The sequence below is a fragment of the Sus scrofa genome, chromosome 8, assembly GCF_054392235.1.
Source record: "Sus scrofa isolate SSC_HxYL_T2T_F1_AM1 chromosome 8, Sscrofa_HxYL_maternal_Yorkshire_Landrace_v2.0, whole genome shotgun sequence".
Classification (NCBI taxonomy): Eukaryota; Metazoa; Chordata; class Mammalia; order Artiodactyla; family Suidae; genus Sus; species Sus scrofa.
Genome location: NC_139390.1, coordinates 94142769 through 94431126, shown reverse-complemented (window position 1 = coordinate 94431126; position 288358 = coordinate 94142769). Strand labels below are relative to the sequence as shown.

The 288358-nt window shown below is 40.8% G+C and overlaps 5 protein-coding genes and 2 long non-coding RNA genes across 40 annotated transcripts; 2 read left to right on the top strand and 5 right to left on the bottom strand.

Annotated features, from left to right (window-relative positions):
- Positions 1–30485: 30485 nt before the first annotated feature.
- On the bottom strand, positions 30486–68458 carry LOC110262015 (uncharacterized). Its single transcript, XR_014812951.1, has 3 exons — positions 68336–68458; positions 66708–66855; positions 30486–30677 (listed from the first exon to the last, which is right to left on the bottom strand). It is a non-coding gene; the product is annotated as an uncharacterized LOC110262015 (long non-coding RNA).
- A 3839-nt stretch (positions 68459–72297) lies between these two features.
- Positions 72298–96162, top strand: NOCT (nocturnin). Of its 4 annotated transcripts, none has more exons than XM_084972879.1 (4): positions 72298–72692; positions 90753–90825; positions 92189–92458; positions 93960–96162. In XM_084972879.1, the coding sequence occupies exons 3-4, from the start codon at positions 92197–92199 to the stop codon at positions 94781–94783; spliced, it is 1086 nt and encodes a 361-aa protein (XP_084829005.1). In that variant the 5' UTR covers positions 72298–72692; positions 90753–90825; positions 92189–92196; the 3' UTR covers positions 94784–96162. The 4 variants fall into 4 exon arrangements, with proteins under 4 accessions (XP_084829005.1, XP_003129235.2, XP_020957244.2 ...); XM_021101585.2 differs by lacking the exon at positions 72298–72692 and adding an exon at positions 83427–83484; XM_003129187.5 differs by lacking the exon at positions 90753–90825.
- A 6564-nt stretch (positions 96163–102726) lies between these two features.
- ELF2 (E74 like ETS transcription factor 2) lies at positions 102727–207148 on the bottom strand. 30 transcript variants are annotated; one of them, XM_021101562.2, is made up of 13 exons: positions 206888–207148; positions 194114–194162; positions 192317–192431; positions 182254–182341; positions 180659–180897; positions 161307–161472; positions 117669–117782; positions 115120–115293; positions 111177–111215; positions 110708–110794; positions 106920–107112; positions 105076–105426; positions 102727–104455 (listed from the first exon to the last, which is right to left on the bottom strand). In XM_021101562.2, the coding sequence occupies exons 5-13, from the start codon at positions 180728–180730 to the stop codon at positions 103828–103830; spliced, it is 1824 nt and encodes a 607-aa protein (XP_020957221.1). In that variant the 5' UTR covers positions 180731–180897; positions 182254–182341; positions 192317–192431; positions 194114–194162; positions 206888–207148; the 3' UTR covers positions 102727–103827. The 30 variants fall into 30 exon arrangements, with proteins under 30 accessions (XP_020957221.1, XP_084828978.1, XP_020957230.1 ...); XM_084972852.1 differs by having other exon boundaries at positions 182254–182338; XM_021101571.2 differs by lacking the exon at positions 111177–111215.
- Positions 149683–153263, bottom strand: LOC146400951 (uncharacterized). 2 transcript variants are annotated; one of them, XR_014812944.1, is made up of 2 exons: positions 152667–153263; positions 149683–152309 (listed from the first exon to the last, which is right to left on the bottom strand). It is a non-coding gene; the product is annotated as an uncharacterized LOC146400951 (long non-coding RNA). The 2 variants fall into 2 exon arrangements; XR_014812945.1 differs by having other exon boundaries at positions 152648–152739.
- Positions 206232–281076, top strand: LOC146400950 (uncharacterized). The gene is made up of 4 exons (XM_084971132.1): positions 206232–207458; positions 208869–208998; positions 214005–214226; positions 278979–281076. The coding sequence occupies exon 1, from the start codon at positions 206232–206234 to the stop codon at positions 207432–207434; it is 1203 nt and encodes a 400-aa protein (XP_084827258.1). The 3' UTR covers positions 207435–207458; positions 208869–208998; positions 214005–214226; positions 278979–281076.
- Positions 259052–273284, bottom strand: MGARP (mitochondria localized glutamic acid rich protein). Its single transcript, NM_001195363.2, has 4 exons — positions 273170–273284; positions 267335–267438; positions 262042–262132; positions 259052–259882 (listed from the first exon to the last, which is right to left on the bottom strand). Exons 1-4 carry the CDS (start codon positions 273249–273251, stop codon positions 259443–259445), a joined length of 717 nt encoding a protein of 238 aa, NP_001182292.1. The 5' UTR covers positions 273252–273284; the 3' UTR covers positions 259052–259442.
- A 976-nt stretch (positions 281077–282052) lies between the features above and the next one.
- Positions 282053–286808, bottom strand: NDUFC1 (NADH:ubiquinone oxidoreductase subunit C1). Its single transcript, NM_001097470.2, is given in 4 exon segments — positions 282053–282193; positions 284447–284526; positions 286047–286150; positions 286724–286808. Coding segments are annotated over 3 exon segments (231 nt in total). The 5' UTR covers positions 286791–286808; the 3' UTR covers positions 282053–282193; positions 284447–284466.
- Positions 286809–288358: the final 1550 nt, after the last annotated feature.

Genomic DNA, 288358 nt, shown 5'->3' with positions numbered 1-288358 from the left:
CCCCTATACCTGAAAATTAAACAAAAATGCCTTCCTTCACCTCCCAGGAAACATCCTGATGGCCCAGCTGTGAATGACTGCAGGAAAGAAGAAAGTAACACACCCTCCTTGAGTCTGGGGAAACCAGGAGATATTTGCAACAACGTATGGCCTTTGTACTTTACCTCCTAACCTCCCCTTTCTTTGTTCTATAAAAGTAACTAACATCCTGGGGTTCCCACTTTGGCCCAACCGGATCAGTGGCATCTATGGAGCTCTGGGACACAAATTCAACCCCGGCCTGTCACAGTGGGTTAAGGATCTGGCATTGCTGTAGCTGCATCGTTAGTGGCAACTGTGGGTGGGATTTGATCTCTAGCCCAGGAACTTCATATGCCTCAATGTGGCCACAAAGGGAAAAGAAAAATAAACTAGCATTCAAACCCTAGTAAGGAGTTCTCATCTTGGCTCGGTGTAGCGAACCCCACTAGTATCCATGAGAACATGAGTTCAATCCTTGGCCTCGCTTAGTGGATTAAGGACCAGCATTGCCCTGAGATGCGGTGTAGGTCACAGAGGTGGTTTGGATCTGGCGTTGCTGTGGCTTTATTGCAGGCCGGCAGCTGTAGCTCTGATTCAACCCCTAGCCTGGGAACTTCCATATGCCCCAGGTGTGGCCCTAAAAAGAAAAGAAAAAGAAACTAGCATTCAGACCCTAGTAAAGACAGTTCTCTAAAACATGAGTCCACCACCTTCTCAGACTTCCAGCTCTCCAAATAAAGTCATTATTCCTTGCCCAACACTCTCCCTCCTGATTTACTGCCCTATCTTGTGACAAAAGCAGAACAAGCTTGGACTCGGTAACAATCAGCACCCTCCACCCCCCTGGTCAAAATGACAGACTCAGAGGTGAGCACTATAGGCTAAGCATGCCCATCAGAGTGATCCAAGGGCTTTGCTTGGATGTCTAGGATAAAGTTCTTTTCTCCTCTTCTGAAAAGTGTGAAATAAAGTCATTTTTGTTATCATGAGGATAGCCAAAGGGAAACAGAACTTTAATTAAAAAAAAAAAGAGTTCCCACTATGGTGCAGTAGGTTAAGAATCTGACTGCAGTGGCTCAGGTCACTGTGGAGGCTCAGGATTGATCCTCAGCCCAACATAGTAGGTTAAAGGATCTGGCGTTGTCACAGCTGTGGCACAGATTCAGTCCCTGGCCTAGGAAACATCCATATGCCACAGGTGGAGCCATTAAAAACAAAACAAAACAAAAAGCATATCTAGGGTCTATTGATTTTGTAACCAAGCAAGACCCTGCGAGGCCTTCCCAGAGTGGTCCCCACTCATGTTCTCCTCCTGCCTTTTTATCTGTAGAAAAACTTTAGTCAGGAGTTCCTGTTGTGGCGCAGCGGAAACAAATCCGACTAGGAACCATGAGGTTGCAGGTTCAATCCCTGGCCTCGATCAGTGGGTTAAGGATCTGGCGTTGCCATGATCTGTGGTGTAGGTTGCAGACTCGGCTCGGATCCTGCATTGCTGTGGCCATGGTGTAGGCCTGCAGCAACAGCTCTGATTAGACCCCTTGCCTGGGAGCTTTCATATGTCGAGGGTGTGGCCCTGAAAAGCAAAAAAAAAAAAAAAAAAAATTTAGTCAAAGGATCAATTTAATCAGAGAAGTGAGAAAATACAGAGAAAAAAACAGTCAAGCAAGACAGAATAATAATAGTTTAGTCATTCACCCAAGTCAAGGACCTTTAGTTCTTCCTCAAGGACTATAGATAATATTCTGAGCCATGTCCTCAGAGCTGTTTCTCAGACACTGAAGCCCCTACCCTGTGGAAGAAGTTAACTGAGTGTTACCCACAAGCATTTAGACCCCAGAGCGGTTTGAACCAGAAGGCGGATAACACTGACTCCCAATGACCTCACCACCAACCAATCAGGAGCACAAGCTGATCAGGCCCCTCCTCTTGACAGTATAAGAGCCCTCAGCACCCTCTCCAAGGGGACACGGTCCTTGAGGCACTAGAGACACCTGCTGTGTCCGTGCCCCGCTTTGCCTGTCAACGAAAGCTACTTTTTCTGTTTCCTCCAACGCTTGTCTCCAAGTTTCTATCTGGCATCGGGGTACAGAGGCAGCCGAGATTTCGGCAACAATTTCATGATGATGATAATCCCTTTGGATCAACCTCACATGAAGCCCAGTTTACCTATAAACAACTCAGTGACAGGAGCCAATAGTGTTTATTATTTAAAAGAATGTGAGGAAATGTCTGTGGTGTGAAATTAAGAAGACCACATGAGTGTTAGTGTTTGTTGGGACCTGAAGGACAAATGATGATCTGTCAGTGGTGGGAACAAATCCTTCAGGAAAGAAGCATAATCCAAGCAGAGGCAGGAATGCCCCTGCAGTGCTCGCCCCAATCTTGGAGAATTTGCCTCCCAGGTGTGACAGGCACCAAAAGACTCTGTGCTCTACTCTGCCTCGTTCACCCAACTGCCCGTCTTGACTGACTGGAACCACCCACCATTTCTCTCTTTGCTCGCCTCCATTTTCATGAGTTCTCTTCATTGCTATTCTCTCTCCAGCAAATAATGGATCCCTGCATTTCCCTCAGCATCAACTAAGACTCTCAACTTCAAGGGGGATAGGGAAAGACTCGGGTTTGAGGAATGGCAAAGGCACATTTTTATATATGGAATGGATGATCAACCAGGACCTGCTGAATAGCACAGGGAAATTTATCCAGTGCCCTGTAATAGCCTATATGGGAATGGCTATCTGTATATGTATGGCTGAATCACTTTGCTGTACAGCAGAAATTAACACAACATTGTAAGTCAACTATATTTCAATAACTTAAATTTTTTAATTAATTAATTTAAAAAATTAAAAATCCATCCCACAAGTGGGTGGGGGGACTCTAAACTTCAAAGTACGTTGGTGACTCAACACAGACTCCAAGAGGGGTCAAGTGCACTCATCCTGCATATTCGCCACTTTTGCCTGCTCCCTGGGAACTTTTATCTAATCAGATCACTATAATCTAGTTAACAACCAGACTCAGTCCTAAAACTGGTTACCATTAACTACATAAGTTCAGTTTCATTGCCATTTATTTTCACTTTGTACCTATCTTTTGGATTTATTCTAAATAGAAATCAAACCCTATTCCAGGTGGTCTGGCAACTTTGCTTTTAAGATCTTTAAGCTGATATTGATTAAGCAGGAAAATTCATTCAGCTCACTTAAGAAGAAGTTCAGGTTTTGACAGGTTTATGGGACAGAGAGGGAGGAAAAGGAGGATATACTTTTGAGAGTTACTATTACTGTGTAACAATACCACCACAAACTTGGTAGCTTTAAAAAAAAAAAAAAAAAAAAACCGCAACAACAACATAAGGAGTTCTCACTGTGGCTCAGCAGGTTAAGAATCCAATGTTGTCTCTGTGAGGATGCCAGTTGGGTCCCTGGCCTCTCTCAGTAGCTTAAGGATCCGGTGTTGCTGTGAGCTGTGGTGTAGGTCACAGACACAGCTCAGATCTGGCGTTGCTATGGCTGTGGCATAGGTCTGCAGCTGCAGCTCCAAGTCGACCCCTAGCCCAAGAACTTCCATAAGCCACAAGTGTGGCCTTAAAAAGAAAAAATAAAAAGCAGCATGCATTTGTTATCACAATTTGTGGGTCAGGAGTCTGAGCACAGCTTAGCTGGGCCTTCTGCTCAGGAACTCACAAGGCTACAATGAAGGTGTTAATTGGGGCTACAGTCTCATTTGAGACATAGATGGGCAAGGATCTGCTTTCAATCTCACTTAGGTTATTGGCAAAATGCAGCTCCTTGTGGTTGTAGGACTGTGGACTTCCCACTTTTGCTGGATATTGGCTGGAGGCAGCCCTCAGATTCTACAGACCACTTGCTTCCCTTCCCACATGGGGTTCCCCTACTTGAGCTCTTGCCTCTACGAAGCCAGCAAGGGAGAAAAAGAGACTCCAGCCAAGATGAGAGCTATAATCCTACGTAAGAGGATTCTGTAATCACACACAATCTCATACCTCCTGTAACTTCTCACCACTTTGTATTGGTTAGAAGAAAGTCATAGGTCCTGCCCACACTCAAGAAAAGAGAGTCATAAAGGTCTGAAGGCCAGGAAGTGGGGGTTATGGGGGGAACCACCTTAAAAGTCTGCCACAGGTGAGAGAAGACTTTGGCTTAAATTAAAACCAAAGGTGTTCCCGTCATGGTTCAGCAGTTAAGGAACCCAACTAGTATCCATGAGGACATGGGTTTGATCCCTGGCCTCGCTCAGTGGGTTAAGGATCTGGCGTTGCTGTGGCTGTAGTATAGGTGGCTGTAGCTCTGATTTGCCCCCTAGCTTGGGAACCTCCATATGCCAAGAGTTCGACCTTAAAAATAAAATAAAATTAAAACCAAAGTTTCCTTTTAAATATTCCAGCTTACTTAGTCTTGTGGATTGAGGCATCCACTTTCCCATCAAGCTCCTAATTGCAATTAATCAAAGAATACCAGTATCAGTTCAATAACCACTCACCTCGCATCAATGCATCAATGTCTAACTCACCCGCAAACACCGCATACTCACCACTTTGCCTGCTCCTTCAGCCTCTCAGCACTCACCCTGCAATGGAAGAAAGGGGGGCTGTTTGCAAGCCTAGGGGAGAGAATGGCTTTTTTTCCTCAGTACACACACAAGGGGATGTATTTGGGGTTTTTTTTTTTTGTTTTGTTTTGGTTTGGTTTTTTTCTTTTTAGGGCCACACCTGCAGCATATGGGAGTTCCCAGGCTAGGGGTCAAATCAAAGCTGTACAAATCGGCCTACCAGAGCCACAGCAACTCAGGATCCAAGCCGTGTTTTTGACCTATACCACATCTCATGGCCACGCCAGATCCTTAACCCACTGAGCAAGGCCAGGGATTGAACCTGCATCCTCATGGATGCTAGTCAGATTCCTTAACCACTGAGCCAGGACAGAAACTCCAAGGGGATGTATTTGTGTGGGTCCGCGTGTGTGGTACACACTCCAAGGCCTGGTAACAGAGATGATGGATACCCACTGAAGAAAAATGACAGTCACAGTAAGAAGAGGAAGCCAATTTGTCACTTAATACAGAGTCTGATTGTGCTGCAACAACAGCCTGGCACTGGAATTGATTACAAACAAGATGACACTTCCCTGTGGGCTGCCTCCTGCGTTATTATAAATAAAGACCATGCGTTTTAGCATCTGCGTGACTGCCTAGGACAGATTAAACCTCCGCTCCTTAGGTAGACAGTAACTATCCCAGGGAGCACAATGGCTCTTCCTACACGTTACGTTTGCCTCTTGTAACACCTCCTCATAAATAAAATAAGGCCATAGCACCGCGCCGTGAGAAGAGAAAGGGAAGGCCGAGTTTGATAGCGGGGATTCATTTCCACGCAGGGCATACTTTAAAGCGCGGCTGCTTTGAGCTGCAAACGGCCCCGGGCCCCTCAGCAGCTGTGGTTTTGATTGTTCGCTGGCAGCGAGCCCCCAGAGAAGCACTTGATTCCTGGGGGCATTTCCTGAAAACCGGAGTTCGGTTTTCAAGATGGAAACAGATCGCTTGGATTTTTTTTTTTAAAGGTCTCCTTACCCTTGCCCTGACAGTTCCAAAGCTGTCGTCCTCGGATTTCAAATAAATAAGTTATTTTAACCGAGGAATACAGAACAACTGTTTTCTTTTTATTTCCTTGTGCCTGGCTTCAGTACAGGGTTGAATTTGAGCTCCCTGTGAAAAATACGTTTGTTTGTTTTTTTTCCATTTCCGTGCCTACCCCCTCGTTTTCTATCTTCCTCTCTACCTTTTCTCAACGTTTTCGTACCGCTTGTGTCTTCCTCCCTTCGTAAACACCGACAGGCACAGGGAAGGGGGCTGGAGTGGTCGGGGGCGGGGGAGGGGGTAGGGGGTGAGCAGCGCCTCCCTTTTTGGTGTGACACGAGCGCCCTCTGCTGTCCTGAATGTGAACAACTAAGCATCCAGACAGGTTCCGACCAGATAAGCCGATTGGGAGAAAACATACAGCCTTGTCCCTTCTCTGAGCAAACACTGGAAGTACTGTTGAAATGAATAATTTATTAAACCACCATTGTTTATTGACTGCCTTTCATTATTTACTTTTCAGTTATTAAATACACTCGGCAGAGTGCGTGGTGTCAGCCCTTAGCCGACTGGCAGCTTCTTTCTGAGCCCCCTGGCTTCTCTCCACACCAGACATTTTCGATCTCTTTTGTCAGGTCAGGGTCAAACTACAGTTGTTCGGTGATGACTTTATCAATTCTCAGTTGATAGACTCTAAATGAAAAAATGCCTGCTGCTGCCTCATCGCTGCTTAAGAAGAGTCATTTGTGTAACGTTCTGTCAGTCCAGCCCGGTCTGTGACAGACACAAGGAGTCCAGTGAAAGAAGGAAAAAGATGTTTTTAATGCCTTTTATTAGACTCCCTTCTATATATCAAGGGGCAGATGACACCCATCCTAGGCTGTCCTTCTAAACCCAAACAGGCCAGGGAGGGAACATTTCCCTTACCCAACGCCCTCCAGCCCATTCTGAATTGAGGTAATAAGCCAGACCTGTTTTAAGTAAGCTTGCTGATTACTGCCCTTCATCTTGAGGTCACTCAAAGTCAAAAGAACCAGTGCAAGTGGGAGGGAGCTTTCTCCCCAAGAAAAATATCCCCTGACTCTGGATTTGAAGGGAAGTATCAGTGTGTACTAGCATAGCCCCTGCTTTCCAAGGGCAAACATTTCTGCCAACCAGAATTTCAGGAATCTATGCTGTAACTTCTACATAAATGAATAAATAAATAAGGCTCAAAGCAAAAAATGAAACAGAAACTCCCAAAAATGAATGGGAGATTTTATTCTAAAACCCAAAAATTTTAAATGTGATTGCTGGAGTTCTCATGTGGTTCAGCAGATTACATATCCAGCGATGTCACTGCCTCCTCTGTCCAGAAATAAAGCAACATAACTCCTCTCCAAATAACTCATTAGAGATTTATGTCTGAATGTGAAGGGACCTATTACCATATATCGCAAAAAAAAGATCTAAATAAAATTAGATATTTCATCAAATTATTCCTGAGCTCAAACTAAATAGGACCTTCAAGAAAGACTCACATCCTGATATATTCTCTTCCAACACTAATATTTGCAGACTCAGCATCCTGAAGGGGGAGGGCAGAAGAGGCACCAGAGGTAGTGGGGGAGGGGATCAGGGAGGGACCCTACCAGCAGGTTTGCATGCACCAAAGCATCAGGACAATTAGTCTGTAAGATACAGTACATTTTAATAGTTAAGAGCATGAAATTTGAAGTGTCTCTGACTTTCTAACCTGGGTCCCAGCGATGGCTTTGCCAGGTAATCCACTGTGTGACTTGAACATGTCTCATAAGTTGACTAAGCTTCAGTTACCTTGTTTGTAAAATAAATTGATGCTTCTTCCTTCATGATATTAAATATGAGTGTTCATACATGTCACATATGTAAGTAGCACAGTTAAGGATGCAAGAAACATGCAATGTGTACAAGGACCTTTAGCTTCCTATTTTCGTTCCCATATTTCCATTCCAAACACCAGTCAAGGAGTTCCCACTGTGGCTCAGAGATTAAGAACCTGACATAGTCTTCATGAGGATGTGGGTTCGATCCCTGGCCTCACTCAGCGGGCTAAGGATCTGACATTGCTGAAGGTCCCAGATGCGGCTCAGATCCCATGTAAGCCTCAGCTGTAGCTATGACTCAACCCCTAGCCTGGGAACTTCCATATGCCGCAGGTGCAGCCATAAATTAAAAAAAAAAAAAAAAAGTCAAGAAAGGGATTATCTTATTTTTAAGCTTCCTAAATCCTGCCTGCCTTCATTTATCCAGCAAACATTTATTGAATCCTTACTACATTCCAAGTACTATGCTAAGCTCTAGCTATTCAAATATGAAAAAGAGTCTTCACCCTCTAGGAAGAGAACACATACATTAATTATCTATACAATAAAATTTAGCCTCTTTCTGTCTCTTTGCAATGTTATACAATAATCAGTCTCGAGGCTGCAGAGAACAAAGAGCTTTGTTTGGGGTCTTAAGAATTGCAATTTGGCAGACACAGATTTGGGTAAAATTGAAAGAGTTCTCAGAGAAGAGAAAGAGTCTGGCGCTTATAAAGGCAAAAATCATGAGGCTGTATGCTGACACAAGAAAAGCAATATTTGTCCTTAAGGGATGGCTGTCATGAGTTGTTTTAGGGGAAAGGTCTGATGAGTATCTTGGGTTTTGGGCATTGAAAGGTCAGATTCCACCCAGGCTGAGATTTGCCTGAGTCACACTTCCTCACTGGCCTCCCTGCTACGTTTTAGAGAGCTCTCTTAGTAGTACCAACTCCGTTTTGGTTTTCCTCTCACAATTACTGGCACCCAAACAGTTGATGTCATATATGACAAGGTGACAAAGATAGAATCCACTGCAGGGGTGGGAATTTAGAAGCAGGAAGTGAGGCAGGCTGGGGGCTGGGACACTCTGCCACAGTGGCTGCAGTGCTAGTACCTAGACAAACATCTCCTGGAGCAATAAAATACAAAGAAACCACAAGGGACTAAAAATAACTGTGTATGCTCAGTTGGAGCAAAATTATGGACAACAAAATACAAAAAAAAAAAAAAAAAAAAAAAAAAAAAGCCAACCACCCCTTCTGAAGAGCCAATAGCAAAAGCAAGGCACAACCCCTGCCCCCCGCACACATCACCACCAAAGGGTTGGGAAGACCATCTAAGCCACCCCCCTGGCCAAACCCTTGGATCTACTCCTACCTCACCCCATGTAAGGAACCAGTTTATGTCCCCTCAGAAAGCAAGCAAGCTAGGGAAACTTGATTGTTTTCACTGCCCCCCTGAAGCCTTAGGAGAGCCTTGCCTGAATCTCCTGCCTGGCCTCTTAACAATTTCTATTGATTAAGGAAGGGCGAGAACCCGGTTGGTAGCGGATTGAACAACACTTTTTTTTTTTTTTTTTTTTGCATATAATGTAATATACCACATCATTCATTCAGAGTTAGAATGCTAAGTGTGAATTTATAAATCTCTGTATTTTGAATGTTGCCATCATTTTATGAAGAGTACTGAAGCCCCAAAATGTTCATAAATATTTTTTGCAATCGTCCATTTTAATTGTCCCGTTTTTCCACCTGCGTGTTCACACAAGAAATCACACTAGGGAGAAAAAGTGTCATCTTGAATATAAATAAACTTAGATCCTCACCTGCAACAGCTATGAAAATTTGAGAATTTTTAGAATCTAAAAGTCTTATTCTCTGTTGTGTCCCCAGTTCCTAGTCCAAAATCTGGCATAAAACATGTGGGGGATACGTCTTTTCTGAGGAAAGAAGATACAGCAAGAAGATGATCAAGGCTCTTTCAGGAAGTATCCATACGCATGCGCATTCAGCCAAGGCGAGACAATCAGGTCCCCTCTGAGCATCTAGAGAGCGGAGACACCCTCCGAGAAGCTGAAGCCCAGTGCAAGGAGACCCCGGGGGAGGAGCCCCAAGGACACACCTGGCAGCACCTGGACAGACACTACTCATGCCACAGGGAGAAAATTCAAATAGAATTTCAAATGAACACCAACTCAATTATTGTGACTTTAGTATGTGTTCATGATGCAAAGGTCATCTCAAGGGTCAAGCCCTAAAATAGAAAGAAAAAAAAAAAAAAAAAGTTGAAAGGATAGACTTCTCCAATGATAAGGTCAGAGTCCTTATCCAGAACTCAGACGTTTAAAAAATAGAAACAGAAGTGTTCCCACTGTGGCGCAGGGGATTAAGGATCCATCGTTGTCGCCGCAGTGGCTCCGGTTGCCACCATGGGGTGGGTTCGATCCGTGGCCCAGAACTTCCACATGCCAGTGGTCCAGGCAAAAAAAATAAATAAATAAGTAATGAAAAATAGCAACGGAGCCTAAGAGTACATTTTTCAAAAGTGCAGGCAAGAGAGAGCAGTAATTAGCCCTGGGATAAAGAGATCCCCTCAGGTTGCCTCTGCTTGCCACCACATGTTTGCAGCGTGCAAGTGTATTCTCTCTATTACCAGCAAAGCAGGCACTCAGATTTGCACTCACTGATTTTTCATTTTTAATGGGCACACCCTCGTCAGATGTAAGTTCTGGGGCCAGGGATTGAATCCAGGCCCAGCTGCAACCTATGCCACAGCTGTGGCAACACCAGATCCCTGCCTCTGCAGCAATCCTAGTCGCTGCAGTAATCCTAGTCACTGCAGTTGGATTCTTAACCCACAGCACCACAGCGGGAACTCCTGTACTCACTGATTTTATTTATTTTTTTAATCAAATTGCTTCCTACAGGGGCCTCCTCTGTTAATACTGATTTCTATGCATTCCAGCTAACAGTATGAAAAACATGGTATGTAAAGAAGCTTTGTTATGAAGCTGGAAATTATTATAACTGAATTAATTATTATAATTTTAGAAAATCACTACAATTGAAATATTTATTTCTAATCTTTCCATTAAACTTTAACAATGATTAATAACTCTGTTGATAATGCCAGGTAATACAGTTAATTACCAAAAAAAAAAAAAAAAAGCAACACAGTGGTTGAGATATGGGGAGGCTGTTATGGAAGAAGCAAAGAGAATAGCAAAGGCAGTTTGAGGCCTGGAGCAGGGGTTGGGGGAGGAAGAAAGCCTGGGTCCTTGGAAGACTCCGTAGAGGCCAGAAAACTTCCCCTCCTCCCACTACAGCTCCACCTTCTTTTCCGCTGGTATCTGGATACACTCGTGTATGACCATTTTGAAAGGAAAGAATAAATCTGGACCCTGAATACATCCAAAGCCAAGGAAGGGACTTTGTAATTGAGACCCTCCAAACGCTTCTGTTCTATTGTCACATGGAAGCAAACAGATGATGATCGAATAATCAAATTTGCAAGGTATTTTTCTATTGTGAAACATTTCAAAATGTTTTCAAAGCAAAACAAAAAAAAAGGAAGCAAGGGAAAGGAAGGAGGAGATAATGGAGCCCCCCAGCAGAAAGGAGCTGTAAATGTTTCTTTATACAAAGAAATCTTCTTCCCATAAATGTCTCTGTCCACTCTGATAAGAATTTACAGAGAGCCTATCAGCATAAACCCAAGCACTTTTCATAATTTTTATCAGCGAAATGGATGTTGCTAAGCACGGGTAAGTGCCTTGAAATTTTCTGAGCCGTGATGCTAAGTGCATAAAGGTGTCATTACATCCCCCGCCTTCCTCCCTGATCCAGAAGGAACTCTCAGGGGAATCGTGAATGTGGGGAGTGGATTAGAATGATGTGAGGTCAAGGAAAATGGTGGGCGAATGTTGGTAAGATTCGTCTACAAATGAGACCTCTGTCATGTTTTCAAAAATACGGTTCACTCAAGCAAGCAGCAGCAGAAGAATGTTTGATGAACTTGAAGAGAGTGAAGTAATACGACTGTCTGACAAAGGCCTGAGCTTTCTCCCGCACCTTCTGTAGGGATCTATTAAGGAAACAGGAAATGGAAAAAGAAGCACAGAGTGTGATGAATGTCAGTTACCATTACTTTTTATGAAGCTCTGCTGAAAGGCCTGGGGTATAGACTAGCAGGTAGCAAGGTAAATCCATAAATAAACAATCACCTGCATTCCAGGGTTATTTGCTTCAGCCCTCCTTGTGAACTCATTGAGCCTGGGTGAGGTTACCAGAGAGATTCTCGATGGAGTATAATACGAACTTGACACTGTGCCAATAGGCTGAACAAAACAAAAAGATTTGTGGCTTCTGTCTGGGACATCTGATGGATTAGGGTTTTCACTTGTTGGTAGGGAAAAAGGAATACTCAAATCCCCCTGGCCTCAGTGTTTGTTTCTCGGCACTTTTATGGATGGTTTCCTTCTGATTTGAGAAGTCGGTGAGACTAGGAGCCTCTGCAGGCAAGTGATGGGAATATGAGAGGCCACACATGGCCTTGCTTATAATAAGCCACGCTGATCTATATGTCACCAGGGGAGACTGGTAACAAAACAGACTTTCAAACAAGTGATAATAGTGCCTTTAGTTTGCATGGTGTCTTTTTTTTTTTTTTCTGGATGCTTCTTCGAGCACTTTAAAAACTTGTATAAAGGGTCCCTTACCAGTCATTGGAGTGCAGTTGTATCCAGGGCAGAATAAAGACAGCAGCTCTGCCAGAAACCGAGTATGTTTTCAGGACAAAAGATTGTTTTGTCAGTGAGCTTATGAAATTCTTTAATTTTTTTTGTTTTCAGGGCATTTCTGTGGGCTCTTGAGTAAGGGGCTCAGGACCATTCCTTTGGGAGCACACTGGGGCCCTGACCTGCTCCCAAATCCTTCACTGCCCCCTAGAGACATTGTTCAAATGAGTGAGAATGGGAATCCCCTGGTGGCCTAGCAGTTGGGAATCAGGAGTTGTCACTGCTGTGGCTCAGGTCTCTGCTGTGGTTGCACATTCCATCCCTGGCCCAGGAACTTCTGCAGGCTTCGGGGTACAGCCAAAAATAAATAAATAATTAAAGAGCAAAAATGCAGGAGTTCCCGTCGTGGCGCAGTGGTTGACAAATCCAACTAGGAACCATGAGGTTGCGGGTTCGGTCCCTGCCCTTGCTCAGTGGGTTCACGATCTGGCATTGCCGTGAGCTGTGGTGTAGGTTGCAGACGAGGCTTGGATCCTGCATTGCTGTGGCTCTGGTGTAGGCTGGCAGCTACAGCTCTGATTTGACCCCTAGCCTGGGAGCCTCTGTATGCCGCGGGAGCAGCCCAAGAAATAGCAAAAAAAAAAAGGAGAGAGAGAGCGAAAATGCATTTAGTTACATACCTTAGCGAATTGGATATGTGTGTACACGTGGTGGGGCAGGAGTTGGGCTGCAGAGGGGGCAATGTTCTTTGAAGATAAGGGTCTTGGGTCTTTTTTTTACCAGTATCTGGCAAAGTCTGAGTCCCTCTCTTCTCCCCAGCAGCCTGGATCCCTAAACCACAGCCCGGGCACAGCTTCCATTAGGAATCAGGATGGGGTCCCCAAAAGGCCAGCTTCACGAGCTGTAACCTGTGCAATCACATAGGACTCCCAGCACGGAAGAGCCTCGATTTTATTCTCCATCTTCAAATTCCTAATAACTTGAATAGTTAGATCTTTGCACTGTTTTTGACCTCACCTGAGGCTTGTGGAAGTTCCCAGGTCAGGGATCGAAACTGCACCACAGCCTGCACCACAGAGGCAGCAGTGCCTGTCCTAAACCCACTGCACCACATGGGAATTCCCTTCATCTTTGAAGCTGTGTTTTAAAAAGTGAAGCACAATGAACCATGGAGCAGGTGGAGAGGAGAGAGGTATGTGCGTTTAGACTCCCTATCGCCCTTTGGCGTATACCATTTGTCACGTCCATGCACACAGGTCCATGCTCCCATGATGCACGAGAGTCCAATAGGACTCAGTGTTACATCACAACTCAGTTAGTGGTGCCCCCGACAGAACCCACCCCCACAACAAGGAGGCCACACTCCCCCTTCAGCCAGCCTAGCCTGAAAGCAGTCATAGTGCCATAAGCAACGAGAACAACCAAGGAAAAAGAACAACCTGTCACATCCTTTCCTACTTGTGTTACATGCCTGTATTAGCCACCTACCCTGGAAGTGATGACATAGAGGAAAGGGACAGATAGGGTGACGCTCAGCTCCTCTCCCATCCTTACTGGGTAAGCAGAAGGAAGAGAGGGCCATTAGAATGTGTCCTATCAAGTCAGACTTTTCCATAGTCTGAATTTGAATTCCTAATTACATCATATTTTTAGAAATTTTGCATGGCTTTTTTTTTTTTTTTTTTTTTTTTGCCATTTCTAGAGCTGCTCCTGTGGCATATGGAGGTTCCCAGGCTAGGGGTCAAATTGGAGCTGTAGCCTCTGGCCTACACCACAGCCACAGCCAAGTCAGATCCAAGCTGCGTCTGCAACCTACACCACAGCTCATGGCCACGCCAGATCCTTAACCCACTGAGCAAGGCCAGAGATTGAACCCGAAACCTCATGGTTCCTAGTCAGATTCTTTAACCACTGAGCCACAGCAGGAACTCCTGCATGTTTTTTTAAAGCATTCAAAATGTAAAGGCAGGAAGTTCCCGTCGTGGTGCAGCAGAAATGAATCTGACTAGGAACCATGAGGTTGCGGGTTCGATCCCTGGCCTCACCCAGTAGGTTGAGGATCCGGCATTGCCATGAGCTGTGGTGTAGGTCGCAGACGTGGCTCAGAACTGGCATGGCTGTGGCTATGATGTAAGCTGGCAGCTGTAGCTCCGATTGGACCCCTAGCCTTGGAACCTCCATATGCTGCAGGTATGGCCCTAAAAAGCCAAAAAAAAAAAAAAAAAAGTAGAGACAGTTGACAGACTGATTGAAAATATTTACAACATTTATGACAGAAAAATAATAATTTCCTTAACATCTTAAAAGCTCCTACAAAACAGTAAGAGAAAGATAAACGTCCCAATAAACATGAGATTAGGACACAAATAAGTACATCACAGAAGAACTTCACATGACCAGCCATAAGCATTGTAAACTGTTTAAAAATTCATTCATAAAAGAAATGCAAATAAAAATAACAGTGATGTGAAAGTTTCCACCCAGAAGGTTACAAAAGATAAAAATGAAAATAGCAGCTGGGGAATTCCCGTCGTGGCTCAGTAGTTAATGAACGCGACTAGTATCCATGAGGATGCCGGTTCGATCCCTGGCCTCGCTTGGTGGGTTAAGGATCCCACATTGCTATGGCTGTGGTGGAGGCCAGCAGCTACAGCTCTTATTCGACCCTGAGCCTGGGAGCCTCCATATGCCATGGGTGAAGCCCTAGAAAGACAAAAAAAAAAAAGAGAGAGAGAGAAAATAGCAGCTGTTACAGGCTTGAAGTGGAATGTAACTGGAGGGCGGTTAACTACACAAATCAATATTAAATGATAATGCCTTTGATTCAGCAATAACATTGTTAGGAATCTACAAAAGAGATGATAGGACATTTTTAAATATGAGCACGCAAGATTGTTCACTGTAGCATTATTTAGAGTATCTAATAATCAAAATAATCTAAACATCAATCGATAAGGTATAGGTTTAATCAATTATGGTAAATCCATACTGCATATACAGATGTTAAACAACATCCGTAGATAGCTTTAGATAACTTTTCTATATAGATGTAATATGTACGTGTGTGTATATACATGTATATGTGTATATCAGGTGTTTGCCTTCGTGGCTCAGAGATTAACAATCCTGACCAGGATCCATGAGGACGAGGGTTCGATCCCTGGCCTCCCTCAGTGGGTTAAGGATCCCGCATTGCCATGAACTGTGGTGTAGGCTGCAGACACAGCTTGGATCCCATGTTGCTATGTCTATGGCAGGAGCCAGTGGCTACAGCTCTGGTTCGACCCCTAGCCTGGGAACTTCCATATGCTGTGGGTGCAGTCCTAAAAAAAAAGCAAAAAAAAAAAAAAAAATCTAAATATCCATCTATAAGGTATAGGTTTAATCAATACTGCTTATACAGACGTTAAAAAAATCTGTAGATGGCTTTAGATAACTTTAGATGATAGTGTATATATAGATGTAATACGTACCTGTGTATATATGTATATGTATGTGTGTGTGTGTGTGTGTGTGTGTGTGTGTGTATATACATGGGAAATGTACACAGTGTATTGCAAAATTTTTTTAAAAAGCAAATTATAGGAGTTCTCTTATGGTTCAGCAGGTTAAGTATCCAGCATTGTCACTGCAGTGGCTTGGGTCACTGCTGTGACATAGTTTCAGTCCCTGGCCTGGAAACTTCCACATGCAATGAGGGTGCCCCCCCCAAAAAAGTTACATATTCTCATAAATTTCTAGAATTCATATTTTAGGATTACCCTGGGGAAGGGGAATTAATTGGAGAAGTAAGAAAATAAATGAGGAGTTCCCGTCGTGGCGCAGTGGTTAACGAATCCGACTAGGAACCATGAGGTGGCGGGTTCAATCCCTGCCCTTGCTCAGTGGGTTCACGATCTGGCATTGCCGTGAGCTGGGGTGTAGGTCGCAGACACGGCTCGGATCCTGCGTTGCTGTGGCTCTGGCGTAGGCTGGTGGCTACAGCTCCGATTCGACCCCTAGCCCGGGAACCTCCATATGCCGCAGGAGCGGCCCAAGAAATGGCAAAAAGACAAAAAAAAAAAAAAAAAGAAAAGAAATGAGACTCACTTTTTACCTTATGTACTTCTGCTATTTCAGGGGAAAAAATTTCAGAAGCATATGTCTTTCTTATAATTTATAAAAATTCAAATGTTACGCCAATAAATTAAAATCATTTATTGCATATCTCTACAACAGAATATTAAGTATCCGTTTAAAATGATGCTGTGGATCAATACATACGCACCTCAAAGTATGGTCACAACGGGATTTCCCTTTGTGGCTCAGGGGAAACAAATCTGGCTGGCATCCATGAGGACGCTGGTTCGATCCCCGGCCTTAGTCAGTGGGTTAAGGATCTGGCATTGCCATGAGCTGTGGTGTAGGTCCAAGATGTGGCTTGGGTCCTGCAGTGCTGTGGTTGTGGCATAGGCCAGTGGCTACAGCTCCAATTCGAGCCCAGGCCTGGGAATGTCAATATGCTGTGGGTGCAGCCCTAAAAAAGATAAGTGTGTGTGTGTGTGTGTGTGTGTGTGTGTGTATAGATACAACATATATTCTATAAAAAGAAAAGGAGGCCACTGAACATATGTAGCACAATCACATTTGTATAAAATTTTGTGTCTTTTGAGAGAATAATCAACTGTCTGGAAAGATGTTCACCAAATTACTGGCAGTAATTATCTTTGGGTAGTGGTACTTTTAATGATTTTTTTCCTTTCTTCTTTATATTTTTCTATGTTGTATAATCATTTCTACAATGAGTGTGTATTCTTTTAGTAAATTAGGGGGAAAAAGCTGTTTTAATTTTTATTTCTTTTACTATGAAAGTTTCAAAAAATTAAGAAAAAGGAATTTCTTCCTGATTGCCAAGAATATCCCTAAAGTCAGCACAAATAAAAATTAGAACTTGAATGTTTTTGCCCAGTTTTGCCAACTCTACTGAAAACAGTAGGTCAAAGCCCATCAAACGCCAGTTCATACCTAATTCATCTATACAGCAATACATTCTCAAACATAACCAAGTACTAAGATGGTATTCCTTTTTTTTTTCTTTTTGGCTGCACCTGCAGCATGTGGAAATTCTCGGGCCAGGGATCGGACTCACGCCAGAGCAGTGACCTGAGCCACTGGAGTGAAAATGCCAGATCTTTAACCTTTTGTGCCACAAGGGAACTCCTAAGTTGGTATTCCTGAACTAAGTTTAAAAAATCTTTTTCATTTTCATTTATTAAAGCATTGTGTTTAATGTTTAATTAAAAAAAAAAAAAAGCACAGCCCTGACCTAATATTAGTGCTACATTAATGTGCAGGTGTGTTTTTGCAATTTTGTCCTAATGGCCATAATTATTTCAGAGCCTTGCTAAGTCTCACTTCTTTATCAGTCTTTCCAATAATTCTCAGCAGGAAAAATGGCAGTTTTATCCTTCTTTTCAGTAGAGATTTAAAGGCCAAGTACTGTAGTGAATTCTCACCTGACACAGAGTTCATTGCATTGTTCAAGATATACTGCACAACATTTATTAGTAGACTATGAAGTATTTATCACTAGTAATTAAAACAAAATCATTCTGCTGTAATAAATGCAGAATCAGAGAAGCAATACTATTACTTTTATTGTTTATTTATTCTTGCTTTCATCTAGTATAAAATGTCATTTATTTACATGCTAAGGCATTTATCTTAAAGCTGATGTTAAGCACTAGTACTTGTTTTCTACTAAGGGAAAAAAAAAAAAAAAAACCTAGGAGAAAGCACTGGAAGTCACTATAAAAACATTTGTTTTGTTTTGTTTTGTTTTGTTTTGTTGGCCACACCCATGGCATGTAGAAGTTCCTGGGCCAGGGATCAAACCAGTGTCACCTCTGTAACTAAAGCCACACTGCTAGATCCTTAACCTGCTGAGCCAGTGGGGAACACCTATAAGAACATTTCTAAGATAGCAGTGCAAAGACCCAAGCATGTATGTTTATCACTGATAGAAATAAATGTAAATTACTTTTTAAAAGATAAGGTAATTTGCAATATGGAGGAGCCTTAAAAATATTCATGCCCTTGACCCTGAAGCTTCCACTTACAATTTTTATTCTAAAGACTAATCATGAATACACATGATAGCTGCAAGACTGTCCAACCATTGGAAACTGGTTTTTAAAACTGTCCAGGAGTTCCCACTATGGTGCAGTGGGTTAGGAATCCAAGAGATTATCATACTAGTGAAGTAAGTCAGACAGAGAAAGATAAATATCATATGATATGACATATGTGGAATATAAAAAATAGTAAAATGAACTTATGTACAAATCAGAAACAGATTCATAGACATAGAAAAAAAAAGAGCTCTCATTGTGGCTTGGTGGTTAACGAATCCAACTAGGAACCATGAGGTTGTGGGTTCAATCCCTTTGCTCAGTGGGTTGAGGATCCGGCATTGCCGTGAGCTGTGGTAGATCACAGATGCTGTGTCACTGGCATAGGCCAGCTGCTATAGCTCTGATTAGACCCCTAGCTGGGAACCTCCATGTGCTTCGGGTACAGCCCTAAAAGGACAAAAGACAAAAGAAAAAAAGAAAAAAAATCTTATTACCAAAAAAAGGATAGGGATGGGGGGGCAATAAATTGGGAATATAGGATTAACAGATACACACTACCATGTATAAAATAAATAAGCAACAAGGATTTACTCTATAACACAAGGAACTATATTCAATATCTTGCAATGACCTATAATAGAAAAGAATCATAAAAAGAATACATATATAGTAAATATGTATATATATACACATATATATGTATAACTGAATCACTTTGCTGTAATCTGATATTAACACAATATTGTAAATCAACTACGCTTCAATTTTTAAAAATTATATTGTAGAATAATATAATTACAAGGAAAAATAGGAGAGTAGTTTACAAAATAGTATGCACAACAAAAATCACAATTTTGATAGAAAGATTGATAGATGACAAAACTGGAATATACAAAGCAAATATAAATAAATCACCAAAATATGAATGTTGAAACCTCTGGGTGGTAGAACTATGGATGGGGTATATCTTCCTCTGTCCCTAAAAGAGGATGTGACAATCGCCCATGAAACACTGCTTACTGTGTCAGCCTAAACAACCTGAAAATAAAGGCTTTCCTATAATAAGTCAATTATATTTCAATTTTTTTAAAAAAGGAAAGGGGGAAGAAAAGAACTTTCTTTATGCATTGTTAATTCTTTAAGTTTCCTTCACTTCAGCAATCCAGTGAAGAGGTCCACACATACACTTTATGATTGAAAATCCAGTTAAACCCAGAAAATGGGAGTTCTCCTGGTGGCGCAGTGGAAATGAACCGACTAGCGTTCATGAGGATGCGGGTTCCGTCCCTGGCCTCGTTCATTGGGTCGAGGATCCCGAGTTGCTGTGGCTGTGTCGTAGGCCAGCACCTGCAGCTCTGATTCAACCCCTAGCCTGGGAAATTCCACTTATACCTGGAATCTAATCTACGGCACAGATGAAACTTATCTATAGAAAAGAAACAAACTCATGGACCTGGAGAAGAGACTTGTGGTTGCCAAACAGGAGGGGGATTGAATGGGATGAACTGGGAGTTTGGGGTTAGTAGGTGCAAACTATTGCATTTGGAATGGATAAGCAATGAGATCCTACTGTATAGCACAGGGAACTATGTCTAATCACTTGTGATGGAACATGATGGAGGATAATGTGAAAAAAGAATGTATATATATATATATATATGTATGTATAACTGGGTCACTTTGCTGTACAGCAGAAATTGACAGAACATTGTAAACTAACGATAATTAAAAAAAATTTTTTTTTAAGATAGAAAAGAAAATAAAGTGCATGATGCTTGCTTCACACACGAAAGGTCCTCTCAGAGGCAATATTGAGAAGGCTGGCTACCAGAATTCCCTGCCTCTCTAGGAAAAGATTCAAATGCTGACACCCATCTTCAGCTCTGTCCTTTGCTGAAGAAATCATTTCAGAGGCAAGCCAGATTTCCATCCAGCTCTGCACCTACACAAACCCCTGTGCCACAGGGCTGGAAAAAGAAAAGACTGCTGTACTCTTACTCCTCTTTCCTCTGATGAGTTTTGAAGGGTTTCTTTTCATCAAATAAATAATGAATGCCTCCGGCTAAGAGTTGGGGGAAAATGTCCTATCAGAAAGCAATTGACAATATATTTTACAGCCACTTACAAACACTTTTCCAAAGAGTTTTCTAATTAACTCACCACAACGCTTAGCTCTGAAATTCACCAGGTAGAGAGTGACATCTAGTGAGTAGTAAAAGAATTTGAAATACATACACTTGGTTTAAGGGCCTAAGAGCTAGGGTTATAATCCTTACTTTTAAATGCTTCCATTACAATATTAACTGAAAGTTAGAAACGCAAGGCCAGTATCCTGGAAGTTTCAAGAAGTTTGAAATTATGAGAGAGATTCTCTTCTCCTTCAGATGTTTCGAAAAGTTTGGATGTTTTAGGGCAGATTTTGTCTAAGGAAACATCCTGGTCCTAAAAGTAATTTGTATGGGGACAAGGTAGGGTCCTGACACCTTAGAGATGAAATACGGCTTTTCCCTGAGGTCAGAAAACTAATTTTCACTTAGTTAAAGTGAAAGAGAGCAGTGATGATCAGCTGTCTTTGAACACTGGTGCCTTGTCAGCCTGGGAATTTTTCCACACTGGGCCGGGAGACTGTTCAAACCTAATGCCGGAGGAAGCAGTCACTGCCAATGTCACTGACATGCAGATGCCTCAAGTGTGCCTTGTCTGTGCTGCAGCGACACAGGTGGAATGAGGCAAGGGCCTTCCTCAAAGTGTAAGTCAGGTGCTAACATAGGACCTCAGAGGAGGCTTTCCGATAAAAGGGGCAGAAACAGTGTGGCTGAGATGATCAAATTAAGAATAAAATTTCTGACAACAAGAAGAAATGTGCAAAAGAGAAGAAAGGGCATCCCAGGCCAAGGAAACCCCATGAGCAAAACCACAGATGATGAAGAGTTCTGAGCGCAGCTCTGCTTTTACTGAACATCAAGTAGTACATTCTGACCCAGACGCAAGGTAACTATGGAGGAAAACAGAAGAGGATGTTGATTGGCGTCTTCTTGGACAGAGACTCTCACATGCCAAAGGAGGCGTTTCTACAAGGTCCCTGGTGCCTTCCATCACGGCTGATCCACCAAGTCCACAAAGGGACCATGAAACAAAGCATAAAACTGGTGTATAGTCACCCAGGACAATTAAAAGAGGTGAGGCTATTACTGTCAAGGTCACTGCACACCCCCGGCATCCCTTGTAAATGTCTGTCACTGAGAGGGAATAAGAACCAGGGAAGGAGTTCCCGTTGTGGCACAGTGGTTAACAAATCCAACTAGGAACGATGAGGTTGTAGGTTTGGTCCCTGGCCTTGTTCAGTGGGTTAAGGATCCGGCGTTGCCGTGAGCTGTGGTGTAGGTTGCAGACGTGGCTCGGATCCCATGTTGCTGTGGCTCTGGCGTAGGCTGGTGGCTACGGCTCGGATTGGACCCCTCGCCTGGGAACCTCCATATGCCGCAGGAGCGGCCCAAGAAATGGCAAAAAGACAAAAAAAAAGAGCCAGGGAAGAGCCAGGGAAGCTTCTTCCCCGCAGCCACCACCTCTAGATTTAAAGAAAAAAAAAATTATTAGATACTCCACAAGAGGAACCTGAGCATTTCTTCACAAGGGAGATTACTATCTTTGACCTTATCTGTTCCACCAACGAGGCAAAAATCTTTCTAAACAGATATACAGCAATAGCCAGACCATATCTGCTTGCTCAAGTAGGGATTACACCCTTAAAAATAGTTCCCTGTTCTCAGTAAATTATCTCTGGATACGGCATGGGAGCCAAGAATTACTGACCAACTAAAAAATGGCTGGACCCTGTCAAATCCATTTGACTTGTATTTTCCAATTTCGAAGGACAGAAGCCCTATCTTCTTTGAGGCAATTAAATAGGACATTTGAAAGCTGGCATCCAAATCATAAAGGGTACTCGGGAAATGCTTAAATCTAAAGTTAGAAATGGGAGTCCCTATAGTGGCTCAGGGGAAACCAATCTGACTAGGAACCATGAAGTTGCGGGTTCGATTCCTGGCCTCACTCAGTGGGTTACAGATCTGGTGTTGCTGTGGCTGTGGTGTAAGCCTCAGCTACAAGTCTGATTCAGCCCCTAGCCTAGGAACTTCCTTATGCCACAGGTACAGCCCTGAAAAGAAAAAAAGAACAGAAAGAAAAGAAAAAAGAAAAATAACTCGCTATGTTTACAAATTACCTATCACACTTCTAAAATACATTTTTGTTACATTTTTATTTGCATATCCTTTGTCTCTTCATATCATGAAATATTATAAAAACACTTTCTACAGAAAGACTGAAAAGATAATTCAATCCTTCCTCCATTACAATTGATCAAAATGTGTTTTGGAGGCAGGGGGTGTGGTTTGGCTGTGCCCTGGGCATGTGGAAGTTCCAGGGCCAGGGATCAAACCCCAGCCACAACAGCGACAATGCTGAATCCTTAACTGCTAGGCCACCAGAGACTCCAAAATGTGTTTTTATTATTGACAGTTTAGAAAGATATCTTTTAGCCTCACAACTCATCATGGAAGTCATGTAAGATGTTAGGACTGTTGTCAAATTTGAAAACACCTCTAACAGGTTTCTTTTATAAATGAGATGTAAAACTTCAGGACATTTCAGGTTTTCTTGAGCAGTGGCTTGTCTTAAATACTAATGGACTCATTGACATTTCATGAAATAGTTTGCCAGCAATATTCTCAATTTATTATTTGATGAAAGAGTTTGTCAGTAATATCCATATTAGAAATTTTGTATTATCTTCATCAGTATTAGCGTTTTATCAAATAAAATTAGAGGAGAGGGAAGATGGGAGACCGAAGAAATAGGTGAGGGAAATTAAGGGGTGTAAACTTCCAGTTGCAAGACAAATGAGTCCCAGGTATAAAATGTACAACGTGGAGAATATAATCAATAACTATGTGATCTCTTTGTATGGTAACAGACTGTAACTGGGCTTACCTTGGTGATCATTTTGAAATAAACAGAAAAAAACTGGTATGTTGTGTAATAGGAGCTAACACGGTGTTGAAAGTCAATTATACTTCAAAAACAAAGAAACTCACAGAAAAAGAGATCAAATTGGTGGTTACCCGAGGGATCAAGAGGGGGAATTGGATGAAGGCAGTCAAAAGATACCATAAACTTCCAGTTAGAAGATAAATGTAATGTACAAGATGATACATACAAGTAACAGGCTGTATGTTATATAGGAAAGTTAAAGGAGTAAACCCTGAGTTTTCATGATGAAAAAGAACTTTTTTCAATTTATTTAATTTTGTATTGATATGAGATAATGGATGTTCACTAAACTTATCGTGAGAATCATTCCATGAAGTATGTAAATCAAATCATTGTCCTATACATCTTACATTTTTTTCTTCTCTCCTTCCAGTTTTATTGGGATATAATTGACATACAGCGCTGTGTAAATTTAAGGTATTCATAATGATTAGATTTACATACACCTGAAGGATGAGTAAGATTAGTCCAAAACAGAAAGGGCATTCCAGGCCTATGAAACAGTAAGAGCTAAGGCACAGAGACATGAAAATACCTGTCACATCTGGAAAAGAGTAATTACTACAGTGTAGCCAGGGCATGGAGGGTGGTGAAGAAAGATTAAATGTGAAGTTTTGGTTAGAGTCAGCCTTGAAAAGGTGGGAAGCCTTGAGTATAGTGTAAAAGTTTGCACTTTATCCTGGCAGCAAGAGGAGAGAGAAAGATTTTTTTAAAGCGGAATAATAATAATAATAATAATAATAATAATAATAATAACATGATCAAGTCTGCAAGTGGAATGCCCAGGCTTCATTCACCTAAGAGTATAAATGAGGCCACATTTGAATAGTTACCTTGGACCTTAATACTCTGAGCAGCCACTGCTTGGGTAATAAGAAGTCCAGTCTCTTCCCAGGATTCCTCTTCCTGTCTATTTCCAAAAGCTCTCCAGGATTGTTTCCATGAGTTTTTCAAGCAATCTTGGTGGCAACTTACTACCACCATGACTGGTGGTACAGGAAACTACACGTATCCCTCAAAGGGGGACTCCATGACCATTAAAAGAGAGCTGCATAACCGCCACCACCTCAGTCCTGGGTGCTAGAACCAGGAAGTCCCTTTTGGAGAAAGAAAGCTCAGTGCAAGGTTGTCTAACATCAGAATCATCCAGATCCCAAGACGTTGTAGTATATTCACTTATACAAAACATATCAGACCTGTCCGCTAAAGTCCATTGACTCCTTTTCAACTTAGTAACTGGGACCTAGGATTTAGGAAATAGAAAATCGGGTACCTGAGTCCCTGAATGGCTTCATGGAGCAGAGCTCACCTTGGATTGTGGCTAACCAAGAAATAAACTGCTACCTTCCTTAAGTCACTTGATTATTGTGAGTCTCTTTATACAATGGTCTGATTTTACTCTAAATAATACACTCAGCTCTTTCTCCCTGGATTTATACATGAAGCCAGGTAAAGCCTGTAGGTCAAACCATTATCTCCATCAAATGCTTAGACCTTGATCTCAGGTTGGCTCACTGCATTTCCTATCATGAATTCTAACTCTGTGTGTGTGTGTGTGTGTGTGTGTGTGTGTGTGTACACGCACATGCATGTGCACCAGTACCTTTCCTACAATCTGGTTTATGTCAGAACCTCCTGACAAGGCTGGACAGGGTTCAGTTTTTTTTCTTGTGGGAATTTTTCCAGCCCTTAAGCAAAACAATGAATATAAATGAATGCCTGGGTAGGGAAAATGCCTAATACCTCTTACCAGATGCACCTCCACTCTGTTCTGCTCAGCCACAACTCCGCAGACCCAAGGTTCTTAAGATGTCTGAGAGACCGCCAATCACTGTAAGGAGAGAGGGCTGGAAGGCAAGAACAAGGCTAGAGCAGGGAGAGTGTTGTAACTATCCAATGGGAGCCCATGAGATTCCAGCCAGGACAGTGCCAGTATGAATGGAAAGAATCAAGTTCTTGAGACATGTCAGAAGTAAGAAGAGTAAGACTTGAGACATTTACCGCAATAATCACATGCATACTTAAATACTTCCAGTGATAATATTGATGATGATAGCAGTGGCGATGATAGTGATATTGCAGGATGATTTGATTTACATACAGATCCTGGACCACATAGCAGGAAAATATTTTTTTTTTAATGCTACATAACAATAAGGTCTTGGAAAAGTTTCTTTTATGGTTTAAAAAGGGAGAGATTCAGATATAATAAGAGAAAAGAAGGTAAGTGACAGAAAAACCTATGCCACTCTGGAAGGGGATAGGTAATACAGGTTTGTTGGGTTGGTTATTTTTTCCTCTTTAGGGCTGCACCTGCAACATATGGAAGTTCCCAGGCTAGGGGTAGAATCAGAGCTGCAGCTGCCAGCCTAAGCCACAGCTCATGGCAACACTGGATCCCTACCCACTGAGCAAGGCCAGGGATCAAAACTGCATCCTCAGGAACACTAGTCTTGTTCATTACCACTGAGCCACAATGGGAACTCCCGTAATACAGGTTTTTAAAGAAACTGTCAGGCATTGCAAAATACCCCTTACTCTCTGCCAGAAAGACTTGATTCACATTCGCTTTTTTTTTTTTTTTTTTTAAGAAAACCAGGTAGAATTTTAAAATGAAAAAAGTGATCTAAGACTCAATTATTTTAATTCCAGTCATCTCATCTTAGGTCCCTTTTTTTGTTTGTTTGCATTCTATGGTTTGATGGTGCTTGGTTACAAGCAATATAAGCTACTTGGTTTAAGCAGTGTTATGGACCGAATGTTTGTCCCCTCAAAATTCATATGTTGAAGCCTTCATCCACCAGTGTGGCTGTATTTGGAGATGGAAACGCTAAGGAAGTAATTAAGAGTAAATGAGGTCAAAAAAAAAAAAAAGAATCTGAAAAAAAAAAAAAGAGTAAATGAGGTCTTGGGAGTTCCCGTCATGGCTTAGCGAAAACGAATCTGACTATTATCCTTGAGGATGTGAGTTCAGTCCCTGGCCTCGCTCAGTGGGTTAAGGATCTCGTGCTGCTGTGAGCTGTGGTGTAGGTCACAGACGCAGCTTGGATCCCACAGTGCTATGGCTGTGACGTAGGCTAGTAGCTGCCACTCTGATTAAACCCCTCGCCTGGGAACTTCCATATGCCACAGGTGTGACCCTAAAAATTTTTTAAAAGGGGGGGAGAGTAAGTAGGTCTTAAGAGTAGAGCCCTGACCCCATAGGATTAGTGTCCTTTGTAAAAAGAGACACCAGTGAGAGCTCAGGCTTGCTAGTGCCCTTTCTTTCTCTCTCTCTGGGCACACTCATGAAGAAAGGCCGTGAGAGGGCACAGCGAGAAGACAACTTTATCTGCAAGCCAGGAAGAAAGTTCTCACCAAAAGCCAAGTCACCTGGAATGGAACTTGATATTGAATCAGACAGAAACTCCTGTTATTTAAGCCACCCAGTATATGGAGTCTTGTTACACAGCCCAAGATGACCAAAACACGTGATACGGTGTTATGGTTTTTCATTAACGCTAAAATGCCACCATTTGTAAGGCATGCCATTATTATATACACCGCTAAGAAAGTTATAACACTACTAATTAAACTATAATCTGGCATCGATTGTAAAAAGCATCCCACTTTCAAAGATTAAAAAAGCGAGAATATGTACATCTTGGAATTGATGAGATAGATAAAATGTAGTAGGAACCTGACTGACTTCCCCATAAGACCAGGGAAATGGGTTTGGATGCTATGGAGGCAAAAACAAAGCATCCTGGGGAAATGCCCAACCAATCAGTGGAGCAGATGCAGCAGAAAAAGGACTGCCTCCACTGCCTGTCACTCAGTATAACACATCCGAAACCACTAGAGCTGCCCTAGAAAAATTAATGCTCCTACCCAGGGACTTACCAAAACAGCCAATCAGAGCCACCCACCTCAAGTCCCAGTGAGGACCATGAAAGTGAACAGGGCACTTTCAATAATTCTGCCATGATAATCGATATAACCCAGCTGCCCCCGGAAAGCCAGCCGTGTAGTTGTGCTTGGCGGAATCTAAAACCCCGGTTGCAAATGAATCTGGGAAATATCTTTAGCTTTCCTGCCTCTGTAGTAAAGGAAGACAGGCTAGAAAGGGGCAGCAGCAGGTGCTGAGTAAATATTAGAGAGTTCATGGATAAGTATATTCCAAAAGGATTATCAAGTATTATAATAATTATGTTACAAGCCAAAACGAGCTCCTATGTAAACTGGAAATTGTTTTGAGCTGCTTTGTTGCAGGGGCTTTTCTGTTTCTATATTACAGAGTGCCCCCAGCAGGGAAAAATAAAACCCTCAGGAAGACGGGGTGATTCTCATCCATTTTTGCCAGTCTGAGCTTCAGAACCCTTTTTATTTTTAAATTTTCTATTAAAGTATAGTTGTGTCACAACCTTGCAAATCAACTCTAATCAAAAATTTAAAAAATAAAAATGGTGCTATATATAATATATATAATTCTATTTCTAACATCATAACCTATCATGTCTATCCCAAGAGATTGGACACTGTTCCTTGTGCTATACAGTAGGAGTTCATTGCCCATCCATTCTAAATGCAACAGTTTGCATTTACTAACCCCCAAATCCCAGTCCATCCCACTGCCACCCTCCTCTCCCTTGGCAACCACAAGTCTGTCCTCTATGTCTGTGAGTCTGCTTCTGTTTCATACATAGGTTCATTTCTGCCATATTTTATCTTGTTTTGGGTTTTTGTTTTGTTTTGTTTTTTTAAGGGCCGCACGTGCAGCATATGGAAGTTCCCAGGCTACGGGTCGAATCAGAGCTACAGATGCTGGCTTACACCACAGCCACAGCAACGCCAGATCCGAGCTGTACCTTCAACCTACACCACAACTCAGTGCAAGGCCAGATCCTTAGCCAACTGAGTGAGGCCAGGGAACGAAACTTCATCCTCATGGATACTAGTCAGATTTGTTTCCGCTGAGCCACGACGGGAACTCCTACCTTCAAAATCTTGATGTCAGGCTTGCCCTGTCCAAGCAGCCTTAGGTTACAATATCTGAGCATTTTAAATTGGAATGTTATGAAGGTGACAATGGATTTGCACTATAATGAAAACTGTACATGTAGTTATACAATGATCTGTAAGGGTTACAGGGAAGTTTCTGGACTCAATCTCCAATCCCTCCTCCTGGAGGAGTTGGTTATGACCCTGGACCCCAAAGGCTAAGAGATTCATTCTGCTTCATCCTATATCTTTTTAGTATTTTACATTGTGCCCTGTCCTTGTGCATTTACCCTTGTCCTCTAGAAGATACCTAGTTTTTGCTCCAAAGCCCGTTTTCATGGATCACAGAGACTCTGAGGCTGGTTTTGTAAGGAGGTAATATTTTCCAAATATTTTACTTCTATATGTGATTACCTTTTTTTAAATTATATGCTCTACTTGCTGTGCAGTAGAAAACTGACAGAATACTGTAAATCAGCAATAATGGAAAAAATAAAAATCATAATAGAAAAAAATAAAATAAAATTTTTAAAAATCTTTTCAAAAAAAAAAGAAAATTATGTGCTCTGGAAGCCTCCCAACCCCAGGAAATGTCACTGAGACTTGAAAGCCCCAGAGCAAGAGAGAAAAGGAATCTGGACTCTTCAGCAAGACTCTGAGCTCCAAAAACAAGTCCAGGCAATCCTGCTCGGGCTATCAATGGGTCATCACTTGCATTTTAAATAGGACAGTGACTCATCGTGGGGACTGTCACGGGCCTTTCTAAATGCCCACAGCACACTGCAAGTATGGTTGCAATGAAAAAATGTACCCAGTCTTTTCCAAATGCCCCTTAGGGAGATGGGAACGCCCCTCCCTGAGAACTACCCAGCTAAAGAGGAGACTTCTTCCACATCTTTAGCAAACACAAACCCAAGTTCAACTCGACACATCCCAGGGTCCCTCTCTGTGTGTGTGGAATGAAACGCCAGGGGCTTGGGAGGGTCAGGCCGAAGCTGACCGCCTCATCCCAGCCTGCCCAGGGCTGATGTGGTTTCAGCAGCCAACCCCTCAGTCCCAGGCAAGCTAGGGGTGTTGATTACCCTGACTCAGCCGTGGGGGTCACAGTCCTTCTGGAAAGGATGAGACATAAGGAAAATGCTCGCTTTCGGTCTGCAGGAACGGAGGAGAGAAAGGGGGCAGAGGGGATGGACAGGAAAAGTACATCCAGGGCTCTTGCTTTCTCTCCAACCCCAGACACACCCCAAACGCCTCCTTGGGGGCCCCCAAAGCCTTAGAAATATCCAGATTGTTGTGAGGCCCTCAAGGGCAGCGCTTCTATCAGGATCCTGCTTTCTTCTTGGGAAGCAGAGCTCTGGTCAGTGACCTCAGCCCAGCCCAGGGGGCAGCCACATCTGAGACCTTTCCCTTAGCTGTAAAACCAGGGAGGCAGAGAGTTCCTCTTCGGACCCTATTTACCCTCACATAAAATAACTCCTTTAAGTTCTGCCCCTTTAACTTTTCAGAACCCTTTGCAAACTCTGGGGAACTGAGAACATAATTTTTCACATGAGGAGTGAGTCACCACCATCAGGATGGATTAGGTAAAGGATCTGTGGAGGGTGGACAGTGATTCTATGATGAGCAGACCTGCCTCCTCCCTCTTCTCTGCAGCCCTGGTTTGCTAGGGCTGCCATAAAAGTACCACAGATGAGAGGCCAGAAATCCAAGAGCAAGGTGTCAGCAGGGATGCTTTCTTCTGAGGACTCTCTCCACGGCTTGGAGATGGCCATCCTCTCCCTGCATCTGCACATCATCTTCCCTCCACACATCTGGGTCCAAAAGTCTTCCTCATGAGGCTGCAGGAACTCCTTGCCCCACCCCTACCCCAACCCACCACAGAGACACACAGAGCAAGGTCCACTTTTTACAAGCTATGCTGGTAGGTTGGTCCACAGACCATGGGTTTCAGGAGACAGCACAAGGCAGGAATAGACATGAATAGACACTAAACCAAGACCAGGATGCCTCCTGGCTCTATCGCCCACAGTGAGATCACTTCATCCCATTCTGCCCAGGCGGGTCAATAACTCTCCACATGAGGTAAGTGATAGTAAACAAGCCTGTATCCATTAGAATTAAGTTTAGCTGATTAAAAGAACAACAACAAAAATTGTTTTCACATTGGGTTAAAGGTAGAAATGTATTGCTCTTTCACAGAAAAGAAATCTTGGGGTAGGCAGCCCCAGACCAGCATGGTGGCTTCACAAAGTTGTCAGGAACTTACATACTTTCCAGCTCATAGTCAGCCTTCTCTAAATTGATCCTCAAGGTCCAAGGTGGTTGCTGAGCACCAGCCATAACAATCATATCCACCTAGAAGAAATGGAAAAACAATACGTCCCAGGAGTTGTACATACTTATGTTTATATTTCACTTGCCAAAACTAAATCACATATTTACAAAGGAAATTAGGATCCTTTTTTTTTTTTTTTTTGTCTTTTTAGGGCCATACCTGTGGCATATGGAAGTTCCCAGGCTAAAGGCTGAATCAGAGCTACAGCTGTTGGCCTACACCACAGCCACAGTAACACTGGATCCTTTACCCACTGAGCGAAGCCAGATATGGAACCCACCTTCATAGATACTAGTCGGGTTTGTTTCCGCTGTGCCACAGAGGGAACTCTGGAACGTCTTTTTTTAGTTGGACCACAATACATCTAACCAAAGAAAAAGGGGAGAGAGTATATAGGGAGGCACCAAGCACACATGTGACCACAAATGGTCAATGAGCTGTTCTTCCCCTACAGAGAACAACAAAGCCAGATTGAGATGAGGACACCTGGCAGCCACTATGTGACTCACCAGCCAGTTGACTCATTCCTACCCACCAGATTGTCAGCAAAACTGTGTTTCTACATGTCATCGATCACTAAAAATATTCACAACTCTGAATATTAAATTCTTAAACACAAAGTCTATTTAGTACATTCTCTAGATCTTTACATTGTATTTTTTAGAAAAAATCATTATCTATAATAAACATTGAAGGAAAAATTTCTTAAATATTAACCTAAAAGTGGGAGTTCCCCTTGTGGCTCAGTAGTAAAGAACCCAAATAGTATCCATAAGAACATGGGTTTGATCTCTGGCCTCACTCAGTGGGTTAAAGATCTGGCATTGCCATAAGCTATGGTGTAGGTCACAGACAAGGCTTGATTTGGCATTGCTATGGCTGTGGTGTGAGCTAGCAGCTACAGCTCTGGTTCGACCCCTAGCCAAAAATATATATGTTAACCTAAAATTATATAGAGGTAAAGATAATGTCTTTCTTTCTTCCTTCCTTTTTTTTTTTTTTTTTTTTTTTTTTTTTGTCTTCTGTCTTTTTAGTGCTGCACCAGAGGCAGATGGAGGTTCCCAGGCTAGGGGTCTCATCGGAGCTACAGCTGCCAGCCTACACCACAGCCACAGCAATGCCAGATCCGAACCAAGTTGGCAACCTACACCACAGCTCACGGCAATGCTGGATCCTTAACCCACTGAGCAAGGCCAGGGATTAAACCTGCAACCTCGTGGTTTCTCATCGGATTTGTTTCCACTGCACCAGGAGGGGAACTCCTTTTCTTTCTCTTTCTTGCCTTCCTTTCTTCCCTCTTTCTTTCTTTCCCTTTCTTTTCTTTCTTTTTTTTCTTTTTACAGCCACACCTGTGGCATATGGAAGTTCCCAGGCTAAGGGTTGAATCGGAGGTACGTCTGAAACCTACGCCACAGCCACAACAATGCCAAATTCAAGACTCTTCTATGACCTACCCCACGGCTTGTGGCAACGCTGGATCCTTAACCCACTGAGTGAGGCCATAGATTGAACACGCATCCTCATGGAGACAACATTGTGTCCTTAACCTGCTGAGCCACAACAGGAACTCCTACAGAGATTATTTCTCAGGAGTAAATTATAGGATAATTTTGAGGGTTTTTTTTTTTTTCATTCTTTCCTGTAGATAAAAATGTTCTTCTAATGTGTGTATGTGTATATATATATATTCCTGCTATAATTAGATAAAACAGAAATCTCTTTTCAAGAGTTCAGACTTCTAGCCCTGTCATTCGTTAGTTGAGGGATTTATTCATCTACAACCCAGAGTAGCTGACACCAGAAGATAATTTAGGAAATCCGATTTTTGAAGTAGCACTTTACCCCTGATCTACTTCATTTCACCCCATGTTCCTTGAGCTAAATATAAAAACTACATCGTGACCTTTCTCATTATTTCAAAATAATTATTTCTCATTATTTATGTCATGGTTTAAACAGAACCTAAAAATAAGTGTAACCCACAGACATTTCTGAAGAACAGCCATTAAGTTCTGCTCTGCCATTACAATTAAACATGAGTCAGAGGAAGGAGGGGGTTCTACAGATCGGGCTTTGTAATGAAAAACGGACGCATGTTTTCCCCAGAAACTCCCCCGGAGGAATTCCCCGTCTACATTTTTGACTTTGTGGTTTTCCAGGAAACTCTTTTCAATTGAAAGTGAATCTGGCAGATCTGGGAGCCGACAATGCCCAAGGTGCTGATCTGTGGTGACCTTGACCACGCCGCCTGGGGGCTCTGGGGAGGAAGGTGGGCAGGCAGTGCTGGGCGAGGCTGCTGCGGCCCCCAAAATACACAGGACAAGTCCCTGGCTTCCAGAGGGAGCCTCTTAATTACTCCACACCTACTTCGCACTGCTTTTTTCTCCAAAAAGACATTAACTGGAAAACTAAAAAACAAAATTCTTGGTTTTTATGTTTGTGTTTGTTGTCCCTACCCTAGAGCCAAAAGATTGGCAGGCAACCATTTTAAACACACCAACCTTGCTAGGAAAAAACACCCCAAGGCACCTGTACAAAAGCATTAATTTCAGACCTACTGTATAACACAGGGAATGTTACTCAGCGCTTTGGAATAACCTATATAGGAAAAGAATCTGAAAAAGGATGGATACATGTATATGTGTAACTGAATCACTTTGCTATACACCTGAAAGTAACACAACATTGTAAATCAACTATACTCCAATATAAAATAAAAAATTATTATTATTTTTTTTTCTTTTGGTCTTTTTGTCTTTTTCTAGGACTGCACCTGTGGCATATGGAGGTTCCCAGGCTAAGGGTCTAAGCAAAGCTATTGCCAACAGCCTATACCACAGCCACAGCAACGCCAGATCCGAGCCGCGTCTGCGACCTACACCTTAGCTCATGGCAACACCGGATCCTTAACCCACTGAGCAAGGCCAGGGATCGAACCCGCAACCTCATGGTTCCCAGTCAGATTCGTTAACCACTGAGCCATGGTGGAAACTCCTAAAAAATTAAATTTAAAAAAATTAAAATAAGGAAATCCCATCACAGCTCAGCGGAAAAGACCTTGGCTAGTATCCATGAGGACCCAGGTTCAATCCCTGGCCTCGCTCAGTAGGTTAAGGATCTGGCATTGCTATGGCTATTGTGTAGGCTGGCGGCTACAGCTCCCATTTGACCCCTAGCCTGGGAACCTCCATATGCCACAGATGCAGCCCTAAAAAAAAAGACAGTAAATTAATTAATTAATTTTTTAAAATAAAAATGAACGCATTAACTTCACTCAAAGAACAGCCCCACAATATTTACTCAAGTCTCACATGGGGCATGGGGATACAGAGATAAAATGCATCTACACGGGGCAGAAGGCTCAATTACTTGTCTCAGGAAAATAAAGAGGAAGCTGACAATTGACTTGAATCCAATCCGTATGTAGTCATTAATAAGCACAGGAAAGGGGGTGTGGGGGTGGGAATCTTACAATTCGCTCTTGCACCATGACCCAGTAAAAACCGTCCCCAGCACTGCCACAGCTGTCATGTGTACAAAGCACACGGGAGCATCAGAAAAAATACAGAACTTTTATGACCAGCAGAAGCAGATTCTCACTGAAGCTAAACTAAGGAAGCTTAAGTTTCAGGAACCCTCCCTTACACAATCTGTTCCCGTTCTCACTCTAAATAATACTTGCTTTTCCACCTTATTTTCTATTTGTAATTTTTTCCTGTAAAAGGGCTCCCTAAATTCTGTCAGCTTCAGGCTCTACAAAACAACTGGATTCTATGCTCTTATATTTTTAAGTCTTTTAAAATTTTTATCCTTTTAATTTTTTTAATTTTTTTGGCCATGTCCATGGCATGTGGAAGTTCCTGGACCAGGGATGAAACCTGTGCCAGAGTAGTGACCCAAGTCACTGCAGTTTCAAGGCTGCATCCTTAAGCCATTGTGCCACAGGAGAACTCCAAATTTTTTTTTTTTTTTTTTTTTTTTTTTTTTGTCTTTTTGTCTTTTTGTCTTTTCTAGGGCCGCTCTCACGGCATATGGAGGTTCCCAGGCTAGGGGTCGAATCAGAGCTGTGGCTGCCGGCCTACGCCACAGCCACTGCAATGCGGGATCCGAGCCTCGTCTGCAACCTACACCACAGCTCACGGCAACGCCGGATCCTTAACCCACTGAGTGAGGCCAGGGATCGAACCCCCAACCTCATGGTTCCTAGTCGGATTCGTTAACCACTGAGCCACGATGGGAACTCCCAAGTTTTTATCTTTTTAAATCTGGATTCTCCCCTATCGCAGAGAAAACAATGGTTCATATGCTCTTACATTTTTTTATCTTCTTAAATTTTTAATAGTAAAAAATATATAACATAAAATTTACCATTTTAATCCATTTTAAATGTATAGTTCAATGGTATTAAGTACATTCACATTGTTATACAACCACCCCCACTGTCCATCTCCAGAACTTTTTCATCATGCAAAACCAAAAGTAGGTGAACTGTTGAACAATAACCCATTTTCCTCAGCCCCCAGCTGCTGACCACCACCATTCTACCTACTGTCTCTGTGAATGTAACTACTCTCAGTAACGCATCTAAGTGGAATCCTACAGTTGGTCTTTTTTTGTGAAAGGCTTATTTCACTTAGCTAGTGTCTTCAAGGTTCACTCCTGCTGTAGCGCATGGCAGGATTTCTTTCCTTTTTAAGGCTGAGTAATAGTGCACTGCATGTATAAACCGCATTTTGTTTATCTATTCATCTGTCAGTGGACATTCATACATTTTTATTTTATTTATTTATCTACTTATCTAAGCATGTGGAAGTTCCTGGGCCAGGAATTGAACCTTTGCCACAGTAGCAACCCAAGCCACGGCAGTGACAATGCTGATCCTTAACCCACTGTGCCACAGAACTCCTGCACATTTTTGTTTTAAGATAGGGAGTTCCCATCATGGCTCAGTGGAAACAAATCTGACTAGCATCCACGAGGACGCCGGTTCGATCCCTGGCCTTGCTCAGTGGGTTAAAGATCCAGCAGTGCCATGAGTTGTGGTGTAGGTCATAGATGCAGCTCAGATCTGGCGTTGCTGTTGCTGTGGCATAGGCCAGTGGCTACAGCTCCGATTGGACCCCTACTTAGCTTGGGAACCTCCATGTGCTGCAGGTGTGGTCCTAAAAAGAGGGGGGAAAATAAAAAAAGAATAATTAAGATAAATGCCATGTAACCATTTGGAAACCATCCTCCTGCTTTTTTTTTTTTTTTTTTTTTTTTTTTTTGGCCATTTCTTGGGCCGCTCCCGCGGCATATGGAGGTTTCCAGGCTAGGGGTCCAATCAGAGCTGTAGACACCAGCCTACGCCAGAGCCACAGCAACTCGGGATCCGAGTCACGTCTGCGACCTACACCACAGCTCATGGCAAGCCGGATCGTGAACCCACTGAGCAAGGGCAGGGACCAAACCCGCAACCTCATGGTTCCTAGTCAGATTCGTAAACCACTGCGCCACGACGGGAACTCCCATCCTCCTGCTTTAAAACTGGTTAGTCTCTAGAAAGTGAAGCAGTGGTCCCTTGTCTGTCATATCTATGTGAGGATTCAGTGACTTTCTCTGTCCGAGTTCAATGAGGAATCATAAAGGGGCAGTTATCTTTTCATTGCCAGTTTGTGACTAACCCCCTCACTAGTAAGGCACAGCCTGCATGCATTTTCTAGGCTGGGCATCCCACATGATTTCTGTATCTCATCCTATTCTGATACTCTTTAATCAATTATATGAATGTATCAAGAAATCCTATTTCATTTTATTTTCCACTGTTATTCCACCCCTTCAGTGTTCCAAGGATATCACTCCACTTTGGAAGGCAAAAAGAAAAAAATGAATAAAAGTAAGCCTGAATAAGTTCACACTCCAGAAGAGGGAACAGACTGACAAGTTCTAGCCAAGAGTAATAAATTCAGGAACAGAGGCATGTACAAGGTGCTAAGAGAGTAGGATTAGTTCAGCAGGAATGAGTTAAGCGAGATTACCCAGAGAAGGCAACATGGAAACTGGCTACTGCAAAGGATATTTCCTTGGTGATGAAAGTTGCAAAAGGGGTTCCATGCAGAAAAGAGTGAACCAAAGGCTTGAAAGCCTTCCTTATATTAAGGGAAAAGTAAATACCCTGGTGTCTATAGGGCAGAATGTCTTAATAAAAGCAGCAAGAGAAGCAATTCAAGGGAGATTGGGGCTAGACTGCAAAGTCTCATGAGGCTTGCTGAGGAATTAGGACTTTTTCTGGTGGGCAATGGGAGTAGCGAAGGTCTTAAACTGGGAGAGGTGGTGGTGGGCAGGGAGTTTGGGATGGAGTCCATGTCCTGTAGAAAGCATCCTTTCACCAATCCAGCCACATGCGGAAACGAGAAGGATGGGCCAAGGACAAGAAACAAGGATGAGGAGATCCCCAAGTTGGAGTGACTGTTTAATCAAAAGGCAATGTTCTTCCTCCATCAGCAGAAATGAGAGCTGACAAGCAGGTCAAATTCAATCATTAAAAAATTACATTTCTCGGAGTTCCCATTGTGGCGCGGCGGAAGTGAATCTGACTAGTATCCATGAGGATTCAGGTTCGTTCCCTGGCCTTGCTCAGTGGGTTAAAGACAAGACATTGCTGTGAGCTGCGGTGTAACCCTAACCCTAACCCTGACTCTGACTCTAATCTGGTGTTGCTGTGACTGTGGTATAGGCCAGCAGCTGTAGCTCCAGTTGTACCCCTAGCCCTAAAAAGCAAATATATATATGGTTGAAGCAACAATGACCAAGAATTTTTTTTTTTTTTTTTTTTTTTGTCTCTTTAAGGCCACACCTGCGGCATAGGGAGGTTCCCAGGCTAGGGGCCTAATCAGAGCTATAGCCGCTGGCCTACACCAGAGCCACAGCAATGCCAGATCCGAGCCACGTCTGCAAACTACACCACAGCTCACAGCAACGCTGGATCCTTAACCCACTGGTCAAGGACAGGGATCTAACCCACGTCCTCATGGGTACTAGTCGGTTTGTTAATAGCTGAGGCACGACGGGAACTCCAATTTTTTTTTTTAAGTTACATTTCTGCTCATCTGAGCTTTAAAATTGCTACACGTGTGTGTGTGTGTGTGTGTGTGTGTGTGTGTGTGTGTGTGTGTGTGTGTGTGTGTGTGTGTGTGTCTAAGAATCTTTTTGGCATTAGAGAATTAGTGAAAGTCCTGAGTAATAGATCTGATGCAAGAAACACGGAACTTGAGGAAGATCAGTTTTGGGGTGACATTGCCAGGAAGGAAATGCGGTTCACGTGTGGCTTTCTGATTGCCACACGGATCTAAATGTCTGTTGCCAAATTCTACTCAATCTTTCTAAAGATGCTGTTTCTTTCTGTAAAAATAAAAACAATTTTGTTGAGATATGATTCCCAGGCTATACAATTTACCCATGTGAAGGAGAGAATTAAGTGTTTTTGAATATATTCCCATAGTTGTAGAAACATCACCATAATCTAATAATTAAGATCATTTTCATGAAAGAAACCTCATTTCCATGAGCAGTCACTCCTCACTCACCCCTAACCCTCTGGCCCTAAGCAACCACTGATCTTCTTTCTGTCTCTATGAATTTGCCTGGTCTGGACATTTCATATAAATGGAATCAGACAGTATGTGACTTTTATGTCTGGCTTCTTTTATTTAACATGTAAAGGTTCATCCGCGTTGTAGCATGTGTCAGTACCTTATTCCTTTGTGTTGCTGGATAATATTTATCATATGGATTACCATATTTTGTTTACCCAGTCATCAGCTGACAGGTATTTGGGTCGTTTCCACTTATCGACAATAAGGTTATTGTTGAGATTATTATCAACGATGATGTTATGAACAGCTCCGTACAAGCTTTTGTATGGTTACAGGTTTTTCTCACTTGTGAGTATCTTCCTAGGAGTGGAGTTGCTGGATCACACAGTAACTAGACTCTTTCTGACTTAGGTGTGTTCTCTGATGAACTTACTGCTTGTTTGTTGTTGAGGCTGGTTTATTTTATTTTATTTTTTGTCTTTTTACGGCCTCACCTGCGGCATGTGGAGGTTCCCAGGCTAGGGGTCTAATCAGAGCTGTAACCACCGGCCTACACCAGAGTCAAAGCAACTCGGGATCTGAGCCGAGTCTGCGACCTACAGCACAGCTCACGGCAGCGCCAGATCCTTAACCCACTGAGCAAGGCCAGGGATTGAACCCGAAACCTCATGGTTACTAGTGGGATTCGTTAACCACTGAGCTACGACAGGAACTCCTGTTGAGGCTGGTTTATGTCGTACCAGTATAGCTGAATTCTGACCACCCAAGTAGAGTCCATTCTAACTCAGCCCTGCTTGTGATTTTCAAAGCCAAGAAGGAAGTAGGTGGTATGTCAAGCCTTCTGCTCTGCTCAAGAAAGCAGATCTGATCACAGAGCAAGTCACAGCAGCCCACATATGGGCGGGCCTTGTGCCTCCTACACTTTCCTGGTAAGGGAAACAAAGCATCAGTATCTCTCTCCCCCACGAAATACTGCCCCCACCCCCACCCCCGCCTTCAGAAGCATCTGCATGGAAACAGGAGATTTCAGCCCAATCAAGGCTCATCTGCTCGAATTCTCTTCCCTGTTTCCTGGGACAAGGATTCCTTAAGGAGGAATCTCAGGATCTCAAGACTGGAAACAGTTGAGGCAAAAGTGGGTTCCCAATACTTTAGAAATGTGTGTAAAATTAAAGATATCAAGAGGTTTGGTGGTTTCTTAGCACCTGAAGCAAGAACACCTGAGAAATAGATGACAGTCAAAAATGAAAGAAAAAAGCGACGCTTTTGAACCCAAGGTCACATCACAGTGACATCATTTGAAATAAAGCAACCATTTTTTTTTTTAATGCAGCCACAGGTGAGATAAGAAAGAGTTTTGAAACCCATTATAGCTTCAGACTCCAGAACACCTCCTCCCATAGGAGCCAATGTAACAATAACCAACATCACGTACAGTACTAAAAATGCTGGGGTGGCCAAAACTTGCTAATTGACCTATGATCGATACCAAAAGGCGTCAATGTACAGTTGAGCAATAGCACATGGTTGACCTGTACTGAAGACTTGACAGAGCAGGGAGCATGATTTATGCCTCAATATTGTTCTAACAATATTTCAACATCTCTGCCAGCCCGGTAGGCTTATAAGTAGGTTCTGCCAAGAGTAATAAGCTTGCTCCCAGGATCCTGTATCCATGGGAAATCGGGTGCCAGGGGAGCAGACACACGGAGACGGGAGGTTATAAAGCTTGAGTTTGTAAAGAGATGAATGTTCCAGTGCTGCAGAACAAAACATTGCAAGGAACTCAAGATGAGGGCCTGTCTCCCTGATATTGGGAGCTTGTAACCTACAGAGAAACATGAGAAATAACAAGAAACTTGACACTGGAAACAGTGAACTACCTGCCTTAAGAAAGGAAGGATTTCACTCTTGTACAAAAATATCATATAAACTGGCTTGTAATAATAAGGAAAGTGTCCTGTCCTCTGGGAAGAGACAGACACCCTCCCTCTCATGTTTCTGAACTCTCTGATTAACCAAAATGCTTTCTGGAGAAATCAATCAAAATGTCTCTTTTGAAATATTTTCAGAGTTCCCTCGGGGGTCAGCAGGGGAAGGAACCGGCATTGTCACTGCTGTGGCTCTGGTTACTGCTGTGCCTCGGGTTCCATCTCTGGCCTGGGAACTTCTGCATGCCATGAGGGTGGGCCCCAAAAAAAAAATTTTTCAGGAGTTCCCATCATGGCTCAGAGGTTAACGAACCCCACTAGTATCCATGAGGTTGTGGGTTCAATCCCTGGCCTTGCTCAGTGGGTTAAGGATCCGGCCTTGCCCTGAGCTGTGGTGTAGGTCGCAGACGAGGCTCAGATCCCGCGTTGCTGTGGCTCTGGTGTAGGCCAGTGGCTATGGCTCTGATTAGATCCCTAGCCTGGGAACTCCATATGCCTCGGGAGCGGCCCTAAAAAAAGGCAAAAAGACAAAAAAAAAAAAAAAAAAAAGAAAGAAACTTCTTCCATTGTCAGGACAGTCAGCACTACCTCCCTCTTTTGCAGCTGTAGAGGTAGCACTTGTACCAGAAAGTATTCAACTATTTCCCAGGTTGGCTGTTTTCAGTTTTCATTAATGCAGACAATGCTGCACTAAACATTCACAGGCACTCTGCACACATGGCTGAGTCAGAGTCTTTGAGCATTCCCATCTTGATAGAGGTCGCCAGACTGCTCTCCACAGAGTTTTATAACAATGAACACTCCCACCATTGAATATGAGACTATATTTTCATTTATTTGGGGGAAATTCGGGGTATGAAAATAACACATTATTGGGAGTTCTCTTGTGGTGCAGCAGGTTAAGGATCCGGCGTTGTCACGACAGTGGCTCAGGTTGCAGCTGTGTCACGGCTTCCATCCCTTGCCCCAGAACTTCTACATGCTGCGGGTGTGGCCAAAAAAAAAACTCAAGTTGATGTGATGGCATTTAGCTCCAACATTAAATCTACTCTCTGAGACTTGCTTTGGTCTCCCTGGTGCTTTCATTTGCATCAACTCAAAGGTCATGTTGTAACGCAGCAAGCATTTCTCCAGCAGCCCCCACGGGCCAGCAGCCCCCATGGGTTTACTGTCACAAGGAATTCAAAAGGCCTGAGAACCTGTCAGTCCTCAATCCTCTGAAGTAACACAGAACCAACAGGATCTCCTCTTTCATCAGAGAGTGTGTATGCTACCGAATTCGCAGAAGGCACAGTGTCAGGGGTTTTACCAACAGCCAGGATTTGTGTTGCTGTGTATGGACTTCTCTGGGTGCCATCCGTGCATATTATCATGTATACCTAGGTGACTAATGGATTCTTAAATAAAGTTGCTGGTGATGGAAAGATTAAAGATAATGAGAAGTGGCAGAAGCATTACACAAGAAGCATTACACAAATGAACGTACTACCATATACGTGCATAAGGTCGTTTCAACCATCTTTGTACTCTTAGTAGTGACGTATGACTTGTTTCGAAACATCCTGGGTGACCTCTCAACCTGAACTTAGTTCTTGCTTTACTCACTGAAACAGCACCAGGTTTTCTTTTCTGTCAGGTATTCAAATAACATTAACTGATCTGTTCTGACCTGTCCATAAGTGATGATGAAACTTCCCATATATCCTGAAAACATGTCAATAATTTGTATGAATACATGTTATGAATCAAGTATAAATTTGTAAATACTGACAATCATTTGTAAAAACTTTTTTAGACTTGTAATAAATGTAGCTCAAAAAGGAATGATCTTGGAGTTCCCATCGTGGCTCAGTGGTTAATGAACACAACTAGGAACCATGAGGTTGCGGGTTTGATCCCTGGCCTCACTCAATGGGTTAAGGATCCGGTGTTGCCGTGAGCTGTGGTGTGGGTCGCAGACGCAGCTCGGATTCTGCATTGCTGTGGCTGTGGTGTAGGCCGGCAGCTACAGCTCTTATTTGACCCCTAGCCTGGGAACCTCCATATGCCATGGGTGCAGCCCTAAAAAGCAAAAAACAAACAAACAAACAAAAAACCCGATATGTGCTTTTTCTCTTTTTTTTTTAATTTTTTTAAATGATTTTTATTTTTTCCATTATAGTTGGTTATACTGCTTTTTAAAAAGTAGATGCTAATGGTTAACAAGTAATATGCGGTACTAAGCTAGTTACTTCAGAAAACAATTTGTTGAACAAAATCATAGAAAAAATAATTAAGAAATCATTACTACTGTATTGAGGAGACTTGCACTTGTGTTAAAATTTTTACTAAATTTTTTTCTGAAACCTTCCAGAACTTTTTTTTTGGGGGGAGGTGTCTTTTTTAGGGCCACACCTGCAGCATATGGAGGTTCCCAAGCTAGCGGTCAAATCAGAGCTGTAGCTGCCAGCCTAGACCACAATCACAGCAATACCAGATCCTTAAACCACTGAGTGAGGTCAGGGATTGAACCTGCATCCTCATGGATACTAGTCAGATTCGTTTCTACTGAGCCACAACAGGAAATCTCCCAGAACTTTTAAAATTAGGGATAATTTTGCCAAGAAAAGTAAGAAAATTTTGCTTAGAATGCAAAATCTGGTTTCAGCTGAAAAATAAAGCTTATTTTAAAACATCATCAACAACAAAAGAAAAACTCCAAACAATTTTTGACAATACTAATAAAAGGGTATATTTGTTTTTTTTTAATTTTCAGTATTTTCTTTCTCAAAGAGGAAAAACAATTAAAGAGACTCAGATACCTGAAGGAAATATTAGTGGGTTACAAAGAAATTATAATTAGAGATAACCGTAAGAAGAATAAAGTTTCTCTTTTCTATTCCTTTTTTCTCCATAATTATCTTTTCCAATTGGTCAGTGATAGGGAGGAACTGGTATAGGTAAATTCAATAAGTCAGATTCCCTCAGTTTCCAAATGATTATGTGCTTTTAAAATAAGTGCTTTTTGTTTTGAATTGGTTCATTAAAAACTAGGATAAGAACATCCTTGTTGAAAAAAAAAAATTTTTTTTTGCCATGCCTATAGCATGCAGAAGTTCCCAGGCCAGGGATCAAACCCATGCCACAACAGTGACCCACACCACAGCAGTGACAATGCTGGATCCTTAACCCAATAGGCCATCACAGAACTCCAAAATGTTAAATTGAAAAAAAAAGTAATGGTATCTTCTGGTGATTTTTACAAAACAAGAAAATTTTGCACAAACCTAAATTGCTATCTTCACCTTCTGTAATGAAACCATTCCCTCGTTTTAATAGGAGTTTCCCCCTTTACAAAAATTATTAAGTCCTGTCTCCCTGGGCAAAGATGAAAAAACCTTCTAGAAACTCTAAAGTCACTAGACAACTATTGAGTATTATCTTCTACAGAAAATGGGAAATTGCCATGGGTTGAATTGTGTTCTCCAAAAAGATATGGACACCCACAACTTGGGTAGATATGGACACCCACAACTGGGTACCTGGGAATGCGACCTCATTTGGAAATAAGGTCTTTGCAGATGCAGTCAGGTTAAGATGAGGTCATTAGGATGGGCCTAATCCAGTATGACTAGTGTCCCTATAAATGAGGGAAATTTGGACACAGAGACACACAGAGGGAACATCACGTGATGACAGACACAGAGGGAAAACTGTGATTAGATGGTGTCATGCCGCCACAAACCAAGGGGCATCTGAGGTTGCCAGAAGCTACAGTAAGGGGGCAGGAAGGAGTCTCCCCTAGAAGCATCAGAGGGAGCACCACCCTGCCAACACCTTCATTGGAGAGCTCTGCCCTCTAGGACAGTGAGAATAAATTCCTGCTGTCTACCCAATCTGTGGTACTTTGTTACAGCAACCCCAGGAAACTAATACCAAAATCATTAAAGATTTTAATTTTTTTTTTTTTCTTGTTAGGGCCCTACCCACAGCATATGTAAGTTCCCAGGCTAGGGGTGGAATTGGAGCTACAGCGGCCGGCCTACACCAATGCCACAGCAACTTAGGATCCAAGCTGCTTCTGTGACCTACACAGAAGCTCATGGCAACACAGGATCCTTAACCCATCCTCATGGCTACTAGTCAGATTCTCAACCCACTGAACCACAACAAAACTCCTCACTAAAGATTTTTAAAGGGGGGCAAGGGAGACTAGCATTTACTGAGAGCCTCTGACGTTGTTCTAGGCTGGATGCTTTACCTGTTTTATTTAATACCAACAATTGTGGAAAGAAGGCATTTGGCAAATGAGTATGCTGACACTCGAAGCTAGTAATATGCTGAAGTTTCCTTGGCTGGAAAGGGCCGAGGCTAAAGTCCTGTTTCTAAAGCCCTCAGTGTTACGCAGTGTTACCAATGCACCGTTGCCAAGGACACAGTGTTGGCCTGAGAAGGCTGACGCAGCAGAAGTGCAAACACGTGTTAAACATCAGTTACCAAGTCATCAGTACACAGGTGAATCAGGCCCTCACCAGCTCCCTGGAAGATACGTCAGCATCTTTTGACTGCCAAATAGTGTTGCAAATTGCACTGAAGTTTCATAATTTGGCAACTAGTAGTCAAACCCTGTGAATTAACTCCAAAAGTTAACTCTAAGGCTGAGACTGTGAATAAATAATCCATCTATTGACTATTAGACCTTCCTATTGAATGGGAGAAGTAAAACATTGTGCAGCGTACCAGGGCAAACACTTCTTTCTCCAGCAAGTGCCAATCACAGACAATATACCAGTATCAGAGTTCCCGTCGTGGCTCAGTGGTTAACGAATCCAACTAGGAACCATGAGGTTGCAGATTCAATCCCTGGCCTCACTCGGTGGGTTGGGGATCTGGCGTTGCCATGAGCTGTGGTGTAGGTCAAAAACGTGGCTCGGATCCTGAGTTGCTGTGGCTGTGGTGTAGGCCGGCGGCTGCAGCTCTGATTCAACCCCTATCCTGGGAACCTCCATATGCCGCAAGAGCAGCCCTAGAAAAGGCAAAAACACACACACACACACACACACACACACATAAAAATATATATATGGGGAGTTCCCGTTGTGGCGCAGTGGTTAACAAATCCGACTAGGAACCATGAGGTTGCGGGTTCGGTCCCTGCCCTTGCTCAGTGGGTTAAGGGTCCGGCGTTGCTGTGAGCTGTGGTGTAGGTCGCAGACGCGGCTCGGATCCCGCGTTGCTGTGGCTCTGGTGTAGGCCGGTGGCTACAGCTCCGATTGGACCCCTAGCCTGGGAACCTCCATATGCCGCGGGAGCGGACCAAGAAATGGCAAAAAGACAAAAAAAAAAAAATATATATATATATATGTGTGTGTGTGTATATATATACTAGTATCAAACTTAGTCTTTGGTTTTTAAAAGGTTTGCTTCATCTTTCATACTCTCCCAACGCTTCAATGCCTGCTAGCTGATCACTTCAACGGCTGCTAGCTGGCAAACAATAAAGCTGGTTGCCAGGAGGTGAAAGCCCAGAACACCAGGAGTTTATGAAGTCCATATGGTGTGTAGTTAAGCATTCAGACTCTGGAATCAGAATAGCTGGATTCTTTCTAATGTGCACAAGCACACATGCTGGATTTCAGGCCCCGCTAGCCCCTTCAGCTAGCATTCTTGTGCAGGGCACAACCTATACAACCATGCACGGTAAGCTTGCAGGTAGGTTTCCACCTCCCCTGACTGTGGGTGGTGGTATTTTCCATGCCACACTAACCACCCAAAACATAGGAGGAAAAGGAAGCAAAACAGCCCGTATGTTCAAAATCATTCAGTGTACTTGGTCCTCATGATTAGCCAGTGAAATCACGCGTTTCCCCCCCCACCCCAAAAAAGGAAAGTAAAAACTATAGGTATGGCCTGATCACCAGAGTGACCACTTTGGGAGAAAAGAGAGGACCATGAGGAGTCCTATGGGGTTGAGTTGACAGCCCTCACACACTCATCAGATTCTGCTCGCTCCACAAGCAGTGGTGGGAATGTGATGCCCTGGATGTGGTTGGCAATGTGAGTCTCCAGGAGGACTAATTAGCAGCTCATAGAAAAGAAGGGCCCTCCGGTGCCCCATTAATTACAGTGCTCCTGGCAAGCTAGGCAGGCCCACATGAATGCCTCCTGCACAAAAAGGTCACATCCTGGTGTTGCTATCGGATCTGTGCAAGATCTTATTGCTGTTCACGGTTATTTCCCTGATAATCGCTCCCCAGGGGTCGCTCAGGCTACAACCCAGAATATTTGAGGCCAGTAATTTGCAAGATTTATGGAAAACAGTTTTTCAGAAATGAGCTCTCCATTTTCATGGGGCAAATTCCTCTTTCTCCAGTACGTTCTGGAGCATATGGAGCAGGTAAATGTCTTAATGGACAGCATAAAAGTAACATTTTTCTTCTGAAGTGGATGCTTTGCATTTAGGGCTCCCCAGTCCCATTTTTCATGACAGCAGGGGTTGGGCGCAAATTAAAGGGAGAGGGGAGAACTCCGATCTTTCAAGCTTGCTCTCCCCACAGTTTAGGAGCGAGCACATCATTTCACAGGCTCCTAATACCCCCGCACGCCCATCCTCAGAGAGGAAACTGTGATTGAATTTCTCTACCCCTGCGTTTAGTCTCCCACTTGTCTCTGGTGTTGCGGAAATCAAACTCATTTTTTTTTTTTTTTCCTGAGACTTCACACAACACGATGAAAATGGCCAAGGGCAGTCTTTCTACCACAGACAGTCTCTGGAAGGAAAGATGAACAGTAGAAACAACCACCTAATGAAACGTTGAGGAAAACAGTAACGGTGCCCGTGTGAAGGTGCACAGGGCCTGGTGGCTCTTAGAAGCGTAACAACTGTAACCATTATGAAATTGTTTTCTTTTATGACATGAAAGAGCAATAACGGGGCTTGGAATCAGCCAGCGAACCATCGGAAAATAGAAAAACAACACCACAATCCATTCATTCATTCAGCCACATCCATTTATTAAGCACCCACCATATTTACACACCTATCTTTTATTTCCAGGTGTAACCAACTACATTACTTGTACCCAGGCATTAAGCAGCCTTCCTCTTGGCTCCTCTGATACCTTCTATCTCTTGCAATGCACTTATCACTTTATACTACAATTACTTGATAATGTTTGTCTTCTGAGCTGATGGTGGACTGGGGCGGTCGTTGGTGGGCTGGTGACACATCCCTTTCTCCTTTGCATGCTCAGCAATGAGACCAGGTGCTAAGTAATGAAGGACAATGTGTGTTCAATAAAACAGTGGCATCTCAGAGTTTCCGCTATGGCACAAGGGGATCACAGCTTCCCTGGAGTACTGGGACATAGGTTCGATCCTTTCACAATGGATTAAGGACCTGGTGCTGCCACAGCTGCTGTATAGGTCACACCTGTGGCCTGGACTGATCCCTGGCCTGGGAAATTCATATGCCACAGGGTGGCCAAAACCAACCAACCAAACAAAACAATGATACCTCCCAGGATAGCAACATGAATTCTATTCTCCTAAGGCCTATTCTGAGAATCAAAGGGAAAGATTAGACATTGCTGAGGAATTAGGAAAAGAATGGAACAAGCCCTTTCCCAAAAAGTGAAATAACAGCTCTGGAAAAGCTACGGTTACATGGTTTCAGCGCCACAAGGAATAGTAGATCATCAGGAAGACACCTCCTCTCCCTGTCCTCCTCTATGCGTTGAAAAATGGAGGTTATTATTTCCCGTCGAGGCACAGTGGTTAACGAATCTGACTAGGAACCATGAGGTTGCGGGTTCGATCCCTGGCCTTGCTCAGTGGGTTAAGGATCCAGCATTGCCATGAGCTGTGGTGTAGGTCGCAGACGTGGCTCAGATCCCACATTGCTGTGGCTACAGTGTAGGCCGGCAGCAAAAGCTCGGATTCGACCCCTAGCCTGCGAACCTCCATATGCCACAGGAACGGCCCTAGAAAAGGCAAAAGAAAAAGAAAAAAAAGACAGAAAAATGGAGGTTATGAAACCTGCTTGACATCATGCAATTTGTCGATGACTGAGGCATAAGTGGAGAGCAGGTCATTGGATGCCCCAGTCCACATGCCCAGACAGGCAAAGCCAACCAACTGTGCCAAGCAGACCCTTCAGGCACTACCTACTACTTTCACAAAGGCAGCTCTGTGTTTTAAAATGCAAGTCAGAGAAGAAACATCCAGTGTGTCTTCTTCTGCTCCCCCTCCATGGTTTGACATTTATGTGACCTGTTCACAGCTGCTTCAGGATCTTTGCAAACTCAGCTCCCAACAAGGCAAACATCACATCCCCAGGGAAGCCTCTCCTCATTATTCCCACCCCCAGGCCAGCTCAGAATTCCCTTTATACACCAGCAGGGTCCCCAGCACTTCTCCTTCATGGGGCTCATCCCAGCTTGAAGTTATAGATCTGTGTGATTGCTTAGTTAACATCTGTGAGACGGGCTCCTCCATCAGATGCGGGGATCATAAGTTACATCTCTAGAGATAGGAGGCATTCTAAAAGCACATCCTAACCCATCTTTTCTCCATCATACCAACCTGGGTAGAACTAGGATCAATGTGATAGTATCAAAACTATTCCTTTGGGAGTTCCCATCGTGGAACAGTGGAAATGAATCTGACTAGGAACCATGACATTAGGGTTCCATCCCTGGCCTTGATCCGTGGGTTAAGGATCCGGCATGGCCATGAGTTGTGGTGTAGGCTGGCAGCTGTAGCTTGGATTGTACCCCTGGCCTGGCAACCTCCATATGCTGTGGGTGCAGCCCTAAAAAGCAAAAAGCAAAAACAAAAACTATTCCTTTGAATCTACCCCCACTTCCTAGTGTGAGTCCTTCAAACTCAACTCAAGGTCACTCCCCTCCAGGGTGTGGCTCCCATGTGGTCACACCTGCGTCCTCTCAGCTCTCCTTGGACACCTCACCTATCTTTAGACTTTCTCTCAGCCCTGTGTTACTGAGGCCACCACAAGCCTCACTCCTTTGTGCATGACACATGGGTCCCCATCACAGAGCTATGCATCGAATCAGACTTTCCATTTTTATTCCCAGAACTTACCATTTTTATTCTTGCTCCCTAGGGCTCAAGACTGGAGGCTTTCAAGGTTGGCAAAAAAAAAAATCATCATCCCCATCATCATCTGTCCCCTCTGATCCAGAAACAAAAGCTCACTGTGCCTTAATGTCCTCTAACCTTTGTACAGGTTCTTTGCCAGAAGCCTCTGGAGACCTGGGGGGCGGGGGGAGGGGGATGCACAACCTAAAAGCTGAAGATTATGTTTCATTCAGTGGACAAAATGAAGGACTTAAGCCCAGGATACGGCCTCTCAGGGGGCTCAGAGGAGGAGCCAGGGTGTACAGGAACTCTTACAACAAAGACAAGGTGACTGGAACATCAAAGGATTGCTGCTAATTAAAGACAACCAGAGAGCTGAAGTTAAGGAATTTAGTGCTTTTCTTTTTTAGGGCCCCACCCACAGCATATGGAGGTTCCCAGGCTATGGGTCTCATCGGAACTGTAGCTGCTGGCCTATGCCACAGCCACAGCAACGCTGGATCTGAGCCACATCTGCAACCTACACCACAGCTCACGGCACGGCAACACCAGATCCTTAACCCACTGAGTGAGGCCAGGGATCGAACCTGTAACCTTATGGTTCCTAGTCAGATTCGTTTCTGCTGCACCAAGACGGGAACTCCTTTAGTGCTTTTCTGTGCTTGGGAAGATGCAGGGTTCCAGGCTCACTGAAATCACACCTTGGTTATGTACCTCAGCTACCTGGGGCCAGCATCCTGTGCTTTCTTATCCTGAGTCTCCTTAGGGTGCACTTTTGGGGTGGCTGCTGCAGCTGACTATGCAATGGCAGGGCATCTTGTTTCTAACCTGAGTTTCCCCAGGGCTCATGAGGGTTTGATGGCTGCAACATTCTTTGTTTCCTGATGTGGCAGGCAACATTATTTTTTCATTGATATCTCCATGGTGACTTGTATAAAGACCCAGGTGGCTCAAACTGGCCCCCTAGTTACCCCAGGCCTGTGTGCATTTAAAGCGAACAAAACTAAGTCTGAAGCTTGGATCCCTGCTAAATTCAGAGAAAGCAGCAGGAGGTCAGCGGCTGTGGTGGAGAGGGAAAGCACGTGAGTGGAGCCTTTATCCCAGCTCAGAGCGGAGGAGAAGCACCACTTCACCCATTCCTTCAACAGTTATACTGAAGAGCAAGGGCTTTTAAGATTAGCCCCTACACCGGCACTGAGAATTCCAGCCAAAGACAACCCATGACTTCCAAGTCTTGGCAGAGGCATGAGGAACATGGCCATAGGACTTCTGCAACAGAGGCAGGGATGGAGGGAATGCCATCAGCTGAGGACTCTGACGGGACTGGTTTGAATCTAGGCTCCAATGCTTTGCCAGATGTGTGGGCAGGTTTCTGAGCCTCCGTGAACCACAGGTTCCTCATCAGACACCAGGACAGTCTCTCTGTCTCAGGACTGTTATAAAAATTAAACAAAACCAGATTGGTCAACCATGTAATCATAGTGCTCGGGACACAGAGGCTCAATAAATATTCATTCCCTTTCTGGTGACTTTAAAAAAAAAAAAATCTGTTCTTATTTTTACAATCATTCCTTTTCCAGGGGCTTTGGTTTACATTTTCCCTCTAAAATATTAAAAATGCATATTTCGTTAAGTACTAATTAAAAATTCTACCGTGTGATCATAAAAAGAAAAAAAGTATTCTACTGTGCTCCTAGAGTTTACGATGGCATCGTTAAATCCAAGAAATTACACTCATTATTAATCAGCTACTTCCTGGCTTTATTCCTTCTGATGTGGGGAGACACTACTGTCCCCTACGTTTATTTTTGTAATTTCAACCTACATTTTAATATTCAGGTGCTTCCCAAGTCAAACAAGATCCCATTTAAAACTGATCAAAAGTCATGCCACATAGATGTCAAAGCCATGTGATATTAATTCAGCCAAAATGATTATAATACCTGTGACCTGGGAGCATCATATTACCACAAGTTCCTAATATTCACTGACTGTGAGCCAGTACTATGTAAAGTGCTAAAAGTCAATGTCTTATTTATCATCCTGTGAAAAGAGAATAGAAGTCTCATTTTTGATAAGGTATGCAATTCTTAATGTGAGCCTCTCTTTAAATAAGGAATCAGCTTAATTAAAATAAAACTAGAACTTATATAAAGACAATCATGTGGACATGAAAGTACTTTTAATTTAAGCGCTATGTTGTAACTTGTTTCCCTTCCTGATAAGAGAAACTGAAGGGATAAAAAATATAAGCCAAGGCTATACAAACAAAGAACTTTTTGATAGTTGAAACAAACTCTTAGCACTCTATTGTCCCCGACTTTGAAAATGACCTCCAATTCAACAGGCCTATCTTAGGTGAAAAGATGGGAAACTAATATTATTTGTTACCCTATTATGGGCTAAAGTGACAGTAACGTTTGGGCTCTGGAACCACATGCCTAGATTTAAATCCTGAGTCTATACCTTAACTAGCCGTGCAATTTTGGGCAGGTAACATAAATTCCTGGTGTCTGAGTTTTTCATCCACATAGTGGTGGTGATTGTACCCACCCTGTAGGGTGATTGTGACAATTAAATAAATTAATCACAACAGCGTGTTGCACATAATAAACGCTCCATAAGTATTATTATGCTTAGAGTGCTCCAGAGTTATTATTACTTTCCCACAAGCTTGATCCTCACGGCAGCCTTTCAAGGTCTGTGTTCAGCTGGCACACAGCACCCTAGTAATCCCGCCTAAGGTTTTCTGAACCCAAAGCTCTGACCTTTTCTCTACAGCCCAACACCTTCCAGGATGCTACCACAGCTCTTTTGAAGGCATAAAACATAAATTATGAGATGGATATTACCTATGTTGTAAAAGCACAGTTGACATAAAACTTGTTCCGCCACACTTGTCTAACACTAGACTAAACAAATGAATTTTAGAACCACTTTTGTTCCAGATTCAATGATGACTAGATTCATGGTGACTGAATTTTGCAATCACCTGGCAGCCAGAAGACAGCCTTTCAAGACCAAGAGCTACATAGCGATTTCAACAGACAAAAGGGGAAAAGGAACTCCTATTTATCGAGTGCCAGTATGTCACGCCAAGGATTTTACATTTGTTAATTCTCTCGGCAAAGTAGGTACCATTTCCCCCGTTTTCCAGATAAGGAAACTGGAGCTCAGCCCCGTTATATAACTTCTCCAAAGATCAGCCAGCCAGCTCGTGTCAGAGGCAGCACGACACAGGTAGACACCACTGGCTCCAACACTGTAGAAAGGAATCATCTCCATAAATCCTTGTCCTCTCTTTACGGTATCCTTTCAAACCCCGTGCTTAAATACTAATTAAACTTTGGAGTTCCCGTTGTGGTGCAGTGGAAACAAATCCGACCAGAACCGTGAAATTGCAGGTTTGATACCCGGCCTTGCTCAGTGGATTAACAATTAGGCGTTGCCGTGAGCTGTGGTGTAGGTCACAGATGCAGCTCGGATCCTGTGTTGCTGTGGCTGTGGTGTAGGCCGGCAGCCGTAGCTCAAATTGGACCCCTAGCCTGGGAACCTCCATGTGCTGCAGGTGTGGCCCTAAAAAGCAAAAAAAAAAAAAAAAACTAATTACAGGTTATCAGGCATATCCTGTGTATCAGGATCCATGCTAAGCAAACTTTCACTTACTTCCCACCTTCCACGGAAGTCCTATGATTACTCCAGTTTACAGAGGAGGAAAAAGGCCTTGAGGAGTTAATAGCCTGCTTCATGTCACTTATCCTGGAGGTGGAGCCAGGTGATTTCAGAGTGTACAATCTTAAACACTAGGCTAGGCTTTCTCCCAGATAGAGGTATGAGCATGGAAAGTAAACCTACTAATCTTTCTATGGCAATGTGCTAAACCAGAAAGACCTGTGGACTGGGGACCTCTGTTTTGGGGGGATTTTGTTTTGTTTTCTTTTTTCTTGCTTTTTAGCGCCAAACCCGCAGCGTAAGGAGGTTCCCAGGTTAGGGGCTGAATCAGAGCTCCAGCTCCAGCCACAGCCACAGCAACATGGAATTTAAGCCACGTCCATGACCTACACCACAGCTCATGACGACACACTGGATCCTTAACCCACTGAGCGAGGCCAGGGATTGAACCTGTATCCTCAGGGATCCTAGTCAGTTATGTTAACCCCTGAGCCACAAAGGGAACTCCTGGGAACCTTTGATTTGGGTTCTAATCCTGGTTCTCTCATACTGCGAAGTTAAGCAGATTTATCACTCTAGGGCTTAGTTTCCTTATCTGTAAACTAGAGAGGTTGAACTTGGGTTAATTCCAGGGCTGGAATTCCATTATTTACAGCATATCAGTATAAGTGATATAAGCAAATAAGCAGAGGAATTTCATTTGGCCATAGATACTCTTCCTCATCAAAGGGACCACCTAAGACTTGTGAGGCAGTTTGTTAACATTTACTTGAGCTAAAAACTTGCTTTAAAATTCATATTTTGGAGAGTTCCATTTGTGACAGAAATCTGACGTGATTCTGATCAGGATATGATTTTGATCCCTGGCCTCGATCAATGGGTTGGGAATCTGGCGTTGCTGTGAGCTATGGTGTATATAGGCCATAGACGAGGCTCGGATCCTGTGTTGCTGTGGCTGTGGGGTAGGCCAGCAACTGCAGCCCTGATTGGACCCTAGCCTGGAAACCTCCATAGCCTGGGAACCTTCACATAAATGGAATGCTAATTCTTTTTTTTTTTCTTTTTTTTTTTTTTTCGCTTTTTAGGGCCACATATGGAGGAGTTAATAGTCTGGCATTGCTGTGGCTGTGGTGTAGGCCAGGAGCTGGAACTCAGATTGGAACCCTAGCCTGGGAACCTCCATATGCCACATGTGCAACCTTTAAAAAAAAGAAAAAGAAAAGCTGCATGTACCCCAATGTCCATTGCAGCACTATTTACAATAACTAAGACATGGACGCAACCTAAATGTCCATCAAAAGAGCAAAGGATAAAGAAAATGTGATACCTATATAAATGGAGTATTACTCAACCATAAAAAAGGATGAAATAATGCCATTTACAGCAACATGGATGGACCTAGAAACTATCATACTAAGTGAAGTTAGACTGTGAAAGACAAACATCATATGCTATCACCTATATGTGGAATCTAAAAACAAAATAAATAAATAAAAGGAGTTCCCGTTGTGGCTCAGCAGAAATTAATCTGACTAGTATCCATAAGGACACTGGATCAATCTCTCGCCTTGTTCCGTGGGTTAAGGATCCGGCGTTGCCTTGAGCTGTGGTGTACGTAGGCTGCAGATGTGCCTCGGATCTGGCATTGCTATGGCTGTGGTTTAGACTGGCAACTACAGCTTCGACTGGACCCCCACCTAGCCTGGGAATCTCCATATGCTGCGGGTGTGGCCCTAAAAATACAAAAAAAAAAAATGAAAATGAAAAAATAATTTTTAAAAAAGTATGCAAATGAACTTATTTGCAGAACAGAAATAGACTGACAGACTTTGAAAAACTTATGGTAACCAAAGCAGATAGGTGAGAAAGCAGGACTGAGAGTTTGGGATTGGCATATGCACACTGAACTATATGAACAATTGGCCAAGGGGGACCTGCTGTATAGACAAAGAACTCTGCCCAGTATTCAGTGATAATCTATGTGGGAAAAGAACCTGAGAGAGAATGGACATGTGTACATGTATGACTGGGTCACTTTGTTGTACAGCAGAAATTATCACAGCCTTACAAATTAAGTTTACTTCAATAAAACTTAAAAAAAGAAGTCGAGGTACCTACATAAATAGAATATTGCTCAGACACAAAAAAAGAATGAAATAATGCTATTTACAGCAACATGGATGGACCTAGAGATTATCACATGAAGTGAGGTAAGCTAGATAGAAATATATGAAATCAGAGTCCCCATCATGGCTCAGTGGTTATGAACCTGACTGGTATCCATGAGAACTCAGGTTCAATCCCTGGCCTCGCTCAGGTTAAGGATCTGGTATGACTGTAGCTATGGTATAGGCCAGCAGCTACAGCTCTGATTGGACCCCTAGCCTGGGAATCTCCATATGCTGTGGGTGCAGCCCTAAAAAGACAAAAAGAAAAAGAAAAAGAAATATATGAAATTACTTTTATGTGGAATCTTAAAAAAAAAAAAAAAGATACAAATGAGTTTATTTCCTAAACAGAAACTCACAGATAGCAAAAACAAACATATGGTTACTGAAGGGAAGGGGGGAGATAAATTGGGAGGCTGGGATTAACATGTGAATACCACTGTATATAATACAGATAACCAGCAAGGACCTATGTATAGCACGGGGAATTCTCAATATTCTGTAATAACCTGTATGGGAAAGGAATCTGAAAAAGAATGGACATATGTACATGGATAACTGATTCACTTTGCTGCACAACTGAAACTAACACAACATTGTAAATCAACCATACCCTAATAAAATTTAATAGTAAATAAATAAATAAATCTGCTCTGTATCTGAAAAAACAAAAATTTGAAAACCGATAGAAAAAGAAAAAAAAGGACAAGGACTACAAAGAAACAATCCAAGAGTGAACTGAAAAGATGGATTTTGAGGATCAACCATCTAAACTCAGATGTGTCCTGAGGGGGTTGGGTGGGATGGGCAGGGCAAGGGAGAGGAAGAGAAAGTCACAGCAAGGCTGTAAAATGGTTCCTAACAGAGAGCTCCAAACCCTGATAGTTCCTCTTGAGGATATTCCCGTGGGAATTCATGTTGTAATTCGCTAATGTCCCTGTTGCCAATTTTAACCACTAAACATCACGGAAATCTGCTAAGGAAATGTTTTCGCTGCTTCCCAAACGGACTGACAAACAGCAGGCCCCCTCTGACACATTTGGAGGAGTCATCAGAGCACTTTCTGGTGAAGTGACACAGTTCCCGGGACGCTGCAAAAGAATAAGAACAAGGCCTCCCCCAACAGATCAAGGCAAATGCCAGGAAACAGAGCCAGAGAACTCAGCAAGCAGATTTTTTCTTAATTGAAAATTGTGTGTGAGATCATTGTAAGCTTACAGGCAGTTGTAAACCAGAGAGATCCTGTGCAGCCTTTACCCAGTTCCCATGTGTTAACAACTTGGAAAACTATATTCAGTATCACCACCAGGACAGTGACAAGGATACAGTCAATCATCCCTGACATGAGAATAGCTCCGTCACCACAAAGGCCCTTCACGGTGGCCTTTTATAGCCAAGTCTACCTCCCTCTATCCTGGCAACCATTGTTCTATTCTCCTTTTCTATACATTTGTCAGTACAGGATGTTACATCAATGGAATTATACAGTATATAACCCTTTGAGATTTAATTCTCCAGAGATTGAGCCAGTTGTTATATTAACAGTTCTCTTTCAACTGCTAAACAGTGCTCCATGGTGTGGTTGTTATCACTGTTAAACCATTTACCTGTTGGAGGACATGTGGGTTGTTTCCTGGTTTGGGCTATTACTAATGAAGCTGCTATAAACATTCACATACAGATTTTTTTTTTTTTTTTTTGTCTTTTGTCTTTTGTCTTTTGTTGTTGTTGTTGCTATTTCTTGGGCCGCTCCCGCGGCATATGGAGGTTCCCAGGCTAGGGGTCCAATCGGAGCTGTAGCCACCGGCCTACGCCAGAGCCACAGCAACTCGGGATCCGAGCTGCGTCTGCAACCTACACCACAGCTCACGGCAACGCCGGATCGTTAACCCACTGAGCAAGGGCAGGGACCGAACCCGCAACCTCATGGTTCCTAGTCGGATTCGTTAACCACTGCGCCACGACGGGAACTCCCACATACAGATTTTTGTACACAAGTCTTCATTTCTCTGGGATAAACGCCCAGGAGTGCAACTGCTGGGTTGTGTAGTAGTTACATGTTTAAATTTTGTTTTGTTTTGTTTTATGGCCGCACCCAGACGGATTCTTAAATCACTGCATCACAGTGGGAACTCCACATGTTTAATTTTGTAAGAAACTGCCAAAATGAATGAAGTTCCTGTTGTGGCTCAGGGGGTTAAGAACCCAACTAGCGTCCCTGAGGATTCGGATTTGATCTCGGGCCTCACTCAGTGAGTTAAGGATCCGGCATTACCGCAAGCTATTGTGTAGGTCACAGAGGCAGCTTGGATCTGGCATTGCTAAGGCTATGGCATAGGCCAGCAGCTGTAGCTCTGATTTGACTCCTAACCCAGGAACTTCCCTATGCCACAGGAAAAGCCTTAAAAAGAAAGAAAAATTCCCAGCAACAATGTGTGAGAGATCCAGTTTCTCCCCATTCGTGACATTTAGTGTTGCCACTTTTTTTAAAACAATTCTGATAGGCATGTGATGAGATCTACTTGAGATTTTAATTTGCATTTCCCTGATAGTTAATGCTTTCAATCATCTTTTCAAATATGCAGTTGCCATCTGTATCTTTCCTTTGGTGAAACATCTCTTCATATTTTTGCCCATGTTCTAATTGGATTGTTTGAAAGTTTTTTTTAACCATTGAACTTTGAGAGTTCTTTGTGTGTTCTAGATACTAGTCCTTGATAGGATATATGGCTTGCAAATATTTTGTCCCATCTTGAGCACCCCAGGTCTCCACATTTCTATTTGGCACCAGTGAACAGAGGCTAAGTTTCAGTGACAATATTAAGTAACAATTGCCATTGGTACAGGTCACCCTGGGTACTTTTAGAACAACCCAGTCAAGAAAGAAAAATCATAAATCAAGAAAGTAGAATGGAAACAACTGCATTAGCACAAAATACAAAGAGCTGTCCAAGATACATTAAGTAATCAAAGCAAGGTGCAAAGTAATGTGTACAAAATGCTTCTGTATGTGTATTTGCTTATACATGTGTGGAGTATCTAGAGGGAAAACAGAAGAAACTATAACAGAGATTATCTCCAGGGAGGGGCACTGCACATGTGAGTGAGGGAACAGTAGAGCGAGAGAGACTGATTTTTCGCTGTATACTCTTTCAAGTTTTAAAGAATCATATGAATGTATAAGCCATTCAAAAAATAAACCTTGGGAGTTCCCACTGTGGTTCAGTGGTAACAAACCCGACTAGTATCCCTGAGGATATGGGTTCAATCCCTGGCCTTGCTCAATGGGTCAGGGATCCAGCGTTACCACGAGCTGTGGTGTAAGGTGGCAGATGAGGCTCAGATTCTGCGTTGCTGTGGCTGTGGGTTCAGGATGGAAGCTACAGCTCGGATTGGAGCCTTAGCTTGGGGACTTCCATATGCCACTGGTGCAGACTTAAAAAAAAAAAAAAAAAAAAAAAGGCAATCCTGCCCAAATTGATCTATAGATTCAACATGTGTCTCCTATCAAAATCCTAGCTGGCTTTATAGCAGAAATTGTTGACTTAAAAATGCACATAGCAATTCAAGGGAACTAGAATAGCCAATACAATCTTAAAAAGAAGAACAAACTTAAAGGATTCATAATTTCCAATTTCAAAACTTACCACAAAGCTACTATAATGGAGACAGTTTGGTACTAGCATAATGATAGAAATATAAATCAAAGGAATAGAATTGAGAGTTCAGAAATAAAACCAAGTGATTTTCAACAAGAGTGCCAAGACCCTTAAAACTGGAACCTTACCTATCACCATATATGAAAATTAACTCAAAATGGATTATAGATCTAAATATAAGATTACAAAGCACTAAGAAGAAAACACAGGAATAAATGTTTGCAACCCTGAGTTACACAATGGGTTCTGAGACACGACACTAATTGTCCAAGCCACAAAAAAAAATGGAAATTTTAAACTTTTGTGTTTTAAATTGTACCATCTAGAAACTGAAGAGATAGCCCACAGAATAGGAGACAATATGTGCACATTGTATATCTGATAAGGACCTTCTATCTAGAATATATACAATATATACAACTCAATAATAAAAAGATGAAAGTTCCCTTTGGCACAGCAGGTTAAAGATCACGTGTTGTCACTGCAGTGGTTCAGATCACTGCTGTGGCACAGGTGCAATCCCTGGCCAGAACTTCTATAAGCCACAGGTATAGAAAAAAAAAAATAATAAGATGAATAATTCAATTTTTTAAATGGGCAAAAAAATCTGAATAGACATTTCTCCAAACGTCATTTAATCATTAGGTAAATGCAGATCAAAAGCACAATGAGATACTATTTTGCACCTACTAGCTAGGACGGACTATAAACAAAGAGTAACAAGTGCTGGTGAGTATGGAGACCCCTGGGAATCCTCCTACATTGCAGAAGGGAATATAAAATGGTGCAGTTGCTTTGGAAAACAGTCTGACAGTCCCTTAAAAGGCTAAACACAAGAGTTACCAGATGACCCAGCAATTCCAGCCTTAAGTTGATATCCAAGAGAAATGAAATCATATAATCCACACAAAAAATTATCCACAAATATTCATAGCAGCCTTATTTATCATAGCCCAAATGTTGAAAACACATATGCCAACTGACTACTAGATAAGTAACATGTGGTATATTCTGTGTGAAATAGAATATTATTTGGTCATGAAATGGTATGAAATGCTGACTCAGGCTGTAACATCAATGAATCTTGGAAACATGCTATGTGAAAAAAGCCGGCCACAAAAGAACACCTATTATGACTCTGCTTATGAAAATGTTTATAACAGGTAAATCTATAGAGACAGTAAGGGAGGAGAATTTGCCACCAAAGATTATGTCTCTTTGGCATATTAATTGTATCAGAACTGCTTATTTTATGGGAAACAGCAGCCTGGGGATATACTCTGAACACCAAGTGGGGAGTTGCCCTTTTGTAAGAAACATTTACATTTGTAAGGGAAATCTCCATTTGTAAGGGGATCTCCTGCCCTGTACCAGAAAGAGGATTAACCAAATCTCTACAAACTCTTACCAATGGAGAAGACAATGACTTAAACCTGCATCACACTCACGCTTACTTACTGTGCTTTTCCTGGTAACCTTCTATAACTCACTCTTCCCACTCTCACGGTCCTCTTTTGCCCTTAGCTGAATATTCAGTTTTTTTCTGGCTCTCTCTCATGTATACGTAACATTAAGTTTTGTTTCTTTGTTTTTTGTTTTTTTGGTCTTTTTAGGGCCACACCTGTGGTATATATAAGTTCCCAGGCTAGGGGTCTGATCAGTGCTGTAGCTGCTGGCCTACACAGCAGCCACAGCAACGCTGAATCAAGCCAGGTCTGAAATCTACACCACAGCTCACACCAATGCCAGATCCTTAACCCACTGAGAGAGGCCAAAGATGGAACCTGCGTCCTCATGGATACTAGTTGGATTTGTATCTGCTGCACAACAACGGGAACTCCTGAATTTATTTCTTTTTGGCCAAGCCCTCGGCATAGGGAAGTTCCCAGGCCAAGGATCAAACCTGTGCCACAGTAGTGACAATGCCAGATCTTTAACCAACTGAGCCACACAAAGAACTCCTGTTTTCCCTGGAATAAAGGATATCAAACTCATTACTAAATGGCTTTGGTCATTTTGACAGAAGATAGTTAAGATAGATTAAGTGTGCTACAAAGTATGATTTACAACCTGAAATTTGTTATGTCTTCACCACTGAAGGATTTATATTCATTGTCTACATATCCATGTTAGAATATAAGATCCACAAAGGCAGGAATCTTGGTTTACTGATATATCTAAACAGTGCCTAGTGTATAGGAGACATTCAAATATTTGTTCCAAGTACAAACGAAAGAAATATCTGTAACCCAGCAGGGTCCTGTAAGGGCTCCTAGGCACACAAGACTTTTTGTGTCCTCCATTTCTTGTTTTTAGGGAATAAGCTTCAGCCTCCATGACCTTCCCTGAGTTTCAAAGGGCAGTTGCTAATCAGGGAAGGGAAGGGGTGCAGAAACCAGGGAGAAACAGACAAGAGATAGTAGTATCTCCTTTTGGCAGGGTCCTGGTTCCTCCCCAAGAAATGTACATAACAATATCCACTGAGCCCTTCTGCAGAACTAACCCCCCCACAGCAGAACTATTCACAATAGCCATGACACAGAAACAACCGAAAGGTCCATCAACAGATGAATGGATTAAGAAGATGTGGTATAGGAGTTCCCCTCACGGCACAGTGGTTAACGAATCCAACTAGGAACCATGAGGTTGCGGTTCGGTCCCTGCCCTTGCTCAGTGGGTTAAGGATCCGGCGTTGCCATGAGTTGTGGTGTAGGTTGCAGACGTGGCTCGTGGCTCGGATCCTGCGTTGCTGTGGCTCTGGCGTAGGCTGGTGGCTGCAGCTCCGATTCGACCCCTAGCCTGAGAACCTCCATATGCCGTGGGAGCGGCCCAAGAAATAGCAAAAAAAGACAAAAAAAAAAAAAAAAAAAAAGTAGATGTGGTATATATACAAAATGGAATACTATTCAGCCATAAAAAGAACAGAATGATGCCATTTGCAGCAACATGGGTGGAACTAGAAACTCTCATACTAAGTGAGGAAAGTCAGAGAAAGACAAATACCATATGATATCACTTATATCTGGAATCTAATATATGGCACAAATGAACCCATCTACAGAAAAGAAACAAGCTCATGGACCTAGAGAACAGACCCGTGGTTGCAAAGGGGAAGGGAGTTGGATGGACTGGAAGCTTGGGATTAGTAGATGCAAACTATTGCATTGGGAGTAGATAAGCATGAAGTCCTGCTGTATAGTACCAGGAACTACATCTAGTCATTTATGATGGAACATAATGGAAGAAAATGTGAGGAAAAGAATGTGTGCATGTGTGTATATATATATGTATAACTGGGTCACTTTGCTGTACAGCAGAAATTGACAGAACACTGTAAATCAAAAATAATAAAAAATAATACAATATTTTTTAAAAAAGAACTAAAAGATGCAACAAATATAAGAACTACTTGATGAAGCATTCTTCATTCCAGGAAGAAGGAAGACCACCAAAACCAGTCCTGGGGCCACTAAATACCAGCTTTGAGAAAAAATGCAAGCTTGCCTCTACCCTTACCTATCCTTACCTATGGCCCTATTTTCCACTTCCCAAACTATAAAGCTACCTCTTAATCTCTTCCCAGGAGGGCACAGTCTTTAAGGCATTAGCCTGCTGTGGGCCCCTTTGCCTGAATAGCAATAAAGCTATCTTTTTCTCCTTCCTCCAAAACTCTAACTCTGTGTTTCTGTTTGGCAGCAGTGGACAGAGGCCAAGCTTCAGCAACAGTTCCATGGTGGTCTAGTGGTTAGGACTCAATGCTTTCACTGCTGTGGCCCAGGTTCAATCCCTGGTCTGGGAGCAGAGATCCCACATCAAGCTACCGCATACCAGCCAAAAACAAAAACAAAACAAAAAATAAATGAGATAGGAAAAAGTGTTTTTAAATCATTATTATGTCAGTCCCAATAGCAAGATTTAATAGCAGATTACAATAGAGAACTGTAAGTTCCTATGTCCACCTCTTTCTCTACTATATTTATCATGACACAATTTAAGCTTGAATCACTTATCACATGCCTATTTCAGATATGAAAGTTGTATTCTTGGAGTTCCCGTTGTGGCTCAGCAGAAATGAATCTGACAGGAATCATGAGGTTGCGGGTTCAATCCCTGGCCTCGCTCATTGGGTTAAGAATCTGGCATTGCCATGAGCTGTGGTGTAGGTCACAGAGGTGGCTCGGATCCCGCGTTGCTGTAGCTGTGGTGTAGGCTGGCAGCTGTAGCTCCAATCTGACCCCTAGCCTGGGAACCTCCATATGCCATGGGTACAGCCCTAAAAAGTAAAAGAGAAAAAGAAAAGTTGTATTCTTTGGTTCTTAAAGACACAATGCTAGTTGCCAATCTTTTTTCAAGTGCTCTGGCTTTCTTGAAGGCAATGTGCTCATTTCTTATCTTCTTTGTGGACAGGTGTGGTCAGATGAATAGCAAGATATATTTGGAAAAGTCCTTCTAGAAAACCTTTGAAAGGGGAATAGCTGATGTGGTCCCTTGTTTTCCTTCTGTTTCCTGCCAGAATGCAGACATGATAGTTCTAACAGCCCTGTCTCATAAAATGAGATAAATTTAAGGATGGAGTCCATGCTCAGTGGATGACAGAGCAGAAAGGTACAAGGAGTCAGACTTGCTGGTGGTGTGGAGAATGGCACCAGCCCTGGACTGCCAGCCTCCACGCCGTTTTACAAATGGAAAAAATAAAGCTCTTGTTTAAGCCACTGTCATTTCAGGTTTCTTATCAGCTAAATATAATTCCCAAGAGATAAACTATATTAATTGCCATTTTTTGTAAAGATTTGAGGATTTAAATGATACAATAAGTGTTATTTTAAAATAATGAGAAATCTTTTGCTTTTTGTACTTATCTTGTAAAGACTAAGCTATATGGAGCTCTACTGCAGTGCAGTGGGATCTGGCATTGTCACTGCAGCAGCTTGGGCCTCTGCTATGGCGTGTGTTCGACTCCTGGTCTAAACATTCTCATACCACAGGTGTGGTCACATACATAAATAATAAGATATACTTTTTATTCTGAGTTAATTATTGCAGGAGAGCAAAATTTGCCATCCCAAAATGCACCTCTTTGGCATGAGAATTGATTTAGGCTGTTTTGTTTTGTTTTCTCTTTTAGACAGGCTTGTAGCATGTATAAGTTCCCAGGCCAGGGTTCAAACCCACTCCACAGCAACAACCTGAACCACGGCAGTGACAACATCAAGTCCTTAATGCCCTGCACCACCAGGGAACTCCAAGCTGGTCATTTTTAAGCAACAGAAGTCTTTGCTTTTACCTCTCCCTTGGCTGTCTCAAGAAGTTAGAAAAGGTTTCTATTAGAATAGAGGCCAGCCAGAGATATTTGCAAAGAACATGAACTGGGTGTGGTGGGTGGAGGACACTCCAGGCAGGGCCTAGAGGACAGAATCCACTCTGTGTCCCACTGTTTCTGCCCGCCCAGCAAACTTTTATTTACCAAACATTTGCTTTTCCATTTCCATGTAAATCACCTTCCTCCCCTTTGAAGTCTCAAACTGGCAAAATCCTGCTTTTGTCTTTAGCTGAAGATAGTATTTGAGGTGAGGGTTCATGCCATTTTGGCAAGTGGCTCAGTTTTCCTGGGTCTCTTTCATGTATATGCTATTAAATTTTTGCTTGATTTCCTCCTGTTAAACTGTCTTATGTCAATTTAATTCTTAGATCAGCCAGCAGAAGCTAGAAGGGTAGAAGAAATTTTCTTCTTCCCTGATATGGCTATGTTTTCATTTTAACCATGAAAAAGTATATTTGGTCCATGGAGAGGAAGCAGGGAATAATAATAATTTCATTTGGCATCACTGGACCTGAACTTCCATGAATAAGACCATGAAATATCTGTAGATAATATTATGACTCAGGAATAAAGAAAATGTCATGACCAAGGAAATCTGATGGTTCTTTTTTTCTTTTTAGGGCTGCACGGGAAGCATATGGAAGTTTCCAGGCTAGGAGTCGAATTGGAGCTGCAGCTGCCACCTAACCCTAAGCCAAAGCCACAGCAACGTCAGATCCTTAATCCACTGAGCAAGGCCAAGGATCGAACGCACATCCTCATGGATACTAGTCAGGTTTGTTATTGCTGAGACACTATGGGAGCTCCTGATGGTTTTTTTTTTTTTTTTTTTTTTTTTTTTGAGCCCATGTGGAAATTAGTCTAATAAAAGATTAAAATTAACTTCTCTTCATCATGGACTACTGCAAGAATCTAAGTGTCCATTACTGTGTCAAAGAAAACCAGGTAAGGTTTTTTAATTTGCTTTTATATTTGTACCTGTGTAAGTCTATAGAAGTGGACACCAAGAAGTGATTAACTATGAACACTGAAGCCAACTGCTTCTACAGTTTATGGTCTACATTATCATGACTTACTGTTTCTTGGTGTTCACTAGCAAAACTTGACTATTCCAGGAGATCCCGTTGTGGAGCAGCGGAAACGAATCTGACTAGTATCCATGAGGACACAAGTTCGATCCCTGGCCTCGTTCAGTGGGTTAAGGACCCAGCGTTGCTGTGAGCTGTGGTGTAGATCACAGACACGGCTCAGATTCTGTATTGCTGTGGCTGTGGCATAGGCCGGCAGCTGTAGCTTCGATTCAACCCCTAGCCTGGGAACCCCCATGTGCCGTGGCTGCAGCCCTGAAAAAAAAAAAATTTACTATTCCAGGAGACTCTTGCCCAGACAAATATCTTTATTGCTCATTTAGGAACTTGTTTGAAAGGTCATCAACTTTTTAATGAACAGTATAAACAGTTTTCGTACCAACACTCTTTGCACTCCTGGCCTCATATATCTTGCCTTGCTGTTTCTTCCAATCCTAAATTACTATTATATCACAATTCATACCAAATCCCTTCATTGATAGACCTATCTTAAACCAAATGTCAAAATCTCAGTAAAATCAGGGCTTGTCCTTCCCTTTTGAGACATGAACCAAGCTCTCTTGTGGTAACTCCTTCGTTCAACGGTGAGCAATAAATTCAGTTTTATCTCATTGGTGATATCTGGGAACTAGCTCTTGATACACACAAAAGATATGTCAGAGCAAGAGCTATGAAACTGGGGAAATAGGCTGGAGGAGGCTGAAAGAGCTTCGTTCCTTTATTTTTTTATGGCCACACCTGCAGCATTAGAGGTTCCCAGGCTAGGGGTAGAATTGGAGCTACAGCTGCCAACCTATGCCAGAGCGACAGCAACAAGGAATCCAAGCCACCTCTGTGACATACACCACAGCTCACAGCAACGCTGGAGCAAGGCCAGGGATCGAACCCACATCCTTGTGGATACTAGTCAAGTTCGAAACTTGCTGAGCCACAAGGGGAACAACAGAGAAGCCATTTTAGCCTCAGCCACTTTGTGATCTAAGCCTGCAGCAATGCTTGCCCTTGGAGAGGAATTAATTCTCAGGAATTAATGATCTTAAGGGAACACAGTATTATAGGAAGAGAGAAAGGGCAGCCAAAATATAATGCAGCCCCAAAGCAGAGTCCTGGCTCTTCCTCAAGGGAAACACATACTAATATATCTCTGAGTTCTGCAGGAGCCAAGGCCCCCACCCAGGTGGAAGACAGAAGGATGATGTTGATTCTCCTGACTTCAAGCAACAAAAGTTGAGACTCTGTGGACCTCGGCCCCAATTTTTTGCCGAATTCTCCTCAGTTCAGGCCCCTTCATGAATATGCACGTACCCTCAGCTGAAAACTTCCCCAATTTTGCTGCTCAGGGTAACACTACTTTGGGAAAGATCCCTGGTGGTCTCCTTAACTTGCTACGAGGAATAACAAATCCTTCCTTCTCCCAGTCTTTGGCTAGGTTGTGTCTTAGCTCAACCCCCACGGAGGTGAACCCAGTTTTTGAACCCAGGTTTTGGGTCACAGGACCGTAGGTGAGTGCAGTTCTGAGAGCTTGTTAAGACTGTTGGGGAGTGCCCCAGTCAAACTCACCCCTCAGAGTAGTCTACTGTGCTCATCTGTGGTCTGGAAGCCCTTTGTGAGAAGCGAGGCCCCGGCTCCACAGCGGTGATGGGTGCAGTTCCAGCGAGAGCCCTGTTCTCCTGGTTCAGGATGCCTGATGATCCCCTGGAAAAGACACCTGGAAGAGTGTTACCTTCTGAGAAAAAGGATTTTTTTTTTCTTTTTTTTTTCTTTTAGGGCCACATGTGCATCATATGGAAGTTCCCAGGCTAGGGGTTGAATCCAAGCTGCAGCTGCTGGCCTACACCACAGCCACAGCAACACAGGATCCGAGCCATGTCTGTGACCTACAGCACAGCTCAACGCCAGATCCTTAACCCACTGAGCAAGGCCACGGATCAAACACACAACCTCATGGATGCCAGTCGGATTTCTTACCCCTGAGTCATAACAGGAACTCTGAAAAAGGACATAATACATGAAAAAAAACTCCTACAGAATCTAACAAATTTTCGAATGAATGTCTTTCATGACTATAAACATACGGTCAAAGCATTTGGGATTTTTCTGCATTTTTACATACACTAAAGGCAATTTCATTTCAGTTTATTAAGAACAGAAGAGTAGGGTGTTCCCATTGTGGTGTAGTGGAAACAAATCCGACAAGTAACCATGAGGACCCAGGTTCGATCCCTGGCCTTGCTCAGTGGGCTAAGGATCTGGTGTTGCCATGAGCTATGGTGTAGGTCGCAGACACGACTCAGATCTGGCATTGCTGTGGCTGTGGTATAGACCAGCAGCTGCAGGTCCAGTTCGACCCCTAGTCTGGGAACCTTCACGTGCCACAGGTACAGCCCTAAAAAGAAAAAGGAAAAGAAAAAATACACTGAAGAATAAAGTGATAGAATTAGAGTGTTCATTACTTTGTTTTGTTTTGATTACTTATCAACTGATACACCATTGGTCTGTACAGTGCTGTGAACTGAATATGTTCCCTCTCACCCCAAATTCATAGTTTGAAGCCCTAACCCCTAATACGACTATATTTGGAGAAAAGGCCTTCAAGAAGTTAATAAAGATTAAATGAGATCATAAGGGTAGGGCCCTAATCCAATAGGATTGCTGGTATTATAAGAAGAGGAAGAGGTTCCCTTGTGGTGCAGAAGGTTAAGGATCTGGCATTGTCACTGCAGCAGCTTAGGTCACTGCTGTAGCACATGTTCCATCCCTGGTCTGGGAACTTCCATGTGCCATGGCCTTGGCCAAGAAAAAGAAGAGGAAGAGAGCGATTTCCTTTCCCCTCAAGTCCACATATGTGTAGGTATCTGTATGTGTGCAGGGATAGGTATGGATATACCTTCACTTAAGACAGCTGAAGTTAGGCATTAATGGATAAAGGAACTAGTGGAACTGCTTTGAAAATAGCAGTGCTAAGCAGAAAGTCTCAACAGGGGAAAAACTACAACTTCTATGATAAAGTTCTTTTTCAGCTGCAGAAATTCCTAGGCCAGGGATCAAACATGAGCCACAGCAGTGACAATGCCGGATCCTTAATCCACTGAGCCAACTGGGGAATTCCTACAACATCTCTGCTTCCTGACTCCTCCTCAATTTAGATTTTGAGGTTGCTCCAATCTTCAGAGAAAAAGAAAGCTCACCTCATTCTTTAGCCTATTGTTCTTTCATTGGTCTCCTGCCTGCCAGGCCCTGGGACCACTGCCATCTGGTTTCCACCACCGCCACCACCACGCCGCCGATGTGCAGCTGTTCACACAAAGAGCACTTCTCTTTGTCAAATCCAGTGGATTCACTGGCTGCCTCGACCTCTTGGGAGCATTCATCACCGTCCCACTCTTCCAGAAACTTGTCTCTTATTTCCCAGATACCAATCTCTCGGTTCTTCTCTCAAGTCTTTTTCCCTTCCAATGATCCTGAAAGGCATGTGTTTCACAGGGATTTCATCCTGAATACTTTTCTCTCACTTAAAAGGCTTTTCGTGAGTGACCTCATCATCCAAGGCTTCAACTAGTAGACTCTCAATAGTGTGTGGCCCTGACCCTGCCATGAACTCCAGGCCCTTAATTTTATTTGCCTACAAAGTGACTCCACCTGGGTGTTCCCGGGACCCATCTCAGTTAAATGCTCTGCTCTTAACTCAGTGCCCTCCCCGACAAAGGCATCTCCACCGGTTTTCCTTGTTTGGTACCATTATCAACCTGTCACTTAACTCATTTCTAGAAGCTGGACTCTCCTCCCTTGCCCCCTGGATTGATCTATTTAATTTTTGCGGGTGGGGGGGGCGGGGGTGGTAGGCCCGAACCTGTGGTATAATGGAAGGTCCAAGGCCAAGGGTCAAATCAGAGCCGCAGCCACCAGCCGATGCCACGCAGGATCTGAGCCTCGTCTTCGACCTACACCACAGCTCTCGGCAACACACGCCAGATCCTTAAAGCCAGGGATCAAACCCTTATCCTAAGCAATGTGGCCTGCTGGGCCACAATGGGAACTCCCCGCCCCCTGGATTTTATCTCTGGCTCAACCCTGTGGTTCCCGTCTCCTTCATAGTCCACCATCCCTGCTGCTGGTTTAATTGTTTGGGAGGTCATGTTGAGGGAGGAACAAGGATGTGCATTAGAATCACCTGAGTGGTTTTCTTTGCCGATAAGCATGCCCTACCCTGCCCCTCCCTCCTCCAGAGAGTCTGACCTGCCTGGAACTCTTCCTCACCAGCACTGTTCTTATTCTTTCCTGGTCTTCCATCCATCCTCCACACTGCTGACAGGGAATCTTTCCAAAATGCCACCCTCAAAGTACAACCTACCTGGCTTTCCAAGGTTTCCCAGGACCTCCAGGATAAAGTCCAAACTCCTCTGAAAACCCTTGACGATTGGTTCTTGCCCACAGCTTCCACCTCACCTCCTGCCCCGCCCTTTCAGACACCGGGTACTCAAGGCTTATTAAAGTGTGGTACTCACTGTTCCTGAAACACCCCTACTGTCATTCCCTTGCTGTTTGTTTTCTTTCTGCCTGGAAATCACTTTGTTCAAAAAACCTCTCCTGACTTCTCCAGGCAGTCAGGGACTTCCTCTTCTGTGTTTCCACAGAAGCTCGTTCATATCATGATTCTGTATTTTTTATCAGATGATTGTAAGTATTTGTGTTTATACGATGTCTCATCCACTAGACTGAGCAGACTTTGTTCAGTTCATTTTCATGTGCCCTAACGAAGAGCCTTAATATGTGCTCAACAAACGCTTACTGAGTGAGTTGTTTTTTTTTTCCCCACTGTACAGCAAGGGAATCAAGTTATCCTTACATGTATACATTACAATTACATTTTTTCCCCACCCTTTGTTCTGTTGCAACATGAGTATCTAGACAAAGTTCTCAATGCTACTCAGCTGAGTGAGTTTTTGAAGTGAATAAAGTTTTAATTTATATTTTTCTGATTGCTTAAAGTATACTGCATTTAATATATAACAAAAATAATACTACTGACCTGTTTTCAGAACAGCATGCACTTCGAATCCCGTTTAATAATGGCAGTTTAGCAGTTCCCTGGTGGCCTATCGGTTTAGGATTGGGCATTGTCACTGCTGTGTCACAGGTTTGATCCCTGGGCAGGGAACTTCCGAATGCCTCAGGTGTGGCCAAAAAAAAAAAGAAAAAAAAAAAGAAATCATGAGGTCGCAGGTCCTGGCATATATATGATGACAGTTTAAGTATTTTATGGAATGGATCGGCAGCTGGGATATGCTTTATAGCACAGGGAACTAAATGTTCTGTGATAACCTATATGGGAAAAGAATTTGAAAAAGAATGACTATGTGTATATGTATAACTAAATCACTCTTTTGTACAGCAGAAATCATCACATCATTGTAAATCAACTATACTTCAATAAAACTTTTAAAAAATAAAAAATGACAGTTTATATTCGAATAGTACTTTCAGCACTTTATTTTGAATATATCCAAACATATGGAAAAGAAAAACAATTGTAAGTGAACTCCTATAGACCCTGGATTCTAATTCAAAATTTTGATATATTTGCAAAATGCTTTTTATTGACAAATTTTCTCATTGCCTTTTATTTCACCTAATGACTAAGGTATGATTCTACCTGTTTTTATATTTATAGATAAGGAAACAGAAGATTTACTAATTTGCCAAGAAGCCTGTCTCCCAGGAGTTAGCATCAACTTGAGCCAGCTGACGCCTCCACACCCTCTGGGTTCAGATATACAGCCCAGGTCTCAAAAATGTTTTGAATATCCTTGGTAATGAAAAGCTTCCAATTCCACAAGACAGAAGAACCAGCAAAATCATGGGAAATCCAACAAGAAAACATTTCTCATTCATAAGTCATTCAGAGAGGAATCCAGTCTTGGCAACCACCACTCTTCCCTTACTGATTAGTCATTGTTCTCTGCGCAATCTATCTGAGCTGTTTCTTCCATTCATTCTTTTCCAGTACCAGATACAGGTCTAGACTATCTTTCGTATCCATGGGTCTACTCTCTCCTGCCTTTCCATGTCCCCTGAGATACATGACCTCCAATTAAAGTCAGGCTGGGGTTTCCCATGGCCTAGGGGTTTAGCATCCCACAGTTGCCACTGCTGTGGCTCAGTAAGATTCGTGGGGTGGGGGTGGGGTAGAAAGAAAAGAAAAGAAAAGAAAGGAGGGAGGAAAGAAAAAGAAAAGAGAGGGGAAAAGCACGGTCCTAAGATATATCCTTGCTCAGCTCACAATTTCCTACCATATTAGATGTGGTCTCATCTCTGCCTTCCATAGGCAGAGGTTATATAACCTATCCAAGCATCTGTCTTCTTACTCCTTATCTTCCATCCTATAGAACTAAGAACTGTTCCTCCAAATACACTTAGGGCTTTCTTCTTTATTCTCTTCCTTCATGTGTAAATCATCACCACTTCCCACCCAATTTCCACAAGTGTAAATCTTAGACCTCAAAGCCCATCTAGAAATCCCAGGCCTGTTTATGACTTCTATCACCAGCCTTGCGGAAACTTGTGACACTGATCTTAATCTGCCTTGTTGAGCTTTAAGGTCTGATTTCTCTTGCTACCTTCGGCCCCCTTTGCCTGAGTATCACATCCTTGAGGAGAGGGATGTTGTCTTAGCACCGCCCTCGCACACACTCCGGGTCCTATCATGCTTAATTTCGTTTAACGCAGTATATCCTCCCGAAAGGGCCGGAGGCATACGCCCTTTGCCGGATTCACATGTACTCTCACACGTACACACAAATGCTACCTTCCACTCGGACACTCACGTGTCCCCAGGGCCAGAGCCTTGGAAAGGTCTCGGGACTCCCAGCCTGTGGGCGTTTCTACTACAGCCAGCGGAAGGGGAGATACATTTCTTTAAAATCGCACCAAAGAATCACTTGTTACTTTGGGCCTCCCACGGCCTCCATCCAATAAACACCTTAAGCTCTTCTTCCTGTCGAAGCAATATCACACCGGTTCTGGGAGTCCCACCCTGGTCGCTCTGGGCTCCGGTCCCGCGGATCCCCCTCTGCCGGTCCCGCTTGGTAGCGCCCACTTTGTCAGCTCGCGGCTCTGGCCGGTTATCCTCCAGCTCTCGCCGGCCCGCGGCAGACAGCGGCTCCGCCTCGTAGCAGCTGCTGCCACCTCTCCGTCTCCGGCTCGAGGTCCAGGACTTTCCCCCGAGCCGCGGTTGCGCGAGAAGGAGCCGGGGCATCTCTGCTTGGACTGACCCGAGAGTCGGCTCGGCTCGGCCGGGCCCCGAGGATCTGTGGGGCGCGCGAGGAGCCGCGGCGGTTGTGGCAGCGGCGCCCGGCATGTTTCAGAGCCCGCGGCGGCTCTGCTCCGCCCTGCTGCAGAGGGACGCGCCCGGCCTGCGCCGCCCGCCCGGCCCGCCGCCGCGCCGCCGCTCGCCCCCGCCCGCCGCCGGCCCCAGGCCCGCATCCCCCCGGCTCCTGGCGGCGGTCTCTGCGGCCCAGGGCGCCGCGAGGTCGTCGTCCCGAACAGGTGAGTGCACGGTGGTTCCGGGCGGAGAACGCGGCGGCGGCCAACGCGCGGCCGCCACCTGGAGACCGCGCGGAATGAATGAGAAGCCGGGGGCTGCCGGGCGGTGGGGTCCGACGGGGATGCGTGTCCTCCTCTCGCTGAGCCGCGGTCTCCGCTACTCTTTGCCCCTCTGCCCTCGCCTTCCCTGGCCTGGGGCTTGCACGTCCGGTAAGAGCTGGAACCCGGTGGTAGCTTCCCGTTTATCGTCGCATGCCGCGCTTTCAGTATTTCTCGCTCTTGACCTAGGTTAAGCTTCCCCCTTCCGAGGCCACAGATGATTTCTGTTGGTTTTACTTCTAATCGTGATGAAACATTTTATGCAAAAGAAAAAACACTCATTGGATCATATGGCCTGTACGACTTAGATGCTCTGAATTTTTTTAAATGTCATGCTAACTATGTTATAACGCGCATTGACTCTTTTTACATTTATTTGAAAATTGTTCGGAGACTTCCACTCTTAATATTTATGTCATTTTGCGTCCTGTATACCTGGGTTAAGATCGTGTAAAGGTGATGCCATCCGTTTTCAGAGAGTCAGTTTTCCGTGTCACGTGCTCTGGACTTCCCCTATTTTGCCACCTTGGTTTCAGCCTGAGGACTCATTAGGGCGGCCACAATTTACATACAGATTACTCATACTTTTAGGAATAAAGCTTCTGTTTCAAACCTGGCAATTTTATCACACCGAAAAAAGTGTAAAGAGATGCACTTGACAGTCACTGAGATCTTCTTTCCCGGTTCTATAGGAATTTGGCACATTGTGAAATTACTGTTAGAATGGATACCACCTAATAACTGCTGGTGTTTTTTTCTTGCTGGGAATCTTCAAGAGGAACATTGTTAGGTTGGAGGTGGGAGAAATTAAAGAAAACCAGTTGGTGTCTCCTGGATCATATCTCATATCTTAACCTCTTACCTTAAATTCCCTCTGAGTCCTTCAGAGGCAGAGTTAGTCAGTAGGTTCATTCTGGGACTACAGATAGTTTGTGTAATACAGACAGATAGCTGTGCTGTTAGCTGGGGAAGAAAGGTCACAACATTTGGGATCTTGGGCTTTTGACGCAGGTGTTTAATGAACTTTCTAGAAGTTCTCTGATATCCCGTGGTATTACAAATAAAGAAATTGAAAGACATTATTGTAGACAATTACTACTATAAGAGCTAGGCAATTTTCTGGATTCATTCAGTTTTCGCTTTAGCAACTTGTTGGAAGGAATTCATGAATGCGATTTATATGCTCATCGCTTGATCACTCAAAAAGTCTTGACAAGGAGTTCCCGTTGTGGCTCAGTGGTTAACGAATCCAACTAGGAACCGTGGGGTTGCGGGTTCGATCCCTGGCCTTGCTCAGTGGGTTAAGGATCCGGCGTTGCCATGAGCTGTGGTGTAGGTTGCAGAGGCGGCTCGGATCCCGTGTTGCTGTGGCTCTGGCGTAGACCGGCAGCTACAGCTCCAATTAGACCCCTAGCCTGGAAACCTACATATGCTGGGAGAGCAGCCCTAGAAAAGACCAAAAAAAAAAAGTCTTTACAAAATGTCTCATGTTGTGGCTCAGCGGTAACAAACCCAACTAGTGGTAACGAATCCTTGAGGATGCAGATTCAATCCCTGGCCTTGCACAGTGGGTTAAAGATCCGGCATTGCCCTGAGCTGTGGTGTAGGTTGCAGACATGGCTTGGATCTAGCATTGTTGTGGCTGTGGTGTAGGCCACAGTTGCAGCTCTGATTCGACCCCCAACCTCGGTATCATCCATATACTACAGTTGCCGCCCTCGAGAGCTAAAAAAAGAAAGTCTCATTCTGTAGGTGCTTTATTATATAGGAGGGTAAAAGAATGTGAGGTTTCGCCTGCCTCTGAGGAATTTAGTGCCCAGTAAGAGAGATGAGCTTTGCACAAAGACATGACTGTTTAATGAAATAAGGTACTTTTTATTCTCTTACAATTAAAGGTTTGCAAATGGCATGAGGGTGCTGGAGAGCGGGAAGTCCCTCTGCACTGGTGATCTTTAGGCTTCAGAAAGTGGTTGGCATTTGAGCTGGACCTTGAAGCATAGGTAGGATTGAAAGAGTTAAAACATTTTGCTTGGGAAGAGCCAGGAGCAAAGTGGAAGGCCTGAGGCAGGAATATGGCAGGATGAAAGAAGAGGTTCCTTGCAAAACGTTTCCCAGAGATCCTCGGAACCAGCATTAGGTGCTTTTAAAATAGGTGCAGATTCATGGATCCTACTGCGGACTTATTAAACAGAATCAGTTATTGGTGGGCCCCAGATTCCACATTGCTGAACAAAATGACAACAGTAATCAAAAACAGATTACTCTCTGGGAGTTCCCTTCATGGTGCAGCAGAAACAAATCTGACTAGAATCCATGAGGATGTGGGTTTGATCCGTGCCCTCACTCAGTGGGTCCGTGATCTGGCATTGTCGTGAGCTGTGGTGTAGGTTGCACATGTGGCCTGGATCCCACATTGCTGTGGTTGTGATAGTGTAGGCCAGTGGCTACAGTTCTGATTTGATCCCTAGCCTGGGAACTTCCATATGCCGAGGGTGAGGCCCTAAAACGCCAAAAAAAAAACCACCCCAAAACAAAAAGCAAATTACTCTCTTCCCCCTCACCCCCGCCCTCCACTGCCCCCACCAGCTGCAACCACAGCATGTGGAAGTTCCCAGGCTAGGGATCGAACCCTCATTACAGGAGTGACCAGAGCCACTGCAGTGACAACACTAGATCCTTAACCCACTGAGCCACTTGGGAACTCTGAAAGCAGATTACTCATAAATGGCCCAAAGTTTAGACATCTGGCTAGAGAAGGCTTGAGGGAGCTGGAAGCTACTCTCCCCTCCAGCGTGTTTTTGGGGTTGGGGTAAGTGATCCCAACATTTGACCCCATTTGATAATCAGTTCCTTCCTAACTTATGCCCCTTGGCCATCAGAGGTCACTGGACAGATGAGTACAATCATCAAATGCTAGCTTATTAGAATTTTTTTCTCTCCTTTTTTTTAAGGGCTGCACCTGCAGCATATGGAAGTTTCCAGGCTGAGTTGAATTGGAGCTGCAGCTGCTGGCCTACACCACAGCTCACAGCAACACCAGATCCTGAACACACTGAACGAGGCCAGGGATCGAGCCCACACCCTCATGGATACTAGTTGGGTTCTTAACCGGCTGAGCCACAATAGGAACTTCAGGTTATTAGAATTTAAAGGAGACCTAGCAGTGTTTTGCTACCTTTTCTCATGGCAGGCAGCAGCCTGGGTAAAGAAGCAGCAGTTGCCACAGTTACTGTACTAGATGAAGTGCAGTCTGGCGTCCTCTGTGGGTTTCTAAATGCTGTGTCCCCCACATTCCTCCTCCTCAGATAATGAAGAGTTGGCTGAATTACTGTTCTCCACCAGTGGGACATGTTGCTTTTCTTCCTGGTGCAATTTAAAAAGCAAATACCAGCATGTTTGAGGAGGCAGCTTTATTTAGTATGTCCCTTAACGATGTGAGTAAGCTGCTTGTGAGAGAGAAGAAATGGAAAAGCTTGTAATTATCAAGCTTCTACAGAAATACATTGCTTTCTCTGTGGAAGAACTAAGGTATCATTTTCCTGTAGCACAGGCAGGAGTTTAAATAATAGTGAGTTATTGGGGGCTTTTGAATTAATAACCATGGCTCCAGAATCACATTCAACACACTCGGGACATTTGCAAGTCATTTAACTTTGCTTGCTGGACTTTACTAGAAAAAAACATAAGGTAAATTGAGACTGATTGATGCACAAGTTTTACCAAACATAGTACACGTTAAAGGCCAAATTCTGGAAGAGTTAAGATCGTTGAGCTTGGGGCCCAAGACAAATTCAGGAGATTCCAGAGGAAGAACCAACTTTTACCTGAATGGAAGCACACTTCAAGAAAAGGAAAGAATTGGTATATTTGTGAAGGTTCAGTGAGAAAGAACTTGACACTGACATTGTAACAGGAGAGGGTCTGTGGAGCTGTACAGTCAGAGGGGGTCGGTGGGTAAATACACCATGTAGGTTCCTGTGATGTTTGCTAAAAGAGAGGTGAGACAGGTTCAGCCTGGTTCTTGGAAGGCGGAGGAAGGGAGACTCCGCAGGTATATTTACTGTTAGGAGTGATTCTAATCAGGATTTATAGGATCATGATAACCACTTGAATGGTTATCACACATGAATACTTAGAAATTCAAGGGCACGTGCGTGGGTCTTTGGCTCCGTAGTTAACCTGCTTGAACTCTAATGGAAAGCAACTAAAATATCGGGGATTTGCTATTCTTCGGATCGGGGAAAGCAGCCTTCCCACTGGAAGGAGCAAGACCTCAAGCAGAGATCTTAGCTACGAAGCAAAAATCTTGTCTCCACATGGTCTGGAAGCGACACCTGAAACATACGTGAGTTACCCTGAATTCGGTGTCAGGGATGTGGGCAGGCATGCCCAGGGGAACGAGGGCTGAAGAAAATTATTCCTGTCGGGTTTGCATGTCCCTGTGAAATGTCGTCCCCTGCCCCGACTCCCATATGCAGATGGGCACATAAGGGGCCTGAGCATCTCTGGATTTTGGTATCTGGGGGGGTCCTGGGACCAAGCCACTGAGGGGTGACTACTTTTTTTCTCCGGGTACTATCAAAAGAATGCCTGTGCCCCACTCAGATCTGAATTTTAGTTTCTGCGAGTGGGCCCTGAGCAGCTGTTGGCTCTGACGTGTCGCCTGGGCGGACAGCCAGTGAGACCTGTTTTACCAAATGGTTGGAAGCCTGCTAGAAGTTTCTTACCAGTGCCCCCGGAAGTCAGATGGCTGCTGGATTATTATGAGGGATTGTGCAGAAAGATTTAAAAACCGCCTTTATTCCCTCTTAAGAATTGGAGTAGTATCTCTGGTCCAGAGTTACCTGGAGCCAGACTCTGGGCAGGAGGGAGCCCTGGCTGTGCTTTGGTCTCTGCATCCCGTCGCCTCCTCCTCCCTTTCCCATCCCAGCCCCAGCTCTGAGTCCAGCACCTGGGGCGGGGGTCCTTCGCCAGTCTGCAAATGGCTTGTGACTCAGTACATCATCCAGTACAGGGTATGAGGAAGTTGCTTTGCATGTTCTGGTGACACCTTGGATATGATAATTTCCTGATTCCTTTATGTTTTGCTTTCGTGGATGCTAACCACCCCTGAGGGACCTGATGAAGGAACATGTTCATCTTTTCCCATTTTCTGGGCCAAATAGATTTGCTGAGATGTGTTCTAGACTTGATTTCCCTTTCAGGTGGTTGGAAGATTTTCATGACAGCTTGTTAAATAATTTTTTAAAAGTTACAGAACACAGGTGGCCCATGAATAAAAATATTTTTCCTCGGAACCTAAATGTCTCTGTGAGTATTGATTATCTCTAGAAGTATTGTTTATCGTTGATGTTCAAAAGTTCTATCAGGGTAAAAGACTCAGCGTCAGGTGAGCCCAGTCTGAGGACAAAAGCATTCTTGAGCACAGGAAGAATTTCTGTTTCTTGGATGATTTTATCCACTGTATCTCCTGTTCTCATGTTACTAAACTCCCATTAGACAGATTGTTGGCCATATGGATCCATCCTCTGTGAGTCCTCTTTTTAAAAAATCTTTATCTCTTTATTTGGTGAGATTTTTCTGAACATGTCTTTTTTCTTTTTCTTTTTTTTTTATGGTTGCACCCCTGGCATATGGAAGTTCCTGGACCAAGAACTTAAATCTGAGCCACAGCTGCTCAGCTGGATCCTTTAATCCACTGCACTGGGCCAGGGATCAAACCCGCCCCACTGCAGTGACTGAGCTGCCGCAGCAGGAATGCTTGAACCTGTCTGTTTTGAAGTCATTTATAGTTTCTGGACATTTTCTGTTTGTCCGCTCTTTTTTTTTTTTTTTTTTTTTTAAATAGAAGCCTATTCTTATTGTGTCCATATTCTCTTGTAGCTGTAAGTCTGTATAGATACATATGGATGCTTCTCCCTCAGGCTGTGCCTCCAGGGGAGAGCAGTTTGCATGCCCTGGAGGTGCCATACTGGGCAGCTCTCATCTGTGTTCTCTGAGGCTTGGCTCCCCTGAGGTCCATCATTAGCTCCCGTCTGCTCTCCTTCCCTCCCCATCACCCTTGGGAGCCCTTCAGGGCATGTCCCACTTCTGAAGCTGCCAGAAGCCACCTTGGGCCATTTCTGTGTGAGAGAGGAAGGAGCTGTCTCAGTGCCATTCTTGAAAGAATTACCCTGACAATCTCCCCTCTGCCTCTCCTGCCCTTTGTGGACTCAGCTCGCTTGGGAAGATTTTTTTTTTTTTTTTGTCTTTTTGCCTTTTCGCCTTTTCAAGGGCCGCTCCCACGTCATATGGAGGTTCCTAGGCTAGGGGTCCAATCAGAGCTGTAGCCGCCGGCCTACACCAGAGCCACAGCAACGCAGGATCTGAGTCACATCTGTAACCTACACCACAGCTCACGGCAACGCCAGATCCTTAACCCACTGAGCAAGGCCAGGGATCGAACCTGCAACCTCATGGTTCCTGGTCGGATTCACTAAGCCACGACGGGAACTCCGGGAAGAATCATGTTGAATTTACCTTAGGTAGCTTGGACTGCATCTTCCTCCATTCTGAGTTCTCTGTTAATTCTGTCTCTGTCTTCCTGGAATTTTTGCAAGTTTTTGGTCTCTTGGTGGCATCTTTTCTTGTTGTACTACATTGTTGTTTCAGTCCTAAAAAATCTGAATACATGAACTTTACTCCCAAAAGCTCTTAGGAAGGCAAGAGTAATAATCTGCTCTGTTTCATGTCTGATGATCTGCTGATTACAGGCAACGTGTCAATTCCCATTTTAAAAAAATGAATCTTTGGATGTTCCCACAGGGTTCAGTGGGTTAAGAATCTGGCATTGTCACAGCTGGGGCTCTAGTTACATCTGTACCACTGGTTTGATCCCTTGCCCAGAAACTTCTGCATGTTGTAGGTATGGCGAAAAAGAAAAATAATTGGACTAAAGTTTTGGGGGTTTTTTGTTTGTTTTTTTCTTTTTAGGGCCGCGCCTGCGACACATGGATGTTCCCAGGCGAGGGGTCAAATCAGAGCTACAGCCGCTGCCGTACACCACAGCCACACAGGATCTGAGCCACATCTGCAACCTACACTATAGCTCACTGCAACACCAGATCCTTAACCCACTGAGCAAGGCCAGGGATGGAACCCACAACCTCATGGTTCCTAGTCAGATTCATTCCTACTGCACCACAAAGGAAACTCCTGGACTAAAGATTTAAAAACCACTGATAGGAATTCCTGTTGTGACTCTAGAGGTTAAGAAGGCAGCATAGTGTTCATGAGGATGTGGGTTTGGTTCCTGGCCTCATTTAGTGGGTTAAGGATATGGTATTGCCGCAAGCTGTGGCTTGGGTCACAGATGTGGCTGGGATTCTGTGTTGCCGTGAACTGTGATGTAGATCACAGCTGCAGCTCTCATTCGACCTCTAGCCCAGGAACTTCCATGTGCTGCAGGTGCGACCATAAAAAGAGAAAAAAACAAAAAACAAAAACAAAACCACTGACAGTTTTCACTTCAGACTTATAAAGATGATCTTTTCCTACATATGCCATAACTATTAAAGCAAATCTATGGAAATTTATATATGAAAATTGTTTTTCCCTATTTTAAAGGACTGAATCTTTCATTGGTTTTGTGAAATATGTATAGACAGACTGTACGATTCACTTCAATGTAATCTAGAGCAGGGGTCTGCAGACTTCTTCAGTAAAGAGCCAGCTAGTAGGTATTTAGGCTTAATAGCCCAAAAATCTCTGTTGCAGCTCTTCAGCCCTGCTGCTGAAGTGTGGAAGCAGCCATAGACAATACATAAACCTTATTTACGGACATTGGAATTTGAATTTCACATCACGATTTTTCACATCATGAAATATTAAATCTTTTCAACCCTTCGAAAATGTGAAAGATCACAAATACAGGACACTGGCCAGATGCGGCTTAAGGGCTATAGTTTGGGCCCCTGATCTAGAGAGAATTCTGTACTGTCAGCAGAAGTTCCTGTTTGCTCCCTATTTTCCATCCGCAGCTGTAAACCCGAACCCCCTTGAGTGTCCCAGAAATGTGTATAATGAGCATCAGGCAGTAACACCATCTTAGTGGAGAGCTGCCATCCCACCAGATTCTTTCCACTTCTCCGCCTTTTCAGTTTTATTTCAGAGGAGTTCCCCGTCATGGCTCAGTGGTTAACGAATTCGACTAGGAACCATGAGGTTGCGGGTTTGATCCCTGCCCTTGCTCAGCGGGTTGGGGATCCGGCATTGCTGTGAGCTGTGGTGTAGGTTGCAGATGTGGCTTGGATCCCACGTTGCTGTTGGCTCTGGCGTAGGCCGGCGGCTATGGCTCCGATTCGACCCCTAGCCTGGGAACCTCCATATGCTGCGGGTGCGGCCTTAGAAAAAGGCAGAAAGACAAAAAAAAAAAAAAAGTTTTTACTTCAGAGCGTTATGCTGGAAAAGCCCAGCTTATGGAAATGCTTGGCCAGCCAACTGAAAACGGAGCACCAATTTTAACAGGTTAACCTAAGCTTTCATGGTGGAGGGATTTCTTTTTCCTTACCATATGTTCTAGAGGAGTCTGACCTGCTGGTCTGGCATCCATGTCCTGGCATTCTTGTCCGTGACTGCTGCCTAGCAGAGAAAGGTTGTTGGGTTGTCCTGCTGTGTCTAGGAGCTTATATTTTTAGACACGTTAGGTTGAGAGGCATGACCTTCACTTGATCTCTCCAGTAGGGCGGGGTGGGTCCTTACTCAGCCTTGTACACTTTGTGCTGTGCCAACGTGTATGCCTCGATGGATGGCAAAGGGAGGAGGTGGAACTTGCCCTCTGCTCATTCCCCGGGCATGTGCGTGCCCCTGGCTCACCTCCACGCAGTTGTCCTGACTCCGGATCAGCACTCAGACGCCTATGAGCCACAGTCCAAGGTGCAGACAGCTTGGGCTTGCAGAGCCAGTCCCTTTTCGAGTTGTGCAATCCTGAGAAACCTGTGCATTCAGTCACTTAATGTTAGTATCTATAAAATGGCAAGCACATACCCATTTTGCTGGATTATTGGGAAGAATAATGAAAATACATTCAAGTAGTAGGGCCCAGGCTGGGCTCCCCAAGGTTAATAGCGTCTCTTTAAACTCAGAGAGTGAGCTTTGCTAAGTGTAGCAAAATGCCTAGCATTTCTCCACTTAGGATGTGCTAGATATTTAGTTTAACTCATTCTTCACAGTAACCCAAGGAAGTACACAGTAACCCAAAGTGATCCTCAAAGAAAGAGACTGAGGCACAGAGAGGTATCCGATAAGTAAAAAGAGGAGATGGGATTTGAAACCAGGCAGCCTAACCAGAGTCCATGTGTTTAAGGCCATTTTGCCTCCAGAACTGTAGCCAGATCTCACTGAGAAAAGTTGAAGCTTTAGCCCTTATCCCTTCACATGCTAACATGCTCAACTGCTAAGGACTCCAGGCATGCCTGTCAACGTTAGTCAGTGGTGCTCAATAATAGAGATTTTTTTTTTTTTTTGTCTTTTTGCTATTTCTTGGACCACTCCCTCGGCATATGGAGATTCCCAGGCTAGGGGTCTAATCGGAGCCATAGCCACCAGCCTACACCAGAGCCACAGCAATGCGGGATCCGAGCCACGTCTGCAACCTACACCACAGCTCATGGCAACGCCGGATCGTTAACCCACTGAGCAAGGGCAGGGGCCGAACCCACAACCTCATGGTTCCTAGTTAACCACTGCGCCACGACGGGAACTCCAATAATAGATATTTGAAGACTGATCACTGACTGAAATATTTGACCCTCACCAGAAAATAGCATTTTCCTAAACTGGCACTTAGAATCCAGTCTCTGGGGTCCAGGAGTTAATGTCCTACAAATCCATACTGCCACACAAAAATTGAAGGCAGACCTGCAGGAGTCATGCTGTGCAGTTGAGTTTTGGTTTTCTAGCAGATGAGTACAAAACAACACAGAAAGGACCCTAATTACAGCCTCACAAAATTCCAGAAAGGTAATAGTGACTTGTCCCATTGAGCATCATCTATAAAATAGCCAAGGAGTTCCTAAGAGGATAACAGGTTTCAGCAAGTAAAAGTGCACAGTATACCATAAAGTGCTTTCCCAACCCAGGGCAGTTCCCCTGCCAGTGTTTGACAGGGTCCTTGACACTTTGCTGCTGTCACTTGCCATCCTTTCTTCCATCAACGTTTCAGAAGCACTGGGCTGAGTCCTGGGGGAAGTGGTAAATGAGATGGATCTAGTCCTTATTCGCTAGGAACTTAGGGACAAGGATTATGGTTCAGATATCCAGGGTGGTTTAAGTCAGGAAGCAGGTCAGGTGTAAAGAGAAGGGAGCCACTGAGGCTTGCTCCTTGAAGCTGTCAGGTGTGGGGGCTATGAATCTTTATATCTTCAGTAAATATCACCCATATACAATACCCAAGCTATTTTAGGTGGATGGTTATCTTGTGAATATTTTGAAGGTGGCAACGTTTACTCAGGAACCTGCTCTAAAGAGCCTAATGAAAATGAGCTGCTAAATTAGATGTCTGAACTTTGATGTGGTTCAGCACATGGCCAGTAGGTGGCAGCATAAGCTTGCTGTTTCAATGATGGCTTCCTGTGACGTCTGTCCTTTACAGTTTTGCGTACTTTTACTCTTGGAGGTTTCCTTGGGCCCAAGTTGCTCGGCTCCAGCAGCTTCTCAGGTGTGTATCCAGATAATCCTGACTTTCGTTTAGTTTCTGCTTTTTAATCAGCATTTTGGCCAAGCCATCATTTCAAGAGACTAAACTCAGACTAAAGGTGGGAGAAATTATTAATAGGCTGGTTTGAGCAAACTCTAGAATTACGCATTTGTGGATAACTAGAAAAACATTATGTGGAGGGGTCTTTCTGTGGTGATTTTTGAGGTGCTGTTAGGACTGTGTGGACTGGTTAGCCCAGGCAGTCTGGGGCGCATGGTGAGGATTCTCATTCTAACTGTTGATTGAAGATGTTTCATTAAACTGTCCCCCATCATTCCCTCTAATGGTTGGCACTCTTAGGAACTTATACTGTGGTCTGCCAATTTCTTGAGAAGTGTGTAGCAATCGGTAGTATAAAAAGTAAACATATACTTGGGAGTTCCCTAGTGGTCTAGTGGTTAGAGCTCTTTCACCACTGCGGCCAAGGTTCAGTCTGTGGTCTGGGAACTGAGATTCCCCACATCAAGCCACTGCACACCACAGCTTTTTAAAAAAAAAAAAAAAAAAAAGTTCCTGCTGTAGCACAAGGGCTTAATGATCCAGCTTGTCTCTGTGGAGGCACAGGTTTGCTCCCCTGCCTGGCACAGTGGGTTAAGGATCCATTGTTGCTGCAGCTCTGGCTCAGATTTGATCCCTGGCCCAGGAACTTCCGTATGCCATGGGTGTGGCCAAAAAAGAAAAAAAAAAAGGAGTGAATCTATTCTCTATATGTATATAAAATGTATTCTATACATATAGAGAGAGGGAGTAAATATGTTCTATATATATTATATATATGTGTGTATGGGTTTTGTTTTTTTTGTTTTTTTTTTTGAGCTGCACTCGCAGCATATGGAAGTTTCCAAGCTAGGGGTTGAATCTGAGCTATAGCTGCCGGCCTACACCACAGCCACAGCAACGCCAGATTCTTAACCCACTGAGCTGGGCCAGAGATCAAACCCGCATCCTCATGGATACTAGTTGGGTTTGTTTCCACTGAACCACAATGGGAACTCTCTGTATTCTATATTTTAGTGATTAGCTCACATTTGCTTTATTTATTAGGAAGGTAAGGGGTGACATACCACTAATGTATTTCTGGAATCCAAATAATCTGAATTCTCCAGCAAATCTTTAAAGGCTATTATAAGGATAAAAAGAGTTATTCCTATAAAGTAGCAGTGAGGTATGTATGTATCATCATCATCATGGAATGAAGCATCGAGGTCTGTGATGGAAGCGGTGCAGCTACATGGCAACACCGTTGTCATCTTTTTGCCTGTGTGTGTTATGTCATGTGTATTACATTGAGAATGATGGCTGATACTTTCTTTTCTGAAGTGGTTGGGGGGGATGAATTTGGGGCAAAAACCGAATGTAATGTGGGGTCAAATAAAAAAAATAACTCTGCAAACACATGTCACATTGGACCTAGAAGCCAGTATGAGTGCCAAATAAAACTTGAGTAGAAGATACTTCTAGTATTTTAGCTACCTACCACCTGAATGAATTGTGTGTACTACCTCTGCCCCAGCAAAGTGGCTTCCTCCCCACGGTGCTGTTCTGAACAGTCATTTTCAAGCTCTGAATGACAACCCCTGTTAAGGCATAAAACTACAGCAGGAAGGCAAGCAACCTCGGAATCATGTATTTATATGAGAAAAGAATGGGGGTTTTTTTGTTTGTTTGTTTTGGTTTGGTTTGGTTTTTTTGGCCGCCCCATGGCATATGGAACTCCCAGGCCAGGGATCAGATCCCAGCCACAGTCGCAGCCCAAGCTGCAGCTGTGGCAACACTCTGGATCCTTAACAACGCACTGGGCCCAGGCTGGGATGCAACCCATGTCCCAGCGCTCCCCAGATGCCACCAATCCTGTTGCGCCACCGTGGAAACTCCAAAAGAATGTTTTTTTAATGGTTGATATTCTAAAAGAAGAAAGCGGCTTTTTAAAAACAGGTGAGACCACAGGAATTGTTACTAAGTTACTCCCACCTTGTAAAAGGCATACAATTCAATCTAGGATTATGGTGAGGCTTGAGGATACCATAGTCAAAGCGAGCAGAACTGTGAGTGGTACATAGGAAACATTCAGCTGTCACTGCACCATCCTTTGTGGGGGAGGGACAGAAGGGTACCCCACACGCACCAGCCCTGCTTTGTTCTCAAATTTAAATAACTGCCCTGCTACCTTGGAGTTTTTAGGCAGATCTGAGCTTTGGTACGGTGTTAGAAGCACAAAAATAGCACGTGAATTCTTCATCATGTCCACTTTTAATTATTAATCTCTAGCTCAAGGTTTTGCACTTTTTTTGACTTGCTGTCTGTTACCAGAAGGTTTTGGAACTAAATATAAAGCTCATATGCTCTTAGGACTAGAGGCAGAAAAGAAGAACTGGAGTTCCTGCAGAAACGAATCTGACTAGCATCCATGAGGACGCAGGTTCGATCCCTGGCCTTTTTCAATGGGTTAAGGGTCCGGCGTTGCCATGAGCTCTGCTGTAGGTTACAGACATGGCTCAGATCCTGCATTGCTGTGACTGTTGTGTAGACCAGCAGCTACAGCTCCAGTTCACCCCCTAGCCTGGGTACTTCCATATGCTGAGGGTGTGGCCCTAAAAAGATGAAAACAAAAACAAACAAACAACTGAAGACAGGAAGAAACGAATGGGACTTCCTCAGATCCCTTCTGATTTGATTCCATAAGCTGACCTGGTGAGAAGGGTATTTCTGAGGTGTAGAAAAGCTCAGTCTGGAATGAGAAGTCCAAGGGTAGCGATGAGGGAAGCTTGTCTGTGATGTGGAGGTAGTGTGCTGGTCCCTGGAGCAGCCTGGGGACAGTAGAGAGCGGTGACCTCCCACCTTTTGTGATCAGGATCAGGTACCCTGTCAGTTTGAGACAAACTGTGGTTAAATGAATTATAGACATGTCTACTTTCTGTTAGTTCATTTCACCTTTTTTAGCTCTGTTTTTTCCTAAGGAGTTGCTTTGTTTGTCTGCTGAAACAGGATGTCCACACTTAGAGGACAGTTGAATTCAAGGAGACATTCCCACTTTTTATTCTCTGGACACCTTTTCATTCTTAAAAAAAAAAAAAAAAAAAAAAAAAAACAAAACCGAAAAACCCTGTGGAGGGCTCCACAGAATTTTATTTAATATGATATGTATATCAAGTTAGTAAAACATGAGAACATTTTTCAATGTTTATCAAGTCATTAAATCTAATAATAAAGTCAGTGTTAAGGATTTTAACAAATGATCAAAGTAAGGATCTTTTTTTTGTATGTGGAAAAATAACTGTCTTCTAAAACAAAAAAGAAATTAGTGAAGAGTAGCATTGTTTGACATTTTTGGAATTCTCTTAAGGTCTGGCTTAATAAGAGATAGCTGTATTCTCATAGCTGCTTCTCCATTCAATCTGTTGTGATATATTCTTTTGGTTAAAATAAATCCAGTCTCTCACAGATAATGTAGTCAGGAGAAAAAGCATCTTAATAGCCTTTTAAGATGACTGTAGTTAATATTCTTTGTGGTAGCTTCTATTTTAATAGTTTTTTGCAACTTGGAATCTGATACCATGTCAGTGAACTTTGTATTGGTCATTTGTGAAATAAATGTTGGTTAACTGGGTTATGCAGATCTTCCATATCGTGGTTTTGTTTTGTTTGTTTTTTTGGCTGCACCCACAGCATGCAGAAGTTCCAAGGCCAGAGATGGAACCCACACCACAGCAGTGGCAGTGCTGGATTCTTAACTTCTTGCACCACCAGGGAATTCTGGATAGTTGTTTTTGTTTTTGTTTTTAATTGAAGTGTAGTTGATTTACAATGTTTCAAGTATATAGCAAAGTGATTTAGTTTCTCATATATATACATCTATACACACACACACACACACACACACACACACGAATTGGGGAGTTCTCATTGTGGCTTAATGGGTTAAGAACGCAACATAATCTCTGTGAGGGCCCCGGTTCAATTCTTGGCCTCAGTGGGTTAAGGATCCTGTGTTGCTATGGCTGTGGTGTAGGCCAGCAGCTCCAGCTGCAATTCGACCCCTAGCCTGGGAACTTCCATTTGGGACCAGTGCAGTCCTAAAAAAGGAAAAAAAAAAAACCTGAAATAGAAGATCCTAGAAAATAGTATTTACAGATTCCATGTGTGTGCACTAAGTTCTGAATGTAGAATGTATTTGTCGTTTCAGCTTTTATACTTATTGGCTAAATATCTATCATGTTCTACATAGAAGTATATAAATATTCATTCATGTGCATTTATATGTATATTCACACAGCATCACACACATAATGATAGTTTTACCTTAAAATTGTTGCTGTAGAAATGCCATATCTGCTGGGGATTGATTGACAAAGTATCAAGACCTCCCAGTCTGCCCCCACCAAAACAAAACTCCTTAGAGAGTTCCCATGTGGTGCAGCAGGTTAAGGATCCAGTGTTGCAGGCTGCAATGTGGGTTGCAGATGTGGCTCCATACCCAGTGTTGCTATGGACGTAGTGTAGCTGGCAGCTGCAGCTCTGATTCACACCCAAGCCTGAGAACTTCCAGATGCCACAGGTGTGGCTATAGAAAGAAAAAAAAAATCTTTGAGTCTGTTGCTGTTTTGTGTCATTTTTGATTAGATAACCACATTTTAGTGACCTGGTGATATTTGTCCATCTCACTTACTTAGTATGACAAATCTGTAGGTCTGTGTTGCTGCAAATGGCATTATTTTGTTCTTTTTTATGGCTGAGTAATATTCCATTGTATATACGTACCACACCTTCTTAATCCATTCCTCTGTTGATGGACGTTTCGGTTGCTTTCATTTCGTAGCTATTGTGAGTAGTGTTGCTGTGAACATTGGGGTGCACTGTCTTTTTGAATCATGGTTTTCTCCTGATATGTTCCCAAGAGTGGGTTTGCTGGATCATATGGTAGTTCTAATATTTAGTTTCTTTAAGGAACCTCTGTGCTGTCCTCTGTGTTGGTTGTACCAGTTTACATTCCCACCAGCAGTGTAGGAGGGTTTCCTTTTCTCCCCACCCTCTCCAGCATTTATTGTGTGTAGACTTTTTTTTTTTTTTTTAAGAATGGCTGAAGTTGCAGCAATGCCAGATCCTGTAACCCACTCTGCTGGGCTGGGGATTGAACCTTCACTTTCATAGCCACCTGAGCTGCTGCAGTTGGATTCTTTTTTTTCTTTTTTCTTTTTTTTTTTTTTTTTTTTTTTTCCTCCTTTTTAGGGCAGCACCTATGACGGATGGAGCTTCCTAGGTTAGGGGTCAAATCAGAGCTGTAGCCTCTGGCCTACACCACAGCCACAGCCAAGTCAGATCCGAGCCGCGTCTGCAACCTACACCACAGCTCATAGCAATGCCAGATCCTTAACCCACTGAGCAAGGCCAGGGATTGAACCTGACACCTCATGGTTCCTAGTCGGATTCGTTAACCACTGAGCCATGATGGGAACGGTGGGATTTTTTTCTTTTTCTTTACCTTCCAGTTGGTATTGGTCATTCTAGGTTGATATTCTCAGGTATGTGATGTTTTCAGTATGTGGTTTTAAGGGTTTTTTTCCTCTCCTCTTTTCTTTAGAATAACAAAGGTAAGGCAGACCTTTATGTATTGATGTTTGAGTATGTCTGTGATATATGTTTTACCTTATTTTCCCTTAGACCACTTTATTTTTCCAGCTTTATTGAGATATAATTAACAAATAAAAATCATATGTATTTACAGTGTACTACACAATGTGTTGATATTTGATACATTGGTATTACTTCAGTCAAGCTAATTGACACATCTGTCACTCACATAGTTACTGTGTGTGTTGGGTAGGGGGTGAGACCACACAGGATCTACCCGTGTAAAAGACTTCAAGTATTCAATACCGAATTATTGAAAAGTCACCCTGCTCTGCATCAGACCTCCAGAATTTAATCCATCCTGCAGATTGAAACTCTGTGCTCCTAAGTTCTCTTGATTTATAGTTTTTAGTATTTGTTCCATGTGCTTGCCTTGGTTTTCCTGCTGCAAGAAATCCCATTATCTCTATGTTGGATCTTTGCTTAAAATGGGCATTTAGGAGTTCCCTTTGTGTCGCAGTGGTTAACGAACCCAGCCAGGATCCATGAGGATGCGGGTTCAATCTCTGGCCTCTCTCAGTGGGTTAGGGACCTGGCATTGCCGTGAGCTGTGTTGTAGGTCACAGATACTGCTCAGATCCCATGTGGCTGTGGCTGTGGTGTAGGCGGGCAGCCGAAGCTCTGATTCGACCCCTAGCTTGGGAACTTGCATATGCCATGGATGCAGCCCCAAAATGCAAAAAAAAAAGTGGGGGGGAGGTGCATATAATATTTGCCACTATTTCTCAAATGCTTTATCCTCTCTCTCTCTTTTTTTTTTAGGACCACATCTGCAGCATATGGAAGTTCCTGGGCTAGGGATCAAATTGGAGCTGCAGCTGCTGGCCTTCACCACAACCACAGCAACGCCAGATCCAAGCCACGTCTGCGACCTACACCATAGCTCACAGCGTGCCGGGTCCTTAACCCATTGAGCCAGGCCAGGGATCAAACCCGCAACCTCATGGATACTAATACTCAGGTTCACTACCACTGAGCCACAATGGGAACATCCCCTCGTTTCTTTGTTAATATTTTTTTACTGATTCTTTTTGTTGCCTTATTTCTTAGTTTTCCAATTCTAATTTAGGCTATTCTGCCACTTTCTTAGTGACCTTTAGCTCACTTTACATAGGATACAGTTGCACTTGGCTCTCCAGGCATGTCTTTTTGGCATGGTTTCGTTGTCTGAACAGATGTTATTCTCTTCCTCATTCACTTTATGTGAAGGTTTTTCTAAGTTTTAGAAGGAAGTGTGGTTTAGGCTTCACATAATGCCTCAAACTTTTGACTCCTGTGGGACACTGTTACCTTCTTTTTCACATTTACTTCTGTGTAGTCCTTGCTTTTTATCACAACTACCACTACAGAACTAAAGCTTGGCAAAGATATGATGTCATTAAAAGAATGTAGAGCAGTCCTTTTGAAGCTGAAATGCATCAGGCTGGTAGTTTGCCTGAGCCTGACAGACGTCAAATATTGCTGTTAGTCTCACACTTGAAATGCCCCATGGTGCCCTTCCATTTGGGCGATGCTGATACTACTGATCTGGAAACCACACTTGAGAAAACTGTAGGATTTTCACTGCCCTTTTTTTTTTTTTTTTTTTTTTTTTAAACTAGAATTACAGAAGAAAGATTTTCAAAGTTGTATTGCCAGCCAAGAAGATTTCTTTGGACCTACATACTCAGATAGGCAAGCAAATTATTTTTTTAAAATTTAACATGTTCAAATCAGTTCGAAACAGGTGTGTGCACATGTTCCTGCATGTGTGTTTGTGAGAAGAACAGGCTTGCTTGCAGTTGCACGGACACAGAAATGTATGTTGGGAGGACTGGGTGTGCGTTTCTTTGCCTTCATCTAGTTCTCTTGTTGTGGGGGGGGGCACTACTTTGAGTTGATGCAAGGGCACGATGGAGAGAATGCCTGCATGCTTGTTGCTCTTGATGTTTAAGGACACTTGGTGGTGAACATTTGAATTTGCTTTTGTGACTTGCTGCAGTGAATTGGATTGACTGCTGGTTTCAGATGCCATCAGCCTGCCAAATAATATGTTTTATGAAGAGAACTTTGTGTCTTGAAAGGGAGGGCAAGGATTTGGACGGGAAACTCAGATTCCTCCATTCCAGGATGCATCATGCACAGAATCTTGATGGTTGTTCCAAGCCCAATCTGCCCCTAATTTACACTGTGATGAAGAGAAACGTGGTTGACCTTTTAAAAAGCGATCAACTGCTTACAAGTGAAGTGACAATTACAGCTCCCCTCTTGCTCATTCGATGAAGGTTTTGCTCTGTTCTCCTTAGAGCATTTTAATCCATTTAGATGAGGAGAAATGGGGTGTGCTCTTCCCATACATAGCAAAGGGATCTGGGTCCCTGGCATGGCTAGAGCAACAGCCTGTGCTAACCTAACCTCTTTAGGACTAACTGGGGTTTCTAACATCTGGCTCTTTACAAACTGGACTTCAAGTTCTATTAAAATTTGGGGGGGGTTCCCATCGTGCCTCAGTGGTAACGAACCTGAGTAGTATCCATGAGGATGCAGGTTTGATCCCTAGCCTCGCTCAGTGGGTTAAGGATCTGGCATTGCTGTGAGCTGTGGTGTAGGTCGTAGACTCGGCTCGGATCGGATCCCTCGTTGCATGAGCTGTGGTATAGGCTAGCAGCTATAGCTCCGATTCTACCCTTGGCCTGGGAACTTCCATATACTGCACCTGCGGCCCTAAAAAGGCAACAACAACAATTTAGAAAGGAATCTGTATTTTGTGTAGCTAGCCGTGCTTTCATAAGACTGGGTTTATAAAATATAAAGACAAATCCATGAAGATCAAGTTATTCAACAGCCATTTTTCAAGTACCTGTCCTAGTGGAAAAGCTAGAACCTGGAAAGTCCTCCCTTAATCCATCCTGTGAATCGTGAACATGGCAGCATTGCCCTGAATTGAGCTCTTGCCTTCTGTGGACAATAACTGTGCTACCTTCCAGTTAAGCTATGGGAGAATGGAAGAAGGGGGGAGGAGGAGAGGCATGTGTAACTGTGCTTTCCTTTCCCGTAGTGTATCCCATGGGCAACGGCACGAGCAGGCTCTATAGTGCGCTCGCCAAGACGCTCAACAGCAGCGCTGCTGCCCAGCACCCAGAGTACTTGGTGACACCCGACACAGAACATCTGGAGCCCATCGACCCTAAAGAGCTCCTTGAGGAATGCAGGGCTGTCCTGCACACTCGGCCTCCCCGCTTCCAGAGGGATTTTGTGGATCTGAGGGCAGATGGCCCCAGCAGCCACCCACCTATTAGGGTCATGCAGTGGAACATCCTTGCCCAAGGTATGCCCGCCATGTTTGTACCCGGATCCCGAACGAAGCCATCCGTGGAGGGACGAGGCGTGGGTGGGGTGAGGGGGGAGGGGACTAGAGCAGCATGGGGAGCTCCCACAGGGTGGGTAGGAAAGGGAGTCATCGGGTTTTCACTAATAAATCCAGCAACTCGAATGTCTTCCGTACCTTCCACATTTGCAGGCTCTTCAAGTTCAGTGAACGTCTCTCTGCTTCCCAGCACATCCAGACTTAAAAAAAAGGACTTTTATTAGCCTCTCTGTTGTCCCCAGCTTTCAGTCCAGAGCACTAAGAGATTTGTCAGGGGGAACCAGAGTCTGCTGATTGGTTGACATAGAACTTTCTGCAGGGGATGGGAGCTGTGTGAGGGTTAGGGTGCATCTGGGCACGCTTGCTTGTGGCCAGATTCGCATCCAGACACCTCTTTATAATTTGAGGCCAGAGGTGTTTCTTCACTCCTCTCTGCTCTAAGATATTACTTTTTCTTTTCTTTATTTCTGTCTTTTTTTTTTTTTTTTTCCCTTGTCTTTTTATAGCCACACCTCCGGTATAGGGAAGTTCCCAGGTTAGGGGTCAAATCAGAGCTACAGCTGCCAGCCTGCACCATAGGCACAGTAACACTGGACCTGATGCACATCTTCAACCTACACCACAGCTCCCAGCAGTGCCAGATCCTTAACCCACTGAGCGAGGCCAGGGGTCAAACCCTCATCCTCTTGGATACTAGTCAGATTCTTAACCGGCTGAGCCACAACAGGAACTCCAAGATAACACTTTGTTGTGGTAGGAAGGACTCCTTTCCTGGGTCTGCTGAAGTCAAACAGATGTGTCAGTCAACTTTCTGTATTATTGCCGATCACGTAGCAGTTGAAATGTTAAGAAAAAAACAGGGTTACCATTTTTTCCTCTTTTCTGGAAAAGAAGGGCATACTCCCTGCCTTTCCAGTCTTTGATGTTTTTCTTTTTTTCTCAGGTGTTCATCCACAAGTAGGAAAAGCTGCCCATTTAAAACAGGTGTCATTTACTCTGAGTGGTGTCTGAAGAGGCTTAGTATGCATTACCATAGTCAGTGTTGAAATCATTATATAGAGTTAAGTGTATGTATTTCATCTGGCATAGTTAACATCTCTGGGAGTGCAGAGAAAACACTGTTTAAGACTAAAACGTGACGGAACATGGTAAATCAATTATAATAGAAAAAATAAAAATCTTAACGAGAAGAAAAAGACTAAAATGGAGGATCTCAGGTCCTAGAACATAGTAATAAGAAATGGTTTTAATATGAAAGCATCAGGGGCTTGCTTCACCTGGAGGGTAAGACATGAATTACCCAGTTTGGTGGGCTGGTGCGTGATAGAGAAGGATCACCGCAGGCGTCTGCAGCAGGGGGAGCACTCTGAAGCTCTTGGGTAGCCTCAAACCTGCAGAGATTCCCAGGTTCTTAGGAGCCGTGGTTCTTGTAGCTGACAGCTGATTGGCTTTTTTATTTCAGCGCTTGGGGAAGGCAAAGACAACTTCGTACAGTGCCCTCTGGAAGCACTCAAGTGGGAAGAAAGGAAATGTCTCATCCTGGAAGAGATCCTAGCCTACCAGCCCGATATACTGTGCCTCCAAGAGGTGGACCACTACTTCGACACCTTCCACCCCCTCCTCAGTAGACTGGGCTATCAAGGCACCTTTTTCCCCAAGCCCTGGTCACCTTGTCTAGACGTCGAACATAACAATGGACCCGATGGCTGTGCCTTGTTTTTCCTCCAGAACCGATTCAAGCTAGTCAACAGTGCCAACATCAGGCTGACGGCCATGACGCTGAAAACCAATCAGGTGGCCATCGCCCAGACCCTGGAGTGCAGGGCATCCCGCCGGCAGTTCTGCATCGCGGTCACCCACCTGAAGGCACGCACTGGCTGGGAGCGATTCCGATCGGCTCAAGGCTGTGACCTTCTCCAGAACCTGCAGAACATCACCCAGGGAGACAAGATCCCCCTCATTATCTGTGGGGACTTCAACGCAGAGCCAACAGAGGAGGTCTACAAACACTTTGCTTCCTCCAGCCTCAACCTGAGCAGCGCCTACAAGCTGCTGAGTGCCGACGGGCAGTCAGAGCCCCCATACACAACCTGGAAGATCCGGACCTCGGGCGAGTGCCGCCACACCCTGGATTACATCTGGTACTCCCGGCAGGCACTCAGCGTGCGCTCGGCCCTGGATCTGCTCACGGAGGAGCAGATCGGACCCAACCGGCTGCCATCCTTCAACTACCCTTCAGACCACCTGTCTCTAGTGTGTGACTTCAGCTTTAATGAGGAATCTTGAGGGACTGTTAGAAATGCTTGTCTGTGTTTTGCTAAGAGTCTTATTAACCAGGGATGTTTCAGGAGACTGAAATGGAATAAGAAGTCGACTGAGGCAGGGCTCCCAGCTTCTCTGACTTCACTTTCCATGTTTGCAACACGTCTGTGGGAAGGAACCCGATTAGCTCACAGACTTTTTCCATTAAAACCTACAGCAGCAAAGGTGTTTGCACTCCAGTTTCAGCTTGTATTGTTTTCTTTCCCTTAGCATTACATTCTGATCATGAAAGGGCATTATAATAGGCTTGTTGTGAAGCTTCCAGTTTGAGGATGTTCCCTTTTTTTTTTTTTTAAAGGGCCTAAAGCGCAGCATATGGAAGTTCCCAGACTAGGAGTCGAATCAGAGCTACTGCTGCCACCTTACACCACAGCTCCCAGCCATGCCAGATCTTTAACCCGCTGAGCAGGGCCAGGGATCAAACCCACATTCTCATAGATACTAGTCGGGTTCATTTCCACTGAGCCACAATGGGAACTCCTAAGGATACCATATTAATAAAATAGACTTGCTTGAGCCCCCCATAATCAACAGGTATGCAGGAACCAGTTCTCTAGACAACATTTCAGGTTATTTATTTGTGGGTGTTTTTAAAAAAATAACAATATGTGCATGGCAATATTTATTTTTTTATGTCTTCATGTAAAATTAAATTATCGCATTACGAACATTTTAAACCCATGCAAAACATAAGTTATAGAATAATTTATAGTAATTTTCTTAAAGCTTTAAAGATGTTTTATTTGGGTATCTAACAATAGTCATGTACGAAGGCACTATTTAGCCCAGAGGGGTTTTTGTTGGTTGGTTAAGTGGAAATATCACTTTTCCTTGATGTGTTCATGAATCCTTCCTGTGCCTCCATGTTTCCCATCATTGGGTTTCTTGAAGAGAACAGTCAGTCTTCATTCTCGAGTCACTGTTAATGAATTTCTAGTTTTACATCGAAATGCTATTGGTATGCATTTGAGGTCACTCTGTCATTATTAGTATTGGAATGTGCTTTGCACAATAGATTATTTAGGAGCTGTTGTGTGGCAGTGGCTAAAACGTTGGTGGGACCTTTCTTACAGAAACAGGCAACTGTTTCCAGCCTGTTAATGAGGCTGCCATTGATATTTATTAAGGTAGCCGGGTGACTGGTTCAGAACGTCTGAAGAACAGACTATAAAGGGTTAGAAAGATGACCTGGAATTCTCTTCCCTCAGAAATAAAAGTGGTAAAGATATCCGATGAACAAAAATCCCAGAAAACAGCCAATTTACTGGAAATCAATTGATAAATATTTTAACCCATGAGTTGTAAATATTTAAGATTAATAAATAAATGGTCTTTTAAAGCTAGTGTTTTAAATATCTTGCCTTTTTAATGCAAAAAAATCTGAGTAGATTTATTTGATCTTTTAATACTGCTAATGTGGTACCCTCACTCCTTTACACTCAGACCTTCATTTTGTAAGAGGACAGAGGTAGATCTGGAGTTGCACATTGAAGGCATCTGTATTGTGCTTATGAAGTATGTCTGCTCAGTCACAAGGAGTCCCAAAAATAGTTCATCTAGATATTCTGCATTGGAACCACTTTTGAAACAAATGAGGTGTTCAGTATATCACATACACAGAATCTTGGGGCTGCCAAGAAGGAATGGCAAGCAGGAAGAACATCTGTACCAGCTGCTGTTGGGTTCGAATGACTGATTCATATGTTAAGAAGCAGAATACTTACTAGAATACTTATTTGTACAAGCATTAAATATTGTTTACTACAACAAAGCACACCAATCTGAAGAGAAATTATCAGGCAAGCAAATCTAAATGAGAATGAAAGCCAAAATAGTGGTTGAATTTCAAACACTGTCCTATGGGTTGCCTTATGGGTTGGGGCTGGGGTGGGAATGCCACTGGTCAAAAACGCTTCTGTCTTTATTTATTTATTTCCCGTCCTTTTAGGGCTGCATCTACAGCATATGGAGGTTCCCAGGCTAGGGGTCTAAACAGAGCTGTTGCCGCCAGCCTACGCCAGAGCCACAGCAACACAGGATCCGGGCCGCATCTGTGACCTACACCACATCTCACAGCAATGCTGGATCCTTAACCCACTGAGCAAGGCCAGAGATGGAACCCACAACCTCATGGTTCCTAGTCAGATTCGCTTCAGCTGTGTCATGACAGAGAACTCCCAGAAAGGCTTCTGGAAATATAAGGAGATTGAAATATCAGTGATTTGAAATGTGCCTTTTAAGGAGATGGAGGAAAATCCACAATGGAATTCTTACGAGTCATCCTTCAGAAGTAGAGTACAGGCTAGACACTTATTTCAGGAAGCTTTTGGGTTTTGTTTGTCTTCATTTAAAATGTAATTATGTGTGTTTTATGTAAGCAGTTTTATAGTGGTATATAAATTTTGTTCGGTTGCACTTTATTTTTATTTCTCCTTAGTCTTTCTTTGTAAATAGGCCATCATCGTAACCTGAAGGTATGTATGTTTAATAATAAATCTGTATTCTAAGTTATTTTTGGCCGCACTTGTGGCATGCAGACATTCCTAGGCCAGGGATTGAACCCATGCTGCAGATGGTGGCCTGCACCACAGCTGCAGCAGCAACACTGGATCTTTAACCCTCTGTGCCACAAGGGAACTTCCCTAAATTTTTAATTATATTCCATTACTGAGTTTCTCTAATTCCCTTTGTCCAGCTTTCTCTTTTATACCCCACAATATTTTGATTGTGGTTATAATTAGAACCTTAGAAGATACATTGTGCAGGTTCCTGAAGACAGAGTGGTCATGGTTTTTTACTTCCTCCACTCTGTATTTCAGTAGATTCCATTCTACACAGTGATGGGGAAGACAGCCTCATTTATTTAAATAAACCATAATGGTATATGCCTGCTTCCTAACGTTTGAGTTTGTCTCTAACGGCTTCACATGAGACCTTAAAACTACCCTTAATTTTAAAAAGAGCTTAAGGGAGTTCCCGTCGTGGCGCAGTGGTTAATGAATCCGACTAGGAACCATGAGGTTGCGGGTTTGATCCCTGCCCTTGCTCAGTGGCTTAATGATCCGGTGTTTCCGTGAGCTGTGGTGTAGGTCACAGACATGGCTCGGATCCCGCGTTGCTGTGGCTCTGGTGTAGGCTGGCAGCTACAGCTCCGATTAGACCCCTAGCCTGGGAACCTCCGTATGCTGCGGGAGCAGCCCAAGAAATGGCAAAAAGACAAAATAAATAAATAAATAAATAAATAAATAAAAAGAGCTTAAAAGGTCAAATAATTTGACCGAAGTCTCAGCTATCAGTAGTGGAGTCAGCATTCCCCCTCAGGTCTGTCCTGACTCCAGACTACTCACTTCCCCACAACCATACATCCTTAGCCTTGAGTGAATACAAATAGGGAGAAAAGGAATATGGTGGGGAAGGAAGAGATTTCTTAATGGAAAAATGTTCAAATACTTTTGTAGTACACTTACATTATAGACCAGAAGCTGATAGAGTGGACCAATTCTGAAACAGTAAAGTAGTACTGCCAAATCAAGAATAGCTGATACAGTTTATATACTTTGGTGGCTTGTGTGTTTTGACTGCACCCATGGCATGTGGAAGTTCTAGGCCAGGGATTGAACCCTCATCACAGCGGCAACCAAAGCCACTGCAGTGACACCACCAGATCCTTAACCTGCTATGCCACCTGGGAATTCCAATGGCTTTTTGTTTTTTTTTGTTTTTGTTTTTAAAAAGGAAGTGGTAAGAATAGCTACTCAGTAGTGTTACAAACTAAAGAGAGAAATTGATGCAAACGTTCTAATTTGTACCATTTTTTAAAAACATGCAAGATTTTATAATGAAGAGAATGTTGCATATAATTAGATAATGTGTCTTAGACTTGAGGAAAGATTTCCAAGATTTAAATTCTAAAAAGAGATAAAATAAAAGCACATGCTCATAATCGGTTTCAATTTTAAAAAAGGAAAAGCATCCAAAAATGTGCTTGCATAAAAGAGCTCTGATGAGCTTTTCTTAATGTATAAAAATATGGCACAGGGAGTTCCCTGGGTTAAGGATCTGGCGTTGCTGTGGCTGTCGAGTAAGCCAGCAGCTGCAGCTCCAATTGGACCCCTAAACTGGGAACTTCCATATGCCACAGGTATGTCTGTAAAAAGGAACAAAGATTATTCCAAGGAGAATAATCCTTCCATTTGGAAGGGCAGCACTAAGTATTTTTCGTTTGCTTTTGTGGGGTTTTTTGGTCATGCCCATAGCCTTTGGAAGTTCCCAGGCCAGGGATCAAACCCAAGCATCAGCTTGGGTCCTTAACTGCTGTTTGGAGGCAGTTGGGAAACTTGGATGATACAGATCTCAGTACTGATGAATTCTTTTTTGCTCTGGCCGCCAAGGCATTCAAGAACAAACCTTATAGCTAAATTTCAATTACTCTAACATTCTATAGCATGTAATCTATTTTTTTTTTTTTTTTTGCCATCCTGCCTTTTTGCCTTATTTCATTGTCTCTCACCTGCTTGCTTTTGTTGACTTTCATTTACTCTCACAATACGTAAACTATCTGAAATTCTTTTGGTAATGAGAGTATTAAATTGCCACATTGAACTGGTTTAGGCTTCTCAATGTACATCACTTATATATAAGAATGTTGAAATGTGATTACAGAGTCCTGTGTGTTCTGGAGGAAACACCATTAGGAGAGATGATGGAAGACTGGATACGGGATCCACCTGACATCTCACTTAGATTGGTAAACTTGAAGAGAACGCCCAGCAAAAACTGCAACCTTTCCTAGTTTAGTTTGTGAGAAAGTAAGCATCCATCGTTGTATGGTGGGTTATGGTTTTTCTTCTTTTTGCTTTTGTTTTTTAGGGCTGGACCTGCAGCATATGGGAGTTCCCAGACCAGGGGGTCGAATTGGAGCTGTAGTTGCTGGCCTACACAACAGTCACAGCAATATCAGATCTGCGCTCATCCATGTAGCTTGCAGCAATGCTGGATTCTTTAACCCACTGAGCAAGGCCAGAAATCGAACCCACAGTCTCATGGATACTAGTTGGGTTCCTAACCTGCTAAGCCACAACAGGAACTCCAGGACAGCTCTCTAAATGTAAAACTTTCCTTATTATATCTGGATGGCAATGGTGCCCAAACCTAGCTGCACAATGAAATCACAGAGATACTTTTTTTTAAATACCAATGTCTGGCTTCCACCCTCACACATTGTAATTTAACTCGTATTGTGACCTGGACAGCAGGATTTTAAAATCTTCCAAGGCGATTCTAAAACAATTTAGTGTCCACCTTTTGTGACAGTATCACATCATTAAAGTTTTCTAAAATAGATGAAGTTTTCTCCAAGTTACATATACAGTGGGAAGGGAGTAAACAATATCCTGCTATTTATAGTTCAGGTTCTTTTTTTTTTTTTTGTCTTTTTAGGGCCACACCTGTGGCATATGGAGGTTCCCAGGCTACGGGTCTAATCAGAGCTATAGCTGCCAGCCTACACCACAGCTCATGGCAATGCTGGATCCTTAACCCACTGAGCGAGGCCGGGGATCAAACCCACAACCTCATGGTTTCTAGTCGAATTCATTTCCACTGCACCATGACGGGAACTCCCAGTTTTGTTTTTGATATGGAGTATTAGGGAGTACAATCATGTTTTGTTTCTAAGTTCTCACTTGGGAAGTTGTAATATATAAGTTCTGAACCCACAGCATTATTGCTGAGATGCAGTGTTTAAAAAAAGTGAAGTAGATAAATGTCACCTCAAATATAGGAATACCTCAGTAGACACTGGGGAGCTCCCATTGTGGCTCAGCAGTAACAAATCCAACTAGCATCCATGAGGATGTGGGTCTGATCCTTGGCCTTGCTCAGTGGGTTAAGGATCTGGCATTGCCATGAGCTGTGGCACAGGTCGCAGATGCAGCTCGGATCTGGCATCGCTGTGACTGTGGTGTAGGCCGGCATCTGCAGCTCCGATTTGACTCCTAGACTGGGAAATTCCATGTGCCATGGGTGCAGCTCTAAAAAGGCCAAAAAAAAGACATTGGAGGTTCAGTTCCAGACCCACTACAATAAGTTCGACTGGACATTCAGGAGGAAATAGCCAGTAAGTAATTAAATAAATCCAACTAAGACTTTTGAGTCCAGCTAGAACAAGAGATTTGGTAATACAAATAGTATGCATAGATTATCTAACAATTATGTTGAAGCAAGATCATATATACAACTACTCTATGAGGGAGGGAGCCCATGGTAAGTACTGCCTTGGGAAAGCTGAAGGAAAACAAAGTACACTAAGAAGAGCTGGTCAGGCAGGAAGTAAACCAGAAGAGGGGTGTCATGGGAAACCAAAGGGGAGTTTTATGGAGCAGGCTGATCACATGAAAAAATGAAGTTTCTCTTTGATTACTGGGTTACTGGAAACCTCAATGACAACTGTTTCTAAGCCAGAACTGACTGCAGGCTACTGAAGGAAAAGATAGAATGATGGGTGGTTAACTGCAGGATGGACACTGGCATAAGTAGATGCTCTTATAGCAAGGGGTCCAGAAATGGAATTTATAGCTCATGACCTTGGTGTTCTCTATAAAGAGGTATCCTGGCCATCTGGTAAGCAGGGGGGTGAAGGCTGGAACTGTTGCTGGAAGATCACCCAGGGAATGAATGGGCCAACTGCTGATCAATGTTCAAAAGCCTGGTGAGACCGGAAGATGTAGTGCCATCATGTCATTGTTATGTGGTTCTTTGATACACTGGACACAAAAAGCAAATATAAATTATAACAACAGTTTGGAAGGGTTGAGATTAAAAGCCATACCACTGAGAATTTCAATTAGAAGAAACACTCTGATCAGTATATACCACCAATGTGTGTTTCTAAATCTAGACCTTAGGTGAACTTACTTTGAAAGAGACAGAAAAATGTTTGGGTAGACAGGTGGAACTTAACCTAATTAGAACCAATTAGTAATGTAGCATAGGCAGAAATAATTGCTCATTTAAAATACGTTTCATTAGCTATCTTCCATGTGACTTAGATTCTTAGCAAATAACCAAAATCAATAAATGTCTGAGTGTTTAAAATGCTCAGCATTGGGGAGGGGTATAAGTCATGGCATTGGCCTAGAAGAATATTATGAAAGACATGACAACAAATGAGACTGCCATGTAAAAAAGGCCATACAGTTAAGAGCCAAGGCATATGATACATTTTTGGAAAGCTGAAATATTTAGGAAGTGTTCTAAAGGAGGTAGAATTTGAGATTAACCCCCAAATGGGATAATAAGTGAGTTTTCCTTTGAGCTTTTATTTAAAAGTATCATCAAGTGTGTTTACAGAAAAGATAGATTACAAAGGGAGCTGTTATAGACCTAAGTAGTCTCTGACCAAATGCACAATTAACAGCCACCCAATATGCAGTAACAGTTTATTTAAATTTCTAGAAGAAGTGAAAATAGACAACTTCTCTTTGCAGTAGAAAGAGCATTAAAATGTGGAGTCAGAGGACCTAGTTTGGTGTGAAACTAGGAAACCCGTTTAATCCCTCTGGTCCCTCCACTTTCTAATTTGTAAAAGGGTTAGCAGGTATTATTTGTTCTTCCTCACCCTCAAAAGGTCTGCTTGAGAAACAAATGGTCTGATTTGAAATATAAATTAAGTGTGGCTAACATTAAAACAGTAAATTCATTAGGGTAGGTAGACAGTAATTAGTAAGGAAATGCAGACATGCAGATTATCTGCCAAATATAAATGTAATGGAGCAAAACAGAAGAATTTCTTCATGCCAGTGGGTGGCAAGGAGAAAAAGGACTTCTATTACTCCTTAACTAAAGCAATGTGTCCGTACTAACCTTGGAATATTGTTATAAATATCACCAGAGACCAAAACACAAGATAAATTTCATTTCTATATTTCAGAAAACCTACTTGAATACACTTTGAAACAAGAGTACAACAAAATAGAATATACTTCAAATGTTGAATATACAAACTATTATAGTTCAAATCTGAACACTGGTACTTTCCCTCTTAAACTTCAACTAAAAAAAAAAAAAAAAAAAAAAAAAAAAAAAAAAGGAAGGAAGGAAGAAAGAAAACTCCAGGTATTAGAGCTACCTGACAAAAATTCATGCTGAGCCTTAACTTCCAAGTGACAGTAGAACTGAAACTGCTATGCCTGCCAGGGCTAAGTGAATGACACAGGCATGTTACAGCAAAAGGCCAGAGCCAACTGTTAATTTGTCCACAATTAAGAAACTGACAGACTTAAACTACCATATAAAATGTTACATGTAAATTCTATAACAATACTGTGCTAGGTACAAGATTTTTAAAATTTTTCTTTTAATAAAAAAGCTTTACACAAACAAGCTGTTAGCTTATTTCAATAAAGAAAACCGAAAATTAGTCTAAGGCCTTTGTTTTAAATCAGCTTAAGCTATATGATATTAAAAAAAAAATCACACTAGATCTTTTTTGCTATCCTCTTTTGAAGCTTTTGGATCCATTCTTCAATTCACATTCTAAAATACCTATATTAGCAGTCTTCACATAGCACCAGTTAAGTGAGTTCTGTGTGAACACAGTAATAATTGCTGGTATGCATATAAAATGCATCAAAAATTGCTATATGTAACAATGAGATCACCCATCCCAACCCCGCCCCACTGAAAACCATATAGCCTCTTACAGAATGTTAGTGTTCCAAGTCTTAGTGTAACTTGATATTGTAGTGAGTTGCTTGGTCCCTTTCAATCCTTTTTCTTATTGACGGGTTCAGTTGTTTCCTACTGTAAGAGGCAGTTTTCTGTCAGCATCTCAATATGTAGTTCATCTCCCACTGAAACATGGGATAGGTAATTTATTTCCAGTAAGTTTGATTGTTTTCTTATATGCATTAAAAATGTTTTAAAGTCTTTTGACTTCTCTTGATGACATCCTTGCCAATAGTTAGTACTATCACTAACATTCAAAAGTCCATGGGCAAGCTGCTGCTTTATTTCTCACACGTTACCAGTCCTTCTGTTTTCATAGTTACAGGAAGGGCAATAGCTGAAGGCGCACTGACAACCACTACGTGGGTCACTGTCTTATTTCCATCTGTTGGTTTTTCTTCTTGTACCAGCTGCAAAGTTTTCACATCATGTTCCTGCTTTTTTGCCACTGCTTCTGATTTAACCTCTGGCCCTTTTATGACGGCACTGATAACTCGGGGAGGAGTCTGGCCAGATGCCTGCTGAGTAGGCACTGATAGTCTCATTACAGGTGTACCGTGGGCTATTGAAACAGGGGTAAGTGCTCTCACAGCCAGTGGGGTTCCGACAATGTTAATGCTTCCTGACCCAGTCAGATTCGACTTCGTCTGCAGTTGACACTGTGCAAGTTGTGTAGCTGGGATGGTGATAATTTTGGCAGGCTGCATGGTGATTTTGTCTCCATTTTCAGTAGAGGCAGGCATCACAGTAGGGATTGTCTGAATAACCACCTTTGGAGAGGTTGCTGTTGTTGGACTGGTGCTGGTTATTAACGGTGCACCTGCATTAACTGACTGAACTGCCACAGTTGAAATTTTCTGACCCAATGATGTCATTACAACAGGTACCTGCATTGCCACACGAACTGTCCTAGTAGATTTAAAAAATAAAGCTGATTATATTTAATGCTAAATTATAAAACAGATCTCGTTAGCAAAAAGATAAATGCAAATCCAAAATGTACAAAACTAGCACTCCCCAATTTTACAGATGTACTGAAAATCCCTGAAGTTTGAAATACTATGAAATAAAATTTAAACTAAAGCCTATATTAAATTTCATCTATTAAACCATAAAAATCAATTCATGTTTGAGACATCTACTGTAATACAATTAACAGATTTCAAAGTCCTGACAAGAGGGTTCTTAGAATGTAAATATATATGTGTATGTGTGGTTTTGTTTTTTTTTTCCATCTTTTTAGGGCCACACCTGCGGCATATGGAGGTTCCTAGGCTAGGGGTCAAAATTGGGGCTGCAGCTGCCAGCCTACACCACAGTCACAGCAACACAGGATCCGAGTCATGTCTGCAACCTACACCACAGTTCATGGCAACGCCGGGGAGCAAGGCCAGGAATCGAACCTGTATCCTCATGGATGCTAGCCAGATTCATTTCCACTGAGCCACAGTGGGAACTCCTTAGAATATTTAAAAAGGAACCTATCATTAAAGGGTTTTCAAACACAACTAATGGTCTCCCTCACTTACCTTGGAGCTGCCGTTGCTGGTACAGAGGTGGTAGTGGTAGGAGACCTGCATGAAGAATCATGACCAGGGGAAGTGATGTTCACAACTCTAGCTACACCCTTCTCTGCCCTGGAGCAGTTAAGAGGAGATGAGTTTTTTCCACCACGAACAGAAGTTGCTGCTTTCAAGAGACTTTCTGCAGATAGTGACACTCGTTCTAATGATTTTTCATCAGTAGCTGATGCTAAATCTTCATTACAGGTTTCACTTTTGTCATCATCTATGACCACAATGTTTTTGGGCATATCCTTGAACTGGTATACAAGCCTCTGTCCTTCAACCTTTGCAAGAATACCCCTTTGGTAATAATATCTGAAAGGGGAAAAGTAATAAATAAATCAAGTATATTTTCCTCCCAAAACACCTCCACACAGAATAGTTGCTAGCAAAAAAGACATTCATTTATACCAATAAGAGATAAGGAGGAATTCATACTGCCTAGATTGTTCAAAAGGCTAAGAATATGAAGTAGAAATGAAATTGGAACCCGGTGCCATAAGTCCTGTCTATAACCTTGAGATCTATAAGGTAGGTAAGAGCTTTCTTTTTCTTAAAGTAATTTAACCTAAATACAGAATTTATTACTGCACAGTTGCCCTCCATATCCGTGGACTCCTTATCTATGAATTTAACCAACTGTGGATCAAAAATATTCAGGGGAAAAAAATTCCACGAGAGTTCCAAATAGCAAAGCATGAATTTATCATGTGATGGCAACTATTTACACAGTACTTACACTGTATTAGGTATTATATGCAATCTAGAGATAAAGTATATAGGAGGAAATTCCCTGGTAGTCTAGTGGTTAGGACCCACTATTTTCACCACTATGGCCTGGGTTCTAACCCTGGTCTGGGAACTGAGATCCCACATCAAGCTGCTGCATGCCAAAGCCAAAAAAAAAAAGTGTATGGGGGTTACAGATAAACTACCCCACTTCATATTTTGCTATCCATAGGGGTTCTTGGAACCATCTCCTTCAGATACTGAGAGATGACTACATTTTACAGACATTGGCAACAAGTCCATTCTGATTTACATATGTTATAAAAACAGTCTCCTATTATGTGGTAAAAGTACCTAAGCCATGCCTATAGAGAAGAATCTGGGATATGTGAATACTATCTCTCATAAACTATGTTTACTTACAAACACCCTTAATTAGAAGAAGCCATGTATATCACAAAGTTACATGGGTGCCTCAAACTGACAGGGCAAGAGAAATTTTCTTATAAAGATAAATCCATCATAACAAATTTGCAGGAACTAAATAAAGAGCAAATTCACAATTTAGTAACTATTTTATGTGGGTCTAATTTTCCTAAAAGTGCTCATTTTCCACAAAAAATGGATTTTCCAATGGTATTTATTTCTTCCTTCTTTTTAGGGCCCACAGCATATGGAGGTTCCCAGGCTAGGGGTCGAATTGGAGCTGCAGCTGCTGGCCTAAACCACAGCCAGATCAACACCAGATCTGAGCCTCGTCTGTGACCTACACCACAGCTCACAGCCACATTGGATTCTTAACTCACTGAATGAGGCCAGGAATGGAACCCACATCCTCACGGATACTAGTCAGGTTCTGAACCCTCTGGGCTACCACAGGAATTCCTGGTGTTGAAATTTTAGACATCCAGACCAAACCCCTTTCCCCATCTGCCTCCAAATCCAAGAATCTCCTCTAGAAAATCCCCTCTAATTAAAAGTTATAATAAATGATTTTAAGAGCTTCTCTGGAAAGAGTTAATAGACAATATTAAGGGATAGTAAGTTTTGTTTGAAAACTCTTTCTTTTGTGTTCTTACCTCAAAGCTCGTCCCATAGTTTCATAGTTCATATCTGGCTTGTTCTTATGTTTTCCCCAAAGCTTAGAGACAGCCTTTGAATCCACAAGCTTGAATATGCCTTTTTCTCTCTGAGTCCACTTAATATACCGGGGACAAGTATTTTTATCTTGAAGTAGATCTAAAAGAAACTCCCACAAATAGGTTGTGTTTCCTTTGAAAACAATGATAGACATTGTTTAAAAACTCATCAACATAATTAAAAGTAAATATTTACTTATGCTGGATAAAAAAATCAATTTACTACTGGTAAAGCACAAATATACTAGGAGTAGCATTAAATACTTGACTGTATCAAGCAATCATTTGTACAGTGTCAAACTGTGTTGTCTAGTAAATAAGAATACAAGAAAAAAGTATGAAACAATATAAGCTATATCACAAGGCCATGCATAATTATATTCCAAGTGAATGACAGAAAGTAATGTTTAGGATTTTAGGAGTGAAGATAAAGTTGTTTGGCAAGACATCATTAAGTCTTAGAAGATGTCTAAGATTTGCACTAAAGAAAAGGAAGGAATCTGGGTAGGTAAAATAGGGAACTTAGTCCCAAAAGAAAAAGCATCACTTTTTATTTTTGAAAGGTTGGGGAAGAGGAGTGGGCAGTGTTCATGAGAAGAGTAGGCTTTTCAGGCTGCTGTTTTTCTTTCCATTTTGGCCACGCCCATGGCATGCAGAAGCTATGGAGCCAGGGATCAAACCCGAGCTGCAGCATTTAAGAACCTCTAGGTGCAGAAGTTCTTAAACTGAAGGAAGAACAGAGTCCTGAGAAGATGATTAAGATATATATGCCACCACCAAGCCACCAGGTCACCTCAGGGTCCTGGTCACTAACCCTTTACTATCCTCAGACCTAGATCTAAATTACAGGCTACATGAGAAGAACTTTGAGTGTGGAGGGGACTTCCAAATCAGGCCCCTGCTACTCAATCTAAATGCTGATGCTCTTCTTCTACCATTTCATTTTCATCCTAAATTTCCCTGAAAATTCAATAAATCTATTAACCCATAGTTTAGCCCAGTGTATCTCTCTTGACCTGAAAAGATTAACCTTCAACTTTACAGTGTTACATTCCTGTCTCTGAAACCCTATTATATCAGCATTTGTGACTAAAAACTCTTACTATTAAACCACATGTGGAGTTCCCCAGTGGCCTAGCAGTTAGGGACTTTGGTGTTACTGGTATGGCACAGGTTCCATTCCTGGCCCAGTAACTTCCACATGCCAAAGGTGTGGCCAAAAAAATTAGAACAAAAAAAACCCCACCACCACCACCAAACACTCACATATCTTTCAACTCCATCACTCTCAACTAAATCAGAATGTGTAGCTGGGGCATTTTTATTAATTCTGCACGAAGTTTTTGCACAATATGCACAAGGAACACAGTTGAGATTGAATGTTTTTGTATCTGTTGAATTAATTAGATGCATCAACATCCTCAGGTTATCTTTAAGTGCTTCACCCTAGTTCCCATCCCCAGGTTAAAATGAACAATTCTATTTCGGGTTTTAAGGAAAAAAGAATTTAGAAAGAGAAGTCTTCTTTATCAGATAAGGTAGTTCACTAAATCTATGCTGACATTATCATAGTAATTCTACAGAAGAGGAAACACTGGCTGGATTTGTAATGCAGATGTGTCAGTAAAAACTTTAATCTTCATATTACAACATGTTGCATCAAGTTTAATAACACTAAACAGAAATTTTAATGAAAGGTGATTCATTTTCATTGGTTTAGGTTATCACGAAATTTTTTTCCAGTGTTAAACATAAGGTCTTTGAATATAGGAGACACTGATGATGGAAATAATTTTTAAAACAGGAATAGGTAGTTCCTATTGTGGATCAATGGGTTATGAATCTGACTAGTATCCATGAGGACGAAGGTCCAATACCTGGCCTTGCTCAGTGGTTTAAGGATCAGGTGTTGCCATGAGCTGCGGTGTAGGGTCAGAGACACTGCTCGGATCTGTGTTGCTGTGGCTGTGGTGTAGGCCAGAGGCTACAGCTCTGATTAGATTTCTAGCCTGGGAACTTCCATATACCACAGATGTGGCCCTAAAAAGCAAGATATAAATAGCAAAAAATAAAAAAAAATAAGAACAGGAATAACTGTCTATTACAGTTTAACTTTCTAATATTTACTACTATTATGTAAGCCTTAAAGTTTTCAATGTAAATTGAAAGATAAAACCCAAGATAGTATAAATGTAAAACAACCAAAGATGGACAAGAAAACAAAAGTATCCTAAGTCTGTCCCAAATTGAATAAATAGTTCCTGAATATGAGTTTACTATAACTCGATTTTTTCTAACTAAATTTCTTGGTAGGCTTCTAGACTTAATTTTTAACTAGAGACTTCATTTTTGCTTTAATTATTTAAAATGAGATATACCAGACTACCTGCTAAAGATGGAATAAACTTGAATATATTAATCTAAAATGTATCCAACTACTAAAAACTTCATGGAAGCAAGAAATTTTAGTTATCAGATTATTAGAACACATCTAAAACCCTTGTGAAAACTTGAAATCAATTTATCCAACAAATTAAGAGAGCAGAGAATGTAAGAGGCTTTTATTTTTTAATGAGAATGTACAAATTCTAAAGCAAATATAAACTTTTGTTCTGACATCCTTACAGACGAGACTGAAATTTGTTGGTTGGAAAATTAAATTCACCTTGTACTGAATCACTGCATTGCTTCTATCAGTTAAGAAATTATGGAGTTCCCGTCATGGCTCAGTGGTTAATGAATCTGACTAAGAACCATGAGGTGGCGGGTTCGATCCCTAGCCTGCTCAGTGGGCTAAGGATCTGGCATTGCCACGAGCTATGGTGTAGGTCACAGACGCAGCTCAGATCCCGAGTTGCTGTGGCTCTGGCACAGGCTGGTGGCTACAGCTCCGATTAGACCCCTAGCCTGGGAACCTCCATGTGCCGTGGGAGTGGCCCTAGAAAAAACAAAAAGACAAAAAAAAAAAAAAAAGAAATTCTGTCAGAAATACCTTATTTTGGGAATTCCCATCGTGGCTTACCAGAAACAAATCTGACTAGTATCCTTGAGGATGCAAGTTCGATCCCTGGCCTCGCTCAGTGGGTTAAGGATCCAGCATTGCCATGAGCTGTGGTGTAGGTCATAGACATGGCTCGGATCTAGCATTGCTGTGGCTGTCACGTAGGCCAGTGGTCACAGCTCCAATTTGATTCCTAGCCTGGGAACCTCCATATGCCTTGGGTGTGGCCCTAAAAAAAAGTCCTTTTATTTTTCGGCCGCACCCACAGTATATGGAAGTCATGGGTCAGGGAAGAATCTGAGCCACAGCTGCAACCTATGCCTCAGCTGCGGCAATGCTGGATCCATAATCCACTGTGCCTCTGCAGGAACTCCCAGGTTTTTACTTTTATAAACCTTTTTTAGTGCTAAGTGACTCCATGTGAGGATGAGTGCTATTATACATACACACATCCTCCAAAACAATGGCTCTTAATACAGGTGTGCATCAGACTGCACTTAGAACCTTTCCCAAATTCAAACGCCTGCCCACCTCCTGAACATAGAATCTTAGTGGGGTAGGGACCAGGCATAGATAGTTGAAAAGGCTCCCTACATGGTGCTGATACAGCCCTGATTAAGAGTACCACAAAAGACAGTCATCTCACATGTGCATATACTAGAAATAATCTTCCTACAAGTGACTGAAAAACAAAATTTCACCTCCAAAATAGCCCTCCCCAAATTACCTTTTCCTTCTCTTGGTTTCTTCTTTATACCTAACTCAGGAGACCCATTGGAAATCGGCGACTGCTGGGTCTTTGGTTTACGGCCAACTAAAAAATAAATCATTGAAACCATACATTGAAAACAGGAGAAATAACAGAAGCATGATAGCAGGCTCTTTGCTAACACATTGTTCATGAAACTAGACACTAATTATGAATTAATATCTCTATATAAAAATTGCTTTTAAAAGAAGCACTATAAGCACTTCTGCAAGTTTAGATTAGTTGATAGTAATCTCAATGTATAAGGCAAGTTAGTTGATAGTAATCTCAATGTATATGGCAAGTCAGGTACTACTAACCTATTATTTATTTACATGCTCAGAGTTTCAATTTGCTAACCTCTTCCAAAAGTGTAGCAATGGAAACAAATTCTAGTATAGACGTTTGTTTTCTGTTCTACGGAACTGTTAGAAAAAGCTTTACCTACCTATTGCACTGGATCTGATAATCTGCGAGGCCCTTTGAGCTCAAATGAGGAAAAGTAAAAAATATTATTTTAAACAGTCTCTACTACTCTGAGCCAATCAATTCACCAGGATTTAAGCATAAATTTCCCCACTTCAATGTGCAGGAATATAATAAAGATAGAAACATCTTCCAAGTAATTACCTCATACATCTAATAAATGTTGTGCCCTTCCTTGTGTTTCTTCTCACTTCTGCTCTAAAGCTCTCTCAGACTGGCATCCACAATGAACAGAAAAGCAAGAACTGTACTTCTCTACAGTACAGAAGGCTTACATCTGAAATGCATTGCATTCGATCCTTAGCACTGATGGATGAATGTTGGCAGGTGAGGGGAAGCCCCAAGAGACTGCAAATACTTAAGTATTTCTTTTTTTTTTTTTTCTTTTTTGGCTGCCTCCTTGGCATATGGAGTTCCTGGGCCAGGGATCAGATTCGAGCTGCATTTGCGACCTAAGCCGCAGCTGCAGCAACACCAGATCCTTAACCCACTGTGCTGCGCCAGAGAAAGTATTTCAAATCTTTAGATTAAATATAGTATTACTGATTTGGCGACTGTCATAGATTTGGAATTTCTGATGTCTAATCTTCATTAGCAAGGATTATCTAGAGCTAAATTAAAGTGCCTTAATTTATATTAAAGCATAGATATTATATTCCACGATTTCATTATGGTCATTCTAATCAGTAAGAAGTATGCTTTGTGAGTTCCCATTATGGCTCAGCAGGTTATGAACCCCCGCTAGTATCCATGAGGATGCAGGTTCAATCCCTAGCCCCACTCAGTGGGTTAAGGATCCAGCATTGCTATATGGCTGTGGTGTAGGCCAGCAGCTGCAGCTCCAATTTGATCCCTAGCCTGGGAACTCCCATATGTCAAGGTGCGGCCCTAAAAAAAAAGGCAAAAATAAAAAAGAAGTATACCTTGGCAAAAAAAAAAAAAAAAATTGAAACTATAGTTGACTTACAATGTTCTGCAAATTTTTGGTGTGCACCAAACTGACCCAGTTTACATACACAAACACACACACATTCTTTTTCTCATATTACCTTCTATCATGTTCTATCATAAAAACATGATTAAAACAAAGTTCACTGGTCTCCTTGTTAAAACAGCTTAATTTCTCAATTTAACTAATATTTATATCTATGAACCAGTCAGTAATAAAATATCTTTACTGTCTCCTAAATTCAAGCACAAAAGCCCAAATTCCTTAACAGAAAGGTTAGCCCCCAAAGGCTTATTTTCTCATAAAGCAGCATTTCCCAAATCATATTCCTTAAGAAATAAGTTATTCATCAGTAGGAAAAAGGTTTCTACAATCAAATTAACTTTTAGAACACTGCCTGCTATCTTCTCCTAGAGATTCACAATGCACATTAGTACATATTAAAAGCTGTGGAAATTAAAAGACTTGGATTTTCTATCATGGCTCAGCGGTTAAGGAACCCTACTACTATCCATGAGGGAACAGCTTCCATCTCTGGCCTCGCTCAGTGGGTTAAGGATCTGGTGTTGCTGTGAGCTGTGATGTGGGTCACAGATGTGGCTTGGACCCTGAGTTGCTGTGGCTGTGGCGTAGGCTGGCAGCTACAGCTCTGATTCTACCCCTAGCCTGGGAACCTCCATATGCTGTAGGTGTGGCCCTAAAAAGACCAAAAAAAAAAAGACTATACTATTAAAAAATAACCTATCTAACTTTGTATGTCCCCAATATACTTAACCACCAATGAATAATTAATGGTGTTATATGTAATTTTTTTTGCTTTTTAGGGCCACACTCACAGCATATGAAAGTTCCCAGCTAGGGGTCCAACTGCAGCTGCACACAGCCACAAGCAATGGGGGATCCGAGCTGTGCCTGCAACCTACACCACAGCTCATAGCAATGCCGGATCCTTAATCCCCTGAGTAAGGCCAGGTATTAAACCTATATCCTCTCAGATACTAGTCGGGTTCATAACCCGCTAAGCCATGACGGGAAATCCTGAATTTTTAAATGGTCATTAAGACCAACTATTTCCAAATACAAGATTAGTATTACATTGGCAAATTATTTCCTGGTTTATATCATACCACCACATAGGCAGATCAACCTGTTTATCTACAGGTCTTTGTTCCCCAAATGATAACCTTTCATAGTCTTTTCCTTCTTTCTTTAAATCTAAAAATTTCTAAAGTATTTTATAATAGCCCCCATAAGATACAACCATCCAAAGGCTATAGTGGGCAGTGGTTAAACAAGGCTATTTATTTATTACATTGCAGTTTTTTGTTTTTGTCTTTTCTAAGGCCGCATGTGTGGCATATGGAGGTTTCCAGGCTAGGGGTCTAAGCAGAGCTGTAGCTGCTGACCTACACCACAGCTCACAGCAACGCCAGATCCTTAACCCACTGAGAGAGGCCAGGGATCAAACCTGCAACCTCATGGTTTCTAGTCGGATTCGTTAACCACTGAGCCACGATGGGGACTCCATACTGCAATACTGTTGATTTACAATGTTGTGTTAATTTCTGCTATACAGCAAAGTGATTCAGTTATACATATATACACACATTTAAAAAATATTCTTTTCTATTATGGTTTATCATAAATACATTGAATGTAGTTCTCTGTGCTATACAGTAAAATCTTGTTGATTATCCTCTCCATGTATTTATTGTAGCTTACATCTGCTAACCCCAACCTCCCACTCCATTCCTCCCTCAAACTCCTCCTCCCTGGCAACCACTGTTTGTTCTCTAAGTCTGTGAGTCTTATAAACAGGGCTATTTATATGCGTGCCTTTTGTTTTTAAACATTTACAGCAGGAAGCAATTCTTCCTTCTAAATTATCTCATTCATGGAGTTGTGGCTCAGCCAGTTAGGAACCTGGCTAGTATCCATGAGGATGCAGGTTCAATACCTGACCTCACCCATGGGTTTAGGATCCAATGTTGCTGTGAGCTGTGGAGTAGGCTGGCAGCTGCAGCTCCGATTCGACCCCTAAAGCCTGGGAATTTCCATATGCTTCGGGTGCAGCCCTGAAAAAAAAAAAAAAAAAACCTGTAATTTCTCTCATTTATGTCTTCCTCAAATACATATTATCTATACTCTAAGAGGGAAGAAGGCATTCTGTCTTCATTGTATCCCTTACAGCAATGAGCACAGACCTATAAACATCACAGCAATTTGAAACACTGCCATATAATAAATGAAGAATAATTATCATAATTTTCAACAAGAACTTTCCCTTATTCCCCCCCATACTCTAAAGTGTGAAGGAAGCAGAATTAGATGAGTACCCATTTATACAGAATTACATTTCTTTCAAGTTTTGCCGATTTGATTCAAATAGAAAAAGAACCCACTTGTTGCCCATCTCCTCAGGCTGCTGGAGATGGGCTGGAGTCTTATGCCTCACCCACTGGGATCGGGAGAGCACAAGTTTCAGCAGGAGGCAAACAGTAAGTGAAAATGCTCTTTACCCAATGGTGAATACATGCCCTATAGAAGTCCCTTCTGGCAATCTTGGTGTTTTAAGGCAGAAGGTGCGGGGACAAATATGAGGCTTTTTATTTTAATTCCCACAAAAGAGTAGGAAGATAAAAAGTAATCAAGTACCTGAAACATCAGAAAGTAGAACAATGTGCAGTGAATCTCTGATCTTCCTTCTGTATATTGAGCACCTATTATAATCTCATTTTCAAGCAATCACTTTAGTGCTCAAATACTAACTCCTTTAAACAGTATGCACATGTTAAAAAACAAAATTAAAATCTCAATTTTTTAATTCTTTGAGAATATCTAGTTAAGATAACATCAATCATTAATCTACAGCTTATATTTCCTACGTTCCTTGAGTAGAGAAAAAGATACTAAAAAAAATTTCACCCAATTTTCCAGAAATTTGTAAATACACTACCTTTTTTCTTTTTCATTGGTTCATGACTATCCGGTGATGTAGGGATAGGAGAGGTATCCATTGGTTCAGACTCTTCAGTTGACACCTCCACTACAGTTTCTGTAATGACATCTGGCCTCATAGCAGCATGGATAAATTCTGGAGTTGATACACAAGGAGGGACAAACACTTCCACTATAAAAAAAAGTTGAAAAATTAAAGTTTCCCACCCCCATTAATGCTTCTTAATATGGACAATTCAATATTTAGGAGAAGTGAGGTTATGTGATTATACGTGCTGCTGAAACGAGCACAAAGTCAGTTTATTGAGAATTCATAAAAGCAGGATTAGAACTTGAAATTAACTTGCTAAATATACAATATGACCTGAAACACTGTAAGGAAATAAATGCAAACATAATTGACTTGAAGGAAATGTTAATCCTCTGGGTAAAGGGGGGATTCATAAGTAGTCAACCCCCATGCTTCATACGTTTAGATACTTTCAAGCTCATTGTAGAAGACTTTGAATTACTTCGACAATTGGGAAAACATCAGAAAATAAAATAATAGTATAATAATGGTTAATGATTACTTTCCTTCCACAAACTCATTATCCTCTAACTAGGTAAAACATGCACCTGGTGTAGCATTAAAATAATACATGTGGGGAGTTCCTGTCGTGGCACAGTGGTTAACGAATCCGACTAGGAACCATGAGGTTGAGGGTTCGGTCCCTGCCCTTGCTCAGTGGGTTAACGATCCGGCGTTGCCGTGAGCTGTGGTGTAGGTTGCAGACGCGGCTGGGATCCCACGTTGCTGTGGCTCTGGCGTAGGCTGGCGGCTACAGCTCCGATTGGGCCCCTAGCCTGGGAACCTCCATATGCCGCAGGAGCGGCCCAAAGAAATAGCAAAAAGACAAAAAAAAAAAAAAAAAAAATGTGTATTCAGAGAAAAGTAAGCACTGAGACTTCATTTTAACATATGGAAAGAGGAGTTCCCGTTGTGGTTCAGCAGGTTAAGAACCCAACTAGTATCCATGAGGATGCGTGTTCCATCCCTGACCTGGCTCAGTGGGTTAAGGATCCGGCATTGCCGTAAGCTGAGGTAGGTCACAGATGTGGCTCATATCTGGCGTTCCCATGGTTGTGATATAGGCCAGTGGCTACAGCTCCCATGCGACCCCTAGCCCAAGAACTCATATGCTGCAGGTGGAGCCCTAAAAACAAAGAAAAAAATATGGAAAGAAAACCTGCTCATTACGGCCCAATGAATATTATCCTTAATCATTTAAAATTTTATCTAATAGAATGGTCCTGATTATTTTGGGTCACTAAAGCAGCACATATAGGTTTTCAATATTCTGTTACATACAATGATGTTTCTCTGGCTTCCTTTCAATGAGCATGAATAATCGGGATATGACATTTCAATTAATACACATTATCATGGATTAATACATTGACCAATATGTCCTAATTTTCTTCTCATATCCCTGAATTATACATGGGACTTCTACTGTAACTACAAAAGTATGGGAGTTTCCACTGTGGCATAGTGGGTTAAGGATCTGGCATTGCTATAGCTGTGCCATAGGTTGCAGCTGAGGCTCAGATTTGATCTCTGGCCCAGGAACTTCAATATGCTTCAGCTATGGCCAAAACAAAAGTATGGCTGACTTTAGTATTTACTCTAAATCTTAGTATTTACTGTAAAGGATTTGAAGTGGTCATAGGTGGTGACTGCCCCCATCTGCTATTCTCTTAAGGTTTATAATTTACCCAGAGTTAAGGAAATAAGACATGATAGTATAAAGAACAATTTAATAAAAATGTGTCTATAGTGGGCATGTTCTATATCATTTATTCTTAAAGAGTATTTAAAGTTTTTTTTTTTTTTTTTTTTTTTTTTTGTCTTTTGTCTTTTTTTGTTGTTGTTGCTATTTCTTGGGCCGCTCCTGCAGCATATGGAGGTTCCCAGGCTAGGGGTCCAATCGGAGCTGTAGCCACCAGCCTATGCCAGAGCCACAGCAACGCGGGATCCGAGCCGCGTCTGCAACCTATACCACAGCTCACGGCAGTGCCAGATCGTCAACCCACTGAGCAAGGGCAGGGACCGAACCCGCAACCTCATGGTTCCTAGTCGGATTCGTTAACCACTGCGCCACGACGGGAACTCCTATTTAAAGTATTTAAGATTTGGGAATTTGACAAATAAAGATCAATTATTACTAACACAGGTATTTATGTATAATAGACTTTGAGAACACTAACAATCCCCTTGTAGCAAAAAAAAAAAAAAAAGAAAAAAAAATCCGGGAGTTCCTGCCTGCTATGGCTCAGCAGTGACAAAGCCAACTAGGATCCATGAGGACGTGGGTTTGATTCCTGGCCTGGGATCCGGATTTACTAGGAGCTGGGGTGTAGGTTGTCAGCTACAGCCCTGATTCAACCCCCAGCCTGGTAATAACTTCCATACCAGGTGCAACCCTTAAAAACAAAACAACCTTTTATTCTAGATACATGAAGTGATATGATGTGTTTAAATATAAAAAAGAACAGTTTACATACCAGGACTTCTTGAATCTCTCAAGCAGGTAGGAGATTCCATATGAAGCAGGGCTTCAGCAGCTTCAATGGTCTTATCTGTACAGTGCGCATTACTGCTATGAACTGATGCTTCCACTGGGGAAGAAAGTAAGTTCTACTCAATAAAAATGCATCAAACATACTACTAAACTGAAATACATTATTGTATAAGAAGTAAGTGTAGTTAAGTCATGTGAATAAGTCATTGATACATATTTGTCTATGTAAATTATTTACATAATTTAAAAACCAAAACAATCTAGTAACTATATACTTTTATAAAATCAATGTAAACAATAAAGCAACTAGATTGATGAAAAATTTCTCAATCTTACCCAAAGGAAAAACAAAGTCAGACCCTTTAAATTTACACCCTCTATCAATTTTAGACCAAAACTAACGGGGGGGGGGGAGGGTAGTTGTACATTAATAATCCTTTGAGGTCAATTTAATTTTGATATACTGCTACTAAAATCAGAGGTAACCCTGCTAAGAATCGGAAGCTCACATATCTAAATTAGTTTAATGAATTAGTTCAATTCTTACAGACCTCTCTGGGTGAGTACATTAGCTTTAACACCAGAGAACCTGGGAATATTCTTTACAATAACTTGCTTTCTTCTTCAAAATCTCATTGGATTGTGCTGGGATTTACCCAAAAAATTTAGAAGGAAAAAACAGAGAGTTTCTGTTTTTTCCTCCTCCATAAAGCCTTTTCTAATTCTACCTCTTTTTGTAACTTTCTTCTAGCACTTACTTTATGCTCTGCTGATTAAATTACTTATGAAACAGTAAAGCATACACAATGGTTTGGTTTTCTAGGCCTAACACCCTGGGCTCTGTCTCTACCACTCATAATTTCTATTACCCTAGGCCAGCAATTTAATTTCTTGTAAGGTTCTGTTTCTTCTTTCACTAAACAGGACTATTACTTACCTCATACAGTTGTAAGAATTAAGTGCAGTGCACTTAACTTTCACAGTGCCCGGCATACATAGCTAAGAATTTAATAAACGGTGATAATTTCTTATCACTCCTATAAAATTTAAGCTCCTTGAGATCAGGGAGGGTTATCTTAATTCATCTTTATATCAGTTATGGTTCCTAACACAGACTTTTCATATAATAGACATACAAATATTCCTTGTATGTACTGAAGTTAAGGACAACCCACTGACTTTATAGGAAAAGCAGCAATTCAATCACAAACTCTTTATCCTAATGATACATTAATTTTACATCTTGACTTGAAATATTAAAAATTCTATTTAGTAAGAGGTTCTTAAACATGAATATCTAAGTTTCTAATTTGATAGATTTTTCTCAAGATGTCCTCTAAAGGGACTAAAAGGACATATTTATACAAATTTCATAAAACCATACTACAAATTCACAAGTTCTATACACTAAGGATATGAATCTTTTAAAACTGTTTCCAGTAAACTTTTAATTGAAAAAAATTTTTTCACTTAGTCTCAAAATTCACCAAGAGCTAAGGCCTTAGCACCAGTCATTTGGAGAGCATTTATAAAAAAATCCAGTGACTATTTCACCACCTGTTGCACATCATCCACACTCTCAACCAAGGTACCGAGTCTCTCCAGTTGCTCTTTCCATTTATGGAAATCTGCTCAAAGCTAAACAGTTCCAGAGAGGCAGCCAAACCTCTAAGTAAATCTATCTTTAGGTGACCCTGCTTACTCTTATCTGCAGCTTCACTGAAGCAAAGGATTCAGTCTTTCTAGCTCAACTTTCAGAAACTTACTCTTAGTAAGTATAAAATAATTACCCCCCTACCCCCAAAGTTCCTCCCTACAATACTCATGTGCACTAAAGAACCTTGGGAAGTAGATGCTCAGGTTTTTAAAGTTTATTCTAGTAACTTCATTCTCTTTAAAGTCTGCTTGTGTTGCAATTTAGCTGTTGTCTTAGGTGCTATTAATAAATCCTGGGTAAATTAATTCCTTATGTAATTGTATTAAGACACGCCCTAAAAACTCTACCATATTAAAATCAGAGCTTTGAGTATTTGATAATAATACAGCAATAGAATTTTACCATTTTTTAATGTTTTAAGTTGTAAACAAAATGAAATTTGCCAGCAGTTATATACATTATGCTGTCCTGAGTTCTTATGTGGTTTGAGGTTTATTTTCAAAACCATGATTTCATGTTAGTTATGTCAGTGAAAATTTTCTTGCTTATATTTCTGACCTAAACATCGCCTTTCCCTCAAACTCAAAATATTATATCCCTAAAATATTTTATATTTACAGAGTAAAACTAATATATACAAATTTTAAAATATTTAGTCACTTATACTTTAAATTTAGGATAAGAATATCAAATGCATAAATTCCCTATGAATTATCAATAAGATCTAATACTATATGGACAGTAAACAAACAGTTATTGAGGATTTAACAAGTGCCAGACTCTGTGCTATAAACCTGAGATACAAGTGTGAATAGATCTGTGGCCTCATGAAACTTATATTAATGGTTCAGAGAGTATCAAAGACATAAATGGAAGTAAGATATTTCAAAACAAAATAATGATGCAAAATAATTTGACTTTCCAAAATCACTTCACTCACTGTGTTCAAAGTGAATACTATCTCTTCTTTTGTTGACATACAAGCAGTTTTTGGTAACAGAAATTTAAGAAATTATTTCTCCTATTCAAGTTTCCATAATTTTTGAAAACTTTTCAATACTATTTTGTTTCAGTCAGTAATTCAAATACAATTTAAACTAAAATTTTGTACAATTCTCAAAGGTAAATATGAATTTAACAGTGCTGTGCAATCAAAGTAAGCCAACTTATAAGTGAAGGCTGAAAATTCCTCATCTCTTACTTAAACTTGATTTACTGTTGTCTTTCTAGGCCTGTGTATGAAATATATGGGAGAGTTAAAGAAATAAAACAACTCATCTTAAAAACAAAAACAATGAAGCTAAAAGTAATCTGATGGGTATCATCTTTACTTATCACTACTAGTGGGCATTACTGGTCAATACTTCTTGAAGAAATAAATATATCACAGCAATTTCAAAATTATTTTAATTTTAATCAGTGTCAAAAATTAAATTTGCTTTTGTGTTTCTTTACTATTGGTTACTCTCATTCCATTTCTAGCTTTCTAATCAACTGGTGTTTGCACAGGAGACTATTCCAGACTCACTCAACAGCTGTTACTAAATACCAAACTTGGTCATTAAGTCTGACAAGAGACATACCTCTCAGCTTTGCAGAAGAGAATGCTGGCAATGGATCTAATTCATAACAATGTTCTTAAAAGTCAAAAATAAAAATTAATAGCAATTTAATTTGAGAGCAATAGAAAAAAATTAGGAAACACTTCATTAGGTGATAATGGTATTCTACACGCAGACCATGAATTAATATTACAAGGGAATCACTCAGCTACTGCACCTGACATCACAGCTGATCCTCTAACACCCTAAGGCTGTAAGAGTAATAGGTGACTGAAGAACACAAATGAAGGCAATGGAAAGGGGGAAAAAGTAAAAGTCCAGGATGCTCCATCTTTACCTGATCCCCTTTGACTTTCTAACCAATACAGCCATATTATAAGGTTAAAAAGGGAAAAAAATTATTTTCTAGAATACCACTCTATAACAAGAGCCATGTGTAATTTTTAAACGTCCAGAAGCCACATTAAAAAAAGCAGGTGAAAGTAACACCTTTCATTTAACCCAGTATATCCAAAATCTTTCAACATGTAATCAATACAAAGAAATTCTTCACTGCTAGTTTTTATGTTTAAATCACTTAAAATTTTTAAAAATTTAAAAAATTTTTAAAAATTAAAAATTCAGCTTATCAAGCCACATTTCCAAATATTCAATCACCACATGTAGGCTAAATAAAACTGTAATTCAGCTATTCTCAAACTTTTTTGATCAAAGGATCCTTTTACACTCAAATTACTGAGGATCGCAGAGTTTTTTTCTTATATAAGTCCTATTTTTAGATACTTATCTCCTATTCGAAGTTAAAACTAAGAAAACTTTATTATTTTTATGAGAAATAAATTTTCTAAAACAAAGAAAAATTTAGAGAGTAGCTTTATTTTACATTTTTGCAAACCTTTTTAATACATGGTGGGAAACAACTGGATTCTCGCACTTGCTTCTTCATTCTACGTTGTATCAAGGCATCTAGAAAATGCCTCTTGAACACTTATGAAAGCCAAGAGGCAAATAATGTCTTAGTGTTATTATGAAAACAATTCTGATTTCACAGACCCCCCTCAAAGAGTCTGGAGGACTCCCAGAATCCCCCATATCAGAGATTTTAGTTTTTAAGACATGCAGCTATAACTTACTATCAAATATAATCAATAACACCAAATTCTATCCTATTTCTGTAAGTTTCAGCTTCTAAACATAAATATCAGTGTTTAGACGAAAAAGTAAGATGAAAAGATTTCATTTCCACAAGTACAAGAGAATTTTATCCACTCACACATGAAGGAGTTTTTAAGCTTTCCATAAATATTCCTTTGCATCGCTTTGAACATTTATACTATAGATAACACAAGTAGTTTAAATAATTATCAAAAACTTATCTTCTGTCTGCCCCTCTCCACCTACAAAATTTGTCTCTAAAGGAAAACTGTCCGATGTTGAATTACCCCAAATGACTATTTACACACTGATATTATTCTTTAACTCAATTTTCATATGATTTTTTTTTTTCCTTTGGTCTTTTTGCCTTTTCTAGGGCCGCTTCCCGTGGCATATGGAGGTTCCCAGACTGGGGTCCAATCGGACCTACAGCCACTGGCCTATGTCAGAGCCACAGCAACATGGGATCCGAGCTCCGTCTGCTACCTACACCACAGCTCACGGCAACGCCAGATCCTTAACCCACTGAGCAAGGCCAGGGATCGAACTGGCAACCTCATGGCTCCTGGTTGGATTCATTAACCACTGCGCCACGACGGGAACTCCAACTTTCATATGATTTTGATACTACTGCTGCAATGAATTCTGAAAAGCAATTTCTTAAACACATTTTCAAATAAATTAAAAAAAAATTAATGCCACTCCTACAGTTTTATTTAAACACATGCTTCATCTTTTCACAGCCTAATTTTTTCAAACTGATGAACTTTTCAAGATTGATACTAGATAGTCCAATTTATAGTATATGAAAAATAAGATTTTCAAGTTCAAATTTCATAATGAACTTTGACAAACTAGACGTATTTATTGTCTGTGAACATTTGCTCTATCCGTGTTCCAGAAAAAATTTCTCCTTTCCATTCAATAACTGCGTTAAAGTAGAGCACTACCTCTGGTTACCGTATTTCTTAATTCCCAAATTCTCCACTTTCTCGATTTTCAATTTCTCAAAAAAAGATGAAAAAATACATACTTGAGAATAAGAAGGTAGAATATTTTTAATTGAAAATCTTCCAGACCACATGTACACAATACTTTTGCATAAATACTAAGAAAGTAACACTCATTTTTTTTCCTATAGATATTCATTTCTCCTATAAACTCATTTCCTATTTAAGAAATGAACCTAGATTATTAAATAAACTATATCACAGTTCTAGTCAACATACAGACATGGCCTCTAGTTCAAATTTGGCACAATGATTGGCTAAAAGAAATTAACCTCACCATTACATAACAACCTTACAAATTCACTCACATGATGTAAAGAAACCAAGAAAAAGAGAACCATCACTTTCTATTAAAAAGTACTTCTGAGCCACCTATAATCTTTTTTTTCTTTTTTTCACCTATAATCTTAAAGCTTTAAAAGTTATTAGAAATCACCTAGTCAATCCTGTCCTCTTGCAAAAAATGAAGCCTTAAAGAGCTAGTATAGTTACAGCTGGATTAAGACTTATCTCCTAACTTCAGGGTCAAGGCTCTTTCTCATTTATCATGTTGCCAGTGAAAGCTGTATATAAAAAAAAAAAAAAAATCAAGTCTTTACCACAAAAATATTTTGTATGTAAAAATGAGTTATTTTTAATAAACTTATTGACTTCATTCTTTACTCAAACTTCTTCTGACAGCATGAATGTTGGTAACTAAAGCTGAAAGCTAGTTGATAGTTAAGTCTCTAAAGAAGGAAAATAAAACCAAAAATATATCCTCTAGCATCTTATATAATAGTAGTGGTTATACTAAATGCTTTTTTTGTTCTTAGAATCAACAGTTGTACTAACAGTATTCAACATAAAGCTTATCTTCTCTAGAAGTTTTCCTTAATATCAGTCATTCCACACTAATCATCAGCCCATCACAGTAACCACTGTAGTTATATTAACATTTATATATATTACATATTATATATTATATAGATTTTCATCTGTCTCCTCAATTAAGACTGTAAGATCTTTGTGAAGAAAGACTTCTCACACTTGATGACTCTCCTCAAGGGAATAATGTTCACTTACAAATACAAACCTCAGAAACATTACTCTCCCCATATCATCAAAAATTGCAAGCAGTAAAAATTTAGATCCATGATTCTGCATCTTCTGAGCCATTTTCCCTTTACAACTTTTAACTCACTGAACTCAATGAATAAACCTTGGGTAAATTAGCAAACCTGTCTCGAATTTCCTTCTAAAACAAGGGTTGTAAAGGAGCTTCATATTACACGAACATAACTGAATAATTTGAAAACAATTATATGTAAAATGTATTCTTTTTTTTTTTGGCTGGGACCATGGCATGTGGAAGTTCCTGGGCCAGGGATCAAACCTGTGCCACAGCAGCAACCAGAGATGCTGCAGTGACAACCTGGGATCCTTAACCCACTGTGCCATAAAGGAACACCTGTAAAATGTATTCTTTACAGAACATTATGATCACAAGGTAAACTTAAATTGTATACACTAAAGAAAGGCAATAGAACTGAAAAACAGCATTTAACTAAAAAAAAAACTTATCAAAAAACTGATAAAATTTTATATTTTCAAACTGTAACTCTACAGGTCACCTTAGTTTTCAAAATTCCAAAAGCTTATGGAAAAAAAAAAATATCCTCTGTTAGCAAAATAAGTCCTCTTACCTTTAGAGTATTTTTCAAAATCCTAACTGCATGGGCTATACTAAGGTTCTCACAACCCCTGGGAATACTTCTGGAAAGGTACATGTTCAACACTACTGACCCAAACAATTAATAAAAGTATTGTTAGTACCAATAATATAAAGCCAAAAAATCCCATCCCTTAATTGATACAGTATTATTAGTGGACTAAACATATACAAAGGGAACAAGCTCTCGTTGTACTCTGCCTCTTTTCCACTAATATTTAAGTTCTTGCTCTGATCAGAAAATAACTGTCAAATGTGTTTTAATCACTACTCAGTAAACTGATTTTTCTTTGGGACCTTATATTTTACAGATTATGTTCTTCTGTTAAATTTAAAGATACATGTATGCTTATGATTTCTCCCGATGGAAATGAATCACAGTTTCACCAACCAAACTTCCCTACCTAAAAACAATGGATGGAAAACAGAGGATAAGATCTTTTACAGAAATACTCTTAGGTGAATATTGCCCATCTTCCAACTCCCATCGATGGCAATATGAAACAGATCCCAAGGAAAGGAACATTTATGCTCATTACAGTAAATAAACAGTATTCAAGCACTGCTACGTCTATTCAAGGCCCTCGCTGCGCCGTCTGCTATTAGGTAAAGCTGCTTTTTCTATGTAACTTAAGTCCGTGCCCTTCCGCTGCAGCATTGGCGCTGCACATCCCCCACCCCCGCGGCCACTTCCGTGTTTACACTCCTCTTCCCTCCAATTCCATGCGTACATTGTCAGCTTCACTCCCGCCCAATCTTCATTGGCCCAGCGCGGGCCCAGAGTCCCGCCCCCAGAAACCAACGTTCTTATTTGGAACATCTCAGCGAGCAGATTGGGACCAGAGACCTGTCAATCTCGTCGGTTCTGTCCTCTCCCAGGCGCTTCCGCTATGGTGGGAGGCTTGGGGGGGAGGGGAAAAGGGGGCAATTCCGTGCTGAGACTTCCCTAGGGCCCAGACTACCTCCCGCCCGCCCCCACTCCTCCACCTTCACCCACTGTTTACAAAAATAAACGTTCTTCTCTGACGCCCCAACCCTCAGGTCAGGGATACAAAACATATTCCGTGCCCTTCCCATTCTCCCTCTAAAAAACAACCCACGAGAGAAGGGGCACAAACCTACTTCTCCACAGACGCCCACTAAATGAGGTAGGGAAGGCGGGCCCCCAAGAGAAACCCCACCCGGGGCCGCTCCACGTTATTAAGTGACCCTTCCCCGAACCGTTACTTCTCAGACCGCACAAGGTGGGGATGTGAAGAGAAGGGTCAGAGCATTTTTTTGGCGGGTATCGGTCTACCGGACATGGCCCGGGGCTGCTTCGTCCATGCGGAAGTGGAGGATTTGTGAACCAAGTCTGAAAGCAGAACGGGGCGGGGGTGGCGAGCGTCCACGGGAGAAGCCCGCCGCCCCCGACCGCGGGCACTAGCGGCCTCTCCGGTCAGACAGCGTGGCAGGCGCAGCCGGGAGACAACAGCCTCACTCACTTCCTGGTTCCTGGGCAACCGGGGTGAAGCGCACAACTCGTCCGCCCCCGAGTCCCCAACTTAACTGCGGCTCGGTTCCCCGGCACCCACTGCCAGCGCTCCGCCCGGCAGCTGCCGCCGCTGCTCCACAAACCAACCCTGAAGCGACAACGCCGAATTCGAGGCAGGTTACTCTCCAAGGTGATCACTTCCTGATTCGTCGCCTCCATTACTTCATTCACTAACCCCCTTTCACCCGGCCGCCCCAGTGACTGAGGTGGACACGGTACCCCCTGCACTGACCACCACCGGGGAGTCGCCCCCACTCCTGTGCATCTCCTCTCCAGCTGCACCGATGCACAGGAGGAAAGTTCCCCTGTCCTTACCAGCCCGGATGAGCAGATCCAGCTGGTTCGTGGGTCCCTCATGCAGAGACGTCGCCATGTTTATCCCGGGGCTGGAGCTGCTGCTTCACATTGACTTACACCGTGAGCAGCGGCGGCAGGGGAGGAGGCGGAACCCGCGGCCGGAGACACACGCCGTGCGACCGACACACACTCACGCACTCGCACACACTCAGACGCCCGGATCCTTGCGCGTCCTCCGACAGGAAGCCGAGGGCGGCCCGCCTCCCGCCGCCGGGCTGAGAAACCCCACCACCTAACGGCAGGGGCGGCGGCGGCGGCGGCCGCCTCGGCTGGCAACGCGATCCTTCCGCCCCGCGCCCAGACAGGAAGTCCCGGACGCCCGCCCCGGAGAGCGCTGCGGCCCGCGGCGAGAGGGACACCTGAGGCTGGAAGTGGTCGCGGGATCCACGGCTAGGACGAGGCCCCTCGGCAGGAAGAGGCACATTTCACGCTCTGCAGAAGAAAAGTCTGCAATTGTCCTCACTCTAGAAAAGAGCCATTAATCAAATTTTCTTTCTGGAAGAGATCTAACACCCAGTCCCGCAGCTGGAAATAAAGGTGGCTGTCTAACTTGTTTGCCCGTGTCACAGCTTATGCTACCTGTAACCCGTTCTCTTGAAAGCGCTGCAGTTTGAAACAGGCATACCAACAAAAAAGTGATACCTACAAAATATTGTAAAAGCTTTACTTTGACAAAGTAAGGAGCTTCCAACTTCTCTCAGAGACTGACTTCGTCCTTTTCCCTCCTCAGAAGAATTAAAGAACACACTAAACAGGTTTTTATTAGCAAACAACAGAACATGCCAGTCTCTGAGAGACTGGATTATCCATTCAGAATTTTTAGTCATGAAATTTATGTATCCTCTTACATTTCTATTTGGTTCATTTGGAAACGTATTCATTTATATCATCTACTTTTTAAGATCCCTTTGATAAAACTAACGTTATTACAAATAACGTACATGTTAAAAATACAGTAGCAGAGGGAGATAAATCGCCATATAGTGACTATAAACTTATTCACAAGAGGAAGTCAAGCCAATAAAATGGCTCAGACGAAGTTTCACTAAAACACACACACACAAATGCTTCCCTGGTTTCAGAATTGCATAATATTAAAAAAAAAGTCTGAAATAAAACGTTGCCCTAAAGCTGTTTCTACGCAAAAAACTGTGCCTCCTACAAAGTAAGTGCTCAATAAGTATTTGCTGAATAAACACAAAAAAAAGATTTGGTAGCTACAAATTTTAAATAACAAGTTGTGATTTTTATGATCTAAATCGAATGAACTGTGCTGATAACTAGAGATAATTTTTTCCAATGGTAATATTAATACAATATTATTTTACAAATGTTAGGTCAACATGTCAGTGCAACCTCAGATTAGATTACATAGCTATGAGTCCTCCTCCTTCTTTCTTCTAAATAATCATTTATTCTCTTGATCCTTTTCCCTAACTTTACCACCATGATCCCCACCTTCCCAAAAAAGAATCCATATGCCATTAACAAAGTACAAACCCACCTTAAACTAAATAGGGATCTCCTTCTTGTGTTAGGTAAACTTGACACCTATTGGACAAAATAAACTATATATGACTGGTAGCTTTTTAAAAAACTTTTCTAGTCAATTTAAAACAAGGATGGGAGTTCCCATTATGGCAGGGGGGGTTAAAGACCCTGCATTGCTACACCTGTGATATAGGTCACAGCTGTGGCTGGGATTCAACCCCTGGCCCAGAAACTTCCAAATGCTGAGGGTGCAACCATAGACAAAAGATCAACTAAAGATCATCTTAAGAGTTCTCTAGTGGCTCAACAGGTTAAGAATCCAGCATTGTTACTGTGGTGGCATGGGTTTGACCCCTGGGCCCAGAATTAGCACATACCACACAAGCAGCCAAAAATCATACTTTTTTGTTTTTTTTCGTTTTTGCTTTTTAGGGCCACACCTGCAGCATATGCAAGTTCCCAGGCTAGGGATCGAATCAGAGTTGCAGCTGCTGGCCTATGGCCATAGCCACAGTAAAGCAAGACCCCAACTGAGTCTGTGACCTACACCGCAGCTCACAGCAATGCTGGATCCTTAACCCATTGAGCCAGCGAGGCCAAGGATCAAACCTGCATCCTCATGGATTCTAGTTGGGTTTGTTACTGCTGAGCCACAACAGGAACTCCCAATTTTTTTTTTTAAAATAAAGTAAAATAGAGATCATCCATTGATCAGCAGCATCTTAAACTGAGGGTGTTTCCAGAGGGGGGAATGACAAGGAACACCAAGAGACTAATTGCAAACTTTAGGAAGAACAATAACAGATCTGAATTTCTACTCCTATTAATCAACAGATTTTCATGTATTATATTTAGAAGGGAAAAGAGTAATGTAAACCAAAGGTTTATTTTTTTCACAGGCGACAGGCTAATCTGGCCCCAAAAGGAGCCATCTCCTCAATGTGGGAGTAAGTTTGAAGCCTGATAGATAACTTTCACCTTACTATTTGCTTCTTGAGATATATCTTTTATAAATAAGTGAACAGTGTGAGTCTGAGTATTTTACTCTTGGTATATCTTAATTATAAGGATCCAGGTTGGCCTTATATTTTAAGTTCCAAGAAAATAGAAAATAGAAAATAGAAAATACATATACCTGTATCTATTCCTGCATAATACTTTCACAGTTAATATATATACACACACACACATATTTATGCATTAAGTATATATGTGTGTATATATACTAACAGAAATTAATGCAAAAAGACTGGAAAATATTCATACACACACACACACACACACAATTCCATGGGGTTTAATGCAATTCTGCCTTCCTACTGTAACTAGGCTCTCAAGGTGAGGCTACTGCTGGAAATATAAATTGGCACATACTTTCAAGAAATTAATATAATTATATCAAGAGTCTAAAAGAGGAATTTTATTTCCAAAGCCTAGCCTAAGGAAAAAAAATCAAGAAATTCAATGGATTGTTCTACTAAAAACATGTCTGAAGAATTTTTAACAACACAGTAAGATAGTAAAAATATAAGTGTGGCAGGATTAAAATATACATGCATTTCTTCTGAACACTATGGCTCAAACCATGTAGTATATGTGAATATATATGTAATATTCACATACACGCACATCTGAATTTCTCAAGTCTTTAAGATTAAGCAGGTATTCATAAGCAGAATTTTAAAATTGAATAAAAATAAGCATGTTAGCATGGTAGATACTTTAAATTCACATTCTGCTAATAACATTACAGAAAGAAATCCTCTATATCCAAGTTACTGCTGTGTTCTAGTAGGGAAAACAGGAAATTAATAGCTAACTTTAATTGAAATAAAAGCCACTATCAGCACTTTACCTTCATTCTTTTCACTTAGTCCTCCCTACATCCCTAAAAAGATATTACTATCGTGCTCATTTTATAGATAGGAATACTGACCAAGGCCACAGATTTCATGAGAACCAGAGCCAGGATGTGAACCCAAGAACTCTAACTCTAGAGGCCTTACTCTCAAACACTCCCCAAGCACCAAAAGGAACAAGGCTGTTTATCTGTAATAATGCATTTGGTACCTGATTTTCTTTCTTGAAAATTCTTTTGTATTCCTCCCTTCAAGAGGTAGAATCGAACTCCCCTCTCCCTTTGAGTGTAGGCTGAACTTAATGACTCACTTTTAACAAAGAGAAAAAAAGCTGAAGGGATGGTGTGTGACTAGAGAAACTGTCTGCTTGATCTCTTCCTTTTGGGTCTCTCAGGAAGCCAGCTGCCATGTCATGAGTCCTCTCAACTAACTCTGTAGAGAGCCCATTAGGCAAGGAACAATGGCATCCTGCCAAGGGTCACGTGACTGAACTATTTAGGATACAAACCCTCCAGCCCTAATCAAGCTTTCAGATGATTCCAGCCTCATCAAAGAGCAGGTAGGCCAATCCCCAATCCTTAACCTCAAAAACTGTACAATATCATGTTTATTATTTTAAGCTGCTAAATTTGGGATGATTTGTGAATCAGCAAAAGATACTTAATACAGAAGGAGAAGTTTAAACTCCCATTTCACAGCTTAAAGAAAGAAAAAGATAAAATTTAAAAATAATCTCTAACTTGCAACTACAGAGTCTCAAGCAGTTCTTCCCATGTCTTTTTTAATAGTCCCAGAATCAATTCTTTTATTCTCCTCCAACCTCTGCATATGTTTTGTTTGTCTGTTTTCATTTTTTGTTTTGGGAGGCTTGGGGTTTTGACCACACCCATGGCTTATGGAAGTTGCCAGACCAGGGATCAAATCTGAACCACAGCTGTGGCAGTGCTGGATCCTTAATCCGCTGCACTGATGGAACCAAGCCTCAGAAGCAACTCAAGCTGCTACAGAGACAAAGCGAGATCCTCAACCTGCTGCACCACAGCGGGTACTCCGAATCTCTGTGCTTTGAAAGTCTTCAAAATATAATCATTATCATTAAAGTCTCACATAACCAAAAAAATTAGATACCCTTGGCTATTGGAATTTTTGTGGTCCTGTAGTAATCAAAATGAAAAAAAAATTTGAGAGATATGTAAATATACAATTGTTTCCAATACTATATAGATTTCAAATGTTTTTATTTTTAGCTTATTCTGGTGATTTCCTTTGTATTTTCCTTTTATCTAATAAACACCATAAAATGGTAATAGTTGGAAAGATGCCTAGAGAACCTGAACATTATGATCTCTTTTCCTGACCACCATGAATTAGCTATTACCAAATATATAACTGTGTGCCCTATCAGATACTAGTACCAAGGGCAACAGGCATTAGAGTTTTAAAAATATTACAGGTAGGGAGTTCCTTTGTGGCTCAGTGTAAACAAACCTAACTAGCATCCATGAGGATGCAGGTTGGATCCCTGGCCTTGCTCAGCGAGTTAAGGATCCCATGGGCTGTGGTGGTGTAGGCTGCAGATGCTGCTTGGATCCTGAGTTGCTGGCGCTATGGCATAGGCTGGCAGCTGCAACTCCAATTCGACCCCTAGCCTGGGACCTTCCATATGTCACAACGGAAGCCCTTAAAAAAAAAAAAAAAAAAAAAAAAAAAAAAGTACTACACGTAGGAACCAAAGGGAAGAGACATTCTATCCCTTTAATGTTATATTCCTATAATTTGAGAGAAGGCTGCCTATTTCCTAATTTTATTTTTATTACTTTATTTCTGTAATTTAATTTTACCTTTTTTTTTGGCTTCACCTACAGCATATAGAAGTTCCTGGGCCAGGGATCGAATCCAAGCTGCTTTTGCGACCTATGCCACAGCTGCTACAACACTGCAGCAACGCCGGATCCTTAACCCACTGAAAATAATGGGAATTCCCAGTCTAAGTTTTTCTGATACAGCCAAACAATGAAATCAAAGCTGGGGTACGGTGTGTTAGGCATGTTTATTTAGGAGAGGGAAAAAAGGGTCATAAAAACTAAGCTCTAAGAAAAATACATCTATCAAGGACAACAAGCTGGAATGAAGTGATTTAAGATCACTAAGCAGAGCTTGACTCATCAACACTGAAAGATAAACAATAGATATAGGAGTGCAAGTCTACAGATTTACAAAGAGAAAAGACGGATTAGCTTATATGTTTCACACTACTATTTAATTCTCTATTTGTAGCTTTTTATACTACTGATTTGTTTTATTTACTAGTTAGGTATTATAAAATATTATTAAAGTGAAGATGTTTAGTCACATATTCATTCATTTATGCAACAAATAATTTTCCAGCACTTATTTTGGGCACGTTTCTACTGTAGGCACCTATTACTATACTCGGTAGCACTGAATTAGATAAAATTAGATAAAATTTTTCTAAAATTAGAAAAAAATTAAGCCTGCTCAAATTCACACAAAATCCCCAAATGTAAAATTCTTAGTATTATATAGAAAATTACTTATACATGAAATTAGAGTAGTGCTGGGTACATGATACATTCAGACTACCACCCAGCAAAATTAAATTATTTACATGTATAAAAACCATTATAGGCATGCTTTTTTTTGTTTTGCTGCATCCACAGCATGTGGAAGTTCCTGAGCCAGGTATTGAACCCATGCCACAGCAGTGACGACATCAGATCCTTTAACCACTAGGCCACCAGGAACTCTATGAATTTTTAATGTGGGATTCAAAAGGCAAAAATTTGTTAACAAAATATGCATTTTTTTTCCTGAGGAAAAGGACCATGGCTATTTTTATATTCTTAAAGATATCCATAATCCCCAAAAGTTATATTATACACTATCATGCCATATGTACTTATAGACCTTAAAACCCTACAATGAGTAAGGATCCAGTATGTACCGTTTCTGAAATGATGATTTGGCTTAGGTTCATGTTTTCTGCATTTTGCTTAAGTTATCCTTGGGCCAGACTCTCCTTGAGCTTGTTAATTCTTCATTTTATGGTATTAAGCAAAACACTGCTTCCAATCCTTAGCAGCCACTCTTAGGACACTTGTCTATCAACTGATTCTTGCAGCTAGTCTTTTCTGATGGATGTTAGACAAACAATTGCCTTCAAAAAGCACTTATTAAGTACCCATGTGTATATGACACCCTGCAAAAGTGAGCTAAAATGGTTAATCTCTCTATTTTAAATAATACTTATGACCACTGATTTCAGGGGTTTAGGTTCTTTTTTTTTTTTTTTTCCTTTTGTCTTTTTAGGGCGACACCTGCGGCATGTGGAGGTTCCCAAGCTAGGGGTCCAATCAGAGCTGTAACCGCCAGCCTACACCACAGCCACAGCAACACAGTATCCGAGCTGTGTCTGTGACCTACACCACAGCTCATGGCAATGCTGGATCCTTAACCCACTGAGCAAGGCCAGGGATCGAACCCGTGTCCTCATGGATGCTAGTCAGGTTTGCTAACCACTGAGCCATGACGGGAACTCCAGGGTTTAGGTTCTTTATTATCATTAGAGAATGAATGTATCTTGAATACTCAGGAAATTTTTTTTCAATTTCTGTGAAACTACAAGGGCTAATACATACTTCTTGTTTAGCTTATTTATGAAAACATTCACAGTGGAGTTTTGTCCCTCTTTTGTACGGCTGAACCTGCAGCATATGGAAGTTCCTGGGCTAGGGGTCGAATCAGAGCTGTAGCTGCAGGCCTACGCCACAGCCACAACAACATTGGATCCCATCTGCAACCTACACGGCAGCTTGCAGCAATGCTGGATCCTTAACCCACTGAGTGAGGCCAGGGATTGAACCTGCATCTCCATGGACACTATGTCAGGTTCTTAACTTGCTGAGCCAGAATAGGAACTCCCACAATGGAGTTCTTAACTTTATAAAATATGTTGCAACTATAAGTCAAATTCTATTTCAATTGATTCTAAAATGAATATTTAAATTAACTAATTTCTTCTTAAAATTAGTTAAAATAAATCTTCTGCACCTAGATACAGAAAAGTTCTTCAAAGGTCAACATCAAGCTTTTAATTGCTGAGCCCAGCAACCTCGTCTTAATCTTTATCTCACTTGACTTCTCCAAATGACATTATTAACTACCCCTTACTAAAATCTCTCCCTTTATTTGTCATGATATTAAACTGTTTGGCTTTGTTTTTTGCCTATGTGTGTTTTTTTAGCTGACTTCACCTCCCTCTGCACAACCCCTAAATGCGACTATTCTTCCAAAGTATGATCCCCAGCCACATTCTCTCTTCATTCTCCACTCATTCAAGAATGGTAGTTAGTATACATTCACCACTAGGGCTTTCACTACTACTGCTGTACAAACTCAAAAATCAGCAACTTTAGGCTTGAATTATTATTATTATTTTAGCTCTAGGTTCTAAATTCCAATTGTATGGTAAACATCTTTATTTGGATAACCCACTGGTACCTAAAGGTCTTTTACCTACAAATCTCCTTTGTTTCTTCTATCAATAACATCACCATCATCCCAGGCTAGAAATCCCAAGTCATTGTGTCCCTAGTTTAAGTCTTCTCCCATACAAATTTTTTTTTTTTGCTTTTTAGGGCCACACCCGAGGCATATGGAGGTTACCAGGCTAGGGGGTGAAGTGGAGCTACAGCTGCCAGCCACAGCCATAGCCACAGCAATGCCAGATCTGAGCCACGTCTGCAAACTACACCACTGCTCACGGCAACGCCGGATCCTTAACCCACTGAGTGAAGCCAAGGATTGAACCCGCAACCTCATGGTTCCTAGTTGGATTTGTCTCTGCTATGCCACAAAGGGACCTCCAAATCCTATACAATTTTTTGAGGGAAATTTAAAACGTATAAGAAACTACAAATATGTATTTATTATAAATATATATATAAAACAGTCACAACCCCACCATCCAGAACTAACAATTGTTATCGTTGTCATTTATACTTGAAGGTGTTGTTTTCCTCTAAGAAATAACACATAACAGATGAAGATAATAACATCCTTAAGTACTAACCCCAGTCCTCATTCACTATTCTCTCTCTCCAGAGAAACCACTATCATGAGTTTTGTATATACTCTTTATCCATTTTTTACACTTTTATGTTTTTTTGTCTGTGTTTATTTATGCATGTGTGTGTGCATGTATCCCAAAATGCAAAGTATTATTTTGCATACTTTGGGTACATAAATGACATTATAATATATACGCCATTCTAAAGTGTACTTTTTTCATTCAAGATTCACATTCTATCCATGTTGGTATAAACTGCTATGCTTTTTACGTACTCCAGCATACCCTATTGCATGAATATATCCAATTTGTTCATCAAATTATCTAATGATAGATAAATAAAGTTGTTACCATTTTTCACTTTTATAAACAACATTGAAAAAAATTCTTTTTTTTTTTTTTTTTGGTCTTTTGTCTTTTTTGTTGTTGTTGTTGCTATTTCTTGGGCCGCTCCCCCAGCATATGGAGGTTCCCAGGCTAGGGGTCTAATCGGAGCTGTAGCCGCCAGCCTACGCCAGAGCCACAGCAACGTGGGATCCGAGCCGGGTCTGCAACCTACACCACAGCTCACAGCAACGCCGGATCGTTAACCCGCTGAGCAAGGGCAGGGACCGAACCCGCAACCTCATGGTTCCTAGTCGGATTCGTTAACCACTGCGCCACGATGGGAACTCCTGAAAAAAATTCTTATCTATGTTTTCTATTACGCTAGAGTCTCTCTACAGTATATGTCTACAAAGAGAATTTTTAGGTCACAGAATAAGTGCATTTTTAATTTCATATTGGGGATTTTGTCTTTTTTTAGGGCCACACCCACAGCATATGGAGGTTCCCAGGCTAGGGGTCAAAGTGGAGCTGTAGCTGCTGGCCTACACCACAGCCACAGCCACAGCCACACCAGATCCAAGCCACGTCTGCAACCTACACCACAGCTCACAGCAACGCCAGATCCTTAACCCACCAAGCAAGGCCAGGGATCAAACCCACATCCTCATGGTTACCAGTCAGGTTTGCTACTGCTGAGCCATAATGGGAACTCCCCTAATTTCAAATTGTTACTCTCTCCAAATAAGCTTTCTAAGTCTAAAATTCCACCAGTGATGTATTAAGAAGTCCCATTTGTCTCACATTCTTGTCAATATAAGATATAACCACACTTTAAAATTTTTTGCCATCTCTTGTATTAATTGTTGTATTAATTCACATATACCTACTAAGCACCGTGGATAAACTTTTTTCGTACATTCATTGGCTATTAACATTTCCCCTAAAAATTTCCTATTTATGTCTTCAGTCATTTTTCTATGACACACTTTGTCACTGATCTGTAGAATGTTAACATATTCTAGATAATAATTCAGATATGTGATCCAAATATCTGCTGCCAGATTGCTGCTGGACATTTACTTTGATTGTTTTATGGTATCCTCTGTCCTACAAAAATTTTAAGTTTTGATACAGTCAAACTAGTAAATGTATTTTCCCTTACAGTATATGTTAAGTAGCCCATGAAATAAAAAGGAAATCATAAAGGAATTAAGAAATATTTAGAAATGAATTACCATAAAAATACAACATATTTTGCCAAACTATATGTGACACAGCTAAAACAGGAAATGCCAGGAAATGAGAAGGTTCAAAAATAAACAAACTAAGTGTTCAGTTGATAAAGATATAAAAATCAAAAGAACCCAAAGAAACAAGAAAGGACATAAAGAACAGGAAAAATGATATGGAGAGTAATAACTTTAAAAAATAATAAAGACTTACAAAACCAAAAGTTGATTTTGGAAAGATTATAAAGTAGATAGACCCCTGCAATAGTTACCAAGAAAAGAAGGTACAACTATTACACAGAACAAAAGGGGAGAAATAACTACAGATACAATAGACAAAAAAATAATAATTCATATTATGAACAATTATATGCTAACAAAAGTTGAAATCTGGAAGACCTTTATAAAGAAACTGTATACTGTATAAAGAAAAAACTGAATAGAATAATAACTAGCAAAGAAATTAAACTGTAGTCTAAAATCTCCTCTCTACAAAAAAAATAAATAAGTAAAGAAAAATAAAGAAAAAAAATCCCAGGTTTAAATGTTCTTTTAGGCAAATTTGGGCAAAATTTTAAATTAATTCCTATCTTACAGAAATTGTTACGGAATATAGAAAATAAGTGAAAGTAACCTAGATTATTTTATGAGCCTAATGTAATTTTGATTCCCAAACTATGAAAGAACAAGAAAAGAAATTATAGTTCCATACTACTTATGAAAGGTCCTTAAGTTAAAGCAAAGCAGCAAAATGATGAGTAACATGTATCCTCAAACATAAGGGGAGGTCAATGCCTGAGAATTCATCAATTAACTGATCATATTAATAGATTAAAATAGAAAAATCATGACTTATCAAAGAATGCTGGAAAAAAAAATCTCCATGCATAACTAACACAAAAACAAAACCAAGGAATTATATGGAAATTCCTTAACCTGGTACATATTACATACTAAAACCTACAACAAACTGTAAACTTCAAGTTGAAATTTCAGACACACTTCCCTCAAGATTACTAACAAAAAGGAGTTGCCATTGTGGCTCAGTGGTAACAAACCCGACTAGTATCCATGCGGATACAGGTTCAATCTCTGGCCCCAGCTCAGTAGGTTAAGGATCTATCAATCCCACAAGCTGTGGTGTAGGTCACAGACAGGGATCAGATCTGACACTGCTGTGGCTGTGGTGTAGGCCACTGACTGCAGCTCTGATTAGACAGAACCCTAGCTTGGGAACTTCTATATGCCACACAGGTGCGGCCCTAAAAAGCAAAACAAACAAACAAAAAAATTTAGGGACAAAAAAGGAATGCCAATGAGCATATAAACTGGTGAAGCCACTGTGGAAAACTGTATGGAGTTTCCTCAAGAAAATAAAAACAGAGTTACCATATGATCCAGCAATTCCACTCCTAGGAATATATTAAAAAAAACCCAAACCATTAATTTGAAAAGATATATACATCCTAATGTTCACAGCAAAGCCAAGATACAAAAGCAAAAGTAACCTAAGTATACAACAACAGATGAATGGATAAAGATGTGGTGTGTATGTGTGTATGACAAATACTAATCAGACATAAAAAAGAATGAAATTTTGCCAACAGATGAATGGATAAAGATGTGGTGTGTATGTGTGTATGACAAATACTAATCAGACATAAAAAAGAATGAAATTTTGCCAACAGATGAATGGATAAAGATGTGGTGTGTATGTGTGTATGACAAATACTAATCAGACATAAAAAAGAATGAAATTTTGCCATTTGCAACAAAAGAGATGGACTTAGAGTATATTATGCTTAATTTGAAATGTCAGACAGAGAAAGACAAATACTGTATGATATCACTTATATGAGGACTCTAAAAAAAATTAGACTAGTGAATATAACAAAAAAGAAAAAAACTCACAGATATAGAAAACATACCAGTGGGGAAAGGGAGCCGGAGAGGAGCCAGATACGGGTAGAGGATTAAGGGTACAGACCACTATGTATAAAATAAATAAGCTACAAAGATATTGTACAGCACAGGAAATATAACCAATATTTTATAAAAACTATAAATGGAGTATAACCTTTAACAACTGTAAATCCCATGTTGTAATTTGAAACACATACTATTATAAATCAATTATATCCTCAATAACAAAATTTCTAATTAAAAAAAAGAGAACATTCACTACCAACCCCCCTCCCCCCAAAAAAATAGGAATGCAGCTGCACATGTGGCATAAGGAAGTTCCTAGGCCAGGGATCAAATTCGAGCTATAGCTGCACCCTAGGCCGCAACTACGGAAACGACAGATCCTTAATCCACTGCACAGAAATATACTGGAGTTCTTTATCAACATCATAAGAATTACAAAGAAAGAGGATGACTGGAGACTAGAGGAGATCAGAGTTGTGCCAGCTGAGGCCACCCTAGCCTAGTAAGCTCCCAGCTGATTTACAAATAACCACAAAAGCCCAGCCCATCTCACAGAACCACACAACTAATCCATAGACTCAGGAAAAACAATAACTCATTCTTGTTACAAACCAATACGTTTGGGATGGCGGGGGATGAGTTGTTATGCAGCAATAACTGATACAAGGAGTGATCTATCCATTACTAGCCAAATAGAAAGGTAAAATGTGATAGATGTCTATCAAGGAGAATGTTGAGGCAGTTAGAGGCAACAGATTAGATGTATACAAAGCAACAGGCATGGATATTAACAACAGTACTAAAAAAAAAAGGAGGAAAAAGAGATACATAATACCATTTATATAAACTTTAAATTCATACAACAGGATATGCACACTTAATACACTAAAAAAAAACCCATTAATCAAAATAAATTTGATGCTTATGAGGGAGAGAGATTAGATGTCTGTATAAATAAAAAGGGTAAAGAATAAATAAATCTATTGAAAAAAAAAAAACCAAGAGGGTGTGAAACAGTTATCTAGTTTTATTTTTCTCTCTATAAGAAGTCAACTATTGGAGTTCCTGCTGTGGCACAGTGGGTTAAGAATCCATCTACAGGGAGTTCCCGTCGTGGTACAGTGGTTAACGAATCCGACTAGGAACCATGAGGTTGCAGGTTTGATCCCTGGCCTTGCTCAGCGGGTTAAGGATCCGGCGTTGCCATGAGCTGTGGCGTAGGTTGCAGACCCGGCTCGGATCCCGTGTTGCTGTGGCTTTGGCATAGGCAGGTGACTACAGCTCCGATTCGACCGCTAGCCTGGGAACCTCCATATACCACAAGAGTGGCCCAAGAAATGGCAAAAAGACAAAAACAAACAAGAATCCAGCTACAGTGGCTGGGCTCTATGTGGCAGCTCAGGTTCAGTCCTTCGCCCAGTGCAGTGAGTTATAGGATCCAGTGTTGCCACAGCTGCAGGGTAGGTTGCTGTTGTGGCTCAGATTCAGTCTCTGGCCTGGGAAGTGCCACATGCCCCCGGGGGGAAGGCATAAAATTAAAAAAAAAAAAAAGCCACCTATCCTAATGTAATTTATTGAATAATCCTTTCTATAATCCATGTCTACTAAAACCATGTCTATTAAAGGCATAAATGTATGCCTCCTCTCTTTCTGGGCTCTCTATTCTATTCAACTAATTTGTCTGTGGGCCATTAACACTTTAAAATGTTGTATAGTTTTAGAAGCATTCTGTACGAATGAGGGGTAAGTACCATACACTGTCTTCTTTTACAGACTTGTCTACATTCTTTTTGGATCTTTATCTAAGAGTTTGTCAAATTCTACCAAAAACAAATTCTCATGAATTCTGGCTGGAACTGCACTGAATTTATAGATTAACTGGGAAAGAATTAACAGTTTTATCATGTCCAGTTTTCCATGCACATTTGTGGGTTAAAGATGAAAGGAATTAACAATATGGTTTGGGTCAATTTAGGTTTTCTATTTCCTCTTACAGAAGTTGTTTATCTTTTTGTTTATTTATGTCCCTCTACAAAGTTAACTTTTTTTTCTTTTTCTTTTTAGGGCTAGGGGTCAAACTGTAGCTGCAGCTGCTAGCTTACACCACAGCCACAGCAACACAGGATCCCAGCCAAGTCTGTGACCTATGTCGAAGCTCGCGACAATACTGGATCCTTAAGCCACTGGGTGAGGCCAGCAATCGAACCTACATCCTCACGGATACTAGTCAGGTTCTCAACCCATTGAGCCACAAAGGGAACTCCTATAAATTCTTATTTTCATATAGGTATTGCATATTACTGCCAGATTTATTCCTAGATACCTAATTAAGGCTTTGGGTGGGGGGGGGGGGTCTGTGTGTTTTTATTTTTTGACTGTGACACAGCATACAGAAGTTATCTGGACCAGAGATGAAACCCATGCCAAAGTGGTAACCAGAACCACAGAAGTGACAATGCCTTGACCCACTGGGCCACAAGGCAATTATTCTAATTAAGTTTTAAAAACATAGTACTATGAATGGAATATTTTTTGTATAACTTCCTGATTATTGCTCTTATATACAGCAACCCTGATAAAACTTCTAAGCAGTTTTTTTTTTAATTTATTTTTTATTGTTATTTTCCCCAACACACTTTTTTTTTCCACTGTACCACACAGGGACCCAATTACACATACATGTATACATAATTTTTCCTCCCATTGTCATGCTGCGTTGTAAGTATCTAGACATAGTTCTCAGTACTACACAGCAGGATCTCATTGTTAATCCATTCCAAAAGCAATAGTTTGCATCTGTTAACCCCAAGCTCCCAAGCTCCCAATCCCTCCCACTCCCTCCCCCTTCCCCCCACTACCTCCCCCTTCCCCCCACTCCCTCCCCCTTCCCCCCAGGCAACCATAAGTCTATTCTCCAAGTCCATGATTTTCTTTTTTTTGGAAAGGTTCATTTGTGCTGTATATTGGATTCCAGTTATAAATGATATCATATGGTATTTATCTTTCTCTTTCTGACTTAATTCACTCAGTATGAGAGTCTCTAGTTCCATCCATGTTGCTGCAAGTGGCATTATTTTTAAATCTACATACTCTTAAATTTTGTGTTAAACCTTCTGCAAATAACAATTTTGTTTCTTCCCTTGTGATATATATGTCTTTATTTTTGTCTTATTTGCATTTTTATAGGCCCTCCAGTAATAATGATAGTTAACAAATACGATACACAAAATCCTGTTTCCCCATTATGAAATTTGCTAAAGATTTTAAATACATATCCCTTATCAAGTCTCAGTCCAGAGAGTTCCTGTTGTGGCTCAGTGGTTAAAGAATCCGACTAGGGACCATGAGGTTGAGGGTTCGATCCCTGGCCTCACTCAGTGGGTTAAGCATCCGGCATTGCCGTGAGCTGTGGTGTAGGTTGCAGATGTGGCTTGGATCCTGCATTGCTGTGGCCCTGATGTAGGCCAGCGGCTATGGCTCCAATGCGACCCCTAGCCTGGGAACCTCCGTATATTGCAAGAGCTGCCCAAGAAATGGCAAAAAGACCAAAAAAAAAAGTCTCACTCCAGATTAAGATCTTTATCTTCAGAAGGTAATGAATTCTAACAAATGCTTCTGGATCTACTGAGATGATTATATGGGTTTTCTCCTTTAATCCATTCACATGGTCAATTACATTAATAACTTTTCTAATACTTAGCCTTCCTTGTCTTCCTAGTATGCATTTAGTCATGTATTTTTTTTTTTTGGTCTTTTTTCATCTTTTTAGGGCTGCACCCACAGCATATGGAGGTTCCCAGGCTAGGGGTCCAATTGAAGTTGTAGCTGGTGGCCTACACCAGAGCCACAGCAACATGGGATCCGAGCCGCGTCTGCAACCTACACCACAGCTCATGGCAACGCTAGATCTTGACCCACTGAGCAAGGCCAGGGATTGAACCTGCAACCTCATGGTTCCTAGTCAGATTCGTTTCCACTGCGCCACGATGGGAACTCCTCATGTACTTTTTTAATGAGTTAGATTTGATTTGCTTATCTTTTTTGGGGGGGGGCACCCCATGACATATGGAGTTCCTGGGCCAGGGATCAGATCTGAGTCACAGCTGTAATCTACACCGAAGCTGTAGTGGGGCGGGGATGGATCTGAGCCATTGCAGTAGGATTCTCAACCCTCTGTGCCATAGCAGGAACTCCTGCCTAGGTTTTCTATTTCTTCTTAACTCAGTTGTAATTCACACATTTTTATTTTTATTTTTTATTTTATCTGTTTGCTTTTTAGGGCTGCACTCGAGGCATATGGAGGTTCCCAGGCTAAGAGTTGAATCAGAGCTACAGCTGCTGGCCTACACCACAGCCAAAGTAACCCCAGATCCAAGCTGCATCTTCAACCTACACCACAGCTCACAGCAATGCTGGATCCTTAACCCACTGGGTGATTCCAGGGATCGAACCCACAACCTCATGGTTCCTGGTCGGATTTGTTTCCTCTGTGCCATGATGGAAACTCCCCACACGCATAGTTTTTAAATTTTTATTTTATATTGAAGTTGATATACAATGTTGTGTTACCTTCATGTGCACAGCAAAGTGACCCAGTTACACGTATATGTATAGCCATTCTTTTTCAGTCTTTTCCCACATAGGTTATTACAGAATATTGTGTAGAGTTCCCTGGGCTAATCATTAGGTCCCAGATGATTATCTTATTCTTTTTTCTTTCCACACCTGAGGCGTGCAGAGTTCCAGGGCCAAGGATCCAATCCATGCCACAGCAGTGACAACGCCAGGTCCTTAACCCACTTATCTATTTTATATATAGTAATGTGTATATGTTAATCCCAACCTCCTAATTTATCCCTTCCTCTCACTTTTCTCCTTTGTTAACCATAAGTTTGTTTTCTGAATCTGTGAGTTTATTTCTATTTTGTAAATAAGTTCATTTGTATCATTTTTAAAGATTCCACACATAAAGCACTATCTGGAAATTTTCTCTTACTTCACTTAGTATGATTTTCTCTAGGTCCATCCATTTGTTGCAAATGGCATTATTTCAAAATTTCTTTTTTATAGCTGAGTAATATTCCATTGTATGTATGTACCACAATGGATATCTTTAATCAGTCTTCTGTTGATGGACGTTTAGGTTGATTCCATGTCTTGGCTACTGTGAATAGTGCTGTAATAAACACTGGAGGGCATTTATCTTTTCAAAGTATGTTTTTCTTCAGATATATGCCCAGGAGTGGAACTGCTAGATCATCTGGTAGTTCTGTTTTTAGTTGTTTAAGGAACTTCCATTCTATTCTCCATAGTGGTTGTACCACTTTACATTCCCACCAACAGGGTAGGAGTGTTCTCTTTCTGCCACACCCTCTCTCCAGCACTTATTTTTTGTAGACTTTCATGATGATGACCATCCTGACCTATGTGAGGTGATACCAAATTATAGTTCTGATTTGCATCTCTAATAATTCTCGATGTTGAGCATCTTTTCATGTGCTTTTGTTCAAATCCAAGCTGCACCTGACATCTGTGCCACAGATGGATCCTTAACCCAATATACATATTTTTTCTTTTATTACTCAAATGAATTTATCACATCTATACATATATTTTTTAACTGTCCATTTACAGGTTTTCAAATTCCTTGGCAATAGGTTGTTCACAGTATTTCCTTATGATTTTCAAACTCTCTCTTCTATTAGTCATATTCTTGTTCATCACAGTGCTTGTTCTTTCCTTGATCTGTTTTTACAGAGAATCATCTATTTTTATTAATTTTATGGTTTTATTAATAATCTATTCCATCTTATTTAATATTGACTTTTATTATTTCCTTTCTTCTGCTTAATTTGGATTTATTCTGTTGTCCTCTATTAACATTTTTAGAGTTGGAGTTCCCATCATGGCTCAGTAGAAATGAATGTCACTAGTAACCATGAGGATGCAGGTTCGATCCCTGGCCAGGGGGTTAAGGATCCAGCGTTGCTGTGAGCTGTGGTGAAGGTCACTGATGCAGCTCAGATTTCGCATTGCTGCGGCTGTGGCATAGGCCAGTGGCTACAGCGCTGATTCAATCCCTAGCCTGGGAACCTCCATATGCCACAGTGAAGCCCTTAAAAAGACACACAAAATAAACCCAACATTTAGAGTTGAATACATGCTCATTATATCAATCTTTCTTGTTTTCTAATAAACACACTTAGAGCTATTAAATTTCCCAGTGAGTTCTGTGTTAAGTCACATCTCAAACTTTTTATACTCACTCCTTTGTTGTTTAGCTATAAATATTTTATAAATTTCCTCTTTCACCCATTAATGAGTTTTATTTTTCTTAATGGCCACACCCACAGCATATTTAAGTTCTTGGGCCAAGGATCAAATGTGAGCCACAGCTGTGACCTACACTACAACTGCAGCAACACTGGATTCCTAACCAACTACGCAGGGCTGGGGACTGAACCCTCAACTCTGCACCAACCTGAGCTGCACCTGCCATCTGTGCCACAGCTGGATCCTTAACCCAATATACATATTTTAGTAGGAACTTCTCATTAATGAGTTTTTAGTTGCCAGTATTAGGAAGTAATTTGGTTGTCTTTTCATGGTTGGCTTCTAATTTTATTGCATTGTGATGAAATAATACACTTTGAATGATAACGATTTTCCAGACATTGTTGAAATTTTTCTATGACCTAGTACACAGTTAAAAATGGGCTTGCATATAACTGGGGGGAAAAGTACAAGGTTGTATTTTATTAAGTTAAGTACAATATTCTATATACCTCTAGTTTATGAGATTTGTTAATCCCATGGTTCAGTTCTTTGATACCATTTTAAATTTTGTGTCTGTCTGACTTTTCAATTTTGATGGAGATGTTTTAAAGTCCCAATTTTGTAGACATGTCCTCTTCTCCTTGAAATTCTTTTTTTTTCTTGGCCATGCCCAAGACATGTGGAAATTCCTGGGCCAGGGATCGAAACCACGCCACTCAATGACCTGAGCTGCTGCAGTGACAATGGATCCTTAACCCACTGAGCCTCAAGGGAACTCCCTCTTCTTGAAATTCTGAAAGTTTTTCTTTTTCTTTTTTTGTCTTTTTATGGCTGAACCCACAGCATTTGAAAGTTTCCAGGCTAGGGGTTGAATAGGAACTGTAGCTGCTGGCCTATACCACAGCCACAGCAACGCCAGATCCGAGCCACATCTGTGACCTACACCACAGCTAATGGCTACGCAGGATCCTTAACCCACTGAACCAGTCCAATGAGCAAACCCATTATCTTCATGGATACCAGTCAGGTTCATTACCTGCTGAGCCACGGTGGGAACTCTCTGAAAGTTCTTACCTTATTTTTATTTTATTTTTGTCTTTTTAGGGCCAGACCCACAGCATATGGAAGTTCCCAGGCTAGGGGTCAAATTGGAGCTGCAGCTGCCAGCCTATGCCACAGCCACAGCAACACCAAATTTGAGCCATGTCTGTGACCTACACCACAGTCCACAGTAATGCCAGATGCTTTAATACACTGAATGAAGCCAGGGATCAAACCCACATGCTAATGGATACCAATCAGGTTCGTTACCACTGAGCCACAATGGGAACTCCCTGAAAGTTTTTACTTTAAATGCTATTTTAAGCCTATGTTGTTAAATCCATGTAAGTTTATGAGGATTACATTTTCTAAATTGTTCCTTTTAGCTATCTAAAGAGTCTCTCTTTATCCCAATTAAAGACTTGCACCCTGAATGCTATTTTATTATAAAGCAGCTTCCTTTGGATAGTATTTCCCTGATAAATACATTTTCCATTCCTTTTATTTAACTGTGTTTTGCGTATCTGTTAAAAATAGCACCGACTTGGGGTTCCCATTGTGGCTTAGCAGTAACGAACCTGACTAGTATCCATGAGGTTGCAGATTCAATCTCTAGCCCCACTCAGTGGGTGAAAGATCCAGTGTTGCCAGGAGCTGTGGTGTAGGTCGCAGACATGGCTCAGATCTGATGTTGCTGTGGCCACAGCATAGGCCAGCAGCTACAGCTCCAATTCGACCCCTAGCCTGGAAACTTCCATATGCCGCAAGTGTGGCCCTAAAAAGAAAAAAAAGAAAGAAAAAAAAAAAAAAGCACAGACTCTTATCAAGATCACATTGGTAACTTTAATATAATTGATGCTTTGGACTAATTCTACTATCTTCATTTATGATTTGTATTTCCACAGTTTTTTCTTTTGTTGCCTTTTTGTTAAATTAGTTAAAAGTTTAGTTTATTCTACACTTCAATAAAAAAGGAAAAATTAAACAAATAAAAAGTAGTTTGTTCTCTAACCTACCCCCCAACTTAGTATTTTGGAAGCTATTTCTTTCATTTCTATTATTTTTGTTTGCTCTAGTTTCTTAAAATAAATTTCCTTCATTTCACTTCTCATCCTCTCCAGATCATGTTTCACACAGCTATTAACTATTTTATTCAAAGGCTACCAAAGTCTGGTTCCATTCTATCTTTCTAAAAGGCTCATTTCTCTCACCATATGCTTCTACAAAGCCTAATCGCTAGTTAAACTACATTACTTGTCAGTCTATATATAAAATACAAAATTCTGTTCTGGGAGTTCCTGTCGTGGCACAGTGGTTAACGAATCTGACTAGGAACCATGAGGTTGCAGGTTCGATCCCTGGCCTTGCTCAGTGGGTTAAGGATCTGGCGTTGCTGTGAGCTGTGGTGTAGGTTATAGACGTGGCTCCAATCCCACCTTGCTGTGGCTCTGGTGTAGGCCAGCGGCTACAGCTTCGATTAAACCCCTAGCCTGGGAATCTCCATATGCTGCAGCAGCGGCCCAAAAAATGGCAAAAAGACTAAATAAATAAATAAATAAATAAGCAAACAAACAAAATTCTGTTCTGGTTCGTGATATCTTCTGATTCACTTATTCAACAAATACATTATTGAGTGCTTACTTGTTGCCTGGCTTTGAGCAATATCAGTAAACACAATAGACACAGTTTCTGGACTTATGAAGCACTGAGTGCAAAATTAAACAATAAACACAAACATAAATACAGCACAGTAAAATTTCATGAATATATGAATTCAACTAAGTTTTAACTGCGAATTGGCACCCAACTTCCACCCTATCCTCAAACAGCAATCACTGGAGTACATAACTACCACCAGGTGGCACCAAACTACCTAAGTCGGTCCTGAGACTGATTGGGATACCTTATTCAGAATCCTGAAACACTTCTTCCTCTACAAAGTTTTTTTTTTTTTTCTTTTTTAAGAATTGGAAAATCTGGAGTTCCTGCTGTGGCACAATGGGGTTGGCAGTGTCTCTGCAGCTCCCGGACACAGGTTTGATTCCCAGCCCGCACAGTGGGTTAAAGGATCCCAAGTTGCCATAGCTGTGGCATAGGCTGCAACTGCAGCTTGGATTTGAACACTGGCCAGAGGGTGTTCCATATGCCACAGGGTGGCCAAAAAAGAAAAAACAAACAAACAAACAAACAAACAAAGAATTGGAAAATGTTATTCCAGCCCAATTTGAGGATTAGAGCAGGAAAGAAATCTCTGAGAACTATACCCCCTCCTCCACACAGACTGCCTCAGGTAATTTGATTAAACTCCCCCAAAATGCCATATTTTATGTGATTTAAATTTTTTAGAATTACTTATTACTTTATAATATGAATTCACTATATCACAAATTGTAACTGCTAACCAAAAAATAGAAGAGAATGGGTCTAGTAAAAATAACAGGAGTCCCTGGGGCACAGTGGGTTGAGAATTCGACTGCAGCAGCCTGGGTCACTGCAGAGGTACAGACTTGATTCCCCCGACCGGTGCAGTGTATCTGGCATGGCGGCAGCTATGGCATAGCTCGCAGCTGTGGCTCAGATTCAATCCCTGGCCTGGGAACTTCCATATGTTTCGGGTGTGGCCATAAAATTTTAAAAAATAAATAAAAGAACAGAATAATTCTCGTTCAGATTGAAGAATTATCAGCTAAAGACCTATTTCTCTCTGAGAAAGTGACTTTCAAACTGCTATCTAAAGGGTGACAAGGAATTAAAACGTGAAAAATGAAAAGCAATATGTTCCAGGAAGAAAAATAGCATATGTAAGCACTGTGGGAAGGTAAATCTTGATTAATGGAAAGGTGAAAAGATAACGGTGTGTGTGTACATTTGGGGTGGGGGTATTGTATAATTCATCAGAGTAAGAGTCCAGTGCCCTTAAGAGCTTGGGCCCTGGAGCACTACCTACTTGACTTTTAGTCCTTGCTCTACCACTTAAATAGCTATCTTGCCTTAGAAAGGTTGTTCAGTCTAGTTTTGTTGAAAGTATTAAATCTATTATTATATAAAGCCCTAAGAAGTATTTCTGGTAATATAGTAAAGAAACCTAAATGTCAGGGTCTTTTTTTGTTGTTGCTGTTATTGTTTCTAGATGGATGAGAGGAGTCAAATTACTCAGTGTCTTAAAGGTCAGGGTAAAAATCCTGAATATTATCCTAAGTACAATCAGAACCCATTAAAAGGTTTTAGGGAAGGGAACATCATGATTCAATTTATAAACACATTTTTAAAAATCACCTTGGCTACAATGTGAAGAATGGATTGCTTGGGGTTGGAGTGGGAGGGGTAGGGGTGAAAACAAGACCAATTAGAACACCAAAGGCCATCAAGCAGTGGCTCCTATAAAAAAATAACTACAGGTTGGAGTAGGCTAGTAGAAATCAAATTGGAAAGAAATTGGTAGAATCAAGGTATACTTTGGAGGCAATGCGGACATGATTTGGTAATGAACTAGGAGGTAAGGGAAGAAAAGGTGTAAATGATGATTTCTCACAATACCTGCCCCCTCCCCCTAAACTTGAATAGTCTTCCTTACTGTGCTTTTATACCTCCCAAATGAAAGTTTAGTTATCTTCTCAGGCTCAGTTAAAACATGAACTTTTCATCACAGGGGCTAACAGCTTTCTCCTCTTCACTCTCTTAACACTGATTTTATTAAACTTCAGGTTATGAAGAGTTGTTTTATTTTCCCCAATAGAGACAAGCTCCTTGACAATAATGGCTATATATAATTTCTTCTTTCAGCTCACACAAAAAAAGTGCTATTTGTACCATAGGAAGTCTTGGATAACTCCACAAATGGTCTTAGAGCCAGGGTAACTCCTCAAGCTCTTTTCCTTCCTTGGAAGGAAATCCAACCTGCTTTCTTCTCCTTTCAACTATTCTGCCTTTTGGGATTCTGTTTCCCCTAAGAATAGTTGCAGAATTAACTAGTCTTTCATTAGCCTCCCCATTTCTTGTAGCCTCCAAAACAAGTATGTAACAATTCTTAAAGTGTTTGCTACTACTTACTTTTAAAAAACAGAAGGGCCAAAAGGCCCATGACACAAGGTTAAAAAACCATACAAATGTTAACAGCTCATATAACAGTGTTAAAAGTGTTCTTGACCGCTCCAAACTTAGGGGTCCTTTTACAAATCTGAGGAAACATATGGACCCTTTTACAAGTTTACAAAGGAGAATGGAGGATGCATAAGACACAATGATTCCTCTTCCTAAAATAGCATTATACCAAAGCACTCATCTTCTGATTCCAAAAGGAAAGGCTAATTGTATAACTGCCTTAATCTCTGTAACATTTAGCTCAGTGTAGACAATGAACATATCTATAGCCCAATCTGCAGAGGCAGACAATTTCAGTGGAAAAGTGAGTAAGAATAGTTCACCTCGCTTAAAACTAGGGAACTGTGAAGAAGGAGCTAATAAGGAGTTGTCTTTATTTTAGGTAATACCTTGCTTGTCTTACTTTACTTTTCATTTACAGTACTCAATATTTTGGAAATAACTAAATTTGTATAAAAAAACATATTTTGTTTAAAATTCTTAGAAAGACTCCATTTGTCCTTTAGATAAGGCCCCAAAAACAGATACAAAGCTTTCAGAGTCCTCACCAGCAAGTTTCCTTTTTTACCTCTTTAGCTTCATTTTAATCCCCTTTCTTTCTCATAACCCATATTCTAGCCATGTTAAATTCCTTCCTGCAAATCACACAGGCCATATTCTCCTTCCTCCAGACTTTCAGCCATGCTATTTTGGCTAATTACTTCAAATCTGTTTAAATATCACTTCCTCAGGGAGGCAATTCTCTGACTTCCTAGCCATTCCCCTGCTGTATACTTTCTAAACCTTTCACTAATCCTATCATAACATTAACTCACATTTTATTGTAATGACATGTTTAATTGTTCATCTTCTGCACAAAAGCTGAAAGCCTGGTAAGGGCAAAGACAGGGTTTTGCTCATCAGGAAATGTTCAGCTCTGAACCTGACCCGCTGCAGGTCCTCAGTAGAACTGGTAGAGAAATGAATGTATGAATTTGCCTCGAGACAACTTTTAAAGCATTCCTATTTGAATATCTAGGAAGCTTGAGCTATCCCTGTTGGGCAACATTTGTAAATCTATGTGCTACTCATATAAAATTTTATTTAATCTGTATTTAGTCCTCTTCTCAGTCTAATAAAATGTATTACTTAGACACACTGTTTGTTATATGTAAAACTGAAAAGTTAATTAGTGTTTAAAAAAAAACTCTGAGTGCAAAGGAATGAATGCTACTAGTTTCCCAAACCAAACAAATATCCTGCAATGGTCTATTGTCTAGATATACTTATCTTTCCTTTTATATAAAATAGATGTTTCTTGACAAGTATACAAAAACCATTCAAAATAATTCATTTCCATTTCTGCTTTATTAATTGACAGGGTAGTTCTTTCCTTTTGGCCACTCTCCTTCACATACTTAATAATCTGTAAAACATATATTCAAATGCACTAAAAATCAGTGGGTATTTTAAAGAGTCCTTACAGGAACCTGTTTTAAAACAGTAATTTGGAAAGCAGAAGCTTCATTTCATTTTCTTTTTAGATCACAAAACCAAATTAAAAACTGACAATTATGATAAAACTCTATTAAGTAAATGCATCATATTAAAATACTTTTCATCTTCTATACCCTCCAAAATTTAATACCTTATATGGTTACTCTGTTCTTTTAGGCAGTATGGTTAAATGATTTTTTAAATATCCTCTCTTAAAAGACAATAAAGAATTTAGAGATCTTACTCAAGTACATATAGGGACTTCCACAAGTGTAACTCACCTCTACTTTTCATAAACCTGGTATTTTAATATCTAATTTCCCAGTAAATGGGAATATCAGGAAGATTCATAATTGAATGATAACATATTTCATTAATTTTAGGATGTACATTTTTTCACATTTTGACATCTCTGAAGTCAGGATGTATTTTACAATTGATGGTATCCTAAAATTTAAAGTGGACTGCGTTTTTGCTGTGGTACAGGTCACAGACATGGCTTGGATCCCATGTTGCTGTGGCTCTGGTGTAGGCCGGCAGCTACAGCTCTGATTAGACCCCTAGCCTGGGAACCTCTATATGCCGTGGGAGCGGCCCTAGAAAAGACAAAAAAAAAAAAAAAAAAAAAAGAAAAGAAATAAAGTGGACTGCATTTTTTTCTTTCAGTGGTCTAAAAATAATGTTTCTGGAGTTCCCGTCGTGGCGCAGTGGTTAACGAATCTGACTAGGAACCATGAGGTTGCGGGTTCGGTCCCTGCCCTTGCTCAGTGGGTTAACAATCCGGCGTTGCTGTGGCTCTGGTGTAGGCCAGTGGCTACAGCTCCGATTGGACCCCTAGCCTGGGAACCTCCATATGCCGCAGGAGCAGCCCAAGAAATATCAAAAAAAAAAAAAAAAAGACAAAAAAAAAATAATGTTTCTTACAACTGATGGCATCTTAGATTAAAAGAAATACTATTGATAAAAATATTAAAAACTTTTCTCTAATAATGCTTCCTAACTGATCTAAATAACAGTATAATTATAACTCAATTCAAGAATCAAAATTAAACAAACTTAAAATTTGCATTTTACCCCCCCTTTTTTTTTGTCTTTTAGGGTTGCAGTGGAGGCATATGGAGGTTCCCAGGTTAGGGGTTGAATCGGAGCTATAGCCACCAGCCACAGCCACAGCCACAGCAATGTGGGATCTGAGCTGCATCTGTGATCTACACCACAGCTCACAGCAATGCCAGATCCTTAAACCACTGAGCAAGGCCAGTGAGTGAGGCCAGGGATTGAACCCATGTCCTCATGGATGCCAGTCGGGTTTGTTAACCACTGCACAATGATGGGAACTCCCACATTTTACCTTTTTAGAAATCTATTGACTAAACTCAAGAAATCTATAGTCTAAACTCAAGAAAATAGATAGTTGGAAGAAAATGCTTCTTAAAAAATTATTGTAGGAAAAAGTATAGAATGAGAAGTAGAAATACAGAAATGAAAGAAAAAAAAAAGACTTGAAGATGTTCAGTCAGGAGTAACTTCCAAGGAAGTAGAAGCAGGAAATAGCTCTAGAACTTTATCTATAAAGAGAAACAAATATCAGGAACATGGCAGGGGATTAATTTAGATAGCAAATTATTTAGGATGAAAAATATTATTGTAATCTTTCTCTCTCTGTAAGGAGGAATCACTGTCACCTTTTAAACAAAAATATGGTATAGGTAGAGGAAATAACTATAACTAAATGTAAAACTGTAAACATTCTTAATACATTAAAGACCAACCTACCAGTACTGTCTTCCTTCTGGCTCAATCTGTTTCACCTTCAGGTAATCCTAGGATAGGGGCTCCTTTTCAGATCCCCAGTTTTTCATGTCGATCTTCTACCTCCCTGTGGCAACAATATTTTCTAATTAAAAGAGTCCTTTTGTGCCACAGGGAGGATTTCTGATGGTATAATAAATACAAAAGTTACCACAACTCATCATGAAGTCAACCCTAGTCTTGAGATTCTTTAAGAAAGAAATCTGGTTCCTTATCTTATTTTTCAAGAGAAACCTGATTTTATTTTTTAAAAGTGAATCTTAAAAAACTAAACTTTCATTTTACTACTTTCTTGCTGAATCATGTAAAAATTCTTATCATTCATCTATTTTTGTTGTCAGCCACAACCATGGCATATGGAAGTGACCCTGGGCCAGGGATCAAATCCAAGTCATAGCTCCTAGCCATAGCTCCTAACGGTGACCTATGCCACAGCTGTGGCAACACCAGATGCTTAACTCACTGTGCTGGGTCAGGGATCAAACCCATACCTCAGCAGCAACCAGAGCCATTGCAGAGAAAACACTCCTCATTCATCATCTTTTCGACTAATTTCTAAACACAATTTTGTTGATTATGAAAAAAAAAGTTTTCTCAGTTTTCTTGATAATTAACTAGTAAGATCAACTTCTTAGGTTTTGATACCTGGTTAAGAACCAAAGTCCTACTCCCAATGATCAGAATACAAAAGTAGGAAGCTACCAGCTCCCTTTCAGCCAATGTTTTTTAGCAAGGATTAATAAATAAGTCTACTTGTATTACACGATGTTAATTGTGCTCAAAATGCACATTTTAAAAGACCAGCAGCAAATTTAGAAAAGTGGTAGTTACTGTCCTCTTGCTGGTAAGCTTATGGGTGCTTTTCACTGTTTATTCTTTGCAATACTCCCCAGTTTTTTCCATAAGCATGTCTTGCTTTTATTATAAGAAAAAAAAATCAAATTTAGGTGTAGGCAAGAATAATTAAAAATTATGATGATTTTAAGATAAAATTAACCTAAGTATGACATCATGGCTTTGAAATATTTTGGATGAGCATATTTATGTTTTTTGGATGAGTACGTTTTTATACTTTAAATAACCCTAAGGTGGTTCAATACTGAGCAAATAAACAAAAAAGAAAACATATTTAAGATTTTAGATAGGTGGTTCTTGATTATATTATACTGCAATTCTAAGTCAAAACTCAATTTGTTTCAGCCTATATTTCCTAACAACTATGTGTTAAACACTATATACTACACTCAACAAAATAAAAATACAGACTCTGTCTTCAAGGGGCTTAAACGCTCACTTTGAAAACAAAGCAGTATACACACAAGAACAGTATAAGAAAGCAAACCATCAAGTGCCTAGTTTCCAGATGGTCTAACAGAAGGTCAGCAAAGGCAGTAAGTACAGTTTCATGTAGTCGGGCCTGAAAGAACGGTTAATACCTGAAGACATTCTTGACAGAAAGCTGTATGTGAGCAAAAGCTCAGAAGCATAAGAGCACAGCCATGCAAGGGGCAGTAAGGAAAACAGCTAGAATACTCTGTTTCTGTAGGTAAGAAGGTCAGATTAGGAAAGCTCTACTTCCATGGGTCAATGAATTTGACAGACTGACATTTGAAATCTGATAAACAAAGAGCCTCAGGAAAATGATAAATGTAGATGCCAGAGCACAGTAAGTTAAGGAAGGAATGAGGAGGGAAAAGTAGACATTTATAAATTATATAATAATTTATAATATGTTTATATTATATATTTTATATAATAATTTAAAATACAAATATTTATGTATAAACATTTGTCTATATAAAAAAGTCAAAGTGAAAGAGAAAAATACAACAGAGAAGTAAACAAATGTCCTGTTTTAATGTATAAAAGACCTTCTCCATATCTGAAGGCACAAAAGGTCTTAAGATTAGGGAACGCTTATGGAGCACTTACAACATAAGCACTGTGCTTTACAGTTATATTTTATATAATCCTCACAACCTTGAATTCCTATTTTATGCCAGTGAGAGTCTCTGAAAAGATTAAATACTGCCAAGTAAGTGATAAAGCAGAAATAGGAAACCAGGACTAACTAACCCAATCAGCATTCTTCCCTTTCCTACTAAAGAGAACTACGCAAAAGGCTTAAAAAAAGATTTTAAAAAAATTACATTCAGTAATAGTTCCCCAGCATTTTCTGTAATATTTGACTATTCTTCGTCTCTTCTTTGCATTCCTCAAAATGTAAACATCCCCTAAGATTAATTTCTTAGTTGTGTTCTTTGTTCTTGACCATTGCGAGGCAAATATAGAATTTAAATATCTTCCCCCTTGGAGAAATCTCTCCAATACCTTTCTCCTTGGAGTTTTCATTTATTTCCATGCCTTCAGTGAGGATGATTCCCAAACTGGTCTCCTTGACTTTTCTGTACTAAGCTCAGCTGTACTAAGTAATCTTCCATTTGCACCTCCAGATCTACCCTCTACCCTTCATTCTGCTCGCTCCTGGAGGCTGACTTCCCTAGCTCCCTTCCTGTGGCACTACACTCAAGTCACATATGGCCTTTGACCAAAGCTCCCAGATTCTTCCAAGCTGACCCTCTCTCCAGGGCTCTCTTCCTCTGGGTTCCAGTAACTCCTCCTCTGTTTGGCTCTGGGGCCAAAGGACAGAAACAGCTCTGCTACTGCTAGCTCTGGAGTACCACCCTATCGCTGCGGTCACCCCATACCTGCTCACTTATTTATAACAAGCCATTTATTAAAACATTCCTTACATTATCCTAATTTGTATATGCCCTCTCTTTTGTGATAGGATATTGACCATACATTTGTACACCTTTAAATACCTAAATATTTCCCCTTACATGTTTTGCTTCTAATCAAAATCACCATGTTTATAACCAAACAGTCTTGGCTCCCTCAAAACTCTACATGATACTATGGCCATTATTAGGGTCAAAAAATTGAGTAATACTTCAAGTATGTTCCTCCCCCAATCTGTCATATCAAATCTTATGAGATCTTACATAGTAGAACATAGTAGAACCATATGAGCCCTTTCTGTTCCTATTGCTTCTACCTGTTTTAATAGTCCTCAAGCCACCCCTGATGCATATTACAACAGCTAGTCTTTCTGCTTCATCTTTTCCCTTACGATCAATCTTCTATCTACTGAGATACTAATCATCTAGTACTTTCTACCCAAAACCTTCCAAATCTTTCTGCTTCTTACATGCCTAATTACCAATTTGCGTTCAAACCACAATCTAATGACAAGTTCTTAACGGAACCTCCTGTTAATGTCTTATTTACTCAGTATCTTCTAAATATGCCTTGAATTTCTACATGCCACCCATTTGGTAATTATATTTCCCTCAGTCTACATGCCTTTTGCCTACCTGCTTTCTGCCCACCCAAATCCTACCATTTGTCCTCCTTCTTTACTTTCTCTAAAACAATCCCTAATCCTGTAATTGAACTTGTCTCTTCTGAAAATTTCTTTGAATCTGTAAATAGTGCTCAAATGATTCTATACTGCTTTATATTTTGATTATGACATATATTTTTTACCTCCACAACTAAATTATTGCCTCCTTGGAAGGAAAAAATATGTTAAACATAGTGCCCCTGCACATAACAAATGCAAAGTGTTTATTGATACATTCTCATAAATTAAAGCAGAAGGTTATAAGGACAAATACTGTACGTTAAGGTACAAAATGAAGAAGCACATTCTAAACAGCTCAAACTTCTCAACCCAAGTCTCAAAATATTTCTCGCAAAACTTATCTATTATTGATTGCATTGATATAAAACATGTTACTTTTTACATGGTAATCTATAATAACCTCTTAAAATTTATGTATTCTCTATGTGTATATAGACTTTTTAAAAAAAAGAGTGAACATAAAAACTGAATTTCCATATCTCAGTAGGGAATCCAAGAGACTCCTCTCCACTCCCCAACTCACCGTTATCAGTCTGTCCAGAGGCCCCCAGAACTGGCAGCATCTGTAGCCACTGGCAAAGGTATTTTGGTGTGTCAGAGTGAGACCACCCTTCAGCCATCTTTCATCACTACTCGTCAAAGTCTCTTTATGATTATTAAACTTCAGTTATCATCAAAAAGAGATTTATAGACTCAGCGAATATGTTTACTTTTAAAGTTTCAAATACAGTTGGTTTTTCCTGTGTAATTTAAGAGAGGATTACTATTTTTTTACTTTTCTTTGACCACACCCACAGCATGTGGAAGTTCCTGGGCCAGGGACTGAACTCATGCTATAGCAGTGACCTAAGCCACAGCAGTGACCCAAGCCACAGCAGAGACAACACCGGATCTCTAACCCACTGCACCACCAGAGAACTCCAAGAGAGGAGTACTACTACACACAAGCTCTGTGAGGAAAATGCAGACATTTAGTCTATAAAAACAGTGGAGGAAAATGGCCTATATGTACCACTAGTAAAATAAGAAATCATTTTATACATAAAATAATGAAGACAGCTAAATGTACATCATTATATGGTCTTAGTACTCCTGCCATGAATATTGTTTCTGGCATGGACATATATGTATAGGTATATAGGAATAAAAGAAGAAAAACTTCAATGAAAACATGCAGAGAGTGGACATAACAGATCAATAAATATAATTATGAAAAATTTTAAGACTAATATAATCTAAATCATAATATAAGAGCATTCTAGGAAATGTTTCCTATATGTACAAAACAAAATTTTATGCTACATAGATCTCATTCACACCAATTCACCAAACAGAAACCTTGTAGCCATCTTACAAATATTCCTTTCCTTTACTTCCAAGACATCTTCTCTAAAATCTACATATATCTGGGATTCAAGACAAAAATTTGTATCACAACAAGATCCTATTCTACTACCTACAAGGAAACATGCATTACAACAGGTCATAACAAACTTTATTCATCTATGTATGTGCCAGACATCAGGAAAATGAAAATTCATTATTCAGATTTCAACTCATTTAAAAATGGCATTTTATTCTTTAAGTAAAAAAAAAAAAATTAAGCTCAGATTAACTGATTCTAAACTCATCTATATATATTGACAATTCTTCCTAAATTACTATGAGCCATAATATCTTAATCAGTATATTGTAGTCTCCAAGTTCTGCATGTCTTATTGATGAATAAATGTGAGTTGTATTAAATTGTTTTGATTATAGGTGTATGAGATGGTAGTCTTCAGTCTGAATTTGGCATTGCCTTTAAAAGAGTTATATCTGAATGCTACATCTTACAGTGTCATTCTGTAAAGAGAGACAAGTATAGTTATACCGTACTATTCTTTATTTTTAGAAGTAATAAAGCAAGCATAGATTTTTTTTTTAAATCCGTGTGCCAGAACGGAATTAAAAATAAAATGTAAAATGAACTTCATGGGTACTTTTTAGACTATTTTAGAATAATGTAAGTTATTTACCAACATTTCCTTTTAGTGAAGACAAACAAATCTAAAAAATATTTTCAACTATTCAAAAACCAGTTTTAAAATATCACAAAAGTTAACTGTACTTCTATCTAGACTTTGTATATCCTCTTTTTCCATATTCTAATCCCTCACATCTCTGTCCTGCAAATGATATTATCACCCTCCAAGAGTTCAAGAAAACTAAGAAGAGAAAAATCCCTTAAATAGATTATATTCACTTCCTATCAGGAATTGTTTTTGCCAGATTAGGCAATGAATTGTTAACCATCGACTGTTCAACCAATAAGATTTGGTCAACATGCTTTGACATTTAATACGAATGTAAATTTCCATTGGTGTCAGTTTAGCACTACAGTTTTCATTTTTCCAAGTTTGCAATTTGCCACCAAAATCACAGTCTTCCTTATCATTATTATTTTTTTTTTTTCGGGCTGCAGGTGCAGCATATTGAAGTTCCCAAGCTAGGCAACTGTCAAATATATAGCTGCTGGCCTATGCCACAGCCACAGCCAGATTCCAGCCACATCTGAGACCTACACCACACGTGGTGGCAACACCAGATCCTTTAACCCACTGAACAGGGCCAGGGGTCCAACCCACATCCTCATAGATAATAACTGGGTTCGTTTCCACTAAGCCACAATAGGAACTCCATCTTTATTTATTTATTTATTTTTTGATCAAAACATTTTTCAGAAATTTCAATCAGGTTCTATTTTTTCTTTCTTTTTTTCTTTTTTTTGGCTTTTTAGGGCCGCACCCCTGGCATCTGGAGGTTCCCAGGCTAGGGGTCAAATTGGAGCTGTAGTCGCTGGCCTATGCCACAGCCCTACAGCCACGCCAGATCCGAGCCAAGTCTGCAACCTACATCACAGCTCAGGGCAAGCCGGATCCTTAATCTACTGAGCAAGGCCAGCCAGGGATCAAACCTGCGTCCTCATGAATATTAGATTTGTTTCCACCAAGCCATGACAGGAACTCCATGTTCTATTTTTTTCATTCAACTTAAACTATCATACTTTTTTTGTGCCATTAGTTTTCTATTTAGTTATGATCCTATAATAAAATCAGTTACCATAGCTAACTTCAAAATATCATCCTGCATAGTACTTTTATAATTGTTCTTCCTATTCTTTTCCTCAAGAAGAAAATTCATCTCTGCCACTAAACTTCTGGCCTTAGACTGGAAAACTCTCAAAACTCTCAAAAAAATATGGTCTTCCTGCCAATTGCATTATCCACTGTCAATCAAATACCACTCCAGACAATAGTCAAGAAGACTTTATGAAGTGTTTAGCTACGTGTTTTGATAAATTGAATTGATTACCCCTTTCATGGGGTTTGTTGGTACTGTTGTCATCATTGCTCCAAAGAACAAGGTAGCTTCCAATCCCTCAGCTCAGCAAAAAATACAACTGGACAAAGAACAGCTTTAAGCTAGAATAAGCTAGGAGTCCTAGGGAGTGCTACTGGGCCTCAACAAGCAGAAAGACACCAAATATGCAAAATTTTTAATCATGAGACTTTGTTACATTTATAGAAATTTATATAAAGTATTAATAATTTTTATTAGGAGTATAAACCAAGCAGAAGAATTCTTTTTTTCCATTAACTGTTAAAAATAAATGTTAATGTTTATTATTACAAAATTGTCACTATAATCCTTCTGGTAAAAAAAAACAAAAACTTTTTTCTTTATGATCAATAGCAAAAATGAAAAGTTTCCCCCAAGAATTATACACACCAATGCCCAAATATAGGTATTTCAACACAGACATACTAAAACACCAAGATTTCTTTTTTGGCTTTTTGCCATTTCTAGGGCTGCTCCCTCGGCACATGGAGGGTCCCGGGCTAGGGGTCGAATCAGAGCTGTGGCCGCCGGCCTACACCAGAGCCACAGCAACTCGGGATCCGAGCCACATCTGCAAGCTACATCACAGCTCACTGCAATGCTGGATCCTTAACCCACTGAGCAAGGCCATGGATCGAACCTGCAACCTCTTGGTTCCTAGTCGGATTCACTAACCACTGAGCCACAACGGGAATTCCTAAAACACCAAGATTTCTAAGAAGACAAAAAGGGAAGAGGAATCTGATAGACTACTACAAAGACCTTTTTGACCTGGGGAAAAAGAAATCATACTGCTCCACCAATATTTGTTAAAAGAAACTCTAATCTACTACAGAATGAGAATACTGTACTTATTCTTTGAATTAAAAAATCTTATACTAGCTTACTGACTTCTATAGATAATTAACAACTAGTTGGTATTTCCCAGAAAAAAGTGACAAAAATAGTTTTATTATTATGCAACTATAATTTTGTCCTTAAGGTCCATGATATGAAACTGCTAAACTTTAAAGAATTTTAATATAGAACTCTGTATGTATATAAATCTCTTGAATAAGAGATCTTTCACTGGTTTCCAAGCTAAACTAAATAGCATTAAAAAGAGGTTTTTCAGTGTATGAATCATCCGGCAATAGTAATGTTGATACTTACAAAATGAGAAAGTTATAAATAATGAACATTTTATGAGACGTCTACCTGTTTCCACATTCTCGGTCTCAACTTCTTGTTCTTCTGCCACATCTTGCATCATATAAGTCTCATCATCATAAACCAGAACCTGGGCTGCATAGCCCTGCTCTAATCTGGCACTTGGAACTGGCTCCACAATCACTGCTGGATATTCAGAAACCTTTTCACTTTCCTACAAGAGCAAATTTAAAACACAATCAACCTCTTTATTCACAAATTCTGGATTTACTTATAAATCCCTGAGTTCAAATGGTCTCAAGGAGTCCAAATGAGTTTCATGTATTATAAATATGAATGTGAAAATCAAAGTAAGAGATGAAAAGAGCTAACTTTAATAATCTTTTCAAGGCTCAAGAGGTGAGACATATATTAAACATTTTAAATAACCGGGGCAAATTAAAAACATGCATATAATTTCACTCTCTCATGAAAGCCCATAAAATGCAATAAAAGACTTTCAGACATAAAATCATAACAAGAGATAAGAGCAACAAAGGAGAGGAGATAAGAGCAACAAAATCTTAAAAGACTTAAGGTGGATGGATGAATATTATTAAGTGGTTTAGCAGACCCAGGAAAGCCAAATCATAGCCTGGCAGCAAAAAATAAATGAGACACAATACACTTTACACCAGAGGATCCACAGAAGGCAATACCAATTACTTCTGGTAACAGAGGAGCAGCAGGTGGTGGAGAAAGAAGAGGGGGGTTAAAACAAGGAAGATTCCATTAAAGTTGTTTGAAAAGCACTTTTATTCCTAGACCTGCTCCCTCCTCCATGATGCTAGGCAACCGGCCCTTCCCCACCTCAGCAGAAGATTGGAGAGTTACTTTCTGGAGAGAGAAAAACAAGAGCATCTTTGAGGTACATACGCACATTTGCTAGTATCAGTACTGTACCAAAAACAGAGTTCCCAATCAGCTTTTTAGTCCTCTGCTTTTAAGCATGAGCAGACATCCAAGTATACTAGCCATCCAAGGAAAAGCCTCTAATACAAAAAATATTATTTACATAATACACATATATATTATTTTTCTTCACAGAGATAAGAGAAGGTATATCCATAAAACAGAACACAATACAATAAAGAACATTAAAAATAAAGAGGTCTTAGAAATTAAAAACATAATAGCTGAAATGAAAAAAACAGGGGCATGAAAGGACAAAATTGAGGCAGTCTTCCAGGAACCAGAGAAAAAAAAGACATAGGAGAGAAAAGAAAACACTAGTCCAGAAAGTCCAATATCTGAATAACAGGAGTTCCAGGAAAAAAACAGAGGGGAAAAGGACAGCAAGGAATTGAAAGATTTTCTGAAATTTTCCTAGAGTTGAAGGGTATGAGCTGCCCATTTGAAAGGACCTACCAAGTATTTAGTACAGACAAATTAAGGATCGGACCTACACTGAGGCAGACCATTGTGAAATACTACAATACTGGGAAAAAAGAAGATTCTATAAGATTCTTGAAAGAAAATACGGGTCACATACAAAGAAGCAGGACTCAGATTTCAGTCTTCTTAACAGTCATATTGGAAGGAAGATGACAATGGAGCCATTTTTTCAGAACTACAAAGGAAAATTATTTCCATCCTAGAATTCTTCATCCAAACCATCTTATGAAAGTAGAATATTTTCTCAGACATAGATCTCAAAGCATTTACCTTCCATGAATCTTCTTAAGAATCAACTGGAAAGTGTATTCCATCAAAAAAAGAGTAAACTTTTAATAAAGACAACAACTTAAGAAACAGACTATAGAAGATCCAACATGTGAGAGAGACAATAATAATCTTTAGGAGGACTGGACTGTGAAGAGATATTCCAGGATGCCAGCTGTGCTCTGGATTTAAAGGGCAACGAATTCAATTGTAGCAGAGTGACTCCTGAGACAGCATGATAAACTATCATCATCAAGATAACCAACCACTGATGTTGTTCCTAAGGACAGAAGGCCCAGATAAGCCTATTTCAGATATTTATTCATACTCAGCTTACCCTGATGTACCTACTCAGTCCACTGTGCCTTGCTACCAGGATCAGCTCATTTTTACCTCCCAGATATGTTCTGTTTTGATCTACTCCTAAGTGTTAGAAGACCACAAAGAGCTCAAAAATAAAGAACAGCACACTTTCCATGTGACCATACACCTGTTGAACAAACCTACAAAACTGGGCGCATACTGTAGTACTGCCAGATACCCAAGCAAGATGGTTCTAAGTTTCCAAATTTAACTCATTACACTGCTTAATGATTACCTGAGTAGAAACTCTTGATGCCCAGTAACCTGATGCCGAACTAGTTAGGCTGTTTCCTGGAAGCCTTCATCTAACTACGGTAACGCTGCCCCTTACTAAGTCACTTGGCTTAGTACACTATTCATTTTTTCAAAATAAACAATAGGTTGTTTAGGATATATGCACAGACAATAAAACTATAAAGAAAAATAAAGGACAAACAACTCATATAACTCAACAGCTAAAAAACCAACAACCCAATTGAAAAATGGGCAGAAGACCTAAACAGACATTTCTCCAAAGAAGACATACAGATGGCCAACATGAAAAAATGCTCAACATCACTAATTATTAGAGAAATACAAATGAAAATTACAATGAAGTACGACCTCACACCAGTCAAAAAGGCCATCGTTAATAAGTCTACAAAGAACAAATGCTAGAGAGAGTATGGAGAAAAGGGAACTCTCCTACACAGTTGGTAGGAATGTTAATTGGTACAACCACTGTGGAAAACAGTGTGGAAGTACCTCAAAAAGATAAATATAAAGCCATCCCAGTCCTGGGCATATATCTGTAAAAAAACTTGCATTCAAAAAGATATATGCGGACTTCCTGTCATGGCTCAGTGGTTAATGAATCCGACTAGGAACCATGAGGTTGCAGGTTCGATCCCTGGCCTTGCTCAGTGGGTTAAGGATCTGGCGTTGCTGTGAGCTGTGGTGTAGGTGGCAGACGCGGCTCGGATCCCGCGCTGTTGTGGCTCTGGCGTAGGCCTGTGGCTACAGCTCCAATTCAACCCCTAGCCTGGGAACCTCCATGTGCCGTGGGAGCGGCCCAAGAAATGGCAAAAAGACAAAAAAAAAAAAAAAGATATATGCACCCCTATGTTCACTGCAGCACTAGTCACAATAGCTAAGACATGGAAACAACCTAAAAGTCCATTGACAGATGAACAGATTAAGAAAATGAGGTGTATATACAAAATGAACTACTACTCAGCCACAAAAAAGAAATAATGCCCTCTGCAGCAACATGGATGGAACTAGAGACTCTTATACAAAGTCAGAAAGAGAAAGACAAATACCATATGATATCACTTATATCTGGAATCTAATTTATGGCACAAATGAACCTATCTCAGAAAAGAAACAAACTCATGGAGAACAGACTTGTGGTTGCCAAGGGAGAGGGAGTAGGAAGGACTGGGAGTTTGGGTTTAATAAATGCAAACTACTGCATTTGGAGTTGATAAGCAATGAGATCCTGCCGTAGAGCACAGAGCACTATATCTAATCACTTGTGATAGAACATGATAGAAGATGAGAAAAAGAATGTATATATATGTATAAATGGGTCACTTGGCTATACAGAAGAAATTGAGAGAACACTGTAAATCAACTATAATAAAAAAAAAAAACAACAAAAAGTGAAAGAATGATAACATTAAGTGAGGATAATGGCACCTCTGGGGACAGGCATGGGGCTCTGAGGCACACTTAGTATTCCAAAATACTAATAATTTCTATTTTTTTAATTTAATTTTATTTTTTGTCTTTCTGTCTTTTCTAGGGCCGCACCCACAGCATATGGAGGTCCCCAGGCTAGGGGTCCAATCAGAGCTATTGCCGCTGGCCTAGGCCAGAGCCATGGCAACGTGGGATCTGAGCCGTGTCTGTGACCTATACCACAGCTCACAGCAACGCCAGATCCTTAACCCACTGAGCAAGGCCAGGGATCGAACCTGCAACCTCATGGTTCCTAGTCATATTCGTTAACTACTGAGCCACGATGGGAATTCCAATAATTTATATTTTAAACACAAGTGATAGATAGTATGTTCTCTTTTTGTTATTCTTTTTTTTTTTTTTTTTTTTGGTCATCTTCTGTCTTTTTAGGGCCGCACCCTCAGCACATGGAGGTTCCCAGGCTAGGGGTTGAATTGGTTCTGTAGCTGCTTGCTTATGTCAGAGCCACAGCAACACAGGATCCAAGCCGCAAGTATTCAGCCTACACCACAGCTCACAGCAATGCCAAATCCTTAGCCCACTGATTGAAGCCACGAATCAAACCCCTGTCCTCATGGATGCTAGTCAGGTTCACTAACTGCTGAGCCATCGAGGTAACTCCTCTTTGTTATTCTTTTTTTTTTTTTTTTTTTTTGCCTTTTTGCCTTTTTGCCATTTCTTAGGCCACTCCCACAGCACATGGAGGGTCCCAGGCTAGGGGCCTAATCAGAGCTGTAGCAGCTGGCCTGCACCAGAGCCACAGCAACGTGGGATCTGAGCCACATCTGCAACCTACACCACAGCTCGCGGCAATGCCAGATCCTTAACCCACTAAGCAAGGCCAGGGATCGAACCCGTAACCTCATGGTTCCTAGTCGGATTCATTAATCACTGAGCCACGACAGGAACACCCTCTTTGTTATTCTTAAGTTGAACATATTTTATACACTCTTCACGAAAACTTCTAAATAATTTATAAAATTTTTAAATTATTTACTTAAATAGAGTAAGAGTGAATTTTAAAAAAGAAAGTACATATTGAATATTAACACTGAATTTCCTACTCTGCATAAGGCAAAAAAATGAGTTGAACTTTTTAACATTAAAAAAATTTCTTTCCCACAAATCGGATATAATGACAGTTGAATCTTCCTGCTTCCTGATCAGCTCTATAATCACAGACTATAGGCAGTACCACCTACCTATACAATAGCTGTTAATGAGAAGCATGGGATAGGAAAAGACTGATGGTCTCCACTTATTAGAAACTCTGAAAAACAACATCATAAGCAGCATTTGAACTAGTATTGACCCAAGCAATGAATACTTTATTTATGTACAGTCCAAGGGATTTATAACTTATTTTATTCTTCTAAAATCTAATAGTATTTTTAACAGTAACATTAATCTGCAATTATTTTTTATTGTAAACTTCCCACCCCTACCCTACCTGTAGGAAATAAATTTTGTAAACTATGAAATACTTGAGGACTAGAATTCTCTACAGGGCCAATTCCTCTATCTATATTCTTTTCCCCATCAACTAGGATCCTGGACCCAACTCTTCTCTCTCATATCTTAGTCAGGTTTTATCTTGTTTTAATATTTCTATGGTTCTTTGCCTCTATCTATTAAAAAAAAAAGCAAAAAAATTTTTTTAATTAAAAAAATTTCAGGGATGGAGTTCCCATTGTGGTGCAGTAGAAACCAATCTGACTAGGAGTCATGAGGTTGAGGGTTTGATCCTTGGCCTCGCTCCGCGGGTTAAGGATATGGCACTGCCTTGAACTGTGGTGTAGGTTGCAGACTTGGCTTGGGTCCCGTGTTGCTATGGCTGTGGCTGGTTAGACCCCTAGCTTGGGAACTTGGGAACCTCTATATGGCACAGGTGTGGCCCTGAAAAGCAAAAAAAAAAAAAAAAGTCCAGGGAGTTCCCATCATGGCTCAGTGGTAACGAACCCAACTAGGATCCATGAGGACGTGGGTTCGATTCCTGACTTCACTCAGTGGGTTGGGGATCTGGTGTGTCTCTCCCAGATCTCAGACAATATTACAAAGCTACAATAATCAAAACAGTGTGGTACTGGTACAAAAACAGATATACGGATCAATGGAACAGAATAGAGCTCAGAAATAAACCCAGACATCTAGGGTCAATTAATCTTTGACAAAGGAGGCAAGAATATAAAATGGGAAAAAAGACAGTCTCTTAGAGCAAGTGGTGCTGTGAAAACTGGATAGCTGCATATAAATCAATGAAACTAGAACACACCTTCACACCATGCACAAAAACAAAACTCAAAATGGATTAAACATAAGATATGACACCATAAAACTCCTGGAAAAGAACATAGGCAAAACATTCTCGGACATGAACTGTACAAATGCTTTCTTAGGTCAGTCTCTCAAAGCAACAGAAATAAAAACAAGAATAACAAATGGGACCTAATCAAACTTACAAGCTTCTGCACAGCAAAGGAAACCATTAAAAAAAATAAAAATAAAAAGACAACCTACGGAATGAGAGAAAAGAGTTGCCAACAATGTAACCAACAAGGGCTTAATCTCCAAATATACAAACAACTCATACAACTCAACAATGAAAAAAAACAACCCAAGAGTTCCTGCTTTGGCTCAGCAAGTTAAGAACCTGATATGGTGTCTGTGAGGATGCCTGTTCAGTGCTTGGCCTCACTCAGTGGGTTAAGGATCAGGCGTTGTCTTGAGCTGCCGCAAATGCAGAGGTTGCAAATGCAGCTCAAAATCCATTGTTGCTGTGGCTGTGACCTGTGGCTGCTGCTCTGACTCAACACCTAGTCCAGGAACTTTCATATGCTACAGGTGCAGCTGTAAAGAGAAAAAAAGGGGAGGGGATTTGGACACAGAGAGATACATACAGAGGGGAAGACAATTTAAAGACACAAGGAGAAAAATCATGTACATGTATGCCAAAGAACACATGAAGCTTCCAAAAGCTGGAGAGAGGCATAGAAGAGATTCTCCCTCATGGCCCTCAAAAAGAACTAACTCTGTCAAACCTTGATTTCAAAACTTTACTTTCAAACAGAAGTTACTATCTTCTCTTTAAGCCATTCAGTTGATGGTACTTTGTTACGGCAGCACCAATAAACTAATATATCACCTTCATAGCCTTATTTCCTTCATTACTTCACACAGCTGTTTGATTACTTGCTTTGTTCCTAATTCCCAAAAGTGAAAGCATCCATGATTTTTTTTGCTCACGCTCATTCTGCAGCCTGAAACTACCTTCCATTACCTGTACAATTCCTTTTCATACATTCATGGCACAGATCCAGGGAGTCTTCTGTAATCCCCTATTTGGAATCAATTTTTCCATACCAAGTACTGCTAGAACAAATTGTTTGCCTATTATTACCACTATGCACTATCCTGTATTATAATAACCAGTTTTCATATCCAACTCCTTGACAAGATAGTAAAATGATTGAGAACAAGAGTCCATTTTTATATCAAGTCAATTTTCATATCCTCCTCAAGAACATGTACTTCATATAAACTAAACTGGCATTTAAGTATTTGTAGCTTGGTTCAAAGAATGATAGGAGTTCCTGCCGTGGTGCAGTGGGTTAAGGATCCAGCATTGTCTCTGGGAGACACCAGTTAGATCCTGGCCCAGTGCAGTGGGTTAAAGATTTGGCATTGCTTACATTGTGACATAGGTCTCTGACACTGCAGCTCCAGCTCGGATTAGATCCCTGGCCCAGGAATTTCCATATGCCAATGGTGTGACCACAGAAGAAAATAAATAAATATATAAAAGTTGTCATTCCTTATACAAATTTTTTAAATGATAAAGCTCAATAAATTTCAACATGTATTCATAAATTTGACATTTGCTAATATATGAGGGTGAGTAACTTCTTAGCTTTTTTCTGTCAAACAGCAGGAGCCAGCGACAACTGCATATAGATATGCAGATAATTCTCTGAACTGTGTAGAGAAATTAGCAATTTTTATTGAAGAAGGAGGATGGAAAAGAAGAGAGTGGAGAGTCTTTGTTTTATGATAACATAGTAGAAACTTACACATCCACTAGGTTATTTTATTTATTTATTTATTGTCTTTTTGTCCTTTTTAGGGCCACACCCGCAGCACATGGAGGTTCCCAGGCTAGCTGCCGACCTACGCCAGAGCCACAGCAATGCCAGATCCGAGCCGCGTCTGCGACCTACACCACAGCTCACGGCAACGCAGGATCCCAAACCACTGAGAGAGGCCAGGCATCAAACCCAAAACCTCATGGTTCCTAGTCAGATTCGTTTCCGCTGCACCACTACGGAAATTCCAGGTTATTTTATTTATGATCACCACATTCTTGCTCAAGTCACCAAAATATGCAATAATTAAAATGCATGAAATTTAGATTCAGCGGATCTTGGCACAACCTACATATTTCTCTACAGGCTAAGGTTGTCAGACTTAGCAAATAAAAACACAACTTATCCAGTTAAATTTGAATTTCAAATAAACCAGTAAGTGTAAGGATGCTCCATGCAATATTTGGTATATACCTAAAGTAAAAAGTTATTTGTAAACCTGAAATTTAAATTTAACTGGACAGCCTTTATTTTTACGGCAATCCTACCACAAGCACTAATTTAAAGTACTCAGAAACTTCCATTCAAGTAGAGAAATTCTTAAAGAGGCAGGGCAAGTACAACACTGCACTGTTCACCTATGAAGTACATTTATAACACACTCAAGTCACTGAGTATCCAACATTTCCAAAGACAAATATACATAAAATGACTGAGGGCAGTGATTATCACTAAATGTTAGAAATACATTGAAAGACATGGAATTTGGGAGTATATTAAAAAAAAAATACATACATTTATTTCACATTTTTTCTTCTGTGGTAGAGTAAGGTCACGTTCAAAGCCTTATCAAAAATGAAACATACAGTCTGGCAGGCTCTGGGGGACTAACCTCTCCAAAGCATTTACCCCCAGAAACCATTTCAAATAAAATAAAAACAGTGTGCTTGCTAAGCAAACACAGCTTTAAGACAAGTCCCCTAACCAACATGTTCATAAGGCAAAAAAAAGAAAAAAAACATCCATCAGAAATGGATTAAATAACTACTGTTTATCTACATACTGATAGACTGTCCAGCATCAATTAAACAGTTAAACAGATACATATGTATCATCATGGAAAAGTATCCAGGATACAAATAAGTTGGGGGGGGGAATGAGTAACAGAACAGTACTATTGTATAATTCTATTTAAATACATATTTATTTTACAAATGCATTTTAAAAATCTGAAAAATATCTCTCAAACTACAAATAACCTAATAAGAGAGCTGAGCAAATAAAAGTATGTCTGAGTTTATTGTTTTTTGCAATAATCCAGTATAACTAAGAAGAAAAATCAAAATACCTTTTCTTAATTAAAAAAAATAGGGAGTTCCCGTCGTGGCGCAGTGGTTAACGAATCCGACTAGGAACCATGAGGTTGCGGGTTCGGTCCCTGCCCTTGCTCAGTGGGTTAACAATCCGGCATTGCCATGAGCTGTGGTGTAGGTTGCAGATGTGGCTCAGATCCCGCGTTGCTGTGGCTCTGGCATAAGCTGGTGGCTACGGCTCCAATTGGACCCCTAGCCTGGGAACCTCCATATGCCGCGGGAGCGGCCCAAGAAATAGCAAAAAGACAAAAAAAAACAAAAAACAAAAAAACAAAACAATGATAGGAGTACCCTGGTGGTACAATGGGTTAAGGACCTGGCACTGTCACTGCTATGGCTTGGGTCGCTGCTTTAGCACTGGTTCAATCCCTGGCCCAACAACTTCCACATGCCCTGGGCACAGCCAATAATAATAATAATAGTAGTAATAATAATAATAGTAGTAATAATAATAATAGTAGTAATAATTACAATGACAAAAAAACCTTCAGGTCTACAGGGGTAATTTAAAAAGAAAGATCATTGGCATAATATAAAATTTGCAGGACAGGAGTTCCCGCAGTGGCACAACAGGATCAGGGGCGTCCTGGGAGCACTGGGATGTGGGTTTGATTCCCCAGCCCAGCACAGCAGGTTGGGGATCCAGCGCTGACACAACTGCAGCCTAGGTCTTGACTGCAGCTCAGATATGATCCCTGGCCCAGGAATTCCACATGCCAATGCAGCAGCAGAAAATGAAAAACAAAAAACTTGCAGGATAATCTATCTCAACAAATAAATCTTATTTTTATTCAACTTTACCTAGTATATTTATATAAATAAAACACACCCATTTTAAATGTATAGTTTATGGATTTCCACAAATGTAAACATCCCTGTAAATACCATCACACTCAAGAAATAGAATACTTCCATTACCCCATAAAGTTCCCTTGCAACCCCTGTATCAGTTAAACCTTCACAATCACCACCACACCACCACCTACTCCCCCACCCACCCATGGGCAACCACCAATCTTTCTATTCTATACATTTGCCTTTTCATATAATGGAACCAACAGTTTTTGTACTCCTGTATTTGAGTTCTTTAAATTAGCATAATGTTAATACTTATTTTTTTTTTTTTTTTGGTCTTTTTGCTATTTCTTTGGGCCGCTTCTGCGGCATATGGAGGTTCCCAGGCTAGGGGTCTAATCGGAGCTGTAGCCACCAGCCTACGCCAGAGCCACAGCAACGCGGGATCCGAGCCGCGTCTGCAACCTACACCACAGCTCACGGCAACGCCGGATCGTTAACCCACTGAGCAAGGGCAGGGACCGAACCCGAAACCTCATGGTTCCTAGTCGGATTCGTTAACCACTGCGCCACGACGGGAACTCCAATGTTAATACTTATACATGTCACTGCATGTATAAGTAGATCATTTCTTTTTATTGCTAAGACTTCCATTGTCTTGATAGACCTGTCTTCATATGGCTGTAATGCTCCTATTAATGTCCTACTATCTCCCTCCCTTCCTTTATATTTTAACCTACAAATCAGATTACCAGATCATTTGGTGACTTTACTCTTAATTTTTAAAAGACTATAAAATTATTTTCCAAGGTGTATGTTATACTGTTTTACATTCCCATCAGCAATCTATGAGAGTTTCAGTTGCTGCTCTACATCTCTAAATAGGCAATCACTCTGGAATTTTCATCATTCTATACAAGTATGTTAATAGTATCTCTTGTGTTTTCACTTCACATTTCCCTGATAGCTAATAACACTGCACATTTTTAAATGTGATTATTGGCCATTCATATAATTATCTGTTCAAATCTTTTTCCCATCTTAATGGATTATCTCCAATTTATTATATGTAACCTTAATATAAGTCCTTTAAAATATTCTAAATATAGGTACATGGTATTGTAAATAATTTTTCCAATCTTTGGGTTTCCATTTTCTTAATGGGACTTTTTTTTTTTTTTTTTGTCTTTTTGCCATGTCTTGGGCCGCTCCTGCATGGCATATGGAGGTTCCCAGGCTAGGGGTCCAATCAGAGCTGTAGTCCCCAGCCTATGCCAGAGCCACAGCAAAGCGGGATCTGAGCCTTGTCTGCAACCTACACCACAGCTCATGGCAACGCCGGATCCTTAACCCACTGAGCAACGACAGGGATCAAACCCGCAACCTCATGGTTCCTAGTCATATTCGTTAACCACGGAGCCACGACGGGAACTCCAGGGACTTTTTTAAGAGGAAGATGCTTTTCATTTAAATTAAGCTCAATTTATCATTTTCTTCTTTCAAGGTTCTTATTTTTGGTGTTCAATCTAAGAAATTACTGCATATTTAGAGGTTGAAAAAACTTGCTCCTTATGTTTTCTTCTAGAAATTTCTATAGTTCATGGTTTTTGGTATATTTTTATTAGATTCCACATATAAGTGATATGTCTACAGTCTAGTTTTAACACTTAATTTTATAATCAGATTTTTTTTGCCATACCAGTGGCATGCGGAAGTTTCCTGGCCAGGGATTGAACCCATGCCACACCAGCCCCCTGGAGCTGCTGCAGTGACAACGCCAGATCCTTAACCCATTTCAAATTGCATTTTTCCAGACTATATAGATAAAATTGATATGACATATTCCCCTATTCTACATTAATTATTTCCAATAGTTGTGTGGATTTCTTAGGAATTTCTATGTACATTATTGTATTATTTAGAAATAAAGACAGGCACTCCCTCATGGCTCAGCAGGTCAAGAATCAGGTCCCCTCACTGCTGTAGCACAGGTTAAATCTCTGGCCTTAGAACTTCTACATGCCCTAGGCATGGCCGATAAAATAAGAGATTTATTTCTTCTTTTCCAACCTCTAAGTCTTATTTTTCTTGCTCTGTAGCAATGCTGTTAGTACAATGTAGACTAGAAGTGGTCAGAGCAGACATTCTTGCCTTGCTATCAACCTTAAAGGGACAACACTCATCCAGTCTTTCTCCATTAAGCATGATGCTGGCTGTGGGTTTTTCATAGATACACTTATCAGGTTGAGAAAATTGCTCTTTATTATTAGTTTAGGGAATCTGCATTATAGGTATTGAATTTTGGAAAATGGGTTTTCTGTGGTTACTGATATGATCATATGACTTTTCCCTTTTCTTTGTTGATATGGTGACTTAACATAGATTAAATCTACCTCCCTGGGATAAACTCCATTTGAGACACAGGATCCTTTTTTTTTTTTTTTTTTTTTTTTTTTTCAGGGCTGCACCTGCAGTATATGGAGGTTCCCAGGCTAGGGGCTGAATCGGAGCTACAGCTGCCGGCCTTTGCCAGAGCTACAGAAACGTGGATCCAAGCTGTGTCTGCAACCTACGTCACAGCTCACAGCAATGCTGGATCCTTTAACCCACTAAGTGAGGCCAGGGATTGAACCCTCATCCTCATGGATAGTAGTCGGGCTTGTTACCTCTGAACCACAACTGGAACTTCCAGGATCCCTTTTATATGTTGCTGAATCAACTGACTGCCAGTATTTCATCAAGAATGTTTCTATGTTCATGAAGAATACTGCTTTGTAATTTTCCTATTAAATCTGTCTGGTCTTGGTATCAGGGTAATGCTAACCTCATGAGTTAGAAAATGCTGCCTTGAGCATTTTCTAGAGTCATGTTAGAGTTGTGTAGAATTGGTATTATTTCTTTCCTAAACACTTGGCAGATCAAGAAAGCCATTTAGCTCTGTAATTTTCTTTGCAGGAAAGTTTCTGACTAAAATTACAACTTATTTAAAACATAGAGGGTTATTCAGCCTTGTCATATTCCTTTTGAAATGACTTTCAAGGAATTCATTCATTTCATCTGAGCTGTCAAACTTACTGGTATCATAAAGTTGTTCATAATACTTAGTATCCATAGTATCTTTCATTCCTGATATTAGTAATTATTTCCTTCTGTTTTCTTCTGCAGTCTACTTAGAGATTTTTATTAATGTTATTGATCTTTCAAAGGTTGAACTTTTTTTTTTTCTTTTTTTTTTTTTTTTTGGCTTTTCAGGGCCACACCTGCAGCATATGAAAATTCCCAGGCCAGGGGCCGAATCAGAGCTACAACTGCCAGCCTACACCACAGCCAGAGCAATAAAAGATCCAAACCGTGTCTGCAACCTACACCACAGCTCACAGCAACACCAAATCCTTAGAGGACAGGGATCCAACCTGTGCCCTCATGGATACTAGTTGGGTTTGTTACTGCTGAGCCACAACGGGGACTCCTCAAAGGATGAACTTCTGCTTTAATTTATGTATTGTTCACTTTCTACTTCATTGATGTTGGGGTGTGTTTTTTTTTTTTTTTTTTTTTTTTTTTTGGCTGCCCCTACAGCAAGCAGAAGTTCCTGGGCCAGGGATCTAACCTGCACCAGAGCAGTGACCTAAGCTACTGCAGTGACATCAGATCATTAACCCACTGAGCCACCTGGGAACTCCTTATTTTTATTATTCCATTCCTTCTTACTTTGGGTTTGATTTAATCTTCATATTCTAGCTTGAGGTAAAACCTTAAGATTGATTTTCCTTATCTAATATAAATATTTGAAGCTATAATTTCTAAACACTGCTTTAGCTCTATCCCTCTAATTTGATATATTTTCATTTCGAATTTGATATTTATTTTTATTTGGTTTGAATATTTTCTAATTTCTTTTGTGATTTATTCTTTAATCCATGGGTTATAAAAAAGTGAGCTGTTTAATATGCAAATATTCAAAATTTTGCATTTTTGTTTTTAACTTCTGATATAATTCTGCTTTGACTTCACAACTTAATATATGATTTCAATCCTTTTAAAAGTTTTTTAGGGAGTTCTCGTCATGGTGCAGCAGAAATGAATCCAACTAGGAACCATGAGGTTGCAGGTTTGATCCCTGGCCTCGCTCAGTGTATTACGGATCCAGTGTTGCCCTGAGCTGTGGTGTAGGTCGAAGACCCAGCTCAGATCTGGCATTGCTGTGGCTCTGGCTTAGGCCAGCAGCAGCAGCTCCAATTAGACCCCTAGCCTGGAAATCTCCGTGGGCCGCAGGAGTGGCACTAAAAAGACCAAAAAAAAAAAAAAAATTTTTTTTTTTAATTACTGAGATGTGTAGCCCAGAATATGATCTGTTTGGCTCACTGTCCATGTGCAACGAATTATGCAATTATGCAATTATGAAATGAATTATGCAATCTGATACTATCAGGCATAGTGTTCCATAAATGTCCATTAGGTGAGGTGAGTTGATGAAGTTATCCCAAGTTTTCAAATCTTCATTGATTTTCTAATTGACCTATCAATTACTGAGAGAGGAATGCTGCAAACTTGTGGATTTATCTATTCCTTCTTTCAGTTCTGTCAGTTTATGATTTACATAATTCAAGCTCTAATATTGACCAAATACACATTTAGGGTTGTTAAGTCTTCTTCACAAGATGGTCCTTTTATCATTTAGGAACTGTCTGTTTTTTGTTTTTTAAACAGCCACACCTGCGGCATATGGAAGTTCCCAGGCCAGGGGTTGAATCGGAGCTACAGCTGAGGCCTGCCACCACCACAGCAACACAGGATCCAAGCCATGTCTACGACCTACACCACAGCTCACAGCACTGTTGGATCCTTAACCCACTGATCAAGGCCAAGAATTGATGGATTCTGATCCTCATGGATACTGGTCAGGTTTGTTACTGCTGAGCCACAAGAGAAACACCTACATTATTTATGGTCATATCCACAGCATATAGAAGTTCCCAGGCCAGGGACTGAATCTGAGCCACAGCTTCACTTACACTAGAGCTGTGGCAAAGCCAGATCCTGTTACACACTGCACTGGGCCTGGGATCAAACCAACGCTTCCACAGAGACTGGAGCCACTGCAGTCAGATTCTTAGCTCACTGTGCAATAGCAGGAACTCCAACATTTTACATTTTTTTGTTAATTTTCTACAAGCCGTATTATTTTCCATGATATTCTCTAATTACAGACCTTACAAAAGAAAGCTAGATATTCTTAATGTTAATTTCATACCCACCAAATAACCAGAACTCTTATTAGTTCTAATGCTTTTTCATGGATTCTCTTTGGTTTTCCCAGGTGGCGAATCATATTATCTGCAAATAATAATTTGGTGTCTTTTATATATATATATATATATATATATATATATATATATATATATATTTTCATTATGTGGTCAGATTACAGGAAAATATCAAATAATAGTTATGGTAGTGCCCATACTTTCTCTCTACGTACTGCAGTACTCGATCATTAAAGAGGATTCTAGCTCTTGATCTGCAACAGTTACTATTTTATAATGTTAAAGAAAAATACATCTAGGAGTTCCCGTCATGGCGCAGTGGTTAGAATCCAACTAGGAACCATGAGGTTGCAGGTTCGATCCCCGGCCTCACTCAGGGGGTTAAGGATCTGGTGTCAATGTTAGCTGTGGTATAGGTCACAGACATGGCTTGGATCTGACATTGCTGTGGCTGTGGTGTAGGCTAGCGGCTACAGCTCCAATTTGATCCCTAGCCTGGGAACCTCCATAGGCCACAGCTGTGGCCCTAAAAAGCAAAAAAAAAAAAAAAAGATTAATACTGAATTTCATAATATCATATTTCATCAATTATTTTATCCCTAATAACATATCCTGCCATATTAGCAGGGATAGATATTACATTAATGGGGTTTTTTTTAATAATGATTTTTATTTTTTCCATTATAGCTGGTTTAGTGTTCTGTCAATTTTCTACTGGACAGCAAGGTGACCCAGTCACACACATATGTATACATTCTTTTTTCTCACATTATCATGAGCCATCATAAGTGGCCAGATATAGTTCCTAGTGCTATATAGCAGGATCTCATTGCTAATCCATTCCAAAGGCAATAGTTTGTTATCTATTAACCCCAAATTCCCAATCCACTCCACTCCCTCCCCCTCGGCAACCACAACTCTGTTCTCCATGTCCATGGTTTTCTTTTCTGTGGAAAGGTTCATTTGTGCCATATATTGGATTCTAGATATAAGTGATATCATATGATATTTGTCTTTCTCTTTCTGACTTACTTCACTCAGTATGAGAGTCTCTAGTTCCATCCATGTTGCTGCAAATGGCATTATTTTGTTCTTTTTTATGGCTAAGTAGTATTCCATTGTATATATATACACCACATCTTCTTAATCCAATCATCTGTCTATGGATATTTAGGTTGTTTCTATGTCTTGGCTATTGTGAACAGAGCTGCCATGAACAAGCAGGTACATGGATCATTTTCAAGGAAAGTTTTGCCCAGTTATATGCTCAAGAGTGGGATTGGTGGGTCATATGGTAGTTCTACATATAGTTTTCTAAGTTACCTCCAAACTGTTTTCCACAGTGATGGTACCAATTTACACTCCCACCAACAGTGCGGGAGGGTTCTGTTTTCTCTAGACCCTCTCTAGCATTTGTTGTTTGTGGACTTATTAGTGATGGCCATTCTGACTGGTATGAGGTGGTACCTCATAGTAGTTTTGATTTGCATTGCTCTAATAATCAGTGCTCTTGAGAATTTTTTCATGCGCTTGTTGGCCATCTGTATGTCATTCTTGGAGAAATGTCTATTCAGGTCTTTTTTCCATTTTGCCATTGGGTTGTTTGCTTTTTTTGCTGTTGAGTTGTATAAGTTGTTTGTATATTTTATTAGAGATTAAGCCCTTGCCAGTAGCATCGTTAGAAACTATTTTCTCCCATTCTGTAAGTTGTCTTTTAATGGTTTTCTTAAAATTGAATTATCCTTGTATATCTAAATCCTATTTGGTAATTGAAACTTTTAACATATGACTGTATTTTATAAACATTACTATTTTGTTTTTGACTTTTTAATCTATACTCATTAGCAAGATTGTAGTTTACTTTTTTGGTATCTTCGTCAAATAGAGTTATTCTAATTTTATAAAATGTATTACTTTTATAATATGGAATAAAATCACAAAAAATAAAGTCTAAAAATCACTAATAACTCTCCAAATGCCCACCACTTTTTTAAACACTTATTCTTCAGATTTTGGAGCTATGGCAATAAAATCTTGACAGGTCTTTTTCTCCTACCCTACTCTACATTTTAGAATGGAGCTAGTACAGATTATATATTATATATACATTCCTGAATAGCTGCTTATAAGACAAAATTTTAACTTTCAAATACCACCATCCCCAAAATTCCCTTGGTAAAATTAGGTGGTATTTCAGATACTAGTGTCTTTCTTTATGCCAGGAATTGTTTTCCCCAAGTGTTTATACAGCCCAATTTCTTACTTTATATATGTCTAAACTAAAAGGCCATCTCTTCAGAGAAGCCTTCCCTGTCTACCCTAAATAGCCCTACCAACTCCCCATCTATCTTCAGTCCTGATTTATTCCTCACAGCCATTCTGAAATATTTTATCCCCAATGGCTAGACTACTTGACACAAAGTAAGTGGTCAACTAATTATCTGTTGAAAAAACAAATGAGTAAAAGTAAGTGGCACCCACACAACATAATTTGAAGAACAAAGCCCCCAAGAATAGTTTCTTCCTTTCTAGTGCCACACTACCTAAAATGCCTGTGAACACAGGCATTTTATAAGGTTATCATATATCATTTATAAGGTTATCATATAAATCATTAGTCAATAATGCCTTGGTAAAATTATTTCATTTATCAAATTCTCTCTTCCATAATAATCATTCTTCAAGCCATGAATACCTGGGGTTCCACTGTAAATGAAGGAAAACATAGAGTCTTCCAGAAGCAAATTATACTCATTTCCCCATAATAGAAGTACTCATCAGCACACGGTAAATAAACATATTCTGCCTATTGTTCTTAGCAGCTCCCCCACAGAATTAAATACCAACAGAGTAAGACTATGGGACAATGAGAAAGCACTTGAAAGAGCAATCACTGGTCTGGGTGATATAGGAGGAGATAAAAGTCCCCTGAGTCCCTCCTTTCTTTGGTGAGTCATACCAGGAAGTGATCATACAGAAAGTGAATCTTTAAGAAAGAAGTAGAAACTGATCATGAGAATAAAACATGTTCTTTACTGCAGCTCCCAATGGACTTTGAACAAGTTTTAGATTCAAATATAACAGGAACATTTCAGTGACCAAGTCCACTGAAAACAAAAGAAAAGCAGTACCTTCACTTTATCCCCTTCCCACCAACTTTGCCCAAAGCTATTTAGGAAGACTGAGGAGACACCAAGCAAGCAAGAAAAAGAACACAGACTTCAGAACAAACAGCATGACATCCTGTTTCTCAGTCATGTCACTAGGACCACTGTGCTGGTACTAAGTACCAGTAACAGCAGTATATATCACAGAATACAGAAAACAGAGTTTTCAAATACAGTAAATTTTCCATTTTCCCATTCCAGTTCCCATCTAATCTCTGAGCAAATATTTGTCTATTATTGAGACAGCATTACTTCATTTTAATTTAGATACCTCCCAATATTCAGCCTTTACTGAATGGTGGGGACAGAAGCCAGGCTCTAAAGTCCATATATTTCCGGTACTGTTATTTTTCTACTCCTATCTCTTATTCTTTAATGTTAAGAATAATAATAACCAAATATGCTAATGATGCAAAATTCTCCAAGTATAAAATTTCAAAAACTTAATTTCTTTTCTAATTTACAAATTATCTAAATTCTTAAGTACAAATAATATATGATTAAAATATGATGGGATTCCCACATTGAATTAGATGTAATAGTCAAAAAACAAAGACAATAACTAAAGAGATACAAAATTCTAAATTAAGATGCATCTAATTTGATATATGGTATATACCTATATACTCTAAAAGACAAAACAATGGATTTTATCAGGAAACTAAATCTACTTTCTCAACTAACACTACTGTTCTTTCAGTTTTTCCCTCCCAGGTCATTCCAATATACACATGTTCCAACAACTCAGGCAACTCAAGCCCAACAGTACCTTCCACAACCTTCTATTTCCTAATTATATGAGGACACATGACACACATGTAGTTTCATGCATTGTACATTCCTACTCTCAATTACCTATTTCCCATTAAATTCATTAGTTCATGCATTAATTTCTATAAACAAAACAAAAATGTAATACATTGGATGCCTAACCTCTTGATTTTCTACTCCATTGCTGGAAAGCTCCAAAATAGAACCTCCACTGTCAACCACTGCTGATGTCATTGTTTATTCCCTGAGGAAGCTTCAAATGCTATTAATCAACGTAATTAAAGGTTCATGGATGACTGCCAGTGTTATAGGTTTGTGTTATCATGTTTTAAAAGTCAATAGAGATGGAGTAGAGTAGATGTCCAGAAATCCAGTCTTCTAAAGATGATTAACCAGAGAGCCTAAAAAGAGGAAGAATTTGAAGTTATTAAAAATATACAAGAAAGATTTAAAGCAAAACCTATTCTGCAATCTAATTTTTAACATTTTTGTAAACTGTGAAAAAGGAGATAGTTATACAGCCTTGTATCAGAAGAGGGCAGTAATGAGCATTCTGCTTAGAGCTGTCAAGTTCAGTAACAATTTGAAGTTAAGTTCTTACCAACTTATTGCATGTTATGACCTTATGATATTTACTGTCTAAGAGATAAAATGTTATAACTTCCTCCTCTTATTAATACATACTATTATTCCTGAAATATTTTGGTGAAAATTCCTATCATTAAAAAAAAAAAATGCTATGCACTGGGCCGAGACAACTTTTAAAATTATTCACCTATCTAACAAATTAAAAGAGTAGTTTGAAAATAGTGAAATGACTTGGAATGCCTTTACTATATATTATCATTCTTTCCTCGATTTTATTTTTTTTAGTTCAAAATACAATATAGCAAATGGTTCCAGGTAACATTAATTCAAGCTTTTTTCCCTGGTAGAGATGAATGTCAATATGTACATCATCTAGATTTATTTATTTGTATTATTCCTAAAAAGCTACATCTTATTTGATTTTGTTAATGTTGAATATTTCAGAGAAATTACAGACTCACTTCTAACAGGATTTTTTCACAGTGAAATTAAAGAATGCAAAAAATTAAGCACATTTATGGAGTTCCCGTCGTGGCTAAGTGGTTAGCGAATCCAACTAGGAACCATGAGGTTGCAGGTTCGATCCCTGCCCTTGCTCAGTGGGTTAATAAGGATCTGGCGTTGCCAGGAGCTGTGGTGTAGGTTGCAGACATGGCTCGGATCCCTTGTTGCTGTGGCTCTGGCATAGGCCAGTGGCTGCAGCTCCGATTGGACCCCTAGCCTGGGAACCTCCATATGCTGTGGGAGTGGCCCTAGAAAAGGCAAAAGACCAAAAAAAAAAAAAAAAATTAAGCACATTTAAAGAGAAAAGAATAAACATTTCTAATTAATCAATCCATTAATATTGTGTCCTCTATTAAGTTTGAACATGAGTACCATACAGATATATAAATAAAATAATAATTTCCATAAACTTCTACAATAAAAAGAAATATCTGAAAAAAAAAGCATAAATTCCACCTCCCTAAGACTCATTCAGTACTATTAGTCTCCTTTTTGATCTTATCAACAGAAAATGAGAGAGGAACTATTTGTTATCTTAAAAAAAATTAATAAAAATCCACAATCTTATCACACTACTATAAAGTACTACAATATTATAAAGTAACAACTATTTTCAATTTGTTTTCTAATCACAGATAGTAACAGCAGAAATAAATTTTACTTACAATTTGAAGGTTTAGTAGTCTAATCATCCTTCACTATTTTCACAACTTGGCAAGAGCTAAAATATAAACCAGCAGTTCTCTGGAACTACTAGTGGGGGGAAAAGAGAGTATTAATATAATTCTACTAAAAATATTTTGCCCAAAGTAGGTATAATTCATACAGTATTACTTATTACAATTAAAAGAAACCATCTCCAAAGCCTGATGACACATTTTGTAACGAACACATTAAAGAAATTATTCCTGGAGTTCCCGCTGTGGTGCAGTGGGTTAAGGATCCAACTTCAGTGGCTCAGGTCTCTGGGGAGGTGAGGGTTTGATCCTGGCCCAGGGCAGTGTGTTAAAGGATCTGGCACTGCCACACTGCAGCGCAGGTCATAGCTGTGGCTTATGTTCAACCCTTGCCTGGCCCCCGGAACTTCCATATGCTGCAGGTACAGCCTTAAAAAAAAATAAATAAATAAATATAAAGATAATTTTGGAGTTCCCGTTGTGGTCCAGTGGAAACAAATCTGACTAGTATACATGAGGACAGAGCTTCAATCCCGGGCCTCTCTCAGTGGGTTAAAGATCTGACACTGTCATAAGCTGTGGTGTAGGTTGCAGACGCAGCTCAGACCTGGCATTGCTGTGGCTGTGGCATAGGCTAGCGACTACAGCTTCAATTCAACCCCTAGCCTGGGAATCTCCATATGCCACAGTATGGCCCTAAAAAGACAAAATAATAATGATAATAATAATTTTTAAAAGAAATTATTTCCAGGCTACTAAAGAATCTGAAGGGTTTTTTTTCAAACTTAAAACTTTAAGTCACCACAAACGACCAAGGATAGATTTCAACACATATATCCTATACACCATATTTCGTGCTCTATTTCAATTAGCCAACAGGATTTTAACAAGTGGTGGCAGGTATAATACCCCAGATCTCCAAAAGTATAAAATCAACTTTAAATTACTACTATTAATTTTTCTGCTGTTCACTTTGCTGCTCTCTCACCCTCCAAACCTAGCATCCAGACAAATTGAAACACCCCAAGCCTCCTCAAATAGCACTCTTCCTTTCTAAAACTAATCTACTGACCTATGCACTGGATCTTAGGCCTTGTTGCACCAATTATTCCCTCTTTTCCCTTAACTTTCTCTTACTTAACATTGGGTCCATTCCCTCAAAATATAAACATTTACAAGTCTCTCGTCTTAAACATGACTCCTCCATGACACTGCATAGTCCTCCAGCTACTGCTCTAGTTTCCTCTTTCTCAGATAAAGTCCTACAAAAAAAAAAAAAATCTTTTATACTTTGCACCCACGTCCTAATTTCTCAGGTACTCCTTCTATGGAAGTTTGGCATCAATCACCACCAAATGAAATTTTTACTAAAGTCTGGTTATCAAATCCAATGGATACTTTTCTGTCTTCAAAAGACTTAATATCTTTAAGCATATGACACTTGAACATTCCCTCCTTGAAACCTACCTTCTCCCTCTCTAGCTCCCTCTCCCACTCCTTTTCAATTCCCTCTTGCAGCCGGCCCACCCCTAGTTTTCAAGGAGCTTGAAGAGTACAAATATAAGCCCATATGTCATATGTCTAAATAGTTTAAAGTTATAAACCAAACCAACAAGCTAGTATGTTATTATTCTATCCTCCTATCCTGACATATATACTTTTATAACAACCTATAGGGCTAAGTTCAGATTTAGAATTCTCAGATTCAACATCTATTGGGGATGGAAAGACCATACCCTAACCTCACCCTGCAGCATGCCCCTTTTCTTCTTTCTTTTTCTGGCTGCACTGGCAGCATACAAAAGTACCTGGGCCGGGGACTGAACCTGTGACACAGCAATGACAAGGCCAGATCCTTAACTGCTAGGCCACCAGGGAACTCCCAGCCTGCCCCTTTTTCTCATCCCAATTTTGGCTCCACTTTATACTATAAGGAGCCTCATACACATACATGTAGACATCCCAGACAATATGTCTCAGCTCTGGCCATATGCCTGCAAACAGCTGCCAGTTGGCCTAGGGAAGCCCATACATGTGGTACAGTCAATAGAGGTGAGAATCAGGGAAAAGATCTGCAAAGGACCACACTGGGTAGGGAATTTTGGGGTTAAAATACTCTTAACTTGATCTCAAAATGGGTACCAGATGGACTTGTTCCCTTGCTCCCTCAAAATCCTCATCCTAGATCCGGAGGAGTGTAATTGAAGGATTTCCAAAGCACAAGCTCAGAGCAAGTTTCCCACTTGGATAAGTTTAAGGACAGTGCCACTCTCTGGTCAACTCCTACACGTAGGTACTTCCAGAATCCCATCCCTAGTCCTCTTCTGACTCCCTCACACTCTCATATACTGCCACAGCTTCATTCAAATCTCTCTTCCATTCTAAACCATTTTATTTTATTTATTTTTTTACTTGCTTTAATTGCTCAAATGAATTTATCACATCTGTAGTTGTATAATGATCATAACAATCTGATTTCACAGGATTTCCATCCCACAGCCCAAGCACATGACCACACCCCCCAAACTGTCTCCTCCAAAGACCATAAGTTTTTCAATGTCTGTGCATCAGCATCTGTTCTGCAAAGAAGTTCAGTCTATCCTTTTTTCAGATTCCACACGTCAGTGAAAGCATTTGATGTTGGTGTCTCATTGTATGGCTGACTTCACTTAGCATGATAGTTTCTAGGTCCATCCATGTTGCTAAAAATGCCAGTATTTCATTCTTTTTAATGGCTGAGTAATATCCCATTGTGTATATGTACCACATCTTCTTGATCCACTCCTCTGTTGATGGACATTTAGGTTGTTTCCATGTCTTGGCTATTGAAAACAGTGCTGCAGTGAACATCAGAGTGCATGTGTCTTTGCAAGTCATGGTTTTCTCTGGGTAGGTGCCCAGGAGTGGGATGGCTGGATCAAATGGTAGTTCTGTGTTTACTTTTCTGAGGCATCTCCATACTGCTCCACAGTGGTTGCGCCAATTTACAATCCCACCAACAGTGTACTAGGGTTCCTTTTTCTCTACACCCTCTTCAGCACTTATTGTTTGTAGACTTTTTGATGATGGCCATTCTGGCTGGTATACGGTGGTACCTCAGAGTGATTTTGATTTGCATTTCTCTAATAATGAGTGATGCTGAACATCTTTTCATGTGTTTCTCGGCCATCTGTATGTCTTCTTTGGAGAACTGTCTGTTTAGATCTTCTGCCCATTTCTTGATAAAAACCCTTCAGAAAGTGGGCATAAAGGGAACCTACCTCAACATGATAAAGGCCGTATATGACAAACCCACAGCGAACATCATTCTTAATGGTGAAAAGCTGAAAGAATTCCCACTGAGATCAGGAACAAGACAAGGATGTCTGCTCTCGCTACTACTCTTCAAAATAGTTCTGGAAGTCCTAGCCACAGCAATCAGAGAAGTAAAAGAAATTAAAGGAATCCAAATTGGAAAGGAAGAAGTAAAACTATCACTATTTGCAGATGACATACTATATACCTGGAGAATCCTAAAGACTCTACCAGAAAACTGTCAGAGCTCATCTGCGAATTTGGCAAAGTCGCAGGATACAAAATGAATACACAGAAATCAACGGCATTTCTATACACTAACAATGAAAGAGCAGAACAAGAAATTAGGGAAGCAATCCTGTTTACCATCGCATCCAAAAGAATAAAATACCTAGGAGTAAACCTACCTAAAGAGACAAAAGACCTGTACTCTGAAAACTATAAGCCACTGATGAATGAAATCAAAGATGACATAAATAGATGGAAAGATATACCATGCTTGTGGATTGTAAGAGTTAATATTATCAAAATGACTATACTACCTAAGGCAATCTACAGATTCAATGCAATCCCTATCAAATTACCAAGGACATTTTTCACAGAACTCAAATAAAATATATATTCTAAACCATTTTAAACTTTGTCTATTAGACACTTTCTTACCTGTACTTCCTTGCCAAATTAAATTGCAAGCATCTATTCCAGGATACTCTGAGGACTCCATTAATTAATTTAACCATTCAACAAATATTAATTGAGCACCCTTTGTATACTAGTAGTTTTCAGTTGCCAGAAGCATAACAGTGAATAAAGTGAAAGTCCTTGTTTTTATGGGTCTTAAATTTCAGTGGGGAGAGATGAAAATAAACAAAATATACACAGCACACATAGATGGTGATAAAAGTTCAGGAGACAAATGACCAAAGGGAGAGAATATGCAACAAGGAAGAGGAGCGCAATTTGAAACAGGATGATCAGAGAAGAATTCACTGCAAAAGTGACGTATGAGTGAGAACCCAAAAGTAGGAATGAGTTGTGCCAATGACTGGGGCCAGGGAAGGGGAGCCCAAGAAAAGAGAAAATTCAAAATCTTTAAGAGGGAATACACCTGAATAGTTTAAGGATCACCAAAAAGGCAAAAATGGCTGGAGAAAAGTGAGTAAGAGGAAGAAGATGATGACAGGTAAGGGAAGGGGGCCACAGCGGCCCTCTGCAAGGACTCATTTACCCCAGGAAGGAGAATTTTATGCAGAGAGATAACCTGATTATTATAAGCATCATTCAGATGCTGGGTTGAGGACAAGGGGTCAAGGGCAGAAGAAGGGAGATCAATTAGAAGTTACAGTAATAATTAGATGATAAACAATAGTGGTTAGGCCAGAGTGGTAGGTTCTGGAATAGTGGTCAACTTCTGGAAATTTTTGTAGATAAAATGGACAAAATTTGATAGCAAATGGATGTGGGGTGTGAAAGAAAGAGAAAAGTCAAGAATGAACACAGAGAAATCTGTCAGAGCACCTAGACTAGACATTAAATGGGACGAATAAAAGTGTGGAAGAAGTTCGACACGTCCCAAACTAAACTTTTCCTCTGCTACCTCCCCCAAAGTGTGACCTCTCCTATTGCGCTTAGCTCAAACAAGTTGCCTAAAAAACAGATGAAGTCATTTGCTACAACTTTCTCCATCAATACCATCACACTCTCTCACTCTTGACCCTTTCTCAATAATCTCATATTCTCTGCCCTTGAGGTCCTTATTATTATTTCTCTACATTATTGTAAGAGTCTCAGAATTTGCCTCTTTGCCTCTACTCTTCCCTCCCTTCTGATTCATCTAAATAAAGTATCAGGGCGATCCAAGATGGAATAACGTTAGGTTACTCTCAAAATTCCTCAATAGTTAAACATCACTTGTAAGATGACGTCTCAACCTTTTTGCAAGCATACTGACTTAGCAGAAACAAGCGAGGGTTCTATGTCTCTTTTACAAATGAACTTATTTGCAGAACAGAAATAGACTCACAGACTTATGGTTACCAAAGGGGACAGGAGGAAGGGGAAGAGATTGGCTGGGAGCTTAGGATTGGCACTTGCACACAGCGGTATATGGAATGACTGGCCAATAGGGACCTGCTATATATAGTACAGGGAACTCTACACAATATTCTACATTCTAGGATAATCTATGTGGGGAAAGAAACTGAAATAGAATGGCTGTGTGTGGAGTTCCCATTGTGGTGCAGCAGAAGTGAATCTGACTAGTAACCATGAGATTGCAGGTTCAAACCCTGGCCTTGCTCAGTGGGTTAAAGTTGCCGTGAGCTATGGTGTAGGTCGCACACACACCTCAGATCCCATGTTGCTATGGCTGTGATGTGGGCCGGCAGCTGTAGCTATGATTAGACCCCTAGCCTGGGAACCTCCATATGCCACAGGTGTGGGCCTAAAAAGCAAAAAAAAAAGGGGGGGGCATGTGCACCTGTATAACTGAATCACTTTGTTGTATAGCAGAAATTATCACATTGTAAATCTACTACAAAAAACTTTAAAAAATGGGAAAAAGTTAGGAAATGTTCATTCTGATATGCTTCAGTATAGAAATCACAAATCTAATCCATGCCCACCTATCTAGTCTCATCTTCCTTTACTCCCACCATCTTACTGGTTTATTTCACAGTCGTATATAGTTCTCTATATTCTCCCTCTTGTCTTGACATCCTTCCCATTACCCATTTGGCCAACTCCTAGCTGTTCTACAAGTCTCAGCTCTAAAGAAACCGCCTTCCCAAGGGGCTCATTATTATTTTCACAATGCTCTTACCCCCCATTACACAAACCTCCCCCACAAAAACAAAGGGAAAGAATAGGTTCCAGTAGGGCAGTCACTTGCCACCTCCCATCAACCACATCAAGATCAACAAGTGTGACTTGCTTCAGAGCTCTCTAAAATCTTGCTTCTCTTACTTCTTACCACTTTCTCAAAGCATCAAGTTCTAAACATCTGTGTATCCAGATGTGGTTTATAACACCTAAACCAGTGACTTGCATATAGCAAGTACACAATAAAGATGTGATGACTATGAGGATAAACAAACACGTTCCCATAGGGAACTATATCTAGTCACTTACGATGGAACATGATAGAGGATAATGTAAGAAAAAGAATATATATATGTGTGTGCATTACTGGGTCATTTTGCTGAACAGCAGAAATTGACAGAACACTAAACCAACTAATGGAAAAAATAAAAAACATTAAAAAAAATGTTCCAATCAGACAAATATCTTCGCTGTTCACTACACAGACCATGCTCATTCCGCCCCATCCCTTTGCTGGTTCCCTTCTCTCAGGAACATCCTCTTCTTTGGTCATTCAAATACTACCTGTCCCTCATGGACAACTCTTCTCCTTTAATAATATCACCTCTTTCCTCTCTCTTACTATATGAGTTCTTTCAATGACATTTATTAAGCACTTACTATATACCAAATAAAGCATTATTCCAAGAACACAAAAATGAGGTCAGACTAGGTCTTCAAACAGCTTAGAGTCTAGTAAGGAGAAACACACAGAGGCAATTACAAAAATGTAAATGCCATATAGGAAACCACAAAGTACATTGGAAACATTAAAAAAGGAGCACCCAAGTCAGCCCTGGGGTGGATGGGGTGGGGAGGTTCTATAAAGACTTCAGAAAGGAGTCACCATTTGGTCTGGGACTGGAAGAAGGAGTAGAAATTGGCATAACAAAAAGAGAAATAACTCTGAATAATGAATACTAAGTGAACCCTCAGGACTGAAAAAAAACTCTTTGAGAAATGACAGAAAACTAAATATCACTCAGAAGTAAATTCAGCTCAGACTATAATTTAGTTGCTTAGGATACAATTACACTCTCATCAAAAATAGTTTGTATATGATTTTATTTATATAAATTACAAACACAAGTAAAATTCGACCCAGGATATTGGAAATAGGATATTACAAAAGGCTACTATCAGTAATAATAAGGAATGATTAAAATAGAGAATAGGAGTTCCCGTCGTGGCACAGTGGTTAACGAATCCAACCAGGAACCATGAGGTTACGGGTTCGGTCCCTGGCCTTGCTCAGTGGGTTAACAATCCGGCGTTGCCGTGAGCTGTGGTGTGGGTCGCAGACATGGCTCGGATCCCACGTTGCTGTGGCTCTGGTGTAGGCTGGCAGTTACAGCGCCGATTGGACCCCTAGCCTGGGAACCTCCATATGCCGCAGGAGTGGCCCAAGAAATGGCAAAAAGACGAAAAAATAAAAAAATAAAATAAAATAGAGAATAAAGGGGAGTTTCTGCTGTGGTGCAACTGGGATTGGCAGTGTCTTGGGAGTGCTGGGATGTACAGGTTTTTTTTTTTTTTTTTTTTTTTTTGTCTTTTGTCTTTTTAGGGCCACACCCTCAGCATATGGAGGTTGCCAGGCTAGGAGTCCAATGAGAGCTGTAGCTGCCGACCTATACCACAGCCACAACACAGGATCTGAGCCACGTCTGCAACCTACACCACAACTCATGGCAACGCCAGATCTTTAACCTGCTGAGAAAGGCCAGGGATTAAACCCATGTCCTCATGGATACTAGTCGGGTTCGTTAACCACTGAGCCACAACAGGAACTCGCTGGGATGTAGGTTTGATCCCTGGCCTGGCCCAATGGTTTAAAAGATCTGGCGTTGCCACAGCTGTGCTGGAGGTCACAGCTGCAGCTTGGATTCAATCCCTGGCCCAGAACTTCCATATGCCATGGATGTGGCCATTAAAAAAAATAATAATAAAAAACCAAAAAAAACAAGAGAGGTGTTCCCTGCTGGTGCAGCAGGTTAAGGATCCCACATTGTCACTGTCATGGTGTGGGTTTGATCCCTGTCATGGGAACTTCCACATGCTGCAGGCACAGCCAAAAAAAAAAAAAAAAACCAAGAGAAAAATATGAAAAACACACAATTCACAAAAACAGATATAAAAATAGCCCTTAAACATATGAAAGAATTTCAAATTCACTCACAGAGAAATGCAAATTTTTAAAAATTGGGATACCATTTCTCTCAGATACTTCTCTATCAGACTGGTGAAAATTAAAATGTATAGCACATGTACTTACCTTTTAAAACAGCTTTATTAAGATATAATTCATGTATTACACACTTCACCAACTTAAAGCATATAATTCAATGGTTTTTTGTATATTAATGAAGCAGTGCAATCATCACCACAACCTAATTTTAGAACATTTTCAGCATCCCCACCCCCAAAAAAAACCTCATGTCCCTTAGCAGTCACTTCCCATCCTTCCCCAAGCCCTAGGCCTTGGTTAGACTAAAGTACTTTCTATCTCCAGAGATTTGCTTGTTCTGGCCATTTCATATAAACAGAACTTTATGTGGACTTTTGTGACTGGCTTTTTTCATTTAGTATGTTTTCAGTATTCATCTATGTGTAACAGGTATTAGTATTTCAATTTTTCTTATTGCTGAATCCATTGCATAGATATATCACATTTTATTTAGCCATTCATCAGTTGGTACAAATTTGGGTTGTTTCTACTTTTCAACTGTTATAAATACTGTTGCTATAAAAATTCATGTACTAGTTTTTGTGTGGACATATGTTTACTTTTCTCTTGGTATACCTAGGAGTGGAACTGCTGAAACACATAGTAAACTCTATGCTTAACATTTTCAGAAAATGCCAAGCCACATCATCTTACATTCTCATCAGTATATAAATTCTCATTTCTCCACATCACCATCAGCACATGTTGTAGGTAACCTGATATGCAGCAAAAGATAATATATCACCTTGATAGATACAATAAAAATCAACTGATAAAATTTTATAAATCAAAGAAAAAAAGCTGCCAAGACTCAATGGCAGAATATCGAAAACTTTGACAGATTCTGGGAACAGAACAAATGTACCTACTTTTGCCACTTCAATTCAAAAACCACGACGGCGGAGTTCCCGTCGTGGCTCAGTGGTTAACAAATCCGACCAGGAACCATGAGGTTGTAGGTTCGATCCCTGGCCTTGCTCAGTGGGTTAGCGATCCGGCATTGTCGTGAACTGTGGTGTAGGTCGCAGACTCGGCTTGGACCCCACATTGCTGCTGCTCTGGCGTAGGCCGGTGGCTACAGCTCTGATTCGACCCCTAGCCTGGGAACCTCCATGTGTCTCGGGAGCAGCCCAAGAAATGGCAAAAAAACACACATACACACACACAAAAAAAACCACGCTGGCAATCCTGACCAGTTGGGTCTGATAAGGAAAAATTAAAAGGCAAAAGAAATGGAAAGGAAGAAATGAAGCTATCATTGCTTACAGATGATAAGATATAAGAAGAAGAGGGGGGAGTTCCCATTGTGACTCAGTGGCAATGAACCCAGCTAGTATCCATAAGAATACAGGCTCAGTCCCTGGCCTCCCTCAACGGGTTAAGGACCCAGTGTTACCATGAGCTGTGGTGCAGGCTGCAGATTCGGCTCGGATCCCAAGTTGCTCTGGCTGTGGTATAGGCCAGGGGCAACAGTTCTGATTCGACTCCTAGCCTGGGAACTTCCATATGCCACGGGTGCAGCCCTAAAAAGACAAAAACAAATAATAAATTTTTTTTAAAAAAGAGAAAGAGGATCTGTGAGGTATACAAATATAAATCACTATTTTAAAAAAGCAACTCTTTTCCTATATACCAGAAACAAACAGAAAATGTAATTTTTAAAAAGAGTGTCACCGGAGTTCTCTGACGGCCAAGCAGGTTGAGGCTTCTGAGTTCTCACTGCTGTGGCTCTGGTTACTGCTGTACGGCATAGGTTCGATCCCTGACCCTGAGGAACTTCCAAACAGTGCTTGTGTTGCAAAAAAAGGAAAAAAAATACAAAAAAAAAAAAAAAGAGAGAGAGAGAGAGAGAAAAGATGATATAAATGATGCAACTCTCACTTAAAGGAAAAAAAAATACAGGAGTTCCCACCGTGGTATAGCAGAAACGAACCGGACTAGTATCCACGAGGATGTGGGTTTAATCCCTGGTTTTGCTCAGTGGGTCAAGGATCCTGCGTTGCCATGAGCTGGTATAGGTCGAAAATGCAGCTCATATCTGGCATTGCTACAGCTGTGGTGTAGGCCAGCAGTTACAGCTCCAATTCCGCCCCTAGCCTGCAAACTTCCATGTGCCACAGATGCAGCTTTAAAAAGCAAAAATAGGAGTTCCCGTAGTGGCTCAGTGGTTAACGAATCCAACTAGGAACCATGAGGTTGCAGGTTCGATCCCTGGCCTTGCTCAGCAGGTTAAGAATCTGGCGTTGCTGTGAGCTGTGGTGTAGGTTGCAGACGCGGCTCAGATCCCGTGTTGCCGTGGCTCTGGCGTAGGCCGGTGGCTACAGCTCCGATTCGACCCTTAGCCTGGGAATCTCCATATGCCGCGGGAGCGGCCCAAGAAATGGCAAAAAGACAAAATAAATAAGTAAATAAATAAATAAAATAAAAAGCAAAAATAAATAAATAGAATATCACTTACAATATAACCATGAAAAGTATAAGATACCCAAGACTCAATCTAACAAAATATTATACAAAGGCCTCTATGGAGAAAATAAAAAAAAAATCTCTTGAAAGAAATGAACAAGTCTTATATATATGAAAAAAATAGCATGTTTTTGGAAGGGAAAGCTCAGTATATTAAAGATGTCAACGTTCACCAAATTCAATTAACAAATTCAATGTACTTCCAGTCAAAAATCCCAAGAAGGTTTTACAAAAAACTTGATAAAGCTAGACAACTATGTAATCCTGGACAGTTATTTACCTCTTTAAACTTCAACACCCTCATCCATAATAAGATAGTAAAACAACTCTGGGAAGTAGGTGTATTTAGTTCTTCTAATTCTTTACATAAAGTGCCTGGTACACTCTGAGTATTTAACTAATATGACTTTATTATTATCTCCTTGATAGCATCAATCAGTGCTGTAGCATATTGCCAAAGCTTCACATAAAAATAAATTAGTAACAGAACAAACTCCTAAAATGCAACTGCTCCTCATGTAAAACTGAGATGTTCATTCTTACAATCTGTTAAAACAAATTTCTTCAACATTTTAAAAGGATAAAAAGTAAATTAATGAATCTTTTAAAGAAAGAATTCCCTTCTAAAAATTGAATTAAGTCTAAGGAGAATATAGTTTTTTGGTTTTTGTTTTTGCCATTTCTAGGGTCGAACCTGGGGCATATGGAGGTTCCCAGGCTTGGGGTCTAATCGGAGCTGCAGCCGCCAGCCTACACCAGGGTCACAGCAATGCAGGATCCAAGCAGCGTCTGCAACCTACACCACAGCTCATGGCAATGCCGGATCCTTAACCCACTGAGCAAGGCCAGGGATCGAACCCGAAACCTCATGGTTCCTAGTCAGATTCATTAACTGCTGAGCCATGACAGGAACTCTGTAAAGAGAATATAGTTTACAAATATTTGGGCCTATAGGTCAGGGCTGGAAAAAACTGAAGCAGCAAGAGGTCATGTCATGAGACTTACTTTAGGGCAAGGTGATTGATCGAGGTAATTTAAATTGGATGCTAGAAATCTACGAGATAAGAGAAAGTATATGAAATTACTGGAAGAGATCTTAGAGCTCATTTTATGAAAGAATAATAATAAATAGAATAAAGAGACTAATTTGAAAATCAAGTAAAATAACATTCCAACCATGAAAACAATTTTGCATATCCCATATCACAGATAATACCTCAAAGTCTTCATTTATTCATGGTCCTGAGTTATGACACATAAACAAAGACACAGAATGACCACAGATTAAAAAGTTAATTTATATAATTTGTGACTTCGTCTAAGTTCTGTTTAAGATATTTTGATGCTTTCCTTGCTAGGCATGTTTCAGTTGGTTTCTTCTTCAACCAAAGAACTACAATGGCCAGGTTACCAGGCATAACTGAACAAATGGTGGTTTGTTCAACTTATTTTGTAATGGTGAGAATCTAACAGGGAAGTATCATCTAAAAATACTCTGAGTAGACAGTTCCTGCTGTAGCACAGGAGATTAAGGATCTGGCACTGTCTCTACAGTGGCTCTGGTTGCTGCTGAGGTGTAGGTTCAACCCCTGGAACGGCACGGTGGGTTAAGGATGTGGCGTTGCCACAGCTGCACCTTGAATTCAACCCCTGGCCTGGGAACCTCCATATGCCATGGGTACGGCCAAAAATATATATAAATAAAATAAAAATACTCTAAATAATCCAAACACAATAGTTATTTAAATAATTAATGAGGAAAGAGATAGGAAGACAAAATCAACCTGGCTTGGCTGTCCACAGTTATCACTAAAAATGATACTGCTGCCTAGCTATACTCCTTTAATATTTTTGGTCTTTTGTCTTTTTAGGGCCACACTGGTAGCATATGGAGGTTCCCAGGCTAGGGGTCAAATCAGAGCTACAGGTGCAGATTTCCCCACAGCCACAATACCACCAAATCCTAGGCACGTCTGTGACCTACACCACAGCTCACAGCAACGCCAGATTCCTAGCCCCTAGCCCACTGAGCAAGGCCAGGGATCAGACCTGCATCTTCATGGATACTAGTCAGGTTCGTTAACTACTGAGCCACAGGAACTCCGCCTTTGATATTTTTAACACTCATAATCTCTGTTACCATTTCATGTATGCTCAAATTCTAGGGCAAAAATAATAAGGGGCAGAATAAGTATACAGAGAAAGAGCACATTAAGCACATCTTAGAATCCAACCTATCTTGAGGATAAAGATAAGCAACAAAAGTCTAGTTATTAATCAAAAACTCTAAACTTATATGAAAATTCATTTCTAGACTTCATCAATTATTTTATTTTTTGGTTACACCTGCAGGATACAGAAATTCCTGGGTGGAAATAAATGGTTAGCCATGTATATTCTATAAACAAGCACATTTCCAATTCATGTAAGAAGCAGAGAAAAGAATAAGTACTAGGAAGTCTGGTTAGAGACAATGTAACGATCAAAGTCATAGCCTATACCCTGACCATTGCTCAGATGTTTAAAAAAATCTCAAATCTGGTCATAATAGCCTCTTATACATCTAAAAAGCGATACATAAAAGACTTAAAAGACTTTTCAACTAATTTAAAGTAGTTAAGCAGCTCCTTTATAGGAAGCTGAAGCTAAACATGATCAGGATATATGGCAGATTCCCAGTCATCGAGAAAACCTAAAATCTACTTAAGTTCTATTCAGCAAGGCAAACTGGGAGAATTCTTTTTGAAGGACAGATAAACTGCTGGCCCAGCAACTGCCATCCTCAAGATTCTAATGCAGATAATTCCAAAACCTTTGCTAACTTCTTCACTTTAATGATTTAAAAGGAAGCAAAGAACTGCTTTTTACAAAGAATCTTTTTTTTAATATTCTGGTTTGACAGGACATGAATCCATTAAAGAGAATTTATCCTAGAGGAAAGTCAATAACCAGCTTATTTTTTTTTTCTTCTTCCAAAAAATAAAGGAATAACAGCAGGTAACATTTATAGAACTTATTCTATTGCCAGAATTACTCTCAACTCACTATATGTATTAATCTATTTAATCCATACAATCCTACAAAACAGGTATTATTATCCCCATTTTACATTTGGGGAAATTCAGGCATGAGGAGATTTTAAGTAACTTATGCAAGGTCAAACAAAAGGCATATGAGAGAGTCAGAATTTCAACCTAAGCAGTCTGGCTCTAGGGTCTATGTCCTTAACGTTTTTCTTCCTCTTGATTATACAAGTGTTTTTAAAACTAAAACTGCCAAAGAATCATATAGAACTCCTACAACACCCTGGGGAATTTTTCTACCTACTTCCTTACTGCTCAGTTAATGGGCTGGTTAGAAGGCTTAAAATATGCTAACTTGGAATTACATGTATCTTATCTATTTAAGTACACATTTTTTCCCCTTTCCAAAAAAGAGGGGTGGCACCAAGAAGGGAGGAATTATTTAACTCTCAAATTCTCTCATAAGTTCTATAGGCCTTAGAGAGAAAATGACAGCATCAGGAATTCTTTCTCCTTTGTTCTCTTCAAGGTTGAGCTTATTCATTTTTTAGAAATGTTGATCTGCATTCTATATTAGCAAGAAACAAAGATTCTCAGGTGTAGGCTTTATATCTTACTAAAATTCATCTTTATTTTAAGTAACAGAACTACCTGGAAACAAAATATAAACTTTTTCTTTTCTTTTTTTTTTTTTTTTTTTGGTCTTTTCTAGGGCTGCTCCCGCGGCATGTGGAGGTTCCCCGGCTAGGGGTCCAATCGGAGCTGTAGCCGCCAGCCTATGACATAGCCACAGCAACACAGGATCCAAGCCAGAGTCTGTAACCTACACTACAGCTCACGGCAACGCCAGATCCTTAACCCACTGAGCAAGGCCAGGGATCAAACCCGCAACCTTGTGGTTCCTAGTCGGATTCATTACCCACTGCGCCACGACAGGAACTCCCTAAACTTTTTCATAGTGCTAAATAAAATGAACCCTGCAGCAACAATTGGGGGGAAAAGTGCATCCAGTCTCCCACTTTGACACCTAAACTATTCACAAGACTATCTCCCTTTATCTAATTAAACCAAGGTTTACAGCTTCCTCTGTAGGCCCTGGAACACAAGCACTTATGAGGGTTATAGAATGTACAATGAATAGATGAACAAATGCATGCTTATTTTATTTGAAAAACTAAATATCATCTTCTCCATTGTTCCTGGGACTCTAATCACTAAGCAAGTATTTTTAGATAAATTTCAAAAAAGAAACATCAGGAAAAAGTTATTTTCTCTTCTATTCTTTTTTTTCTGTGCATGTGCTTTTTAGGGCTGCAACTGTGGCATATGGAAGTTTGCAGGCTTAGGGCCTGAAGGGAGCTACAGCTACTGGCCTACACCACAGCGACAGCCACACCAGATCCAAGCCGCATCTGTGACCTACACCACAGCTCAGAGCCCACTGAGCAAGGCCAGGGATTGAACCCGTGTCCTCATGGATACTAGTTGAGTTCTTAACCTGATGAGCTATAATGGGAACTCGTCTCTTTCTAGAAAATCCTACATATATTTACTCACACTAAAAACTGTTTAAAAATAAAATTATATACTGGGATGTAAACTAACTTTTTTTTTGCCACATCCACGTTATGCAGAAGTTTCCAGGCCAAGGATCAAATCTGTGCCACAGCACTGATCTGAGCCACAGCAGTGAAAATGCCAGATACTTAACCCAATAGGTCATCACGGAACTCCACAGGCTATAAACTCTTAAGTCAAGAATGAAGGTCACCAAAATACTTTTCCAGTGTTTGGTCATCACACTTGAAAAAAAAAATCCAGGGAGTTCCTATTGCGGCTTAGAAGGTTAAGATCAAGCCAGGGCTAGCCCACCCCTCCTCTTTGATCTCATTCATCCCTTATTTCTCTTTCTCACTGTCTTGCTGAGTTCCAGCCACACTGGCCCTATTCCTACAATACACCAAGCTTATTTTTCACCTCCTGTTCTTTAGGCTACACAGCTTTTCCAAATCATCAACAGACTGAATCCTCCTCAAACCATTACGTAGATCTAACCTAAAACACCACCCCTTCAGAGAGACATTTCCTTCATGGCTCCCCTCACCCAAATTATATCACATTTCCGGGTAGCTCCCCCATCATTCTCTATTTGAAATCATATTACCCTATTTTATTTGTTCATTATATTTAGCATTCTCTAAAATTATCTTGTTTATATGTTTAATATACTTCTCCTTTAACAGAATGTAAGGTTCCATGAGAACAAGTATTACATTTGTCTTATTTACTGCAATCTCTCAAGGTCCTAAAATGAATAAATACTATACTACTAAATGTGTAGGCTCATATGAAGATTTTGATATTTTGTAACCATTCTAACACATTATATTGCTCATAAGTGTCTTTTTTTTTTTCCTACCCATCAGCACCTACTGTGAGAGAAGCAGCAAGTAATACGGACAAACAAGTAGACTTAACACTGCATAATCAGTTCAGAGAATGAACCAGTTTCAGAATTAATGGCACATCTTTCAAATTGTACGCTGATCCCAACTAGTAATCAAAAGTAAATTGCTAACTATGTTTAAAAAGAAACTATCAGATGAAATACAGCATTTATGAGTAATACACTTTCCTGAATATCAAAATACAGAGGAAAATATTAACTATAATTTAGAAATAAATTCCATTTTTAAGATAGTTTAAATATCATCCTCTAGCTAAAATTTAAGTTTATCTTGAAGAAACTATTTTTAAAGAATCACAACTATAACTCCTCAAATAGGCAATCTGAATAAAGATACTAATATTACTTTTTAAAAGAATAAAATGGAAATCTTGGAGTCGAAAAGTAAAACAATTCTAGAGTTGAAAAACATTAAGAGCCAAAATTTTAAATTCATTAACAGAGTTCAAAAGCAGACTAGAGATGACAGAAGAGACAATGCACTTGAAAAGTATCAATAGAAATTACCAGTTATGAAGAAATTTTTTTTAAAAATTTAGATAAACAGAGCCTCAGACTTTTATACAGCATCAAGCATGCCAATATACATGTAATGACAGTCCCAGAAGAAAAGGAGAGAAAAGGACATAAAAGATAATGTGAAGAAATCAGTCAAAACTTAACAAATGGTTAAAAAATATCAATCTATACATTTAAGTGTACTGAATCCAAAGTAGGATAAACACAAAAAGATCCACACCTAGACACATCCAGTAAAACTGTTGATTAAAAAAGACAGACCATCTTTGGAGTTCCTGTCGTGGCGCAGTGGTTAATGAATCCACCTAGGAACCATGAGGTTTCGGGTTCAGTCCCTGCCCTTGCCCAGTAGGTTAACGATCCGGCGTTGCCGTGAGCTGTGGTGTAGGTTGCAGACGCGGCTCGGATCCTGAGTTGCTGTGGCTCTGGCATAGGCCGGTGGCTACAGCTCTGATTCAACCCCTAGCCTGGGAACCTCCATACGCTGCGGGAGCGGCCCAAGAAATAGCAAAAAAACAAACAAACAAACAAAAAAAAAAGACCATCTTGAGCATACAAAGAAAAATAATTCCTCAGAAACAATACAAGCCAGAAAGCAGGATATGATATAATCAAAATGCTTAAAGAAAAAAATATGTAACAAAGAATTCTATATCCAGTAAAACTATTCTTCAAAAATAAAGGCAAAATTGGAATTCCCTTGGGCACAGTGGGTTAAGGATCTATTTTTGCTTGGTTTTTTGTTTTGTTTTGTTTTGTTTTTTGTCTTTTTTCTAGGGCCTCACCAGCAGCATATGGAGGTTCCCAGGCTAGAGGTCTAAGAGCCACTGGCCTAGGTCAGAGTCACAGCAATGTGGGATCCCATCCGAGTCTGTGACCTACACCACAGTTCACAGCAACGCCCGATCCTTAACCCACTGAGCAAGGCCAGGGTTGAACCCACAACCTCATCGTTCCTAGTCGGATTCATCAACCACTGAGCCACAAAGGGAACTCCTAAGGAACCATTTTTGTCACTGAAGTAGCTTGAGTTGCTGCTCTGGCATGGGTTTGATCCCTGGCCTGGAAACTTCCATTTTTTTTTTTTTTTTTTTTTAATGAAGTGGGCAGGATATAAATCACAGGTTCAAAATTTTAAAAAATAAATAAATAAAACATAGGAGTTCCCATTGTGGCTCAGCAGTAACGAACCTGACTGGTATTCATGAGGTCTCGGGTTCAATCCCTAACCCTGCTCAGTGGATTAAGGATCCAGCGTTGCTGTGGCATAGGCCAGCAGCTGCAGCTCTGATTTGAGCCCTAGCATGGGAACTTCTATATGCCATGAGTGTGGCCCTAATAATAAATAAATAAATACAAATTTAAAAATTAAAAAAAAAAGAAATAAAGGCAAAATAAAAACAATCCCAAGAAACAAAGACTGAGATAATTCACTAATAACAGACTTTCCTTACAAGAAATCCAAAAGGAAGTTCAATGGAGTAAAAGGAAGTAACCAGCCCATAACCCAAATACATTAAAAGAAGTAAAGAGCCCATAAAAGGTAAATACATGATAAATATAAACAAATTGTTTAAACACATTTTTCTTCTCTTATTTTAAAAGACATACAACTGCATTGAAATATTATAAAAATGCATTATTGAGCTTCTATAACATAAAAATTTAATGTTTAACAATACTAACAGACAAGCGGGGGGGAATGAAGCAAAGTTTCTATATTTTACTATAATTAAATTAGTCAATCTGAAGTAAGCTGTTAAGCTTACTTAAGACACACACTGTAATCCCTAACACAACCTAAGGAAATAACCTAAGGAGTTCCCATTGTGGCTCAGCAATAACGAACCCGACTAGTATCCATGTGGGTTCAATCCCTGATCTCGCTCAGTGGGTTAAGGATCCAGCGTTGCCATGAGTTGTGGTGTAGGTCATAGACATGGCTCAGATCCCACACTGCTGTGGCACAGGTGGGAAGCTGCAGCTCCTATTTAACCCCTGGCCTGGGAACTTTCACATACCGCAAGTGCGGCCCTAAAAGACAAAAAGAAAAAAAATTTTTCTCGAAGATAAAAATCTAGGTTCATATGCTTTCACTGATGAATTCTATCAAATATATTCAATACCAATCCTTCACAAATTCTTACAGAAAACAAGGGGAACACTTCCCAATTTATTCTGAGGCTAGTACATGTTACTATGTTACAAAATCCAAAATATGACAAGAAAACTACAGACTGTTATCTCCCATACAAAATATGACAAGAAAACTACAGACTGTTATCTCCCATAAATGTAGAAACAAAAATGTTCAACTAAACATTAACATACTAAAACCAGCAACATGTAATAAGAATTATGTACCATGACAAAGTGGGATTTATCCCAGGAATATAAGGTTGGTTTAATTCTAAAAATTAATGTAATATACTCTATTAATAGAATAAAGGACAGAAACCACATGATCATCAGACATTAAGGTGATGGACCATTCTGGTTTGTCTGGGTCTGAAGGGTTTCCCAACATGCAGGGAAACTTACACTTCTAAAACCAGGACAACTGTGAGCAAACCACAACAATTGGTCATGCTAAGAGATGCAGGAAAAGCATTTGATAAAATCCAATACCCATTCATGAATTAGAAAAAAACAAACAAAACTTCTGGAATTCTCATGTGGTGCAGCAGGTTAAGGATAAAGCATTGTCACAGCAGCAACTTAAGCAGCTGCTGTGACAAGGGTCTAATACCTGACAGGGGAACTTTAACATGTCGTAGATGCAGCCAAAAAAAAAAAAAAGTTTAGTGGGTAGATCTCTCGTAAAGTGTTCTTACCACAGTAAAATTTTAAGCAAAAGATTTGTACACTGAAAATCTTAAACATCACTTAGAAAAACTGAAGATCAATAAATAAAGGAAATTTTCATGTTCGTTTATTAGAAAACTCAGTATTGTAACACAACAATCCATCCCAAACTTACCTACAGATTCAATGCATTCCCCATCAAAACTGCAAAACAAGTCGACGATGCTATAATTTTTATAGAGGACCCAGAATAGCCACAATTTTTTTTTTTTTTTGGTCTTTTTTTGCTATTTCCTGGGCTGCTCCCGCGGCATATGGAGGTTCCCAGGCTAGGGGTTGAATCGGAGCTGTAGCCACCGGCCTACACCAGAGCCACAGCAACTCGGGATCTGAGCCGCGTCTGCAACCTACACCACAGCTCACAGCAATGACGGATCGGATCGTTAACCCTCTGAGCAAGGGCAGGGACCGAACCCGCAACCTCATGGTTCCTAGTCAGATTCGTTAACCACTGCGCCACGATGGGAACTCCTATTTTTAAAAACAAGAACAAAATTGAAGGGCTCACACTACCTGGTTTCACAAATTATAATAAAACACAGTCGTGGTACACTGGAAACAAATCCAGAAAGGAATCCTACTAGGAACCAAAAAGTTGAGGGTTTGATCTCTGGCCTCTCCGTGGGTTAAGGATCCGGTGTTGACCTGAGCTGTGGTGTAGGTCACAGATGCAGCTTGGATCTGGCATTGCTGTGGCTGTAGCATAGGCCAGAGGCTACAGCTCCCATCAGTCCCCTAGCGTGGGAACCTCCACATGCCACAGGTGTGGCCCTAAAAAGACAAAAAGACAAAAAAAAAAAAAAACCATATAGTACTAAGACAATCCATATGAACAAATTAATTTAGAGCCTTATATTTCACCCCATAAATAAAAATTAATTCAGGGAGTCTCCATTGTGGCACAGTACCCAAATCCGACTAGTACCCATGAGGAGGCAGATTTGATCCCTGGCCTTGCTCAGTGGGTCGGGTGGGGATCCAGCATTGCCATGAGATGTGGCTTGGACCCTGCATTGCTGTGGCATAGGCCAGCAGCTGTAACTCTGATTCGACCCCTAGCCTGGGAACCTCCATATGCCACAAGTGCGGCCCTAAAAAGCAAAAAAAAAAAAAACTTAATTCAAAATAGATCACTCTAAGAGCAAAACCTATAAAACATCTAGAAGAAAACAAAGGAGAAAATCCTCAAGATCTTGGACTAGGTAGAGTTCTTAAAGCAACAAAAGCACGATGTATAAAGAAAAAAACTGGGAAATTGGCTCCATCAAAATTAAAACTTTTGTGCTTCAAGAGTCCAATTAAAAAAAAAAGAAAAGAAAAAAGTCACAGACTGGGAGCAAGTATTTGTAAATCATGTATCTAAGAAAGGACTCGCATCCAGAATTTTTAAGAAAAACCCTTACAATTCAATAAGACAACAATGGACAAAAAAATCTTGAATAGCTATTTCACTCAAAAAGATACAGGAATAAATATCATATGAAAAAATGTCGGAGTTCCCATCGTGGCGCAGTGGTTAACGAATCTGACTAGGAACCATGAGGTTGCGGGTTCGGTCCCTGCCCTTGCTCAGTGGGTTAAGGATCCGGCGTTGCCATGAGCTGTGGCGTAGGTTGCAGATGCGGCTCGGATCCCGCGTTGCTGTGGCTCTGGCGTAGGCCAGTGGCTACAGCTCTGATTAGACCCCTAGCCTGGGAACCTCCATATGCCGCGGGAGCGGCCCAAGAAATAGCAAAAAGACAAAAAAAAAAAAAAAGAAAAAAAAAGAAAAAATGTTCAACATCTTACATCTTTAAGAAAGATGCAAATTAAAACCACAATGAGTTAAACACTCTACACCCTGTAGAACAGCTATAACAAAACAGATGATAAAGGTGATGATAAAGGTGTGAAAAAACTGTAACTCTCATAGCTTGCTGTTAGGAATATAAAATGTAAGGCCACTTCAGAAAACAGTTTGGTTGTTTTTTGAAAAGTTAAACAGATGACCCAGCAATTCTATCCCTAGGCATCTACCCAAGAGAATGAAACCATATGGCCACACAAAAACTTGTACTCAAGCTTTAAAGCTTCATCATTTGCAAAAGTCAAAAACTACAAACAATCCAAATGCCCATCAACAGGTCAACAGATAAATTATGGTATAATGATACCATAAAATACTATTCAGTGGTAAAAAAAATACCAACACATGGTAAAATATGGCTGAATCCCAGAAACAGTACAGTAACTCAAAAGAAGCCAGATGCAAAAGACTACATACTGTATGTTTCCATTTACATGAAATATCTAGAACAGGCAAATCTATAGAGACAAAACAAAAATCAGTGGTTGCTTGGGGCCAGGAGTGAGAATAAGTGTTAACCTCAAACAGGCCAGAGAGAATATATGAAAGTGATAAAAAGTTCTAAAACTGGCTTGTGATGATAATTTAACAATATATTTACTAAAAAAAATCATTAAATTTTGCATTCAAAATTAATTTTTGGTATTAAATAACTCAGAAAGCTAATTTTTTAAAAAAATGTATATACCCAACAGAAATGAAAACACATCCATATATAAAAAAGTTGTACACAATGTGCATTGCAGCATTATTCATGACAGCTAAAAGGCTGAAACTCAAATTCCATCAACTAATTAATGGATAAATAATATGTGGTATATCTATATAATGGAATGTTACTCAGCACTGAAAAGAAGCTATATAATGACATATGGTATGACATGGATGAATTCTGAAAACACTATGCTAAATCGAAGAAAGCAATTATGAAAGATCATACTTTGTATGATTCCATTTATATAAAATGTCCATTACAGGCAAATCTATAGAGACAGAAAGTAAATTAGTGATTGCCTAGGTCTAGGGGTTTGGGGCGGGTGCAGGAGGAAATGGACAATGACAGCTAATAGGTATGAGGTTCCTTTTTCAGGGTGATAAAAACGTTTTAAGATTTATTATGGTGATAGTTTCACAAATTTGTAAGTATTTTAAAAACTACTGAACTGTACATTTCAAATTAGTGCAATGAATGTTAGGTGAATTATATCTCAATAAAGCTGCTATCAAAAATAACAAACCCTGGTGTACAATCTGTGAACAGGTAAAGCCATCAACACTGGTAAGGCCCTACCACAGCCACAGTCACAGATCTCTCTACTTAGCATAGAAAAATCTCAAAACTATAAATTCTTTCCACCCTACTTCGATCATTTTGTAAATGAGTATATATGTCTGAAATGAAAAGCGATGATCAAAGGAATCGGTTCAGTTGCTAAGCTTAAAAAGGCTGACACTAAATTTTCAAATTTCAAATGCCCAAGACATAACAATTTTCTACTTAGTGTTTACTAGGAGATGTCTCAACAATATTCATATGAACTCACTGTGTAAACTGCACTACACTATATTTAACCTTTATTTCTAAATCTCTTTAGATGTAATTCAGTAGTTTTCAGTCTTATAAAAAGTCATTCTACCTTTTGAAGAAAAGAAGAAATGCTGAAACTCAAATAGCCAATTCTATCTTAGTAAAGCATACGTTCTTCTGTGCATTCTGGCACTATTCTGTGATTATGGCACTACACAAAGCGCATAATTTACCTCTCTGATAAACTCACAGATAAAAAAGAAAAGCAAATCTGATTACCAAACACCAGATTACTGTTCTATCATCACCGGATTAAAATTTAAACCACACAGCTGAAATAAATGTTCATGAACACAAGAATGGGGGTGAAATTCAGTTTTACAACACAGTGTCCCCCTCTCACTCACTTAACGAAGTATTAAGAACTTAAAGACTATTTTGCATTGTAGCTAGCTCCTAGAAAAAAAAAGAGAGCCCAGGATGCTGGCACAGGAGAAACATTAGAAACTGGGCAATCTGGATCTCGGGGAAATGGAATATTTTCTGTCCTTTATTGACATGAAATAAAAATGCCCAAGTGGAGCAAGAGAGGGGACTGTGCTGCCTGGCTCGCAAAGCTGCTCCGGCAGTCAGTACCAGCCCCAGCAGGGCCCTCATCGTCCTCCTCCCGCGTTCCTCACGCATCCAGGAGCACAGTCTCTGAGGGCTAGCTTCGCGAAGAGAGGGTCCAGAAGGCGGTCACTGGACGCGCGTGTTAAAGTGCCCGTTTTTGTTTTGTTTAAAAAACAGATTCCTACCGGAGCCCTGCCTCCCGACTCCCGGGGGAATAGGGGAAGTGGCAGCAGCGGGCCGGAGTGGAGAGCGAGAATGGAAGAATGACCGAGTACAACCTGCCCTGCCAGCTAGTAGCGGAGGGAAGGAAAGGTAAGAGGCGGCGAAAAGGCCCGACTGAGAAGGAAACTGGTCTCCAGCCCTCCACGCCACCCCACGCGGCCAGAGCCTCCCTGGTCCCGCCCCGAGCTCGCCGCCCTGCCCCGGCGCCGGCCGCAGCCTCCCGCCCTACAGACCCTCCCAGGACGCGCTTCCTCCGGAGCCGGACCCCCGCCCTGGCCTCCCCGCGGGATAAGGCGGGTCAGTTCAGTCCGCTTCTCGGCCGAGGTGACTCGCGCGGCGATGTAAACACAGCGAGACCAGCTGCGCGCGGCCCATCCCCCCCCCCCGCCGGGGTCCGTAACCTCTTCCCTCAGCCCTGCCCCGCGCCCGGCGCTCCCCGCAGGCCAGCGCGCCGCGCGCCTTCCCCTTTCTCCAAGTCTCCTCCCCGACCGTTGCCCGGGGGCACTCAGCCCCCTTCCCCCGCTGCCAGTCCAGTGTCACCGCCACAGCCTCCGGAAAACCCTCCGCAAACCCGGGAGCAAACAACACAGGCGCGGGGCGGGGGCGCGGAGGGAGGCGGCGGCACACGGGACAGCGAGGCTTTCTCGCCGCACCCTCCGCGCTCCCTCCCACCAGCATCGGCGGCCCGCGCTCTTACCTGCTCTCCGCGTCGCCGGGGAAGACCTCCGCTTCGCTTTCTCTCCCAGCAGGGCCGCGGACTAGTCCCCGCCGCCGTTGGCCAGGCGTCCGGAGGGAGCCGGGGCCTCCCAGCTGCCCGAGCCGCTTCGCTGGGAGAAAAGACAAAACAGCGGCGCGCCGCCCCGCGCAGAGCCCCTCGCCCGCGCCGCTCCACCGACCCCCCAACCGCCGAGGCGACGGCGGCGACACAGAGCCCGGCGCGGGGAGCAATGGTGGCCCCCGCCCTCGCCCTGCTCCCCTCCCTCCACCCCCCGCCTCGGCTCCTCCCACTCGGCCTCCTGCCGCCGCCACCAGGACACTCGAGTCCGCTTCCCCCACCCCGCTCGCTCCGAGCGCTCCTCCCCTCCCCACGCGGCGAGGGGGGGCGGCACCGCCAGTCACTGCTGCGCCTGTCAAACCCCGGCCGGCTATTTATACCCCGTGGGGCCCCGTCGCCCTTGGCCCCTACCAGCCCGCCAAACAAGCCTCTGCGGCTCACTCGAATCCACCCGCCCGGTATCCTCTAACTTCTCCCAAACCTGCTTTCTCAGGTAAAGACTCTCGCCACTAGAGCTGCTCCCAGCTTCGGGCTCCCCCATCCCGCTCCTGGCTCCGGCCCCAGCCCGGGATTGGCGCGGAGGCTCTCAAGCACTGGCCGGCTCGTGGGGGTGGCGCGGCCGCGCGTGCACCTGCAGCGCCCGCCCGCCTCTCCCCGCCGGCTGGGACCGCTCGCACACACTCTCGCCACTCTCTGAAGACCCCCGCGGGCCCCAGCTGTCACCCCACCCCCGCTCTGGACTTCCACCCTGCTCCTCCAGGGACGGCTCCACACTCAGGCAGCCTGACAGTTACTGGGTTGTGGAAACTCTTAGCCCGGGTCAGTCCGGTTTCCACTCCTCAGCCTGGGCTAAGTGGAGGGTGGGGGCGCGGGCGGGCTGGAGTGCGCCGCCTGCCCCGCCCCCGGCCCCTCCCCGGCCCGTGATGCTCATGGAGCCCCGCCCTGCCCGCCTCGGGCTTCTCGGCGCCGCCCATTCCTCCTCCTCCTCCTCCTCCTCCTCACCCTCCTTCCTCAACTCGCTAGCAAACGCCCAGCCTCTTACCCCCGCGGACCCCGCCCCATTCCCAGAAATTACCACCCGCCCAACCGCCGGGCCGCGCGGCGGTTGGTGCCCGCGTTTGCTGACTGGCGGGCGGTGGGGCTCAGCGCGCAGCTGCGGAGCGCGGCGGGCGGCCCCTTGGCGCTGCCCCCGGAGCTGCGGACGCTCGCCCCGAGCCATTGTCGGTCCTCCCTCGGCCGCCGAGGAACGGAGAAGTAACTCAAGCTCGACGACTGTCGATGCGAGAATGCGGGAGTGTGTTGGTGCAAGAGTATTTTAGTCCAAGTGCCTACAAATTCAAAAATTAAAACCCAACAGTAGGTGCATGCTTCTGGTTTCCCCACTTTCACACAAAGGGGAGCCTCTGAGCAGGGCATTCACGCGCCTTCAAGTGCACAAAAGCCAATGACACGGTGCCCGGGGTTGCCCAGTGTTTGGCGTGCATCATTAATGACCTTTCTTATGCACAGTTATGCATACTAGCGCTTCAATATATTCCCCTCCAACCACTGCCGCTGCTTTTTCTTATATTTGTTTAACAAAGAGCAGTGCCTGTCCCGGTGCGTGTGGGGACTAATCCTGCTCTCCTCTCGGACTCTTGTACGCTAGTGGACGTGGCGCTGTATTCCCCAGGTTCGTTTCCGGGCTCTAGCCCTACTTTTTTGGGGTCTTCGTAACCAGTCCTGAGCGAAGGAGAAACTGAGGAATGTAAGCGGTAGTTGTTCTTGAAAGTAACATGGGAAATCACAGAAATAACCCTAGAATAGGTCTCAAATGTCAGAGAACCACAGGAGGCCCTACCCTACTGACTTAAGTCTCTAAAGAGCCTAAGAATTTAATGATCTTCTCTTTTTTTTTTCAAAGCTATTATTGATGCCTGTTTATGTAGAGGGGTGATACGAAGCAGGGCTCGGGATTCCTTCTTTCCTTTCTAAAAAAGCAACTCTGGGGATCGTTGCTTTTAAACAGAGAGGAAATCTGGACAGCAGAAAAGGTTAGTCAAAGAGATCCTCTGAACATTGATGAAGTTTTATGGATTCCTGAGTTCTAAAATATGGCGACTCTTGGCACCTTTTTAAACTAAAGAATGTATAAAATCTTAGAACATTCAAACCTTTCATAACAGGATACTACAAATAGCACCCGTTCCAGGGCAGTATTTTTAATCCCCTATTTCCTGTAAAATAACCGACCACTTAAGGGAACTTTTGTCCTTTTTTATATTTGTAAGGGATTAATAATCAGTACTACTGCATCTCCATGACAATAACATGGCATATTAAGGAGCATGCAACAACAATGCCTGGTTTCTGTGGATAGGAACAGATCTCGCCTGCTGGGTCAAATCATTCCCGTTTCCAACTACCACGAGAAGAAATATAGCTCCCCTACTGTCAATTGGAAATAAGCTGGAAAGTCCCAGGCAGAAACAGTGGTGAATAACATTAGTGTTCCCAATTTTTCACTGCTCCGTGCACACCCTTTGAAATGTGGCTTTGTAGTTCCTCTCATTAGAGACAGAATGTTTCTCCACTCCATTCTTTGGCCAGTTGCTCTTGGCCAAAGGAATATGGATGACAGTGTGACAGTTCTGAGCCTCACCTTAGGAAGGGTATTGCATGTTGCTGCTTGCCTCTCTCACATCTGCCTTTCGAAATGTAAAGAATATGCCTGGGTAGTCTGCTAGTACAGGAAGAATGAGATACATGAAGCGGTCCTGAACTATCTCCAGCTTGAAGCCAGTGATCTGCAAAAATGAAAAAGAAAAAAAAGAGTGTTGTGTTTTGAGGTGGTTTGCTACCCAGAATTAGTGTTACTGATTGACTGGTACAGTAGGAAAGAGAGCAACCTGCTCTCTTGAGATTGGCCTTGGAGTTGCCCAACTTGATGTCTCTGAGGCAGCTCTTTGATAGTCTTGGAAAGACATCCCTTACAGAAGCCAGTGAAGTAAGGAACCCAGAAAGTTTGAGCAAAGCATTCAAAAGACCTCAGGTTCAGAAGGAAAGGGCTGATATGAGCAGCAATCCTAGCATGATTACAGAATAGATCTCTATGTGATAACTAGATTACTTTTGCTTCTTTTTTAATATTACAGTTAATTTTTTAATTATACAAGTGTTTCATTAATACATTCTCATCAGTAATTTTCAGATAATACAAAATAGATTTTTTAAAAAGCCAAATCTGCTTTCCTTCTCTGGTTTTCTTTCCACTCATACCCGACACATACCCAGCCATCCCATACCTCCACTGTTCCACAGGCAACCATAAAAGTTTAGCATTTTAGCCTCCAGACTTTTTTCTGTGCATTTATATTCATCTACATGCAAGTATATATAGATTAAATATTAATAAGATTATATGCAACATGTACTGGGTAGAATGCATTTGTACTTCTTTTCTGTTTATTTCTCATTTGTTTTCTCTAATTATCTGAGTCTCTTTTTAAATTTCAACCTGTCTTCAGTATGAGAGGCTAGCCCAGAGAAGAGATTTTCCCCACTTTTATATCAGACTATTAAATGGGAGAAGGGCCCTTTAGGTGTGAGCATGATAAACAACAGGTGGAACGCAGGAGAAGACTAAATTCTTCGAGCAAGTGGTAGCCAGTAAATCATTTGTCCTCCCAAATTGGAAATTCTCTTTCTTGGTCGCATCCTTAGACGCTTTAAGTTATAGTTGATGAAATAAGGTTTTAGTCACTTGTAACACTTCAAAGTGAGTAATCCAAGAGAACAAGAGAATGCCATGCTGCCTTTATTTTTTATTTATTTTTTTTTTACTTTAAGGGTCTCACCCTGGGGCATATGGAGTTTCCCAGGCTAGGGATCAAATCAAAGCTGTAGCCACTGACCTACACCACAGCTGACGGATCCTTAACCTACTGAGCAAGGCCAGGGATCAAACCTGCGTCCTCATGGATGCTAGTCAGGTTCATTTCTGTTGAGCCATGATAGGAACTCCCCGTGCTGCTTTTCTGACCAGCCTTGGGAGTCACACACCATCACTTATGCCCTATTCTACTGGTCACACAAACCACTCCCAACTCAGTGTGGGAGGGCACTACATGGACGTGAACATGGAAAAATGAGGATCACTAGGGCCATGTTAGAAGCTGGCTATCACTAGGGCCTTCCACAGTGGTGAATTTTGAGTGACTGACATAGTCTTTAAACTTGTTGGTTTCCCTCATTGCAAGCAGGCAAATCCCAGGTTATCAAGAACTATGTAGACTTTGTAAGAACAGCCAGAAAAAAAAAATCTCTTCTTTTATCTCTCTTTAAAGAATAGTTAGTTCTGGGCAACTGTCCCGTTTATATTTTGGTGTTAACCAACCTTATCGGTGAGCCACTGTACCCATCCCTTCCACCACCCCTTTCTGGGCTTCTCTAAAGATAATTATTCATAACTGTCCCATGCCATGGGTCTGCAAAGGAACCCAGTCCCAAAACTGTTTTAGGTAACTTCTTGCCTTTTATGAATCAGAATCTCTTCAATATTGTATATTAAATAAGTTATAAGAGGCCTGCCTAAGAGGATGATGAAAACCAAAATAATTTTGCAGGAACATGTTAAGTTTCCAGAATCCAATGAGATTGTTCTTGAGAAAAAAATTTGTACCATCAAATGCAATCAGGTAGAACAAGCAGAAAGTATAAAATTTTTAATATAAAAGGGAAGCCAAATCCTCATTTATAATTTTACCATGTAATGTTTTCTAGTAAAATAAATACTTTAAGCCATTTCATAATTTGAGATCTTGATATATTTAAAAAGCAGCCTTCTCTTTAGTGCTTTAGTTGGAAGCACTTTACTAATTCTATCCACAAATGAATTACTTTTAAATAACATATTGCTGTTTTAAAATATTTGAAGCATTTAAGATGGATTACACTTTATTCTGGTTAGGATTTCTGATATTTTCAGTGTTAAAGCCAATTTTTTAAAGCAGATTTTGCCTCATTATCTTCATTAAAAACTAAAAGTCCAAATGAAATGTACATGACATTTTATTAGTGATTTAAGATTATATTAATCCTTAAAATTTCTGAATGAAATTGGTTTCTTAATAAAATTCAGGATAAATGCTGTAGTAATTAATTAAAACACAAAGATAAATATCTTCCATGAAGAAAGATCTGAAATAAATTTCCATGTCTGTAGGCTGACTAGTTTTCAAGCACATTTACCTCTATCTTCCATGCTACTAAGTTAAAATGAGTTAATAGAAATTTTTTTTTCCATTCATTTCTTGGGTCACTCTAAAGATTAGAAGCGCAAACCAAAAGCCTTGTTTTTCCCATTATTTATTTGCTTTCTTCTCTGGAGCTTTTTCATACTGGTCAGCTAATTAGAGTGTATGGCGTTATTTTAGTAGTGGTAAATAATAATATTGGGGAGTTCCCGTCGTGGCGCAGTGGTTAACGAATCCGACTTAGGAACCATGAGGTTGCGGGTTCGGTCCCTGCCCTTGCTCAGTGGGTTAACGATCCGGCGTTGCCGTGAGCTGTGGTGTAGGTTGCAGACGCGGCTCGGATCCCGAGTTGCTGTGGCTCTGGCGTAGGCCAGTGGCTACAGCTCCGATTAGACCCCTAGCCTGGGAACCTCCATATGCCGCGGGAGCGGCCCAAAGAAATAGCAAAAAGACAAAAAAATAAATAAATAAATAATAATAATAATATTGGCCCCTACTAGTATACAGCTAGATACTTGTGTTCATTAATCTTATAAGATTTGTATAATTATCCTATCCTACAGTTCATGTTGTAGGTATGAGAAGTTAAACCACTTGTTCAAAGTTACACAGTAGGAAGTTCCCTGGTAGCCTAGCAGTTAAGATCCAGCATGGTCACTGCTGTGGCTCAGGTTTGATCCCTGGCGTGGGAACTTCTGCATACCTTGGGTGTAACTGAAGAAAAGCAAAAAACAAAAGGCAGCCTTGTTTCAACCGTACATTTCCAAAAATCAAGAATGAAAAATGTTGCCCTCTCATCAGCCTTGACACCAGTCTCAGGTCCTAGTCCCCAAAATTTGTAGGGCACTGTTGCCACTTTGCAGCCCTACTCGCCTCTGTTTGGCATCCCTGTTCTGCCTAACATAGCAGGCACTACTGCAGATGGTTGAGTGATACTGGCTGTGTTCCCTGTCTCCCTCTCCAGGCAATCCTTTCTCCACTGGTTGCCAAGAGAGTCCCTTAATTCCAGTTTGTGGCTCCTGTATCCAGTTCTTCCTGTCTGTCTCATTGTGTCTAACAGACTTTCCATATCTGCCAATGACACTGACTGCTAAGCAAAAAGAGAGAGGGAAATTTGAGGCCAGGATAAGAAGCCAATAAATATGGAGGTGAAAAGGTCAGAGGAGAACCATAATTAAAGTGTGAATACCAGACAGAAAAGAATGGAACAAATGAGGAGTTGAGAGTTTTAAAATACTGTTAATCTATATGAAAGACTAGAAACCCCCATAATGTAAAGGAAAGAAGGAAATAAAAATAGTCCAATGGTTCAAATTAATATTCACAAGTCCATGACGAGATATAATAACTGATAGTATCTGTACTTATATGTGATCAAAGTCCTAAATAGCAACAAAATGCTTTTGAAATTTAACATCATTTTATTTTTTTAATTATTTTTTAAATTATTTTTTTATTTTTTTGTCTTTTTAAGGCCACACCCACCACATACGGAGGTTCCCAAGCTAGGGGTCGAATCAGAGCTGTAGCTACTGGCCTACACCACAGCCACAGCAGCGCCAAATCCGAGCCACATCTGTGACCTACACCACAACTCACGGCAAAGCCAGATCCTTAACCCACTGAGTGAGGCCAGGAATCGAACCTGCATCCTCATGGATGCTAGTCAGGTTCACTTCCACAGAGCCATGATGGGAACTCCTAGCATCACTTTAATAGTGTTGATCAAATGTATACTTTCTTTTAATTGTCTCTTTTAATGCTCATAACAACCCAATCAAGAAGGAATTATCATTGTTTTTCAGATTATGAAACTGAGGCAACTGGAGGTAGAACAACTTTTCTAAGACCACCAGCAAGTGAGTAGTGGAGCCAGAGAGGCAATCCAAGAAGGCTGGCGGCAGACTCCCTGTTCTCAACATTCAGTCCAGTTTCCTCCTTGCTCCACCTCCCCAGTACTGTCATCTCCAAGACTGAAGGGTGATCAGGCAGGCTTCTCCCTAACCCGTGCTCTCCTGTGACTTGAGGTAGGTGAAGGAGCCCAGTTCACAATCCAACAAACCTTAAAGTGGCTCACATTCTACTAGAGAATTCCAGAGCCCATTTACAAAGTCTGCATTTTTATTTGGTTACCTAAGTAGAGAAAGAAAATGAATAGGTTCACAAGGATTAATTTTATTACTACCCAGCATGAATGAGGAGAAAGTAGGTCCCTTTGTAAACAGTAAAAACTAGAGAAAGCTTCAACAGATAACTATTAGAACATAAATAAATGATAAAAACGGAACTTCCTTGTTATGTTAACAAATGTGAGCAAAATGTGGGAAAATATCTTAAAACAGAGATTGTTTTACTTAATTGTGATACCTTTCCCCAAATTAAGGGTCCTGAAACAGAAATATGAATTTTATCCTTTCTTACCTGAAGATTTAATTTTTTAGGAAAAAGTTGGCTTAAAGTTGCCTTTTTCTTCATTACAAAAACAACACATGACGTTTTTAAAAAGTTTTAAAACAGGGAGTTCCTGTCGTGGCTTAGCAGTAAGGAACCCAACTAGTGTCCATGAGGATGCGGGTTTGATCCCTGGCCTCACTTATTGGGTCAAGGATCTGGTGTTACCATGAGCTGCGATGTACCTTGCAGTCACGGCTTGGATCTGGCATTGCTGTGGCTGTGGTGTAGGCAGACAGCTATAGCTCTAACTCATCCCCTGGCCTGGGAATTTCCATATGGCACAGGTGCAGCCCTAAAAAGACAAAATAATTATAATAATAAAATAAAAGTTTTAAAACACAAGAGGATAGATAAAATTATAAAGTAAAATGAGTTGTGTTGTGGATTAAGAATTTGACATTGTTGGAGTTATCTTCCTGACTCATCAGAAATGAATCTGACTAGTATCCATGAGGAAGCAGGTTCAATCCCTGGCCTCACTTGGTAGGTTAAGGATCTGGCGTTGCCATGAGCTGTGGTGTAGATCACAGATGCAGCTCGGATCTGGCGTTGCTGTGGCCAACACCTACAGCTCCTATTCAACCCCTACCCTGGGCACCTCCTTATGTGGTGGCAGTGGCCCTAAAAAGACAGAAAATAATAATAATAATTTCTGCTGTATAGCAGAGTGATTCAGTTATACATACATATACATTCTTTTTTATATTCTTTTTCATTATGGTTTATCTCAGGACGTTGAATATAGTTCACTGTGCTATACAGTAGGACCTTGTTATTTTTATAGATGCAATATATGCATATATACTGTTCTATATGTAATACTTTGCATGCACTAACCCTCAACTCCCAGTCCATCCCTACCCCCTTGGCCACCACATGTCTGTTTTCTGTGTCTGTGAGTCTGTTTCTATTTTGTTAATAGGTTCATTTGTACTGTATTTTAGATCCACATATAAGTGATATCATATGGTATTTGTCCTTCTCTTTCTGACTTCATTTAGTATAAGAAAAGTTCCACCATGTTGCTGCAAATGGCATTATTTCATCCTTTTTATGGCTAAGTAGTATTCCATCGTGTATATGTACCACATCTTCTTTATCCATTCAACTGTTGATGGACAGATTTGTAAATTTATAGATAGTGTTCAATTGCTGCAGTTTCCATGCATTAACTTTTTGAGTCCAAAATTTTGCTGGGGCTGTTTGGCTATCATTGAATCCAGTGGCATTTAAATTGAATGGAGACTAGGAAAAGAAAGATACAGTATATACATATATCAAATCATTACATTGCATGCCTTAAAATTATACAATGTTATATGTCAATTATATCTTAATAAAACTAGAAAAAATAAAATTAAAGATAAATTTTTAAGAAGACAAGAAGGAAGGAAGGGAAGGAAGGAAGGACCTGCAAGAGGAAAGAAGCGCTTGCTATCTTTTACAGTAGGCATTTACACTTTACTGTTATGCTGAATGCACAATTACAGGCAGATCTGAGTAGAGGGTAAAGTAACTTCTAAAGAGAGAGTAGGATACTCTTCTCTTTATTGAGAGAAATCTTTAGCTAAAGTAAAAAATCTTTATTTTTATGAAGTAACAAATACAAAAACTCATTGGAATACTGTCAAAGAAAGCAAATCCATGAAATGGCCAGTGCCGAAAAAACATCCTAGAAAAAAAGGTGACATGTTAACACGGCAGCAAAGATGAGCAGAGGAACAGCACAGCAAATTATTTAGTTCTAGACTGACCTTTTTCGTATTTAGATATAAGTTCAGTAGGTCATTTCAAGCCAGCTAAGATAGTGAGAAATCATATTTATCCCAGTTATCCCAGCTGTGGAGTGACCATGGAAGCAAAACGATGCTGACCTGACTTTTAGGTGTGCCCAGAGCAAAGAATTGCGGGGGCGTGGGGAAACAAATACCCATCCTCAGTAAATAAGCATGTTAATTAATTTCTTATTTTACTTCACCATTCTAAGTTCAAAGGATTCATAAAAACCCAGTCATCTGCACAGAGCAACATGAAGTAGTAAAAATTATATAGAGTTCAAAAATATGAAAGTTTTAGGAAAGTTAAGTTCATACAACTCAAAATATAAAAGTTAAGAAGTTCCCGTCGTGGCTCAGCAGTTAACGAACCCAACCAGCATCCATGAAGATGCAGGTTCGATCCCTGGCCTCGCTCAGTGGGTTAAATATCTGGTGTTGCCCTGAGCTGTGATGTAGGTCGCAGACACAGCTAGGATTCATAGTTGCTGTGGCTGTGGCATAGGCTGGCGGCTACAGCTCCAATTGGACCTCTAGCCTGGGAACCTCCATACCGAGGGTGTGGCCCTAAAAAGACAAAAACAACAACAAGAACAAAAATATATAAAAGTTAAGTTTTTCTAATAAGAGTTAATACCACATTATTCATGTACAATTCACTCAACTCTGAACATAAAATTGTAGATGAAATCGAATTTTCAAAAATATGTTTACTGGATTATTTGACTCTATTTTATTCTGAATACTCCAGTTCCATTTGTATTTATTTACTTATGAAGAATTGAGGAAACCATATGAGTGAAAGAAAATTTATAGCATATGTTCATCTTTATGGAGAAATGTAAAATCCATATTAACATCATCAATATAACTAAAATATTATTTCTATATTTACAAAACCAACAGAAATTGCTTATAAATTTTTTCCTTAACTTTTGTTTTTAAGGTATAAAGCAGCTATTGTTCATCAGATACCGATCTCTCAGACCTTTCCCTTAGTGTTTTTGAGTTCAGTGTCTATGAGATTCTTAGATGCTGGGGAAATGATTCCCCAGATTTGTATTTCAAAAGTAGTTTAGTAATTTTGTTGAAAATGAAAAAAAGATTACAGTCACATTGAAACTTTCCTTTCTTGTTCTTTTATCTATAGCAGTGGGAAAACTATATGAACATTCTGAGTGAAAAGGATATTTGGTATTTTAGTAACTGTTCAACAAATTATTTTAAAAGTTGAGGTAGACTGTACACTTAAAAGACAGTTAAATCGGGAGTTTCAATCGTGGTTCAGTAGTACGAACCCAGCTAACATCCTTGAGGATGCGGGTTTGATCCCTGGCCTTGCTCAGTGAGTTAAGTATCTAGAATTGCCTTGAGCTGCCCTGTAGGTGGCAGATGCAGCTCGGATCTGGTGTTATTGTGACTGTGGTGTAGGCTGACAGCTGCAGCTCTGATTTGACCCTTAGCCTGGGAACCTCCATATGCCACAGGTGTGGTGCTAAAAAGCAAATATATAAATAAATAAATAAAACAATTAAATCTTATAAGTATTTTATCACAACAGAAAAGGTTGAAAAAAGTTAAGGTAGAATTAGACATATATATGGCTGTGCATCTTTTAGATACATTATTAAATTTGCCACTTTACTTGTTGCATGTAGACCGGTTGACTCTACAGTTTACCTTACCTCCATGATCTGCCTGCAGGATTGCTAAGGGAGATGCTGGGGGAAGAGAGCTAGTCATTTTTATACTGCTTAATTCTTTATTCTTGCTTCTTTTTATCTAGGAAAAGAATCAACAGGTTAATTAGGTTCTTTAAAGGTTAGAGGGGAACAGAAGAAGCCAAACAGGAAAGGGGCCAGAGAGCTGCTTTCAACATGTTAACTTAATAGTATTTTGGATATATTGAGTTAAATAAAATATATAAATAAAGTTAATTTCATCTATTTACTTTTACTTTTTTTGACCACACCTACAGCATGTGGAAGATCCTGGGCCAGGGACTGAACCCATGCCACAGCAGTGACAATGCCAGATCCCCAACCCACTGCACCACCAGGGAATTCCTGTGTTTACTTTTTTAAATGTGGCTACTAAAACATTGAAAATTATACTCATAGTGGGCGCTCTATTTCTGATGGGCAGTCTTGCTCTGGACAGTCTTTTTTATAGCAGGAAGAGCTTAGTTCACTGTGTCTGCACATCCTGGGGAAGGGCAGGAGAAGGCCGATGTGGGCAGTTCTCCCAGAAAAGGAAAACCTCAAGCCTAAAAGTCAAGAAATCATTCTTATAATGGGACACTGAAATATTTGTCTCGAACTGTTTGACTCCAAAATCTGCTCCAAAGGCATCATTTTATGAGGTTTTACTTTCTAGGTTTAACCAGGAAAGCTTAATCCTCTGACACGTCTCCCAATAATTTACCCAAACTATTTGAAAAGGAATTTTCCAATGTGGACAAAAACAGTATGGTATTTTTCCTTCTTGAATAGAATTTTATGAAATTTATGGAAATACTTCTATGTTACTTTTTTTTTTTTTTAATAGAGCAAAGTAACAGTAAGGCCGAAACTATTTGTTTCATACCCTGGCCTTTGTCCGTGTATGCAGAAAATGAATACACAGACAGGATATTTTCAATTACTCATTTCCTTTGTTTACATGTCACATTGAGATTCATCGTGCTACCTCTTTCAGCCCTCTCAAGTCCCCCTCGTTTCTTCAGAACACAACTCCAATCTCAAGCCTCAAGCCTTGTACCAAATCCCAGATGCTTTCTAGCATGAAAGAGAAATCACACGAATATTTACGTCCTTCCTGATTTGCAGTTGCAATTGGGTTTGATTACAAATCCCCATCAATTGTCCCCCATCCTTCTGCTTCAGCTTCTCCCTCTCCTTCCTCCACGTGCGCGCGCGCACACACACACACACACACACACACACACCCCTTCCCTCCCTTCTTCTCTTTCTCTAGTGTTTCTGATGAGCCAAGTGTTGGAAGCTCTCAGACTTTGTGCCCTCTATGTTTATAACTTTAAGTGTGTATCCAGACAGTTTGCCTTGTTCTCAAAGAAAACCAGAGCTTGGAATTTTGGGAAGCAAATCTGGTAGGTTTGTGAGCTTGTTGAAAATTTAGTAAACGGAAGCTTCTGAGAAATGTGGGGTCAACAAATTCAAAAGAAAAAAAAAAGGAGTTCCCGCCGTGGTGCAGTGGTTAACAAATCCGACTGGGAACCATGAGGATGAGGGTTCACCATTGCCATGAGATGTGGTGTAGGTCACAGATGCAGCTCAGATCTGGCATTGCTGTGGTTGTGGTGTAGGCCAGTAGCTGTAGCTCCGATTCGACCCCAGCCTGGGAACTTCCATTTGCCACACATGCGGCCCTAAAAAAGCAAAAAAAAAAAAAAAAAAAAAAAAAACAACAACCAAACAAAAACAAATTCAAAAGGACTTTGCTTCTATTACCTCGGTAACCAAATGTCTGAAAATTAGATTTGTCTCACTTTCCTTTTCTAAAACTGTACCTAATTACCTTTTAAGTTCCCAGTATTTCTGACTTAAAAAATATCAACATTCTTTTTAAAGTCATCAAAACCAAGTTTGCATGCTTTCTTGCTTTCTCATTAGGCAGGGTATATCCATCTCATTACACCCACGCTGACATTTTTTAAAGTTGTTTTCACAAAACGGAATGTTCGTTTAAATTTGTACCCTGTCCTTGATAACAGTTCCATGACCTTCTTCTTTACCTGCTGAAGGGGCAGACGGGGACAGAGGATAACATTTTCCATTCTAATCAGATTATAACTGGGTGGAAGGGGAAAATGCCAGTTCAGAAGCATTTGGGACAAAGACACTCACAAAATAGAGAATGGGGGTGGCATCCAGTCTATACTGTGAATGGCCACTCAGGATTCTTGCCCCAGCATGACCCTGAACTTCATTCCTATTCCCTGTGACCCACATTCAAGTGGACAAACCCAGTCCCAGACTCTCAGATCTGATGTTCGGTATGTACTGTGAGACATGAGAATAAATTAGCCATCACTTTACAAAAGTCAGAGTTTGTAAAATGTCCTTGACTTTGACCACAATTAAATTATATTGCCACCAGTAGAACCAGGTGTCTAAGTTATTTCTCATGATCCCAAGACTGATGATTCTCAGAAATAGGATTCTCATGGTTAAGAGATAAATCTGCTTCCTCTTGAAATTGTGGTTTTTACCAAAATATAAAACTTTAAAGTTGCTAAAATGAAAGTGAAGCAGTACATACTATATTCATTACTTTCATGGCATAGAGCTCTCTCCGGAGAGTTTGGGATCTAGATTTCCATACTCAGATTTGCTAGCTGAATTGGTGACTCATGAGAAGTCACATTTCTCTCTAAGCCTTGTTTTTTTTTTTTTTTTTTCTCGTCTATGCAATGAAAACAGTAATATCTACTTTATCTTCCCCAAGGTTCGTTGTTATGAGGATCAAATGAGATAATATGTAAAATGGTTTTAGACTGTAAAGCAAAATGTGTTACTAACAAATATAAAATTAAACAATCCCTTTTGGATTTGAAAATGAAACCATTTGGAAACCGAAATTGATATTTGGCACAGTAAAAGGTTCTGTTTGTTATAAAAAAGTTTAGCAGCAATGTAACCACTATAATTGACCCCAAGGGCTTAGAGACACCTTACAAACCATCATGATTCAGATGTGTAAGGAGAAAAGTTTCAGCTGTAGTGAAATCAAATGGTCCCTGAAGCTGAATGGCCTATGTAAGATTTTTTAAAAATAAAGTTTAGGGATCCCATCGTGGCGCAGCGGAAACGAATCCAACTAGGAACCATGAGGTTTCGAGTTTGATCCCCGGCCTCACTCAGTGGGTTAAGGCTCTGGTGTTGCTGTGAGCTGTGGTGTAGGTCTCAGTTGAGGCTCGGATCTGATGTTGCAGTGGCTGTGATGGAGGCCAGCAGCCGAAGCTCTGATTGGACCCCTAGCCTGGGAACCTCCATACACCACAGGTTTGGCCCTAAAAAAAGCAAAAAAATAAAATAAAAATAAAGTTTAAATTGCAGTGATAAATACATAACACAAAATTTAGTGCAATAACTACTTTTATATATATATATATTTTTTGTCTTTTTTGTTGTTGTTGTTGCTATTTCTTGGGCCGCTCCCACGGCATATGGAGATTCCCAGGCTAGGGGTCAAATCGTAGCTGTAGCCACCGGCCTACGCCAGAGCCACAGCAACGCGGGATCCGAGCCGCGTCTGCAACCTACACCACAGCTCACGGCAACGCCGGATCGTTAACCCACTGAGCAAGGGCAGGGACCGAACCCGCAACCTCATGGTTCCTAGTCGGATTCGTTAACCACTGCGCCACGACGGGAACTCCGCAATAACTACTTTTAAATGTACGGTTCGGTAGTGTTAAGTATATTCTCATTGTTGTATATAGAGCTCCAAAACTTTTCAGCTAGCAAAACTGAAAGCCTGTACCCAGTCAACAACTTCTATTTCCCCCTCCCTCTCCTAGCCACTGACGACCACCACTCTACTTTCTGTTTTTGTGCATTTGATTGCTTTATGTCTCTCTTGTGACTGGCTCATCTCACTTGGCATAATGTCCTCATGGTTCATCCATGTTGTAGCACGTGACAAGATTTCCTTCCTTTCTAAAGCTGGCTAATATTCTGCTCTCTGTATGTGCCACATTTAGTTTGTCCTTTTACCAGTTGATAGACATTTGGTTTGCTTCCACCTGTTCCAAATAAGATTTTTGTTATAATAATAATGTGCTCCAATTTAGGTAGCTTGTTTCAGATTAAAGGAACAGGAGTTCCCATTATGGCTCAAGGGTAACAAACCCAACTAGTATCCATGAGGATGCACGTTTGATCCCTGGCCTTACACAGTGGGTTAAGGATCTGCTGAGAGCTGTGATGTAGGTCAAAGACGTGGCTTGGATCCCAAGTTGCTGTGGCTGTGGCGTAGGCAGGCAGCTACTGCTCTGATTGGACCCCTAGCCTGGGAACCTCCATATGCCATGGATGTGGCCCTAAAAAGAGAGAAAAAAAAAAAAAAAAAAAAGATCACACATAGGGATTACATTCAATGAGAGGAAGTGTTGCAAGTATATGTGGGAACTTGGGGTGACAAGAAAGGAAGGTAGCTCTGGAAGTTGACTCATCCAGCTGCTCCTACTTCAGGAGATTGCGTAAAAGGAACTACAGGAACCAGGACTTTTACTCACAGCAGTGATCTTAGCTAAAATGACTCATGTTCTTTTTGGTGTATCTAGCATTTATAATTCCCCAAAGAGATATTTTGTTTTGAGTCAGTTTGTCAGCTCTTATTGTGGCATACTATTCTGGGCAGATGCAGCCGGCCGACCCCATGCCTTAAGTCTCCGGCTTCAGCTCCTGGGGCAGTCCTCTGTGAGGAGAAGCGCAGGCTTTGTTTCACCTGAAGTGCTATGTAGGCAAAATAGCTCAGATAGGAAGCAAGCATTTAGTCTCTTACTTTAGGATAGCGCTCTCTGGAGGTCGCCAGGATGTAGGAAAAAAGAGAGTCAAACAATGATGTACTGAAGTTCATACATTTGGTAGTGTCGGAGCCAAGACTGCAATACCTCCTTTCTAACCTCTGCCTGCCTCTGGCACTACAGTGTTTATAAGGCTTAGAAACTCAGAAAAAATAGCCCATTCCTTTTAGTTTTTTCAGACTGACATTTGGACCCATTGCTTTAAATGTACCTGAAAAGGTGTTTAAAGGTTGAAGACAATGCATTGAGCATGTATTTTGAAATTGGAACATACTGTTTAAGAATAAATTTGTCTTTGTAGACACAGTTGCACAACATTGTGAATGTACTTAATGCCACTGACTTGTACCCCTATAATGGTTAAAATGGTAATATTTTAGCATAATAAAAAAATAAAATAAATGTACCCTTGATTTCCCAAGTTTTCAGACACCCACTAGGTGTACTGACACTGAAAGACACCCAATATAATTATTGAGTGAATCATTATATTATTCCATACTATGGATAGGACAAATCACTTATGTATAAGAATACTAAAATGGGGGGATTTCCTGGTGACCTAGCAGTTAAGGATTCAGCATTGTTGTCACTTCTGTGGCTCTGGTTCAATCCCTGACCCCAGGAACTTGTGCATGCTGCAGGCATGGCCAAAAACAACAACAACAACAAAAAAGAATACTGAAATGGAGAGTAGAAAGGAGCCTGCAGGGTTTTTAAACCACACACTTCTGCATTATTTTACCTGTTTACAGGGAACATGTATATTGCTTTAAATATCCTTTTTTTAGGAGTTCCCGTTGTGGCTCAGTGGAAACAAACCTGACTAGTATCCATGAGGATGAGGGTTCGACCCCTGGTCTTGCTAAGTGTGTTGAGGATCCAGCATTGCTGTGAGCTGTGGTGTAGGCCACAGATGAGACTCGGATCTGGTATTGCTGTGGCTGTGGTGCCAACTATAGCTCCAATTCAACCCCTACCCTGGGAACTTCCATATGCTGCAGGTGTGGCCCTAAAAAGCAAAGAAAAAAATCCTTGTTGAAAATTACTTAAGTTCTGGACTTCCCATTGTGGGGCAATGGAAATGAATCTGACTAGGAACCATGGGGTTTTGGGTTCAGTCCCTGGCCTTGATCAGTGAGTTAAGGATCTGGCATTCCTGTGGGCTGTGGTGTGGGTCGCAGACGCAGCTCAGATCTGGTGTTGCTGTGACTGTGGTGTAGGCTGGCGGCTACAATTGGACCCCTAGCCTGGGAACCTCCATATGCCTCGGGTTAAGCCCTAAAAGGACAAAAGACAAAAAAAAAAATTAAATTAAATTAATTAATTTCTTTTTGGCATCATCCTCGACACGCAGAAGTTCCTGAGCCAGGGATTGAACTCACGCCACAGCAGTGACAATGCCAGATCCCTAAACCACTGAGCACCAGCGAATTCTTTAAAAATCATTTTTATAAAGGTATTTCTATTGGGGGGGTAGGGGGAAGAAGGAACAAATATATCAGAAATAAGCCTGACAGTCAGGAGTGGGAGAGAGTCTGAAGCTGAAGGTCTTGGGCTGCCTGACTGGCTATTGTTGAGCACTCTGAGATGTGTTTCTTTATTATGAGCACAGATTGAGTCCCCTGGGTTCAAAGCCATGCTCTAAAAATTACCTGGACCTCTGGGTGTAGAGTGAATCTGACTGATTACCTAGTCTAATTTCCCACTTGGATATACAACTTTCTACATCTCCTTTATCTCAACCCTACTCAGCAGCTTCCTACCCATCCTGTTGCTATAGACTAATGATTGTTAGAAAGTTCTGTCTTGGAGTTCCTATTGTGGCTCAGCAGGTTAAAGATCCATTGCAGATGCGGCTCAGATCTCATGTTTTGGTGACTGTGGCATAGACCACAGTTCCAATTTCACCCCTAGCCCAGGGAACTTCCATATGTTGCAGGTGTGGCTGTAAAAGAAAAAAAATGTTCTTATATTTCATATGAAAGCTGCATCTCTATAACCAATAATTATTTGGTCTAGTTCTTCTCTTAAGGACATAATAGGAGTAAAAAATTAATTTTGTCTTCTCTATGCCAGCCCTCTATTTGACAGCTGCCACATCTATCCTTCCTCTTCTCTTTTTTGAGCCCAGTAAGCATCATCACTGAATCTCCAAGTGATTCTACTCTGTTTTTGTTCCCTGTGGCCTCAATTTCTCTCTCTTTACATGGGGCACTCTTGAGATTAGTACTTTAGGTGTGATCTGAACAAAGTATGGTAAACTGTACTTCTGTTGTGCCACCTAAGATTATATTAGCTTTTTTTAGCAGCCGTATCATACTTTTGGTTCTAGGTGAGTTTATCACCACCTGAAACTGCAGGATTGCTATCCAAGTAGTTTGTTTCCCTTCTGAGAAATCAACAGTTTTGAATCTAAATTCAAGCCTTGTTTTTCAGCTCAGTGATTCAGTCTACCAATCTCGGATTTGTAAGAATGTAACAAACTTTGTAGACTTCTTTCTCATTCCAAAAATTATTAATATGTTTTCACTGTGACTTTTTAAAATATATACAAGAAGAAGAAACTAAAAATCCCTGGTTAATCCATCATTCTGACCTTATTACTCTTGATATTTTGGTATAAAAATAAATGTATATGCAAGCAACTCCATCGCCACGTCTTTCTATGCATAACAATATTTTTCCTAAGGATATTACATACATCATTTTAGAGCCTTGTTTTTTCATCTAATAATATGTTTATGATTCCTTTTCCATGTGAAATTTCCCACAGTATATTAAAAGACTGAGCTTTATCATTTATTTATTTATTCAATCTACCTTTATTTATTCAATCACAGTCTTAGATATTTGTTTCTAATTTTTTTCATGCTATAAATAGGACTGCAGAGACTATCCTTGAACTTATATTTCTGTGAATATTCACAATGATTTCTTTAGAGATTATTCCTAGAAGTAGAATTGTGTAAAAAGGTAAGCATTTTTAAAAGTTATGGTACTTGTATTTGCTCAGGCTACTGTAACAAAATACCACAGACTGGAATTCCCATCGTGGCTCAGTGGTTAACAAACCCAACTAGCATCCATGAGGATGAGGGTACGATCCCTGGCCTCACTCAATGGGTTAAGGATCCAGCGTTGCCGTGAGATGTGGTGTAGGTCACAGATGTGGCTCAGATCCAGCGTTGCTGTGGCTCTGGCATAGGCTGGTGGCTACGGTACTGATTGGACCCCTAGCCTGGGAACCTCCATAGGCTCAATTAAGAGCCTATGGCTCTTACTGGCTATTATTGAGCATGCTGAGATGTGTTTCTTTATTATGAGTACAGATGAGTCCCCTGGGTTCAAAGCCATGCTGTAAAAATTACCTGGACCTCTGGGTTTAGAGTGGACCTGACTGATTACCTAGTCTAATTTTCCACTTGGATATACTTAGGTCAGGATACACATTTTGGTATTAAATATTTTTTAGACTCTCAGATGCACTTCTTTGCCTGTGGATTTATGACGCCTACAAACTTTTGTGCGTAGTTGGCCTCAGAGGCACCCAGACTTCATAACCAGGGAAAAGCTTACGTGTGCACTACATATTTTGCTAAATCCCTGATGGAAGCAGTGCCTTGGTACAAGGTTTAGAAAAGACAGGAATGAATTGCTGAGAAGGAACTGAAAAGTATTCTGGCAAATGAATTAGGTGGAATATTGAAAGAATGTGAAGGGAAGGGTCATCTTGAATACTGGGATTGAGAAGAATTCTTTGATATTGAGTTCCATAGCCGTAGGGTACTTATTTGATTGCAGCTGCTTTTCTAATCCCTAGTGGCAGCTGAGCCTGAAGGAGCCCTTTTTTCATTCAGCCAGGGAAATGATGACCCCTTTCTCTGCGTGGATTTCCTAGCCAGACAGGAATAGGCCATATATTCCTGACTTTCAGATAGGAAGAATACAATACACTTTTTTGTGTATGTTGAAGTCCTATTACAGACTGCAGACTCAACTTATTACAAGAGAGGAGAAAGAGGAGTTCCTGTTATGACACAGCAGAAACGAACCTGACTAGTATCCATGAGGATGCAGATTTGATTCCTGACCTCGCTCAGTGGGTTAAGGATCTGGCGTTGCCATGAGCTGTGGTGTAGGTTGCAGACGCAGCTCAGATCTGGCATTGCTGTGGCTGTGGTGTGGACCCACAGATGCGGCTCCAATTCGACCGCTAGCCTGGGAACCTCCATATGCCGCAGGTATGGCCCTGAAAAGTGGAAAAAAAAGAGAGAGGAGAAAGAGCAGCAGCTTTCACTAGTCTCTGCTTGCTTTTTCTTCATTTCTAGGTACAATGTTTTCAGACATCTTTGCTAATGGTCAGAGCCCACGTGGAAATGGAAGAGCAAAAACTACTTGGAATTTATTTTATCATTTGCATTTAAGAAAAGCTTTACTTTTTTTTAATGCTTCTTTTTAATATATTCAAATACAGAGAAGCATAAAGTACAAAGTGAAATCATCTAGACGCTTATTACTGAGACAACCATTGTCATAATCATAGCTGTATTAAAACGATTTTATGTAAATGAGATCTTACATGTATTCTGTGACCTATTTTGCTCAATCATAAGCATGAAATCTTTTCAAGTCAGTAAATATGGAGGATCATCATCATTACTAATGACTGCATAGAATTACCCCAAATATATATATGTGATAATTCATGTACTGGTTCTAAGCAAGGTCATTTCCAAAGTTCCTGTGAGGCTCACTAGGTTAAGTATCTGGCATTGTTACTACAGTGGCTTGGGTCACCCGTGGCTCAGGTTCTATTCCTGACCTGGGAACTTCTGCATGCCATGGGTGCAGACCAAAAAAAGAGGCTAAGTCATTTCCAATTTGGGAAGCTACTATAAGCAATGTGATGCTGAGATAAATGTCCTTGTGCATATATTTCAGTACTTTTTAGAAATATTTAAATGACCCTATCTAGTATCTTTGGGATTAACAACACATAGCAAATTATGAAGTCGTACTTAGCAAAAATTTAAAATATATAGAGTTTCTTTATTCTCTGTTAAAATCTATAAAAAGTGGTTGTCTACCCTCCTGGAGAATACCTCGAAATGCTATACTTTTGATCATCCCCTCACCCTCCCCCTTGACTCATCTGATACTGCGTTCAGAATTGGGGGTCTATCTTGTTATTTCTATTATTACCTTATTTAAAAAATTTTTTAATTTTTATTTTATTTTTATCTTTTTGAAGGGGGGGGCCACACCACGGCATATGGAGGTTCTCAGGCTAGGGATCAAATTGGAGCTGTAGCTACTGGCCTACACCACAGCCACAGCAATGCGGGATCTGAGCCACGTCTTTGACCTACACCACGGCTAACGGCCATGCCAGATCCTTAACCACTGAGCGAGACCAGGGATCGAACCTGCGTCTTCATGGATGCTAGTCGGATTTGTTTCCACTGAGCCACGATGGAAACTCCTTTAATTTTTTTACTTGGAAAATTTTAAGCACACAGGAAAGTAAAAAATAGCTCAAAGAACACCTGTGTACAATTCACCTAATTTTATCAATTATTAATATCTTCTCTTTCTCACTTATGTTTCTCCCTCTCTCTTTCTCTTAGGGATGTTTCTCAGCTATGCATTTAAAGGAACATTTATTATATTTTATCCAAAATTTCTAGATATTATATGGTAAGACATTTTTCTGGTTATCTGGTTGACTGTACTGCCAGAAATGGAAGTCCTATACCTATCAATTTATATTTTTGCTTTTTTCACAGAACACTACATAATTTTTTTGTTCCACAGAAATAATTGGCTGCAAATTTATTCTTTATAGTAATCTGAAAATAATAATAATGAAATGAATAATAATAATAATAAATAATAATAATAAAATTAATAAATTTCTCCTTAAAAACAATCATTGGGAGTTACCTGGTGGTCTAGTCGTTAGGTCTTGGCACTTTGGCTGCTGCACCTGGGGTTCAGTGACCAGTCTAGGAACTGAGATTCCACATTAAGCTGCTGCATGCCTCAGCCAAAATAAACAAGCAATCATTGTATTCAACTTTTTCTACATGTCACTTGTGTGATAATATTGTCCTTCAATATTTTACATCTATGTATACTCTATTATTTAATTTTAGTTTTATAAAAAAAAATCTACCTTTTTGAGCTACATTTTGCTTAATTTTTTTTTTTTTTTTACCACATCCCCAACATGCAGAAGTTCCTGGGCCAGGGATCAAACCCATGCTGCAGCAGTAACCAATGCCACAGCAGTGATGACACTGGATCCTTAACCTGCTGAGCCGCCAGGGAACTCCCATTTTGCTTAACTTTAAAAAGAAATTTAGAGTATGTTGAATAGGGGAAAATAAACAAACACCAGATGCATTATGCTATATTTCTCAGACATGGAAAGAATGCAAGAAACATCCCAGGCAGAGGAACTTACATATGCAAAAGCCCTCTGAATGAAAGAAGCAAGACACATTTTCTAGAGGAGAAAGATGGCTATGGTATTAGTGCATAGCAAAGGAATGAAGAGTATGAGATTATGCTGAGGAGGTAGTTGGGAGTGACCCTCGGGACTTGAAAATGATGTTAAGAATTTTACTGTGGGAGTTCCTGTTGTGGCTCAGCAGGTTAATAACCCTACTAGTATCCATGAGGATGTGGGTTCTATCCCTGGCTTCATTCAGTGGGTTAAGGATCCAGAATTGCCGAAAGCTTCAGTGTAGGTCACAGATGTGGCTTGGATCTGGCATTGCTGTGGCTGTGGAGTAGGCCTCAGCTATGGCTCCAAAACAATCCCCTAGCCTGGGAACTTCCATATGCCTCAGGTGCGGCCCTAAAAAGAAAAAAAAGAATTTAACTGTGTGTTGTTTTTGTTTTTGTTTTTTCTTTTTTTTTTTTTTTTTTAAGAGAAATAAGCTACTAGGGGTTTTAATTAGACTTGTATTTGAAAAGATGAAGAACTATCTGGAAGGTGCCAGAGTGAGTATGGAAAGATCAGTAGAGATTACTGCAATAGTTCTAGCAAGAAATAGTGGTTTTGGAGTTCCAGTTGTGGCTCAGCGGTAATGAACCCATCTAGTATCCTTGAGGATGCCGGTTCAATCCCTGGCCTTGCTCAGTGAGTTAAGGATCCTATGTTGCCGTGAGCTGTGGTGTAGGCCAGCAGCTATAACTCTGATTCGACCCCTAGCCTGGGAACTTCCATATGCTGCAAGTTCAGCCTTAAAAAGAAAAAGAAATAGTGGTTTGGAATGGAGTACAGACTCTAGCGATGGAAAGAAGTAAAATAGAAAGAATGGTTAGAAAGTAGACGAGCTAAAGTGTTGAACAAAACATTTTTGACCATTCACTTTGTCCTCTGATGGAAAGTCAGCTGAGAAAGAGAAAGTTCCCTACTGTGGAAGCTAAGGAGGGTCTATGCTTGGATCTCTTTTCAAGGAAGAACATGCTGTTCAACTGCAAGGAATTATCCACCTGGGCTTTCAGGCTTAGACCAGGCTCCTCCTGGGCACCCCAGCCAGTGATTGTAGCCAGCAGGACTACTAAGTCTGATCAGTTCTGCCCCAAGCTGGACTCATCTAACAGGCCATCTGCTCTGGAGAGTTGGCTGAGACTTTATCAGATCTGTGAGGGCCTGAGGCTCTCTCTGCTTCCTCCTCCATTTCCTTTTCCAAGTGTTAGGTCTGCATCACAGACTGAAGACAATCTCTGTCCAATCATGTATCTTTTCCCTTTATCTTTCATAGGCTTTATTCACCAATAAATCTTGTAACTCTGTCTCATTATCTGCTTTCCTTAGGACCTACTGACATACCTGATTGATAATGAGGTTAGGGATATCTGATGCAGGTTATCTGATCAACTATGACATTATCTCCACAAAGGCTATAACTGCTAGGCCAGAATTCACTAATTTTCTGCTAAAGTTTCTCAGAATGTTAGGCCAGCAACTGTCCCCTGTCTCCAAGGAGTCCTGCATTGTTTTGGAGTAGCTGTTTGGAAATGGAGAATTCAGAGGGAAAGGAGTACAGAATGGATGGACAGGCTTAATCTTCTCTTCAGACAGAAGGAACAAATATGAAAAGAACTAGCCTAGGCTTGGTATGGTTCACTGTGAATTGTGTAATCCATTGGTTTACCACCATTATTTAAAACTATTTAACCCTAACTTTGGAAAATGTACCTTTTTTCATATTTTTCCTTTTTTTATTGAAGTATAGAATTACAATGTTTTGTTAGTTTTAGGTATACAGAAAAGTGATTCAGATATATCTATATATCTCTTTATATATATATATTCTTTTTCAGATTTTTTCCATTATACGTTATTATTGAATATAGCTTCCTATGCCACACAGTAGATCCTTGTTGTTTATTTTATATATAGTAGCATGTATCTTTTAATTCCAAACTCCTAATTTAACCTTCCCCTACTTCCCCTTTGATAATCATAAACTTGTTTTCTATGTCTGTGAGTCTGTTTCTGTTTTGTAAATAAGTTCGATTATGTCTAGAAAATGTACTGTAAGAACCATAGGGCCAGAATTCACACCTATAGATGAAGGTGAATTTTTCTCCGACAAACTGTGTTCTCATTATCACTCAACTTGGGGAAAAGTTGGTTCAGACACGGAAAGATGCTGAGGACTTGGAGCTCCCACTGTGGCACAGTGGGATTGGTGGTATCTCTGTAGCACTGGGATGCAGGTTTGATCCCCAGCCCAGCACTGTGGGTTCAGGATCCTGAGGTGCCACAGGTGGGGCATAGGTTGCAACTGTGCCTCGAATCTGATCTTTGGCCTGGGAACTCCATATGCCATAGGGCAGCCAAAAAAAAAAAAAAAAAAGAAAAAAGAAAAAAAAAAAAAAAAAAGCAGCAGCTGAAGACTTAAGAAAGGTGGGCTGTGACTTAGAGGAGAGGAGATTCTTTGGCCAGAAGGGTTGTTGTGTATGGATTCTGAGGTATGTGATGAGAGTGATGATGCAGATCTTTGGGTGACAGAGTGAGCTGTCTGAGTACAATAGTGCAGGAGCCAGGCAGGGAGCTAACTTGGCCTGAGACTCCAGGGCAGATGTGGAATTAAACTGTGGTTGTAAATTATTTTCTGTGTTGTACTCCTTCCCTGAGCCTCCAGTAAAACCATGGCTTAAGCTGTGTGATGGAGAATTAGTTAAATGTTGGGCCCACATTTGGGCAAATTTATGAAAGCAGCACAGTGCCCATACAGGCTATATGCCCATGTGAACCCCAGCCACCAAGCATGTCAGAAGTTATGGGGCCCAGAGTTCCTGTTGTGGCTCAGCGGTAGCAAACCCAACTAACATCCATGAGGATGCGGGCTCAATCCCTGGCCTTGTGCAGTGGGTTAAGGATCCAGCGTTGCCATGAGCCAAGTCTGTGGTATATATAGGTTACAGAATTGTCTTGGATCCCCAAAGGTGGTGTAGGCTGACAGCTCTAGCTCCAATTTGACCCCTAGCCTGGGAACTTCTACATGCCACCAGTGCAGCCCTAAAAAAAAAAAAAAAAAAAAAAAGTTATAGGTTCCAATGAATGATCCTACCCTGTTTCCTGCTGAAATATGGAACCAACTGAGAAAGAGGTGAAACAGAAAAGCAGTAAAGAGAGTGAAAATAACACCTTTGTTGACATTAAAGGCAGTTTAAGGATGTAGATTAGGTGTGTTAGCCAAGTAGGTTACCTAGTATTTCACCCCTAACTTGAACTTACCTACTTCCTCATAGACAGTGCTGGACAACCACCTAAAAAAGCAGAGCAGACTGTGCACACCCTGCAGGCAGGCAAAACTCAAAGAAAATAGAGGGAGGAAGAGCTTGATGATGTTCAGCTTCTTCTCCCAAACTCTCCATTCAAACACTTCACTCCTCTCCTAGAGACCAGACAGTGAATAGGCAGAGAAAGGCCAGCAGTGTAAGATAGGAAGCCAGAGCAAAGGAGGTTTTTCATTCTCCCAAATAGTATGAAACAGTGAGTGTAAAGGCTAATCATTATAAAAATCTCTTTTATTTGGCCATGCCACAGCATGCAGAAATTCCCAGGCCAGGGATTGAACATGCGCCACAGCAGTGATAATGCCAGTTTGTTAACCACTAGGCCACCAGGGAATGCTGTAAAAGTCTTGTTTATAACATCAGGAGTTCCCTCTGGCATCTCTACAGGATGCAGTTTCAATCCTAGGCCTGGCACAACGAGTTAAAGGATAGCATTGCCACAGTTGTGGCATAGTCCCAACTCTGTCTGGGATCTGGTCCCTGGCCTGAGAACTCCATATGCCATGGCAGTGGAAATTTTAGGGCCACCCCCATGGCATATGGAGGTTCCCAGGTTAGGGGTCAAATCAAAGCTGTAGCTGCCAACCTACGCCACAGCCACAGCAATGCCAGATCCTAGCCACGTCTGCAACCTACACCTAGGATCAAACTTGTGTCCTCATAGATACTAGTCAGATTGGTTTCCACTGAGCCATGGCAGGAACTCCAAGAAAACAAATCTTGATTATGGAGTTTCCTGTTGTGGCACAGTGGAAACGAGTTTGACTACTAACCATGAGGTTTCAGGTTTGATACCTGGCCTCACTCAGTGGGTTAAGGATCTGGCGTTTCTATGGCTGTGGTGAAGGCTGGCAGCTATAGCTCCAATTTGACCCCTATCCTGGGAACTTCCATATGCCCTTCGTGCAGCCCTAAAAAGCAAAAAAAAAAAAAAAAAAAAAAAAAGCAAAAAAATCTTGATTATAACATCATAATGGGAGATTTGCTGAGATGAAGACCAGAGAAATAAATACATAAAAATTTATGAATTATGATTGCCTTTATTTTATACTTATCAACAGAACACCCAGACATGCCATAATAATTAAAATTATTCATCTTTAATATTTTGCCGATTTTTAGTCATAGTAAAAAACATAGTTCTACACATATTTCAGTTTTATTACTCTGAAGGTATATTTCAAGGTTAGAGAATGAAATTGATTTTATTAAACAGTTTGTCCACTTGATTGATAATCTCTCTCTCTATATGTAGACATTCAGCATGCGGGCCTCCATTGATTCTTGTACTACTTTCCTGACTTAGCCTCAGTAACTTGAAGCCCTGTTCCTGCAAGAAGGGAGAGATTTATTCCCTGCTTTTTGTGGCAAAATAAACCAAATGTGCTATGTGGAACTTGACCAAATTGCACATGTCAGAACTGAAGTGGCATAAGCACCCCCCTAATATCCAAGGAGTTCTAGTCTAGCCAGCAGGGCAAGCCGGCAGGTGTCTCCTAGCAAGGAGATGTTATTCAGAGTGAGGTGGATAGCAGTGTGGATGGTGCATCTAGCCTCCAGCAGGACCCCAAATAAGCTGTTGGGGATGGAGGCCCAGTCTAATCTCCTGGAAAGAAAAGTGACGCAATCTAAGCATCTTATGAGCATCCAAATCCAACGTTAGTAGTCAGGAAATATTCTACTTCTGGCAGAGGGTCCTAGTGTCTAAAGCAGACACTGCAGAAAAGGGTGAGGTACATACACTGAGGCAAACATAGCAGGTGACTGGGAAGAGTGCAGCTTACAGGGTAGTACTAGCATCCCAGAGCTCATGCTGGACTCGTGGAAGTGGCAAAAATGTAGGGCTAATAATAGTAGAATTAGTCTCAGACATCATCTGGAGGTGAAAATATAGTGCCTGACTTGGTCAGGACTGTCTCCAAAACTGAGAAGTCCACGGTTATACTACTAGACCCAAAAAAGCAAGGGCTGTCAAGCATCAGTCATTGGCTATGGGGGAGCAATTTTTTTTTCTGTCTTTTTAGGGCCACACTCGGGGCATATGGAAGGTCCCAGACTAAGGGTTGAATCGGAGCTACAGCTGCTAATAGCTGCCGGCCTACACCACAACCATAGCAATGCGGGATCTGAGCCGCGTCTGTGACCTTACACCACAGACCCACTGAGCAAGGTCAGGGATCGAACCCTCATCCTCATGGACACTAGTCGGATTTGTTTCTGCTGTACCACAATGGGAACTCCCAGGGGGGGAGCTATTTTTGACTAGAAAGTCTTTCAGCACTCATAACATACGACGTAGAAAGTACTCATTTCCACAAAAACATTAGTTTTAAGAAGAAACAATCAATTCTGGTTAAGATTTTAAAAATACTCAGATTGCTGGGTGACAGCATGCTGTAGGGGTGGAAGTAGGGCGACTGATCAGAAGGCTGCAGCCATAGTCTATGTCATGAACTGGAGATGTGGTACTGGAGATGGAAGGAAGTGAGATGCTCTGGTACCGAGGAGGAAATCGCAGAAGGAAAAAGATGAGAAAATGACTGAAGCAAAGTCATTGGGAAGAAGGGTGGGGATAACAGCAGAGCACAGGGAAAGGCTAGCTTGGGCATTTACTGTAGTAGGGCTGAAGGCAGAAAATGTGGGCCGGAGGATATATAAGATTTCTTCAACTCCTACTGTGTGCCAGGATGTTCTGTTCTTAATTCATTCAATCCACACAACAACCCCATGAGGCAGGTATTATTGTCATCCTCATGGTACAGAAGGAAAAGAAACTCAGCCACTGAGTGGTAACTTGCCCCCAGTTCTATAGGTAGGAAGCAGCTGAGCTGAGATTTGAACGTGGGTAGTTTTGCACCACACTTAATTTTGCACCACACTTAACTCTTAAAACTAAAACCTTCCACATGTGGAGACTGGTACAACTGATGGCGGGAAAAACTGTGAGAAATGATAAATTATGTCTCCTAGGAAAATGCTTTACAAAAGGCCTCTAATAAACAAAAACGAAATATCTCTCACCATGAAATCCCCAAATGTACCTCTCATTTAGGAGGAGCCCTTGAAGAACCCGGGATGTGTTCTAGCTACAAACACAAGAGCATTTTTTCATCTTGGCCACTAGAGGGAAGAGTAGAATGTCAAAAAATGTAGGTATCGTGTATGAGTTCTCAATGGCTGATAATTGCTGTTAGTTCTTGCCCTGACGTTGTTAATACATAAAACTTCTTTGTATTTTTTACTTGTGAGTGATAATTGACAAATAAGATTAAGTATTCATAAACATTTTTCTCCATTTTCTGAAAATAAATGTATTATGTTAAGTGAAAGACAGTAGACACAGAGACCACATATTGTCTGATTTCATTTATATGAAATATCCAAAAATGGAAAAGCTCTAAACAGAAAGTAGACTAGTATTTGCTCAGGGTGAGGGCTCAGTTGAACGGAGATTGGCAGTAAATGTGCCTGAGGGATCTTGTGGATAGATGAAAATGTTATAAAATGCATATATAGTGATAGTTGTACATGTGAAATAGTAAAATAACTATATTAAAATCATTGAATTGTACACTTGGAATTAGTGAATTATGTGATATATAAAAAATTCCTCAACAAAGGCATGTGCTGAAAAAAAGAAATGAACCCCCCCAAATCCTATGCATTCAAAAAGATTGAAAATACAAGTTTAAATATGCACAGAAATGTCTAGGAGGATAGCCACTATTTATTTAGTGATTAACTCTAAGAAATGCTATTGTTGGGGAGGACTGGGAACTTTTTAATACTCTATGTCTTTCTGTATTTGGGTGGCAATAATTGATTTAAAATTAGTTTAAAACATTTTTGAGAGATAAGAAGTCAAAGTGTATAAATTGTAATGGAATTATAAGTATCATTTCCTTTGGATAGTGCAATATGGCTTATATTCTTGTCTTTCTATGTTTCTTTTTTTTTCCTTCTTCTTCTTTTTTTGGCTACAGTAGTAGCATGTTCCCAGGCCAGGGGTTGAACCCATACCACAGCAGAGACAATGCCGGATACTTAACCTGCTGTGCCACAAGGACACTTTTCTATGTTTATTTTCTAATTAAAAAATGATTATAGAGGAGTTCCCTCGTGGTCTAGTGGTTAGGATTTGGCGCAATCACTGCTGTGGCCCAGGTTCAATCCCTGGGCTGGGGCCTGAGATTCCACATCAAGCCTCTGCATGCCATGGCAAAAAAAAAAAAAAAAAAAAAAAAGATTACATATTACTTTTACACTAAAAACTGGAAAGTTCTTAATTTAAAATAAAAAAGGAGGCGTTCCCATCATGGTGAAGTGGAAATGAATCCGAGTAGGAACCAAAGAGGTTGCGGATTTGATCCCTGGCCTCAGTGGGTTAAGGATCCAGTGTTGTCGTGAGCTGTTGTGTAGGCCGCAGACACAGCTCAGATCTGGCATTGCTGTGGCTGTGGTGTAGGCCGGTGACTACAGCTCCGATTAGACCCCTAGCCTGGAAACCTCCATATGCTGTGGGTGTAGCCCTAAAAAGACAAAATTAATTAATTAATTAATTTAAAAAGGAAATATTCAAATAACTTTTTAGAAAGTCACCTTTAGTAAAGTGTTTATTGTATTTCATATATAACAGGAGTTTTTTTTACCTCAACAAAGGCTGGAACTGAGACACTTAGATAAAGAGAGGTCACATCTAGTGGCCTTTGAGCTTGGATGCTGTCTAGTGAAGCTGGAAGTTGTTCTACTTTCATTTTTATTTGCATCTACAAATTTATATGGGGGGGAACCTTTGTGAGATTAGAGATTGGGATATAGATATTTCCTTTTAAGATACTTGTAGTAGGCACTCAATTACTACTTAGGTAAGATGGATGAATGAAAGAATGAATGTACAAGCAAGCACCCAGCCAGGCCCTTGGCTTGTGGTGCTATCCGGGTTTCAGCACCACAACAGCTGTCCTGGCAGAGAGGCAAGGGATCCCAGAGGCCAGGGCAAAGAGCTGGCAAGGTCTAGAAGTTCAGTGATCAGAGTCACACGTGATTTCACAAAATTGGGAAAGCTTTTTACTACTTCATACTAGAAAGTCTAGAGGAGGGTACTCTGTCATCCCAGTGATGCCCAGGAGTGATTTTTTTTTTTTTTTTGTCTTTTTTGCTATTTCTTTGGGCCGCTCCCGCAGCATATGGAGGTTCCCAGGCTAGGGGTCAAATCGGAGCTGTAGCCACTGGCCTACGCCAGAGCCACAGCAACGCGGGATCCAAGCCACGTCTGCAACCTACACCACAGCTCACGGCAACGCCGGATCGTTAACCCACTGAGCAAGGGCAGGGATTGAACCTGCAACCTCATGGTTCCTAGTCGGATTCGTTAACCACTGCGCCACGACGGGAACTCCCCAGGAGTGATTTTTAAAAATTTTTTTTGTCTTTTGTCTTTTTAGGGCCGCACCCGCGGCATATGGAGGTTCCCAGGCTAGGGGTCTGATCAGAGCTGTCGCCACCAGCTTATGCCAGAACCACGGCAACGCCAGATCTGAGCCATGTCTGCACCCTACACCACAGCTCACAGCAATGCTGGATCCTTAACCCACTGAGTGAGGCCAGGGATCAAACCCGCTTCCTTATGGATAACAGTTGGGTTCATTACTGCTGAGCCACAATGGGAACTCCAAGTTTATTTATTTACTTTGGCCACAGCATGCCACAGCATGATGTGGGATCTCAGTTCCCAGACCAGGGACTGAACCCAGGCCGCAGTGATGAAATCGCTGAATCTTAACCACTAGACTACCAGGGAACTCCCTACTACAAACATTTTAGACCCTGGCCACCTTGACTGCTCCCTTCACCTGGATTGCCCACCTGATCCAAGTCTCTACTTCTTCATCTGGCTATACCCCTACTCATACTTCAAATTCAAGTGAGAAATTATCTTTGCCAGGAAGCCTTCTGTGACTACGATTCACTTTCCCACTCCTCCTATAGAGGCTCCCATAGCTACTTCCACATTTCTAGGCCACAACACATTTTACAGCATTTTGTTTGTCTTTCTCCCAACTAGAATGTAAGCGTCTCAGTCTATCCACACACCTAGTTCGATGCCAGTTCTGGTTGGCAGAATAGCTGGCAGTTCAATACATGTCCATTAATAAATGTTATTCAGAGTCTTGAAAAGCAGTTGATTTGACCAAATAAATACTTAGGGAACTCTATTAACACAGGCCTTCATCCTGCAAAGTTTTCAGGATCAAAAAAAGAAAAACTTGAGAAGCTCTGTTGAGTTTTCTTTCAGTTTCTTGTAGGATTTTTTTTTTATGGTTCTCTTTTTATACTCAGGAAAATCTAGGAATGAAGATAGTCACCTTTCTTTCCATTTTCAGTAAGAGTTTTTACCTCACAGCAGGGAAAATGATAGGAAATTATAACCAGGGACCACTCTGCCGAATCTGGACCGACCCTTTTTTCTCTTTCAAGTTCCAAATGGTACATTCCCAATGCCCTGTTGACCACAAAAACTGAGAATCTAGCCTCACATCCGCAACACCTATGGCTAAGGAGAAGAATTGTTTCTAACTTTCCTTGAGACTTCGAAATCCAGACACAAAGGGGCATAACCACAAACATGTAATAAATCACACAACATGTAACAGATCCCAGAAAGGTACGTCCTATAGCCTGGGGCAACCTCAAAATGAAGTTGGAATCTTTTCCCATATTAATTTTAGGGCAATCAAGCAACAGATTATAACTTTTTTTAGTCCAATCTCTTTTAAACAATTCTGCAAGATGGCAAGCATGTACTTTTCTTGAAATACTTTATTTAGTGCCTTAGATAAGTATTATTTGTCCTAAAGTCAGGTAGATCTTTCTTTATCCCCATCCCACATTTTACATTTTTAAAAAATAAAGCAGGAAATTACTTCAATAAAATGCCTGGAAGAAAATCAAATATTTTTAAACCATTCAGAGGAAAGGAATTTTGTTCAAATTAAAAGTTACCAGGAGTTCCCGTCATGGTGCAGCAGAAACGAGTCCAACTAGGAACCATGAGGTTGCAGCTTCAATCCCTGGCTTCACTCAGTGGGTTAAGGATCTGGCATTGCTGTGGCAAAGGCCGGCAGCTGTAGCTCCAATTAGATCCCTAGCCTGCAAACCTCCATATGCCGCAGTTGTGGCCCTAGAAAAGGCAAAAAGACAACAAAAAACAAAAAAGCCTTGCCAAAGTGGAATGAAAAGCAAGTAATGTCTAATTCTTAAAATCCCAAAGAGGATTTTGATCACTCTATTCCACTGTAATTAGACACCCCATTTACTGAGTTATTTATCATTCATATCTGGAACCACACCAGCACCCTCTCTCACCTCCTATGTCCCAGCATTCCAAAGGAGGGGAAAAGGCAGCTTCTTGTCCACATTTTTGGCTGTGGAGAACATTCAGGCTGTCACTTGCAGCTCTGCTTCCAAACCTCAAGTGCCTGGGGAAATGCCTCGCTGATTGTATCTTTTCTGAGTTTGGAGAATGCAATAGGAAAATGCCTTTTTTTTTAATGGCCACACCTGTGGCATGTGAATATTTCCAGGTAGTGGTCGGACTGGAGCTACAGCTGCACAGAATCAGAGCTGCATCTGCAACCTACACCACAGCTCATGGCAACGCTGGGTCCTTAACCCACTGAACGAACTTGCATCCTCATGGATACTAGTCAGATTCGTTTCCACTGCACCACAACGGGATCTCCTGGAATAGTCAAGTTTTGCTAGTGAACACCAAGAAACAGTAAGTCATGATAATGTAGACCATAAACTGTGGAAGCAGGTGGCTTCAGTGTTCATAGTTAATTACTTCTTGGTGTCCATGTCTATAGACTTACACAGGTACAAACATAAAAGCAAATTAAAAAACCAGAGTTCCCATTGTGGCCCAGTGGAAACAATCTGACTAGTATCCCTGAGGATGTGGTTCGATCCCTGGCCTCGCTCAATGGTTAAGGATCCAGCGTTGCCGTGAGCTGTGGTGTGGGTTCAGATGCGTCTCGGATCCCGCGTTGCTGTGGCCGTGGTGTAGGCTGGCAGCTACAGCTCCGATTGGACCCCTAGCCTGAGAACCTCCATATGCCTTGGGTGTTGCCCTAAAAAGACAAAAATAAATAAATAAAATAAAATAAAAGCAAATTTAAAACCTTACCTCGTTTTCTTTCACACAGTAATGGACAGTTAGATTCTTGCAGTAGCCCATTATGAAGAGAAGTTAAATTTTAATCCCTTATTAGACTAATTTCCGCTAGGGCTCAAAAAAACAATCAGGAGCTCCCATAGTAGCTCAGTGGTAACGAACCCAAATACTATCCAGGAGGACGTGGGTTCAATCCCTGGCCTTACTCAATGGATTAAGGATCTGGTGTTCTGTGGCTGTAGTGTAGGCCAGCAACTGCAGCTCTGATTCAACCCCTAGCCTGGGAATTTCCATATGCAGCAGGTGTGGCCCTAAAAAGCCAAAAAAAATAAAGTGTCTATTAATATATAGAAATTTTCCTCATTGTAAATGTTATTTTCCTAGAAAAATAAACAGATTAATATCCATGTAGAATCTCAATTTTCCAGGATATGCTTTTACTGATAAACCACAACTTATTTTTCCATTTTCTATTGATATTCATTCAGGTTATTTCCAATTTTTTCATTATTGCAGTGCTCTCTGACCATCTTCTACTGCATATCACCTTGAACACATGTGGGAGTTGCCATTTCTAGAATATATATCTAGAAATGGAATTGTGGGATCACAGGGTAGGAGTATCTTCATCTCTGCTAGATATTGTCAAATTCTTTTTCAGGTTGGATCTACCAATAAACATTAAACATATCAACACATCATTTGATATTATTAGACTTTTGAAATTTTTGCAAGTCTTATAGACATACATTTTTTGCATACTTATTGTTTTTGTTTGCTTTCCATCCATAAAGTTGAGAATCTTTTCATATATCAGTTGAGAATCTTTTCATACATATATTAGCTATTCAGCTTTCTTTTTATATGAATTCTTATCCTTTGTGAATTTCCACTTAGAATGTTTCTCTTTTCCTTAATTATTGGTAAAAATCCTTTTTTTTTTTTTTGGCTGCACTCAGGGCATGTTGAAATTCCTAGGCCGGGGATCGAACCTGTGTCGACCCTTAACCTCCTTAATCCACCACACAGGAACTCCTAAAAATTCTTTTTTTTTTTTTTTTTTTTTGTCTTTTGTCTTTTTAGGGCTGCACCCGCAGCATATGGAGGTTCCCAGGCTAGGGATCTAATCAGAGCTATAGCTATCGGCCTACGCCAGAGACAGAGCAACACCAGAGCCACAGCAATACCAGATCCAAGCCTCCTCTGCGACCTTCACCACAGCTTAACCCACCGAGCCAGATCCTTAGCCCGCTGAGCGAGGCCAGGGATCAAACCCGAATCCTTATGGTTCCTAGTCAGATTCATTTCCGCTGCACCATGATAGGAACTCCAGGAACTCCTAAAAATTCTTGACATAGCCTAGATTCTTATACTCTGTTGGTTTTATATCTTATGGTTTATATTTTCACTTTCATCATAGTTATTTTTATTATTTAGCAGTTTTAATATTAATATAATAAAATTTATCAATCTTTTTCTTCTGTTTTGTAATTTTGTGTCTTGAGGTATCCTTCCCTTGTCTCAAGTCAAAGAAATATTTCCTTCCAAAAATTTTAGAATTTTTCATCTCACTTTTAAATTGTTAATCCATTAGAATTTTTTGTGTATATGGTAAGATAAGGGGCTAATTTTATTTTATTTTTCCACATGGATTCTCAGTAGTCCTTGCACCACTTACTATAGAGTTCATCATTTCCTCACTGATTTCAAATCAGTCATAATACAACTTTTCATATATATATGGACTTATTTTTCAGCTGCCTATTCTTTTCCATTGCTATTTACCTATTCACCTGTAACAACTATTTTAATTGCTATAGCTTTATAAATCTTTACATCTAGTATAGTAAGTCCCACCACCACCATACACATAGCTACCTTAATTTTTTAACCATATATATTTAGCCATATATTTATATTACACTGAAACTATGGAAACTTGAGTAGACAAAACTCATCCACATGAAGCTGTCTACAGTCTAGAGAATGGCCAACTGCGTGCACTGACAGGAAGATGAGAAATTCTGCTTCCAATTAATGCTGAGTTATGAGGAAATTGACTTTTTAGGGAGAGGCAGAAAATACAACAGTAACCAAAATAGCCAACAGGGTAAAAAAGAGTTAAGATGGTAATGGGAACCGTGCTTCCTCTCTACTGTTTTCATGAATAAGTCTTTTGAAATGAGTTATTATTGGATAAGAAATATCTTTGAAGAACTCATACAAGCGCTCATATCAACTTTATTATATTGACTTGACTTTTGAAAGAGTTTTAAGGAAAAATAAGATTTTGGGTATTTCTGTTCAACTTTCCCCAGGAGAGAAACAGCTATTATTATGAAGAGTTGTAATTAAATACTTGGGAAATAATCTCTTCAGGAACAGTGAAGCTAAAATAATATGAGGTGGCACATGTAATTGCACTGGAATCTGCCCGCAGCTACAGTTCTCATGTAAACTGATTAATGTGGTGGTGCTTGTTTTAAAGCTGAAAAAGCTTCCCAGAGCACTATTGAACCAAAGCACTATGCTTGCCCTCTCTAGACTCTTAACCAAGATAGGAAGGGGAAGGGTCTGGATAGAAAGCTGAGCAAGATACCTACAAATGTAATGCTTTCTAGTAAAAAAAAAAATTACGAATGGAATGAAAATTCAGAATAACAAGTGGGCTTGGTACTAAAGAAGAAAAATACAGGCTAATTTCTTTACTAAAAAAAACCCCAACACATTTATGTTTGGGAATTTCTCCAGGTGATTTTTCAAATAATCTGAGATCTGTGTGTACATTAGAAATTTTGAATATTTTGGAGTTACCATTGTGGCACAGTGGAAACAAATCTGACTAGGAACCATGAGGTTGTGGGTTTGATCCCTGGCCTTGCTCAGTGGGTTAATGATATGGCATTTCCGTGAGCTGTGGTATAGGTCGCAGACGTGGTTCAGATCTGGCATTGCTGTGGCTCTGGTGTAGGCTGGCAGCTGTAGCTTCGATTAGACCCCTAGCCTGGGAACCTCCATATGCCTGTGGGTGTGGCCCTAAAAAGCAAAAAGAAGAAGAAGAAAAAAGAAATTTTATATATTTTAATGACATTAACAATCTGAACTTTGCTCAAGTTTTACCTCTTGGAATATATTTAGGTTGAATTTTAGAAAATTGCTGTTTTGGTAGGTGAAAATGGCCAAATACCAGCAGTTTCATAGAGGTAAACTCTATAAAAAAAGGCCAGGGAGATCTTTGGTGGTCTAGAGTTTAGTATTTGACTTTTAACCACTGCAGCCTGGGTTCAATCTCTGGTCTGGGAATTGAGATCCCACATCAGGCTGTTTGTTGCACACTGCAGCAAAAATAACCAAAATAATAATAATAATAGTAATAAATAAAAACAGGCCATAACTCCCTGTGTCATAATTTCATTCAACATTTATTTAATCTCCATAACACACAAACAACTCATATAACTCAGTACTAAAAAACAAACAACCCAATCAAAAATGGGCAGAAGATCAAAAAACATATTTCCCCAAAGAAGACATAACAAATATTTATCCAAATAAGATATACAGAGCATGAAAAGATGCTCAGCATCACTAATTATTAGAGAAGTACAAATCAAAACTACAGTGGGGAGTTCCCGTCGTGGCGCAGTGGTTAACGAATCCGACTAGGAACTATGAGGTTGCAGGTTCGGTCCCTGCCCTTGCTCAGTGGGTTAACGATCTGGTGTTGCCGTGAGCTGTGGTGTAGGTTGCAGACGCGGCTCTGATCCCGTGTTTCTGTGGCTCTGGCGTAGGCCGGTGGCTACAGCTCCAATTGGACCCCTAGCCTGGGAACTTCCATATGCCTCGAGAGCGGCCCTAGAAATGGCAAAAAGACAAAAAACAAAACAAAACAAACAAAAAAAACACTACAGTGAAGTACTGCCTCATATGGGTCAGAATGGCATCATCAAAAAGTCCACAAATAATAAATGCTGGAGAAGGTATGGAGAAAAAGGCATCTTCCAACATTGCTACTGGGAATGTAAATTGATACAGTCACTATGGAGAATAGCATGGAAGTTCCTTAAAATTTAAAAATGCTGCAGTTCATAGGTGTCTCAGTGGGTTAAGGATCTGGTGTTTTCACTGCTGTGATGCAGGTTTGATCCCTGGCCTGGGAATTTTCACATGCTGCAGGCACAGCCAAATAAATAAATAAATGAAACTACTTCATTATTTTGCCATTCCATTCCTGGGCATATATCCAGAGAAAAATGTAATTCATAAAGATACGTGCACCCCAATGTTCATAGCAGCACTATTTACAATAGCCAAGACATGGAAGCAACCTAAATGTCCATCAGCAGATGAATAGACAAAGAAAATGTGATATCTTTTCTCAGCCACAAAAAGAATGAAATAATGCCATTTGCAGCATCATGGACTGACCTAGAAATGATCATACTGAGTGAAGGAAGCCAAAGACAAGTATCATATGATATAGCTTATATGTGGGATCTAAAATAAAGATGCAAATGAGCTTATTTACAAAATAGAAATAGACTCACAGACATAGAAAACAAACTTACCAAAGTAGGGGAGAGAGAGGGATAAGTTAGACAGGGATGAACATACACTACTGCATATAAAATAGTTAACTAACAAGGACTTACTGTATAGCACAGAGAACTATACTCAATAGCTTGTAATAATCTACAGAAGGGAATGTAAAAAAGGAATATATATATATATATGTATATATGTATATAACTGAATCACTTTACTGTAAACCCAAAACTAACACAACATTGTAAATCAACTATATTTCATTAAAAATTAAACATTTATTGAAGGTCTTAATATGGTCTTTTCTCAGGCAACTTCCATTCCTTTTTTTTTTTTTTTTTGTCTTTTCAGGGCCGCACCTGTGGCATATGGAAGTTCCCAGGCTAGGGGTCGAATCCGAGCTATAGCTGCTGACCTATACCATAGCCACAGCAATGCCTCATCCTTAACTCACTGAGTTAGGCCAGGGGTAGAATGAGAGTCCTCATGGATACTAGTCGGGTTCATTACTGATGAGCCACGATGGAAACTCCCAACTCCCATTCTATTCAGATTTTAAAATATAAATAAATAATTGAAAAACATAATGATAAATGCAATAATGGAGTGAGGTATAGAATGACCCAAAGCAAGGGGTGATAGCTTCAGCTCAGTCAGGTGAGGAAGAGCATTGCAAAGCAGCTAATGCTTCAGCTGAGTAATTAGAAGTTGACTTAATTAAAAAAAAGAAAAAGTTGAGCTGGCTGAGGGGTTGGGAGTGTCTTTCCAGGTGGAGTGAACTACATGCGTAAGATTTTTGAGGCATAAAACAGGATGGCAAGCTTAAGTAATGATGTTGCTATATCGTTTAGGCTGTCTGGATCACAGGGGAGGCAAGGCTGTTGGAAGATGCAGGAAAATAGGAGCAAGGACAGAAAACAAGGTTGAAGAAAGGTTGGACAGTTGTGGTTTGTGAAGGACCTTGACTGTGTGTCATACTATAAAACAAAAATTTTGACTATAGGGAGTTCCCTTCGTGACTCAGCGGTTAACGAACGGGGACTAGGATCCATGAGGATGCAGGTTTGATCCCTGGCCTTCCTCACTTGCTCAGTGGGTTAAGGATCCAGTGTTGCCGTGAGCTATGGCGTAGGTTGCAGACACAGCTCAGATCCCATAGGCTGGCAGCTGTAGCTCTGATTCCATTCCTAGCCTGGGAACTTCCATATGCCTTGGGTGTGGCCCTAAAAAGCAAAAAAAAAAAAAAAAAGAAAAAGAAAGAAAGAAAGAAAAAAAATTGACTGTAAAGTCATAGCAAATTCAGATGTCCTCCATCAGATATTGGTGGGCTAGTGAAAAGTTTTCAACTGGAAACTAATATGGTCAACTTACCACTATAGAAGGATAATAGTGAATTGAATTGAATAGTAGGGAGACTTGCTAAGCAGCTGCAGATGTGAGGAAATAAACTGAGGATACAGTTTGGAGATAGTTTGGAGATGGAGAGGACTAGAAGTGAGAGATGTGATGGTAGGAAATTCACAAAAGCTTAGTTCCAGAATATTTTGCTACTATTCGAGTTCTTTTTTTAAAAGGGGGGGGGTGGCTAGTTGAATGGACTTGGAGTTTGGGGTTAGTAGATACAAACTATTACATTTAGAATGGATAAGCAATGAGGTCCTACTGTATAGCACAGGGAATTATATCCAATCTCTTTGGACAGACCATGATGGAAAAGAATATAAGAAAAGGAATGTATATATATATATGTATGACTGGGTCCCTTTACCATACAGCAGAAATTGGCACAACATTTTAAATCAACTATACTTTAATTTTTTAAAAAATGTAGGAGTTCCCACTGTGGCACAATGGGATTGGCGATATCTCTACTGTACTGGGATGCAGGTTTGACCCCTGGCCTGGCATAGTGGGTTAAAGGTGTTGCCACAGCTGCAGTATAGGTCTCAACTGTGGCTTGGGTTTGGTCTTTTGCCTGGGAACTCCAAGGGGCAGCCAGAAAAGAAAAAAAAAAGTAAAAAACAAAAATGTAATATCCTTATTGACAGTTCTGTATGAATAAAATAACTGGGTTGTGGCTTTGTAAAACCCATTATTCTAAATATTTTAATAGAATAAAATCACTGCATGATTAATTCAATCAGTTATCATCTAGATGAATTTTTTCATTTTTTAAGTTTTAGTGAATATAGCTGATTTACAATGTTGTGATAATCTCTGCTATGCAACAAAGTGATTCAGTTACACATATATGCATATCTGTTCTTTTTAAGATTCTTTTCCCATATAGCTTATCACAGAATATTGAATAGGGTTCCCTGTGCTATACAGCATAAAGATGAATTTTAATCGGGTTGTGATGATCATTGTACAACTATAAATGTAATAAAATTCATTGAATAATTTTTAAAAAGATGAACTTTAAAAATCAGTTTAATTGGGAGTTCCCGCTGTTGCTCAGTGGCAACAAACCCACCTAGTGTCAGTGAGGATACGAGTTCCATCCCTGGCCTTGCTAAGTGAGCTAGGAATCCGGCATTCCTGTGGATGTGGCATAGGCCAGCAGCTGCAGCTCCGATTCAACTTCTGGCCTGGGAATTCCATATGCCACGGGTGCAGCCTTAAAAAGAAAAAAAAAAATTTGTTTACTTGGTCATTCTGTTTGGCTTCTGATTGAAGCATAATAGTTATAACCACAATTCAAGTAGGATCTTCCACCTCAAAGGAAGATTCTTTCCCTAGCTCTTTTTTTTTTTTTTCAAGGCACAGTGCAAACAGCTTTTATTTTTATTTATTTATTTTTGGTTTTTAAGGCTGCACCCGTGGCATATGGATGTTCCCAAGCTAGGGGGTAGAATTGGAGTTACAGCTGTCAGCCCACACGACAGCTCACAGCAACTCCGGATCCCTGACCCACTAGGCAAGGCTGGGGATCAAACCTGTATCCTCCATGGATACTAATCAGATTCATTTTTGCTGTGCCACAGTGGGAACTCCATCCTTTGCTCTGAATGAAAGCATTTCTGATATGTGTGGAGGGATTTTCATCCTTAGAGGGGGAGTGGTAGTAATAATGCCTACAGTCTTCCCATCTTCATGTCACTTGATAAAGGAAAATGTTAATTTTCTCTTCGTTCTCTTCCCCCACCCTAGAAATCACTACCCATATGAATTAACCTCAGAAAATAAAAGTTAAGTTTATATTTAATTAAACTTAATTAAAGTTTAATCTTTAATTCAGGCAATAAATACTTAAAATTATATATCCTTGTGAAAAATTCAAATAATAATATTTAACTTTCTAAATTCCTCCAAATTATTCACTAAAAACTTACCTCAAAAGTTAAATAAATACATTTCTTCTAGATATCTTTTTGGACAAATTTAGCTGAGGGAAAACATTATATAACATGCCTTATTATAAAGGACACTGTTGCTTCTGGTCAACAGATGCTATCTGACAGGACAAATACTTGGCACAGAAATTACTAACACATTCAGAAACTAATCTTCCCTGAAACCAGCTTCAACTCTCAAAAGCTGGCTGTGGGAAACAGTGTCCTTTTTAATAGAAAATTCACATTTTGAAAAAGTGGACAGTGTAGTTACTTCAGAGCCATTAAAACTGCTCCATAAATTTCTTTCAACAGTTAAAGTAATATTTAAATTTCATGAGCATTTCATTGATTTGAATTTATGTTAATGTTTTTCTAAACTTACACTGCCTTTATATCTTTGTATTCATCAAAGAGAAGTAACTTGGTTGTCTGATTCTGCTACTAATTTTTATCTTTTGCAATTCTAGGCCCCAAACTCTGTTTATCCCATTTTGGGTTTTTTTTTTAAGTATTTTTTTTATTCTTAAAATCTGTCAGTGGTCTGTCTCATAATTAAAATGCTGCTTATAGAATACTCTTGCTAAACTTTGATTACACTGGTTGTTAAAGTCAAAAAAAGTTAACAAAATATAGGTTGCTTTTAGACTTGAAAATGTTATTTTAAATAAATATTGAATTTTAAACAGAAAAAAAAAAAATCCTCTGTATTGCAGCCACACTTAGCATTTAGCAGCTCTACAAAAAAAATTTCAGAAAAGGCAATACTTGCCCAGGAGGTTAAGCCAGACCAACTCTGGATCTGCTGGGCACAGCTAGTTCTTTCTTCATCCCTGTTAACGAATGTGAAATGCAATATTGAAAGCTGGGCTGCACTAAATTCACAGTTTTATTTCCTGTCTTAACTACACCTTTCTGTCTAAATTGCAACAACTTCATGGCTTAATACACAACCATCTTTTGTGCTCGCAGTTTTATGGTTTGGCCTTTGGTCTGTGTTCAGCTGAGTGGTTGTATCTGCTCTTGCCTGCGGTCACTCTAACAGTTGCAGCCATCAGACATGGCTGGTCTAGGATGGCTTCACTCACAGAGCTGGGGTTGGTGCCAGCAATATGTGGGGCCTCTCTCTCCTTACGGTCTCTCATCCTCATGGATCAGCCTATGCTTCTTCACTTGGTGGTCCCAGGATTCCAAGAGATGGAGAACACTCATGAGATCACTTCCAAAGCATTCTACCAAGTACAGGGCAAGCCTAAATTCAAGGAGGTGACAAAACCGTATCCATCTCTTGATGGGAAGAGATGTAATGTCACACTTCACAGAGTGTGTATACAGGAGAAGAATGTGTGGCTCTTTTTTTCTAATCTACTATGTACGTATTATAATGGCTCAAAATTCAGAAACAGTGCAGAAAATAATCGATCAATTTGATTACATAAAAACTGAAAATCTCATACTACAGAGACATCATAAGTAAATTAAGATAAATGACAAAGTTGGAAAATATTTATAACATATCACAGTCAAAAGTTTACTATCTCTATTATATAAAGAGCTTCTAAAAAGGAAAAAAGGGGGAGTTTCCTTCATGGCTCAGCAGTTAATGATCCCGACTAGGATTCATGAGAATGAGGGTTCAATCCCTGGCCTCACTCAGTGGGTTAAGGATCCAGCAGTGCTGTGAGCTGTGATATATAGTCCAGCAGCTGCAGCTCTGATTCAACCCCTATCCTGGGAACTTCCACATGCTGTGGGTGCGGCATTAAAAAGTAAAAAAATAAAAATAAAAAATAGAAAAGGGGAGTTCCCACTGTAGTGCATTGGGATCAATGGTGTCTCTGCAGCAGCTGAGACACAGGTTTGATACCCAGACTAGGGCACTCCGTATGCTGTGGGGCAGCCAAGAAAGAAAGGATTTTTAAATTTTGAGAATAATAAAAAACTAAAAAGGGAAAGGATTAACACCATAGAAAATGCATTAGAGATGTGAATAGTTTGCAGAAGGCGATATATAGAGTTCCCGTTGTGGCTCAGTCTGTGAGGATGCGGATTCAATCCCTGGCCTCCATCAGTGGGTGAAGGATCAGGCATTGCTGCAAGCTGCTGTCTGGGTCAAAGATGTGACCCAGACCCAGTGTTGCTGTGGCTGTGGGATAGGCTTCAGCTGAAGCTCCGATTCTACCCCTAGCCTGGGAACTTCCATATGCCTCAGGTGTAGCCATAAATAAATAAATAAAGCCCTTAACTAAGTGAAAAAATATTAAACTTCACTTCTTAATAAAGGAAATGCAAATTGAAACTATACTGAGGTATAATTTTTTTTATCAATCACATGAGCAAAAATCCAAACATTTGACAATGTACTTTGACAGGAAATAAGTACTCACATACACTGCTGTTTTGGGAATGCAAAATTGTATTGGTCCTACTAGCTGCTTTTGCAATAGCCAGCAAAAGTAAATGTGTATTTGACCTAGCAATTCCTATTTCAGAGATCTATTCCAATGATACACGGGCAAAAATGTAAAGTATTTTCATGAACCTATTCATGGCAGCAGTATTTATAATAGCAAATACTAGGATCAACTCAAATATCCGTCAGTAAGAGACTGAGTAAACCATGGTACCCACACGTGGAGTTCTATGCACCTGTGAAAAGTAGCAAGGACTATCTCCATGCACTACAACAGAGTGGGCGCCAGGGCATAGTTAAATGAATAAGTAAGGCAGAGATATCTATGTATAGTATACCACTGTTTATCTAAGAAGGAAGGGTAGCAAATATATATAATACAAAAATAGAAGGAAAAAAAACCCACAAAGTTTTAGTTTCTAATAGGTGAATGGAAGAAAGAGAAAAGGTTGACTTCCCTACATATATCTTGTTTCATAGATTTGACTTTAGAACCAAGAAGATTATTTAGCATTTATTTGTTTTTTCTTTTCAGGGCCACACCACGGCATATGGAAGTTCCCAGGTTAGGGGTAAAATTGGAGCTCCAGTTGCCAGCCTACACCACAGCCACAGCAACACAGGATCTGAGCCATGTCTGTGACTTACACCACAGGGTAAGTGACATTGCCAGATCCTTAAACTTCTGAATCATGTGGGACCTCCAAGAAATTATTAAGAAATTTAGGGAGTTCCCATCGTGGCCCAGTGGTTAACGAATCTGACTAGGAACCATGAGCTTGCAGGTTCGGTCCCTGCCCTTGCTCAGTGGGTTAACGATCAGGCGTTGCCGTGAGCTGTGGTGTAGGTTGCAGACGTGGCTTGGATCCCGAGTTGCTGTGTCTCTGGCTACAGCTCTGATTGGACCCCTAGCCTGGGAACCTCCATATGCTGCAGGAATGGCCCAAGAAATAGCAAAAAGACAAAAAAAAAAAAAAAAGAAAAGAAATTTAAATGTAGCTCAGTGGGTTAAGGATCTGGCATTGTCATTGCTGTGGCTTGCACTGCTGCTGTGGCATGGATTCAATCCCTGGCCTTGGAACTTCTGAGTGCCACAGGCACCACCAAAAAACAGAAAAAGGGAGCTAGAGAGAGAAATTTAAATTAGATTAAAAAGGCAATCCTTCAAAAGCAATATGAAACTGATTTGAGTTGTGGCATAACTGCCCAGAGAGGAACAGTTCCAAGTGACTTAAAATCAATTTAACTTCATACTCAAAAAGGATAAAAAGTACTTCAAAAATAAATCCTCAAGTGTTTTTAGTAATTATATTATTAATGATAGTATTTGTTTTTTTGAGACTGCAGTTTGTGTTGTGGGATAAATCACTTTGAACTGCAAACTTTTGGAGTGGAAGAGAAGATCAATCAAATAAAAACCCTGTGGTCCTAACTTTGAATAGGAAGTATCAGTATGAATTCATGACATGTATTCTATCTTTAAAAAAAAAAAACTTCTTGGAGTTCCTGCTTTGGTGCAGCAGGATAAAAACCCCATTGCAGAGGTTCAGGTCCCTGCGGAGGCTTGGGTTAGAAACCCGGCCTGGCGTGGTGAGTTAAGGATTCGGCATTGCCACAACTGTGGCATAGGTCTCAGCTGCAGCTGTGGTTCAGTCCCTGGCCTGTGAACTTCCATATACCATGTGTGCCGCCAAAAAAAAGAGTACTTCTTAGCTCTGTCTACTTAAAGGCCTGGATATAATGACCAACCTGGTAGCAATGGACACCCCTAAAGCATTCAGATTGTAGTTTAAATATTTAAATCTTTCACTACTACAATCATATTTAAAAAGAAGCAGGGCTCCTTAAAGAAATAGCTGATTTCAGGTTTGTGGTAGGATATTTACATCTTATATGGCAAGCAATGAAGCTATCCAAGACTACTAGGTTTGAGTCAGAAAGCTTCTTTTTTTTTTTTTTTTTTTGCTATTTCTTGGGCCGCTCCCGCGGCATATGGAGGTTCCCAGGCTAGGGGTTGAATCGGAGCTGTAGCCACTAGCCTACACCAGAGCCACAGCTACACGGGATCCGAGCCGCGTCTGCAACCTACACCACAGCTCACGGCAACGCCAGATCCTTAACCCACCGAGCAAGGCCAGGGATCGAACCCGCAACCTCATGGTTCCTAGTCGGATTCGTTAACCACTGCGCCACGAAGGGAACTCCTTAGAAAGCTTCTTGAAGAATCTCCCATTTGTCAATGATAGGAAATCTGAGCATAAATAAGGATAATAACTGGAATTGATTAAAGCACATAACGTGTATAAATTACTGAGTTCATAATGATATTAAAAAATTATGTATTAGTCACTTATACTGCATGGTAGGGAGCCATCACATTGTTTGAAAAGTGGTTATAAAAAGAAAGATCCAAGTATTTACTCTGTCTTTCCTATATGAACTCTTTCTCAATGTAACCATATAGTTGGTGAAAGAAGTTACCCTTTATAATACTCCCACTAGTAAATAATAAAATTACAATATCACCATTTTACCTCTCCTAATGAAATAATGGACCAATGACTTCTTTTTTGTTTGTTTGTTTGTTTGTTTGTTTGTTTTTATTTTTTATTTTTTATTTTCCCACTGTACAGCAAGGGGGTCAGGTTATCCTTACATGTATACATTGCAATTACAGTTTTTCCCCCACCCTTTCTTCTGTTGCAACATGAGTATCTAGACATAGTTCTCAATGCTATTCAGCAGGATCTCCTTGTAAATCTATTCTAAGTTGTGTCTGATAAGCCCAAGCTCCCGATCCCTCCCACTCCCTCCCCCTCCCATCAGGCAGCCACAAGTCTCTTCTCCAAGTCCATGATTTTCTTTTCTGAGGAGATGTTCATTTGTGCTGGATATTAGATTCCAGTTATAAGTGATATCATATGGTATTTGCCTTTGTCTTTCTGGCTCATTTCACTCAGTATGAGATTCTCTAGTTCCATCCATGTTGCTGCAAATGGCATGATGTCATCCTTTTTTATGGCTGAGTAGTATTCCATTGTGTATATATACCACATCTTCCGAATCCAATCATCTGTCGATGGACATTTGGATTGTTTCCATGTCCTGGCTATTGTGAATAGTGCTGCAATGAACATGCGGGTGCATGTGTCTCTTTTAAGTAGAGCTTTGTCCGGATAGATGCCCAAGAGTGGGATTGCAGGGTCATATGGAAGTTCTATGTATAGAGGACCAATGACTTCTAACATCACAAGGAGAAAAACAATTAGACATTGTGAATCCCGGTGGAAGTATGAATACTGCTTATAAATATTCCTGTCAAAACAATAAAGCTAAATCTGATCAAACCTCTGGGTCTAAATGTCAACTTAGGAGTTCCCGCTGTGGCACAACGGAATTGGCAGTGTCTCTGGAGCTCTAGGACACAGGTCCTAAATTCAGGTACAGTGGGTTAGGATCTGGCATTGCCACAGCCGTGGCATAGGTCACAACTGCAGCTCAGATATGATCCCTGGCCCAGGAACTCCATGGGACAGCCAAAAAAGGAAAAGAAAAAAAAAAAAAAAGCGAACTTATAGGCAGTAGAGGGTATGTGTGGAGGAACATGTTAAAACAAAACAAAACAAAACAAAAACATGTGGTTGCAATAAGCAATATCCAGACTGAGATTTGATGCTATAGATCAAATGACTCAGTTTATTAAAAAAATAAATTGCAAGGAAAAACAAAAGGGAGATGAAGAAGTAACCTGCAGAAAAAAAGAAAAGACTGGAGTTCCCGTCGTTTCTCAGTTAACGAATCTGACTAGGAACCATGAGGTTGCAGGTTCCATTCCTGGCCTTGCTCAGTGGGTTAAGAATCTGGCGTTGCTGTGAGCTGTGGTGTAGGTCACAGACATGGCTCGGATCCCGCGTTGCTGTGGCTCTGGCGAAGGCCAGTGGCTATGGCTCCGATTTGACCCCTAGCCTGGGAACCTCCATATGCCGCGGGAGCAGCCCAAGAAACGGCAAAAAGACAAAAAAAAAAAAAAAAAAAAAAGACTGAAGGCTGTATTGACCATTTGCACTTTGTGGTCTTTGATTAGATTCTGAGCCAAAAAACAAACTGAAGAGAGGAGAAAACCCTTTATGAGGCAATTAAGCCAATTTGATTACTGACCATACAATTAGTAATACTAAAGAATTATTATTGTTACTATTACTGTTGTTACTCTTTTACATAAAGACAGTGGTGGCAGTAGACGATTAAGTAGGTGGGACTAACAATACAAGATTTGCCAAGAGTTGATAGTTGGTAAATCTAGGAGAGGGCAAATGAAGACTCCTTTTACTGTTCTCCCTACTTTTGTTTGATATTTTCTATAATATAACATTAAAATGGTGGTTATTACCAATAAAGTTTATTATTATTAAAAAATAACGTTAGGAGTTCCCATCATGGCTCAGTGGTTAACGAATCTGACTAGGAACCATGAGGTTGCAGGTTAGATCCCTGGCCTTGCTCAGTGGGTTGAGGATTTGGCGTTGCTGTGGCTCTGGTGTAGGTTGGAAGCTACAGCTCTGATTGGACCCCTAGCCTTTGAACCTCCATATGCCGTGGAAGCAGCCCAAGAAATGGAAAAAAAAAAAAAAAAAGACAAAAAAAAATAACGTTAAAAAGAAGAAATAGATATTTAAATTACTTTTTTAAGATAAGGAAATTCTTCTTTTTGAAAGACTTTGAGTAGACGTTATTGTGGTTGAATAAAATACCTAGAATTATGGTGATTCATCCTGTGATTATGAGGAAAGCCTACCAAGGATAAAGCCAAAACATTCTTGATAGCAGAACAGAGTAATAGAAATAAGCTGGTTCTTTATGACTGAGCTACAGAATAAACTAAAACCCGGGAGCTGCCTGACCTCTGGATAGCTGATTAGATAATAACTATCTCTGTTGTTGAATCTGCCTTGAATTATTTTCAGCAGAAACCACCCTAACCAAAATGTGGAGAAGAATGCACGTATGTGTGTGTGTTGAGGTTGTAAGGGTGGTACCGGGTAGTGTTCCTGCTCCATCTAACAGAATATTCAGTGAAACAGCATCCCTTAATTGTATGTAGACCTTAGACTATGAGTCTAATGCAGAGTTGGTATTGAGACAAATTCCAAACAACCTGTACCTCAGAATTAAACATTATTCTGCAATGATTAAGTCCTTACAGTTATTATTTCTTTGTGCCTCTCCAATTCCAGAGGCATTAAACCAGCCAGTATATCGCCTTCCACCTGTATCCTGCCTTAGTTTCCCATGGATGAAAATCTTCGTAGCCACACTACTACAGAAGTTTAGGGACCGGCAGCCCTCCACCTTCCACCAGTGATGGGGTCCTCATCACCATCCATCTATTCTTAGGGTCTGCTTCCTAGGACCACAGTACAATTATCTTAGATGGAGTTCCTAGAAACAAGCTTGAAACAGGAATTCGAAGGCAGGTGATTTATTAAAGGAGTGCTCTCAGGAGAACAGGAGAGAAGGAGGCAAGCAGGATGGGACACGGGAGAAAAGCTAAGCAAAGATCAAATCTCAGCTGGAAACCTGCTTCAACCTGAGCCCCTGGGGAGCTCTGAGGTGTCCCACAGTGATGACCCAACCTTTTGTACACAGCGGCAATTAGTCATTGTCTGCCAGCTGCCTGGGGTGAGGTTGAGGGCTGGGGGGGGGGGGGTGTGTGTGTGTGATACTCATAGCTGCCAGAAGTAAATGTACTGCCCAGTTAAAGGGATCAAGTCAGAGCACCAGCAGCATCCCTGACAACTTTCTAACTTCCTGAACAGCCGAAACCTTACTAGACCCTTTGTGATTAGCCCATCCCTGCATAACCATTCTATTTCTCTGACATCATCTCCAACTACTCTCCCTCTTTTTCATTCTGCTTTAGCCACACTGGCCACTTTGCAATTCCTCAAGTTCTCTAGCATATTCACGCTTCAGATCCTTAACACTGCTCAGTCCCCTCGTAGGGAATGATCTTCCGCTGCTCTCCCTTGTCCTGTATCTTCATGTCTAGGCCCCTTACACAAATTTTTATTCACAAGGTAGCTTCGTAGAAGGTCTTCTCTGGCTACCCTGTAAAATGACAACTCCCACCCCTCACCAACACTTACAATCCCTTTACTTTCATTACTATTATTTTTAAACACTTAGCAGTATCTAACACACTGTATAGTTTTCTTACATACCTTGTTTATATTTGATCACATTCTAGAACCTGACCAGAAAAGGAGGGTTTTTGTTTTTTTTTTTTTAATCTTGGCACTTAAAACAGTGCCTGGTAGGTTACAGCTGCTCAGATAATATTTGCTGACTATGTGAATGAATGATCCCTGGTGCAAAGTGTAAGTCTTCAATAAACATTGCTTGAATGTGGATGGACCTAGAGATTATCACACTAAGTGAAGTCAGACAGAGAAAGATAAAATATCATATGATATCACTTATATGTGGAGTCTAAAATGTGATACAAGTGGAGTTCCCACTGTTGCTCAGTGGGTCAAGAACCTGGCTAGTATCCGTGAGGAGAAGGGTTAGATCCTGGCCTCAATTAGTGGGTTAAAGATCCCATGTTGCCACCAGCTGCAGCATATATCTAGGATGAGGCTTGGATACTGTGTTGCTGTGGCTGTGGCTTAGGCCTGCAGCTGAAGCTCCATTTTGGCCCCTAGCCCAGGAATTTTCATATGCCACAGGTACAGCCCTAAAAGAAAAAATAAGATAAAAATGGACTTATTTACAAAACAGAAACAGACTCACAGACATAGAAAACAAATTTATGGAGTTCCCGTTGTGGCGCAGTGGTTAACGAATCCGACTAGGAACCATGAGGTTGCAGGTTCGGTCCCTGCCCTTGCTTAGTGGGTTAATGATCTGGTGTTGCCGTGAGCTGTGGTGTAGGCTGCAGACATGGCTCGGATCCTGCGTTGCTGTGGCTCTGGCATAGGCCTGTGGCCACAGCTCCAATTCGACCCCTAGCCTGGGAACCTCCATATGCTGCGGGAGCGGCCCAAGAAATAGCAAAAAGACAAAAAAAAAAAAAAAAAAAGAAAACAAATTTATGGGGAAAAGAAGGGGATGGATAAGTTAGGCATTTGGGATTAGCAGATAAAAACTACTCTGTATAAAATAAACAACAAGGGCATACTATATAGCACAGGGGACTATATTCGATATCTTGCAATAATCTATAATGAAAAAGAATATATATGTATATATGTATAACCGAATTGTTTTGCTACACACCAGAATCTCACACAACACTGTAAATAAACTATACTTCAATAATTTAAAAAAAGAGACTCGTGTGGAGTTCCCATTGCGGCACAACAGAAATGAATCTGACTAGGAACCGTGAGGTTTCGGATTCGATCCCTGGCCTCACTCAGTGGGTTAAGGATCTGACGTTGCCATGAACGTAGTGTAGTTCACAGACACGGCTCAGATCTGGCATTGCTGTGGCTGTTGTGTAGGCCAGTGGCTATAGCTCCAATTCAACCCCTAGCCTGGGAACCTCCATATGCCAGAGGTGCAGCCCTAAAAAGACAAAAAAAGAAATGAAATGAAAATATGGGCACAGCTCCCATGTAGTATAGATGGGAGATGGGACACATATATGGCCATATGGAGTGTTCTCCATAGATTATATGTTTTCTTTGATAACATTGCAATGTTCATGTGAGGTTATATGTGTATATGTCAATACATATTATTTACACGTATATTAGTCAATAAAAATAGAAGCACTAAAGATTTTCCAAATTTATTTGAATCAGTTCAAATCAAAACTCAAGAATCTAGATTTACATACATTACAGAAGGATAAAGTTATAGCAAAATTAAAGTGATTGCAGAGTGTATAGATAGCTCAATTCCTATGACATAAAATTTAAATCCACAGATGAAACTCTTTAAGCTCTTTACTGCCATGTCATATTCTGATTCCAGAGAGTAGAAAACCATTTGGACATGTTAAATCTCAAACTTTTAATCCTGAAATCCATCAGTATATATCAAACACTGAATGTTTTCTAGAAAATAAGTCTTTAAAAAAAAAAAAAAAGGGTTACTAAAACTATGAAAACACCTATCAGACCCTCTATGGCATTTTTTTCCTGAAGTGTCAATCAGCTTGAGATCAGCCTAGAGGTGAGGCAGCCTCAGAAGCACCACCAGCTTCTTCCTGTAAATCACCCCCAGCAGAGGATTCTGACTCAACTGGAGAATTTTCTTCTAGTTCAGCATTTTCACCATGGCTTTCATTTTCTGTTGTACCTTTACCACTATCGATGGCAACAGCTTCATCCAGGGGCGTGCCTGTAACCTCTAAGGTCACTTCAGGGCCAACCTCTGCGGTTTCGACCGTCGCTGCCGCATCTGTCACCTCTGGCCCAGTTTCAGCACCGAGGGTCTCCGCAGGAGCAGCCTCCATGTTGTCTGGACAGGGGGAAGCCTCTTCAATAGCTGTCACTGTGGCCTGGGGAGTATCTTCAGCATCTACCACTGGTGCTTCCGCTAAAGATACCACAGGGGCGTCTGAACTGGCTTCCTCGGCACTCACAAGGTTCTCTTTTTCACCTTTAAAATTTAGTCCATTAAGCAGAGTATTAATTTAAAGAGCATGGGAACACAGTGGGACATTGTGCAGTCATTTTAAAAAAAAGACCAAAAAAATTTTAAAAATAAAAATAAAATTAAAAAACAAGACCACTCAATATGTACAGTTATGAAATGGTCTTCAAGGTAGTCTGTTAAGTGAAAAAAAGCAAGGAGAAGAGCAATGTATAGAGTACGGTATTTTTTGCGTTTAGGACAGAAGGAGGGCAGAATAGACCTAGATAGTTATATTTGTGAAGACTCTCTCCAAGAGGGTACAAAGAAGCTAGGGAGGTAAAATGAAGCATCTGCTATTCTACAGAATCCTTTGAATCTGTTGAACTTAAAAAAATAATTTATATGTGTTATTTATTCAAATAAAACTATGAAAATAAGCAACATGTCATGTGAAATAGCATGGAAAAATAGCCAACCTACTAGGTGAGGACTGTGAGGAATCACTAATCCTCTCTCAACCTCAATTTCATCATCTGTAAAACGGGGATATTAATAATTATCTACTTCACAGAGCTACCATAAGGATTGACTAAAATAATGTGCATGAAAAGAGGTTTAAAACCAAGGACGTGCTGGGAGTTCCTGTTGTGACACAGTGGAAACAAATCCGACTAGGAACCATGAGGCTGCAGGTTTGAAGCCTGGCCTTGCTCAGTGGGTTAAGGATCTGGCATTGCTGTGAGCTGTGGTGTAAGCCACAAAAAGGCTCTGATCTGCCATGGCTGTGGTGTAGGCCAGCAGCTACAGCTCTGATTAGACCCCTAACCTGGCAACCTCCAAACACCGAGGCCCTGAAAAGACCAAAAAAAAAAAAAAAAAAAAAGAAAAAAAAATCAAGAAAGAGCTATGGAAATACTGTATTTTATTTTTTATTTATTTTTATTTTTTGGCTTTTAGGGCTGTACCTGCGGCACACGGAGGTTCCCAGGCTAGGGGTCCGATCAGAGCTGTAGCTGCCAGCCTACACCACAGCCACAGCAATGCCAGATCCAAGCTGCATCTGCGACCTACACCACAGCTCACACTGGATCCCTAACCCACTGATCGAGCCAGGATTGAACCTACAACCTCATGGTTCCTAGTTGGATTCACTTCTACTGAGCCACGACAGGAACTCCAGGAAATGTTGTATTTTATTATTATTATTACAATCAACTTTCTCACGATTATATTCAATAATGTTTATTGATGATATTCTGTTTCTTATTGTTGTCATGATTAAAAGTTTAAAACTGGTCCATGAGCAGCTATTTTCTTTGTCCCTTAACAGTAATCATAGTGTTTGATGGTGTTCCTATTGTGGCTCAGTGGAAATGAACACAACTAGTACCCGTGATGATGTTGATTCAGTCCCTGGGCTTGATCAGTGGGTTAAGGATCCAGCGATGCCACAAGCTATGGTATAGGTTGCAGACACAGTTCAGATCCTGCATGGCTGTCGCTGTGGCGTGGGCTGGCAGGTGCAGCTCCGATTAGACCCCTAGCCTGGGAACCTCCATGTGTCACAGGTGCGGCCCTAAAAAGCAAAACAAAACAAAACATATAGTGATCATAGTATTTGATAATAACGGCATTATAGCTAAGATAGAAAAAGTATGGTTTAAAGCAAGCAGTTTAAGGCAAGAAATATACAGTAAGTTGAAAATGTCAAGTTTCTGTTTCTATAAGTTGCCATTTTATCAATCAGATCAACTGAGACACTCAGTAGACATGACTGAATCTACTAATGTCATTGTACACAGGTCCTCTTAGCCAAAATTGAAACAAAATTAGTTTCATGACTTAAAAAAAATAAGGGAAATGAAAGGTGCATCTGCTGAGAGAAACAGATTACTAAAATTATGCCTGCATGAATGGAAACCTGAGTAGGGGAAAAGTAACATTACCACACAAAGAAGACAAAGCTGTTGGTCAGCAGTTTTCATTTACCAAATGCACTCATCCAAAATGTTTAACAATATTCTTTAGGCTCTAGTTGGACTTTTCCTTTCTGATCAAACTCCTACCAGAGCCAATTTGGATTAAGTTAGTAAAGAAGCCAAAAGCAAACAGTGTTCATTGCTAAACTAGTATGATGAAAATCTGTGTCTCAAGGGAAAAAAAAAATAGCGAATTCACTTTACCTTGAGGTGGATGTAACTCTGCTTTGGTTTTTTCTTTCATGTTTGCTGTATGTTCGCTGTGTTTGGCTTGCCTTTTGACTGTCTTGTAAGTCTGAAAGTAAATATGTGCTTAAGTTTATTTCTTGAGCTTTAAGATTCACCATGCCAAGTTTAAAGGTATATAAAGTTCAAAGACGAGAAACCAGTACACACATCTACTTTTTTATTTCCCCTTTTGGATCTTTGCCACTGAGTAGAATGCTTAAAAAAAGAAATAAAGAAATACTCTAACAGAGGTCAAAGATAATGACAAAGAAAGAAAAAATAAATTATGCTAGAATAAAAATATTCTGATAGGCATTTACAAATATCCTCTGGATTTATCTCAGAGAAACAGAAATTTATGTGCACTCAAAAACCTACACAAATGTTCAGGGTAGCTTTATTTGTAATCGACAAAAACTAAAACCAGTCCAGATGTCCTACCATAGGTGAATGGTTAACAGACTGTTATGCATCCATAAAACTACTCAGTCATAAAAAGGATGAACTATAGATACAGGAAACAATTTGGATGAATCTCCAGGTGAATTATGCTGAGTGAAAAAAAGCCAATCTCAAAAGGTTACACACCTTACTATTCCTTTTATCTAACATTATTGGGGGGCAGGTAACATTCTTGAAATGAGAGAAACAGATTAGTGATTGTCAGGAAGTGGGAGGAAGGGAGGGGAGGGCAGAAGGAAAGTGAGTACAATTACAAAAGAATAACACAAGGAATCTTTACAGTGATGGAGTGGTCCTGTCTCTTGACCATGGTGGTGAATACACAAATCTACACACATGATAAAATTGTTTAGGATGAAATACAGGCATGTGAGCATTCACACACACACACACACACACACACACACACACTGCATGTAAAGCTGGTAGAATCTCAATAAGGTCTATGGATCATATCAATGTCAATTTCCTGATTGGGATATTGTATTATAGTTAGGAAAGATGTTATCACTGGGGGAAACAACGAGGTCAAAGGTATACGAACTCTCTCTGAATTAGTTCTTATAATTTCATGTGAAACTTAATTCTTTCACAATAAAAAGTTTTCAAAAAGTCTTCCAAAGTGACAAATTTGTTGTCCCCAGTGAAGTAAGCAAGGGCTAGTCATTAAAACCTGAAATATTACCTGCCCACAGGTTAGTTAAGAAACAGAATTGAGGTATTCCCATCGTGGCTCAGTGGTTAGCAAACCCAACTAGCATTCCTGAGGACATGATTCAATCCCTGGCATCGTTCAGTGGGTTAAGGATCCTGTGTGGCTGTTAGCTGTGGTGTAAGTTGCAGACAAGGCTTGGATCCAGTATTGCTGTGGCGTGGCATAGGCCAGCGGCCACAACTCCAATTGGACCTCTAGCCTGGGAACCTCCATATGCTGCAGGTGTGGCCCTAAAGAGACAAAAAAAAAAAAAAGTATGTATATATATAAGCAGCCTCAACTTAAAAAAAAAAAAAAAAAAAAGCAAGAAACAGAACTGGGAATAAAGCTATCTTAATCTTAGATAAAATGTACAGGTATCCTTTCATTTCAAGTTCAAGTAGCTGTCTCTGGCCTGTATTCATATTAGACAATGCTATTTTTAAAATGATAATCTCAAAAAAAAAAAAAAAAGAAAATCTCGCTGTAGATAATATTGTTTGTATTATCTCAGCTGAAAAAAACATTGGTTGGAGTTCCCGTCGTGGCTCAGTGGTTAATGAATCTGACAAGCATCCATGAGGATACCGGTTCGATCCCTGGCCTTGCTCATTGAGTTAAGGATCCGGCATTGCTGTGAGCTGTGGCTCGGATCTGGTGTTGCTGTGGCTCTGGCGTAGGCCAGCAGCTACAGCTCTGATTTGACCCCTAGCCCAGAAACCTCCATAAGCCATGGGTTCAGCCCTAAAAAGCAAAAAAAAAAAAAAAAATTTTAAATAATAAAAGCTTGGTAGTGATTTCTCTCTTAGTAGTAGGAGTACAGATTTTAAAACTTTGTATATTTATATGCAATATTTTCTAAATTTTCCAAAAATGAAGCACTTCATGAAAAATTGTCTTATGCAAATTACAAACCATTTTATAAGCATGTTAAAATTAGACTGTGAAAATGGGAAATCCATAAGCTCAGTGGTTGGAAATGATGTAAAAGTGACCCTTGAACAAACCCCCAGGGTTTGGCGAATTCAGACTTGAATCCTCTGGCTTTGAAATGCACAGAGCGAACACAATCAGCAGGCATGACAGTCAACATTTTCATATAAAGGCAGGGAATATTTTCTAACAGGGTGAGAGCTCCTGCCAGCTTACAGGACTATATGCTGAGTCAGCACCCTCAGTTCTCAGGGCAGTAAATAAAGCTGAACCTGTGCCTGAGTTTACATCCCTGAAATAATCATCTAGGCAGCAACATCCCAAGGATATTAGTCATATTGTTCAAGGGGCTAAAACACAAGTTAGCTGCTAAAGCAGAATCAAAGAGATAGAAGAATAATTCACACTCATGTGTAACCTAGAGAATCTAACTTTTTCAAAATGAACATAGTCAAGCACAGAGCAAAAGAAAGGTCTATTAGAAGAGAGGGTCACAAATTTAGCTTTGGAAGCTATTTCCAAGTGATATTACTTATTTATTAAATATAAGCATTCAAAGCCTTCCACAACTTTTATAATTATTATTTTTCTTTTACGGCCATACTTGCAACATAATTCCTGGGCTGGGGTAAAATCAGAGCTGCAGCTGCCAGCCTATACCAGCCACAGCAATGCCAGATCCAAGGCTCGACTGCAACCTATACTATAGCTCACAGCAACACTGGATCCTTAACCCACTGAGTAAGACCAGGGATCAAACCCACATCTTCATGGATCCTGGTCAGGTTCTTAACCTGCTAAGCCACAATGGGAACTCCACTTTTATTATTTTTTATTGTTATCTTTTTGGCCTCACCCACAGCATGTGGAAGTTTCCAAGCCAGGAATCAAACCTGTGCCACAGGAGCAGTGACAATGCCAGATATTCAACACATTGCACCACAAGAGAATTCCTACCACAACTTTTAGAAACCAGTCGGGGGCGGGGGGGGGTTCTCCTGGGAGTAGCTGGTTTTTAACCATCCAGTTTCAGACTGTTTTTGAAAAGAAAGATTTATCAGACACGAGAGGTTCATGTCTGTAACTAGTAAACATATTAGGGATGTAGTGATGTCCAGATGAAATTCAATCTTTAAGCTTCCCACATAATCACATGGCCTAGTTTAATCTGTTTTTCCAGTGACCTACATCCAACTCCAGTAGCTCTGGGCAGTGAATTCAATATGCAGCAGTAGAAAGATGGTAGAGGCAAAGGAATCTGGGTGTGAGTGACAGGTAGATTAGTGAAGGACAGTAATATGTGACATGTTTGAAGCTTCTTGAGGCTTTCAAATTTCTGAAGATTAGAAAATATATTTTGGTTTCATCATCTACATAGCCCTACAGATTGCTCCCAGGTATGACTAAAAATTCCTTTATGCATATTTCTGTAGGGTCAAACCAAAATGTAGTGATTGTGGTTTCTGAAAAATACAGACTTATGTTTTTATTCATAATAAAGATTAGATTTCAATTTAGAAAGTTTAAGACACAATGAGGAATGATTCAATAAGGTTATCTTATTAAATCACAAATATTTCATTTTTTAGCTCCAAAATCATACTATTAAAAGCTTTGTTTATCCCAGTGTGGTGAGGTGGGCTAAGGATCCGATGTTGTCTCTACAGTGGCTCAAGTCACTGCTGAGGCTCGGGTTCAATCCCTGGCCCAGTGCAGTGGGTTAAGGATCTGGCATTGCCATAGCTGTGGGATAGGTGGCAGCTGCAAGCTGCAGCTCAGAACTTCCATATGCCACAGATACGGCCAAAAAAAAAGTTTGTTTTAGTGTTTTTTTTTTTTTTGTTTGTTTGTTTGTTTGTTTTGTCTTTTGTCTTTTTGTTGTTGTTGCTGCTATTTCTTGGGCCGCTCCCGCAGCATATGGAGGTTCCCAGGCTAGGGGTCGAATCGGAGCTGTAGCCACCGGCCTACGCCAGAGCCACAGCAACGCAGGATCCGAGCCGCGTCTGCAACCCACACCACAGCTCACGGCAACGCCGGATCGTTAACCCACTGAGCAAGGGCAAGGACCGAACCCGCAACCTCATGGTTCCTAGTCGGATTCGTTAACCACTGCGCCACAACAGGAACTCCTGTTTTAGTGTTATTTTGAGGGAATAAATAAGGAGAACCAAGGAGGAAAACTTTCTTTTAATTTTATATATGTATGGTTTGAATTTTTCAAAAAAATTATGGATGAATTTTATTTTAAAAAAAGTAAATAAAGCTATAAAGCTAATAAAAACAATGGAAACAGTAAAAAGATTGTGGGAAGAGAGAAAAATGACTAGTTGGAGCACAGGAGATAGGACAGTGAAACTCTTCTGTAAACTACTCTAATGGCAGGTATATGTCATCATATATTTGTCAAAACCCATAAAATGAACAACACTAAGAATGAACCCTCATATAACTATAGACCTTGGTTAATAATAACAGATCAATATTGACTCATTACTTGTAACAAATGTACCTCACTAAAGCAAGAATGCTGATATGGTAAAGGGGGGCACAGAAGTAAGAGGAGATACATAGGAATTCTCTGTACTTTGTTTATTTTTCTGTAACCCTAAAACTGCTCTAAAAAATAAAGTCTGGGGAGTTCCTGTTGTAGCACAGCGGAAATGACTCTGACTAGTATCCATGAGGATGTGGGTTTGATCCTTGGCCTCGCTCAGTGAGTTAAGGATCCAGTGTTGCCACGAGCTGAGGTGTAGGTCGTAGATGTGGCTCGGATCCTGCGTTGCTGTGCTGTGGTGTAGGCTAAAACTCCCATTAGACCCTTAGCCTGGGAACTTCCAAATGCCTCGGGTGCAGCCCTATAAAAGCAAAAAAATGAAATAAAGTCTGTTAATTTTTTAAAAAGTTAATCTCTCAAAACCAGGAATCATTGTAATTATTAAATGGGCCATGAATCTGTCATATGGTAAACACTCAAATGTAAGCTATTAGTACTATTAGTAACACTGTTTTTACTGAAAGTCATGCATACTTAGTGGTATTAAGTATTTTAAACAAATTTTTTTTCATAATCTTATATATTTAATTAATCCCATGTCCTGCCTGACCTTGACACTGCTGTGTGTTTTACCACAGGTTGCAAATATTTGAATTCCTGAACACCAAAGTTATTTAAACACTTACATAATATCCACCAGCACTGACTGTGACACCTACAAGCAGATAATACATCATATTTGATCCAGATGTTCCAGGGAATTTGTTAGATGACATCCAGCGAAGAGATGCTAGGAAAACAAGTTTAAACAGTTAGCTCCACCACAGGCAAAATTATTTTAAATGATTACATCTGAAAAAAATTTTCTTCTCTGTGAACCTAGAATATATTAACATGAACTGATTTTAGCTTAAGGGAATACAGTATTACAAGGAAGGGTAATAATTCCACTTGACATTTTCTCAATCTGATTTGATAAGTACTTGTGAAACCTGTCATCTTGATGCTTAGCATCATGCTTTTCTTGGAAGGAATGCAGGCTTGGGTAAGGAAAAATGACAAAAGAACTAAACAATTTTAACTGTGAAACGAGATGCATATTAGCAAAAGAAATCCATTTATATATACTACACCACAGGATTTAGTGGAAAAGATTATCTTTCCCAAAAATGATTTGAGTACATTTGTGTTTAAAATTTATATATTAAATAAGACATTTATGTTAAAATTCAACACATTTTGGAGCTCCTGTTGTGGCACAGTAGAAACGAATCCGACTAAGGAACCATGAGGTTGCAGGTTCGATCCCTGGCCTCAATCAGTGGGTTAAGGATCGGCATTGCTGTGAGCTGTGGTGTAGATCGCAGACACAGCTCGGATCTGTTGTGGCTGTGGCTGTGGCCAGCAGCTGTAGCCCTGATTAGACCTCTAGCTTGGGAACCTGCATATGCTGCGGGTGTGGCCCTAAAAAGAAAAAAAAAAAAAAATTCAACACATTTCTATAAATCTATAATACAAATGTAGATATAGGAAGAAACTTTAATTTTTCTCATATAAAGCCTTTAAATATGCACAGATAGAAGTTTTTTTAAGATAAAGGTTGCTATAAGGCCATATCTAAAACAGAAGTACAATTCTGGAGTTCCCGTTGTGGCACAGCAGAAACAAATCCGACTAGGAATTAATTGCAATGCAGTATGTCAAATGATGTAATAGATGTAAAAAGAAATCATAATGGAGTTCCCGTCGTGGCGCAGTGGTTAACGAATCCGACTAGGAACCATGAGGTTTCGGGTTCAGTCCCTGCCCTTGCCCAGTAGGTTAACGATCTGGCGTTGCCGTGAGCTGTGGTGTGGGTTGCAGACGCGGCTCGGATCCTGCGTTGCTGTGGCTCTGGCGAAGGCCGGTGGCTACAGCTCCGATTCGACCCCTAGCCTGGGAACCTCCATATGCCGCAGGAGCGGCCCAAGAAATGGCAAAAAGACAAAAAAAAGAAAAAAAAAAAGAAAAAAAGAAAAAAAGAAAAAAAAAGAAATCATGATAGCGTGAAAATGCAATGAAAGAACACAGTTAATTGGCTCAAGGTAGCTGTCACAATTGAAAAGGCATGACCTGAGTTTTGAAGGAAAGTAGGAGTTTGTCAGCTAAATAAAGGAAGGGAAAACTGCACTGGAGGCAGAAGGTACAGCATGTGCAAAAGCATGGGACTTGTGTGACTAGGAAAATAAAGTGTTTTGATGTGGCCTGACATAGAGGACAGGCGTGGGGGACCTGGAAGAAGTTATGATTTTCAGAGGGCAAATCTTAAGACATTTGCACTGACTACAAATCTTTGTAGTAGCAAAATTGGAAAGATTTCATATATATGTTCTTAGTCTGGATAAATGACCATCTCTTGGGAAAAATAATAATTTTTTTTCCATACAAATGTGCCCAGAGAGGCATAAGAGGTTACAGGTTTCACTTGTAGTAGGGCTTTTTTTGGTTTAAAAATACATCTGGGGGAGTTCCTGTTGTGGCACAGCAGAAATGAACCTAACTAGGAACCATGAGGTTACAGGTTTGATCCCTGGCCTCACTCAGTGGGTTAAGGATCCAGCGTTGCCTTGAGCTGTGGTTTAGGTCACAGACCTGGCTTGGATCTGGCATTGCTGTGGCTGTGGCGTAGGCCAGTGGCTACAGCTCCAATTAGACCCCTAGCCTGGGAACCTCCATATGCCACGGGTGTGGCCCTAAAAGGCAAAAAAAAAATAAAAATAAAAATAAAAAATTAAAAAAAGACAAAAAAATACATGTTATTATACAGTGAATATGTAGCTTTCATAGTTGGCCACCAGACATAAACAACAAAAAGTTTTGGGGTTTTTTGTTTGTTTGGTTTTTTTTTTTTTTTCTTTGCCTTTTCTATAAGATATAGAAGTTCCCAAGCTAGGAGTTGAATCAGAGCTGCAGCTGCCAGCCTATGCCACAGCCACAGCAACACCAGATCCAAACCTTGTCTGTAGCCTACACCATAGCTCACAGCAATGCTGGGTCCTTAACCCACTGAGCAAGGCCAGGGGTTGAACCTGCATCCTCATGGATACTAGGCAGGTTCATTACTGCTGAGCTACAACGGAAAATCCCCCAAAAGTTTTTTAAATATGAAGAAATAGAGAAATCTACTAGATTTAAGTGAAGACAAATATAAATACAATTATGGCAAGGTTATTTAAAACAACAATGAAATAGGAAATAAGTATTAAGTAAGAATTAGACAAATTTTAGCATATTTATAAATGTGAAATAAATATTTTAATTTTTTGCAAAAGAGTGTTTACTTACATGAGAAAATATTTACAATATATTTGGTGAAAAGTTATAGCAAAATAATCTTTACAGGACTACCCCAGAATTGTAGAAGCAATGTACATAAGAAAAAAGAAGGTAGGAAGGGGGAAAAAAGGTTTGGAACACTGTGGACATTAAAATGTAAATAGGAGTTCCTGTTGTGGCTCAGCAGAAACAAATCTGAATAGTATCCATGAGGATGCAGGTTTGATCCCTCGCCTCACTCAGTGCATTGGGGATCTGGTGTTGCCACAAGCTGTGGTATAGGTTGCAGACACAGCTTGGATCTGGCATTGCTGGGGCTTCAGTGTAGGCCCACAGCTGGGGATCCATTTCAACCCCTAGCCGGGGAACCTTCATATGCCTCGGGTGCAGCCCTAAAAAAAAGACAAAAATAAACAAACAAACAAAATGTAACTAAATAGTGATATTCACTAAGTGATAGGATCATAGGAGACTTCTATCTTGACTTCCTGTAGTTCTTCCAGTGGTCTATTATAAAGCTAATTTACTTACTTATTAAAAATTTTTTTGGAGCTCCTGCTGTGGCCCACGGGATTCGAAGCATCTCTGGAGCACTGAGATAAAGGTTTGATCCCAGACCAGGCACAGTGGGTTGCGGATGTGGGTTGCCACATCTTCAGCATAGGTTGCAACTGTGGCTCTGATCTGGTCTGATCCCTGGCTCGGGAATTCCAAATGCCACAGGGCGGCCAAAAAAGAAAAAAAAAAAAATTACATTTTTAAAAGCAAAAACCAGAGAACAAAATTTGATGAAGCACACTTAAAATTTTATCCTTCAATAAAACTAAAACAAGGTGGAGTTCCCTGGTGGCTCAGAAGGTTAAGGATCCGGGAATTGTCACTGCTGTGGCACAGGTTCCATCCCCGGCCCAGGGAACTTCCACATGTTGTAGGTACATGGAAAAAAACAAAAAACTGAAACAATTTAACTTTTCATTGAAGTCGAAAGTGGCAATAAAAGTTTAATGTCCATGACTGAAGCCAATACTAGTTTTGAAAGTTTTGAAAGTACATAAATACATCAGTACTACAAAAATGTAATTAGATGAAAATGATGAAAATGAGAAAAAGCACTGCCACAACCAGTATTGCTGACCACCTGTAGAATTTTTTTTTTTTTTTTTTACTTTTTAGGGCCACACCTGAGGCATATGGAGGTTCCCAGGCTAGAGGTCGAGTTGGAGCTATAGCCCCCAGCCTACACCACAGCCACGTGGATCCCAGCACCAGCATCAGTGGGATCCAAGCAGCGTCTGAGACCTACACCACAGCTCAGGGCAACTCGGGATCCTTAATCCACTGAGTGAGGCCAGTGATGGAAGCCGAATCCTCATGGATCCTAGTTGGGTTCATTAACCGCTGAGCCATGAGGGGAACTCCCCCTATTTAGAATATTTAAACTACTTTTCTTTTGCCCCAAGTTGAGAGGAATTTATTTGAAATGTGTGCAGCTACCAAAGAAAGGTGAGATGTGTTTGTTAGTGAGGACAGTGGGTGAGGCTTGCGGTCAGATAAGTGGAAAGGCCATGGTCATGGCGCTCATTTTTCTTCCCACCCACCCCATCCTCAATCACAACAGCCCCTTTATCTACACAAGTTTCAAATGAATGGCTTCCCCCTATTTCACCAGCAAAAAGTCTGTTCTATCTTATTCCGTATAAAGATCAAGGAAGAAGACTCCTTATTTCTGTTACTGGAGGCAACTTCTCCCCAGTTGCATTTTAAGAGAAAAATAAAGCTGGTTAGCCATACTTTCCTTCTCTCCTACCACCACCATCACCATTTGATTAGGCTAATCAAAAGCCAAAAAAATTTGGCCATGTAATTTTCCGCAGGAGCCTTCCTCACCCCGGCTCCAGTGCCCGAACTAGGCTAAAGCTACCTCACAAGCCTTATGAAGTGAGAAGAAAAGGAAGAGCTAACACCTTTCCATACTGTTGGCAAAGAGCCGCCGCTGCAATGAGGGAAGGAAATGAGAAGGGAGATGGATAAGGACTAGGAAAGAGAGGGCTGGGGCAGAATTGCAGGGGCGCGCACTCCTGGGCCACTGGCCGCAGGCAGGAAACATGCCCTCTTGCTGGCACGCACCTGTATCCTAGGGCTTGTGCTAGACGCTTTCTGTACCTGTCGATTTTTATTTATAAGCTCCCAGCCGGCACTGCCACTTCCCCTTTAGAAAATACTTTCCCTTTGCCTATGCATTAGAAAACGAAGGGTCGTGGACACAAGGGCCAAGCAGCCAAGCAGCTGCTCTCTCCAGATCTCTCTGCAGCCCCTAAGGAAAGTGCTTCGAAGGCCGCTTCCTCACCGGGGATGCCATCACCCAGTCTCGCGGCTGCCGAGCTCTGGCCAAGTCTAGAGTTCACTCAAGAACATTTACCCAATTTCTACTGGGCGGGCACTGCCTTCCCAATCCTTCCTGGCCCGCAGAGCAGTGTCCATCTTACCACCTATTCATTTGCTTCCACATGAAGCTGGAGAGTGCATTGGTCCCTATATTAATAAAAGCGTAAGCTATGCCTACGTTACCCAGGCACGTTTCTAAGCGCTTTTAACTTTTTATTTTTATTTTTATTTTATTTTTTTAGGGCTGCACCTGGGGCATACGGAAGTTCCCAGGCTACGGGTTGAATCCAAGCTACAGCTGCCTGCCAACGCCACAGCCACAGCAACGCTGGATCCGATCTGCATCTGCGACCTACATCACAGCTCAGGGCACTGCCAGATCCCTACCCCACTGAGCGAGACCAGGGATGGAACCCTCATCCTCATGGATACTTGTCGGATTCATTTCCACTGCGCCACAATGGGAACTCCTTAACTACGTATTAACTCATTCAAACTCACAGCCATTATTGTCCCCATTTTACAGATGGGGAAACAGGTTAAATCACTTGCCCAAGATCAAGATTCCAACACAAGAAGTCTAGTCTAGATACAGAAGTCGCGTTGGAAAGGTTCCCTACTTCCGAAGTCTCCAAGAATTCGGGGCGATTTTCCGGCCACCATCCTCCATTTCTCCCCCACATCCCTAATCTCAGGCTTCCGCCGCCGCGGGTTGGGTTTGGCCCACCAAGGACAGGCGGGCCAGCGCAACCTGCGTGCGGGGCACCTGTCCTCAGTCGTGGACGCCAGGAGAGACTCCCGAACCAGTGTCTGGCACTCACCGTCCTTCCGGAGTGGTGCGGGTCCTGGGGGCGCCCTCAGAGGCAGCGCGAGGGTCTTGGAGACCGCCCTGCGGAGGTACATCGCGCCAGTTGCCTCCAGCGCAGCAGCTGCTGTAGCCCTGCGTCTGTCGCGGAGCGCGGGGAGCCAGAGCAGCCCTGGCAAGCCCCGCCCGGGGGAGGGGCGCCGACCCCTGCCAGCCCCTCTCGGGCGGGTCTGGGGACGTGCATAAGGGTTGGTCGTCCGCACCCTCCTCTCTCAACCCTACCTCCAAGTTCTGTTGCTTTTTCCTGGGCTCGAGAGTGTAATAGCATCTCAGAAAAGGAATAGGGAACCGAGAAATCGCCATCACCTGCGTGCCCCGTTCTATTCCACTGAGTGAAAGTCCACAGAGAAGGCTGGAAATATTTCGGGACTCGCATCCGAAATAAAAAGAGACAGACATGATTTATCATGCGGTTTGCTATCTGAACCCCCTTTGTCTCACGCACTCAATTAGCTTTCCTAGGGTTGGAAAGAGCAGCTGGAAGTTCCCTGGAAATGAAACGAGGAGAGGGGTAGCCTCCATTAGTGCTCTGGATGATGGTCAGAATCCTTAAGAAAATCCCCAAGAAATAATCTCTAGACAATTCACTACTACAATGACTTTTAAATATAAACTCTAAAAATGCTGTATATTTCTCTATGGGATATGAAACCAGTATTTCCAAATTAACTAAAAACGTTAAATCATTAGTTTCTTCTAGATTTCAATCACTTGACTCACTGTGGCTACAAGAATCTGTCACGGTTTGAATATGGAAACCAATAATTTATGCTTATAACATTTTTTTTGTTGTTGTTGTTATTTCTTGGGCCACTCCTGTGGCATATGGAGGTTCCCAGGCTAGGGGTCTAATCGGAGCTGTAGCCGCCAGCCTACGCCAGAGCCACAGCAACGCGGGATCCGAGCCATGTCTGTGACCTACACCACAGCTCACGGGCAACGCCTGATCGTTAACCCACTGAGCAAGGGCAGGGACTGAACCCGCAACCTCATGGTTCCTAGTCGGATTCGTTAACCACTGCGCCACGAAGGGAACTCATAACATTTTCTAAGTGATTAATCTTTGGAAGGGATCGTTTCCAACTATAATAAATCCTTATGTGTGTTTGGCACTTGAAATTTTTTCAGCCTTCTGAGGGAGGTGACGATTATTCCATTTAGCAAAGGATCAGGTGGTGGGGAGGAATGTTCAGGGACTGATGGTCATCTTTTTGTTTATTTTTTGGTTTTGGTTGAGCCTGCCCCCCAAAAGTTCCTGGGCCAGGGATCAAACCCACACTACAGCAGTGACAACTCTGGATCCTTAACTGCTAGGCCACCAGGAAACTCCCTTTTTTGGGGGCACACCTGTGGCATATGGAAGGTCCTGGGCTAGGGGTCAAATCAGAGCTGCAGCTGAGGGCCTACACCACAGCCATAGCAAGGAAGGATCATCCTAGCCGCATCTGTGACCTACTTCACAGCTTGTGGCAACACTGGATCCTTAACCCACTAAGTGAGGCCAGGGATGGAACTCGAATCCTCATGGACAATTTGTCAGGTTCTTAACCCGCTGAGCCAGAACAGGAACTCCTCCATTATTATTTCTTTTTAAAGACACAAATATAATTCTTCTAGTTCCAATTTCTCTTGGCATATTACAGGAAAAATATGTGCTCATTTGCTAAGTGAATAACTAAACATTCCTCAGAAGTTCTAGTTCTCAATCTAATTCTAATAATATTTTACATATTCTCATTTAAGGTGTACAAGCCAATGGTCAGAAAGGTTTTTTGATACTCTGAGTAATTACCATTCTTAGTGATTAAACCTTAAGAGTAATTAGGCAGTTACTTGGAAGTTTAGACTTCCACATCCCAAAGAAGGAGCCAGACTGAGACTCTCCCTAAGAAGTTAGGTAGTCCTGAAACTAACAAAATGCAATTAGTACACTTGCTACCTTTGACCAGCATTGGGTGCCCATCCTAGAATGAACTGCTAGCAGCTAGGGCAGACTGACAAATCACATCTGTGGGAGAGCTCCTAATCATTTCCAATCTGGTGCTGCCCAATTTAAAATTAAAAAACAGGAGTTCCCATTGTGGCTCAGCTCAGCAGTAAGGAACCCAACTAATACCCACAGGCTTCGGGTTCCATCCCCTGGCCTCGCTCAGTGGATTAAGGATCTGGTGTTGTCATGAGCTGTGGCATAGGCCAGCAGTTGCAGCTCCAATTAGACTCCTATCCTGGGAATGTCCATACGCCACAGGTGCAGCCCTAAAAAGAAGAAAAAAAAATTAAAAACAAACAAAAAAAAAAAAAGAAAAGAAGCCAGCCTGCCACTACAGCTTATTCTTTGGTGTACTCAGGGCTGAATTTTGTCTTAGTTGTCAGAGAGAGGAAATACTCAAAGGCAGCAAATACATTTAAATGAATTAATGCATATATTATACTGTTACATAATGTGTTGCCATTTCCCCTGAAAAGTACTCCTTCTGAGTAAACATTTGTAAATAACCATGGCTCCCAGGACACTATCCTAATTCCTCTTCAGAATTCTGACTTAGACTCAGGATCTGGGCAGACTCTGAGCTTTTCTGGATCATCTCCAGGTTCCGTAGCAGCCATCTACTTTCAGTGAAACCGTCTGTGAGTATCTGCCAAAATGCCTATAACATGCTAGAGACTATGCTTCAGGATGTAAATCAATGAAAAAGATATGATTTCTGCTATCACTCAGAGGTTATAGTTTCAGGTTAAAGAAACGTGGAACCACTCTTTTCTCAGGAGTAATGGTCAAGCCTACCATCAATGGGGTCAATGATCACAAAGAAATCTCTGACTAGGTATCAATAATAAATGTAATCTAAAGGCTTTGGTTAAAACCAAACTGATTTAAACAATGCAAACCAACTTTTTTTTTTTCTTTTTACAGCCACAATTGTGGCATATGTAAATTCCCGGGCTAGAGGTCCAAAGTGGGGCTGCAGCTGCAAGCCTATGCTACAGCCACAGCAACTCGGGATCTGAGCTGTGTCTGTGACCTACACCATAGCTCATGGCAACACCAAATCCTTAGGCCACTGAGGGAGGCCAGGGATCAAACCTGCATCCTCACAGTACTAGGTTCATTACTGCTGAGCCACAACAGGAACTCCCTAAACAAACTAATTCAAACAACGCAAAAATAACACACTTGCAGAGTGTTCTGTTGGCCTGTGGTTAAGAATCTGGCGTTGTCATGCTGTGGTGCAGTTTCTATACCGTGGGCATGCCATGGTTGTGGCCACAACAACAAAAACCACACGTGCATATCTGGCTGTAAAAACTTTTTCCAAAGTATTATCACATCTTTTTTTTTTTTTTTTGTCTGTTTAGGGCCACACCCATGGCACATGGGGGTTCCCAGGCTAGGGGTCTAATCAGAGCTGTTGCTGCCTGCCCTACACCAGAGCCACAGCAACGCCAGATCCAAGCTGCGTCTGGGACCTACACCACAGCTCACGGGCAACGCCGAATCCTTAACCCACTGATTGAGGCCAGGGATTGAACCCGAAACCTCCTGGTTCCTAGTTGGATTCGTTTCCACTGCACCATGACGGGAACTCCTCCCAAAGTACTGTCACATCTATCTTTGTACTTCATCCTCTAAACTATCTTAAGGAGTAGGTGGAAAATATTGATTATTCTTTTTACACATGAAAAAAATCTGGATAGTATAATATTGTGGTTAACAACCTGAGTTTGGGAATCAGATACCTGGTCTGAGTAAAATGTGGGTAATTTCTTTATTCATAGGGTTGTTGTAAGCTCTAAAGCACATTAAGTGTAAAACATGCTCAGCTAGTTGGAGGAGGAGAGTTATACTGACTTCCAGTCAACGCTCAAGGCTCCCTAACGATGTTTGGATGCCTCTCAGTGCACACATGACAGGACCCATTATGTTCCACCATCTCATCATAAGCCCAGTGGGAGTTTATCGTGTCCCCTAGGGTGGATGTGACCATCATAGCTGGGAGAGGGGAAAACTGTGAGATAAATAGTGACACTTCTCCAGATCTCTTTTCGTCTTAGCTAAAAGCTCACGGCTCTTTGATCAAAGGGAATTTGCTACCTTCGCTACTGCTCCTGTAGGATATGTTGCTTTCCAGTTTGAAGGCAAACACTTTTCACATCTTGATGAAACATTTCCCAAGAGAGAACATGCCTGTGGGTTGTCAAATACACTCTGTGGCAAGCTTTTTCTCCAGAATCCCAAAAGAATTTTAAGAGTAGGTCTTTGCTATAGAAGACTCTGTAAGGTTCAGACAAGTTTCCCAGCCATTAGTCACATTGTTTATGCCGCCCTTGAGCACATCCTTGACATTCTTCTTGGTCTTGTTGGGAACAAAGAATCTGGGGTGAGAGATAACTTGGCTTGTCTAGGATGTTCTCCACTTGTGATTGTTGACAAAGATATTAGTTTTGAAAATATAGCGTAAGGATCCTCTACTGGCAATATTAATCACACTTATTCAAGGCTTAAGTTTCATATAATTAAAAGCAATTTTCAAAGACTGATTTCCTAGGCTCCAAAGAAAGCTAGAAACAGCTTTGTTTTTCTTAATACTGTGTCCCTAGGCTATAACCTGTACATTCAACAGATCAATATAAAGTGAAACAATTTAGAAGAGTATCTAGGAAGAAAAATTGGCAAGCAATTAAGAAAGTCCTGAGAAGCACCCCTCCCTTTTTTTGGCTGCATCTGTGGCACATGGAAGTTCTTGGGTCAGGGATCAAACCTGCACCACAGCAGCAACCCAAGTGCTGCAGTGACAACACCAGATCCTTAACTCACTGTGACACAAAAGAATTCCAATAACACCCTTTTTTCCGTATACATATATACACACACACACATTTTTATTATCGTTGATTTACAATGTTCTGTCAAATTTTGCTGTAGAGCAAAGTGACCCAGTCATACATATACATACATTCTTTTTCTCACATTATCCTCCATCATGTTTCTTCACAAGTGACTAGATATAGTTCCCTGTGCCATACAGCAGGATCTTATGCTTAGCTACTCCAAATGCAACAGTTTGCACCTATTAACCCTGATAATCACCCTTTTGATGGCTGAAAATATTTAGATAAAATGAAGGAAAAGGGTAATCAAGATGGTAAATTCTGAAACTGTTCTTGGAGGTTTCCTCTGTACCCTTCCCCATCTATTCACTTTTTCTTCTACAGTAAAATGAACATGACATTTCCTAACCCTTCCATCTTATTTTCCAAGGGCTACCATAACAAATTACTGCAAACTCGGATGGTTTAAAATGAAGTTTATTCTCTCAGTTCTGGATGTTACAAGTCTGAAATCAAGGTGTGGGCAGGGCCACGCCTGCCGTGAAACCTGTAGGCAAGAATTGTGCCTTGCCTCTTCCAGCTTCTGATGTTTACCGGTAATCTTTGCCTTGCAGATGCACCTCTCCGATCTCTGCCTCTGTCATAACACAGCTGTCTTCTTCCTGTGTGTCTCTTTTTTCTTATAAATACCGCAGTCGCACTGCATTAAGGGCCCGCCCTATTCCACCATACTCATTGTAACTAGTTACATCTGCAAATATCCTACTTCCAAAGAAGATCACATTCTGAGATACTAGGGGGTAGGACTTCAAAATATTTGAAGTGGCAAAATTTAACCCATAACTTCTTATACTTAAAACTGAGCTCTTTATAGCTCGTTTTCTCTATGGTAACTTAAAAGTTAATTTATCTTTTCATTTTTATTTTTTGCACAGCATGGCTTGATGTAGGACCTCAGTTCCCAGACCAAACCAAGGATGGAACCCGGGCTGCAGCAGTGAAGGTGCTGAATTCTAACCTCTAGACCAACAGGGAAAGTAATTTAGATGACTATATCACAAATACTAAACCTGAAAAAATTTGATTTTAATCTAGTAGAGAACTTGACTGCATATGACATGATTTTGTCTGCATCTTCTTCCTTTTTTTTTTTTTTTTTTTTTTTTGCCTTTTGTCTTTTTAGGGCTGCACCTGCGGCTTATGGTTTCCAGGCTAGGTGTCTAATCGGGGCTGTTGCTGCTGGCCTACACCACAGCCACAGCAACTCGGGATCTGAGCTGCATTTGTGACCTACACCACAGCTCATGGCAACGCCAGATCCTTAACCCACTGAGCGAGGCCAGGGATTGGACCCACAATCTCATGGTTCCTAGGATTCATTTCTGATGCGCCATGACGGGAACTCCATGCATCTTCTTTTTTATAGAAATTCTTTTACATTACTGCAAAAGGAATCATCATTTGACCAAGTTCCTCTTAGGAGTTTACTATCAGAATGATTCTTGCTCAGTCCAGCCACTATCTTAAACTGAGATGTAAAAACCTAGGGACTATTGACTGTGGCCTTCTCTTTACAATGTGGATTGAGGAAGAGAATGTCTGTGTGCAAAGAAAATAAAGCAGATACACAGAGAAGAGCCAAGAGTAAGTCTTGATGACATTTGAATTTCAAGCCCAAATTATTCCTGGGCCCAGGTGCATTCCTGATATGGGGGTCTATGAGTCAACTCTGCATCCTCATAACCTTTTTTTTTTAGTTTAATATGAGTTAGGTTTCAGTATTTACCTTAGAAAGCCTCTTTTACCAGTGCGTCTATGTGACACAACTTTAGGAGGTGTTAAAGAATAATTTGCATCAGTACTATCCAATACTGTAGCCACCAGTTCCATGTGGCTATTTAAATTAAATGAATAATATTAAAAATGAAGTCATATTAATCACATTACAAATGCTCAGTAGGCATATGGGAGTAGTGGCTACTATGCTGGATAGTAACAAACTGGATGGACACATTTCCATCACTGCAGAAAGTCCTTTTGAACAGCCCTGGTCTTCATGAATAACTTCCCCTTGGAGTTATACAGGCACAATCAAGATGGAAGTCTACACGGGGTAGCTACATTTTCAAGGCCTGACACAGAGATCTTGTTTATTAAAGGCGTATTTTATTTCCAAGGCTATCAGTTTCCAGAATCTCAAGTATCTTAGAGTTTTCTGTTCCATGTAGGGATGTGAATTTTAGTATTTCCTTTAGTGTAAAGTTCCTCAAATTAGGAGCTGATATCTGACTTCTTGGTCTATTACCATGTGACAAAATTAGTTTCCTACTGCTATTATAACAAACTTAGTGGTTTAAAACAACCCAAATTTGTTACCTTACAGTTTGTAGGTGAGAAATCCAACATGGGTCTCACTGGTTTAAAATCAAGGTGTCAGCAAAGCTGTGTTCCTTTCTTAAGGCTCCAGGGGAGAATTTGACTTTTCCATTCCTTGGTTCTTGGCCCTCTTCCATCTTCAAAGCTGGCAATGGCCAGCTGAATCTTTCTCATATCACATCACTCTGACACACTCTGACGCCTCCTCTTCCATTTACAAGGACCCTTGTGATTACACTGGGCCCAATGAGATAATCCAGGATAATTTCTCCATCTCCACGTCAGGCGATTAGCAAATTTAATTCCATCTGCAACCTTAATTCCCCTTTCCCATATAACCTAACAGGTATACAGATTCCAGGGACTAGGACATGGTTATCTTTAAGAGTCCATTATTCTGGAGTTCCTGTCGTGGCTCAGAGAAACGAATCTATGAGGATGGGGGTTTGATCCTTGGCCTTGCTCAGTGGGTAATGATCCAGCATTGCTGTGAGCTGTGGTATAGGTTGCAGGCTCGGCTCACACCCCGCATTTCTGTGGCTGTGGTATAGGCCAGTGGCTACAGCTCTGATTCTACCCATAGCCTGGGAACCTCCATATACTGCGTGTGTGGCCCTCAAAAGCCAAAAAAAAAAAAAAAAAAAAAAAAAAAGAAAAGAGTCTATTATTCTACTTTACAGTGATATGGGACAAATGATTCTACCTCTGGTTTTTGTGTTTGTAAAATTAAGAAATTGGTCTATATGACCCTTAAGGTCCTTTTCAGTTCTACCAGCGAGCACTCTGAATTGACAAAAGTTAATAGCTACTGTTATATCTGGTCTTTCACTGAATTTGGATTCAATACTTATTCTGAAATAATGAAACTATGAATTTATATTCAGAAGTGACTTCCAAAGATATAGGGCCATGAATCTCCCAAAAAAAAACCCGTTGACCAGAGCCCCAAACACACACAAAGTCATTTAGAAGGCAATGAAACTTTCTACTTAACCTCAGAATGGCAATACAAATAATGAATTTTTAAATGTATGGTACATTAGTATTTAAATTATGAATTAATGAAGTGGCATATAAGTAAGTTTTAACTGATGAGGGATAGATGGAGTGTTTTTAAATTTTTGCCTATTAACTCTCACCAACCCTGCCTCCCCCCTCACTTCCTTTTTAGATAGCCCAGAGTTTGCTATACATTAGATGAAAGTCTTATTTAGCAAAAAGAGTCAACAAACTTCATGTTGCCACAACTGGTGTAAAAACAGTCACCCAAATGAAAATCATTCAAACTCAAGAAAATGGAGTCAGAAGAAAATCTGGTAATAGGATTCATTTTTACTTTCTCCTTTAGAATAAAAGAGTATTTGGGTTCTTTTGTATTTTCAATAATAGAGTAGGAGTAGTTCTACCACCCTGATACAATGAAGCACAAGTGTTGTGATTAGAAATTAAAAGTTGATATAAGGAGAAAGATTTATTTCAGCAGTCATTTTTTAGCCTGTATCCTTAAGAAGTCTTCTTACCAAGATGTTCTCAATTACCATTGACCTTATTATTGATAGTACTTTCCACATTAAAATACTTCTAATAATCTACCTTAGAATTGACAGTCTACACATTATCACAATATACATCATCTGAAGAATAGACATTATTTTTTTTAATTATGCAAAACATAAATGCTGACTTGACATATATTCACATATTTCTCTCACATTTAGAACTCAACAGATTGATGAATCCAAAGGAACTCCTATAATCACTACATGGAACATACCTATAATGGAGAGAGAGAAAAGAAAAAAAAAAAACCAAAAAACTATAGCATTAACCAGCAGATGTAATATTAAAATTAGACCATTCTGGAATTCCTGTCCTGGCTCAGCAGTTAACAAACCCAACTAGTATCCATGAGGACACGGGTTTAATCCCTGGCCTCACTGAGTGGGTTAAGGATCCAGTGTTGTCGAGGCTGTGGTATAGGCTGGCAGCTACACCTCTGATTCGACCCCTAGCCTGGGACCCTCCATATTCTGTGGGTGTGGCCATAAAAAGAATTAAAAATAAAATTAGACCATGCTGAATAATTCAACTTAGAAGCATCAGGGGAAGTCTAGAAAACAAATCAACCCCTCATTTTATTTACGTTTTAGCAAAAAAAAAAATTTTTTTTTTAATCTGAACTACAGGGGTAGCAAAAGTACCCAGTTTTGATTTAATACTCATTTTTATCTTTTCTTTTTTTTCTTTTTATGGCCACACCTGCTGCCTATGGAAGTTCCCAGGCTAGGGGTCAAATTGGAGCTGCAGCTGCTGGCCAACTCCACAGCCATAGCAATGCCAGATCTGAGCTGCATCTGTGACCTATGTTGCAGTTTGCAGCAATGCCAGATCCTTAACCCAGTGAACGAGGCCAGGGATCGAAACTGCATCCTCATGGATACTAGTTGGGTCTGTAATCTCATGATCCACAATATGAACTCCTCATTTTTTATCTCTTGATTGACTGAAGGAAGTAGTGAAATGGGCACAGTGATAATAATAGAAAAAAAATATATTCGTGATTATTGTTTTATTATACAGCCAATATGAGTTATCTACTTTAATCAATCTAATACATGAAAACTGAGGGTTTTTTTTTTTTGGTCTTTTTAGGGCCACATCTCTGGCACATGGAAGTTCCCAGGCTAGGGGTTGAATTGGAGCTACAGCTGCAGGCCTATGCCACAGCCACAGCAACACCAGAGCCAGCTGCATTTACTACCTATGCCACAGCTTGTAGCAACACCAGATCTTTAACCACTGAACAAGGCCAGGGATTGAATCTTCATCCTCACAGATCCTAGTCAGGTTCTTAACCTGCTGAGCCACAAAGGAAATTCCAAAACTGAGATTTTTCATTTTACAAAAGGATTAATACAGGATTTCTTTAAAATGGTTTTCAGAAATATAGTATATATATACATATAAAATAAAATCACTCTCTTTTTTTTTCAGTCGTGCCTGCAGCATGTAGAAGTTCCTGGGCAAGGGATTGAACCTATGCCACAGCAGGGACCTAGGCCACTGTAGTAACAACCCCGATCCTTAACCCAATGCACCACAAGGGAACTTCTCACTCTCTCTTTTAAATCACAGACCATGCAGTGTATACTATCTTGTTCACAGCTAGGTTTTATCAGGAATTGTCCAACTGGGTGTTAGTTACAGTGACCATCATAATGAAATGTTCATGCAGTAAAAAATTTAATAACTGAATACCCGTTCTCATGGAATTTAAATTCAAGTGTGGTATATGACAAACAGATAATAAGAAATAGAAAAATAGGAAGTTCCTGCTGTGGTGCAATGGGATCGGCAGTATCTTGGGAGCGCTGGGATGAAGATTTGATCCCTGGTCTGGCACAGTGGGTTAAGGATCTGGCATTGCTGCCAACTGTGGCTTAGGTTGCAACTTCGGCTTGGATCTGATCCCTGGCCCAGGAATTCCATATGCCATGGGGTGGCCAAAAGAGAAAAAGAAAAAGACAAATAGGAGCTGTTGCTATGGCAAAGTGGATTAAGAATCTGACTGCAGTGGCTTGGGTCATTGAGGAGGTTTGATCCCCAGCTTGGTGCAGTAGGTTAAAGGATCTGGCATTGCTGTAGTTGTAGATTGGATTCAATCCCTGGCCCTGGGAACTTCCATATGCTGTGGATGAGTGAATTTTAAAAAATTTTTAAAAAAGGAAGAAAAGAAAAAAATAAATACACAAACAACAATAATTTGTCTTAAGTGCTAGGAAGGCACCATTTATAGCATTATTAGAGTTAAAAAAATAATATGATTTTTGTTTCATTCTTAAGCACAACCTTCTTTGAACACAAAGCATAATGATTAAAAGTAATTATGCTAAGAGATAAGTTTAGCACAAACAGGAATATGGATGCTAAAAGGATAAACCTAATTTAAAAAAACCCAAAATACATGATTTAAAAGGAGGTAAATTAACTTGCATAATCTATTCATCCTTTAAAACTGCATACTTACTGTATCAGTATTTCAAAAGTTTATTCCAATCCATTTCTTCTTTTATACTCTAAAACATCTTCCTTATGTTGTTTGATGAGCTAGAAGTAGGTAATAGTTAAAATTAGAATGTAATGTTCCTGGCAACTTAAAGAGAAAGAAGAGACCAACTAGTGATATTTATATTTTGCAAGAGGAAAAAGGACAGATTAAAAGAATTACAACTATTCTAGCTAGAAATAAAAGGCTAAAGGATACAAAAGTCCAAAAACTATGAATGATATATACTTACTCACCAAAATCTGACACACTCAATTTGAAAAGGCAACCCTTGAAGTTCCCGTTGTGGCTCAGTGGTAACAAACCTGATCAGTATCCATGAGGACATGGGTTCCATCCCTGGCCCTGCTTAGTGGGTTAAGGATCCGGTGTTGCTGTGAGCTGTGGTGTAGCTTGTGGATGTGGCTCAAATCTGGCGTTGCTATGGCTGTGGCGTAGGTTGGCTGCTGTAGCTCTGATTCGACCCCTAGCTTGGGAACCTCCATATGCCACGGGAGCAGCCCTAGAAGTGGCAAAAAGAGAAAAATAAATAACTAAATAAATAAAAACTCCAAACTAAGAGATCTAAGAGTTGGATGTGGGCAGCAGTGGAGGAAGTGCCAAACCTATTAGCTCCAAAACTAAAATCTAATATAGCACAAATACTTTTGAGTTAACTTTAAAAAAATACTTACAGTGTGGCAGTATTTGTAGCTCTGCCAGGGAGACCTGGGTTCAGCAAATTAATTTCTCCAAGTGTTTTCTTCATTTGTAAAAGGTCAACAAGAGTAATACTACCACACTACCACTAAATGAGTTTTACATAAAAAGCACACTGTAAACAAAGACCAAAAAAAAGAGAAAAAGGCTGCTGCACACTAAGTACAATTTCCAACAATGTATTTATATAAACATTGTTAAAATCTTATGTTTTGGGAGTTCCCTGTCATGGCTCAGTGGTTAACGAATCCGACTAGGAACGATGAGGTTGTGGGTTCCATCCATGGCCTCGCTCAGTGGGTTAAGGATGCAGCACTGCCATTTAGCTGTGGCATAGGTCACAGATGCGGCTCAGATCCTGCAGTTGCTGCCTCTGGCGTAGGCTGGTGGCTACAGCTCTGATTAGACCCCTAGCCTGGGAACCTCCATATGCCACAGGTGCGGACCTAGAAAAGACCAAAAAAAAAAAAAAAAAAAAACCTTATGTTTTGTAAGTCTAATAGGATTTAATTTGCATATCTTGTTTATTTATGATCCACCCCTGTGGCATCTGAAAATAGTACCTTCATAAAACTCAAATCTGCTATCTTCGTTAAGAGATAAAGTATAATTAATCATGCAGTAAAACTGCCATTCACAAATAAGCCATTCAATGACAGGTTTCAGCCTCTTCCCATTTTCTTGGTGCCCCAAAACCTTAATATTTTTTAGTCTCTAAGATTTCCCTCATGGAGAAACATTATTAGCAATTATATAGATATCCTATTGTATGAGACATTTGCTCAGCAACATTCAATGTCGCACTGCTATTCGTCCTCTGCACTGTGTTGGAGTCCCATGATTAAAGGGAGTAAATACTTACATAGATCCACAAGAAAACGGACGTGCCCAAGGTCAGTCCAACTTTCAGCCAGTCAGGGCTGCCATGTGGTGGTTCCCGAATGTAGAACTTTGACCGCGCTGAAGCTGAAAGGGGATGCAAAGTCTGTAAATCTATAATTTACAGTCCTGTGGGAATAAATCTGACATTTACATGTGTTACTACTGCATTTAACCCTCCCTTCTACCTCCTCTCTTAAGACAGCCACGGAAAGAAAGGTAGAGTGGTCAAGTAATTCGTCCTGGGCCACCAACAGGGCCAGGTGGGTGGCCCCTGTCATCCAGGACCTCTTCAAATCCTCGCACTACGCTGGCTTTTGAGGACCCTCACGACCCAGGAGTGGGCGGATAGAAGCGCCTCCGGGAAGGTCCCCCCTCTCCGCATCTGCAGAACCAAATCTGCAGAGCAGCAGGACGAGGGGCTCAAAGTCTATTCGCAGAGACCAAAGGGGTCGAGTGGCCTCTCGGAGGAGGGTGGACCTCGGGTGATGGGGAGCCGAGAGTCAGGGATGGAGGCAAGCGTGGGCTCCGGGACTGGCCGGCGAAGGTCACAGCAGGACGAGCTCGCCGCACAGCCACCTTATGCCTCCGCGGGCGGGGTTCGCCCTGGGAGCCGCAGGCCGAAAAGAGTAGACTGCCTGCTCGAGGAGAGACACTTACAGCCACTTGGGAGCCTGGCCGATGAAAGCAGCTTTGAGAAGGGGCGAAATAACGCGGACGCCGCCATCTTGCCGGACTGGGCTCCGCCTCCCCAAGTCGCGCGGTTCCGGGGTCGGCGCGGGGCCGAGCGCCCCCTGGCGGGCGGAGGCGAGGGACTCCGGGCTCTGTGGCTGCGCTGCGTAGGGGTGTGAATCTCAAGTATCGCAGTTACCGCCGGATACTCTAGTTCCGCTGGTTTCAGTCTTCAATCCGTAAAATGGAGTTAGGTAGGAGCGGATTAAAACGGAAAAAAAAAAAATTGTTTAGCCACTTCTCTGAGAGTTTATTTCATAACCCTGACTCACAACACTGTGAGGAGAAGCGAATCCTCGTATTTTAGAAGGCTCAAGATCACACAGCTAGCAAGTTGGACTCGGACTGAGGTTTTTCAGACACCAGATGATGATCTTAAAACACCTAACAGGTGTAGACAGTCCTCTGAGGCCATGAGCTGCGGAGCCAAGTTCAAAGCGCCATTCTTGTTCACCTCTTTTTAGCTATATGTTTTATTTGTTTGTTGTTTTTTAACGTCCCATGCATCATTAGGAAGTTCCTGGGCCAGGAATTGAATCACAGCCCCGCAGCTGTTGGATCCTTTAACACACTAAACCACAGTGGGAACTCCCTCCTATATGATTTTTAAGTTCAAAGTATTTAACCTCTCTATGCCTCCCTTTTACATCTGTAACAGAAAACCTTAGGAGGTGTCTGGTAGTTGTAAATAACTTATTTTTGCCTAGCTCTTTGATACCTGTTGCACTGAGCAATGGGTTTTATCTTTCACATTTAAACCAGATTTTTTGTGTATCTCATTTTCAATTCAATCTGATGTCTAAAGACCATATGTATAGGTAAAAGATAAATTTTAAGGCTCTAACTCTAATCTTTTGAACTTAATGTCATTTAAGTTCATTTTAAGAGAAAAATAATGTTAGCAAATCTCCTTTTCCGCCTGTGTTTTCTTTAGCAATGTCATTGAAAAAAAAAATTTAACCAAAAATTATTGACTAGAGAGTAAAATAAGTGTTCTCTGTTTTCTGGTTCATTTTTACATGCAACTGATGGCTGCATAGATTGCTAAACTGTGAGTCACTTTATAGTTTGCAACCTAGTTTGAGCCTCTTGGGCTCATGTTCAAGTAAGCAAACCACCCAACTAACATGCTGAGTCAGTTGTTGGTTCTCAACTTCTCGGCTTCTCGTCCACTCAGCAACCTGTCAGTTGTATATCCTTTCTACACCATCCCTTGGAAGTTTGTCTAGACACAGCTTTTGCTAGTATCCAACAAGCTGGAACAGAAGCCATATTTAGTCAGAGCATACAGAGCCAGTAGGCAAATTACTAATTTCAGGACTGCTGTTGGAAAGGCTATTTTCTCTTTTTGCTCCATGTATCCTTTTACTAGTGTATATTTTGGGAAAGTGATGAAGTAGAAGCACATTTTTCTCAGCATGTCAGAGCTGACGGAACCCTATACTTGGAGTAGGCAGCTGTAGGTGAAACTCCATCTTGAAAAGAATCCTGATGAAGCAATTCCAGCCAGGAGGTAATAGCTATGATATTTTGGTGGAAGTTGCTACATGACATTCATTTAAG

Coding starts and splice junctions, on each gene's coding strand:
- NOCT (XM_003129187.5), top strand. CDS start 72,503: ATGTTTCAGAGCCCGCGGCGGCTCTGCTCCGCCCTGCTGCAGAGGGAC. Junction 72,693..92,188: donor GAGGTCGTCGTCCCGAACAG/GTGAGTGCACGG, acceptor CCTTTCCCGTAG/TGTATCCCATGGGCAACGGC. Junction 92,459..93,959: donor GTGGAACATCCTTGCCCAAG/GTATGCCCGCCA, acceptor TTTTTATTTCAG/CGCTTGGGGAAGGCAAAGAC.
- ELF2 (XM_021101562.2), bottom strand. CDS start 180,730: ATGACATCAGCAGTGGTTGACAGTGGAGGTTCTATTTTGGAGCTTTCC. Junction 161,473..180,658: donor ATGGAGTAGAAAATCAAGAG/GTTAGGCATCCA, acceptor TTGCTCTTGTAG/GAAAGTGAAAAGGTTTCTGA. Junction 111,216..115,119: donor ACCAATGAAAAAGAAAAAAG/GTAGTGTATTTA, acceptor TCCTCATTTGAG/CTCAAAGGGCCTCGCAGATT.
- LOC146400950 (XM_084971132.1), top strand. CDS start 206,232: ATGACCGAGTACAACCTGCCCTGCCAGCTAGTAGCGGAGGGAAGGAAA.
- MGARP (NM_001195363.2), bottom strand. CDS start 273,251: ATGTACCTCCGCAGGGCGGTCTCCAAGACCCTCGCGCTGCCTCTGAGG. Junction 267,439..273,169: donor CGCACCACTCCGGAAGGACG/GTGAGTGCCAGA, acceptor TTGTTTTCCTAG/CATCTCTTCGCTGGATGTCA. Junction 262,133..267,334: donor TCAGTGCTGGTGGATATTAT/GTAAGTGTTTAA, acceptor ATTTACTTTCAG/ACTTACAAGACAGTCAAAAG.